Source organism: Triturus cristatus, chromosome 2_1, assembly GCF_964204655.1.
Source record: "Triturus cristatus chromosome 2_1, aTriCri1.1, whole genome shotgun sequence".
NCBI classification, from domain to species: Eukaryota; Metazoa; Chordata; class Amphibia; order Caudata; family Salamandridae; genus Triturus; species Triturus cristatus.
The window spans coordinates 174,133,193-174,421,550 of NC_140581.1; the positions used below are offsets into that span (position 1 = coordinate 174,133,193).

At 44.1% G+C, this 288,358-nt stretch overlaps 1 protein-coding gene across 4 annotated transcripts; it reads left to right on the forward strand.

Moving 5' to 3' along the window:
* The first annotated feature begins 13,472 nt into the window (after positions 1-13,472).
* Positions 13,473-230,993, forward strand: ARK2C (arkadia (RNF111) C-terminal like ring finger ubiquitin ligase 2C). 4 transcript variants are annotated; one of them, XM_085629287.1, is made up of 9 exons: positions 13,496-13,891; positions 44,105-44,195; positions 185,496-185,805; positions 188,913-189,038; positions 194,199-194,328; positions 198,200-198,304; positions 202,019-202,114; positions 207,928-208,034; positions 219,603-230,993. In XM_085629287.1, the coding sequence occupies exons 3-9, from the start codon at positions 185,630-185,632 to the stop codon at positions 219,718-219,720; spliced, it is 858 nt and encodes a 285-aa protein (XP_085485413.1). In that variant the 5' UTR covers positions 13,496-13,891; positions 44,105-44,195; positions 185,496-185,629; the 3' UTR covers positions 219,721-230,993. The 4 variants fall into 4 exon arrangements, with proteins under 4 accessions (XP_085485397.1, XP_085485388.1, XP_085485413.1 ...); XM_085629262.1 differs by lacking the exon at positions 44,105-44,195 and having other exon boundaries at positions 13,485-13,891; XM_085629279.1 differs by lacking the exons at positions 13,496-13,891; positions 44,105-44,195 and adding an exon at positions 95,943-96,238.
* Positions 230,994-288,358: the final 57,365 nt, after the last annotated feature.

The following is a 288,358-nucleotide window of genomic DNA, read 5'->3' on the forward strand; positions in this document are numbered from 1 at the left end:
GTTACAACCGAGCTATTGAGCGGCTATTTTGAATCCCTTTTTAAGGAGCTCGTCACGAGCAATGATTAGTGTTGACAATATCATTAATACATTCGCTGTGTTTATCATCATCACTGCGAATGACTCCCACTATACTATTCTTATTTCATTCCTTCTTTCACAGAGCGTTGCCTCACACCCTGAGTTGTGACCAGGAGCGGCAGGCGGCAGTCCCGATTTTATACGGGTAAGACCTGCCAAGATTGGTCTGGCACAGGTTGGGCATGTGGGTTTTAGACTTGTGTGGTTTACACTATCTGGCTGAGAATTTTTCTCATTTGTTTTATGTTTTTTGTGTCATTTTGTACAGGTACCTATCTTCTTGTCCTGTAGTACTCTATACAATAGAATCTACACTCAGGTACAAGGTTGGTTGTATCGTTTTGATTTAATATAGTTTCTGTGACAATTATACACATTAGTGATCTAGGCACTAAATTTTGGCTGCAGTAGTTTTTTGTATGGTCCTGAAGAAAGCCATGATCACAATCTTTTGATCTCTATTGGCTGAAACATGTAGACCTTTGTTTGGTTCACTGTATGCGCGCTCGCAAATTTGTTCAGACCACGCTACTACTGTTATTTTAATATTGGCACCGGGAAATCTTCATTAAAGTTTCCTTTCCCTGTAGTCAATTTTATATCACCCTTTTCCTACACTGCACTTGATTTTTCACCTTACCTAGGCTACCTTCATCGATCTTTAGGAGATCTGATCCTTCTTGTATAGTTAAAACATCCGCAAGCTCCTCCCTTAGACATACGCAGGGAGTAGTAGCTCCTTAACCACACCAGGTGTGGTTAAGAGGAGATCCCATATGATGAAGCATGCCACCACGGTGGGTGATGGGATTTTGTCCTCTTTATGAGGACTTCTTTGTCCAGATAGTAGTTTGAGTACTATTCAGGTTTCTATATTCTCCACTTTACTGATTTTGTTTTTTTGTGTTCCTGACCCCTGGACCTCTTTGTTTATACATAATTAGTAGAGGGACTTGTCCAGGTTGGTCGTGTGATTCCCTCGGACCCTATATCTCACTTGATTTATATAATAGGCTTCTCAGTACCCCGCTACCTGGAGTACCAAGCCACCCTTCGAGATAATACTACCGCCCTGCGACTTTTGGCTCACCTCCCCTGTCCGGTCGCTGGAGCTCCAGAGGCCGTACGTGGGCGTAGGTTGTATCTTTCTTTAGTTGGCACGGTGTTATCTTTGAATAATTCCAGTTCTGGTTCTGGGAGACCACACACAGGGGGGTCTCACGTTAGAACTTCCTTGTAGGTGGACATGGTAGGATCAGTTTGAGTGATGCTGGGGATCTTCCGGCAGTGCACAGCATGGATCCAGGATTTCTTGCCTTCCACTCGCAGGGCCGTTCTAGTGGTCAGAAGGACTAGCAGGGGCCCTTTCCACCGGGGTTCCAGCGTCTTCTTTCGAGGAAAGTTTTTTACCATAACGAAGTCGCCCGGTCGGATGGCATGTCCCGGCCCGGTGGATCGATCAGGTAATGCTTCCTGGACCTGCTGATGAATGGAAGACAAAGTTTGTGTAAGTACCGACAAATAATCACTCAACAATTCACAAGGTGAATCAGACAATGTGGTAGCAGGGGGTGCGCCCCAGATGATCATTGGGCATCCAGACCACCTCATACAGAGTCAATGAGGTGCGGGAATGCGGAACAGATCTTATTGATAGAAGGGCCAGTGGTAGCGCATCTGGCCATTTTAGCCCCGCAGTTTCTACTATTTTGGCTAGTTTGGATTTGATCGTGGCATTGTATCTTTCCACTAGGCCTGCTGATTGGGGTAAAAGACTGCATGAAACTTTTGTTGAACCCCTAATCCTGATAGTATATGCTTGACTATTTCTCCAATGAAATGACTCCCACTGTCACTCCATAGGACTCGGCAAAGGCCGTAGCAGGGAAATAATTCCTTCAGCAATATCTTGGCGGTGATTAGGGCAGTGTTGTCTCTAACCGGGTAAGCCTCCACCCATTTGCTGAACGCGCAAACAACCACCAAAACATATTTAAGGTTGTTGCATCGTTCCATTTGGATATAATCCATTTGCAGCACTTCAAAAGGTGATGTGGGAATGGCATATCCTGCCCGAGGTACCCGAGTCCCTTCACCTACATTGTAGCGGAGACAAACCAAACACTGTTGGACCAGCCTGGAGGCGGTAGACCGGAGTTGGTGGTTATCCCACACTTCCTGTAATATTTTAGTCATGGTGGCAGCATTGGTGTGTGCTGACAAATGAGTCATGTTCAACAATGTGAGGAGATAAGCATTTGGCAATTTCCAAAGTTTTGCATCTTTGGATCGCCTACAATTTTCTTCATCAAGCATGCCCTCCTTCTCCCACTTTTGAAGTTCTTCAGAGGTGGCAGTGGACTGGATGTCCCAGATCTGTTGTCTAACATCATGCCACTTCTCTGCTTGGGATTTTACTATGTACATAGGGGTATGCATTCTTTCCTGTGCTGTAGCCCGGGCTGTCTCATCAGCAAAGGCATTTCCTAATCCTATTTCGTCTGTGACCTTCTTGTGTGCGTTGCATTTAACAATAGCTAATGTTCTGGGTAGTGTCAATGCTTGGAGCAATGCAGTGACTAAGTCACCATGCTGAATGGGCGTACCATGTGACGTTAAGAACCCTCTCTCCTTCCAAAGGATAGCAAAACTGTGGTCCACTCCAAAGGCGTACTGGCTGTCGGTATAGATGGTGACAGCGAGATCCTGGCTAAGGATACAAGCGCGGGTGAGAGCTATAAGTTCTGCGGCCTGGGCCGATTTCTGAGGTATGCGTGCAGTCTCAACAATGGTATTGGTAGTGGTGACGGCATAGGCAGCAGATGTGGTACCGTTTGATAGTTTAATACAAGATCCGTCCACCCACAATTGCCCATCCTGTTCCGTGAGAGTGGTGTCTTTTAAGTCTACCCGTCCCTTAGTCTGTTCTTCTGTTCGAAAGAGGCAGTCATGTCGAAAGTCTGGGATTTCAGGATCTGGTGTGGGCAGGAGTGTGGCAGGATTCAAGGTTGCACATCTCTTTAGCGTGATATGGGGTGCTAACAGCGTAAGTTCGTATCCTGTTAGTCGTGCACTAGTGAGGTGTTGTGTCTTTATCTGATTCAGTAATATGTCGACTGCGTGTGAAACTAATACCGTCAATCTAGTTCCCAACACAATTCCTTCACTTTGTCGGATAGAGACGGCCGCTGCTGCAACCGCTCTAAGGTAAGAGGGCAGACCTCGGGCCACAGGGTGGCCGAAAAGTAAGCGCATGGGCGTTGTTTGGTGCCGTGAATTTGGGTCAGGACTGAGAGAGCACATCCTGAGCGCTCATGGGTGTAGAGGCAGAAGGGTTTAGAGTAATCAGGTGAGCCCAATAATGGTGCAGAGCAAAGAGCGTGGCGTAAGTCTTGAAAGGCTTGGTCGTGTTCATGTGTCCAAGGAAGAGGTGTGGGTGTGTCTTTTGTAAGCAAAGCAAGGAGTGGCTTAACTATGAGGGAAAAATTCGGTATCCATTGGCGACAAAAGGAAGTGAGACCAATTAGTGCACGATAAATACAAAAAAGGGGGAATTAGAGGTTTTCGAGGTTAGGTTCACCCTCCATTTAGTACATAAATTAAATAACAACCTGAATGAACAGGTAAAAAGAACCTAACCCTGAGGCGTCGGAAAAACAATTGGATTCCGAAAGTCACCAGAACAAAGAAAAAGGGCAATACTTTTCCTTTCTTGAGTCCCCTCACTCACCAGGGTTTCCCCACGGTGACATGCTTCATCATTGGGGTCCTCTCAGTCCTCTACGTGCTGAGGCGTGCTGCAACTTGCGGATTACGTAGGAGCACTTAAAACAGATTATGTGTAATTGTAACGCCCTGAACGTCTCAGGATCGTTTAACAGACACGACAATGAGGACGCAACCACTTGTGAAGGGTTAGTTCTTTTAATGAAGGCAAATAAAATACAAAGAACAAACAAAAGTTATAGTCACTGGAATCCTCCAGGCTAAGTACGTTACCAGCCCACAGCACGGATGGTCCTAACCGTCCTCTGCATATACGCCGATCCCGGCGTATGCCAACAGAGGGCAGAAATGAAATGGCCGACAATGCCAATCGGTAGGCTGTGAGGGGCACGAAGAGTGTTGGGGAGAATCGAGGAGTCAGGGAAACACCCAGCCGGGGTCTCTACCTGAAGGGAGCAGCCGCTCAACCTCTTCCTCAGACTGCACCGGGACGCGGAGTCACCTCCTGGTGATGCGTCACCGATACCCCAATCACAAGCAAGAAGACTGAACCGAGAGCAGCCGCTCGATCGATCCTGTGGACTTCCGAGTCTGTAACGCGGCAAACACCTCCTGGTGTGCGTTACAGCTGGCAGTCCCTGTGTCTCTGGTCGGGCTGGGAGTTACGACTCCAACCAGCAAAAGCGCCACTGCGCTTGGACTCAGCCGAGTCAAAAAGCGAAGCTCAATGGTTGACCGGTAGAGCTTCCGGGTCCTTCACAGGTGACGATGGGGCAAGACACGGCCCAGGGAGTAACGACTCGACCTACCTCCGTTCTTGCCCTACTGGAGCACCACTCCGGAACACTGCTCTTCAAGAAGCAGGTACGTCGGTGTAAACACAATATCCGACAGCCTTGTACCTCCCGGTTCCTCCCTTTATAGGGCGTGTTTTCCTTGAGTTATGTAACAGCTCTCCTGTTTACATAAGGGCGTGTTTCCCTTGAGTTATGTAACAGCTCTCCTGTTTACATAAGGGCGTGTTTCCCTTGAGTTATGTAACAGCTCTCCTGTTTACATAAGGGCGTGTTTCCCTTGAGTTATGTAACAGCTCTCCTGTTTACATAAGGGCGTGTTTCCCTTGTATGACAGGAATTCTTGACAGTAGTGCAGGTGTGGTGCAGTGAAAGGAGTGGGACAAAAATGATTTAAAATAATCAACTAGTGGGCCAAATATATTTTATTCTTGCTCCTAGCTAATTGGTTAAAAACGGGGTAATATGCTACAGGCCCTAAATATAATGAATAGGTGTACCTAGCATATGGTCAACTAGTTTCGAGCTTCCCCAGCTCTTCTTCAGGACTACACCGGGACCAGCCCAGTGCAAGAAACCACTCCTAGTAGACCTAAATATGGTGAAGAAAGTGATACGCCGCAGCTAATAGGCATGCGTTTAAATTAATACATACGTAAATATACGTCTGGAAATATCTGTGGGGTATAAAAACATATATTAAAGGAACAAGGCAATCAATATGCAAGGTAAATAAAACTCATGGTGATCGCACTCTGCACCAGTGTAAATACACTCTATCTTCTAATGTGCCGCTATGTGATAAAAGAGGCGTTAAATCAATTGTCCATGCAAGCGCTGTGCATCAAGGTGAGTAAAAAAGTCAAATAAATGCACGTTATGCTCAAAAAACGATCATGCGTCTGACACAACACACAACATACATACAAGACTGACATTAGGCATGACATTACATACATGTATTGAAGCACCAATATGCCTCATGGTCAACGGAGGGGGTGTGGAAATCTCGTACACCTAGAGAGATGGTACATGAGGTAGTTAATAGGATAGGGCTCCGTGTCTTTTGCACGACTATGGAAAGAACGGAAGGAAAATAGGTAGAGAAAATCGATCTCCGTGGCTCAGGAGGGCTTGTGGGATTTCCCCACCGGGATGTCGACTTACTTGTACTTTGAAGACCACACTCTGGCGCACCTACTAGAGCCCAAGCCTCACGGACCGCATACTGCATGGTCACGGGCGAGGTGCTTGTTTTCTATGGTCATTTCCGCATTGAAAGGGAAAAAGGACTTTCCGTTTGGATGTCCTTTCTGTAGTGGCCATTTTAGAACGGGATGAGTTAAGAATATATGAGTCGAGACAAAGGCCAACGTAGTTGGACCTTGTTAATAGTTTCTGAACAATGTTTAAGATATAAGATATAAACGGGAGATAGGTGGGCTGCTAGTAAAGGAAGACTTCTTAGTCGATAAAAGAGCGCATTGAATGACTATTGCAAGACTATTGCTCCTTGAGATCTCATGATCTACAACGTAAAAACACGATGGGCATTTACTTTAACCCAGTATTCTTCCACCTCTATACGGGAGTTTTTTGATAAGTAACATATTCCCATGTAATGTGTTTAATCATGTTCGGCAGTAGAAAGGGCTTTGTTTACCCTGATCCATCATGGCCGCATTGTTCGTCACACTACAGTCTTTCAATGCGCTCGTTTATCGACTAAGAAGTCTTCCTTTACTAGCAGCCCACCTATCTCCCGTTTATATCTTATATCTTAAACATTGTTCAGAAACTATTAACAAGGTCCAACTACGTTGGCCTTTGCCTCGACTCATATATTTTTAACTCATCCCGTTCTAAAATATCTGGGGGCAGAATTGGCCCAGGGCGTCAAACATAGCTTGTCGCGACCTTCATGTAAAGAGCTGTATTTCTATAGCCTCAATTTTGTGAGATTCAAAAGAACCATATATGGGCCACTGAGTCTCTTTATCCTTGGACGTGTATTTATGCCATAATGAATTATACATTATGGGAGAAATACCGTATTTTATGTACATATCCTTACTTGAGGTACCTTCCGGGGGAGCCGGCTGACTATCTACCAACACTCTCGATCGAGATATACAACAACCAAACCATCGTGCAAATTTACTAAACGCGGACATGTTTTTCTCTGTTAAAAAACGTCTCTACAAATTTCTAGTTCGGACAAAAAGTCCACATTGCCCGCCCAGTATCACTGTTTGCAAAGAGTGACTTCTTACCGAAGAAAACCAGCTAACCAAACAAATAACAAAAAGGTGTCGCAAACCAGCGACCCTACCAGAATCCTTTGTCTCGTTCTCCAGGAGGTCTCTTTACTGCAAAGATCGTCGAAGTCTATCGGGGGCCCGAGTCAGGACCGGAGCCACTTGCGGGGGTCTTTTTGGATGTAGTGAAGGTCGGGTGGTGGCTACGAGGACGAGGGTCTTTTTCGCGTAGGCATGCCCCACCACCGTCCGTTCAACTTCCTCGTCGGGACCCCTCGACCGGGCAGCCGCGTCGCTGATTGGGCCACTCTTGGGCGCCAATTGTGGATTTGGGGGTCTTTTGGGGGCCCACCCAAAGGTGCAGGGTCCACCCTTCGTCCACGGGTCCGGGATACAAACTGAGACCAACACTGGAGCGCCGAGAGAAAGGATATTTATTACAATCTCATGAGATGGGGAGAGAGCATCGACAACAGACACCCGCAGCTTGTCTGAGGAGGCAATCTCCTGAGTGCTTTGCTTCTGCACCTTATATACCCTTCATCCCCACCCTGTGCGTGCTAGGTGAACAATAACAAACACCAATAATTTACAGACAAGCAATGGTCAGTTATGATACAATCAGCAGGTGGTGGCTGTTTGGCCCCTGCAGGGCATAGGTGAAAAAGGCATGATTATATGTCAAACAAAGGTTAATCTGATAAGTCCACAGATGGTAGCGGTGAGGCCCCTGCAGGGTGTAGGCGTAAAGCATGTTTATACGACAAGTAAAGTTCGATCAGATAAGTCCGCAGATGGTAGTTGTTGGACCCCTGCAGGGCACAGGCGAGAGGAATGATTACACAGCAAGCAGAGGTCAATCTGATAGGCCTGCAGATGGTAGCTGTTGGACACCTGCAGGGCATAGTGTGCAGGGTGAGGACGATAAACATCTGGGAAACTCCCTGTCCGACTGGTTGAGCATGGGCTGGTCAGTTTTTGGCAGGTCAAAGCACGAACAGGGTGTGAGCGTCCGTGCAGGAATGTGGGAGGTCAAAAGTGGAGCTCCAGAGTGATCGTGAAAGAGAGGTCAGTCATGAAGGGTATAGCACAAAATGGCAGAGTGAATGGCAAGATAACAGACCTACTTTTCCACACAATGAAGTATATTGTTAATGAATTGTGTATTTCTATATGAAATGTATATTTATACAAAACTTCAAGATGGCACTCACGTTAGAAGGAGAGTGCTTGTCCCTTCTTGATTTCAGTGCACGAATGAAATGCCTTTTAAACATGCCTCCTTCGGTGTGTCATGAACACCGAGGAAGGCTTTGTTGAATAAAGTTTTCAAGCGCCCCCCGTGAGTGCAGTATTTCTTTGGTATTAAAGGAATTGAGCGAAAATACATAGCGGGACTCACTACCACAAACCGGCATCCGTCCATGAGCGCTCCGCTTCAAGTGGATATCGAGCGGTTATATATATATATATATATATATTTCTGGAAAAAACATTGTTTGCAGAGACACAGGTGTAAAAAAGGACGAAATAATAAATGCAGCTGGACCACATAGGATGCACCAGGGCATGCGAAAACTTTCAGGATATGGTAACACAAAGTTCATGCATCACATACATAAGAAACAAACACAACAAGTACAATGTCTAAATGCCATCTAGTCTAGCCTCTACTCCTTCAGTGAGCAGTGTGAAAACCCGGGATATGTACTCAATGGGTCGGAGGTCTGTTGGTGCCGGGACACATTCTGTTACCTGGGACTCCGAATTTACCGCCACCCGGTAGATCTACAGGATGGAAAACTAGGGAGGGCCCTGACTACAATCAAAGCACAATTGGCATTCTGGAACACACTCCCATGGATAAACTTGGGTAGGGCTTTGCAAGCTTTAGAGGAAAGAAGCGACTGTATGACTTGCAGTCTAGTCTGGGATCTGGAAAGCTGTATCTAGCCCCTCGTATGATGAGGGTGTATTGCTGATTTTTGAAGTCAATCAATGCTTTTACCAATCTCTCTTGGTAATCTCTTTTGGAAGAGATCACTGAGGCATTAAAGAATGTTTTTCCTTTCATTGGAGGGAGACAGTATAACTTCCACTTCTAGTTCTGAATTTGATTTTTTTTTCATCCAGGTGAGTCTCCTGTAAGAAGAAAATTAGATTAACATTTTAGTGGATAATCTTGGGAACATCATGTTTTCTTCACTCTTCCCTTTATTCTTCTATTTCTGCTAGTCTCCTGTAAGACAAGCCTTGATTCATTTGGAGTAGAATATCTGCGGGAAGGGGTCAGTGTGAAAAACATATTTCATACCCATTTCCTGCAATGACATTGTGTCTTCAGTTTTTTTTACATGAGGAACAATGTAGGGAAGTTGCCTCGAAAAGATATTTGTATCTTTAGCACTGACGGGGCTGAGACGTCTAGGACTGTGCCAACATGTGCGATTCAGCACAGTTCTGGATTAAGAGTTTGGGTACAGATCATCCCAGTCTACAGTGTAGCTCCGATCATGGGTTACAGCACTAACTGAGTCCCTGGCTTCAAGTAGGCCCCAGGGACCGCTAGGCCTCATTAAGTGACTGAGCATGGAAAGTGAAATATGAACCAACTCTCTCACACTGGCTGATGGTATGACGTGGGCCACTGCAGTCACAGGGTACTTTCAGCAGACAGGAAGATTCTAGAAGGTGGGATGCTTCCACACTCTGGAGAGTGAGCCCAGCTGAGTTACAAGATCCCTCACAGAATACTTACTTGTTTGTAAGTGACCCTGACAACTCATTGGGTTGTAACTTGGCATCTTCAGAAGGCAGGAGTATAAGGCAGAGAGGATAAGGATAGTGTTGCACTGCAGGCCGCTAGAGACAAATACATCAGGGGTATAGCTGTTGCAGAGGTGTGAGACCTATGAGAGACCCGCCACGTATCCCTGCCACCCCCCCATTGTTGATGATTTCCAAGGCTGGACTTGAAGATACCAAAAGTTTCCACTTGACGGTGAGTCTAGGTACACTGTATTGCTGCAACTCAACCTGTGGCCCACTGCAACAGGCAAACTAATACTTTGCTGCCAAGGAAGGCTGGAAGCGGGTCACTTTGTATACATTCATCCACCGACGAGGTGGCATAAAACCCAAATCCAGTAATTTTGTGACAGACCCAGACCCCCCGTGAGGTGGTAGATGTCCTATATCGCAGAAATGTTCCATAATTCCCTACCTAGACACGGTTTTCACCCAAAAGGCTGAGACCAAAAATCGTTTTTTCCTCTTCAGACCATCTTGCATGTTTGCTTCACAATCCATGCTTTCTTTCAGACTGTCCTTATCTTTTGCCCTTAAAATATTTGGCACCACATCTGCTCTTCATATGGTTTACAGTGTAGACGGTCATTCGATGGAATGCTCCACCTTTCAGCAAGAGTCCCAGTGCACCAATGAAACCAAAAATCTGGAGATCTGGGTTGCACAACCGGGAAGATCTCATCCAATACAGCGGGAATGGTGCAGGTTGTAAAATATATTATGATTACTAGTTTGCACATCATGCTTTTTAATAAGTTGCTACACAAGGTGTTGTGAGTGCTGTTGCCTCCCAGGTTACCTGCTGCCCAATGTAATTATATCTGCTACTGCTCTACTGACCCTTATTCTTTATCTTACTTAGGTACATCCACTTTACGCATTACAATGCAGCGTGTGGAATCCTAATCTAAATACCCTGAAGGTGCTGTACTTTTTTCCCTTGTCTAATTCCAAAACATAGTCAGGACACCGATCCAATCCCTTATTGGGCCACATGCTTTCACTAACAAGGAAGGTGGATGGAGGCTTCTGTATGTACCCTTACTGTACACCTGTTAAATTATTATACCTAAGGCGGCTTGTTCAGGTCATTTTTTCTGTAAGGGCATGTTGTTGCAGCTATAGGAAATTAAACTAAGAGAGTCAACATGTCTTATGTTACTGAAAGAATAGGAGGACGTCATCAGACATCATTGGACAGGCTTTGTCCCCAGATTGTTGTAGCAGTTCCTTATTTCTGCAGTATTTTTGTATATTTTGAATCTTGAATCTTATTTTATGGTGCAGATAGAAGTAACTTCTAAGGTCCTCGTTATGAGTGGCCATCTGACTCAGCTGGTGCCAAAATTCATTGGGTGTGATATATACCATCAATACCAAGCTTTCAAGGATACATCCAAATCGGCATGTTCCAGTAATTACTGGACATTTCCCACCCCAGTAAATTTCGGTAGGTTTAACCTGACGAAATGAACCTGAAGAAATGTGTGGGGTTGCGATGTTGGCCATAAAACTCATAATTTTCATATGTGCAGTAACACACATTGTGGAATATCATATTCCAATGGTAGTGAGTGTCTGAGTAGCCGGATTAGTTAACTGCCATTGCCTCACTGGAGTTTGGGTTAAGCGAAGTGGCAGAATAGATAACTTGAGAATGCTAGTAATCTAAATTCTTCCTTCTAAAGAGGGACACTGAATAGGTATGAACTTCCATTAGTTGTCATTCAGTGTCAGAGCATAAATCGCAGTGGAGATAAATGAATTTGCCTTGGGGAATGGGTGGGGAGCGGGAGTGTTGAATTGGCACAGGCTACCAGCACTTGAGCACTAAGAAGGGCTGTGTCTGGGGATAATGTTTCAGCTGATTAAGGGTCTCTGAACAGGGCCAGCTGCTGTGGTGGGGAAGGGTCAGAATTGATGGGGGGATGGAAACAGAGCCTGTGCTTTTGTCAGACACATGCGCTGGGGTCACTGGCAACCATTCTAACTTCAGAGGTGCCTTGAGGGGGGAGGGAAGGTCGTGTGTTTGGGATGGCAGACAAATACATGCCATAGGATCCCTTGATATGCGTGTAACTCATGATTTTTGGTACCCTTAACTGTGATGTAATTGCGCAGTTTCCGTCAGAGATGTAGGTACGTGGGCTTTACACGACGTTTCTTTCAACGTATCCCACATCCCACTCCCAGATTAAAATGTCCATTTATTTCTCCCATCAGAAAACCAGCGTATAACGTGAGAGATTTCCTTCACATTAAAATTTCGAAACGTCAACACATCTGGTACTTTCTACCGTAAAACCCCGCACCCTGAATCCTTTGTCCCGGTTCTTTCCTTTATCGTATGGGGTTGGATACGATGCTGGACATGTCTGCTGTGTATGTAGCTAGTGAATACGTCGCGAAAATCCCGTATGTGACCATTTAGGCTGTATCCAGGAGAAAATAGCTGCAAACTGTCCTTACTGCTTTCAGGTGCTTCATTTCAGTTTAAGGGCAACTGGACTACATAGGATTGGTGTTAAAAAGGGAGATTGTGCTGGTTACATAAATAAATGAACGACTGGAACAAAGATACCATAATTCACAGATAAAAAGAATAACGCGAATGAAAAAGCTCTCTCCCAGGTAGAAGAAAATATGTATGATTGATTACTCGACTAGGCATTTACTAGGACGTCACTACCTTTTCTCATTCGTTCACTGCATTAAGTTTGATCGTTTCTAGTCTGCTATCGAGGATCTGCGAGTGATGAATGGGCTTTTACCGAGCATGGCATTTCCCCGTTTAGAGCTGCTGGTGTTCGTCGATAGGAAAGAAACTGCAACGGTTGCAAAATATTGGAGACTTTTTTTTATAAAGCTATTTAGGGTGATTTAGGGTGAATGAAAAGGAATCAAATCCCCATATGACCTACATTAGCCGAAAGACGAACCAGTATCTACTAAACATTGGAGGAAAAAAAAAAACATTTTTTCAAAGCAAGAGTCAAACACAAACACCTAAAGACACCTGGCATCGTAGGAAGCGCTTCAGAGCCTCATTCGGGGTCAATAAACGATATACACTCATACCATACACAGTTGTCAATGTATTGTTCTCTAAATAGCCATTTTAACTAAACCATCTTTACAGGGAAACTAAAATACCCTTGTCTCACACCTAGCGCACGAGGGGAATACCATCGGATTTATTCTGCCAAGCAAGTGGTCAACCGGCCAGTGCGGCCAGTCTGGCGGTGAAAGAGTACTATATACACGACGGTCCTTCTGAGCTTATAAATAGACGATGAGGCTTGAATGGCCGCAGCCTGCTGTCAGCCGTTGACAGCCATCTTGGAAGCGCGTGCGTCCGGGATACAAACTGGCTGACATCTTGAAACGGGAGCTTTTGGAATGCGTTTAATAAGGAAACGTAACAAAAATTAACCCGGAGCCCCAAAAAGTTGTAATTATTGTATTTGTAAGCCCGTTGTAAAAGTTATTGACAAGAAAAAATAAAATACATTAGTATTGAATATGGTAATATTACGGAACACTGTATTTAAATAAAGCGATATATCCGTTCACCATACGTACTTAAGGAGATTTGACAAGCAGTAAAACAATGCACAGAATGTTCGGGTTTTAAATGGTACAGCATGAATTTCATTTAACGCTAAATCTTTCCCTTCAATAATGGCGGCCCCGTTTCCGTCACGCAGACGTCGTCTCGCCACACCCGCGGCTCGCGTGGGGCCTCGATGCTTGGCTTTCAGCGGCAGCCGCAGCCCGGCTCCTGTGTCAGATCGGGCTCCCACTGCTCCTCCTCTCCCCGCTCCCCTACCATTGGCTGGGGCCCGGTGTCGTGAGGCAGCCGCTGGGCGGCACTGTGACTGCGGCCCCCGGCCTCCGCCTTCCTTTCCTCTTTGTGTGCGAGGAGGCAGCTGCAGCACCTTTTCGGCCGCACGTTTGAATGTACAGAGGGCTGGAAGGGACCACATTTTCATGGGCCATCTGTCTCCCGGCGGCAACAGGAGGAGCTTCGGCAGTATTCTCAGAAACCCCGGGAGCGACACAGGCAACAGGAACAGCGCCTCAAGACCCCCCAGCAGCGGAGCCCGCACTCTCACCAGCAGCGGACACAGCTACACAGGGACCCCGCTCTCCGCAGCTGCACCATGGTGTTGGTGCACGTCGGATACCTCGTTCTTCCAGTCTTTGGCTCTGTGCGAAACAGAGGTATTCTGTGCTCTCACCCCTCGCTGGGGTTCTTCTCTGTCTTGTCTCCGCTCTGCCCCTTTGTTAATGTCTGTGCCCTGCTCCCAGGGCTTAGGGTAGCTGGAGATCTGACATCCTCACTCACCCAAATAGCACCAGACTCTTCACGGGCCCTTTTACGGTCTAGGTAAATGCACACATAATAAACGTTTTTTTTTTAGGTTGATAGGGTGACAACATATAAATAAATCTATAGGTGGCCACACGGTTATTTTAGTCTCTTTCCAACCTCACCAACATTACCTTTCCCTTGTGTTATTCCCGAGCACAGTGCCTGCCCTTTTCCCTTTCGTTTCCATTGTTCCCACTTTCTTTTGTGCCAGACTTAACGTCTCACTGGAGGCGAGGCTGTATAGTCTGTCTTCTCCTCGCCCCCGTTGTATTCCTGCTACAGCTCTGTTTTGTGGAGGAGGGGGGGCCCTAGGTGGCATAATCATATTCTCAACCAATCTAGTGCACATTCGCAGATGTCTGGAAGGGAACACTGGGTGGAAACACATTCACCAGGAACCCTCACACTATGTTTTCAGTTATTTCATCAGATGCATTTCAGCTTCGCATAGAATATATCAACACCCCACACCCTATGTATACATTTTCCCCTCCCACTTTCTATTCTGTGCGTAGGTTTTGTTATATGGTTGATAGGAACCCTCGATTCTTTAGTGTTCATGGTCCTTTGTGCCATTGCAGAATTAGACTAGGTAGTATGAAGCCTGCCAAACAGTATGTTTGAGTGTGGATATGTATACACACACGCCCCAGTACACTAATAGTAGATGCATTTTACTCAACCGTTGTGGCTGTATTAAAACCCCTACCTCATTTTTAATATTGGATATATTCCACGGTGTAAGCCACGTTATCCACGACACTCAAAGCATATGTTTACACGATTTACTGCAACACTTTTACAATAGACAATTTATAGTGGAAATCAATTTATGATTTTTTTTTATAGTATATGTTTATATTATATAATATATTCACCTCTATGTATAATATATGGATACTAATGGTTTAATTGAGCCTAAAATTCTCACAAGAATGGATCCAGTTAAAATCAAAACTGTTATGTTCTGTTTTGCTTGAAATGTTGTTAAGCACATACGATATAAACAATAACCAGACACCCTTTGTGTCTTCTGCAACGTACTTATAATAGTCTATAATTATCATACGTGACTGTGGCTTTACTGCAGTCTCTTCTGTGAATATGGGATAATGACATAAATTTTGCATTTATCAAATCTTTTTTTTGTTTTGTTTGTCTCTTCATTGTGTAGCACAGTGAATGGTCGACATGCTGCTGTGTGGTGTGGCCCTCTTCTGCCTCTGCATTTAGCTGTATTGTGACACCCCCTCTTAACCATTTCCTGTTTTCATCCGAGGAAAGCATTGCTATTTATTTAAGCTGCGGTATCTCCTGTCGCTCGACTGCTTGCCATTTTAATTGTGTTTTTTCGAAAGGCCCCCTGTTCCTTTCACGAATGGACAAAGCCATGTCCGCTCTTGTCTCATTTGCACGTATCCACTGGTGGCATCTGGCAACCAACGTAATTAAAGTAAATCGATTGAATATAACACTGAACTTGCCGTATTACAATTTATTATATATTTTTCTGAGGCTACAATATATCTGCAGTTGCATTTTAAGCCTTACCAATTTTAGCACGTGCTGCCTGTAATTGTATGCATTTTCAAACCATTTCATTATGGTCTGACTCTGTACTGGGCACGTATCGGGCACATTTTGATGCACAATTTATTTTAAAACGCCTTTTACAGAAGGCTATATAGCTCCTGCTATATCAAGTGTTTACATTTTCCATGAATTCATTATATTTTTAGATTCTTTTTAATTTGACGCCCCGCCCCCTGTTAAGAGATGACACCACTGGCTGAAGTGAAAGGGCGAGGTGGCTATATGGTGCATTCTTGTGATGGAAGATACTAATGCTTGACACTGAAGTCACAATCTTTTTGTAAACCTTGTAGAGACTGTAAGCTTAAATCTGTTTTCTTTTTAGTTTCATTGTAGTTGCATAGAGAGTAGGCCATTTCAGAATAGATGTAGAGAATAACAGCCATTTTTGTATCTTCATCTTGTTTAGCTATAAATACATTGCACTGTAAATTCCTGTTCAGTGGACTCATTTTGCTTTTGCGGATGCAGTATCTTATGTTTTGTGGTCATTTTAGGCCAACCATTCCTTGCTGCTGTGGCTGCATTTTGTCCCCTAACGAATGCACACAAAACAATCCTTCGTCTAAAAATATATACATTTATTAACAGTTACCAAATTGCCTGAAATTTCAAAGGCTTTGGTCCTGTTGTAAGCGGGCAATGACATCCATTATTAAGAAGTGATTTATGCAAATCCTGTCTCTTCCATTCGCCATGCATGTTACAGCATTCTTGTTATGCTTTTGTAAAATGCATCATATAGAGGGGTACTGCATCTTTTTTACATGACATATCCGATCATTTCCCAACCAGAACTACCCTGCTTTCATTCCAGGAATTATACCTGGATTTATTTTAAGAAATAGAATAACCTTTGTAGTTAAAGGTACATAAATTAAAATTATTAGAAAGATATGTACTGTGTTAACTACATACCAAAATATAATCAAGTGAATGTTTGGGAAATTCACACCAACAATTGTATTCAATTGTTAAGTGTTGTCCTGGTTAAAAAAAACTAACTTCTGGCAAAATGGATTTCCATTTAACAGGGATAACCTTTTTCTGCTGTGCTAAATTACTTCCTGTTCTTATTTTGTGGGTAATTTTCTGTATCAAATATCCTTTTGGTTGTGGATCTTCACCTTTTTTCTTGTACTAAAACTAAAGCATGGTCTGTATTTTTTTACATTACCTAGTTTTCTGATTGTAAATCTCTGTAGAGACATACCCTGCTGAAATGTAATGTGCTCTAGCCAATACATCTGCTCATTGTACGCTGCTTTTGTTCTGTTTGCCCCCCCAAAGCATGGTGGGCCTTGGCCTTTTTGTATTGTGTGCATGGTGACATTGTTACACACAGTTCCACTAATACTAATATACAATCTCTCAATAAAGAAACTAGTTTCCTACATTAACCTAGTGTGCTTTTTCTATTGCTGTTTACCCATTTATTGTTGTATTCCTCCTCTTTACAATATTTTTCCTTGCTTTACCTCTACCCCATTTGTAAGTTGTGAATGACTGCGTTGAAGGTACTACACATGGGACCTTGTTCTGTCTGCCATCCCCATACAAACTTTCCATATCAATCTGGATATACATATTTACAATATCTACACACACACACATATATATGTATATCCAGCATGGTTTCACTGCATATTACTTTTTTGCTATGGAATAGCCAATGCGCTTTGACAAACAACCTTCCCACCAGTCTCGGAATTATTTTGTATTTGAACAGATCTACTGGTTTCAGTGTTGTCTAATTTCTTAACATGTTATAAACATCAGGCTGGAAACTGGGGGAAAAAGTCCCTGGCAAATGATTATATTTAACAGACTGGTTTATTCTGCTAACATTGAAATAGCTGGTAAAGAGATCAGCTCTGCTTCTAAAATGCAGGTAAAAGTTTATCAAAATAGACATGGAGACCTGTTTCCAAGGGGTCCCACTGCCTTTGCTCACAGGAAGGGAGGTATGCTGAATCCTTCACAGCTAGGAAATCTCTAAATATCTAAGGCAATTTCCTGTTTTCAAGACCATTTTTGAAACTTTGTGATCCACACCTTTTAATTCTCTGTAGCTTGTGGCGTACTCGACCAAGGACTATACGTGTTAATTAATGCACGCCTAGATGTGTTTGGACTACAAAGAATGAGTGTCAGACGAATTATTCTGTGGCCATAATGAGTCAACGCTTCAATACTGAAATATTCATTCAGGTTTGGCGTCTCCGTTCTGCAAGGAGTCCCTAAAGAATTCAGGTTTCTTTCTCTGCTACGTGGTAGGGTAATAGTATAAAAACACTCAGTGTAGATTAGTGTGGGACTGGTGGCCAACAAGAACGTATACGGGCATTGTAGCTCATGGTCCATTGTCTTTAAAATATGGAAATAACCTCACTGGATACTACTACACTCAAATATATAATACAAATTAAACATTCATTGGCGCAAAAAGTACACTTCTACCACCTGTGCAAAGATTAAAAACAGATCAGAGAAGGAAAATCCAGGCTGATTGGGAAGTGACGTGAAACAAGCCCATGGTCATCTTGAAAAGCCCTTTCGCTCTCTCATCCCCTAGACCTGCTGTCAATCATGCTGCTCCTCTTTCCTTGTGCACGCACTTTGCTGATGTTGTGTGACCATCATATTCCTGCTTCCTGGTGTACAGTCAAAATAACACCACTTTCTCCTGGATGTATGCCCTGGTCCTTTGTCCTCTCTCTTTCTCTTATCTTTTTTCATTATAATCTCTATTTGTACATTAAGCACTTTGCTGTGGCGTGTACAACATTACACATGCTTCGCACATAAGAGACATACATAAATGCACACCCAAACCACCAAGAAAGACTGCTTCAGCTTGCATGGACAAGAAATATGCATGTTTTTGGGGCTGATCATTTCAAAACCTGTGATTTTTATTTTTTTACCCATGGAATTTCACCGTATTTGCTGCTTGATAACGGACCCCCGCCCCCTTTTGTTCACCCGAGAAAGAGAATACGTAACCTGTGTTTCGCCAAGATGCGGTTGCCCTATTAACCACCCCAACTAATGCCCATGTTGTCTTTCTCTTCGTAAACCGGTGTTTGGAACCCTACCCCGGTATAAACTATTTTCATTACAGTATGTTTGAAACGGGGCACGAAGCAGGGTAACCGCCAAAGGCAGTAGGAACTCCACCAAGTTATTCGCTTGTTCACTGTTAAAACATCTCATGTCCCAATGACCGCTATTTTTCCTTGCACGACATCTTCATAGTTCATTTCTAAGATGCATCTCTATGGTACACCCACAACTGTGTGTCTCCTAATTTATCCACTGTCACAAGTTAAACCTGCGTTTCTTTTCATTTCAATACCAAATTTCTGGTTAGTACCGAAGGATGCCAACACAAAATCCCATCATTCACAGGAGTGACATCACAAAGGCTCTATAGGTCACGGATATGGCATGCGGACTTCAGCGTCTCTTGTAGACATTTGCAACAAACATTTCAGCAAAACCAACATTTTTCTCTTAAATTAGCATATTTGTGTGTGCCAAGAACTAAACACATCCTGGAAGTTTCCTAGATCCCCGTTTTGTACGTTAGTGATAATGTGTGATGCTAATGGTAACCTCGTTTTAGCCTGCTCTCTCAAACCGCATTAGGGACCATTTAATTTCTCCTATTTTTCACCAGATGCTTTACCAGTTAAGAAGTGGATTGTTGTGGGTGAACGTGATTGCAGGCACTTCACGTGATGCGATAACTACAAAATAGTAATTTCCTTTGTCTTGACCCACTTCATTTTCTTTGAAGCACATGCTAGAGATGTGTGGGGAAAATTATGACCACCCCTCGCCAGTTAGAATACCATGTTTACCTATACAAATGTATGCAGTTTAACCTGTGCAATGGCTCTTAGATTGTGCTGGAAGTACTTACGTAAATTCTGGGATAAATGTGATATCTTTGAATTTTTCATGTCTAAAAGTAATATTTGTTTCCCTTTCCACCGTGCTTTGGTAAAGGGCCTAGTTGTGAAAATAGTTGTTCTTGGTTGGTAATTGTGTGTAGGATGATTACTAAAGATTATACCCTAAAATTTCTATTGGGGCCACCCCAGGAATAATCCTAACACCATTATGCATGGGGACTAATATTTTGGAACACAATCTTTCCTAAGTAGTATGAGTATTAGACCCGACCTTTTATTTTACTGCTCTTGAAGACATTATATATAAATAATCCTAAATTTGATATGGCCTTGATTTTTAGTGGTATCAGTCGGGAAGCCATAAGTTATAATTCACATACGCTGGGTTACGTGGCATATTTAAGTGCAATGTGGCTCCTGGATTTCAGTTCCAAGAAATAGGTTATTGACGTCTCATGGATGGGGACTATTTAAAGTTGGATACCTTTATTGGTGGCAGCACCCAAAATTATTGTCCCCCAAAAAGATGCTGTCACTAAAAGGGCAGGAACATGAGTGGGGGAAACTATTTGCCTCATCAATGTTGGAACATTATTGCCTCCATGTTTAATTTCACCACTAATAAAATATTAACAAAATAAAGATTACTTTATGGTGGGAACTTTTCTCCAGCTTAGTTCACAAAAGATGCATTAGCCCCATGTAATATAATATGGCTGCACAGCTTTCACCCTAATATTTGTTAGCCTTTAAGTGGTCTATATAATAAGGATGGCTACCACTTACACAGCATTAAACACCAACCTGGAGCAGATCCAGCAACGCGGATTGCTTAAATTTGCATTGCGCTTGCATTTACATTTTTTTTAGAGGCGTTAAAACTGGTGAAAGGTAAGTGGCAGTACTTGATGATGTGGTTTTTTTTTTTTTTTTTTTTTTTTTTTTTTAACTTAGGGGACATTGGCCCTTTAGTAGGTTTGTGAGCCTGTCTAATTGTCCAGTTGTTTTGATGATGCAGCTGATAATGACACATTTATTCTCTGCTGATTAACCACTATGAGATGACACTAGAGGGATGAAAAAATTTATTGTATTGTCAGTGGTCTCTCAGTGACATCATTTACTGGACTCTGAAACGTACGGACTCTCATGAGGTAAGACTATAAATGAAAGTTCTGTGCACATAATACATTAGGCACCATGTAGGAGTGTTAATACAAGTGTCAACTAGGCGACGAGTGTTGGACACTCCACCAACTAGCAGACATTGGTCAAAAGAACTAGGTGCCAGAGTGGCTTTCAGAGTACGGAACGTGGAATTGTGTGACTATTCCAAAACCCCTTCGCCTCGTTAGCTTCTCATTAATCCTGTAGCAGGAAGTGAATTCAAGTGCCCCTGTTATATTTCGAATTTGCGAATGCAGAGTAGAATGTTATTATGGATTGTCAAAAGGCATGTTCTATGTTCCTGAACTAAAGGCATCACTTATAAAATATTTGAAGATAAACTATAGCCAAATAGGTGGTAGTCCATGTACGTTGTGGAACCAGCATTGACTTTAACACTACATTTTTTTAAAAAAAACAAGGCAGTGATAATATTAATGTTTAAGAACTTTTTGTCATAGGGTTCTCTGACTCCAGGCTAGATTCGCGGCTCATGAGGTCCACAAACCTTACCAAGGGACTGTGAACCCAAGGCAAGTGTCATTGACTTGTGACAGATCTTTTTGTGGGGTCCACAAACCCCATAGATTGTCCAACATGGGTCCACGAGTCATCGACTGTTCACAAACCCTTCAAGAACAAGCATGGACAAAACCAATAAATATCTCATTTGGGACCCATTGGCTTTGCCTATGCCTTTTAGCCATGATATTCAGCATCCCCGATGCTGTGCAGCAGCCTGAATAAATACATTTAAAAAAAAAAACTAATTTAAAAAATATATATATATATATTTTTATTGTTGTTTTTCATGCGCAAACAGTAATGGGAACTAGGATGTTTCCCTTTTTCATCAAAGCGTAGTGTTGTAACACAATGAAACATGGTTCTCCCTCATGGCCCAACTAAACACTAGAAATCTCTCACTTCAATTATACTGCATGTATTGCTAAAGATACTCAGTGTTGAAATACTGTAAATCCTGTTGGTGGACCCCAGTCCCCATTCCACCCTCCCCCACGGGTGATTCTGGACTCCAGTTAATCCTCAATGCACATAAGGTACGTGGACAAGACAGAGCCAGAAAGTTTGAAATTGATCCACCTGGGGTTTCACATTTTCTCAGATCTATCTCATGTTGGTTAGGACATGTGTGATCATCTCCATATCCATAAGGGACTAGAGTATTCTTAACCAGTTCAAAATATCTGGTTTCTTCCGTTGTGCAGGCGGCTCTTGTTTAGCTGCCAAAGGCATCTATGAGATTACACGTGTGAACAGCGAAAATCCAGGTTCATGATCCGGCATGCCAAAGGAATTGGGAACCCCATAACTTTCTTTATATGGCTCAACACTTCCTTCCTGTATATTGTATTCTTGGGACTTGACCACCACACATCTCCATCCCTTCCAACACATCTCATCAGTATGTGAAAACATTAGTTTGAGTTTACTCTGGGCGCAACACCAATTGAACATCATGTTATGCCAGGTTACCTGCCTCTGGACACTACAGACTGTCTTGCATTTTAGTCCACATGTACATGCCTACAAAATGATGCAGCTGCCTTCTTTTTCTTTTCGGATTGGCAAACGTATTTTTTTTTTTTTTTGGTGGGGCAAGCGAATGGGGAGCAACACGGTGGGAGTGCAGAAGGACCACAGAAGCAAGGCAATTGGCAGGAAGCAACACAGGCGGGAGAAGAAGGTCGGAAGCTACGGGGAAGGTGTGGGTGGGTAGTACAGACACAGGGGTAACCAACGAAAGAGTGGGAGATCACTGGTGCTCGAGATGGGAGAGAAGCACATGGACAAGAAAGCACAAGGGCGAGAGACCAGCACTAAGAGCAGAAGAGAAACGCGCAAGAGGGGGCAACTCAAAAAGTAGTTTTGTAAATATTTAGCAGTGTAAGGATGCAGTGATTGGTCCATTCTCCAGGTGAGGGACAGACTCAACAAGGGAAAGTAAAACCCATATGCTGATTAAAAAAACAGGCAAATGAGTGACAATGAAGTCAACCAGTGAGAAGAAGTTGACAGGCTCTAAGCCCCCTGTAAGCTAGCATTACATCTTGTAACAGACAGCACTTGCGCTACCTGGCAGGCGAGCCCTAATTAATATTTTAAAACAAAAAGCTAGCAAACAGATGGGTTTTTTTTCTACACAAGGCTGGTTTGACGTAGTGCTGTCCAGAGGCCAGGCCCTGTGTATAACCCCAAGTGTGAATGGCTTAAAGCTAAGTGCAGCGGTGGTTGGACGCAGGACGTGGCCATAGGCCGACAAGCAGGCCCCCTGGGGTGGGCTGGTTGCAGTAAACTGTTGAACGTAGTACACGAGTTAAAAAGAAAGGCCTAAAATTCATTATAAAAAACAGGTTGAAGTGATGTTATGATTAGCTTTGCTCATGCACCAAATGTAAGGCTTATGACACCACAATATTTGAACGAATATATAACACCTAAAAGCACAATGTATTTCAATTACAAAACTTACTAAAACCAAGCTATAATAGTACATTCGTAGTTTCTTTCATAGTGATAACAGTGATATAATCTTAAGGAAAAAAATACAATTGCATAGTTTAGAAAAAGGGTGAGCCCATTGAACTTCACCAGTTGTGGTTAGCAATGTCCACAAACTCATGCCATATATTTTTCTCTTGATGGTCTTCCCCATCCCTCCCCCATGCCTTCCTTTGCCGTTGGCTGAATGGTGTGTTGAGCATGGTGCGTGGCCTGAATTATGGCATGTTTTGTGTGTTCGTAATCATTTCTGGTGAATTTTAGTGATTTTGTGCATTTGAGCCCGGTCTTCACTCCGTTGTAACTTTTTTTCCCAGTGAATTTCTAGGATTTTTTATAATGGATTTTATTCTTAACCCCTGCTGCTCACGACCTTCGTTGGCGCACAGTTGGATTAAGCCGCAGAGCCTGATTTACTGCCAGGCTCTGCAACCTGCGCACTGCCAACAATGGTACCGCGGCCAAACTCCACATGTGCGAAAGTTATGTGCAGCAGGGGCCACATCCTTGGCCCACCTTCCTATGGACAGCCTACCCCTGCTGTACACAGTTTGGTAGTGCGCAACATGAATCTTTTCTGAACTTACAACAATTTTTATGCCAAAATTGTGATTTTCATAAAAATTGTGATGTAAGAAAAATTAACTCTTTTCTAATTCTTGATTTTTAAGGTAGAGCAATGCAAGTGTTAACCCTTACAAGCCCAATCTGCAGCTTATTAAAATTCTTTTCATTTAAACTACTGAACATATTTACGCCAAAACAAAGAAAGCATGCTCTGAGCAAAGTTCTACTTTCATGCCAATTTAGGTATAAATTTGTTCAGCGGGTTTACCTGTAGGTGCAAGCAAAATGTCCCAGGGGACCTAAAATAGGAAAAACATCTTTAATTTATGTTTTAATTTTATTTTAAAAAAATGTTTTCACAGAACCATACAATAAGAACCTCGTGCATCTGGAAGCATGGGTAGCCAGTTTTTAATTGTTTTCGTAATGAACAAAACATTTAAAAAAATGGCAAAGCCAATAGTTTGATAGCGAATTGCTTTTTCTAATGCTTGTTTCATAGGAGACAGCTAGCTTTTCGGAAAGATGATAGTTAGTGCAAAATATCTTTCATTAAGAGCCTTATTACTATATCTGTCGTAAAGCCTCTGACCAGCAAGGCATGTATACACTCCAACCGCCGAGTTACAATGTCGATAGTCTGAGTGTAAACCTGGCAGAGGAAACAACTTGGTTGCAATGGGCTCAAGGATCCTGTCAGCCAGTCGGAATGGGCTCCTAATCCCTTAGTTATGGCGTTTCCGCCGCCGGGATTATGATGTCTGCCTTCCCAACATAGATAGGCTGTCTGAAAGCGACTTTGGAGGCCCCCTGGCCCTCAGGTTGTAGCCCTGGGGCAGGGATTGTAGCCACTTGGTGCAGGGATTTTCCCAAACTCGCCGCCGCACAAACACCCATAGAGAATTAAGGAGTTTGCGACCACAACATGAGCGGTCACATCCTAATTTGGTGTGTGGAACCGCTGAACTAAGGTCGGGCGGTTCACACACAGAGACAGTGTCTGTCAGATGCAACTCAGACCGACATCTTATTGAGGCCTTAAATGTTTATATTCTAAGACTGCTGTTGCTTGTGGTTTCCTGTATGAATGAGTACAGGGAATATTACCTTTAGGTCTACGTAGTACAATGTGCCTGTTTACTCTCCCGTTCCTTTATTAAGTGATGGATTATTCTGTGTACCTGTCGCCGTTTCTTAGGCGAGTTAGAAGTAAAGACCCCCAATGGTGTGTTGAATTCCACAATAAAATGAAACAGCCCATATAAAAACGTGTGGATCACCAAACATGTAATTTTTTGGGGCAAAATTAAAATGTTTGTTGATGCAGGACTGTTGGAAAAAAAACATAAAAATACCTTAAAATCCACACACACACGTTTGTGTCAAAAAAGATTAATCTTGTCTGTGATTGCTGTTCTTCAGAATCAAGTCCTTCTGTAGATTAAATACCATGTGTCGAGCATATTCTTGCTTTGCACTTAATCTCTAACCATTGTTTACTTACCAATTCAAGCACGTATGGGTAACCTGGGATATTAGAATAAGCAATCTTAATATCGATATGACCGTTTCCCTCTTACCGGCCAACCCTTGTCCTGAGATGGACGCCATAGCAAGGAGGCTCCTGCTGTGTTTTTAGGTCTCACCTAGGCAGCGCCTGCGCTGTCTCTTCGAGACATGCTGTATTCAGGATATGGGCATTAAGCTCCACCCGTGCATTTTATTGGCTCCTTTTAGTGTCTTTTTTAGAATAGTTTTTAATTGGTTTGTTTACTAGTCCCTCTTACTGCCTCCTCCTCTTCACTTGTAACTTCCAATAAGGACAGCCCCTCTTACATGTGTCCTTACTTTGTAGGCTTCATTAACTTTTACTGAGCACTATATAGTTAATGTATGCTTTGTTTGTAGTTGCTGTAGCTGCACGACATGCTCTTATTTCGGTAACCCGCCCTGGTGTCTCACTGCATTGTGTCTTCCCCTTTAGTGTGCTGCTTAGTAACAGTGCTGGGATTAAAACATGTTAGATATTTGTTTTTGCAGCGCTGCACACATTCCTTCATCTTTAACATGGTGGCTGTGCTTTTGTTTGCTTAAGCGCGGCACGCCCAAATAACATTTTCTTCATATTTGCCAGCGCCCCATGCCCCACTTTCATAGTAGTGCCCCGCCTTCCTTTTGTGCACACCATGCTTGATATTCAAAATGGCAGTAGCGCTTTTTGTTTTCTTCTGCACAGCTCACCAAAAACAACTTTACAAACATAATTTTATTAATTTTTACCAGCACCCCATGCAATGCTTAGCATTGGCCACGCCTTCCTTTTGCACACACTGCGCTTGATATTTAGTGGTGGGCACACTTTTGTTTTCTTCTGCGCGGCTCACCAAAAACACTTCATACATTATTTTTATTAATGTTTACAGTGCAACATGCTGCAATTTCACAATAGCAGCCACATGCCTTGCTTTTATGCACGCACGCTTGAACTTTAAAATGGCATCCGCATTTTCAAAACTGGATTAAAAAAATCTCAGCACTCAACTGCACCCCTCATATGGTAGACTCCGCTTGTTCTTTAGGCGTCACCCTGGACAAATTCCTAAACATGCAAGGGCACATTAGTGCCACAATTAGGAGTGCCAATCATCAGCTCAACACTCTTAGGAAAATCAAACCTTTCGTACCTCCCGAGGACATCAGTCAGCAGTCCAATTCCTAGTTATCTCACGATTGGAACAGGGTTTGTTGACCCTAGCTGGGCTTCCTAATTCTAGGTTAGCTCCGCCAAGAGCTACTCTGAACTCCTCTTCCCAGACTCATCACAGGGTCCAGAAAGCATGATCGTATTACACCTGACTTAATTCAACTTAACTGGCTTTCCATTGAAGCAAGGATCCGCTTCAAGATAGCCTCTCTGACACATAACATATACACTTCTATACCCCCATTTACCTGGCAAAAAAACTCGAGCTCTCCGGTTCCAGTTGCAACTTGAGAAGCGCCAATACCCTACTACTGAAACCTCAGAAATTCAACAAAAAAAGAGAACTTACAATCGCACCTTCTCAGGGCTGGCTCCAAGAATTTGGAATGCCCTTCCGACGGAGATCAGAGCCAACCCTTCGACTGCTTCATCTAAAAAACAGGTCAATTGGCTACTATTGGATGAACTTCATCAGCAATAGCCTCTATGACATTTGCTAGTCACTTCCTTCTCTTGCTTGACAATCATTCATTGTGTTTTGAAATATATTTTGTTGTCCTTTTGACTTGGTGCTTTGCTAAAACTTAACAGCCCCGTCTAGTAGGGCTCTTACCTGTTGATCACGCACTACCTCGTCTTCCCCTTGCACCCCCATTTACTTTTTGTGTTTCAGGTACCTTTTATGTCTCCTTATTGTATTGTACTCCTGCTGATTCCTCATGTCAACGTTAGTTTTTTTTTGTACAGTGCTCTGATACCCATCTGGGTCTTGTTTGCGCTTTATAAAGCTTTTCAAAGAAAAATATATAATTGAGTTGTTCATTCCTACATTTTTCTCAATCTAAATATTTTTGGGGAGAGTAGTTGAAATAATTTATTATTTGATGTAAATTTTATGCAGACATTAATTTTAGGAAGATTAAAGTTTATAATCTCCATCAAGCAGGCTGTTTGCCTTTTGGGGAGTCTCCTTGGAGTTTAATTACACTTGTAGGCAAGCGTAGCACATTTAGTGTTTCAAGGAGGTTTTTGTTTAAAAAAAAAAAAAAAAAACTCTTTCTTGCACAGTATCGCATAGCACAGTACGGTACAAACATATATGGAGTCATCGGATCTTAACGGACAATCCTTCTCGTCACTAAACATCCCATGTATTTCACTCCCACCCCACCCAACTCGGGGGCACCATTCAGTAATCCTGGTCGCTTGCTCTCCTGTTCTGACGGAGAGGTGTAAATGTTTCATTTCCCCCAAACTTTATCCCATTTTTTGGGGCATCCTCTATTTATACTGCACGCTCCGCCATCATACACCAATCAACATCCTGTTCCCATTCCGTTATCGTTGGCAACTCCGGGACTCCCCATCTACGTGCGATATTTCACTTTGCGGTCATATAACCCATAGCCACCCATAACTGATCCATACGACTTAAGTCTGTAGCATCCCAGGTATTTAGCAGACACGCCTTGGGGGAACAAGGCCTGGGTGATTCCACATACCTCTCCTACCACCTCATGCACTGCGACCCAAAACCCCTGGATGATTGGACAGTCCCAAATTGTGTGGAAAAATGTGCCCGCCTCCCCACACCTCCGTGTACAGTCTGCCTCACTGATTCGACCCATCTTTAATGAAGTGGTACGTGTGATATACCATGGTGTAAGATTTGTGTAAGATTTTTAGCTGAACCAGTCGCGACGGTATGGCCACCTCTCGCCAGGGAGGCTAGCGCCTCACGCCAATCCTATTTCTCCAGTTTTCCCAGGTCTGTCTGCCAGCGCGCGTGCAGGCTAGCCAGTGGATCTGGTGAATTGATTATTTTACTGTATGTGAGCGAAATTACTTTGGTGATCATGGGTCAGCGAAAAATCTGTCCTCAAGCGGTGCAGATTCCGGGATCCCCTCTGTCTTTAGTTGCCTCCTGCAGGGCGTGTTGAATTTGTAGGTATCTAAACATTTCGCATGTTGACAGTTGATATTCCTTTTGCAAATCTGTCAACGTTTGTATTTTCCCCCTTTTTACCAAGTCACTCACATGTAATATACCAATGGTATCCCATTTGTCAAATTCCTTACTTCTGCTCGAGTTGCCCAGCAGGGCTGCGTGCCATAGGGGCGTCATTTGTTTCAGTTTGTTACTCGAACCTAACTTTCTGGTGGTGGAGTGCCATTCTGCTATTGTGAGGGCAGTGGGGCCAGTATATTGTTGTTGGCTTGGTTTGGTGTACAGTGCCTCTCTATATCCCCCTACACCCATCTGTCACTTGTCCATCCGACACGCAGGGTTCTGTTGTGCACCGTATACCCATTTATTTATGATAGCAAGGTGTGCTGCTTTGTAGTAGAAGGAGGTTTTTCAGTGTTTAACAAAGAGACGCGCTTAAGATTACAACCCTTGAACAACAACTCCCTTGCTTTAGCTTCACAAGTTAATTAACGTTGAAGAAACAGTCAGGACTGTTGAAAAGTGTGTTTTTAGTAGCGGCAAATATGCATCTGCCACTGGTAATGCAGCCACCAACACAGGCTGGGGCTCAGAATAGGTATTAAAAAATTATTCCCATGCCCATTATTTCCCCGTACCTCCCAAATAGATCTTTACGCTCTGAGAAAAAACATCTAGCCATAGTTCCCAGAGTATATCGAGCTCGGAGTGGGGGATGTCTCTTTTCCATCATTGCGGCTAAAGGCTTGAATCTGCTCCCAGATCATATCGGTCTTGAGACAAATCATCTCACTTTTCGCAAACAACTGAAGACTCTCCTGTTCTCTGGAACTCTGATTGCTTGATTGTCTGGTAGCTTGTCTCTAGCGCTGGGAGGCCTCTGGTAGCCATGCGCTCTATAAGTACTTATTCATTCATTCATTCAACCCTTGGGAGCTTGGCTGCGAGCAGGCAGGCTTAACTTCAGAGACGGGTATGTAAAGCATTTTAAAAACACCAATTTAGTAAATAATTAAGGCTCAATAACCAGAGAGATGATTTTTTAAAGAATAAACACTCTCTAGCCCTTAGTCACTTAATGGAGTTTTTTTTTCTCAAAGTTGCTCCAAACCGCTGGAACTACTCCCTGAAGTTCCTTTTTAGGGTCCAAAATGCAATCCAGTGGTCTGGAAGCTCCAAGGTGCTCCTCGTAAGTTTGGAACCACAATTCCCACAATGCACCTGGCCAAAACCCTTAAGTCCACTGGATGCTCTCCAGGCAGGGGACTCTTGGTGGAGTTGATGCAGGTGAGTTCTGTTTACCTGGAGCTTGCAGGGATCCCACTCTTTATTCCTCTTTAAACAAGGCACACACAAAGGGCTTTATTTCCAGATAATGCAGCAGGCGCAGTCAACCTGAATGAAGGGCCTTGTGGTGAAAATCAAGTTTCCAGCTTGGTAATCCTTCACTCGGTTTCAAGCAGCAGAGCTGAGAGGCTCTGCCCCTCTCTGATACTAATTCAGTACTTTCCGGGTCAAGCAGGAGGGCACTCCTGTCGAATGAGGTGCGGGGCAACACCCCAGAGCATGACCATTTTCTCCAAAGGTTGGCACAATATGGCTGAAGTCTCAACAGAGAGGCAAGAGCTGGCTCACCTCCATAGTGTCCCTTCTGGCATCTTCACATTTCTTTCTTAAGCCTGCCATCTGGCTGGGTTCAGAGGGTAGTGGTGCAAATGAAACTGGCTTAATTTGCCTGTCCCCTCCTTACTTTGAAGATCATTGTTACAACCCCTCCCCCTTGCTCTGGCATATCTATGCAGCAGGACCCTCTCCTCCCCGAATGGCTCTTCACCCCCAGGTGCCTCTTATAACTTTATTAAAACAGCCTGGGTAATCCACTTAACCCTGACCAATCGGGACAGATCGTGGAAGGATGAATTTTGGCTTATAGTCAGTCTTATAACTTCTTGTATATACATTTTAGGATACATTCAACAATAGCTTATTGTTGGATTTATCAATATCGTTTTCTACTAAGTCCTTGAATTATAGCTTCTGTGTTTCGTGGCGGGAGGTATTAATTAATAACTTCTTGCCATGTTAAGCTATGAAGACCTGCAATGAGAAAATTAAACTAGGCAACTTCTCCAACATAAGGGCTTATAAAACAAATTTTATAAGGACCCTGCATATATATATATATATCGGACCTCCTACCACTGGAACACCTAGGGGAGACTTTAGGGGCTCTAAATATGCGCAAATATTGCAGATCCTTACTCCACAGTGCTCCTAGCAAAAAAGTTGGTTTTGGGAAGCACTTTACTACAATGAGTTAAGTGTAATGTGCGATTTCACTGTTCCCAGGGCATATAAACTAGGGGTGGGCGGAACTTGCGAAGTCGCGTTACGCAAATCTCCGCGAAATGGTTTAAAATCTCCGCGAACACGCAGAAATTCCGCGAACACGCGGAATTGCTTGTTCGCGATGCTTTTTTCCTGTTCGCGACCGCTCTGTGCGTGTTCGGGGTGAAATATCTCGCGAACAGGCAGTTTGAGATCGCGAACAAGCAAAAATTCCGCGAAGCTGCGGAAAGCAGAATTTTGGGCAATTCCGCGTTCTCTGCGGAACGCGAAATTACCCAAATTCCGCAAATTCCGCGAACGGAACGGAATTTACCGCCCAGGCCTAATATAAACCCCATTTTATAATGGTCCTCTTGTAAATGTCCAAATGTAAATACATTTAAATGTCCAGTATTTGTAAAGCGCAAACAATTACCCAAGGACGTCAGGGGGAAGATAAAGTGAGCTATTGCCCAGAGTCACATGGTGCTGGGCTGATGTGCCAGGGATCGAACCGTGAGCCCCCGGGTTCCGGATTCAGCCGCCCTGGCTGCTGCACCACACCTCTTACCATCCCATCCCTAGGATACCTAGGGGAGACAGTGGGGGTACAGGATATGTCACAGTATTGTAGTTTTTTAAAAATTATTAAGTGCCCCAAACACCAAAGTCGAGTTTGGGCATAATTAACATTTTAAATGCAGTCCTGCTGCACAGGGCTGATTTAAACTGATCTCGGGCTTCAGCAGTGCACACATTCAAGTGCAGAAAGTTATGCTGACCTCTAAACTGCCATACCCTATTATATATTAGGGTCTTAAAGGTAGTTTTAACCCCCCCTGCCCTATTATGTACTCGGGCCTCATAATAATAATAATAATAATACAGAGTTTTGTATAGCGCGAACAGCTACCTCGCGAGGAGGTGTCCCGGCGCTGAGAGAACAAGTGTATCAGACCATGGAGGCTGGAGAGGGTAGCATTTAGCGAGACTGGGTAAACAGCCAGGTTTTCAGCAGGTGTTTAAAACAGGCTTCAGATGGGGCCTGTTGGAGGGTGATGGGTAGTGAGTTCCATAGATTGGCCACATTGGCCGAGAAGGTTCGTCCTCCCAGCCGGGCTCTTTTTACTCTAGGGGCTGTCAGACGCACATGGGGAGGTCATGCCGGTTATAGGGGTACCCTAACCCATAGTGTACCCTAGTGTATGTAGATGTTTTCACTGTATTTTACGTTTTTTCAGCATAGCACTGGGCCTCGTTAGGAATAGCCCAGGGTCTGAGTCAGTTACCACCAGTACCAGTCAGCAGAAAATGGGGGTGCCTAGGGCTGAGAATGACTTTGCAAAAGGGTGAATACAGGAACAATAAAAAGTTAAAACCACAGCTGTATTTTGGACTTCCTTATTTTGGGGAAGTGTTTGTAACAAACTTTCTGATATATTTTACAGTTTGGTAAACATTAGTTTCCTGGTTGGAAGACAATTTTCAGCACGGGTAAAAGATTTTTATTTTATTTCCTAACTACCTAAATCCCTGTTTCGTTTTTATGCTCATTTTAATGATTTTCCTTCACTAATTATGCTCTCGAGTCATTTCGCAAAATCAGCAGCCTGCAGATTTGTAAAGGCAAAAAAACAAAGCTGGTGTTGTACCACAAAAAAAAAGTGTCACCTAAGGGTGGGAGAACAAACCAGCCGTCAAAGTGCCGCCTGGTTTGGCTCCAGAGAAGATGTCAAATACTATGAGCTGGAAATGACACATCCATGTCACAGTCTATACAGCAGAAACCGCAGCAAAACTAATACTTAGTTTCACAAGGACATTGTCTCCCAGTAAATAGATAAGATTTGGCAAGCAAATTATGGAAGAATTGTGGCTTATATGGTGGAATGAATGTTTGTGTCTTGATCAGCCAAAGCCAGCATGGGAGTCGGTGTGTATGTATACCTGAAGAATCTGATTCTACTCCTGACAAGGTTTTATGACTGAATGTTTGGAAGTGGGTTTAGCATACCACTGTACCTTGGTCAAGATCCCCAAAAAGTCAAGCAAGATGCAGTCAGGAAAGCTAGATCATAAAAATGCTACCTGATTAATATTCCAGTCCTAGACATAACATCTACAAGTAATACACCTACTCAGAAGCTTAGTAACGCTAAAACATATGTAGGGTGTATTATCAGCTATGTCCAAACAAGTAATGTCAAACCAACTCGAGGAGAAGCAGAAACTGAGGTGAAACAAGGACTGGAGTTAACTTGGAGCCTTCCTTGACATCCTGGCAAAATTACAGTACTGTGAAACAGAAGAGACATACAGTTTAGTTATGCCTAATCCACAATAGAGCATGCTTTTCTTTAACTGAGACAAGTAAATTTAAGGGACTTTGCAACAACCAGATGTTTGTGTAAAGTGGCAAGGACCAGAATGTGTCAAAATGGTCATTCATCTGAATTTAAGTGTTTACTTGAGTGTTGCTCATGGTTCCACCGTGTTCTTGCACATCTGATTTGGACCTGCGGCTTAAACACTGATCTATGTCTTTGATACTAAAATCCTGCTCTTTTTGAATACTTTAGGCCAGCTAAAGTTACAGAAATGTATGATGGCAGTAGTGGAATGGATAAGTCTGAACTCATTCAAACTGAGATTCTGATTGTCTCCTACTGTAATTCTCCCCGGCTACCACTCAGAATTGGGGTGTGCATCCGTTCCGGTGACTATGGTGCACAATTTGGACTTACTGTGATATTGTAAACTCTGTTATGCCATGTCTGCTATCTATCCTCCATCTGCTTCTTCATGTTGAAACCTCTAAGCAAAATTATTCCCTCCCTTCTTCCCACCTGAGACAGTAGTTGAGGCCATAATGTGAAGTCACTTGGACTACTGCTGTTCCCTTTTTCTGGGATCCCCAGACTACATTTTTCATCAGCTTCAAGTGATTCAGAATGCAGCCACGCAATTACCCCTACAATTCTCCCCGTTACTCATCAGCCACACTTTCTAGATTAGTGTCCTCCAGTCTCCAAGCTTACTTGACTTTTTATAACCTCCATTGTTCCAGAACTAATTATCTGCAAGACAGATTTGATTATCACCAACCACCTTTGTACGTTCATCAGAGGCACAACTTCTCCCAATTTCTAGGGTCCGTTGGTCTAATGCAGTGCTCTAGCCTTCTTTCCGACAGTGCTCAAAATGTGGAAATCTCTACTAGCCCCACTGACTAAATCCGCTTCTTCCATTCCATAAAGCTCTATAAACCTGGCTATTTTTGCCATTTTGCAACCTGTCTTTTTTTACAGTTTTGCACTCTGCTAATTCTTTTCTTTTCTGCTATAGTACAATGACACAATTTGGAAATTATACAAAACTTTCTTCCTGTCATGGACTGAATTATAGGCTCAAGGGAGCCATGCAACAACCCCCAAAGACGTATAATGCGCTGGCAAGTTAATTAATTGTAAAATGCCAGTCTTGGAACACAGAAGCGAAATTTTAAACTTGCTCCTAAGTCTAAACATAGAGGTTGAGTGTTATCTCGTTAGTAGGGGCAGAACAACGCAGTAGCAAATCAGATGTAAGGCCTGCCAAGTAAAGGTACACTCTAAGAATGACTTGAATTAGACATTTACAAAGGATATAGACATTGCACACACGTATTGTCCTCTCTCGTCTTGTGCACTTTGTTAGGTATGGCCGCTAAGACAGCTATAGCTATCTCGCCAGCCTTTCCTTCCCAAAAACTCAGAAATAATATACATATTTAAAGGGGTTTTTGATCGGCGGGCATTATCCATTAATCTGTTAAATTTCTATTCAGATTTTGCTTTCACCTACTACAGGATGAGGCAATAGGTTAGCCCACTTAAACATTCACTATTTCTGAGTGACTGCACAAAAACTGCACATTATTCACATCCACCTATAAATATGTCCCTTCTCTTCACTGACTACGCTGGCTCTGGTTCATACACCTTTTTATTTCACGTTTCACTTTAAGTGCTTAGTTAAATGCTAATTTATTTTCCATCTCCTGTTTAAAGTTGCTGTTTTAAGAATTGATATTGAGATTGTAAATGCCTGAAGTTTTAACGTTTAGTTGGATTCAGATGAGATCAAGAGGTACTTGTATAGCGCAGCTTGTCACCCGAGAGGGTATCCAGGTGCTGTGCTGCAGGTATCGGCTGAAGAGCCAGGTGTTGAGCCCCTTCCTGAAGTGGGTCAACGACTGTGAAGTGCAGAGGGAGAGGGTGTTCTAGGACTTGGTGGCGAGGTGGGAGAATGAGTGTCCTCCAGGGCAGCAGCAGAGGATGCATGCTATCTGAGCGAGGGTGTAGTGTGTGGAGCAGAGGTTCCTTGAAGGATGGTGGAAGAGCAGTTCATGTAGGCGTATCTTTGGTTGTGGAAGTCTATGTAGCTTGGGTCAGAAGCTTGAATTGGCATCTTTTCTGGACATGGAGCCAGTGTAGTTCCTTCATGTGCTGGGTGATCTGGGTCCTCTTGAGTAGGTTGAGGATCAGTCTGACTGCTGCGTTCTGAATCCTCTGGAGTCTTTTCATGAGTTTGGTTGTGCCGGAATAGATTTTGTTGCCGTTGTCCAGCCGGTTGATAAGGGCCTGTGTCACTGTTCTCCTAGTGCTGATGGGGAGCCACTAGAAGACATTGCGGAGCTTGTGGAAGGAGACTGTGTTGACCTAACGTTTCATGGAGAGTTCGCTGTCCAGGATGATTCAGAGGTTGCGGTTTGGTCTTTCGGAGTGGGGCTGGGTCCGAGTTCTGATAAGCCACCAGGAGTCAGAGGTTGTTATGTATTCTTGTCTCTTTCACAAAGGCATTGTACAACTGAAGCACTTACTATTTAATAAAAAAAAAAAATTGGCAAGTTTAATAGCCACATCAGTGAATGTTTTTAAATCTGGAAATTTTATTGTGAGCAATTGGTTGCGTTTAGATGGGTGGCATATTTTTTTCTTCTCTTTTGTGGCATGCAATTGAAATTACCAAAAATATCCACCCTAGTCGTTTTCCATAGCCAAGCATATTGTCTTTTTTGGTATGCTTTTAAAAAAAATGTTTTCTGGATTTGGGATGAAACTCAATAGTTAATTAAAAAGCAACACAATAGGGGTTGGTTTGTGAAAAGAAGACTGCAGAACAGTGAGTGTTCAGAGGTTTATGAATGGGCAGAATCCGGTTCCAGCCCAATGTCTTCAGGAATGTAATTACAGGTAGTTGGTACCCTGTAGGAGAAGAATTAGTTTAGTGCTGTGGATTTCTAGTGTTTGAGATTTGAGGTAAGAGTGAGGACTGGGGCTTGAAACACCTCATAAGATGTGAAGTTTATTGTTCAAGTTGGGGGTAGTCCAAGGATGTCAGCCCTGTACTCGTTGCTGCTGCCAGCAGTGAAGAGTGTAAAACAAAATCTTTCTTATGGGCATTTCATAAAGTGTCAGAATGAACATTCTAAATAAGTTATATACCGATCTATTGCACTCACTGAGCAGCCATCCTCACTAGGCAGGTAGTCCCTGATGAGAAGCGTTGTCTTACCGCAAGTCTGAGCCAAGCCCAACACAACACAACAAAGAATGACTTGGCTATACTCTTGATCTCCCAACGCACTGGTAGACTTACTCAAACAAGAAAATACCCATAATGCCCCCTTTCCCCGTGATAAATTATTTTTTCCTCTGTTTCTGGCCAGCAAACAGATTTTCGATGTCCGTATTTTACTTTTTTTTCTGAAAGGGGAGCGAGCAGCAGTTGTCATCCCGCGGGGAAAAAAAGTGATTTTGCTCAGCGTTGGTGCACTCAAGCAAAAATCTATTCCCCTATTCGAGAACGATGGGCTGCTCGAGGAGGAAGAGGAAACGGTGGTGAAAAAGGATTTAATTCTACACCAGGATAACTACCTGGTGTTGAATTAGTCATGGTATAATTTGGACTATTTCTCCGTAGGATAGGGACAGTGTAGAATGTTTTGTTTGTGTATTTCCCCATAACAACCAGCTAGGTGGATCTCAGCCCCAGCTGCAACCCGCTATTGGCTCAGCTTCCCAGCGTCATTCTGACGTGTCTTTAGATACCACCTGTTGATTGGCCCAGCCTTAGTACCGGCTTGTGCTGTACGGCCCGCGCTACCAGGACGTTACGTGACGTCCCAAGTGACCGCGTCTCCGTCCTACTTGGCTCTATATTTCCTCACAGGACCGACTATTTTTTTTTATCGTCGGGGTCCGGTTCTGACGAGGGAGTGCTTAGGTCCATAACGGGTGCCTGGCGCTGCAGGCGTGAGTTATTCTCCGATCAGCAGCTAAGTATTCATTCTTGCCACATTTAGCCTTGGCATTTACTCTCCTTTGTCTTATTTTTCTGTTTCCTTCTCTTGCCTAGGGTGTGCCATTCCGACACCACCCCCCTCACGTGACCCATGGTGCTTCGAATGTTTACACCTTCTGTAAGAATATTACGTTTCCTTATGTATATTTGTTTTGCCCGGTTGCATTTTGACGTTTGCCCGCTTACGTGTTGGCCTAGTTCACTTGCTAGTATATAACGTTACTTGGGCACCTGGCCCCCCTCTAAACTTCCCCCCCCCCTCCCCCTTTAATCAGTGAGGGATCTTATTTTCCTAAGAGGACTCCATTGGCAGTCCTTTTCAGTTGCAGTAGTCCATGGATAGCAACACTTGAGTTCTTGTTACTGCTACCATAAGTGCACCTTGAAGTGCACGTATGCATGTCTTTCAATTGTGACATTTTCTAGAAGCATACTGACCCAAATTTGTTTGTGTTTTGTGTTTCTCTATGTTGTACGTCTCACAACCATACTTTTTTGGCTAGAATAAACTCTGTTTCTCTCTACGCCTGACGGAATCTACTCTGTTTTTTAAAAATATTTTTAACACTTGCTAACCCTTGGTCAGGGTGGGCCTTAGTGCGCCCATACCGCCGGATTTTTTACACTTTAAACCTTTTGGTCCTGATGAAAGCCTGATTAATTTTCATGTAGGCAGAAACATGTTGACCGCACCTTTAGGGATAATATATGAACTTCTAATGTCAGTTCGTTATCCCACACACACATTTTTACCCATGTCTGATTGGCAAAATTAATAAAGTGTTTTTTTGACACAATTGGACATTTTTAAATTTCACTAAATTCACCTTCACTTTACACATTTGTTACCAGCTCCGCAGTAAACTGGCGTCGCAGCACACTAGGGCGGCACTCGGCCACTCCTGGTGGGGCCCAATGATGAAGCATGTCACCAACCAGGTTGGTGAGTGAGGGCTTTTTTAAAAAACGAGTTTTTTTTCAACAGTGATAATTTACTGCGACTATCTGCATGTTTGCTCTTCTATTACTTTAATACACTCCTCTGTTGATTGTTTGTCCACCTTTTTTAATGTCTCACCCTCATTGTTTAATATATAATACATAAAGAAGTGGACTTTGGCTTCCCTCGTTCTCATGACTGGATGGCTTTCTTGTCTATCTCAGTTTCCTGCTACTTATTTGATGCCATTCCTCATATAATTGGTTGCCCAGAGACTAAGACCGTAGATCCAACAGCCTAAGGAACAGCCAAATAACTTTTTTCTGTACTTCTTCAGCCTCCAGGTGCTCTATCCCGGTTTGCCTTTCTCTTGCCTTGCTCTCTTCTTTTTCGACTTCTTTCCTTATTGAGTTGAGGTCTCCAGTAGTTCTTAATCTTGACATTTTCTCTTATATCTTGATGGCAGTTTTCTATTTTTTAGACTTTTGTTGATGGTTGTTCAAGCTTTGGTGGAAACACTATACATTCATTATATGCCCCAAATGAAACCTGTAACTAAGCTTACGCTGCTAATAGGAAAGCTTTAGCGAAAGCTGAAGGAATGGCAATAGCACGTCATTTGAAATGTAAAGGATCACATCCATCACCCAGTAATGTACCAGTCTACTGCAATAAACTACCCATTACCATCTGATCAGGGGTGGAATAACTAAAGAGATCTGCCACAATCTGCTGGCCAAAGGAGGATTCTAAGTTAGTTCACTGCTGGTCCCGAATAACTACAGCCACTTTTTGGCATCTAAAAATTACAATCCGGTTTGGGATATTAACAAAATTAATTCCAAGAGATCCCGCCACCATTTCTGTCTTTACGCTATACCTGCTAAGGACCACAAACTATAAACAAAATATCTTGGAATGGACACCCCAGTGCAGTACCCAGCTTGCTGTATTCGGATTATAAATACTATGAAGGGACTTGCAGAGTTTATCAAAGCTGCCATTTACTGAAAACCAAACTGCATGCCTGTCTCTCACATTTCTCCATCCCTCACACTGCTTTGCACTGTGTCTGTAGAATAACCACACCGCAGTGGTCCTCACGCACAACATGAAAATACTTTCCACACAAGATCAAAACCAAGAGAACCGACTTTCAGCCAAACACTCTACACGATGTAGCATGCTGGGGCAAGTGTTCAGTGCCCTACACAGGGGTAGTAAGCGCTAAATAAATGGCACAATACAAAGGGTAAGGCAAAACCTAAATATTCCATGAGCATAGAAACAACATTGTATGGAAACTCGTTGAGATATACATGCAAGAGATAACCTCATCCATGCGAGGATCTGTTTTATGAACTCTGACCAGCTGTTAGGGCATTCATGAAGATGATTTAAATTCTAGTGCGTGTAGCTAGAGCAGGACCCAGCAAAGTGCTGCTCCATAGCCATTGAGGAAACCGCCTCCAAGCGCGCATTGCCAGATATCCTCTTTTCAGGGTGGGTCTTCGATATTAATTGTATGGAAAGATCTTGTCTGCAGTAGTACGTTACCTGAACACAAAGTGAGCTCTGAAAGTGCTAAGATAGTCGTCTGCACTGCTTTTGGACTGACCATTATCTTAATGATTGGAAGAGCTGGCACAGTGGTACCTCACTCCCTTAGAGTGAGGTAAATGTTTGCTGCTGAAACCGTTGCCACTTTAGGTTGTAAATGTAGCAGCATTTATTGAGATTTCGGGACACCACAGTAATAGAACAGAACAAAAAGGCACAATGCCGTAACTGCTATAATGCATAACAAAAACAAAATACAATAGAACACCACTAGAACACAATAAAATCCCACACATATTCTTGTTGCATGTTACCATCTCTTAAATCGATTTACATTATACGGTTGTGCCTTGCTTACCACAAAGGACCGGTAATTGCGCTAATAAAAAGTGTTGTGCTGCTAATCTGACGTATGATTTTCAGTAGTTAGCTGCCGCTAAACATAAGTATGTCTTGAGTACATTTAAATGCAGTATCGAAACATAACCTTCTGTGAAGGGGCTGCTGTCATGCTGCTTGTGTGCTGTCATGGGAGCCATGAACTCTACTTGTCTATACAGCCTGTAGTTTCACTTCAGTCCAGTCTCTTTGCCAACTACTGTGTGAATCAGGCGGTGGACTTTGCTTCATTTCGAAATGTTATGGAATCCTTCTCCTCGGGCAGCATTGCATAGGACAAACTGGATTTAGATGGGCTGTCGAAGATACTATGGCCCTGATTACACCCTCTGTTGTAATTCCCTTTTCAGGTACACACTTCCAAGTTTCTGCCCATGCCTACTATGTGCTATTTGCCCACAGGTAAAACCGGACGAGAATCTTGTTGGGAATTGGCACCAAATTGTAATTTGTGCCCCCTCAAACACGCACAATTGTTCGTATTTGTGTACCCTGAAGCCAGTCAACACCGGCTCTAGTGGCAGTCCACCACATGGTGCCGCTGTGTGTTCTTTCTTGAGATTAGCACAACAACCATGTTTATTAAGTCAAATTGCATTGAAAATGGAGAATACCAGCCTCTCGCGCTATTGTAGCTTTGTGTGGCCTGCAATTGTCCGAATTGTCACATTTATGGGAGTGCAATGGTTGGGTGTCATGTTGATACTGTCATTGGCAGCACTGCCAGGGGCCTTCCAAGAAGGGCCCTGGCACTTAATTTTTTTCTCCCAAATTAAGCACTGCTTGAAGCATCCTGCAGTGTTCCAGGTTGTGCTCATTGGAATTCCATGCTATGTGTAAATAATGTCCTTGACAGGTTTATTATTTGTCGAAACGTGTAGGCAGTTAGCGCGTGGACAAAAGGAACATGCGCAAATACCACCTGACTTGGGAGTTTGCACCTGAAACGGAATTAGGATCAGGTTTCCAATCTGGGACTGCCTAGTAGTTTAGTTAATATCTTCTACAAATATTTGGTGTAAACTGCGAATAATGTCATCCATCAGATGGTTCGGTAGCGTGTACCGCGTCCAAACTACGAGGTGAACCGGGATGTTAAACTGCCAGTTTTTCCAGCTTTTGCACATGAAAGTGTGTGGTATTCATTCTACACAATTAAAGGATGATGTTACACGATGAGGGCGGAAGTTTGATTTCACTATAATCCTTGCCTCAGAACCTGTATTCACGCAAATGCACTTTTTAATTAGCAGGAAGAGCGGCGCACCTGTGAATTACAGACATTTAAAACACCGTACATTTGATGATAACAATCTTGCATCATAAAAACAAATTACAGGTTCCTGCGCGAAAGCGGTGCCGCTAACTTTTCTAGATCATTCGATCTTCACATTTGTGGTTTGTCTCTTCACCAGAAGCCCTCAAGGGTAACACAATCTCATACTGTTCAGCTCCCTGTTCTCCATTTCAAGACATAATAACCCTGTGTGCTTCGGAGGCACAATAAACTCCATATATCTCGGTAACCATGTGATTGATGCTGTAACTGTATGCGTTGGTCTGCCACCCTTTGTCTGCAAGTTAGCTAAATCAACTGCACAACACCTTACTGTTGTGCTGGAAAGGCAAGCATGTCTGTGGCTCATTTGTGACCCAGGGGTTCGGTGTAGTGTGACAGATGTGCCCACATCTGCCACCTTTTCTTACCATTAATTGTAGTCACTCCGCTGTCATCCGCTGGAGAGGAGGTGGGGGAAGGGGAGGCGTATTCCTGCTTCTCTCCTCCCCCACTGTACTCTCTTGGTCAGCCAGCTCATTGGTAATGATATACACGTGGAATGCCTACCTCTGATGTTTTTTTTTTCTTTCGTTTTTGATTCTAACATTAGCTGCTTCTCTGGTGTGCACCCTGCATCCAAACCAGCGCTGGGAGCTGTGAGTACCCATCACTCTGGTTGTGGTGAGGGGTCAGTGCTACAGACGTCCTGCTGGAGGAGGCATTGGGCATGTAGGACAATTTGAAACTGGGGCACAACACTTCCTTGCTTGCCACTCAACTTCTGTGCTGTGTCCTTGTGTGGTTAGTTAGATGTAGGCGGCTCTTTCTTATTATGAACCTCACTGCACAAGCTAGCAGTAGGGTCTGCCCAACGGCAGCTCCATGGATGCCATGTAGGAGTAGTCGGGGGGGGGGGGGGGGTTGTAAGCACTTTGGTTCCTGTAGGAACATCCATGATTCCGAGGCTCCCAGCCTCAAGTATGATTTCTGTTGACTCCCTACGTTCCACTGAAGTGAAGACACTGGTGGTTTTGCAGCCTCCCGCTACCCACAGGAACCCACCCACTGTGGTCAGGAATTATCTTGCAGCATAATTAATGCCAAGGGCGTCACTCGGTGGTCACAGTTTCTAACCCTGCTCCTGCCTTTTATCTTTTTCCTGGGGTATTGAAGTTATTTGTTAGTTTTGCACTTCTGTATCTTTTTATTCATTTCCTGTAATTCTGTTGGAGCTAAGGATTCTTTGATGTCACTTCCTGACATGTCTTGAAGTTTAAATTAATTTCTTGCCACTTCCTGGCATGTTGAGTGGTCAGACACTGTGATGTTACCTCTGCTGCCTTGGTGGTGCCATGATGCAGAGTATTGGTCTTGTAATTGGGCAGAAAAGATTTTGAAAATCAAAAACCAGGCCATTCCACAGACAGAACATGGACTGCCATTTTTCATGACCAAAGAGCACAGATCGACTCAACTGACAGCACTCGCCAAAATTGAAAAAAACTGAAAATGAGGCAACCAGGCGAACTGAATGTAGCTTTTGCACACTATCATCTACATTCACTAAATTGCTTTCAGCCAGGGGCTGCTCACTAATTATGCAGTGGAAGACCTACACCTCGCCTCCCTCTTTGGTCAGTCGACCCTATGAGAAACTGAGACATTTGCAAAATGTCCAGAATTTTGCCAGGACACATGGTGAAAACTTTATTTTTTATTTTTAAACATTAGCCAAAACTTCAGCATGTGAATCTGGTACACATCAGATTTAACATTATTACAGACAATTATTGCTGTTGAGGATACAGGCATCTCATTATATTGGTTTCTCCTCCCATATTCCCCACCCCTCTCTATGTTAGGCTTTACCCACTCTTGTTGCACTTGTTTAGGAAATAAGGTGTCCACCAATAACTTATAAGTCCTGCGTGTTGGGGTGTTCATTGCTTATCTCGGCCCCCACCAACTCAAGATTGTAGTATCTTAGCCATGGCTGCCAGATTTTCCTGAATTCTTTGGGACACCCTCTGGCCTGGTGTGTTGTTTGCTCGGCCCCCATGTATAGAGCCATACTGGCCCGCCTTTCCGCCATATTGGGCAAGTCTGCTCTTCCCCAGTATTTAGCGATGTCCCTTTTTGCAACTACGAGTCCCAAATTGCTCAGTAGAAGTTGATATCTGGGAATATCAATGTCTGTGGGGATGCCCAGGAGAATATATTTTGGGTCCATTGGGATCTTTGTTTCTAATATGATATTTAGTTCCTTCACTGTTTGTGACCAATATCTATGTATCTATGCACTTGTTGACATTCCCACAGGGTATGTATATAGGTCTGTTATGCAGCACATACAGTTGGGCGTTTCTGCCCTGCCCATTGCATGAAGCAGCACCCTATCATAATAAATCCGGTGCAGAATTCTAAACTGTATCAACCTCAAACGAAGCTTCATCGCTACTTCCCTTGGAATGTCTTAGCGCTACCTCCCAATCAATGTTCTCTAGCGAGCCAATGGTTGCCTCCCTTTTACGCCTGGGGGCTAACAGTCTATCGGGAATGTTATTTTTTAAGGTTTTATATGTCCAGGAGACTGCCTTTGAGGATATCTCCTCCTGTAGGAGCCGGCCTTCTAATGGTGCATATTGAGGGATTTCTTCAATCTCAGGTTTTTGTGCCCTCCAAGCATGCTGTAATTGTAGATATTTGTATTGTTGCTTATTTGACAGTTGATATTCAGCCTGGAGATCTGTAAAAGTAATTAAGTCCTCTCCTCTTATTATGTCACCTAGCGTCGAGATCCCGACTGTGTCCCAGCCCCCAAAGCCTTGCAGTTGCGCCAGTTCTGGCAATCGCCTGCCCTCCCATAACGGTATAACTTTGGTAAGTTTCTAGCCCCAATTCATCTGCTGTTCTGCGCCTTTTCAAGCTTTGATAGTTCTCTGTGTAGCAGGTTGTAGGCCTCGTACCCCAGCGCCCCCATATAAGTAGTGAGGGTAGGAGTGTTTCTGAAATTGGAGCCTCTCCAGGACATAAGTGGGGTGATCTCCCGGAGTGTGGCACCATTTATTGATTACTGTTAGATGTGACGCCCTGTTGTAGGCTTGGATACCTGACGTGGCTATTCCCCCTTTATATTGGCTACGCAGTAGTGTATGCAGCAGCATCCTGGGGTGGCCCCCATCCCACAGGAATGTGCACAGTTCATCATTGATTGTCTTAAAGACCATTTCTGGGATTTTATGGTATGTGTTTTGGAGTATGTACAATAGTTTAGGGAGTATTATTATTTTGTACATGGCCGCTCTCCCCAGCAGATTCAATGGGAGACGTCGCCATCTAGCAACATCTTCCAGAAATCCAGCCAGGACTCATTTAATGTTATGAGTGAGGCAATCAGCCTCATTGATAAATATGTACAGTCCCAAGTATTTAAAGCCCTGGTAAGTTATGTGTCGATGTTCTGGTATTAAGTGTGTGTCAATAGAGCCTCCTACGGGGTAGAGAGACTACTTCCCCCAGTTGATGTTATATCTTGCGTGTTTGCCATATTCCTTGACTGGATGTAGCATCAGAGGGAGTGTTGGGTCAAGGTTAATGATGTAGAGCCCACAAGCTGGCCTCCAGCGTCCTGGAAACCCCTAAGTTCTGGGTGGTTCCTGATCTGGCATGCCAATGGCTCCAAAACTAATGCAAAGAGCAGGGTAGATAGGGGGCAGCCCTGTCGGATTCCTCTTTGGATGGGGACATCAGCTGATTTTACCCCATTGACCCTAACACTTGCTCTAGGATTAGTATAAAATAGCTCCAGCCAGGACATGAATTCTCGTCCAAACCAAAACTTTATAAGGACTTGTCTCATGAAAGGCCAGTGGACTGTGTCGAAAGCCTACTCCACATCTAGGCAGAGAAGTATCTTTGGGGTGGGCCTGTCCCTCACTGTAGCTAACCAATTGGCAAGCCGGTGAAGATTGAAGCATGTGGCGCGGCCAGGCATAAAACCTGATTGTCGCGATGGATCAATGATGTAATTACTGTTAAAAGTCGTGTTGCTAGGTTAGAGGCCAAAATCTTAGTTTCAATGTTTAACAGCGATATTGGACAGTAAGATCCGCAGCTTACCTGGTTTTGGTATAACCACCACTGTGGCTTGATGGAGATCTTCTGGCAGCGCCCCCTCTTCTCATACCGCCCGGAACATATTTAGAAGGGGAGGGGCCAACAAACTTGTTTTTCTTTAAAAAAATTCCGCTGGTAGCCCGTTCGGCCCTGTCGATTTCCCCTGTTTTTGTCTATTTGTGGCGTCTTGCACTTCAAGGGTGATTTCTGTCTCTAAGGCTTCCATATCTACTCTCTGTAAGGGGGGAGTAACTATACTGTCAAGGGATTCTGTTATTAGTACTTCATTCGCTAGTAGCCTAGCCTCGTATAGCTCCGTATAGAAGCGTGCGAAGGCTCCCGCTATGGTGTGTGCAGTTGTGTGTCGCTCTCCAGCTCTTGTATCTGGGTCCCCCAGTTCGCTCCTCTTTCCCTCCTCCCCAGCCAAGCCAGGAGTCTCTTTTCTCATAGAGTCTATGACGTGTGGTCTGGATTTGTGTCAGCACCTCCCGTTCTGTTAGGGTGCGAAATTCCTTGTGTGTGACTGCTAGTTGTCTAAGTAAGGCGGCTTTGGTTTCTGGGGTAATATTTCTCTCAATTTCTAGGAGCTTTTCTTCTAAGGTTTCTATTTGGCGAGTTTCGTCCCTTCACTTACACGCTGTGGCATCCTGCACTCTGCCTCAAAGCACCATCTTGTAGGCCTCCCAGAGTGTGATCTGTGAGGCCATTGAGCCCTCGTTCTCTTGGAAGAACAACTCAGTTTCCTTTCTTATTACTCCTGCTACTGTTTTGTCACGGAGCTCCCAGGCATTCAGTCTCCAGTTTGATCTCTGCCGGTTACTTCTGCCTCCTACTGTCCACCATAATGGTGAGAGGTCGGAAATAGCCCTTGCTAGGTATTCCACCTTATCTACTGTACGTATTTCACCCGTCGGGCAAATAAGTAGTCGAGTCTAGAAAAGACTCTTTATGTGATCCCGAGAAATAGGATTAAGTGTGGTCTAGTGGGTGTTGTTGCCTCCAGAGGGTGGGAAGTCCCAGCGACCTCCCGAATTCCTAGTGGGGTGGGGATGCGGGTTCCTGTGGCAAAACGTGTGCGGTCAAGGCCTGGGTCAATTACATCGTTGAAGTCTCCTCAAACCATGTGCATGGATGGGCCAGATTCTAATAGAATCTTAGCATTTGCATCAAGGGTTTGGGGCTGCAGTCGTGGCGGGGCATAGGCGCAAATTAGTGTAAGCTCACATAATCCCCAGGTCCCCTAGACCGCAACAAAGGTCCCATTGGGGTCTATCCAGATTTTGGTTGTATGAAATGGGGTGGTCTTCCTATTCCAAATAGTAGCAATGCGCGTATCAACAAAATCGAAGTAGACGTGTCTTCATTTTATTTTTTAGACCTTAAGAGAAATAGTAACTATCTTGTTATACAAAAAGATTTCTGTATGTGAGGGAAAAATAAGGAAATCGAGCCATCTTTTTTTTTTTTTTGTTTAAACAACCAAAAGCCTTTTTAGTCTGAGTAATGTTTAGGCATTGGCACAGTTTGGTATCACTAAGGCAGTATATTGAGAACACTACCTCATAAAAAAATAACTTGATATGTTGGTACACACCCATGTTAATGTCTGCACCACTCCGGGGTGTCAGTTAAGTTTAATTTATTATCTTTTTAAACTGTTCAAACATTAGAGCTCCGAGATTTATTGCCTTAATTCTCCTGTAGCATATTGTGTCTGCTCTCTATTGGGCATCATGCTTTCAGCTGGCACACCTATTCCATAAGATGGCTGGTAGAATTTAAAGCATCACACACAAGCTTTAGAATTCATATCAACAATGTGAAATGTTGAGTTGGTTACAATAGCTGGCAGAAATCACAGGCACATTTTGACGTATTCATTTTATGTTACTCTTTTTAACGTGTTTAAGTTTGAAGAGGATATCGTATTGGTAAAGGGAAAAACGCATAGCATAGGGTTCTTGGTGGATTGTTGCTGTTCTCTTATGCTGTGAATGATGTACGTTTTTTGTTATTTAGCCAGAACATGTTATATAGTGTGTTTTTAGCCTTGCTTGTTGTCTGTCTTTTTGGTTTGTGCACCATAATTTGTCTTCCGCTGGTGCTTCTCTACCATTGGCCAGAGGTTCTGGAAATAATAGCGTTCAAGTTCTCCAATGACAACTGTAGGTTGATTTTGATTGGAAATGGGATATGTATTTCTCTGGAGGATTTCCATAAGTTGGTTGACGTTTATGAAGGGTCTAACGAGGAATGGATTAGACGGTGAATTGATATGGTGATGGCCAGACAACCTGGTTAAATAGTGTGATAAATAATTACCACTTTAAACTTTTACTCGCCAAATGGTGATGACTAGATCCAGTCTGTGCTTTGGTTTGCGGGTAGTTGAATTTGTTAGTTGATTCAAACACAAAGAGCCCAGATTACCAGTTTCTATTTGTGTTCTTTTTTTTCTATCCAGTTCAGAGTTACCCATTGGGAGGGTTCTTTGGAATATGGTTCGGATGAACAACACCGTTCCTGGCTTTTTCACCAAGACGTAGGATGATGGCGGTGTTTGGGTTGATAGAGTATCTTGGGTTCTAATGAAGTATACGTGGGACCTACAAACTTTGCACGTCAGCTCCTCCGTGCTTCTTTACAGAACTCAGTTTTGCTTCCAGTTTTGGAATCGAGTAGAAAAAGCATGTCAGTTACTTTAGATGACTTAGTAGAAGAGCCATTTAACCTCAATGCATGTCTCTACCTGGCCAAATATGTGCGATTTTCTTTTTGCAGTTATTGAATTCTACTTTTTGTTGGACGGCAGCGTGTGTTAATGAAGCCTGTTTTATGGGTGTCTGGATTTGTATGCTTGCACCACCGATTATGTGGCTAGTGAGATATGGTGCTGGGAGGATGAGGAAAGGGTATTTTGGCAACAAGGATTGATTGCATGCGTTTGTGATTCTCCTACCATAGAAGGTACTGGGCTGCACAATTCACCTTTTGTTGACAGCTGCTTGAGGTCCACAGATTCTATTGTATGTGCCAATAATCAGCATGTACAAGAACAATTAGGGCCAGAGTGGTGGTGGTGGAGAATGGTTGATGTGCTGATGTTGCAATTAAACAGCAGCTGTGCTCAGATGCCAGGGATGCAGTTGGAGTTGTGTTCTTCAGGGTATTGTGAAGCACTTGTTTGATGGTCACTTGGGGAAACCCTGGGTTTCTAATTGTATTGCAGTGTTGGTCGTATTTGTTCTGAGTGTCTTGATGAATCCAAAAGGACACTGTTGCCGAAACGAATCCCATTTTGCCTCTTTTCGATTTCCCACTGAGCCACGCACTGACTGTCGGTTCACAGTATTTCACGAAAAATGTAACCCTTGAGGATCTTACCGAAACTGTGCAGCGTGTTGAAACCTCGTTTGTCAGTTGATTTCGATGACTACTACTGCACCACTTGTCGTTTACATTTTTTTATTCCTGTTTCAGGCATGGTGATTGCCTTTGGATAGATTAGGTGAAAAAAATTGTTGAACGTAACCTCAACCCATAAATTCTATCCAGCAGTAAGAGAATCTCCCTCTGCCGCTCTATTGCTTGGACAATCTCCATTCGCCCTTATTAGCTAATGCTTTCTAATTATAGCAGGCGCTACTGCAATGGACTGTTCGCTGATGCTGTTAGGCAGTGTCGGCCGGCAGCACGCTCCTTGGATATTGAACATTTTCCTCAGAGGGTGATTGATCTTTCCCAATCACTTAGTATGGATGGTAAATCGTTGGTGTCGGAACGCTGGAATATGCCTGCTGTGCATTACATAGATTCACATGCATTTACTCTAAGTGGAACCTGGCAGATTTATCACAGAGTAATACATCCACATTATTTAATTCTCTAACATTTACATATGAAGCTAACTGTGGGCAATTACGGAACTACATATGATTCAGTTATCTGCATTTCAGAGCATAGTTCCATTTGAATTTGGCACTGTTTTGTCTGAGTGAATCTTTTGTTTATGTTTAGGCCTTTCATTGTCGCTTATAAGTCTGAGATAGGCGAGCTCTGAATATACCTTGCATAAATGCCCAACCTGCTTAAAAACTATTATTGGATTTCCATATTTCTCTTTAATATAGCCCATAATATATATTGAACCTGCAGATAAACTGAATTTTGACTATTGTTGTTATACTAGGATAATTGGAAACCTCTGCAGATGAAAATCGGATCTTGCCAAGTATGAATACTTTAGTTTTTTGATTAATTTCAGTAGGATAAGAGAGTGTAGAATTTTGGAAACCAAAAAAACTGGGAGAATGCCATCTAATTTTTTATTATGCATTTAGATATTATAACTTTGAAATGTAAATACAACACTAAAATGTAAAAAAAAAAAAAATCAAAAACATGCTCGAACTTCAATCTATTCTTCAATAATTCGAGAGGTAAGTCATAGTCTAAACCTTACTTCCTAATTAATCATATACTCAAGTCAAAGTCTAATTCTCTCACTAGCGTAGATTCTTTTAAAGACTATATTGCCCTGAATTAGAATACACCCTTTAAAATCAATGTTTGTACAAGGTTATGTGGTCCAAGGCAAATCTACGTTTATCCTATCGATTACATTTTTGGAATTTGAACATGTTCCTAGTCTTGTGACTTGAAAATGAAGAGCACAGGCGAGTGCATAAACCTGATTGCTTTGTATGCGGCATAAATAAACTGGCATTTGTATAGACCGGTTCAGAGTTTCTGCCTTGCTGTTAATTTCAGTTTGAACAGATTTGTCAAATGGGACTTCGTGTAAGCTTATCGTAACAAAGGACACTGGAAGGAAGAGGAAAAGTGATTGCATTTTTCCTGGAGCCGGGCTGCTGTTGTGATAGTATTAAAAATTGATCAATGATTTGAGTGAATAGCATGTAAGCAGATTTATTAAGAGGGCTCCATGCGACGTCCAATTTTCCTGTGACTTATTCCTTCTGTTGAATAATCCCGCCCATGTAACTTGGAAAAACACTTCGTTTGATCTAGGAGTTGTCTTAGTCATCGAGCTTCCACTCGGTTTTACTGGCCATCATAATCTTGCAAGAAAATCAAATGTATTAATAAACCTTGCAGTACTATGTTGTTTTGCTTCAGTTTATGACATATCGCCTTGTTCGCCAAGAATGTCAATCATTATAGTAACCAAGGTCTCTTTAATAGTCCTGGAAAGCATTTGTCTTGATTCCAGTACAGGAAAGTTCAAAAACCGTTTTTCACATTTATTAAAGTTTGACTTTTAAATGTGCCATCACTGTTTGCGTTACAACAAACAAATGTTGGACGGAATGCTGACAATGCAGACATTCTCCCCCAGTCAAGAGATCTGGGTTAAATCCATCGTTCTTTTGCCCACTACACCACCCCAGTTTAGACATGGCCATATGCAAATCAGTCTTGACCCTGTGCCTCATGGGAACAGTCCAGCCCGAACTGCCAAGCCATGTCTTCCCTGGACCGGAATCAAGCATCCTAGGACCGGTTTCTGGCTATCAGCCGTCATCAGCCAGGATAGCTTGACTCCAGTGGCATAGTGAGCACGGGTCCCACGTCTGGGAATACCCATCCCACTTAGGGCGAAAAGCGTTACAACAAACAAATGCTGGACGGAATGCTGACAATGCAGACATTCTCCCCCAGTCAAGAGATCTGGGTTAAATCCATCGTTCTTTTGCCCACTACACCACCCCAGTTTAGACATGGCCATATGCAAATCAGTCTTGACCCTGTGCCTCATGGGAACAGTCCAGCCCGAACTGCCAAGCCATGTCTTCCCTGGACCGGAATCAAGCATCCTAGGACCGGTTTCTGGCTATCAGCCGTCATCAGCCAGGATAGCTTGACTCCAGTGGCGTAGTGAGCACGGGTCCCACGTTGTAGCGCTTTTCGCCCTAAGTGGGATGGGTTCCCAGACATAAGAGACTACCTCCATCCCGAAAGTTCTGATTAATCTGGCCAGTGGGGTCACATAGACGTTGAATAGGGTCGGACTAAGAGCCGACCCCTGCGGGACCCCACAAAGCACCGGTCGGGATGGAGATAGGAACTCTCCCAGCTTGACTCTTTGTTCCCTTCTATTTAGGAAGGAGGTCATCAGATCTAGAGCTGTGTCCCTCACCCCCACCTCCCTCAAACGGTGTATAAGTATTGAGGGGGAGAGGGTATCGAAGGCTGCAGTTAGATCCAACAGGACCAGGAGGGTGGTCTGGCCCCCGTCTACCCTGGTGCGGATTTTATCAAGCACGATAGTGAGGGCCGACTCAGTACTGTGTTCCCTCCTGAATCCGTGCTGGGAGAAGTCCAAGCAGCCCGAGCCTTCCACAAAGGCAGCGAGATGCTTGTTGAGATGTGCCTCAAGCATCTTCGCAGGGGCTGGGAGCAGGGAGATCGGACGGAAGTTTTTTAGGACCTCCGGATCAAGGGAAGCTTTCTTTAGCAGAGGTTTGACTACTGCACTCTTCCACTCCAGGGGGAAGATGCCATCTCTCATACATCGATTCATAATTTCTAGTAGAGGTGGTAAGAGATTCCCTACACTGCTTAATGATCTTCAGAGGGCAGATGTCTAGGGGGGAGCCAGAGTTGGTTTTATCGAGCAAAAACTCCAGATCTTGTAAGACCAGCGGGGGAAAGAAGTCGAGAGTACTCGGAGGGGAGAGGTCAGATGTAGTCCTGTCCCCCTCAGCCAATCCAGAGGGCCCACTCATCGAAGCTTTTTGTAACTCAAGGGCTAGATGGATATCTTGTATTTTTGTATGAAAAAAGGAAGCAATTTTATCGTACAAATCTTGCGAAGGGATGACTGGATCAGATGTTTGTAAGTTGACCAAAGAGTCAACGATTCTGAAGAGCTCCTTCGGCGAGGAAAGGGAAGTTGTCATGGCCACGAAATAGTTTTGTTTGGCCTCCACTATCTCAGCCTTATATTTCCTGACCAGGAGCCTATGAGCTTCCTTATTCTTGAGATCCCAGCTAGCATGCCAAAGCCTCTCCATCCTCCTAACTTCTTGCCTAAGAAGTCTAAGGGATTCTGAGTACCATGGGGCAGATGGTCTCTTCCTGGCTCGACGACGAGTCTGTAATGGGGCCAGTTCGTTCAAGGCCTCCGTAATAACCCGTCCAAAATGACCAACCGCAGTCTGAACACTATCCAAGCCCGCGGTGGGGAGACTACCAGCCCAGGGAATAAAGGAATCAGCCCTGATGTTTCTGAAATTTCTGCCAGTCTCCATGGTGTGTTTCCCTGATTTGCTACCCGTATTCTGAGGGCACTCCAGCAAGAATGGGACCGCAAGATGATCAGTCCAGGACAGATGTACCGGATCCTTGATGATCAAACGATTGTCGTTGGAGAAAATACCATCTAAAATATGGCCCGCATGATGGGTAGCCCTGCTGACTCGCTGCGTGAGTCCACAAGATGCCAGGGCATCAATAAGACAGGAAGTATCTGTTAGATCATGCCTTTCTAAGTGGTAGTTAAAGTCCCCAAGAATGGAGAAGTTTTCTCGACCAAAGTAGGGCTCCAGGAAGTGCAAGAGATTACACAAGAAGTTGGCCGGGAGGACGATACAATAAAATTCCATTGAAAAGGGGGCAACGCCCTTCCTTTATCATAAAAAAGAAAGCCTGAACACCATCCAAAAGATCAGGTACAGGCACTGTGTGACATTGCAGGTGATCCTGATAGAGGATGGCTATCCCCCCCCCCCCCACTCGTCCCTGTCTATCTAATCTGGCCAGGCAGTATCCTTCCGGGACCGCTTCAATCAGATCAGGGCCAGATGAATCTTTTGCCCAAGTTTCAGTAATGAATACTAATGCCGGCTTTCTCTCCAAGACCATCTCTCTGAACATTATTTTGTTTTTGATCAAAGAGCGACTATTGATCAGTATCCCTTCTACTCCCACTGTCCTAGGGCTATTAATGTCAGGGGGATTACAGGGGGGGTGGAGGGAGAAGGAAGCGGGATTGCCCGGTGGACACGTATACTGACAATCACATGGTAGAGGACGAAGAAAATCGTCTGGTTCAAAGATGTGTGAACATCTCATGTAGCGAGGTTTCAGGCGTAGCATCTCCTGATGCGTATATCTCCGTGAGGAGGCCGCAACCCCATTCAAGTCCAGAGTCCAGCCGCCCAGCGCGTCCTCAGTGCGGACGGGCGCAGACGGGCTGGACTCTGGCGTGACTCCGGCGTCACTATGGCGTCCCCGATGCGCGTACACGCTGCGCGTCATGACCAACCAATAAAGTAGCGTTCTGGCCCGATCACGTGACGGTGCCAGCGAATGGCTGCAGAGTGCTTCCCACCCCAACCCAAGATGGCGTCCCAGACAAACAGAGCGCGGGGACCGGGCCGCCGAAATGGCGGTGAAAGCAGCCAGATTTTAATGTGCAAGGATGCGGTCCGGGAGTAAGAGCACAGGTAGGGGCAACAGTAAACTATTTAGCGCAATTATAAACTGATTAAAAGCAGGGTCAAAAGCGAGTCAAATTAAAATTAAAATAAACGACAAAACGAGGGTAGTTAAATTGATAGCAGCGTCTGCCAGGTAGCGCTAGGTGCAGGCAATATTAGGAGCGAAATGCTCTCGTACCCACCTTAAATATGCGCTATAGTACAGCCTCTGGCCCGATCACGTGACGGTGCCAGCGAATGGCTGCAGAGTGCTTCCCACCCCAACCCAAGATGGCGTCCCAGACAAACAGAGCGCGGGGACCGGGCCGCCGAAATGGCGGTGAAAGCAGCCAGATTTTAATGTGCAAGGATGCGGTCCGGGAGTAAGAGCACAGGTAGGGGCAACAGTAAACTATTTAGCGCAATTATAAACTGATTAAAAGCAGGGTCAAAAGCGAGTCAAATTAAAATTAAAATAAACGACAAAACGAGGGTAGTTAAAATGATAGCAGCGTCTGCCAGGTAGCGCTAGGTGCAGGCAATATTGAGTGTTGCTTAAACGTCTGGACATTCTGTCAGGCCAGGAGTCTTTCAAACTCATACAGGAGCATTAACTTGAAATAAGAGATTACCCAAGAATACCTCACGATTGTTGTTTGCTTTGTTGTATATCTGCCTAGCTATATTTATGTTAAACAATCAGTGGGTTGCTTTTGTACAAGGTAGTCGCAGTCTCCCGTACTGCCTGGCAGTGCTTTACTGAAGTGCTGCAAACTCGGGGCTGAGGACTGCCCTTCTCATGTTAACATGCAGAGCGGTGTAAAGTGGCAGCTGTGGATGTAAAATGAATATTGTGGCCAATGGAATTTGCAGATGTTTCTTTCCCCAGGTGGCATTTACGATGGTACAAAATCAGCATGGGTGGCATTTTTTTTTTTTTGCAGTTGTGGTTTTATGGCTAGGTCTCTAAACTGTGTGATCCCATCGAAAGGGTGTAGTGTGGCCATTTAAAAGTGGTGAACAACCACAAAATGGGAACTGTGAGTATTTGCAAACTTTACCAGTGATTCCCAATTTGTGCGTGTGACATAGGGGGTAAGAGAGCCTGATGTATGAAAAGACTGGCTGCAAATTCCACACTGACGTTTTACGGCTTTGCTTTAATTTTGTGATGCGTCCTGTGTACTAATAGGTTGCTTTGCGAAATCTCTAGTCGCAGCATGTCTTAGAACTATATCTCTAATGAATATTAACTATGCAGTTCGCTCTTTCAACTCCCTGTGTTTGCCACAAACACAAGGATGGTGGCCACAAGGAACAGCAGACAACCATGCCTGTGATTGCATTCCAAAATGGGCAGCATTTAAGGAACCGGTGCGCTTTAAAAGGAATCTTGCTTGAGGACACATTGGATGAAGCAGGAAGTGGTTCCCGGACTATTACCTGCTCCCTTCTAGTTCATCCTATGCGATTCCCGAAGGGGAAGCTGTCCAGCAGAGACCGTTCCCTTTGCGAATCTGATATCTCCTCCTGAGGAGTCAGTAACTTTTCAGTGGTTTGCAACCACAATTGCGGTAACAAACCATTGCTACATGCCTTTCTGAATTGTAATTAGGATGGGACATGACTTTCTCTCCTCCTCTAAGTTGCAATTTGGAATGGGTTGGTAAACTCCTTTTGCGTCTCAAGCCATCACATTTAGTAAATTACAGGGTTACACCCACAAAATTGCTTTGTATATCCGGTTGTGTGTATGCAAATTGTTCTGAAAAACATTTATACACTACTCTGTAATGAATAGGATTTCTCCACCTGGAAAAATACATAAAATTGGGCTTCTTGTGAAGGACTCTACATGCTGTCTTTCATGGATTACAGGCCAAAATCTGATTGGATAAACATCATACAGATTTAAAAAACGCGATGAGATTTCCTTCTATCCAGGTATATGTTTTGCTAAAACATGACGGGCATCAAAGTATGAGTGCATGCTTACCAGCTACATAAATGTGGAAATACACCACTTTGCATTTATTTTCTAAATTTAAAATAAATATGGATAAACACCAATAACTTCGCCAAAAAGTAAATATGGATAAATACATATGGAAATGTTAACAAAATAATTACCATAAAACCAGGAACCCTAATCATAAAGTTATGCAAATGGTAGTAGCAACAATAAAACCTATAAGGATACAAATTTCTTTCTGAATCTGTCGCATTGTTATTATTCAGACAGTGCTTATTTGAAGTCTTATTTTCATAGTCTATAGAGACACCTTCCCTGCATTGCTAAAATATGCAGTCCACACACACAGGATACGTGGCTCCTTCCACTGCTGATGTGCGGTCTAGGTTGTGAATCACAGTAGCTAAACTGAAATATAATAAATTAAATGAAAACGCGTCAAGAAACCGAAAACATGTCTATAATGGTTATGGCTATAATCTGGAAAATGTAATCCTGAAATGCATAAAAGCAAAACATTTAAAGAATTTGTGTTAAACTTGAGGCTAATGCTAACCCAAAGTTCTGAACCTAAAACCAATGTAAATCATAAACCAAGTTATAATCCTTAACCTAACAATATGCCTAAAGCTAGCACGAAAACTGAACCTAGGCTGCTGCCCTGTACCGAAGGCTAACACAGAACATAAAGCAAATGCTAATCCTAATCTATGTACATGCCTATCCTTACCTCTGAGACCAAGCCTAACCACGTGCTAACCCATGTGCTGATACTTAAACTAAAACTAATCCTATTCTTAAAACTCATTAGTGATCATCCCATGATCTGACACTTAAACCATAGCTAACCCTATCCTTAAACCTAAGCCTCTTGCTAACCTTCGTTTTAGGTTTTGCTTGTAAAACAAATTATGATAAAATACTTAAATATTAAAGTATGTCTGCTTAATCATTCATTGGTTTGATCCCCTTCTGTTCTCATTACTCTTGCTGGAGATTGCAGGAAATTTCTACCCTCATTATCCCATGCTTTACTTACTCGCACCCATGCTTTACTCACTTGCATGTGTGCAGAAAGCTTTCTACTTTTGTCTTTGTTTTTTTTGTACTTTTATGCACTTCTTAGCAAATGCTGCCATTGATCTACTTGTCCACCAACAGAGAGTACAGCTGTTTGAAGGCCTGTTATGTGAAAATGGTGTGCAGCTCTCAAATGTAAATTTTGTATATATTCACTTTTCGTCCCTCTCCTGGTGTCTCCTCCAGACTTCGGCCTCACCATCTTTGATAGATGTTTGATATGTGTTTATTGTGTAGAACCCTGTGGTTAATTTCTATCTATGTCACTCTCTCCACATATCTTTTGATGTTCTATCTTTTATGTTTGCACTTTAAGCTTGAATTACGTAGTTTCAATTTAGATCGCTCGAACGCCCATTGGACTGGCAAGCCTCATACAGGACTAAGTAAAAAAAATAAAAAACTACAATGGATTTCTACTTCTGCTGAATCAGATAACTGGCCCTTCTCTTTGCTGACCACCATTCAGTTTCTTCCCTTTAATACTCAGGACAGAACCTCTAGGCAGAAAATACCTCTTTATCCAATAGGAGTACCGTAGGATTCCTCTCCCCTCATGGGTTCCACAAGCTGGATCACCTCAAAGTATTGATACACTTGTCAATTAAGACCCTGCCATGTGATTGGCACTGTTTATTTATTTTGAAGCTTCATGTACAGCCAAACTTCACTTAGGCCACTTCAGAATGCTGAAACATAAGATAAACATAACATGAAGGGGTTGACAGCACATGCTAGTTGTATTGTATTGTAATTATATAAAGCTTACTACCCCTGACGAGGCATCAAAGCGCTTTTTCGGCAAATAGCACACTACTCCGGAACCCATACAGGATTAGTGTTGAATTAGTATAGTGAAAATCTGAAAGTAATTTGAACTGTGGCTATGTTAGTCAGTTATTTGGACTGAGAAGGATAGTGGAGGGATAGAGAAGGGAAAAAGGCTTGCATTTATATAGCACTTGCTACCCCTGATGGGGTGTGGAAGTGCCTTTTCAGCGAGTAGCACGCTACTCCGGAACCCATTAAGGATTAGTGGTGAATTAGTATAGTGAAATATGAAATTAATTTCAGTGGGGGACAGGTTAGTCTGTTATTTGCATTGTAAAGGATAGTGAAGGGATAGAAGGGAATGATTTAGATTTTTTATTTGTTTGTTTTGGAGCTCCTAGCAGTAGAGGAGGCTTGAGATGAGTAAAAGGGAGGTGGAGGAGGAAGAGTCCGAATGAGGGTTTAGAAAGGCTTGTTTTGGGGGATTGGAATAGTAAAATGAGATGATGCAAGGGGTGGTGGAGTAGGGAAGAGTCTCAAGGGTTGTTTTGGGTATCAGGAGCGGTATGGAGTTTGGGATGAATGAGAGAGTGGAGGTGATGGATATATTGATAGAGGAAATAGTTGAGAAATAGGGTAGTGCATTGGAAAGAGTAGTAGAAAGAGGTTTGAGATGAGTTTGAGTTGAGCTAGAGGATATATTTAGAGCGGTATAGGGTGAAAAAAAGTTAGTGCATTGGGTATGCTGAATTAGAAGAAAAGTAATAAATTAGTAAAAGTAATAAATATATAGATCCAAAAGTAATAAAGATATAGATCCATAAGTACATGGATGGTATATAAATGAATAAAGGAAGGTAGTATATGTAGATTAAAGATGCCTTAAATAAACTCTGGCTTTCAATGTTGTACTTAAAATTAGTTATATATATATTTGTAGATCAATAGTTATGATAAAAAGAATTACTTATTTATGCAGTCACTTATGTACATGTTAAAAAACGAATAATGTAACTATCAGTAATATGTATATTTGTTAAGCAGAACTAATGAATATCTATGTATAATAATTTTTTTAAACATAAGTATTCTACACGTTTATACAAAGCAATACACATATAGGTATATATCTATTGTAGAAATAAATGCTTATATACCGAGCGGTTGCTGTATATTTCTATCTGTTTGCGTATGGTGGCCATGTGGGGGAAGAGTCAATTCTGGAGTAGTTTTCTGAAAATAAGGTGGTTATCCATGGATCTTATGTTGAGGGTAAAGAGTTCCATAGTTTGGCTGCTTGAACAGAGAATGATATGCCACCCATGTTTTTTTCTTGTATCTTGGGATTTTGAGGCTAGGTGCCACTCTAGAGAGCAGGTTCCTTTGTTGAATGTGTTTGGTGATTTTATTCCTGATGAAGAGTGGTCCGGTTCCATGTATCGCTTTGTGGGTGTTACAAAGCAGCTTGAGCGTAGATTTTCTGGCAACGGGTAACCAATGCAGGGCTTTCAAGGCAGGGGACATATGGTCTTGTGGTTTTATATGTAAGAGTAGTCTGACAGCAGAGTTCTGGATCCGGTTTAGTCTTTTCATGGTCGTTAAAGGTGATCCGTGGTAGAGGCTATTGGCATAATCAAGTTTGGACAAAACAAGTGAGATGGTAGCCTGGACCTTTTGTGGAAATCCCAAATGGTGGAAGATTCGCCACCAAGTTTTCATAGTAACAAAGCTTGATCTTGCTAGTTTGTCCACTTGGGCATTCATCGATAGCTTGGATTCCATGGTCATTCCAAGGTTTCTTACGTCCTTCGATATTTTAGGCGGTGTTTCCAGAACATCAGGCCAGGTGGCGAGTGGGTCATAATGTTTCCAATCGCCATACATGAGTATTTCCCTTTTAGAAGCATTCAATTTGAGATGGGTCCACGTGAGACAACTGAAAATTGGCGAGTTATAAATGTCTTTGGGGCATTGCAATTGAGGGTATATATGCATATCAGCATAGTTATAGCACTTGAGGTGAAATTGATTGATCAATGCCAGTTATGACTTCATGTAGATGTTGAAAAGCATGGGCGAGATAATAGAGCCTTGAGGGACCCCTGTTTTGTAATGTACGGTTTGGACGCGAAAGGAGTGGTATGGATGACACTAGGCCTGTTGCAAAGCTAGAATGAGATCCAGTCTAGAGTAGTCCGAACTATGCCGGCTCCATAGAGTCTTTGTATCAGAGTGCCATGGTCAACTATGTCAGAGGCAGCCAAGAGGTCCAAGAGGAGCAGCACAGCAACCCTGTTACAGTCAACTGTGTTCTTCAGATCATCCCAGATGGCAAGGAGGGCAGATTCTGTGCCTCTTTCTCGACATCTTCCCGTTAGGAAGTCTGAAAGTATGGCATTCTCTTCAATGAATTGTGACATCCGGACGAAAGCTGCTGTTATTATCAGTCTGCCCAGGAAAGGTCCATTTGAAATCTGTCTGTAGTTGTCAAGGTTCAGCGGGTCCAAGTTTTTTTTTTCTCGTAATGGGCATATGTATGACTTTTTGAGTTCTTCTGGAAATCTGGAAATATTCCAGTATTTAAGGAGATGTTGATGATTCTCCTTACTGGAGTGGCAGCAGAGGTTGTTAGAAGAATTGTTTGAAGGTTTGCGGAGGACACGGGTCAGAAAGACTGCCGGCAGGCCTGCTTGCTTTGACCAGGTCCATAAATTCATCATGTGAAATGTGTTGGAAGGAACGGAGAGGCTGAGTTAAAGTATTATTGGATTGTAGCTTTGTAAAAGGGTTAGTCCCGATGCTTTGTCTCTGTTTTAGTAGGAGTTCAACGTGTCTACTTTGTCCGTGTAATGATTTGCCAGTTTGACTGTGAACTCTTGAGTAACGGGATGAGCTGCTTCTAGGCAATTTGGTTTACGAAATTCATTGAGAATTTTATAGAATAATTTATTTGCATATTGAATTCTGTATGAATAGTATTTATTTCTTCGCTTTTTTGATAGCTGATTTTTACAATCTGTTAATTTTCTGGAGGCAAATTTTGTCCTGGTTGGCGTTTGTTTTGAGCCATGCACGTTGCAGCTTTCTAATTTGTTGTTTTATCTCTGTATTTCTCCCAGGTGCATGTTTTCTATTGTTCTGTTGTATGGTTTTTAGTCGTGTCCGGATATCAAAAGTTTCCTGTAGCCACCCATATAGTTTTTTAGTAGTGCCACAGAAGATGCCATGGCCCGACCCTCTGAATCAGTGCTATCCATGCCACATTTTATAATTAGTTTAGCTGTCTGCTGGCCATCCCAAATCAACTGGTCAAGATCAGATGTTAGATGGCAACATACATTGTAATGAATCCCACAATGCGCAGGAAAAACGTCCAAGAACCCCAAACGTGTTAATGGACCTCAAGGCAAAGCTAGTAGAAGAAAATGTGTGTAGGCCACAAGTGTCTTGTCTTCTGGAATCTCTGTCTGATTGGGCATTAGGGAGACAATCCATATTTTGTGAGGCTGAAGCAGCCTGTTCCACCAAACTACGAGAAGTAGGATATCTGAGGAGACAATATGGATCTCCAGGAGCCAGTTGGTGACTGCGAGATATAGAGCGATCCATAGTGATCCCCGTATCAGGTTTCATCCAAGTGCCCAAAAAATTGTTCTACAGGCCATCACTATATGGAAGGACAGGCTCCACCCCGTTTACCTTGACAGAGGATCAGTAGACTTTTCTACAGAAGGAAGTTAACTCCAAAATCACAGCACTCTACTTAACATGTCTGCAAAAGAGCAACTCGCCTCAGTAGGAGGGGAAAAAAGTCCTGAAGCTGGGGAAGACCCTAACCCACTAGCTTCCCCAGTGCAGATGGCCAATTCTCCTCCATAAGAGGTGGCACAGATTCAGAAACGGAGTGCAGCAGCCCGACTCCTCCATATCATCTTCTAAAAGATGGCCCTCAGAAGTACATGAGAGGGAAGCGGAAGGAGAACATATGCCACTGACAACTCCATACCCAACTTCGACATGTGCGAGAAGGTGACGTCTCAACGTCGAGAGTGAAAGGAGGATTGGCTTTGATCGGCAGTGCCGGCATTGTTGTGGGAACCCAGAAGGGCTGAACACTGGTGCTGAGGCGGAGTCAGCTGGTGCTGACCCATTGACTCAGGGGGCCCAACTGACACCGTGGGCGAACCCGCCGGCGTGATTCTTCTAACCTCCATGAGGCTCAAAGGCACTCCAGGGGAAGGGTAAGACCCAAAGATAATATGTAGAGAGTTATAATAATCTTTCATCTTGGCCATAGATTCCCCGGCTCGGTTCAGTCTGATGTGTAAGAAGGACCATGATCTGACCTTCTTTGGTCATACCTGCATGGACCTTAGGTTGTTCTTTTAGTTCAAGCCTTTATGAGGGTTCCTTATTCAGGTAACCAACTTCCGTTCAGAGAGGGGGCAAAGGATGTTCCCAAATTTCAGACCCTGAAACACTCACACAAATTTTAAAGGGTCTTGTTTGCACAGGGTGTTACAAAAGGTGTAGAAATACAACTACACACCATCCCTCTCTTTTACCTTCTATGCTGGAAATTCCATGTGGACAATAGTCAATGGATGTGTTTTGGTGATTGGTTCATACATATGCACAATAGAAAACAAAAATTTTAAAAACAAACACCACTGGAAACTATTAAGCACCAGACATAAATAACAATTTTCTCCACAGAAAAGTAGATGTTTGAAAGCCTCTGTAGCAGGTACTGAATCTTGTAGAAGCCATTTGTAACTTGGCAGCTGGAATTTATACTGGGCTTATGTTGCTTACAAGAATTGAGACTAATTATACAGGCCTGTGAATGGGAGCTATCTTATGAATTGTGCAACACTCTGGCTCAGTCGCAAATTGAGGCTCTGACGGTGTTCAGCCCGGCCGGGGACACAGTGTGCTTCCCACCTCGGTGCATTTTTTCTGCAAGATCTTCAGAAAACACTACCTCCTTTCTGTCTTTGTTACTGCTGCAGTCAGTAATAAAATTATGTATTTGTTAAAATGGGCATCTTACAGTTGTTGTAACTGGATAAATGATTAAGAGGTAGAAAGATTCATGACTTAAGCAATCCAAACTGGAAGTAAATTTAATACAATACAGAGAGCTCTAAAGCAAAGACATTTTATTTAAACTCTTTATTGATGCCAAAGACCCATCTATGTGTGCAGAAGAAAAACCTTAGCACATGAAGAAGAAAACATGTTTGAAACCAGTCTGTTTCCCTCAAGAAAGAGTTATCCGAGCTGATCTTTCTAGTCGTATCCTCGCAGCATGGGACAGTAAGCAACTGCGGATGTTATCTGCCTCATTTGGACCTCTTCATTGACACCCGTCTTGAGGAGACTCTATGAAGAACACAGCTCTGATGGAAATGCCGGAGTTAACATGCCTAAACCATGAAGAATGCCTGGAGGTACCATACTCCTTCATTTTAGCTTTGTGAGGGTCAATATCGAACTGTCACAGCCTTCTGTGAATCAATGTTTGATGCCCACTCTCTGAGGCTAAGACTGCAGGTTACGTGCGTGAGCATTTTACTGTAATATTTCTGACCCCCAAAATTGCTTTTGTTGTGACAGTCTATTTATGAATAAACGCAATGCACTACATGACAGTTTACCCAAGAAACAATACTAGAAGGTAATGTTGACTAATTTTCTCCAACTGAACAAAGTAAACTCATGAAACACATTTTTGAAAGTTTACTTTGGAGCCCTATCTGAGATAAATGCTAGTGTAAAACATTTACTCTTGAATCGAAAGCCATTGATGATAAAGCACCCTTTGAAATTAAACCTCTAGTTAATAACCATGGAAGTGTTTGGATAGAATTGAACCTATCTGAAGAAGTTGTTCAATATTTATGTGACTCACTTGGCGAAACTCATCAGGAAGTATGGGTTCTCGATAGTCTCCTATGCTGATGACTCCCAGCTCATAATTTCCGCGGCTAAACAATCTACCGACATGGCCCTTAAATTCCATAGCTGCCTGTCTGAAATTATGAGTTGGATGCAGGAGAGCTTCCTGAAGATTAACACCGAGAAAACCGAGATTATTGAGTTTGGTCATGGAAGTCCCCTGTGGAACAGATCCTGGTGGCCGGCAGGGGCTGGGGAGTGTTCCTGCCCCCTGCCCAAAGTAAGAAATCTGGGCGTGCTGTTTGACAATCAGCTACATTTTTCAGCTCATGTCAACAGCCTTGCATCATCCTGCTCCTTCCTAATAAGGATGTTGCGTAAGATTTTTCCTTTCATCAGCGTCGAAATGCGTAAAGCGGTGGTAGTAGGTCTGGTCCTAGCTAGACTAGATTACTGCAACGCTTTATTGCTAGGGATCAATAGGACGCAGTTAGGAAGGCTGCAGACTCTTCAAAACGCTGCGGCAAGGTTATTATTGGACGTCCCAAGAGATCAATCGATCTCAGGGGGAATTACTGCATTACACTGGCTCCCTGCCCATCTGCGCATAGAGTTTAAAGCTATATGCCTAGTACACAAAGCTGGCTTCAGAGGTGGTGCCAGGGACGTTCAGAAGCTGTTCATTCCCTATACCGCCGGCCGTGTGCTAAGATCTAGCACTCAGTCTCATTAAGATCAATCGGATCAGGAAAGCTAGATGGGGCGGCAGAGCTTTTTCGGTTCGTGCCGCTGGACTCTGGAATAGGCTTCCCCACTCCTTAAAATCTATACAAAACCATCAAACTTTCAGAAAAATGTTAAAGACACGGCTCTTTCAAGAGGCTTGCATCTGAGGATTTCGTCTCCCTTTGTGTTGTATCAGCGCCAAGACGCTTCGGCATTCGCTGCGCTTTATAAATCCGTATCCTATCCTAAGTTAATTTTTAGTAGCAGTATACACCACCCTCCCATGACCCAATATTTGTATATTTGTGAAAAAAGTCCATTCAAAAGGGCCTCCAAGAAGAATATAGGAGGAGTTCCATGCTAGCGACGTCAGATGAGGGAGAAGGAGATGAACATGGAGGCTGGTGTAAAGCAAACTGAGGTTATTGTAGTAAAGAAGCAGCGATACAATCTTGTCAAGCGTAGTAGATTTATTACAAGTTGAAGAGTAACAACAAGAGCGGACTCTCCACGACAGAAGCAACTCGCAACTGCCATGGAAGAGAACCTAGAATTATAAGTAAACCTAGAACAGAGCAGAAAGGAGCATTCTAAGAACTGCCAATACTAAGAATGCACTACACATCTTCTTGGGACGCGCTTAACCTTGTGTTGTATGGGAATAGAGTTTTCCTTTAAAACAATACGATGGGAGTACCCTTTGAGTTGACCTAAACCCTCCCTATACACACTGCTGGCATCTGCTAGAATTTTATCTAGCCCATCGTCTTCAATAATCATGACTTGTGGGGTAGCCCGAGGATTTACAATTATTCCTAAATCATATTGGTGGACCCACCCAAGTATAGCTGGTCCTGACTTTGATACATATACTTTTCCTTGTATGTGTCTGTGTGAAAAGATAATGCGTGCTGTAAAATATCCCAAGATATCAATAGTCTCACCTTGATAGCCCCCAGGGGAGATATCCTTGGGAAGTAAAGGTCGTGTACCCCATTTACTCTGGAAAAGATCGTGCGGTATGATAGTGTATTTGGAGCCAGTATCAACCATTAAGTGTAAGTCGTTACCATCTATGAGGGAAAGTGCCTTGGGCCTAATTTTCCGTTTATCTTCTGGTTCAATAAGAGAATCATGCTCTATAACCAAGATCTTGTCTCCTTCTTCGCCTAATAGAGGAGAATTCCCCACACAAGCTACAGTAGAATGAGGTTTACTACGATAGACCCTCGCGTAGTGACCCATGCGACCACATTTTAAACACTTGTTTAGTTGCAAAGCAGAATTTCGAATCAGAAGAATGTACAGTACTACCACATCTGTTACACACACGAGACAGAAGAGACTTTTGTGTGGCAGCAGGCCTAATGGAAGGATTCTTCCTGATTGTTTTCTACCGCTGCAACTTCATTTTGTTCATCAACAGCTTGGCCTTGGTAGGGAGACTCTTGACCAGAAATTTCGTTAACATCGTTTGAAGACTATTTTTTCTCTAGTTCTTTCATGCAGCCTTCTGACTCTTCGCCGAATTTCGCTAAGTCTATAGCAGTTTGTAAATTTGGGTTTTTTGCTGCCCAAAGTCATTCTTGTATCTTCCTATTGTTGCACTGAACTATAAGTTGGTCTCTTATAAGTTCGTCTGTTATGTTACCAAACTTGCACTTTACAGACCTTTCCCTCAACCTTGCCACAAAGTCGTCGATTGATTCACCCACCTTTTGACTCTTAGTATAGAATCTGTACCTGTTCATAACTAAATTCTCTTCTTTAGAGTATCTAACTTCTAAGCGACAAATTGCCTCTTTATACTCGTCTGGAAGAGGTTGGCCATTGGCTTGCAAAGCTTGAGGTATTTCTCATCACCGCACTTCACTATACAACCCGCAGGGGAATGGAATTTGTGAAAGGGCCAACAGGATAGTGAAGGGTATCATACAAATGGCTTCAGCTAATGGTTCTGTGGTAAGGAAAATGGTTAATGAAAGAAGCAACTCGCAACTGCCATGGAAGAGAACCTAGAATTATAAGTAAACCTAGAACAGAGCAGAAAGGAGCATTCTAAGAACTGCCAATACTAAGTATGTACTACAGTTATCTTTTCTCATGTTCAAAAGCCCAAGTATAAGGTTGTTGGAAAATAAATGATGCTGTCTGCCTCAGATACCAAAACAAACAAAATATACAATTACTGTTCTTCTTATAGCAGGATATCTACAAAGGCACATACATATAGCCACATTATAAACTGGACATTCAACAAAAAAAGTTCTGCCTGCTAAAGTGTAATTGGTGCAGTTGTCTGCTTACACCTTTCTTTATCAGTAGGATATGAAAAAAGACACTGTTTTCATGGGGTATTTTGCACAGCTTCCACAGTAGTGGAAAACAATTTTGCTCTATTTTTCCACTGGTGCAAAATGTTATATCTGGGTCGCCCCCAGCGTACATCTAAGTGGGCAAGGAAAGCAAAACCACCTGGTACTTATTTACTCTGCTTCAGTGTTTTGTTAGTTAATATGGTTTCTAGAATCAACAATGTGTAGACAGGTGCGCAAAAAAGTCTTGCCTCGAGTTTAAAATTGAGAAAAAGAAGTAGAACAGCTCCCTGACTCAGAAGGCCACTTACCTCTGGTGGAAATATATGTTGACCACTAAACATTTTTTCTACTGAATACAGCTCTGGATTTTTAGAAACTGGCCCTTATATTTCAAGTGGAAAAACTAAATTTTACAAGCTAAACATTGTAACTGGCGCTAATTAACACTATTACAAGATCTGGACTCATCACTGAATAGTAAAATCTAGTCCGGTTTTCATAATGTCCAGCTAATGTACAAATAATCACAGTTGATATTCATTGTATGTTGAAAACCAAAGGAAATGATGGACGGAGTGTTGAACATTGCAAGCACTCACCCCCAGTCAACTGATCTGGGTTTAATCCACCACCGTTCTTTAGCCCACTCTGCCACCCCAGTTCAGACATGGCCATATGCAAATCAGTCTGACCCTGTGCCTCATGGGAACAGTCCAGCCCGAACTGCCAAGCCATGTCTTCCCTGGACCGGAATCAAGCTTCCTAGGACCGGTTTCTGGCATTTCAGCCATCTTCAGCAAGGCTTGCTTGAATCCAGTGGCAAAGTGAGCAAGGGACTCGCGTCTGAGCATACCCTGCCAATTTATGGCGAACAAAGCAAAAACCAAAGGAAATGATGGACGGAGTGTTGAACATTGCAAGCACTCACCCCCAGTCAACTGATCTGGGTTTAATCCATCACCGTTCTTTAGCCCACTCTGCCACACCAGTTCAGACATGGCCATATGCAAATCAGTCTGACCCTCAGGCTGATTTGCATATGGCCATGTCTGAACTGGGGTGGCAGAGTGGGCTAAAGAACGGTGATGGATTAAACCCAGATCAGTTGACTGGGGGTGAGTGCTTGCATTGTTCAACACTCCGTCCATCATTTCCTTCGGTTTTTGATTCATTGTATGTTAACAGACCTCATAGATATTAATTTGTTGCAATCTAGAAAATCGGATGTTGGACGGTGGTTAGACTTGCCCTGCCGAACCATTAGACACCAGTCCGATCAAATGATGCAACCGGAGTCAATTGGGATTCGTTGTTCATCAGTAATCCAACCACTCACCTGCCCTCGTGTCTGCAAGTGATCTAGCAGAAAGCCTCTGTAAGATTGTGTAACTGTCCAATGGGAATCTCCACCAGGGCTGTAGGGTGTGTCCAGCACCTTGCAGGTCTCCCCGTGCCATGTCACCCTCCCTAATCTAGTGCATCACCTGCAGAAGTCCAGTGCTGCCCCTGCTTTGGACATGAATGGCGACACTCCTTCCTTGCAAGGAAGAGTGTTCGCTGCAGTATAAATAAAGGTGCTCTGAGACTCAGCCCTGTTCCTTGACATGTAAACAAATGGGTCGAACCTGACTGCAGGGTTCCTAAAACGGGAAGCTTTTACTACTCATTAACAAGCGCTGCAAAAAATCAATTCACCCTGCATCCGCCTGATCATCTGTGCTGAGACGCTGCAGAAAACAGGGCCGAGGAAGCTAGGAACGCCAGGATGGCTGAGGAGAGAGAGAGTGAATTATAGCTCGCCTCATGAAATCAGTCCATTTATCAGCTCCAGGAGCTCATTGCAGAAGAGTGGCGCGATATGAAACCGCTTCTCTGGTTGGTGGATGCACAGCGCGCTTTGATGGATATCTGGCACCCCGTGGGATCAAGGTGAGAGGCAATCACGGTGTTTAAGAAGACCATAGCAGATGCTAGGTTTGAAAGACGTTGCCCTTAGCAGTCATTCTGCATCTCCCTACTCCTCGCATGGATTGCGCTGTCTGGCCTCTCACCCTCAGTTCTTTCCCTCATTTGGCCTCTTCTCACCACAGTACAGAGTGTATCCCACGCCCCGCCTGCTCCCTACTATGTTCCCACCACCACAGCTAGCAATGGCTGCAACATGTCTGCAAGGTCGTCTCAAGGGCAACCGCACTCTACAGTATTCCAGACAGTGATTTCTGCCTGCGTTTAGTTGCTCTGCGAATAGCAGTGTACATTCCAATAGAGGACGTAGGGCTGGGCTCAGCCAATGAAATACTTCTTATCATTAAAAATGTTTCAGGAATGACTTTGAAGGAGTGCAGGCATGATGGAACTGTGCGAAGAATCGTACTACTGGTAGAACACTCATCCTTCGCCATTGTGATGTCAATGGCTTCCTGTAGGGTCGCCAGCGTGCTCTGTGGTCCAGGCATTCCGAGAATGCAAATGGTATAGTTGATTCATATTCTGAGAACATGGGCTCGATGTATCAAGCATTTTTTCAGTGTAAATACTCCGATTCGATGTCTGCGACTGCAAAAATGCTTTCTTTATTTGTATTGTGCTAACCCCATTTTAGGAATCTCTGAGCATTTACTGACTCTTAAAATGGCTTGAAGGGCTATGTTGCAGGAGTCTCTTCCAAATACTTAATCAGTATGCAGTACATCATGGGTACTCACAAACATTTTCCCAGGGGCCAAAACGTTTGGTCCGTGGTGTGACAGAGGGCCACATTGATGCCAGCAATGGGTGGTCGGGGTATGTGGGGGGGGAGAGGGGCAAGTTTGGTGTAGGCGACTTAATGCGACACATGTACAACTGCTGTCTGAATTGATTTGCACAATGTGGAACCTGAAACCTGGGATCAATCCTGACAGCCCCACTTGACCATATTGTGTGATCGTAGGGAATTGTTTTATTTTACTTTCCCCGCGTTATCACATAGGAGAGGGTCTCGAAATACATGGCGTTAGGACGTGCACCATTCACAACCTCTCCTGTGTTTTACCTAAAAAACTATAATATTCATGTATACTAACAACCCTGGTCACCCAAAGGGTGCACTTAACAACTGACGTGCCTCTTAGTTTACTATTGGCATTGTTGCCAGGGTAGGGGGAGATTATAAATGTTTCTAAATTAATGTTTGAAAACTATCACTTTTAAATAAAAATACTTCTCACTGCACTGATATAATCTAATTTCCTAAGGTGAAACGATTCTGCATATTAATGAAATACACTTTTTCACTTTGAAGACTCTGCTGCAGTATGTCTTTATCAATGTAGGTGTTCCTAAAGTTAAGCAGTTCAGGACACCCTAGTTACTCCCTCTCTGTTACCTTTAAATATTTGTAATGTTAGTGCTATGATCAGTAAACAGCAGCCCAGTTCTGCTGTTGATCAGGGGGCCGCAAATAAAGTTTAGGAGGGCTGCATGCGCCCCCCCCAGGGCCATACTTTGAGTATCACTGTTTTCAAACCTAAATCCGGTTGCAAAAGATTGAAAAGTTACCGATTCCCGAGTAGGGGTGATAATGCATTTGCAAAAGGGAAGGGCTCTCAGGCCCCTTCGCCTTGGTGAATGTAAAAAAGAAGTTAGTCGATGAGAAGGCTGGAGTCCAGGGGACCACTGTCAACTCTGTAACAAACTTCAAAAAAGGAATACTTTATTTTTAAATGCAGTCCAGATTAATTTAAAGAAAACAGGCTGCTTCTGAAAAAAATGTTTACTTTATTGAAAGATGATCCCAGACATGGTGGTCTGCTGACCCTATCAAGACATAAAGTAACTTGCGACCAGAGTTTTGCAAACAGGAATTAGTATATATAAGGCCCTTAATTATTTGTGTTTTGTGAAAGAACAGTAGATGACCCTATTACCATATACTAATAAATGGTCCTCATCTCCTACAGGCAAAAACAGGTAATACCTCAGTGTAGCCCTGCTCATTCACTTTCCAAGATGGGAACAAAGAGACTCCCTTATTAGGGAGAGGGAATAAACCAATCTACCCCCCATTAGCCGGGTCTGGTGGCTCAGTGGACTAATGCTTCTACTGCAGGGGCCTGTGTTCGACCTCATGGTCACAGGTTCAAATCCCGGCAGGTCCACTCAGCCTTTCATCCATCTGAGGTCGATAAAATGAGTACCATTGAGTTGGGTAACAACAAACATCTGTTGTTCAGCGCCAAGATACCCGTAGTGGTGAACGTGCGCTTTACAAATACACGTTTTTTTTATTTTTTATTATTATACCTTAACCTCTCAACGGAAGCCCTGTCTGAATCATTTTATAATTGTGTTGGACTGGTGGAGCATCTTTTTTGTCATGCATTTATACTTGTACCCAGACAGGCACAGCACATACACCAGAAGCCGGACAGAGGCATTCAAACCTGTGCACATATTTAAATGAGACAGTGCCAGCAATGGAGGCAGTATCCAACATGTGGAAGAAGAGTCCATGTCGGGTACGAACTATGTCCACTTTTGTGAAAAGTCATCTGTATTTGGAGAGGTGAATTTGTGAGTCATCATTAAGGCTTCACAACTTCAGGTAAAGCAGGATTGAGCCCGTAAAGCTAGAAGTCTGGATTTGGATGTATGACAGAGCTGCGCATTCCATTATAACGCAAATGCCATTACCACGCATAACCTTTACCATGCATTTTTTACAACGCATGTGTTTATCATGCATGCCTAACAAAGAATTTCGTTGTAAAAGCATGAATGGTAATGGCACATGTGTGATAAAGGTTTCACCAGTAAATATAAGTATTTTACAGGTATACATATTCACTGGAAAAAAAACCACAGGTTACAGGAACATTATAGTTAGGCTGACATTTCACCCATACAAAACCAGAAAAATTCTGCAGTTCTAGTTAGCTGGGCTAACTATAACTCACGCCCCCGCAATGCACTGCTTATGACCTCACATATTACATCACTCATGACATGGTCAGTGATATCTCAAATGAGATCACTGATGATATCATCCAGTGACTGTGAGGTATATTGATAACTCAGTGAGTGTATGAGTGTCTGTATGGATGATTCAGTGGATGCGTGACTGACTGTATAACTCAGTGATTAGGTGTCTCTGTGAATGTATGGGTGAGTGACTAGGTTGTGTGAATGTCTGCATCAGTCTGCCAGTTGGTGTCGAAGAAGCTGTATGGGTTGGTGAATGGGTACGTAAATGGGTGATTGATTGGTTGTCTGAGTACCTGTATGGATATATGAATGTGTGGGTGGGGGGAGTGTGTGACTGCCTGCATGGATGAGTGATTGTCTGAGTGAGTGGCTGTATGGGTTTGTGAGTGCATCTGTGAGGGGCTGTATGGGTGACTGGGTGTGTGTATGGCTGTGTCGGTGAGTGAATGCATCAGTGGTATATGGGTGAGTAACTGCATATGTGGAAGGCAGTATTGGTGAGTGTTGGAGTATATGAGAGTGGCTGTATGGGTGAGTGTGTGCTTGTGTCACTAACAGTATAGGTGAGTTAGTATGTGTAGGTATCTGTAAGAATAAGTGAGTGGTTGTGTGTATAACTTTAACGGTGAGTAAGTGGCTGTGTGATTGACTGTAGAGGTGACTGAGTAGGTGTGTGAGAAGCTCTATGGGTGACGTACAGTGTATGAGTGGCTGTATTGGGTGTATGATGGATGTGTGTGTAGACCTATGAATCAGGGAGTGTGTGTAAGTACTGGTATGGGTGTGTCAATGGATTTGAAAATGGTAGTGTGGAAGTTGGAGTGGGTGTATGAAAGGTTATATTGGGGTGTGAGTGGGTGTGTCAGAGAATCTATGGATGATTTCAGTGATGTCATTTGAGATGTCATCAGTGATGTCACTGACCATGTCATGAGTGATATGTGAGGTCATAAGCAGTGCATTGGAGGAGCGCAAGTTATAGTTAGCTCAGCTAAATATAACTGCAGAATTTCTCTGGTTTTCTACGAGTGAAATGTCAGCCTAACTATAACATCCCAGTAACTTAAGGTTTTTTCAGTAAATTTTGAAAGTTTTTTTAAATGCTAATTACTAACTAACGCCTCTGTAACCTTTGTTTTTCTCAGTGAATTTCTAAGGTTTTTTTAAATTCTATTTCTTAATTGTAACATCAATTTTTTTTAAGTGAACCTCAGTCTAAGACTTTCATATTTTCTTTCTATAATTGAATATTGTATATTATATTTATATTATATACCACTCATTTTTTGATTTGGTATGTGTTTATCAGCAAGTACATGAATAACTGGTTTAATTTTAAAGAATTTTTTGAGTCAGCATAACATTGAGGCATTACAGTGGAGAATCTGTAATCCGCAAATGTATTTCACATACTGAAAAATAAGCCATTTTTAAAAATCGGAGCCACCCAAGAGGCCAACATTTTTGTTAATATTCTTGCCAAATAATTTTTCCGAATTTTTAAAATTCATGACGTCGCGATGATCGTGACCACGTCATGAAATCACAAAACAAAAGCAGACATTCAACGACCACCACATTAAAAAATGTTAACGTTAAAAATTCTTTCTAACTTACAAAATACACATTACCAACCACATCACTGCTTTAAGAACATATTTGTACACATATTTTTCTAGTAAGTTTTTAAAGAAAATTTTTAAACCCTACTTCCCGTTTTCGTGACTACACCGAGAGTCTGGTAACCACGATGATCTCGCCTTTTTTAGGGGTTGTAAAACACATATATGTACACATTTTACAGTATTTTAGACACAAGGGATTCGTTACTGCACTGTTTGAAGTCATATTTTCCTAGGGAGTTCGCATAAAAACAAACATTTAAACCGATTTTCCTTTTTCACAATGACGCCGGGCGTCACGATAACGTCAGTAATACATACATAGCAAAATGACAAAACAAATGCAGACATTCAATAGCCACCACCACATTCAAAACTTACAACTGCAAAATGGATTATAACCAACACACTAAACACCTAACTATCTAAACGATTGTATGATAGTATGTACAACTCCCTTAATATCTCTATATCAGTGCATAACTTTTTCAGTATAATCTATGACTGCATGCATCACTGTATCACTAAGTGTCTCATTTATTGTAAAAGTATTTGAGAGGATCTGTGAGACGATGCATCAGTCTATCAATACTTTTGTAACGAAATGTATTACTGCCTCAGTACATCTATGAGTGTGTGCATCAGTTTCACAATGGGTCTGTGATTGGTTGTGTAAGTCTCGCACTCAATCTGTGAGTAGATGTATGAGTGCTCTGGTACATTTGTAAGTAAGTATATTACTATCTGACTGGATCTGTGAGTGGATACATGGGTCTAAGTGGATGTGTGAGTGGGTCTATGGGTGTCTCAGTGAATCTGCGAGTGGGTGTATGATTGTCTCAGTGCATCTGTGAGAACATACGTGACATTGTGAGCGGTCTGTAAGTGGGTGCATAAGTCTGACTGGGTGTGTACATGGGTGCATCACTCTCTGAGTAAGTCTGTAAGTGGGTGCATAAGTACAAGTACCTGAATGGGTATGTGAGTGAGTGCATCAGTATATGTGTGGGTATGTGACTGCATGTATAAGTGTCTAAGTGGATATGTGACAATGTCGATAGTAGCGACGTGCCAGCGATGGTACACGGGGGCCATGCTGGCGATCTCGTCGTCGTCATGAATGTCGTGCAACTTGTGTCACTAACACACTAATTTTGCAAACATGGGGTCAGAGTATCTCAACCCTGACCCTTTATGTTGGCTTTCACACAAATTTTCAGCCCTGGAAACCATTCCCGGACAATAAAATGACAGCCGCATCTTTCTATTCAGGTTGCGTCCAGCCAATCAGAGCATTCCCATTGGCGTGTGCGTTCGCGATTCATCGCAAACTCGTCACGAAATATCCGTGGCCAGCTATTTATCTATAATTTTCGGCTTAAATTTCTCAAAAACTACTGGACGGATTTGTACCAAAATACAAAAAGCACAATCTGCGTAACTACATCTACCTTTCTGCCAAATTTGGTGTAATTCCGTCCAGCGTTGCTATGGGAATTAACATTACAAATGCACCCTTCGTTTGCGCCCCTATTTCTCGGTCCCCACTGCACAGATCACCCCCAATCTTTCCATGACACACAGAATCTACTTTACACATTTTTTGTAAAATTTCATGGAGTGGTCAAACTACACCTAAGTTATATGCAAGTCAAAAAATGCTTTTCCTATGGAAACAAGGTCCTAATTATAACTACCTACTGGCGACCGCCAGTAGGATATATATATATATATTCCAGGTAACCTTTTTTCAATTGATTCATTTGCGGCATGAATCTGAAAGCAGCAACGGACACCTCTTATTTTGTGCAGATTAATTTATTTTATATTTTTGCACTAAGCCGCCATGACGCGTTTTGGTCCACAAGGACCTTGATCACATGATATATATATAATAGGTTTATATAATATAGGTTTATATTTTCCAGTAAAATTCTTTGTCACATGATAAAAGCATGCATGGTAAAGGCATTTTCTTGCTTAAAAAAAATGTACAGGTAGGTACAAACACTTGTTTTGTATACACACATATATATATATATATATATATATATATATATATATAAAATAAATATGACCGTAACAGTTCAACCCATACCCACCCTAATTACTCTTGCCACACCAAAACCCATAACCACCCTAAAGTAACCCTTGCCACACCAAAACCCATTCCCACTCCATACCCTAATATTACCCTTATCACCCCAAAACCCGTACCCACCCTAAACCCTAAAAGTGGTAATGGTTATGCATGGTAACGGTACCTGCGATGTAATACCCGCATTGTAATGGTTCTGCGTGGTAACAGTCGTATTCTAATGGCTGTTTCCCTCTGGATTCACACTGTAATCATAGATGTGGAATCAGGGTTGACATTTAATACCCAGAGGTAAATTCTGAACTGACCTTGTGCACCAGGAGGTAAAGTTGCCAGTAACTGAGGAATCTCGCTGTGTGCGACTGGCCACAGCTTTAGATTTTGAATTTCAGGAGCAGTGCCGTGCACAACTCACACAGACAGGGTGCATGATCATAAGAAAATAACTGATACACCTGACAAGTCTGTGGAGAGCTTGTAGTGATGGTAGGTCAGCATAACTGGAATCCTATTTCGGAAGGACTTTGTTAAAAGGAAGAATAGCACTCACCTACTGAAAGTGGTATGCTTCATCGTTGGCTTTTGCTGCTCATCCCCGATGTGCATGCTAGCTGGAGTGGGCTCCCTTGTGTCAGGAACCCCAGGGTGTTTTTTAGGTCAAGCCTACTAGACCGCATATGTTCTCTATGTTGCAAAGCATATTGTGGCTTACCAAGAACAAAGAAGGCCTTGGATTCTGCCCATTGTTTACCATTGCCTTTCACTCTCATTTGCCTGCTTTTTATTCCTGTCCCAGCCTGTCAATTTTGTGATTAACCCTCCAATGGAGGATTGCCTCTTTGCAATCTCTTTGATTGGCTGATATCTCTGCTCCACAATTTGCTTTTCAAGTCCTACGTTTTTCTTCTGTATGAAGCACTCCATCAGAGTGTGCGTGTTTTTGAACTGTTTCCCTCATGTACGTCTCTCCCCATGCATTTCGTGTTGTTCTCTGTTGCCAGACTGCTTCTCCCCACCATCCTCCCTCTTCTGCTTTCCCATATAGTCTCCCAATTGCTTAGCCCCACCTGTACCCTCTGCGCTGCTTTTGGCCCGTGCCCACTGCCGTTGCTTTCACTCCTATTCATCCCCGTTGGTGTTGCATCCCATCCAGCCCTAAACCCCCCCCCCATTGCTTTCGCATCCCATCCTGTGTTGCTTCAGCGTTAACTCCCCACCCTCCACATGTTGCTTCTGCTCACCCTCGTACTCGATTGGAAAAAAAACACTAGCACGTTTTTAGTTACTGATCCAGTTTGGGTTGATAACTGAAAAGAAAAAAGCTACCCCATGCCATTTTGTAGACCCGCACATGCGTGGTTCGCTCCTACAAAATGGCGCTGGCGGCCGCATCAAAGAGTTTTTTATTTTATTTACATAAGCAGCACAGCATCACCAATGCTGTGCAGCGTGGTTAAAAACCATTGGCGTGGTCAAGAGATCACAAAGGCAAGAATTATTGGCTTTACTAGTGCTTGTTGTCTAGTGGTTGCTCTTCACCCTGTAATTGGAAGTGACTTGGTCAGTTAAAATTGTCTGAGGTAGAACAGTCTCTTTCTTTTATTGGTATCTCCCTTCAGCAAATTAAAACAAGCATTTGCAATGCAATCGGTCTCGCCTTTGGGACCTTCTGTGTATGTAGCTATGCAGCTCATTAGCCTAGGTACTGAAACAGCTACTGTTCTTTAACATGGAGGGAAAGTAAACACCAAACTGTGTGACATGCCAGGCATGGCAACACATGAAGAGAAATATTTCCTTTCAGCTGGAAATGGTATAGTCCAAAGCTCTGTTTTTAATATAAAATTAGGGCCTTCGGTGGTCATATCACTGCAAATACAAGATTTGAAAAACATATTATTGTCACTATAGGTGCTCGTGGAAGACAATTTCTATGGACTGGAATCTAGAGAATGCTAAAGTGATTCTGGTATTTTACTGACCCTTTTACTGTCCCTAAGCGGAAGCAGACGAGTCCTAGGGCTGATCTCCAGAGCCCACAAAGAACATACAAGTGTATATACTAAAGTATATACAAGAGGTCTTGAATGCTCGACCTAAAAACACAAGAAGAGGGCATATGGTGTACTGACCCCTCCTGTTGTGAAAAGTCCATGGTCCCAAGACACACGTCACAGCTCCGGCTGCATTAAAAGACGCTAATTATGAGGCACACGGAGTCGAGCAGCACACGGAGGGGAAGTACATGCAGAAATACTGTACTCCCCGGAGACCCACAGACGACAATTACATAAAACAGCACAGGCAGCACTTTGCCAGCACAAAGAGTGTCAGACACGGACATGCAAAACCAGCTGGTTTTTATTAGGAATGCAAATACAGTAAGGATGTTTGCGTCCAGAGCTGTGTCATCTGGAAGCTGCTAGTGCTTTGAATGTTTGCAAAGTCTTGCCTTGTGACTCCCTGTGTTTGTGATGTTGCTATTTTGTTCCCGGTCACACGCCTCCTGTGTACATTCGTATTCATTTGAGCGGGAGCTCCTGGGACCGAAGAACCGTGCTCAAATGCCTCACAGTAAATGCGACATTTGTGCATTGGCGCAGATACGTTAGGACTGGGGGCCATGTTGCACAACCTTTCTTCTAGTGCCAAAACATCACAAATCCATTTGCACCATGATTGCTGTTTGCAGAACATAGAATGCTGCAAACATTTTTTTGCTCCAGTCCATACAGCAAAACTATTTTTCCACCAGGTAAAAAACAAGTAACTGACTGAAACCAAACGTAATATGTCTTACTTATCAACAGAAGTGCAAAAAACGATTGTGGTATAAAGTGCTGCACACTGTATATTTCCTAATTTGGGCGTGCTCTCTTCCAGGGTCAACCATTAGGAACACTCCAAAGGTAAAGCTCACAAGACTTGTAGGAGAAGGAGCACTGTCTAAATTAAATAGTTAATCAAAATAACTTATCGTTGAAGTCACATTATTCTCAATTGTCAGTAAATCAATCGGAGTAACTTAACATCAGAGAAAACCCAAAATAAAGCATCAAATTGTCTTGTATGCTTTTTATATTCTTTCTTTTAATTGTCGTTTTACATTTAGGACACACCAAGACAAAGCCAACGCGTTTCATCCCACCACATAGGGACTTCTTCAGGGCAAAGGTTACTTTGTCAACCAAGACACTAGTCTTTATCCTATTGGAATGAGATTCCTTCGCATACAGTGTCGCAAGTCTATCAGAGTTGTATTAACAAATCTGTTGGTCCGAAAAAGAGACTTCAAACGTGTCCCCACGCCATGTATATCTTGCAGGTTGATGTTAAAATCGTAACAACATTGCGGAGTACGCTGGGACTTTGGTGGTCTGATTTGAAGACAGTCTGAGAGATTACCTTATTTAAGGCGTGAATTGATTAGTTCATGCAGTTACGATTTTAACATCAAACCCGCAAGATATACATGGCTTGGGGACACGTTTGAAGTCTCTTTTTTCGGACCGACAGATTTGTTAAAACAACTCTGATAGATTTGCGACATTGTATGCTAAGGACTCTCTATCCAATGGGATAAAGACTAGTGTCTTGGTTGACAAAGTAACAGTGCTCCTTCTACAAGTCTTGTGAGCTATGTCTTATTTATCATTGATTTAAATCGAGAAATAAAGAATTTCACAAATAAATCTTCGTTCGTGAATAACCATTGTCTTGATTTTGCCATATTCTCGAAACATTATTTTGAGTCAAACATAGTTCCATTTTGCATACTTGAAAGGTACAAAAATGTATGTATTTATTCAAATTCTAATTTTGTATATATAGGAAAGAAATTGTGTGAACTCACTTTGTATTAAGTTTGCCCTGGTGCAAATACCATTTGCTCAATTGCCTCTTAAACAAACCGCAAAAATTGTGCATATTAATTTGCCCTTCTTTTTTTCGGAGCACTACAAAGTTTGTGTGTGATGTCACTTCCTCTGTTGTAAGCAGGGGTGGGATAAGGTAGTGTGACGCTGCGTCCGTTGCCATTTTGCAGGTGACCCTTCTTCTGGCAGTCTCCTTCGGCAGTCCTACCAGCAGGTGAGCTAGTGTAACACTGCAGAAGGGGCAGAGAAGGAGACACTGAGAAACAGGTGAAACTGAGAATTCTGATTTTGATCACCACCAGTGAGGGTGGGATTGAACGTGTGCTTGAGGGAGGCAAGCTCAGAAGCAGCTGACTCAAGTGACAGTAATACAGTTCTGACTCCAGGTGACCTTGAAGAGAGTTGAACATCCATGGAAGTGTACTTCAGAGGAGGGTGAGCTTTGGAAAGAGCATCTCCTAAATACCGGTGAATTGATACGACTAAGCATATTTGGATGATTTCCCAAATATATGTGCATAGGCACAAATGGTGGCGCACAGTTGGTTGCTAGGGAAGGGTGCTGCTCCCGTGTCTTGAACCCCTATTTGTGCCCTTCCTTACCACTTTATCGTACACATCTTCGGCTTTCTTGGCTTCTGCCCCGCCGTCAATGTTGTCGTTGGTCCCCTTTGCTGGGCATAGAGAGTGCTGTTCATACGCATTGTTATTTTAACCCTTAAACAAGCACAAAAAAATGTTTTCTGTCTTTTTCTGCTTGATTACTTGTTCTCCAGAGTCTGACAGGAAGTGACCTCACAAAACCCACCAGTATATATGCAGGTTCTACGTTTTATTTATAACTTTATAACTAGAGGCAGACACGTGTTTATAGTAGCTAATGATATTTATGGCACAAAAACTGGAAAAGGTTAAAGACAAAGTTCATTTTAAAAGATCAGTAGTCAAATGGGGTAAATCACAAGAGAAGCAAAGCAGTTCAAAGGGGTTACAAGGAACAACATCAGGGTAGGAACAACACCAGGGTCTACCTTATCTTCCTCTCACCTTTCCTACACTTTACATGGTGTAACAACCAAGCTTAAGAGTGGCAGAGTGCTGTGGAGCAGAGAGGAGTGCCGTAGAGTGGAGTGCCGTAGAGTGGAGTGGCATAGAGGTGAATTGCATAGAGTGGACTAAAGTGGCATGGAGAGAATTGCACAGAGTGGAGTAGAGTTGCATAGAGTCTTGCAGAGTTGAGTGGAGTGGAGTGTTGTAGCGTTGAGGGGCATTTCATAAGGTGGAATAATGTGTTATAGAGTGCAATGGCGTAGAATGGATTGGAGTTGAGCAGCGTGGAGTAAAGTTGCATGGAGTGAAGTGGTGTGGCATAGAGTGAAGTGGAGTGTTGTGGAGTGATGAAGTGGGATAGAGCAGAGTGGCATGGAGTGTCGTAGAGTGGAGTGACATTGAGTGGCGTAAAGTGGAGTACGCATGGTGTGGTAGCGCACTGCCATTTGAGACGACACATCATTTGAATTACCTTTATATTTGCACATACAGTTTGACTAATAAAACTATTGAGGGCACAAGCAATAATGTGTGGAAATGACACCACCTAGTGTATTGATTTGTTGTGATCGTATTAACGTATTTGTTTCCACACTTCAGGATTACAAAAAAAGTGATTCTGATATATTCAGAAATATTTACACAACTCATTCACAGACATTTAAATTTTGTTGTGTACTAGAAAAAAAAAACCTTTCCATTCCTACCCTTGGTATCCAGCATGATTGTCAAATCCTCTCACTTTTAAGTCAAATAAAGAAAAGTAAACCCCAAGCTCCCTTGGAAGACAGAGCCTGACATTTGACCTTTGTCTTTGATTGCACAGCAAATGTGACCAGATAAGAACAAAATCTAAAAGCCTGGTTACAGAATGCGAGCATCTGTAGAATAATACAGTAAATGGGCTGTGTTCCAGAGGAGTGGAAAAGACATGCTGGACAGCCTAAAACAGGAAAAACCAGCACACAGAAGGCTAGTAAATGTAAGTTAAAAACCACATAGACAATGGTAAGCAATGGGCAAAATGCATTCCCAGAGTATCTTTCAAAATGTCCCCAAGAAGTGTTTTCGCAACCAGACAGCTGTGTGGTCTGATAGGCTTCGATCTAAAAATGAAAGGCAGTAGCAACAAAAGATGGTGCGAGTGGGAGATTAGGTTAAAGGGCACTTGGAGAGGAGTCTGAGTGGAAGGTTGATGAAAAAGCCTTTCATGAAGAAGATCCTGAAAAGCAGGACCCACGTAAAAAGCTTTCAGTGTCTTGTGTTACATCCTACTTAACGCCATTTACTGCGGTTGCACCTCTTGCGCGCAATCTACTCCCACCACAGAACAATGATTATTGTGGGCGCAGATGTGACGTTTACCACTTTCTTTTCAGAAGAGGTCTGCTTCCAAATTTGCGTGAATCACCCTGACCCATATTTATGTCTTGAAAGGAAAGCTGAGAGGTGTCCCTGTAACATTAGACTGCAGGTCATGGCAATCATCTAAAGGCAACGCCGCAGAGGAGGCAGCTGGTTGAGCACAATAGCATAGCGTTTCAACTGAGCAGCTAAACAGTCAGGTCACAGCTAATGGGGCATCATAAAAATACTGATTTTAGTGTTTTTGTCCTTTCTCTTTCTCTCACAACTTCCATCACATGAAAAGTCATGTTAGCCTGTGCCAAAACAGGCATGTGCGGATATGCCTGTAGGTAGGAACATGATCACGTGGCTCTGATGTATCCTGTGGTGTTTTTTTCTGGAGTAGAAGATGATCCAGGCCCCAGAGGTCATTGAAGCTCCTTCTTATGTGACTTATTGTTTTTTCCACAATTTGTACCTGTGTGACTGCCCTTTAGAATATGCTTTTTGCATTTGAAACGATTCACTTGTCGACACAACTCCGACCCATACATGCCAACATTATAGAAGAAGAAAGTGGGAGATTTTAGACAAATAATCCGGAGATTGTTTTTCCCCCATTGACTTCTATCGCGGCCTGAATCGGGTCTACTGTCGTGTATAGGACTTAGTGTGCTGCTGCAGGATCGGATATCAGAAACGCAGATGCATGTTTTGTCCCTTACCTGTCAGGAGCACGGAGAAAGCACAGGCAGAGAGCCCATGACAAAAGCGTTGTGCACTGGCCTGTAGGATCAGCTTACTGGCAGCAGTGAGTGCTACGAGTCTCACTAGACCGGTCCTGGCTGCAGCCTGGTGAGGAATCGAGTCTTTGAATGCGGGAATCAGGAGACGGGAGACTAGCCTTGAAATTGGTACTCTCCTGCCTGAATCGGGAGGGTTGGCATGGAGGCAGACCTGTTCCCAAGAAGACAAATCTTGTGCTCTATGTGTGTTTTGTAAGCGCTCTCCCCGCATCCTGTTGGCTGTTTTCGAGACACATTGACTTCAATTCACCAAAGTGCCATAGGTAATGGAAGTGACATCAGTCACCCATTGACCCCCCCCCCCCCCTTCAAACCTTACTCCAGCGTCATTTACAGCTGAAGGACATGGGGAGGGCACTGCATGACAGCTACAGCAGGTTAGAACTTGCCAACCCTGTGTATCCCTGCCTTTTGTTTATAGCAAAGAATGGCTAGGTTCTTGACGCTAAACCCACTCGCTTTCAGTCTCGAGGGCCTTGTGGAATTCAGACGTTTCTTCTCCCCAGTGGAGTCGAAGTAAAGACATTTCTGAGATTTTCTCCCCGTACACTGAGCAGTTGTCCCAGGCTAACGCCCCGGAAAGAAGTCCTAGAAATAAAAAAAATGGCTTTTCCTACAGTAAGCTCTTTGTGTTTTACACATTACTTTAAACTATATGGGGCCTAGTCGCAAAAGCATTTTGGGGGTTCTTAAAGTGGTACTTTGGTAGTACTGGACTCTTTTCATGTACTCTTTCTTGCAGGTCTTTGAGAACGGGCCCAAAAAAATCTAACATAATCGGAAACATAAGTGAGTATTCAGGGACTGTTCATTTACAATTAAGCAAATAGGAAGCAATGCACCCTCTTGCAGTTTTACTAATAGAGAGTTGGATGTTTCGGCTCAAAGGCATGAAAGAGAATGTAAAAGAGAACTGCTGCAGGACTACTGCCCTTACTCCTGAATGTTTTTGTGAATTAACCACTGCATTCTTCTCACCTCTTGTGAGATGTGGTGTTGGCTCAGGTGATGCACCAGAAAACTTGCATTAGCAGTTTGCACACCCAGGGCCTCATGTAGGTGGCATACACTTTACCGATTCTAAAATACCGAATCATACCGATTTGGTATTTAAGAATCGGTAAAGTGTATGTAGGTAAAAATTCGGTAAATGTTACCGAATCGGAGTGAGTCGGTAATTACCGAATCGGTATTTACCGATTCGGTAATGAGGCATACCTTCCCATTGAGGGGAAGGTATGCCTCATTACCGAATCGGTAAATACCGATTCGGTAATGGGGGAGCACATGCAAGGGTGGCAGGGTGTCACATTGACACCCTGTTGCACCGCTGATTCGGCCATGTGTGCACATGTGGCAGACATACATGCCCTAAGGGCATGTATGTCTGCCACATGTGCACACTTCTAAGCGCTTTTCAATGCTTTTAATCATCCATACTTTATTTACCACCAACTATTAGTTGGTGGTAAATACCGACTCGAAACAACACCCACACAGTCCCCCTACATCTGATTTCTGTATTCGGAATTTACCGAATCGGTAAAATTACCGATTCGGTAATTTTACCGATTCGGTAAATTCCAAATACAGAAATTCACCCCCTACATACCAAAAGCAAAAATACCGGTCGGTAACGGTATAATTACTGAAAATCGGCCGTTACCGACCGGTATTTGGCTACCTACATGAGGCCCCCAGTCCTGAATCCGAGTCTGGATTTTCAAATGTTTCTGACCCCAGATTCCACAGTGGTAGTTTTGGGCCTTGGAGTGGGAACGTGCTGCACACCTACTCAGGCCTAAGTTTTTTTGCCCTGCCTGAGCTGTGCAGCAATGATTGAAATATATGAAACAAGTTCGCTGCACTCGTCATCAATAAGGGCCGCTTTAGAGAAATTTAGTAATTGCGCATCCCCGTCATGAAAATACTTGTACATGATACAGCGTCAGCGTGTAACACGTGTGTGGGCATAAATACGGTGGTAATAATATACGTTAATGCTACCACAATGTTGGGGAATTGCCACTGGATCTAACGTGCTACTCGCATGACTTTCACAGTTCTAAAGAGGTATACAAATTAGATGTGAAGGGGCAATAGTCATGTTTATATGTTGAGGGTAATACAGAAAAAGTATTTTCGACCGCATGCAAAATGTTTCCTATCTAGAAAAAAAAAATAGGAAAAAATGTTAGATATAGGCATATCATTTTTTTAATTAACATAGTAGTATTGCTTCGGTTCTAAATGTCAGTTTCTAAATGTAGGTGTGATTCATTAGCTGGGTCTCTGATTCTTATCGGAATAAATAGCTTAAAAAGCAGACCTGCTGCCACATACGAGTGTGGAATATAAATGTGGCATCTTATCAGCCCTGCCCGGCTACCTGTTATCCACGCTGGTAGCAATATGCGGTTTGAGTAATTGAACCACATCTCTCGGCGCCAAGCCTTTAGGATCACTGAACTGCAAATATGAACTCGCGTTCAGTGTGCTGCCCTGTTCCCAGAAAGCTGGTCACCCCCAACTAGAGTTTCAGGAATTATCCAATTGTTTACAGTGATGCTGTGAGGATGCCTGAATTTAAATACTACCAACATGTATTAAAATTCAATTTCTATTAAAAGCTTAATTGTCTTTCAGCTGAGGGTGAGTGCAAGTGTCACTGCTTTATTGGTGGAGGGATCTTCCTTTATTTAACCAACAACTAAAGATATGCACCAGGGTTCGGTACAGCAATAGTTATAGACAAATGGCTGCCAGCATCATAGTGTGCCTGTTCCTATTTTGTAATAATAGTTACAGGCGAGTAAGCTGCCAGCGTCATAGTGTGCTTGTTTGTTTTTTGTAATAATGGTTACAGGCGAGTAGCTGCCAGCGTCATAGTGTGCTTGTTTCTTTTTGTAATTATGGTTACAGGCGAGTAGCTGCCAGCATCATAGTGTGTGTTTCTTTTTTGTAATAATCGTTGCAGGTGAGTAGCTGCCAGCATCCTATTGTGCTTGTTTCTTTAGTAATAATGGTTACAGGTGAGTAGCTGCCAGCAAACTATTGTGCTTGTTTCTTTAGTAATAATGGCTACAGGAGAGTAGCTGCCAGCATCATAGTGTGCTTGCTTCTTTTTGTAATAATGGTTACAGGTGAGTAGCTGCCAGCATCATATTGGACGTGTTTGTATCTCATGCATTGGAACATAAGGGAAGGATGAATGACGTGCCTCTCTCCCAGCATCAGCATGTTTGCTTAACTGTAGATCGCTACCTCGCCATTCGGGTGATGTTTGGCTTTCCCTCACTACTTATGCGTGGGACTTAATGTTTCTTATGGAAACGTGGGTAAAAGACTCCTCTAATCCCGACCTTAATTTGGCTATCCCCCCGGAATATCGGTTTGTTGGGATTAATCGTACCAGTTCCAAGGTGGGTGGCGGGATCGCGGCGATCTTCCGCTCAGGCTGGAAGATATTCTATAGGAAGCTCTCTAATGTTGATCCTTTAGAAGCCATGTACTTTAGCATTTCTGTAGCCTCGCATTCAATTCTGGCAGGTATTCTTCTATATAGACCTCCCGGTACCCCCCCTCAATCCCTCATAGACTTCTATACTTTGGCTGCTGATCTATCGCTCAAACACCCCCACTTCACTATTCTAGGTGATTTTAACTTGCATGTGGATGACAACTCCTGTCCCAAAGCAGGACTGCTCCTCGATACCATGACTGGCCTCAATTTGACCCAGCGGGTTAGTGGCCCCACCCATTTGGCTGGCCATACGCTGGACCTATTGTTCACCAACCATCCTAATCTGTCCACTTCACTACCCGTTCCCCTCACTTGGTCAGATCATTTTCTAATCCCATTTAGTCTGGCTACTACACCTCATGTTGACATTCCAGTTAAGGCCATGGCTTCTGGCAGGAAGTGGTGCAAAATTACCTGTGCATCACTGGCCCCTGCGCTTTCTTGCAATCTGTGGCAGTCAGAAGGGGATTTAGACATTGGTGTCTATAAGTTTAATGGCTGGCTTTCTTCAGCTATAAACACAATTGCCCATTTACAACCGATAAAGTCTTCCAGATAATAACCCTCTGCTCCTTGGTTCTCCTCTGCCTTGCGTGCTGAGAAGAGCCATTGCAAAAAACTTGAGAGGCTCTGGAGGCAACCCTATGATTCTGAGGCAAAAGCTACTTACAGAGCTGCCATTAAGAAATTCCATAAACTGAAACGGGCCATAATGAAAGAGTATTCTAGTGAAAAAGTCAGCTCCGCTAATAACTGCTCTAAAACGCTGTTTAAAATAGTGAAAGAGTTTTCTAAACCAGCCGCACTATTTAGTTCGATCTCCCCATGCCAAGTACTCTGTGATGGTTTATCCAACTTTTTTCATGATAAAATCCTAGATATTTTTTCTATGTTCAACCAGTCCTCGGACTCCCCAGTTCTCGACTTAAGAGTCACCAAGGAGGAGGCTTTCACTTCCTTTCAGGCTGTCTCCGCTGATACCTTTTCTCAAAAAATGTTGACATGCAAATCTGGCTCCCCTTTAGACTCCTGTCCGGCACAACTTTTCAGCACTCTTGCACCTCTTATTACTTCTCCGCTTAACCTGCTCTGGAACACCTCCCTACAGACTGATTATTTCCCCATATCTTGGAAACAGGCCTTGCTTATTCCAATCCTAAAAAAACCTGATGCCGACCCTTCGGTATTTAGCAATTAGAGGCCCATTTCCCTTTTACCTAAACCAGCCAAAATCCTGGAGAAAGTTGTGCAAGAACAACTCTCTAATTACATTGAGTCCGGTCAACTTCTCCATGATTCACAGTCCGGTTTTAGATCCGGCTATAGTACCGAGACTGCACTTCTGGAGGTATCCGAGGCTATCCGTGAGTGCTCCTCGACCTGTCAGCGGCATTCGCTACGGTCTCTCATGCCATATTGATTGAGAGACTGTATAGTCTCGGGATTCAGGGCACTCCTCTGGCTTGGATTAGATCGTTTTTAAGTGATCGTACCCATCAGGTCTACCTCCTGTATACCGGAGCACCGGCATATCTGGTAAAACATCTGCAGATCGTGCTGAATGCGGCGGCAAGAATGATCTGTAACATCCCATATCACCATTCAATTTCCCCTCACTTAAAAAAATTACTTTGGCTGCCTGTGACTAGCCGCATTCAGTTTAAATCCCTGGTCCTGGCATATAGAGCTATGCATGGTCAGGGGCCGGCCTACCTTAGAGCCAGACTGAAGCATGCCCAGTCCTCCCGCTCTCTCAGATCAAATCATCTTTTCCTCTTACGTACTCCCTGTTTTCGCCGCTCCAGAATGAGGGGCAGAGCATTCGCAGTTATCACGGCTCAAGCCTGGAACAACCTGCCACTGTCCCTCCGTTTGGCAGAATCGGAATGCTTATTTTGACGCAATTTAAAAACCTGGCTGTTTACCAACCCTTAGTTGCATAGAGACATTTACAAATGCTTGCTGTTCGCAGCGCCGGGACAACCCTGTGGGGGTAGCTGTGCGTTATATAAGTTTCTAAATAAATCAATAAATCATGGTGGGTATGATGCTTCTGTACAACCAAATAAGCCGCTGCAATAGTTAAGTGCACCCCCTGTCCCTCCCGCCCACTGCCAAGGGCTCTTTCAGCTGCTTAGCTGGAACCGGATTTCACACTTTACATGCTGCTAAACACATTATCATGGTTGTGAAACCTGGCAGCGGGGTGTAGTTTGGTCAATAAGGTTGGGGGGTGGGGGAACTTCAGAAGTCCCAATAATCACGCCGGGATACCTTGTTAAAACACATAAGAGAGGCAGGACATGAGAGGGGCTTTAAAAGGCAGTGGAAAGAGATAGAAGGGCAAATTGTTATGGGCCCTTAAAACAATATTTTTCAAATTAATAGAGAGGGAGAGAGAGGAAGAGAGAGAAAGACTTTTCTTTACAGATTACATTTTTGTAGACGGATGCCCCTCTGAAGTTACACCCTTGCCTGGCAGAGACTGCTAGGCGTTCGGATGCTATGAAATGGCCAGATTCGCAAATCCTTCTCTTTGGAAGTCAGAAATCTGCTGTCATATGTTTTTAGCAAATGTCGAACTTTCATGAAATTCACCCTGAATTTCAGGAGTATTCAAATAAATCTTTCACAGTCCTAGATTTTCTTAAGTACGTACATGAATTAAATTTACTCGTGAATTTTCCACCAGATAAAAACTTCTGTGTTATCAAATCTGACGCAAATGTTTAAATCAATACACATTTAACTTTTTAATTCTATACAATTTCCTCCTACGCCCCCTAATAAATATGTGGGTATTCTATCCCATGTTTGCGCTCTGAAAATGCATGTACTCTTGCCCATGACCGCAGTAAATGTGCATATTGATCAGGCCAGGAAACTATTAGAGATGCAGAAATATCTAGAAGGATACGGGCTCCTCGGTGTTGACCAACCTTTGCAAGTAGAGCCAGCGAAAATGCAGATTTTCTGCATGGTACTTGTACTTTCTGCACGTAAAATCCTTCCGGTCTTATTTCTGATAACCAAAGCTGGACATTAAGAGGCATTAAAATGAAGTATGAATGGGGCCCCGAATGCTGAGGTGTTTGCCATGTACGACTTGTTTCACAGATCACCAATAGAAGCCTTGATCAGGGACGCATTCCACCAGTAATTGCAAAGACAGAGCTTTCTTCATTTAATTATATTTTTCGTTGGATTTGAATGCATCCATAACCCCATTAAAAGAACATCAGCTACACTTTAGAGTAAACAACTGAAATGAGAGCATCCCTGAATGGTCCACATAGGATGCAAGAACCAGGTTGCAGCAGCAGGGGTATTTCATACCTATGATGCCACATTACAGAGATCGCAATGGCGCTGGTGCAATTTTACACCATTTCCAGATTACAAGGATGGCACTGCTTCCAGTTTAACTTGGCATTTCCCTTAGTGCCCATGTGTTGCCTGCAGTGCACATCCCCGAGCACAAAGAGCTTACTTTCAGCTCCCCGCTGCAGTGCTGTTTGCTGCTCCTGGCTGGTGGCATGAAACCCTTACCTGGAAATGTGGATGTACTGGCCATGGAAGGTTGGGGCTATGCTTCCCTTGTAAAAAGTTTTTAAAAATGGATCAAAAAAAAGAATTTTACAGAGCAGTTTTCCAAATATATCAACTATAAGACCATATGGTATAAAAGCTGTTTGGAAGAACAATAAACCCTCATATTGCAGGACTTCAGAGTCTGGCATAGTACGCTGGAGCTTTATTAGATTAATGTAAATGTTAATGAAACTTGTAGAGCGCAAACTGATACCTGAAGGTGTCCTGGCGCTGTGTGAAGACCTACTGTGGGCTGGAAGGGGAAAGGAAATGTACGCTGGGTCAGTTAGAAAACAGACATGTTTTCAGTGCTTTCCTAAAGGGCAAACGATTGGTCAAATTTCTAAGGGCTAGTGGAAGAGCAAAGCTTCTGCCGCCCCAGTTGGCTTTTTTCACCCGCGGGACTTTTACGAGTTTTGTGTCAGATGACCGCAGTCCTCTCTTTGGTAAGTACCAGTGGAAACTGTGCTTTGGAAACTGTGCTTTAGGATTTCTGGTCCGGTTCCATGGAGGGCTTTGAATACCAGACAAAGAGACTTAAATTGAGTCCGTTTCCTGACTGTTAACCAATGAAGTTTTTTTTATTTTGGCAGAAATAGACTCGTACTTTGGTGTGGCAGTTAGGAATCTGGCTGCTGCATTCTGCAAAATCTGTAGTTTATTCATCGACCCTTTATGGATCGTGAGATACAGGCTGTTGCAGTAGTCTAATCTGGACATTATTAGTGCCGTGACAACAGTTTTTTGTGCGTCTATCGGCAGAAGAGGCATTATTTTTTTTTCAGGATTTGAGACTGTACGATGTAGAGGAGGCCACATTATTAACCTGGTCCCTAAAGCTTAGTTTATCGTCTATCCAGACTCCGAGATCACCTTCTTGATTGGCGTAGGTAGAGGTCCCAGATCCTCCGGCCAACATTTAGGAGTCCAGAATGTAGGGTTGTTGCCAAACAATACTACCTCCTCTTTGCCGGAGTTGAGTTTCAAGCAATTCTGGGCCATCCAACCCCCCACGGCTTTAATGCAGTCCTGCAGCCTTGACGCAATTTCATTCATGTCCCCTGGTAGTAGAGTCACCACAATTTGGGTATCATCAGCGTAAGACGTCAAAGTGAACCCAAAGGTCTGAATTAGGGGAGCTAGTGACGACACGTAAACATTGAAAAGTGTTGAGCTCAATGATTACCCCTGCGACACCCCACAAGGTAAAGAGAAAGATTCGGCTTCAAATTCATCCAGGGCCACCATTTGAATTCTGTCAGAGAGAAATGATTCAAGAGGATTCCACGCATTGCCCTTAACTCCTATCTCATCCAATCGGTCCACCAGCAGAGCATGACGGACCGTGTCGAATGCTGCAGATAGGTCTAGCATGATCAGTACGGCCTTTCCCCGTTGGTCTAGAATGGTCCTTATCTCTTCTGTGGACTTCAGGTGTGCCGTTTCTGTTCTGTGGCCCTCTCTAAACCCATACTGAGTTGGATCGAGGGCCTGGGAGTCTTGCAGAAATGTATTGAGTTGGGTATTTAGATTGCTTTCTATGATTTTTGCAGGAAGAGGTAGCCTAGATATTGGTCTAAAATTGTTAGGATCATTAGCGTCCAGGTTGGATTTCTTCAGAAGGGGCAGAATAGATGCATGTTTCCAGTCTTTAGGAAAGTATCCTTCTAAATACATAGTATTAATGATAGAAGTCAGTTGCCGTGAAACTGGCTCAGCAGCCAATTTTAATACTAAACTAGGACAAGGATCGTAGGGGGACCCTGACTTCACTTTCTCCAATAGTTTATAGGTGTCAGAATCATTTAGAAGGGTAAAGCTGTTTAAACTTGGGGTATCAAGATTTGAATTCATCTGATCATGTGCCGAATCGGTGTTGGTTTTGAGTGCAGAGTCCGAGAACGTTAAGAAAATGCTATTAACTTTATCAAAGAAATATTTAGCAATTTTGTTACACAGCTCTTGACTAGCTGCAATGGAGGGTGCGCGGGATGGGCTAATGAGTTTACTATTTTCAAGAGCTCTTTAGGAGAGTTTTTGTCCGATTTGATTCTATTACTAAAATAGTCTTGTTTTGTGCTTTTAAGCAGCTGTTTATAGAGTGCCAGACCAGCTTTATATTCCTTTTTATCCTTTTCCTTTAATCCCTTCCTCCAGTTTCTTTCCAGGAGTTTGCAGGCCAACTTTTGGTCCCTCCGCTCCTTCGAATACCATGGTGAGGAGGGCTGCTGTCTAGTGTGGCAAAGGCGTTTTATGGGTGCGAACTTGTTTCCTGCAGCTTCTAACGATTTGGTGTATGATCTGGTTGCCTCGTCCAAATTACTAGGTGTTGAGGTGGTAGTATAGGTTAACAAATGGTGGAATTCCTCTGCTTTTATCTTGTTCCAGGCCCTGTTCTCAGAGTATTTTGAAGATAATTTTGGCACCGTGTGGTCCGGCACCGTGAGCTCAAATAAAACTGCTGAGTGATCTGACCAAACTAAAGGAAGGACCCTCGTGAAGGAGAGTTGCAGATTGTTTGAAAATATGCCGTCTAAAGTGTGGCCGGCTTGATGGGTAGCACCAGTCACCTTTTGTTCTAGGTTTCCACCCTTCATCAAGTCGAGCAGATCGAAGGTGTCTGGGTCCGAGGGCGATTCAAGATGATAGTTAAAATCTCCTAGAATGGTATAGGAGTTTGTGCTAATCCCTCTTTCTAGTATACTGCCTACTTGTATTAAAAAACGTCCTCTTGGGCCCGGTGCTCTATATATGAGAGTGCCTCTGAAGGTGTTGTGATGTGAGAGATTGAGACAAAACTCAAGCACTTCACATTCCTCGATGGCTAAAGGATTTGTGGTAGATGACCGCTAAACCCCCCCCCCCTCGCCTCTGTTGTCTGTTAAGTGTGTAACAGAAGTAGTCAGGGGGAGTGGCCTTTACGAGGTCAGGTCCGGACGCCTGATCTGTCCATGACTCGGTAATAAATCCCGCGTGTAGTTTATCATCTTCAATGAGGGAGGCAGTTTATAAGCTGTGTTTAACCAGAGACCTAGCATTGAAAAGGGCAAATTTCCAAGCAAGGGGGGAGGCGTCCTTTCTAGATGAGGGTTGCTTAAGTCTTATGTCTGCTATAGGCTGGACGACAAACTCTGTTATCTTGGTGTTGTACCCAGGACAGATAGAATAGACCCGAGGTAGTGCAACGTCAAGATGAAAGTTACAGCAGTTATGATTTGGGGTGATTAGATTGAGCTTTTTCAGATCATTGCCAGAGTATCGTATTATTTTTTACGTACCTGAGAGATTTTTTGCAGGGGGCTGGCGCGGTGCGCGTTACGAGCTCGGACGGGCACAGACAGACAGGCTTGCCTTTGGCACGCCTTCGGATATTACTTTATTAAATATGTGCCTAATAACATTGTGTGCAGCGCCAGGGCTACTTTCAGGGCTGGATGGGCCTCGATCCCCGCGGTCTGCCCAGCGTTGAAGGGCCCCATGCCCCCGCCTACCAATGGACTCCCTGTGCTTTGGTTGGCCATCCAGCTCTGTTCATGAACGCGAGTCACAGAAAAAATAGGGGTAGCATGAATGACACGACATATACCCATTGACCTCTTGTACTGCCCTTAGCCTGTCAACCGTCTCCTAGTTACTGATGTGTAGCAAGGAGACTGCAAGTAGTGCAACTTACAGAAAGTAACTACGGATCTTAGAGTCCTTTTTCCTTTCTTTTCCTGCCCCTGCCTTAATGACCCTTATCACCAGGGGCAGCAAGGGCAGGCCGGGTTACCAAAGGACAAGACTGAGATAGAGCTTCTGGTTCGCCATGTTTAACGTCCATGGCGCTAATATGTATCTAATCTGCTTCTAGCTTGTGTCGCGTCCCATCTCAGTTCATCAGCCCACCAGGGCGAATACAACTCACACAGCTGACTGTCAGTGTGTGTGCACTCTTGGTTTTAGCAGCATTGAAATGATACCCCTTCCAGGCACTGGCACTTGGTGCATTCCATAAAGCCACCCCCTCTTTCTTTATAGGGAGTCATTAGGCTTTGTTGGGTCAAAAAGGTCATCTTCCAACATCAGCATTTAAACTCCCTGTTAAATGGGAGGAGGGGCTTCTCAATTTACCTCTGCGGAAGCAGCAGCACCACAAAGCAGCTTGAAGCGTCGGAAACAGACTCTGGGCCCTGGATTTCCCTCCTTCCTCTGAACGCTGGAATGTCATAATATTGCAGAGACATTTGATTCATTTTCTCCAAGCTTAAATTAACCTTATTTCTGTTAGCTAGGGGTATACCCATCAATTACCCTCCTGTTACCTGGGTATCAAAGACACGATTTGAAAAAAAATTGGTAGGGAGGAAAGGATAAAACAATGTTTTTGATCAAGGACACCTTTAACTATCCTTTCATATGTGTATATATTCACATGTTCTTTTTGTCATTTTATCGCTGAGCATATAAAAAACATGTATTTACAAAATTAACCTTAGGCATTTGTGAAGCTCAGTCAAATTCGATAGCTCGCTAAAACTCTGTGTGTGTACAAATGGCACATTTATACAATTCTCACACATGTTTGTGGATGACATAAAAGAAAAACATTTCATTTACTGACCCTTCCACAAGTCCTGGAGAGCATACTCACACAGTGACCATGTGCAAAGTTAAAAACAAGTGAAAAGCTTTGGTGGGAAACTAATACAAATATTCACAGTTGTTTTCTCATATCTGTCCTTATAACACTTACATTCAAGCCTTACATTCGGGTCAGATGAGTGTATAGTGCTAAGGAAAAACCAGCAAATCGCGTGCTTCGGTTTTGTGAATCATCCACCCTGCTTTAGAATGTCCTCCTTGTGTATTATTAACATTTGTTCAGCCTCACTTCGGCACTCCTTAGTGACTCTCCTGGTTCACCCACCTTTTAATGATGTATGGTATGGTATTTTGCCAGCAGCTGTATTGGGATCATTGTAAAACTCTTGTTAATTTTAAACTCGAAGATCTTCGGGATGCCTCCTCTGTTCTCAAAACCATTATCTCAACTACACCTTTCTTTAGCACACAGGTTGCTTTGTTATTCTCTGCAGTGAGTTCATATCCTGGCTCCCTATTTTTCTGTAATTCAGCATATTTTTTTCTCCATATTTTTCTCATCTCAGTAGATCATTTTCTTTCCAGTCTTAGCCCCTTAAGCCACCTTGTTCTTTTTTTTTTTGCTTCTCGTCCTGATCCATGTTCTCTTTTCCCGTTCCACTGCTTTCCCATCTGCGTTTTTCTCCATTTCTATTTTGGTACTGTTTCAGAGTCCTACATGTGTTTTTTACATTGGTGTTTTTTTTTGTGTTAGCCAGTAGCTACATGATTTCTGTCTTTGCAGCTTGTTTCAAGGTCTGCACTTTTTATTTCAAGTCTCATTTTTTTCTTTTTTCCCTACCTTCTCATTTGAACATTGTATTTGTGTTTTTAGTATGCCGTTTTCGTGGTTATATTTTCTTGCTATTTACATAGTTCTGTTGTACATAGCTTATCTGATACTGGTTTGTTTCCCAGGGTTGGCTGTAGTGTGCATTTCTGCACTGTTTTGGGCTTTCTCATAGAAATTAAACTCATTGCATTCTATTTTGTGTCCGGTGACACAATGGGCTTTGTTAAATATGTAGGGGACTGACCCCAGTTGTATTTGGTGTTGTTTTGGGCGGTGTTTTGGTTATGATTGGAACTGCTGGTGCACCGTCTAGTGTCTTGAGTAATTTAAAGCTCTTTCTTCTTTGAGATATGTGCAATTGTGGTAAGAAGTGCGCTGCTTCAATACTTAAACATGAAGGCTAACAAATGATTGTGGGTTGGCAGTTTGGATTTGGCGATGTGGGGGTATTGGTGGCAGAGTGAAGGATTTTACACTGTACTGTTGGATGTTTTGTGAAATACTGAGAGCACTTTTGTTTTCTATATCTAATGTTCTTGCTAGTGGTCTAATGCTTGAAGGGTGGTTGGTGAGTCAGAGCATGGTTTACTGTCTTGTGATTAGTACTGAGGTAGAAGTAAACAGCATCCTCTGTGCAGTTACACTTTGTCTAGTTTCTGCGTGGGTCTTATGTTGACACTGCCGGTGTTTACCTCAGTCGAGGTTGCACGTGGTTTCTGGTATGTGTGTTTCTGGTGTCCTCTGCGGTGCTTACTACATGCAGTTTATAATTTGTATTTTCGTTTATTGGTGCGTGTGGTAGGCATGAGAAGGGTGTGTGTGGTGGGTGACAGGCAGTATTGCTCTGCTGCCATCTGTAGTTCTATTGGTGCTGTGCTGGTTGCATGAGTTTATGGCCTTCTTTCTGTTGCGCTGTGATTGGGTGTTTCTGCTGATCGTAGATGACAGAGACGCTACTCTCTCTCATGCTCGCTAATTGCACTTCCGTTCCGTTTTCTTTTGTGAATCAGTGCCCGCTCACGTGATTTGTTGCCGTGAGTACTTTAGGACCTTGCTCTCCCCCAAACCCCGCTGAGTCTTGAGCCCGCCTTCCCTCCGCGCATGACCGCATTCGCTTGAGGAACAAGCAAAGTTTCTGCGTGATTAGGTCTCAGGAAAGCCCCTGCCAGGGCTCATAAAATCAAAACTGATGTCAAACGAGGTTCCGGCTGGACGCTGCGCGCGCGGGCAGTCCATAGACACAGGCCGCTCTGAGACAGAAAATCCCATTATCAGGTGGCGCAGTCAATCGCCGCCATAAAGGTGAGCGGAGGTGGGGCACTCCTTGCCACCAGGGTGATTAAAGTGGGGTTGGGGCGTTTTTCAGTTAGGGAGGAGGGACGCCCACGCTCTCCTCACAGGTGGTAATTAGTCGACATTATCTGGCCGGACGGGCCTCTTCCCTCCCTCCCTCCCCCACTGCGGTGCCCGGGGTTATTTCCACACTACTTCACCTTTTGTTTGCGTGCTTGAAGGGATTATCCGCGAGCCACAAACAGCTGCCGTTTCTTTCACGCATTTCATTGGTGGACCGCGAAGGGTGTATTTTAAACTGCAAATACCAGATGACCAATTACAGTTGGTTTTTACTGTGAATTAGGTGCATCGTTGTTGGACATTGGAGTAAATATATGTAGCAGGAAAACAAAGAGCAAATCAATTGATTAGAGCTGCAAGTTAATATTTAAACCAAAAGATACCAAAAACTGGTGCACGATGTTCATGGTAGTATTATAATTGTATTTATATAGCATTTACTACCCCTGAAGTGGCGGGGAGGTGCTTTTCGGTGAGTAGCATGCTACGCCGGAACTGAAAGTGGATTAGTATGGGAACTATAAACTGTTAATTGGAGCGGTGGACATGATTCTGTCAGTTGGATTGAATAGGACAATGGAAGGATAGAGGAGGGAGTCTACAGGGTTTTATTCCGGAGCTCAAGGTAGTAAAAAGAAGTTTGGGCTGAGTCAAAGAAGGGCAAGGGTCTAGAAAGGGTTATTTAGGAGATCATAGTACAATGAGGTTTGGGATGAGTGAGAGTGGAGGTAGAGGATGTATTGAAAGAGGTATAGAATGGGACATAGACTAGTGTGTTGGAGAGAGTTGAAGGTATTTTTTCTACAGTGGGAGTAAAGTCATATATATACAGATACTTAACTACATCAAAAGGTATACATCTATTTGGAAAATAATAGAGATATAAAGGTGTTATATATAGTTACACATGTACACGTGTAGACAGATATTTAGACACTCAGACTTTCAAGTGTTGCTGTACATAAAGCTAATTTATTTTGATTTTTTTGGTGGTCATTTTTAATTATCTTTATTTTATATTCATCCCAGTATTTCAATGGTGAAGCACTTATAGATGCAATTGTTATGATCATATTTACACATTTGATGAGGTTTACTCCACTTGTTGCTTGGTCAGAGCGGGCCATTCCTGGCTTAGGATGAACAGAATGGGCATAAGGTAGGTAGAGGTTGGTATAGGGTGCTCGGGGTATGGTAGAGGTTGGGCAGAGCACAGCTAATGGCTAATTTATAAGATATTCAGAAATCTACATAGCATTATTTGAATTTAGTAGAAACCATTTGTTACGGGTTAACTGGAATTTCCACCACCCATTCATGCCAGTAAACTGTATACTAGTGGGGTCCATTAGAGCATCACTATGTACAATTAGTGGGCTGTTACAAGCGTTACTTATACCCAACTCATTACCTGTAGCTGGTAAAAATAAGAACCAGCCCTGCTCAAGTGAAAGCTTGTGATGTACAGATTCTGCACACATCTTAGCTACGAGCACTTGATTCACTGAGCTACCTTACCAACTAGTCATAAAAGCTAGAAACATAAGTGTATAAACAAGAATTACTTGATCAATAACTAAAAACCCAGTAGGATGCATCAATCCTTCGGACAATCCCTTGCCCTCCAAATAACAGTTCACCTCACGTGGACAAGGCTGGAAGCCTTTCTAGGTGTTGAGCAACAATCACAGATTTGTAGCAAAAGAGCTAAGAGGCTAAGTCATTGCCTAAGCTGTCAGACGCTATATAGAAATGCACAACATAATGATATAATGTAACAAGCAATAGCCATGCTATCTTGCTTTTTTACATAAAAAAAATAGGTTTACATGAAGAGCAAGAAAATATATGCAATATCATATTTTTCTACATTTGGATTCATTTGCCTTACGCATGGAAACATAAGCAAGTCACCCTTGTCCCGCTTGCATAGTGAGACATGGATGCTCAGCCACATATAAACTCCCATTCACTGCTTTTTTGGGCATTCACTCACCCATGGACGGCCCTCTCATTGTAGAACATGTACTGGTGCGGCTTTGTGGACCCATTTGAGGTGCCCAGAGGGAGGCCTATAGCACAGACCATGGGATCTACTGGATCCCTTCAGTGTCCCCATTCACAATGGGAATGCAACCAGAAGTGTAAGTATTTGCCTGACATATTTTGTTTTGCGAGGTCATAGTTCTATACTTTGTCTTGTGAGGTCGTTGTCTCTGCACTCTTTGTTTTGGGAGGACATTTGTCCTTTTTTAAGGTTTAATGGCTCAGTTTTACATGTTTACCTATTGGCCCATATGTTCATGGTCATATTTGGGCTAGGAAGTACTTTGGATTGCCATCAGATGTCCTTGCAGTTCACTTTTTCACTGAAACCCTCACAACCCTGCCTCTGTTTTCTGCATCTAATTGCTTACAGTTTCTCTAATTGGTGTGAAGCGACCTTCTTAAAAACTCGTATAACAAATAAATATGAATGTGATTTTTTGCTTTTATGTCCGCATAAAGGAACTATCACATTGTTGCAACAAACAGCCAAGTACACTGCTAACAATACATGAATATATTTCTTTCAATCTATATCCATATTTTTAAAACCGCGCATCCATTTTGCAATTTCTTGATCACCCTAAGTCTGCTTTAGATCTTTCAGAAAAGAATTTACATCAATTCCTCAACTATTGAAATTTGCTTGTGAAATGTAAGTATGCTGTAGTCATTGTTCTGGTTGCAGTATTTACAGGCCCCTATGTTGTTGATTGCCCCTAAAGATTGATTTCTTGTATGTCAATCAAAGGCAATCAGTAGAGATCGTTCCCTGGAACAAACTGTACTGAGGAGCCCGAGGCCGGGACACATAGTTCAAGCCTCCCGCCTAATCAAAAAAATCACTGATCAACATCCCCCATCATCCGTGTTGCCACTCAGTATGGGTCCCCTGCTAAATAGCACATGCAAGGCACTTCCATACCAAGTGATTAGAGCACGGGTCAATAGACAACACGCTGAAGAGGATGTTCCCATGTCTTAGTTTGTTGTGGTTGTTAGTCCACTGAAACAAAGGTTGCAATGATATTGCAACAATGGAGACAGGACCTCTTTTTATCTCCTGTGCGATCACAGTCAGTGTCGTACCATTTTCCCTTCTACATCAAGACTGAGTTGGCTTGTAGAGACTGGTGCCCTTCTGGCACGCCATCTTTGTTAAAGTATCACTCGTGTAATAAAATGGCAGACTGAAGGCACTCGCCAGGTCCCCAGTCAATTGCAAGTGTCACCTACCTTAGTGTTCAGTTTCATAGGTGATAAAGGCGCTTTGGGGGATCCAAAAATCTAGGCCCGCCACCGAACCACTTTTGCTAATTAAGGCAGAGAGATGAAAACTGATATCCCATTCACAACAGTGTAGAGCCATTCATTGCCATAGTTCCAGCTGACGACATGGCTATGTAGATGTTAAAAAAAAGTTGGTTCCATTGGACTTGTACACCAGAGATGGAAAACTTCTCTATTCCTCTGCAAAGGGATATCTTTTTTTCTTAAAATAAAGTTTTCAGTACTCTGGTAGTTGCCATAAACGCTGCACCCCAAAGCTGTCTTTACCATGATGAGCAAAACCAAGGTCCAAAGACCTACTCTTAGGTTTAAGCTATATGTTGATAACAGGGGGGGTCTTGGGCCTAAATTTCCCTCCACAAAACCAATAATGCTTATCAGTGTGATCACATTGGTGTAGATCGTGTTGGGCATTTAGACTCAGATTTTCAAAGCACTGCTACTGTGCTGGTGATGCCATTTCAAAAGTCATAATCTTTGATGAAATGAGTACGGTGTGATTTTAATTTGATTCCTCTCTTACATTTCAAATTTAGAAAGTAGCTGTTTCAGAAGAGGAGTGAAGGGGCATGTCAAACAGACAAGATCAGGTGCCTTCAGGGTGGTATGGCTCTAGGTGAGACATATTAAACAGACCAAATTTCCCATTCAACGTGATAGGAAAATTACTTATTGTTGCTTTGAAGGTCGTGCATAGGGCACAGGAATTGTTATTTGCTTTCAAATGGAGTTTAGATAGAATTGATACACCCTGGAATATACTGTAGTGCTTTAACATGGTGCTCAGATAATCGACTGGAGACTGCACATCGGAAGAAGTCCTCTGCCCATGGCAGACATTGCCTGCCTCGCGTACTAGTCCGTGCAAGAGACACCCGCACAAAGTATACTGAAGGGTCTTGTTTCTCGTTTGTAGAGAATTACTTGCAGTACACCTGAATAACACCATCAGAAAATGAAGTCCCTTTGATAAGCTAGGGAATAGAAATGTAGTGCAAGAAGAGATTTCACCACTGGCACACCTTGGGTGAACAAGTCATCAGGTAATGCAGGCACTAACCATCTGTCATACAGTAAGACTTATGTGCTGTGGTATTGTAACTCCATCATCCAGGAAGCACTCCGGACAATTTGTCTGCAGGGTATAATGGTGCTCATCATGAATAAATGTCAGAACATTTCAAAATTGTTAAGAGTATCAGCAGTCACATCTTCCTCAGTTGCATTTGCCGAATGTTCATTTTTCAGCGACTGGAGGGTTTAAGTTGTGCTCTGCCATCTACCTGAGACTATGTACTCGTCCAGCAGTAGGGGCACCCATAGTCCAACATTCCAACAGACTACAGCCTCCATTAGCAAGAACAGAATAGTGTCTTCTACAGTTAGGATGAGGCATCTGTGATTCCCTCAACTTGCTAATCGCTTATTGGCCATGTCTTGAGCATAATATCTGTCTTGAATTTAAACAAGTGGCAGCATAGGCCATGTGGCTACCAACTGCTTACATTTGTCAATTATGTTGAACCTTGTGAATGAAATGCTGCTGTCATCATGGTACTGTCACTTAAACCAATTGGATGGTTAAGGTGAATGTCTCTCGGTGGCTTGTCTTGATTCGAAGCTCGAAGAAAAGTTATGTGTATTAATTTCCATGGGGGACAGGTGATTCTGCGCAGATGTCATGAAATTCTCACTGATGTAGGCGTAATATTTCCAGACACTTCTTAGAAGCCAAACTTAAATCAACTGGTTATTAAAAAATGAAGATGCTGCAGCAGAGGACGATCTGATTGCTGATGTCCTTGATAGTCCTGTGCAAGGCACTGTCCTTCATTCACAAGAAGAACGTGAGTAAGACCCAAATCACAAAAGATTGGGTTTCATGTTTCCTGGATGGTGGTATGAGTGCACACCATAGATCATCATCTACTTGACATTTACAGTGGCCAACAGCTGCAAGAACAACACCCACCGGAGCGACATCATGGAGAAAACATTTATCTTACAAACTCCCTTAGGTATGGGATGGATGGTAGACATCCCTCTCCACTCTGAGACTCTTCAATGGCGAACAATTACTGCCAAAAGAAGCACTAAAAGGCCAAAGAATTGGAAAATGCTGCGCTGCACAAAAAACGTGCAATGCAGCCAACACACAGTAGTCCAAGAGTTTACAAACGAGAAAACGCCATGCGGCCCGCATATGGAAACAGCCCATTGTCAGTCCCCCAAATCAGATGCAACAGCACCTTCTTCACTGCTGGTACTGCCATTGTGGTCCTTTTCTTAGGATGGGAGTGTGGCAAGCCACCTTGCTAAAAGTATGAGCACAAAATCTAAATAATGGAATACTTAGTGAAGATTACTCACTACCAACTTACCTTTAAATTCCTGAATCAGATTTGACATATTCACCTCTTCACATCAATCTGGATACTGCTGGGTTCGGTGATAACTGGTTAATTTTTGGCAAACCTTTAGGTAAATAAAAAAAACGATTTCTTATGAATGCTGTAAGGTAGGCTATGCAGTCTTACCGTATTTGTTAATATATACTGGCCAGACGCCATTAGGAACCCCTGCTCGGTTTCTTGGGGCAATTCTTATTAGTGGTGCCTGTCTGGACAAGCCAGGCAGCTAGACTTCTGTCAATACTTTCACATTAGTTTAACTAAAGCACTTTGCTGGGATCAGGGGTACGCATTTGTTAACATGATATAACAAGGGTGAAGTACAAAGGGGTGTCTTGTTGCGACTCTCAGGTAATACTAGAGAAACTGGAGAAGCGGTGGTAACAGAAACCTCCTGGCGGCCTCGTTTCTATTCTGAGCCCTCCATTCATTCATTCTATGCTTTCTTTTTTTGGATTGTTAATCACAATTTTGCTCCCTTCCTCCAATTAAACACTAGACATGCAGGCAACCAAAGAAATGCGTAAGGCCCACTTGTACTTAAGCATGTCCTGAAATCTAAATCCCTTCCCTTTCTGATGTTTTCTGCTAATTCAATTCGGTTGTTGCATGTCATGAATGTGAGTCCCCTAGAAGGGGGTTGCGTTCTTCGTTGGCCAGTAGTTAATGTATTTAGGCACATTGATTGCTTGTCCCACACTGCGCTCTTTATGCCATATTGATCACACACTGACAGACCCCATCTGTTCTCCTGTAATGTGTACATTCAGGAACAGGACTACAACCACTGTAGTTTACAGTGCCCAAAGGCAAGATTGGAAATCAGGTTATAGGATCTATACTGCTGTCAAAATGTGACATGTTAGTAGAAATTCACTCGCCTCTCCTAACAATACCATACATAGAATACATTGGTTTCTGTCTGCCTTGATCAGGACTTTTAAAGGCTGTCCCACTGTTAGGACAGTCATAGGCTGACCATGATGTCACTGACGTTCAATTTGTAGTGACCATGGTGTTTGTAACCACCTCGTTTGTCCTGGTGGAGCTAAAACGATTTAGAATGTGTTCCACTGTGTCATTGCCCTCCCCTCTAGGGACATACCTAGACTCACAGCCCTACTGATGCGACATTGATGTTGAGCACTAAAGTGGAAGCACGTTGGTGTCCCTGCGTATTCGGCCTCGTGAGGCATCTTAAGAAGCCGCAGTTGTAAGTCTGGCTTTAGCCCGGTGGCATGGTCTCCTTTCAAAAGACAAGCTGTGTGTGACATCCTATAATAGTTTAACCTTCTGCCTTGGCCTGTACCTTTGTTAAAGGCCATCTGCCCGAGGTATGGGTATGAGTGACAAGGGAGGGCCTATAACGAGGGAGAGGGCTTTTACAACCCATTTAGCCCAAGGCAGAAGAGCTATGAGCTCTCCGAGCAATCCACCTGTTAAAGAAAGGATGTTCTAAGTCAGTCAGAGAGAAAGAGAAGGTCAAACATTGAAAGTTTGGTGCACCAAGCCTACGCCGACCATTACTGGACTTCTGCTGCTTTGTTGTCAACAGAGCACCCCAACATTCCTAGGTTCAAATACCGTATGTCTAATACCAGTCTTGTTACCTGGATCTCGGCGCCGCCAAATAAGTTCCCAATAGTACTAAGGCTTCACCATTTTCCCAGAATTCCTTGGCGGATATGTTAGACATGGACATACCTAATTCTCTAGACTATAATTGATGTAACAAAGGTGCCTTAGCATGGAGAATGATAATACGGCCACCCTACTCCTCAGATGGGTAGAATTTGGTGAAATGGGTCCCTCACTTTACAACTGCTCCCCTTCTGACGGCTGAAAGTGCGTCGGCTCGCTAAAGCTTTCACTGACCACTATTTTATGACAATAAGAGATGCCTTTTACCTGCACCTAGAGAAAATTAAGAAAGTTCAGAAGTGAAAAATCTGATAGAAAATGTAGCCTGAAAGTAAATGCTACAAAAATGTACCAACTGTCTTTGGGTCCTCCGGAGATGCATGGTGAGGGAAGGTAGCCATCGGCAGACTTTACTGCCCTTGTTGAGACACAATTGTTGTTGCGTCTTCCCCCACATATTGTGTCATATTTTAGAGACAGTCACTCCCTTCAGAGTGGTGGCTGCCTGATATTGCCTTGGCGTATGTAGTACATGCTGTGGTCGGAGGAGTGGCAGGGGAGAAGGGAGAGGGGCATTTATATATAGACTTTGTGACGCTGCTGAGGGGCTCCACCAACCACTGGGTAGGTAGGCCCTTACTGCCAACGGTCTAAAAATAACGACTATTTGCAGACTGCAGCCTCAGTGGGGAAAAAAAGCATTAAGGAGCCGGCTACATCCCTTATTACACTGCAAATAATTAACAAGAACAACAATCAAACACTGATGTACCCAGCAGAAGAAAATGGGAGCAATTAAGCAGCCAGATGTCTGCTTTTTATGGAAGGTAAAAACACAGGGAGGGCGCAGAACAAACGAGGCCTTTGCAGCTTTGTGGGTGCGTCAAAAAAAGCCAGCAGCTGCTAACAACTGCTGCCTGCCTCCTCGCTGCCTGTCAAACAGCGGGAGTCGCAGACTCAGCACATTTCCTGTTCCCAAGGTCCGGGCACGGAAAGAGGAGATCGAATGTCCCCCCGGGTTTCCATTTTGTCTGCTGCCCTCGCTCACTGCTCACCACACCACAGGCAGGTTTATTACCGATTTCTTTTATGCAGTCCGTTTCCTACCTGGGACTGGTATGCCTTCCCCTTTCCAGACAAATCGAAGTAAGGCAGCTGATGAATATTTTAGTTTATGGCGAGCAGTCCTGGACATAGTGATCATGCCAGTGGTAGGGTGACCAGATGGCTCTATGCCACGGGTGGGGCGACCACTTTTCCATTTCTAGAATTTCCTTTACATATCAGTGCATTCTGGGAGTTGTAGTCTTGGTTCATTTTAATTGAGGTAATTGGACCAACAAACCGATAATATTTAAAAGCAAAGTTCAGGAATGGATAAGTGCTGTCCCTGTGCATCGAACCATCTGGTCACCTTTGTTTTGGGGGGCGGGGGAGGGGGGCATCTTTAGTCATATTTCTACTGCGAACTGAGTAGGCCCATCCTCGGCTGTTTAAGGATGTAATTTTGTTCATAAAATCCAGACTCAAGTCCTGGAATGCAAAGAAAAAACTTAGACCAGAGGTTGACCTGGGAAACCTGAACACTGCAAAAAAAAGTAACTCCTTCTCGTTCCTGGCTAGTGAAAATAACAGTTATAATTAAGATGCTGTGAGGCATTGGCGTAATTGCATCAGTAGTTCATGATAGTTACGCACCGTAATGATATAACGAATTGGGTATAAGGTTACAATGTGGCTCCAGTCGCAGGTTTTATTTACTATGCTATTGCGTTCTGGGAGTTGTAGTCTTGGCTCACTTCTGTTGATCCGATTGAACTTGCACACTTAATCATTTTCTCAAGAAAAATTCGAGGATAGGACAATTGCAAATCTAGCGACATGGAGTAATTCTGTGATCTTATTTAGCTAGCAAAAGTTGTTGACTGTTAACCCGGTACGGCACATCTCTACCAATCTACTTACCTAGATGAAACTTTTATGTTTTAAAACACAAAGTGTGGTAGTGCTTAAAATAGCACCAATGTAAGGTCTCTTAGGATTGCTGTAGATAAAATCCCTGAATCTTTCATTTAATTTTCAATCTCGAATTACAGTAAAATGCTGACCACTTAGCAATAAGGTGATGTACTTTCATATAAACAGTTACATTTTAGCTAAAGTTCTTTCCTCACCTTGTGATGGTATGCTTCAATTAAAGCTCTTGCGATTAACGATCCTTTTTAAGGAGTAGAGTGCTTGTTTTTATTTACCAGTGTTAGTGATTCTTATTTGGTTTATAGCTAGGTGGCCCACCTTACTCCATGTCACCAGGCACATTCTTTAACATTTGACAGCGTGGTAAGTGCCAGACTTTCATGTGACAACCGCGTGCATTCTTGGTTTGCATCTATCAGCCTCACCAAGTTTCCAGGTCTGATTGACTAGCAACAAATAAGCACTTCTACAAATGGGCATTGCGCTGCGGCTGCATCGGAACAGAAGTGTAGCAGAAGGCCTAGGGCCATATTTATGACCTGGTTTCCGTCGCTCTAGCAACACGCAACATTGCGCTAAGGGCGACACAAACCATAAGGCACATTTTTTTAAGCTACGCAAAGCCGCTTTGCATGCTTTTGAGTGGCCCCAAAAATCTGGGGCAATCATGGTGCAAGGGTGTCAGTGTTGGTGCTAGGCAGCACATTGTGCACCAGCGCAGGGGGGAAAGTCAGGAATGCACCATAGCCTTCATTATGGCGCATTTCTGCCCTTTCCCAGTGATGCAGTATAGCGCAGCAATGCACTGCTCAACTATTTCATAAATATGCCCCCCCCCAGTCTCCTCCAAGCGGTTTCTTGTCTCCAGCCTGGCGATGTTGCTGCCGTGGGGTGGGCACTGACCGCTGGAGATCTTGATCATGCTTACCAGACCCTGGGACTTAAATATGACAGTTGTACATTGTAGCAATAGCTAGTACGACAGAGCTTTAAATAGGCAGGTACGCAATACCTGTATTTCTGGAATTTGAACGGGAGAGTACCTGAACTTTTTTTTTTTTTTAGCAGGGTGCAATACTTTTAATAGGAGAGTGCCTGCACTTCTCAGTAGCACATAGGTACCCTAGAACTGTGTGTACCTACACTTTTATATTTCAATTTCAAACACTGCCATGAGAGGTCTGTCATTTATACCAGGGTCCTCTAAAAAAAATTACCTTACAAAACCTCAGGAGGGTTTCTACAAGAGTTTAGCGCCTTTTTAGTACGGTTTCTTCAGCACGAAGTTTGCTCAGAGAAAGGGAGAACCTTTGAGCAGGTTAAGGGTTGAATTTCATGTCCACTCATCCCTGGCATCTCTGCCTGCTCTGCCCAAGTGAGCCCAAACTCCCTTCCATTTGTGGCCAGGCAATAATTGGACTGGACACTTGCCGGCTGGGAACCGCGCTGGGGTCATTCACCCACCCCCAAAGGTCAGTGAACAGCCCCTCCGACGCCAACGATTTTTGAGGTGAATGTGAGCCGGCGCCCCCCGAGTGAGCGTCTCTAACCCCATTAGAAAGAGCCCCGCCCACCGTCCACGCCCTCTGCTATTGGTCATCCATTTCTGGTCTGGATGGAGGACAGGCTGGCCGCGAGGCGCCCTAATTACACGTACGGAGACTGCATGGAAGCTGCTTTACTGGAGGGGGCGTTCCCGGGGAGCATGTGTCAGGAAAGAAATGCAATCAATACATACCGCTCCTCTTTGTAAAGCCAGCAGTGCGTATGGATGCAGCCAATGCGGTGCCTAAGCTAATGCACGCTGAGCACAATGGATTCATTGTACGCCTTCGACAAGGCACAATCAGCCCTGTTACTCAAAGATTTGCCGCACGGTGGAAAAAATACAACAAATGCATTTTGCACCAATATTGTTGCTTATACAGTAGATAAAACCGATTTGCTTCTAGGTTTTGCACCATGCCATGCATGGAATAAACTGCATCTTCACTATTTTTCTGTATTGCAATCCTCTTGTTTGCTAAAGTGAAGGAAGGGTCCAAACGCTCTTTTCTAAAATAAATAAATACATAATAATCTATTAATAGACACAACATTAAAAACAGTTTCATGTGTGAAATTAAATTATTTGAGCAATATAATTTTCATACATTTTGCAGGTCTTTCACGATCTATTTCTTCACATTTGTGTCATGGTGCAAAAAAAAAAGATCCTCATGTAATATGGTCTGGAGCAAAACTATTAGGCCCTAATCTCTATTGCCCAAGGAGGAAAATGCTCCATAATGTGAATATTGGGGCGATTTCAGGACCCAGATGTGAAAAGCTGTGCTCAAAGCACAGGGCTTCTTAGTAATATGACATCTGGAGTAAGATGAAGTGAGGTTGAAAATCCAAGAGCACAAGACTGAAGTTCTATGTAAGCATAAGCATCACTGTTCATACAAAAGAGATTTTTGGTGCTCAATGTTCTGTTTTGCTTCTGTACTTAAAGTGTTGTTTGATAAGGTACACATACCCCCAACACCTGCTAATGCTGCTTCCTCTATAGTCCCATTACAATATTTTGGTAGTGAATGGAATACATTTTTTTGCCTCAGGACCTAGGGTAACGTATATTTCTCTTTTTTGGATGTAATTGATGCCAAGGACTTTTAAAAATTTCTTCCAGTTAGAGCAGGTGAGATGGATAGTATTTTCGATGGCATAGCCAGGTAAGTGTTATCACTCACCTCCCATTGGTCTAACAAGGTGCAGCAGACCCCTGCATATCACAGTTTTCATGACTTTAAAGAGATCAAGAACTCTACTGAAGGAGGCAGCTAACTTTAGCAAGGGCCAACAAACCTCTATGGTCAAGGAGTATCAGCGGGGGACTGTCTCTGCCATCTGGGTGGACATGGAGGAAACGGTGGTCGCTATCAGAAGGAAATTGGCTGAGCAACCATGTCTGTGGTGTTGATAAGCCACAAGAATGTCCTCTGGGGACGGTGCAAGGCATGGCTCTGTGAGTGGTACAGTGTGCCATACAATAATGGACCCTCATATGCATTGGCATCTCTTTTTTGGAGTTTGGCAGCTGCTGTGTGTACCCTATTAGATTCATATTTAACCTGCTGCGATTGTCCTAATGCAGTGCAGATTAGACCAATGCTAAGAAGACTTGATCAATATAATACGTTTAGAGAGTAGTCTTTATAGACTCTTGAGGGGAAAGAAGCCTGTTGTCACCACATTAGGGCTGGTCAGTTGTGGTCCACTCAACATCAAAATGGGCCCCTGACAAAAGCTACTGCTTCTGCAGATGTCGTAATCCTTCAGGCAGCGTGCTCTGCATGGGTAGAGTTGCCGTTTAATTGGAAGACTCTACTGGGAGAAAATGTTAACTTGAAACACTGAAACTTCCATAGACCGAGACAAGTCTACGAAACTGCAGAAAATGACACACCACGTTTGTGCTGTATCCAAAGTGTTCAGTTTAAGTCCAGAGAAAGAACGTAAGTGGGTGTGTAGTGAATCCATTTGAATAAGGACAAGCTTTGGACCTGCCAGCAGATAAAAAACCTTTCAATTGACTGTGAAGAAATTGTGGATCGAGGGGAAACTTTTGATTTTGGAATAACGCGTTTGCCGTGTTGGACTGTATATAGGAAATGAGATATTTTTAATATTCAAGCCTTTCTGGTGGCAAATAAAATTTGGAAAAGCAGGACAGCTGTTGGAATAGATGACCGATTTGAATAATACTAGCAACTTTGCCATCCTTGAAAGATCTCGACACAGAAAAAAACACACACCTGATGGAATTGTAAGACAATTAAAAGAAACATACAAATTTGTACACTGAAAAGCGTGGTACAAACTTGCGGCGGTGTATTTAAACACATTGTGCCCAGTGCGGCTGGACTATTGCACACACCTTTGAGAACACAAATGTTTGTGCAAGAGGGCCTGCTCGAGCAAGGAGCCATCACTGCTTGCTTTTGTTGTCTAGAGAGGCGGTTTGAGGAATAACTTGTGCCACTTGCCGCCCATCCCAAGGAGGTGGGATCACTTAGGTGGTTTAAGAAAAAGAATCCTAGGAGCTTCTGTTGCTTTTTTCTTGATGTCAGATATACTAGTGACCTAGTGGGAGCCCCAAGTACTATGCTAAACTGTGCATGATGCAAATGCATTGTTAAAATTCAGCATCAAAAAGGGTTGTACATAGTTCTTTTCTCCCAGTGCCGTTTTAGATCTTACCTTAAGACAATTAGTTTCTGTCAAGGAAGCCTCAAGTCCTTAAAAAAAAAAAAAAAATCCTGAATAATAAATACGTATGTGTATAAACGCAGAGAGGGGCTTAAAGTCATCTCTCTTCAGCCACTGTTCTGATTAGCTGTTCAACTGCTCCTGCCCACCAAAGCCTACAGCATGGTGCAGTGGGGCAGCCCACTTTCTTGCACTGTGATTGAAGGAACTGTTTCCTGAGCACATCCACCCTTCTTGCATATTCAAACTATGTCTTCAAGGTCCAGTGATTCAAGGCCATTAGGCTCTTTCTTTGCAGCAATAGGAACCATCATTTTCTGTATATATTCATTAAAACCAAACAAGATTTTCATACCTGTTATAAGTACACATCTGCTAGGAAGCACCCGTAAATGTCTGAAAAAATGGTACATGTTTAAATCTTATTGCAGGCATATGTCTGCCACCTTCAGAAATAGGGCACATTTTCTTTTTTTCTTGTAGTATATGATTGCAGTAAAAGGTAATAACATAAAACATTGCACCAGCAATTGGCTTGGCCCCTTGCCTGTTATAATATGATTTGTTTACAGCTGCAGTGCACCAACAGAGGTGAATGTGCTCTATGTGCCATAAAGAAAACAAAATGATGTAGTCCATACCACAGTATTGCAGCCTACTGGCCAGGGCCATGCTGGCCATTAAATGGCTCTCTCTTTGACCCATTGTCTTTCTCTTTGACCTGTCTGTCGATACACCGCATCTCTCTCTGCAAATGCATCTCTTTCTCTGTGCCCCATCTCTGTTAGTGCCCCACATCGCGCTTCCCCGTCATTTCTTGATGCCCTGCATCTCTGTGTGTGTGTATGTAGTACATTTGTGTAGTCCTCTGGGTCCTTACTAGCTACAAAATGATATTCAACCAGTGTACCTAACACAGTCCAACAACAGACAAACAAAACTGTTGTCAAATGTTTGCTGTAGTACAGCACCTTTAAGTCGACCCTGGGGTTGAATAGGGTGGGGCAGAGGGAGAGTGAATTGCAATACTTGGTACTTATGAGTGCTAATGATCTACCACTCAACGCCTGGCCTTTGAAACCCGTGCGGTCTTTGTGTTACCTGACTCCGCCCACCCTCGTCGCGCTTCAACTCCGCAGGGCACGTTTGTGCTCTATGCACTCTGTATAATTGCATCACCTCACCTCATTGTCACTATATCATCCTCCGGACTGTCCACCTTTCTTTGAACGCATTATCCCAGTGTACCATATCGCTCTTTGACGGCATCTTTGTGATTCATGTCTGTGCTTGATCTCTGTACTCCTCACCTCTTAAAGAAGGGTTCTCCGAAGTCGGACCTGAAGGGCCGGATCCATGCCAAATTTTTAAGATAACTACATTTATCTAAATGGGGATATGCTAAAAAATCTGGCCTGGATCCAGCCGTCCAGGACGGACTTTGGAAAACACTGTCTTAAAGTAATTTCCTTTCTTTGGCACTGCTCCTCTTCTGAGTCTCTTCTGCAGACATTCTACCTGTCCGCCACAACCTTTGATTCTATCGGCCCCGCGCCCACCCAGGTGGCTTCAGAGCTCAAGGTACTTGCAGCCCTGGCTACTTTTAGTGACATCCACAGCTCACTCAGACTACTAGTGCCCAGGGAAGGAAGGACGGGCACACCTTCTACCAGCTAGATTTCAAGCTATCAGTTCCCAGTGTGCAGCAATGGGGCACAGTCTGCCTGGTACTTCCTAGGAACATACCTTACTTGTTGCTGGCTGCTCACACGCACTGCAGGGCTCTTTAATGAAGGCGAATGCATAAACGTGGATTTGCATAATTCCCTGTCACCAGGCTTGGACTGTCATATCTGGCATTGGGGCAGTGCAAGAAGAGCTGTGCCAAAGGGCCACTGGGGGCTGTTTATTAATGTTTGGTTCATTACTACTGTAAGAAGAGTTGAGCAGGACTGTTTATGCGGTGGGCTGTTGTTAGCAGCGTAGCAAGAGTGCTATAGCCCCCAATGCAAGTAAGAACAAGCATTTGCAATGCAATTGGTCTCGCATTTGGGACCTTATATGTATTTAGCTATGCAGCACATTAGCCTGGGTCTAAAACATCTACTGTTCTTTAACATGGAGGGAAAGTAAGCACAAAACTGTGTGACATGCCAGGAATGGGAACACATGGAGAGAAATATTGCCTTGCAGCGGGAAACGGTATAGTCTAAAGCTCTGTTTTAAATATAAAATCAGGGTCTTCGGTGGTCATATCACTGAAAATACAAGGTTTAAAACATATATTATTGTCTACGGGTGCTCGTGGAAGACAATTTCTATAGACTGGAATCTAGAGAATGCTAAAGTGATTACAGACCTCTGCTGGTCGTTTTGTAGCAAGAAAGTTAGAGGCATTTGAACAGAAAAAAAGTCCCTAAGCGGAGGCAGATAAGTCCTAGGGCTGATCTCCAGAGCCCACAAAGTACATACACATATGAGTATATAATAAGTATACACTAAAATATATATACAAGAAGTCTTGAATGCTCAACCTAAAAATGACCCCCAATATTAGGTAGTAAAGAAAAACTAGATTTAGGGTGGAGGTGGCTCCACCTTCTTGGGACCTAGTGGCACTTCCCTTGCTGCACGTACACAAACCTTGTGATGTGTATGAAAATTCACCTCTTGGCCTTAATTGACCCCTAAAATACCCTTAGTAGTTAATTTCAACAAACTCTATAGAGATACCTTAAAACCCTACCAGTTCACTTGACATGAAACCTTCATAAGTTCACGACCCAAGTACTGCCAAAAAGGTATCTTGGGGAAAAAAACTTGGATCACCATTTTGTTTTTTGGTACACAGGCCCCCCCCCCCCCCTCCCTGCTCTCACTGATATAACAAACACTTACACTTTTTACCACAATCCACCTTTATCTCTCGTCATTTTAAGCTAAAGCTTTCTTCATCCAGACCTAAAATCTTCTTTAAACTTCCATTAAAAAACACATTCTGTGTCAAATTGAAAGCATGTTCAGGATGTAGTTTCAAAATTACGACTCTAAATCGTAACATCTCCTATCTCCCCCTTATTAATTTATGTAATTTATAAAGCGCATGGCTACCTAAAAAAAGTCTTCCCTGAGCTGGCATCCTCACTGAACGCACTGGAATTACTGAAAGCGACTACAAAAAACAACCATGTTTTGAGCAGCTTACGAAAAACTGTAATTGATTTGCAGATTCTCAATGATTGTGGCAAGCTGTTCCACAGTTTTGTGTCCCAAATATGAAATGCCCAACCACTTTTATGGGTTGAACGGGTGAGGGAGTGGTACCCATAGCATGTTGCCACAGATGAAGACCCCTAAGGAGGGGTTGGTTACCCACCAGTAGAACTGGTCCCCATTCAATTTGAATTAATTCCCATTCATCCAAGATGAAACTTGGGCAAGACAAATGTAAACCGATTCTGCTTTGTGGTTATCCTGAGATGATATGGGTATCATCTGCATATGACAACAATATAAGCTCATGGGATTCTATAATCTCCGCTAATGGACCCACATGTAGGTTGAAAAGTAGAGGGCTCAGATTCGAGCCCTGCGGCACCCCACAAACTAGGTGGTATGAGTTAGACCTATTATGATGTGAATGCACCTGTAAGGTGCGGTCATGTAAGGAGTTCAGCCACGCCAGAGCAGTGCTCCGCACACCCATATCTCCTAGTCTGGACAACAGAAAGGAATGGTTTACAGTGTCTAATGCGGCACTAAGATGCAAAAGGATCAGTGCCTCTGCGCCACCTTTTTTAGCTGAAGCACAGGTATTCCGTTGCGCTGAGATGGATTGATTCTGCACTGTGACCAGACCTGAAACCTGATTGTGAAGGATGCAATAGACCATTTAGTTCGATATAAGATGAGAGCTGTAGGTTGACATGTTTCTCCAGTACCTTAGCCAATGTGAGTAGGAGTGATATAGGTCTGTAGTTTGACCATACTAGATGGTCCTATTTTTTATTTTAAAAAGGGTATAACCAGAGCAAGCTTCCATGCTAGCGGAACAATGCCTTCTGTCAAGGAGGAATTTGATGGATCAGTAAATTGCTCCATAACTGGTAACACAAGCTTGCCCAGTATCGAGGGGGGCAAGGGCGAAGTGGAGAGCCTGATCTAATAGCTGCAAGTAGAGAGATGAATTAAGTCACGTCTAGAGGATGGAAGAAATTCAAAGCACAAGTTATAACAGAGGGAAACTCAGAGGGGCTAACCAAAAAAGGGCCTACAAAAGAGGACTGAAGATCTGATACTTTCTTTAGAAATAAGTCTGCAATTTCATCACAGTGCATTTGTGCTAGAGGAGTATTGGGGACGGCACTAGCCTGATCTGAGAGATTCTTGACTACCCTAAATAAAGTTTTAGGGCAGTTTTTGGGCTCTGTGATCGTCGTTGAGTAGAATGTGGCTTTAGCAATGCTACATATTTTGGATAATGTTTTAAGGCTACTTTATATATTGATTTGCACTCCTGACTGTAGGTTTTACACCATCCTCTTTCTAACTCTGCACAATTTTTTTAAAAAAAAATTGGTGCAATAGTCATTGTACCATGGGGCCGGGGGCAGGGGGGAGAGTTTCAATGGAGTTTTATACTAGAAGTTGGAACTAACATATCAAGAGAGGATCTGATCCAAGAGTCTACAGTATGAGCATTCAATTCTACTGATTCACTCAATGTAGGGCAATTGGGTTTTAAGTAGAGAATTGAGGGCTGGAACATTAAGCTTAGACCACCTACTGCCATAAGATTTTGTTGGAACCGCTCTCATTTGGGGTCCCGATTGAACCAACAAGGAGACAGGGACTGCAAAATGATCAGTCCATATTAAAGGGATAGGTTGGTCAGTTTCCAAGGATCCAACATTTGGCCAGCAGCGCGAGTAGGGAAGTTCAAAATGAGATGAAGATTAAGAACAGCGAAGTCCTCTATAACAGATGAAGCTGCGCTTCAATCTACTTTAACAAAATGGATGTTGAGATTGCCTAATATAGTAAAGTTGAAAAATGTAAGAATAGGCGATGCAAGAACTTCAGAGATACTAGAGCTCCTGTTGGCCGCGTTGCCCGATAGATGATAGATAAGAGCTCTGGACAAAGTAAAATTCATAGTTAAAAGCAATGGAAAAATAAGAGCTTCACACTCCGGGATTGCCAACCCATCTATTTTATACTTAGAATATTCTTTAAAAATAACAGATATACCTCCTCCTTTTTTGTATGCAGGGTCCATTCTTGGGAACCTATATGAACGGGGAAAAGCAGAGTTGACCTCTGGTGGTAAAGCCTCAGTGAGCCAAGTTTCTGTTAAAAAGACAGCATCAGGGTCGTGGACCATAAGAAAGTTAAACATGTCCCAATGATCTTTTACAAGTGAACGACAATTTAGGTTAAAAAACTTAAAACCATGGTAATTCTCAGCAGAGCCAGGCTTGCTGTGCTCCAATTGGTTGCCTAAAGAGGGCACAGGCTTTGATTCGAACTGCTACATCATTGTCTAAATCAGAGACTGGGCAAGCCCCTGTAGCAGTAGAGTGAAGGGCAAGCAGTTGAATGATTGAATGAATGAATACACACTCGTATAGCATGGCTACCCAAGGGCATCCCAGCGCTTAATGTGACACATTAAAAACACAAAACTGATCACGTAAAGAGAAGTTTTAAGCTGTTTCCTGAATTTAAGTTAACTAGATTCCAGACATAAATAATCTGGGAGCTGGTTCCAAAACTTGGCTGCGTTATATGAGAACCGCTGACCTCCAGTTCGTGACCGCTTGATCATAGGAACTGCGAGTAGTTCTTTGTTATTGGATCTCAGAGTCCTATTGGGGCGATATAATTGCACCATTGACTGAAACAATGGAGGGCCCTTCCCAAAAATAGATTTATGAACAATGCTCATTGCTTTGAACCTAGTACTTTCCTGGATAGGGAACCAGTGCAACAAACTAAGGACTGGTTTGGGAATATTCATTAAGAGGCGGGCTGCGCAGTTCTGGACAATCTGCAGTATCTTAATAGTTACTTGTGGCACACCCAAATAGACTGCATTTGCATAGTCCAGCTGGGACAGTACAAGTGCCTGGACCAATATACGTCTGGTATCAAAAGGAAGGAGGGGGAGAATCTTTCTTATCTGCCTGAGAAGTCCATAGCAATTGGCTGCAACTTTATGAGCTTGGACTTTAAAATCCAAATTGCAGTCAAACCAGACTCCCAAACTCTTGATTTGTTTTTTTGGTGCAGGAGGGCGACCTAGGCAGCTGGGCCACAAAGTCTGTGTCCATGGGGGCAGAATGGCCCAGGAGCATAAACTGTCTTACCTCCATTCAGTTTTAGGAAAGACTTGTCCATCCACTCAGAGACTTTCCCAAGGCATGATGTTAAGCCAGGCTCAGATTTATCTTGCTGACTGATGGAAACCACCAACTGGGTATCGTCCGCATATGTGACAATGTGGATCCCCCAAGGAAGCACCACATCTGCAAGATATCTCATGTAGATGTTAAACATGGTAGGACTTAAAGAGGATCCCTGGGGGACTCCACACAGCAGAGGGATCTGCTCTGAGGAAGCATCCTCCTCGTAGACAGCAAAAGATCTATTTTCAAGAAAGGACTGCAGCCATTTCAGGGCGATTCCTGCCACCCCCGCCTCCCTGAGTCTTTGGACCATAAGTTGGTGGTTAACAGTATCAAAGGCTGCGCTAAGATCTAACAAAATGAGAGCAGCGCAGCCTCCATTGTCCAAGATTTTTCTAGACTCTTCTATCACGGCAAGAAGAGCGGTCTCCGTACCCTGTTGGCGTCTGAAACCTGTCTGAGTAGAATGAAGGCAGTTGTTTTTCTCCAGAAAAGCTGCCAATACGGAGTTAACATATTTTCCCGCTAATTTGCTTATTCCAGGCAGCAGGGAAATGGGCTGGTAATTAGCCCATTCCTCAGGGTCAAGGTTTGTCTTTTGAAAAGAGCTTTGACTCTCGCCTGTTTCCAAAGGAGGGGAACCTGCCCCATTAGGAGGAAAGTATTTATCACGTCCTAAATAACTGGGGAGACTATTTCTGAGACCAGATTTAGGATGACCTGGGGGGAGGGTGGGAAAGGGGGCGGGGTCTACAGGAGAGCCTTATTTTAATTTCCTGAGAAGTCTCTGCAGGCAGGATAGAGTCAAAGAGGGAAACTCTTCCAGCAGGGCTTGCTGTTTAAAAGGTGCAATATCTTTAACAAAATTAGTTTGCAGAAAGGTCCTGTAGGTATTGTGGACTTTGGTAGAAAATAAGTTTGCTATTTCATCACACCGCCGTTGGGCGTTATCACAATCCGTGGGGGGACTGGGAGGTGTGAGAAGTTATTTCACGATTTTGAAAATTTCCCTAGGGGAGTTAGACGCGGAATAAATCTTTTTGGGATAAAAACTTACTTGAGCGGCTTTTATTTCATTTTTATAGAGTTTGAGTGCTTCTCTATATTTAATTTTGCTAATAGCTGTAAAATCTTTCCTCCATTTCCTTTCGTATTGTTTACACGATTGTTTGAGCTGCCTGAGTTTATAAGAATACCAGGCTTTTTTGTTAGGTCCTACTCTGGTAGGATTCTTTCCTAGGGAGGACTAAATCCAAGGAGGATTCCAGCTAACTATTAAGATTGTCATTAGCAACCGTAGGATTGGGATGTGGTAAAGGAGTCGAGTTTTTAAAATTAGTTGCCCAGCTTTCCATGGAAAGTTTAGACCAGATGCGACCACATTTTTTGGTTCTAGTGATAGGCCGCGGAGAATCTCGTGGGGCCCAGAGAAATGATAGTAAAAAGTGGTCCGACCAGGGAACCGGAATGGACTCAACCACTATAAGATCCTGAAGATTCGTGAATAAGGGGTCAAGCAAATGGCCTAAATTATGGGTAGGGCCGGACACTATTTGCTTAAATTGAAACGTTTCCAGACCTTCAATAAGGTCCTGAGTAGAAGTGGAATTCAGATCATCGAAATGTATATTGAAATCGCCCAAAATCGAAAAATTTGATGAAAGGCTGGCGCAATTTGCAACAATATCTGGGAGTTCTTTACAAAAGTCTCGCAATGCTCCTGAGGGGGGGCGATATATTAAAGTTCCTGAAAGGGTACAGGTAAGTGAAAAACTGACTACAAAGGCTAAGCTCTCCCAGTCAGGTACAGGGTTACTGGTAGATCTGCATCTGTACTTATTTTATAAATGATAGCAATTCCACGGCCGCTATCACGGTCTTGCCTAAAAATGGCATAGTTGGGGGGGGGGGGAAGAGCTTGAACTAAATCGGCATCCGATTCCTTATTTAACAAGGTTTCAGTCAGAAAGAGAACATCTGGACTCATATCTTCGAGGAGTAAGTGAATTTCACTTGAGTGTTCCGGAAGAGAGCGGCAATTAAGTAATAGCATCGACATTTTTTTCCTTAACCTCAGCGGTTGCCAAGGTAGGAATGGTAGGATGAAACTTAGTCACAAAGAGGACTGGACGTACTTCACTCATCTGGAGACATGATATGCACACACGCACTCCTAATCTCACCTCTAAGCCTGGTAAGCTGTTCCATATTGTAACAATAATCATCTGGAGTGAGTTTGGCAGGGGTCCTGGCCCCTGGACCCGATCTGGTGCGGACGGGCGCAGATGGGCTTGCCTTTGGCGCGCCAGCGGCACGCGTCCGCTGCGCCGATGCGTCATCGGCTGAATTTAAGGCCGAGTATGCGCGTCCGCGTCGGTAATGCTAGAGCTCTGACCTGAATTTAAGTAAAATAGCGGAAGTTCCCCCTGAGCTTTGAACACCGCTCGTGAATGCCACCGAAAGTTAAAACGCACAGTAAATACAGTACAAATCAAGTTATTAAAAAGAAAAATAGGAGTAAAAACCTCTCGTTCTTGACCGTAATCAGAGCGAGAAAAAGGCGTGATGCAGAATACGTGAGTTTACCTAGGACAAAGGGGCAGCGTTCCTGGCCTTGGCCCATTTGGACGCAATACAAGACAACGCTTATACAAGAAGCATGGCTCCGTGGCAGGGCTTGCCAGTTATGAAATGGGAGATAATGTGCCGGCATAAGGCAGTCTTTCTTCTGCCTTTTTTTCTTCCCAGGAGCCCTACTGTTGGGATTAGAGTGAATATTTATTGCTATTCTGTCAGAACGCTGGGTCTGTGTTGTGAAAAATGACATGTTGGTGCTTTGATCTATTTGACATACGTGTATGCAATGCTAATGTGCATTTACATATGATATCCCATAAATGCTTCTCACCATGGCAACACCAACCAACACACGTCATATCTGAATCATCAGACCCATCATATTTATTTTCCCCGTTGTAATTAATTTGTCAGTGCATAAATACCTCCACCCTATCTTGTGAACATTTGTCGAAAAGTCTTCTTTCGGGTGAGTGACCACTGTTTTGTGTTCCACTTGATAATATGCAAAAAATAAATTAAGTCAAAAATTGAAAGTCCAAAACTAATTACAATTACCCTAAAGATATTTCTGTGTACCAAATGTGCCATCGGTTTATCATATTACAAGAGTCTTACGGGTGGTAAATGGCCTTTCTAGTTTACAAGTTATGACAGCATTGTAGTTCTGTTGACCCCTGTCTTCAGAAAAATTAAAACATACATCGCACATTGAGGACGTCACGTTTAAAAAAAAAAAAAAAAAAAAATTTTTACATGCCTTGTCTAAACATCGTAATGGGGCTGCTCAGCCCGGTCCAAACACATTTCAGGAAGGATGAAAACTAGCAACCTTCATCAATGACATTCAGCACATTTCCCAGAATCCTTCTGGCACGTGAAAGCTTCCATCCAATTTAGGACTATCGACCTCTTTCTGGAGATCTTCGAAACTAGAGAGGTACAGGGGTTGATTCACAAAGCATTTTGTGTAGCTAAGTGTAACGCAGGTGCGCAAACAGGAATTCCGAGAATGTTACTTTTACATTTAGGAATTGAACTTCTGAATGCTGCAATAAGAACAGTGTTGCTCCTGGGTAGAGCACCCTGCAAACACTAACTCGGAAGATTATCTGTATTTACATAAATGCGAATTTACTTCTGTTAAAGGCAGGTGTCAGTACATTTCCACCGATGGTCGTTGGGAGCGAACACCCCCATGTTTATTACAGGTATAGGGTAAGTAGTTTCGCCAAAGAAAAAAAATACATACCGATGTAGCAAAAAGCAAACACACAAGTGTTGCTTTTGCAAAAGCATAATTGCGTCATATTTATTCATGCAGGGTATTCCGCCTGGTGGAAAAGTGGTATGAGTAAATTAGGTTCTCAAGGAAATCTGTGACTTTTGCAAATTTCCTGGAATGCTTTGTGAATAACTAAATAGTCCGAAATGTGTTTTTAACTTAGAGCGTTCGACAGGAGCACAGGTTTTTATAGACTCCACCTCTCAGAAATCCAAACAGTTGCACAGCTTCTAGGAAAGCAGGATGGAATGTTGAGGGATGCAGAGGGAGAGCTACAACTAACAGAAAATGACGGTGTGTCACCGCAGCACAGTGTACACACACAGCAGGCATGTTGTGTGTAGCTCTGGATGTATTTCAGGTTACTGCTCCAGTACAGAAGGCCACACCTGGCATGTTGTGTGTAGCTCTGGGTGTATTTCAAGTTATTGTGTACAGTAGACAAGGCCACACCTGGCATATTGTGTCCAGTTCTGGATATATTTCAAACTACTGTGTACAGTACATAAGGCCACGCCCGCATGGTGTGTATAGTTCTGAAGGCCTCAACTGCAGTTTTGTTTTTTGGACACACACGCGGGGGCCTATTCTTAAGTATTGTGATCAGTTCTACTGGCTTCATCTTGAGTGTTTTCTCCTGTTCTGAATGTCCCATCTGAACTGCTGTGGTTAGTTTTGGAAGTGGCATATAGTGTTGTATTCATTTCTGGAGTCCACCTTTGTCATGCTGTGTTTGTTCCAGAGGTCCCATCTTGGGCCATTTTTTTTAAGTACTGGAGATCATCTGGAGTAAAGTGTCTCAAGTATGAAGGTAGTAAGGGATGAGATAAAAGAAGGGGTGGAGCGCTGAAGGAGGCAGGGCTAGATATCAAGCGAACAGGAAGATAAATCTTCAGCTGGATAAAATAAAATCCCTACACTAGTCTTGGGTTAAAGCGCTGGTGCACCACAGAGCAAATGAGATGTGCTGGCTGCTTTCGCAGCGGCTGCAGTGTGCGCTGCGGGAGGGAAAGGAGCAGCACTCCTCTATCATTGGCTCCACAGTGGTTTGCTGAATGAATGAATGAATGACTGCATGCATGAGGTACTTATAAGTGCACCTTCGCCCATGGGTATCTTGGCGCTAAGATCGAGTAAGTGACTGATACAGACTAAACAAGTGCACAATTAATGGAAAAGGGAAGTCTTCAGCACTTTGCGAACTATGATTTGAGATGTCTCGAGGACCAAGCTGTGGTCGGTTCCATAGTTTCGGCTCAAGGACAGAAAATGCTTTCCCCCCAAACAAGAATCTGTCAGCAGGTTGCCACAAGTTTTAAACCAGTAGACGTACATTGGTAGTGACATATATTCAACTGCTGAAAACGTGAGCTTGCATCAAATTACAACCTGATTACTGGTGCACTTATTTTCACAGTACATATTGAATATCCATTTTGCATAGAGACAAACCGAGCATCTCTTTGTCTTAGAGAACTTTAAAGAAGGGTAATGTCCTGATTACTTACCAGTAATCCTCGTTACTCCTAGTCCCACTCGACCCAGTCATTAATTAATGGGGATTGTTACCAATCAGAAACAGGAAACAAAACAGAAGACACTTCAGTAATCCCACCCAGCCTCCAGCTACGGCTATAAGAACATAACCTCACCTGAGCACTTCCTGTAATGCTAAGCACCACAAAGGCCTGATACCGGGAGGGAAGGATGACTAGGTCGAGGACAAGTAGGACTTGGTGTGTTGCGAATTACCAGTACCTCCACGTCCCTTGTCTTAAACCCAGTCATCACTAATGAGGTATACAAAGCAATCATATAGCCAAATGAATCCTTTGTTACAACCCACATCTAAACCAAGAAAAGTTGTCACAGCAAGGAAATGCACACCCAAGTCAGACCCTCCAGCATTTTGCGATTCACAAAATTTCTGCAAAATCAGCTAAGGAGCGTGATGGCCGTAATATTTTCCATTATAGGTGCGAAAAATGGTCTCCCTGAAGATTTTTGGGGAGTTCCAATTTGCTGCACGCACACCTGTATCCTGCGTTCCGTTCCATTAATATTTCTTCCTGGTAGGTGGTAGAGAGCTGAGATGAGGGTGTCCGCATGGCGCAGTGGTCTGTGGAGCTCCATGTCTTCCCTCGTCCAGGCTTGCTGAAGGAAAACTGTGACTTCAGAAGCAGTTCTTACCTCTCCTTCCTCTCCTTCATTCGTTCCTGAACAAGCGCAGCTTTAATTTTCCTTATCGTTTTAGTGTCAATACGGCGAAGATTTCCAACCTAAGCACATATATTTCTAAGGGGGAGTAAATACGCTGGTGCCAGACTTGTGTTGGTATTTCTGAGCAGCTGTTTGTTAGTTTCAGTGTCTCTGTTAGTGAGCAGACGTGGTGGGTAGTTTTATTTACGACGTGAACCAGAAATGCATAAGATATAACATGTAGCACTTCTATTAAGACTTTGAAAGTGGTCGAAAAGCACATCTCATAAATTTCTAGTGTGTGGATTACCGCTTGTTGGAGGAAACTCGACTTCAGTGATGGCTGTAGACTGTACGGCGCAGCCTTGAGAGTCTGACCTTTGCGATAAACTGCTAGGAGTCCCTCTCAAGTTGAATTTGGCGGGGGGAATAGGCCGCAAAAGCAAACTGTTAATGTTGGTTGCTTCAGAGGCCCGAGGAGCTGAATGAGGGAGCAGAATGAATGAAATACCCACCTGTCTAGAGGATGTTTCACCAATGAAAGGGAGCGACCCTTGACCCTGGTCACAGGCAGGCCACTCCCCATGCCGGACAGCTCCACCAGTTCGTGTCCGTGCTCCCGCCCTCGCTGCTGCCGCAAGTCCACGCCAGTCCTCTGCTCTGTTCTCTCCCTCCTGCCTCTCTGCCGTTTTTCTCCACGCTTCACTTCTGCTGTAATCTGCTCTGATCTGCTTATTGCCTCCCTATTTTTGCTGTAGTCCGCTTCACTTTTGCTGTAATCTGCTGTATTCTGCTCTGACTTGCTTATTGCCTCCTTTTTTTGCTTGTTCCTTCCGCTGCTCCGTCCCCTGCGGCCCCGCCCTCTCGCTCGCCCATTTGACTCCCGCCTACCAGCCGCTCCTCCCTTCCAGCTCCTCTTCTTATGGCGGCCACTGCGCAGCCGTGCGCAGCGGGCGTGCCACATTCGCACCTAAGGCAAACTCGTTTGCGCCTGGACCACGTCCAGCGCCAGACCCCCTGGCCCACACAAGCGCCACGACACCCGACGCTGCTACAACACCAACCTCCTCCACACACTCTACGCCGGCCGCTCATCTACCTGCTTCCAGGACACCCCGAAGCGCACCCACAGACCCTTGACCTGCCGAAACTGCAGCTTCACCAGCCAGCATGAGCAGGCCACAACCACTTCAGAGGCATACTACTCAACACCTGTGCTGTCCACAAGCATGCCGTCGAACTCTGGGACCTGCTCGACTCATCCTCCCCGGACGTCGCCTTTCTGACGGAGACCTGGATGAACCCCTCATCGGCACCCGACGTTGCCATAGCCATCCCGGATGGCTACAAGATCACCCTGCAGGGACCGCACCAACAGGAGGAGGAATCGGCATCGTCCACAGAAATACCCTCAGAATCTCGACCAACACCGAAGATGCCTTTAGCACCGCAGAGCACCTACACTTCCAGATCCACATCGATCCCAACACCACCATGAGAAGAACCCTCGTCTACAGACCCCCTGGACCCTGGCCACAGTTCAGCGACTTCATCACAGACGTCCGCTCGTACGCCCTGGCCTCCACAGACTACATCCTCCTCGGAGACCTGAACTTCCACCTCGAACGCTAACAGCAACTCCACCACCCTGTTGGACAAACTCCCCAACCTCGGACTCAAACAGCTCGTCACGACACCCACCCACTCCTCCGGACACACGCTCGACCCCATCTTTTCTGCCAGCAGCCACATCACCTTTTGCCACACCACCGAACTCCACTGGACCGACCACCGCTGCATCCACTTCTCCTTCGAGAAAAACACCACACACAACAACCCGCAACAAATCCCCCAGCGCAGCAGGAACAAGGTCACCGAAGACCAGCTAATCGCCACCCTCGCCCGAGACCCACCAACCGACCTCACCGACACAGCCGCCCGCAACCTCAGGTAATGGATCGACGACTGCGCCAACACTCTCGCCCCGATCAAGAAACCTTCAAACAGACGCACCGACAGAAGGGCCATCTTGTTCACCACCGACCTCCAGATATCCAAGCAGACCTGTCAAAGACTCGAGAAGAAGTGGCGGCACAAACAGACACCGCAAAACTACACAGCCTTCGAACGCCGGCCACAGGCACCACCATCTCATTCGAACCGCCAAAAGGACCTCCTTCAAGGAACGCATCGACAACAACGCACACAATAGCAAAGAGCTCTTCCACATCGTGAAGGAACTCGCCAGCTCCAGCTCTAACCACATCCCACCGTCACAAGACCTCTGACTCTCTCGCCACCTTCTTCCTTCTACCGCAAGATCATAGACCTCCACAACAGCTTCAACACACAGCCCCCTCCTTCCCCCCCCCCCCCCCCCCCCCCCCGACAGCCGCTGACACCTCAGACTCAGTCACACCGGCCTCCTGCTCTCCTGGAACCATGTCCACGACAAAGACACCATCATAACCATGGACACCATCCACTCCGGCTCACCGTCACACCCCTGCCTTCACCACATCTTCCACAAAGCAAGCTCCATCATCGCACCCCAACTCCAGAAGATCTTCAACCGCTCCTTCGGGACCGCCACCTTCCCGGAGAGCTGGAAACAAGCCGAGATCAACGCTCTACTCAAGAAACCCAAGGCGGGCCATAAGTTCTTGAGGTCCTTTGGGTCCATCTCCCTGCTCCCGGCAAAAGCCATAGAGCAGATCATCAACAGACAACTGACCTGCTTCCCTGAAGAGAACAACACCCTGGACTCGTCCCAATCCGGATTCCGCAGCAACCACAGCACCGAAACTGCCCTCATCGCCGCCACTGACTACATCAGGACCCTGCTGGACAACGGCGAATCCGTGGCCCTCATCCTCCTAGACCTTCCCAGCCGCCTTCGACACCATCTGCCACCACACCCTAGGCACACGCCTCCACAACGCAGGGATCGGCGACAAAGCCCTGGACTAGATCACCTCCTTCCTCACCGGCAGAACCCAGAGAGTCCACCTCTCTCCATTCCGATCCGAAGCCACCAAGATCACCTATGGCGTACCCCAAGGATCATCCCTCAGACCAACCCTTTTCAATGTCTACATGACACCGCTCGCCAACATGGTCCGATCGCACGACCTCAACATCGTTTCTTACGCCAACAACACCCAGCTGATCCTCTCCCTCACCAAGGACCCCGCCACCGCCAAAACCAACTTCCACGAAGGAATGAAGGCCATCGCCGAATGGATGAAGAACAGTCACCTGAAACCGAACTCGAACAAGACGGAGGTCCTCATCCTCGGCTCCACCCCCTCCGCCTGGGACTACTCCTGGTGGCCGGCCTCGCTGGGAGCTGCGCCAACACCCACCGAGCACACACACAACCTGGGGTTCATCCTGGACTCATCACTGTCAATGACCCAGCAAGTCAACGCAGTCTCCTCCTCCTGCTTCAACACCCTCCGCATGCTTCACAAGATCTACTAATGGATCCCCCCCGGAAACAGGACGGTCACTTAAGCCCTCATCACCAGTAGGCTGGAGTACGGCAACGCCCTCTACGCGGGAACCACGGCCAAACTCCAGAAAAGACGCCCATGCTCACAAAGCACTCTACGACGCCGGACTAACATAACTCAACAAACATCTCACCTTTTACATTACCACCTGCCAGCTTCAATCCGTTGCCCTCGCCACCGTTCCACACATCCACCAAACAACCACCGGCAGCGGATCTTTCCCTCCTCATCCACCTGCGACAGACCTGCTGACCTTCAGGAGACTTCTCAAGACCTGGCTGTTCGAACAGTAGCAGCCCCACCCCACCCCACCCCTCTTAGCGCCTTGAGACCCTCACGGGTGAGTAGTGCGCTCTACAAATGCGTGACTGATTTGATTGATTGTTACACATAATAGTTAGGTACAGAATAAACACTTTAGAAAAAAGAGTATTTTTTTTTAGCACAAAGTTGTGTAGGCCGTGTGCCGAGTTACAAATGCCAAGGATGCAGGTATAGCAACATGGCAGATGGATCTAGGAAATTAAGGGAACAAAAAGAAAGGGACAGAATCAGAGGTCGAAGTGGGTAGGGGAACTGGAGAACGACTTTAGCAAGCTTTATTAATTTGATCAAAGTAGCCATTCTTTTTATTTTAAAAAATGGCCGTTCCTGACAGATGAGTTATTGCAGGTTGAAAGTGAAGTTAGAGAAGAGAGAGGTAGCTACTAGCTGATCGAAATATCCATGTGTGCAATTGGTTAATGAGCAAATCTAAAGGCTGCTTGGAACCAAGTACAGACTTTAACTGACAATCTAGAACTCATCCATGCAAGCATTGGCAAAGCCAATAGGTCAGGCGTTGGCCACCAGCCTTTTGGCAATTCTTGTTTTGTTATGGGTTTTTACAAAACTTTATTGTTTGGGAATATCCCAGCGGTGAGGGAAGCACGAGGAAGGGGTGGATGAAGCAGAATTGAGATAGATGGGAGGCAATGAGGAGGGGCAACACTGAACAGACCCAGCATTTTGCAATTTCGAGATTCACGAATAATAGAGGAAAATAACTCTCAGACAGTTTATAATGCTTTTTTCAAAGTTAAATACTCTGCTAAATCAGTTTACAATGATTTAAGGCTGAAAAGGAATGATTATGAGTAAAATAAAGTGCCGCAATAATGCCGCAGAATTTCCATTTTTGTGCCGCCAAATTTCCATTTTTGTGCCACAAAATTTTCAAATCTATGCCGCAATATCCTGGGGGTCTGGAAATGATTTAATGCTATATCTGAAATATCGGAAGAAATTGAGTTTAAGCAGTGTTATCTGGAAACAACGCCTGTAACACATCAGCACCAAAGTTCTTACATGCGGCTCAAACATAATTCAACCGATAATGTCTGATGAAGGTGTGCTCAGAAGACCATGTTCCAGCTCAGCAGTTCTCAAGCAGAGCTCACCCTTGAGCTCTGCCCACGAAGCAGTAACTCCCCTGGTGGAGCGAGCTTGCACAGTGGCAGGAACAGGGAGATAAGCACCCTTAAAATCCTATTAAATAGCATACCTGCCAACTCCTATAGTGCCACCGTGTGACACACAATATCTGCTCCCATCACACGGTCTCCCGGTGAGGAGCCGATATCACATGATGACAGGGAAAATGACCTGAAACCACTGTAAATAGTGATTCTCCAGCTAGTTCAGCAAGTGTTTTGGGGGGGGGGGGGGGGGGGGGTTGTAGGGTTCAAAAGTGCCTTGTAGGTACTTTTCGGCTTGGGTCCTGCTCTTTCAAGGTCCACCCCCTTTCTCACACGGTGAGATTGTTGTTCAGGTATGTAACAGAATCTTTGATCCACCGACTGATGGTAACGTTAGATGCCTTAATGTCACGTCTGGACAAACCAAAAGTTACAAAGAAGGAATCGGATGTCTAGAAGGCAGCAGATCTGTTGATATAAACAGATAAGACATGCTTTACATCAAGAGAGTGCAACAAACAATCTTCCTTGAAGAAAGAGAAGGATAGAGAATAAGAAGAATCAGTTATTGTGATGAGTAGAATTTTGATCGAATGTGATCCAATTGTAAAACAACTGCATACTCTAGAAAGCGAAGAAAATGAGTGGAACAGCGTTAGACAGAGAGTTTACCCAAGCGCCTGGCCAGAGTAACAACCACCAAAAAGGCATTTTTAAAAGACAAAAATTTAAGATCCACGGTTTCCAAAGGTTCAAAAGTGGAGATTGAAGAGCCTTGAGAACCGAAGGAAGATCCAATGATGGAATCGGAGGAGGCACAGGCAGAGAAGAAAGAGAAGAACTCCAAAGCAACCTGGACACCAAAAGAATTGCGTCAGCAGAGAGACTGACAGAATCTCTGAAAGATCGAATTCCCGCCTGTCGACCTTTCATTGTGGAAAGAGAGTAACCTTTCTCAGAACCATCCAAAAAGAACTGTAGAAAAACAGAAGTAGGGCAAATGACAGACGACTGATTATGAGCAGTTCACTGAATATCTAAATTAGCCCAGTGCCTAAAATAGGACGACAGCGTAGAACCCCTCCTGGACCCCTGTACCACTGAATCCACATGACAGGAAGGGCCTTGCCTCTCTAAGCTCTCTGTTCAACCTCAAAACTACAAGCATTAAAAGAACCGAGAAAGGGAGGTCCAGTGACTCCAGCGGAGAAGGAATCCAGGGCAGAATCAATGAAGGCAACACCGCCAGGCTTCAACAGAGGAAACCAAGACCGCGAGGGTCAGAAGGGAAGAACTGCCACAACCTGTGCCCTCCCCTGTTTTGACTGTTTGATAAGACAATAAGCATTAAGGAGAAGAGAAGGACACAAAGTCAAGGCATCCACACCCTAAGCCCCCATTTCGCTCACTCTCGAGCAGAACAGGAGTAGTTCATCCACCTTGAATGCAAAGAGGTCCACAGCTGGATGATCGAACCTCCTGCAGATCATCCAAAAGGCCCCTTTGAGCAACTTTAGAGAGAGATGGAAACGTGCGATTGAGGTCTGTCTACAATCGTTTTGCCCAAGCCTCTGATGTTGATCGCTGATAGAGAGGAGGTGGTTCTCCGCCCACTGAACCAATCGACATGCCACCAGATTTAGAGACTGAATCTGGTGTCTCTAGAGACTGTTTGTACTTCCCTGATGATTGATGTACGCAACAGTCACACTATTGTCTGAGTGGACCATGACATTGAACCTCTTCCACTAGGGGCTGGATGTATCACAGAGCTCTCTCCAGTGCAGATAGCTCCCTCCAATTGAATGACCTGTTCGCTTCCAATGCCGTCCAGTGGGCCTGTACAGGAAAGTCATCCAACCTGGCACCCCAACCCAGAGTACTCGCATCTGTTTTCAGGATTTCAGGAGGTGGATGGTGCATAGCCTTCTCCGTGTGGAGGTTGGGAGTATGGAACCACCACTGCGGCTCCTGGATGACTGTTTGAGAGACCTGTACACATCTGCAGGTTATGAATTGGAAAGTTGACAAACTTGTGCAGATGCCAGAGTAATGGAGGTTACTGCCTCCTCCCCAGGGGCCAGTGGGTGCCATACGACCTTTTATCTGAGAAACAGGAAGATAGATTATTTTGCCCAAGATTGCACGATTTGGGTAAGTGAGGTTGCAAAGACTATAAGTGGCTTTTAGTTTTACCCTCAGCAGCTTAGCTTCTAAAGCTCAGCTCCGAAGTGTTACGGACTTGGCAGGGCTTTAAGTGGGCCGGGTCTCACCGGTGCTGAGCACCGGCAGTTTTTGAAAGGGTGACTCGAAAAGAATCTCTATTGGGCTCTGATTTGTGCCCTGGCGCAGGCGGTCCGTTTTTTTCCGGACTGCTTGTGTCTGCTATATTATATAGTTACAAGCCATAGTTGCTGCTTATTTATCTTATGCAACTAACAACCATTGACAAAGCCAATAGTCCTGACTTTTTTGTAGGTATGATGTTACTTGTTGTATCATATATCTGGATGCAATGACAGATACAGCAAAATACAAGTCGGGCGGCACACTATGCTAAGCGCTTATTTTTAGCTTACGCGTTTTTAAACCGCGCCCTTAATTGCACTGGCCACGCCCCTTTGTGCGACCCCCCCAGGCTGCCAGAATCTGTTATGTCTGGAACAGACTCGATTGGAGAAATATCATCCACAAAAAATATCTTTGTGGCTGGACTAATTGTGTATCTAGCGTTTTGCCTAGAAAAGCGAGAATGTGCCAGTACCACCCACCTCTAAATCATGTCTTCAGGCAGGTGTCTCTGTGTTGTTCTACCTTCAAACAGAGAAAAATCCATTAAACTGGACAGGCCTGCTTACTGGCACGAAAGGACAGTTTGTCAGAGCAGCGGGTTTAAGGGAGCGCCTCCTATACCATTACAATGTTGGTAGGAGCTATACAAATGGGAATAGCGTAATATCACACGCATTAAAAAAAAAAAGAAGTATTTTCATCAAGCCTCTGGTACTGTATTCACAAAATCTGATATCAAAACAGCTGCAAAAAAATGTGAAATTAAAAAAAAAAATGAAAACCCAGGAGCTGGAAAAAAAATGTGCTGGCGCTCCAGAACAGCATTCATCTCTCTTCAGATTAATCACAATCTTTCTTTAGGATGAAGCATTTGTGGGGAGATTGCTGTCAAGGAGACTGACAGGAAGAGACTCGCTGTATCCGCCTGGAAGTTGCGGATAATAGCACAGGCAGCAGCGCTGTGATTGGTTCATCAGCGTTGGGGTCAACGAATGTGGGCGCAACAAAATCGAGCAATTATTCAAGCTTGGTGTTTTACGCTGAATTAATGAGGCCTCGGCTCACCCTGAAATGTGACCTTGCCTCGGGATCATATCGAAATGGAGATCTAATATCGGTGGACAATATTATTAATCATATTTTTGATTGTGTAGAACATGGATTGCTTAAGGGATTAATCCCTTCCTGATACGTATGTGCAAAATAGAATTAAAGATCTAATCAGCCGCCCTCTGATAATGCCATGCTCGTCTTCAGTAGAGTAGCAAGGGTGCTGTTGTGCGCTCTAATGGAAGCAAGAAGAAATGTATGCCTTGTTTGGTAGTAAAACTCAGTCATCAAAAGGGGTGAAGTGAGCCCTTCACACCGCTTGGCCCACTTGCCACTGCACCTCCACAAGATTGAAGCTCCGCCCCTGCTTTTCTGGCTAACACTCCCAGCACGTTTCAGGAAATAAGACCTTTCATCCATAGGTATAGAGAAATGATGTTATCAATCAAACATTTGTAGAGCGCACTACTTACCTGTGAGGGGGTGCTGCTACTGCTCGAACAGCCAGGTCTTGAGAAGTCTCCAGAAGGTCAGCAGGTCCTGGGTCTGTCGCAAATGGATGGGGAGGGTTTTCCATGTCTTGGCGGCGATGTGGGAGAATGATCTGCTGCCGGTGGTCGATCGGTGGATGCGCGGAACGGTGGCGAGGGCGAGGTCAGCGGAGCGGAGCTGGCGGTTCGGGGTGTAGAAGGTGAGTCGTTTGTTTGGTCCGGCGTTGTGAGTGCTTTTTGAGCGTGGGTAAGGAGGTGGAAGGTGATCCTCTTGTTGACTTGGAGCCAGTGCAGGTCTCTCAGGTGGGCAGTGATGTGACTGTGGCGGGGGATGTCGAGGATGAGGCGTGCGGAGGCATTCTGTATGCGTTGTAGTCTTTACTGGAGTTTGGCCGTGGTTCCCCCGTAGAGGGCGTTGCCGTATTACAGCCTGCTGCTGACGAGGGCTTGGGTGACCCTGCTTCTGGTAATGGTGGGGATCCATCTGTAGATCTTGTGAAGCATGCGGAGAGTGTTGAAGCAGGAGGAGGAGACCGCGTTGACTTGGTGGGTCATTGATAGTGATGAGTCCAGGATGAACCCCAGGTTGCTTGCGTGGTCGGTGGGTGTCGGTGCAGCTCCCAGTGTGGCCGGCCACCAGGAGTCGTCCCAGGCGGAGGGGGTGGAGCCAAGGACGAGGACCTCCGTCTTATCAGAGTTCAGTTGCAGGCAACTGTTCTTCATCCATTCGGTGACGGTCTTCATTCCTTCGTGGTGGTTGGTTTTGGCGTTGGCGGGGTCCTTGGTGAGGGAGAGTATCAGCTAGGTGCATCGGCGTATGAGATGATGTTGAGGTCGTATGATCGGACGATGTTGGCGAGCGGTGCCATGTAGTCGTTAAAAAGGGTCGGGCTGAGGGATGATCCTTTGGGTATGCCGCAGGTGATCTTGGTGGCTTCGGATCGGAATGGAGGGAGGCGGACTCTCTGGGTTCTGCCGGTGAGGAAGGAGGTGATCCAGTCCAGGGCTTTGTTGTGGATCCCTGCATTGTGGAGGCGTGTACATAGGGTGTGGTGGCAGACGATGTCGAAGGCTGCCGAGAGGTCCAGAAGGATGAGGGCTGCGGTTTCGCTGTTGTCCAGCAGGGTCATGATGTCGTCGGTGGCGGCAATGAGGGCGGTTTCGGTGCTGTGGTTGCTGCGGAATCCGGATTGGGATGAGTCCAGGGTGGTGGTATCCTCGAGGAAGCGGGTCAGTTGCCTGTTGACCATCTTCTCGATGACCTTTGCCGGGAACGGAAGCAGGGAGATGGGCCGGAAGTTCTTGAGGTCCTTTGGGTCCACCTTGGGTTTCTTGTGTAGGGCGTTGATCTTGGCGTGTTTCCAGCTCTCCGGGAAGGTGGTGGTCTAGAAGGAGCTGTTGAGGATCTTCCGGAGATGGGGGGCAATGATGGAGCTTGCTTTTTTGAAGATGTCGTGAGGGCAGGGGTCGGATGGTGAGCCGGAGTGGATGGTGTTCATGATTTTGATTGGTGTTGTGGTTCCAGGAGAGCAGGAGGTCGGTGTGGCTGGGGGTCGGTGAGTCTGAGGTGTTGGTGGCTGTGGGGGGGTGTTGAAGCTGTCATGGATGTCTGCGATCTTGTGGTGGAAGAAGGTAGCTAAGGAGTCGCAAAGGTCTTGCGACGGCGGGTTGTCGTTGGAGCTGGGGTTGGCGAGTTCCTTCACGATGTTGAAGAGCTCTTTTCTGTTGTGCGTGTTGTTGTTGATGCGTTCCTTGTAGGAGGTCCTTTTGGCTGTTCGAATGAGTTGCTGGTGCTTGCGGCTGGCGTTCTTGAGGGCTGCGTGGTTGTCCGGTGTCTGTTCGTGGCACCACTTCTCTAGTCTTCGGCAAGTCTGCTTGGATGCCTGGAGGTCGGTGGTGAACCAGATGGCCCTTCTGTCGGTGCGTCTCTTTGAGAGTTTTTTGATTGGGGGGAGAGTGTTGGCGCAGGTCCACTCAGCCTTTCATCCGCCTGAGGTCCATAAAATGAGTACCACAGAATACCACTAAGTTGGGAAGCAATTAACATCTGTTAGTCAGTGCCAAAATGCTTACGGGTGAATGTGTGGTTTACAAATACACACGTTATGTTATTTTATGTGGTTTCTTGGATATGATCTTACCCAACTCAATAATTTTTCTCATATATTTTACTGTGACATTTATATAGCGCTAACTACCGCAATGGTGGGCACTTTAGGAGCTACCTACATGAGTAGCATGCTGCACCATGTAGAGTATTTGGATTGTAGAGTGTTGTCTTTGTTTTGATTCTTTGTGAGATGTTCCACCATGCTGTGTGTGATGACCACCAAGATGCAGTTGTGTTGTTTGTGTGATGGATGACAAAGTGTGAAAGATAGGCAGCCAGTGTAGCTTTCAGTAAGCTGGCAGCTTTGAACAGCTCCGCAGGTCCCTTCATGGTCTTATGATCATAGTCCATTAAGCTGGTGATGGAGAGATGGTGGTCTCTGTCTCCCCTCATAAATATAGATGCAATATTTAGGATTGCAGTCCTCTCACTTTTATGGTTGGAACACATCACCCAACCTGTAAAATTCAGCGTTGACAGTCTGAGGGTATTTACAGTCAAGCATAGGAGTTGTTCTCCTGTTATAGACACTGGTGTTCCTCAAAACTGATTATTTTTCATCGGTGTAAAAGATGTCCATCTTCAAACATTTTCATAGTTTCTCTTTAGTGGCTCAGAGTTCTGATGACTGAGTTTTGTGTCAATTACATAGTTTAATTTTATGTGTATCTCTTGGTCACTTACCATATGTTCATGTAGAATAAAAATATCAGCTCTACCATTTACTGATCTTTGAAGGTCACAGACTACATTTAGGTCCCAGCCTATCCAGTTCAATTTACCTAATTATAATTCAACAGTGGTGATTCTGCACAGAGCAAAGTAGTTTAATACTCTGCATGGATTAGGCTGTAATCCCTGCAGCTCAGGGTGTTTACCAGCCGGTTAAAGACTCGAAGCAAAGCTGAAGCCTGATGCATGGCGCATCTTGAGCTGCTGAGATGGGTATTATCCGCAAGCAGAGGGTCAGTCTGTGCTTCATCTGGCCTAAAGCCAGATGGAGGTTGAGACCAGAGACTGGAGTAGTGTCCAGGGCAGGACTGGCCGTAGCGGGCACCAGGCGTTTCCCCAGTCAACCGCCAGGGTGGGGACTGGTTTTGAACTGTTGGGGGGGCATTTTTGTTACCAGAGGCTGGTTTTGCAGAATCGCTGCAATATCGGCCCCCAGCAACAAAAGTGGCACAAAGCTTCCCTTTCGCTAGCACCCTCTTCTCCCATGGGCTGGCCGAGCTCTTTGCCAGAGCCGTTTTCCGTTGCTAGTCCAACCCTGGTAGTATCCTAGCATCAGTCGGGGTCTATTCTGAAAATAATTAGGGACTATGATAGGCTGGTCCCGTCCAGGAGGTGGGGCCAAGGTGGCCAATGACAAACCGCGGGTCAGATCAGGCACTCTGACTGTTTAAAGGTGTGAAAGTCTGAAAACTAAGGCATCTTTGCCTTCTTTGCACTCTCTATTCAAAATCCTAGGTGTAGTGAAATTGACCCCATACACTGGGGGGGGGGGGGGGGGGGGGAGAGACCTTACCTGATGCTGCTGGCCGCCTCGTGCCTTGGTGTTTCTCTGCTTTCTGCTCCCTGCAGTCCCCGGGACACCACTTGAAACTGCCCATCCAATCCGAGCGCTTTTCTCATGCTGCATAAGAGCAGCTCGGGGATTGGCCTAAGTGGGCTGGTTTAATGCTTGCTCAGGCACAGGAAGTCGGTGCCATTTCTCCACCCGGCTGGAGAAACCTAACTGCCCATGTCTGTTTGGCTGGCCTAAGACGACTGCCAAACTAACATGCGCACTCCTCCTCCTCCCACCCTCCCTCCCATGGCCTGGCGCGCCCCTCCCTGCACACACTTGACTCAGCCAGCAGCTGAAAAATAAAACAATAATAAATAGCGCTTTTTTTTCCAGCTCCTGGCTCTGAACCAGTAGGGCGACGCTCCTCTGCCACTGCGGAGGAGCCGCCACTGCCATACACCCTTTGACCTCTGACGAAATAACAGGTTTGACGTCTTGTCCCAAAACATGAACCCCAACAGCTCTTTAGTTGCAACCAGGGGGCCCCGAGAAAGGCAAGGAGTGAAATCTGAACAAAGAAAGCATTTCTCTCAGAGCCACTGCCTTCATGGAGCCTAAATCCAGGAATATCAAGGGCAGTGCCAGGGCTTTCAAATGGCAATGTAAGTTTTGGCATTTATGTTTTTTTATCTAGGTTTTTTTTATGCAGAAAACACTGGTGGCTGTCTTACATGGATCTGGTGCAGGTGGCATTGCAGGTGGATTGGATACCAGCATCCAATAATGCTGTAGGATTCTCACCTGGGTAGGATTAGGGTGACGCATGTTTGATTTCACTTAGTTAATAGTTTGCTATCAGGACTGAGAAGATGATGTGGAAATCAGGTGGTTTGACGCATGAAACTTTCATACAGCAAGTAGCTGAGAGCTGTTTGATGGGATCCCCGTTTGGATAATTTACCTTCACCTTTTAAAAAACAGCAGGCATTTAATTTAAAAGCTGTGATATCTTCCATGTATTGTGGTCACTAGGCTTGGTATTAGCCAAGATCTATGAATTTTCCTAAAATTATATGTATAATATACTTCTTGGAGCTTTCAGCCAGCCCCTGTTAATGAAAATGGCAAAAGGCTGGCAGCCAATGCAGACCTATTGGCTTCGCTAGTGCTTGTTTTTAGGTCTCGCCTGACCCAGCGCATGCGCTGGTCTGGCGAGACTTATTCAGAGGGCTCCAAAAAGTGCTACCAGGCCAGCCTAGAGCTACAGTGCATGTGCGCGGGCGCGCGCACTGCGCTTTACCGCAATTACTTTCGGTTTCGGGACCACACGGCCGCTTTGATGTTTGATCGCTTTCGCGGCCGCTTTGCACAGCCAATAGGTCTTGCTTTTGGGACCTTATAAGTATTTATTTATGCAACTGTTGCATGGCTAAACACTTATAAGGTCCCAAAAGCGAGACCTATTGGCTATGCCAATGCTTGTTTAAACTGTCTCGAGACCAGTGGCCAGGTGCACGTTACTTTTTTTATTTGTACTCATCAGCACTGTGTGCCAAGTTCTTTCCATTCGTATGGGAAATGTGTTTTCAAGCTTCCCAGACAAGGTGTCACGTGGACAGCCACAGCCCAAATTTCCTTCATACAAAAAACAAGCACCACTCAGTCAGTGGCGGCTGGTGACATCTGAAGGCGGTGAGGCGTAAAATGAGTCTCATACTGCACTGTAGTGAGCCGGCGTAGCGAGCCTGCCCGAACAACCTAAGGGGGATTCGGGGGGGGGGGAGGGGGTTGAACCCCCCCCATCCCCCCCAAGAAAATTTTGGAAAGAGTGGACAAATGGTGCATTTTCAAGCAAATTTGAGAAAGCATGAAGGTTAATAAAGCAATTGTTAAAGTGCAGTTATTACATCAATAAAGAGATGTCATATAACATAGGTAGCTGCCTATTCAGTATAACCACAGAGCTTCATAGCACTTTGAGATACAATGCATTTCTGAGTACCTCACAGATGTTTTTTATTTAATAAACCACTCAGATCGATTGTAAGTTTAGACAGTCCTCCAACCCTATGCCGCTAACTGATCTCTGTCTCAATCTTTAATTAAACAAACTGTTCCTGTTTTGCCAAACACCTCTTGTCTCTAGTTTTTCAAATGTATTTCTTGTTCAAGCAACAGTGCCATAAAAGCTTTTGTTTCAAAGTGGGGGTGAATTTTAATTTTCTTGCTACTCCCTTGAACAAGGGCCTTATTGCACCACCCTATAGCAATGATTGGGGTTGGCTCTCTGGTTAGAAAGGATTCTATTTTTATGTTTAGTTCTTTGAGTATTAAAGTACTTTTCCTTCTCTGACGTAAAGCAGAGACTGTGCATTCAGTCACTAAGAGTTATTGTTGTGCCCCTAGTGTCTAACACTTGAGTAAGCCTCGGAAGTCTTCGCCCTACTACGCTCTGACCTTCAGGGGGTAAAGGGGAGTACTTGGTGATTCAACTTGGGGTCCAGTGCTCCTGTGGCACTGGACACCGGTGGTAAATGACTCCACCTGTCACAATTAGAGCCCAGCAGTGACCCCTGACATCACTGGGACCAGGTCTAAAATCCCACAATGGCTCTCTCATGGCGGATACAGGCACCTAGGGTGGGAAGATCCCTCCTGACTTACAGACTGCCACTAGACAAAATATCTCTCACCAACAGGAACATGGATCACCAGAGTTATCTTGACGTTTTTATTGATCCTGAAAACTGCTGAACACACAAGAACTCTGCAGAAGATCCCTTTAAACCCATAACTTAATTTAAAAACACCCCCGCCCCCTTTTTCTCGAAGGTCAGTGCCAGGTGCAGCTGCACTGGTTGCACTGCCCTGAAGCCAACTCGCACCACATACAGCAGATTGTCAATGGCGGCTCTCAGAGGTGGTTGTGTGTGTCGACCAACGGGACGGATGGACACCCTGCCACCCAGACTTAAATTCAGGCTGAAGGATTCCTGGATCCTGGTCTGGTGCAGGCTCCGTGGCTGATGCTGCATCTCCCGAGAGGCGGCTAAGAACTCGGAGGGGGCTTTCAGCAGGGGGTGTATTATTCCTTATAATACGCGATTCTACTATCTCCCGCCCTCCTGGCCAGTTTAAACCCCCTCTGTCTTCCTTTTCTGCTGAGAAAGAGATCTCCTGGAGTCTGTCCTCGGTGAATAAACTCACCAATGAGAAGCTGCGAGTTTGAGGCAATGACATTAAAGAATGTCGCGATAAGTCACTATTAACGACGGGTTTGTGGTTTACTATGGACGGCTCAGTGGGCTCAAGCACGCGCTGTAGGGGTCTGTGTCTGACGGCAAGATCACAATTTGGAATCCTGGGGTCCACTCAGCCTTTCATATTCCTGTGTGCACTCCAATGAAACGTTAACCAACCATCGGTCATATAGCGCCCAGAGCCCCGTGGAGATGAATGCGCGCGTTACGGCGCAGGTTATGTTTTATGCAGCGCCCCTGGAATGAACTCTGGCCATGTGATTAATAAGCATATATGAGCCATACATTTTATATCACCATTATCAGAGCACGACTCAGAGGCAGAAACTTCAAAGGAAAAAAGGTGTTAAAGAGGCGTGTCCACAACGCCCATACGGATGGCATGGGATGTGGTGAACAGTGACAGGGTAACAAACTGCAGAGGGCACCAGGGCTGGTGATGACCTGCTCAAGTTTTCAACTTAGTTTATCGTTTACACAATAAAACTATACAAAAAATTGAAGTGCAAATCCACAATTATGAATTAAATACATATGGTAATAAAACAGTTGCACCTTCGTTTTTTTGCCTACCAAACAGACAAATGAATAAATACGGATAAACACTGATGTGAAAAATAAAACATGCATTTTATAATTGTGAAGACATCAAAAAAAGAGCATAACGAGGAACACGGTTAGTAATCCCTGAGAGGCAGGCAGGGCTGGAGAAAAGTCAGTCACATTTTAGGTTTGACTACTGATAGATCTTAACGCAGAGACTCTCGTGTCAGGCTAGTGCCTTTGAAAGGCTGGCAGTGCTGGGTAGATCAGTTTCATGTCAGGCCAGTGCCTTTTAAAGGCTGGCAGAGTTGGGAGAGAGTCAGTTAGATGTCAGCCCAATGCCTCTGAAATACTTGCAGCGCTAGATGAGTCACATGTCAGCCCAGTGCCTTTGAAAGGCTGGCAGGGCTGGGGCAGAGTCAGTTAGATGTCAGGCCAATGTTTTGAAGCCTTGTAGGACCTTGTGACTGACGTGTCGGGCTGGATTGTGATGCAGACAGTCAAGATGGCGCCTCTGAAAGGGTGATGTGGCTGGAAGCAAATCAATACCATTTCAGTGCTGACCTACAGGGCTGGGGCAGGGTCAGTCACACACCGACAAGTACCACCTCGTTGAACTGGAGGTCCAGCCTCGACCCTCCCCTCCCCCTGTCCCTTGTTGCACTGAGTAAGGGGGTAGGAGAGTACACTCACGCCCTGTGCTCAGGCACTCCCAGCGACAGCAGAGACTCCAGAGGCGGGCGGGGGCTCCTGCTCCTCAGTTTACCGCATACCTTGGTAGAGGGGCAGCTCGGCCTACGGCATCTCTTCCTCCCCTCACTGCAGTAGTGCTGTCTTCAGGCTGTGCCTAATTTTTGGAAGAATATTCTGTCGGGCCCAAATTCTCTCAGAAGCCTACTGGTGCGATGCCGAATGTCGGGCGTTGCTAAACATTTTAAGGTCCTATATTTCACTCGCACAATTACTCACGATCCACCACTTCTTTATTAGCAAAAAAGGCCACTTTATTAAGACAGGTGCCAAATTATAATTTTCTCTAAACACCATTTTTCCATTATCTGATAATCAAATCCCCTAATTTTCTTTGACATCTATAAAACCTAACCCCCAAGGTAGACCCCAAGCAAAAACAACTCCATGACTCCTGTTGATAGATTCCCCCTCATTCTCATTTCCCGTCCCCGTGACTGCGTCCCCCACCTCCCCCGTTGGAGGATGGGCAATCCCGCTCCAGTCTGCCCACCTCCCCAGCAAAAACCCGCCAACCAGGAAAACCCAGAGTTTTCCTGCCCCACCCAATAGAAAATTGTTACCATCTTGCAGATGCGCACCAAATGCTCTCTTTCCAAATTTGAGCAATCATGTCCCTCAACTCCAGCAAATAAAAAGCTTGCCCCATGGTAGACAAATGTGCCTCATCATCCCTGAAAAGATGCTCTTCAGAGCCCCGTATATGGGAATGAGAGAGAACCTGTACTCCCATGCCTTCACAAAATATTCTCATGGCTCTATTAAGCTTCCGGCACGCTTTCTCTATAGCTGCATGGCTTCGTGCTTTATCAATTTTATGAGTGTCAGCCCAGACAAGGCCACGAGATCATTCTCACCCAAATGAATAATCCGCAAGTCTGGCGGGCCCTTGTTGGAGCACATCATGGCCAATAAGGAAATTAATGCCCCCCCCCCCAACGCATACCCCCTTTACCCTTCCAAACCACTTCAGGTTTAGCACTTTGGAGTCCAAGCGATCTCCCACGAACCTGTTGCTCAGCATAAACAGCAGCCCACTTTACGAAGGGGTGTCCTATTATCCATGTTGACTTTTTCACATTTACCAGCCCCGAAGTCTTACCTAGGCAGAAAAACAAACGTTAACAAAAGGAAACACAGTAGAAATAAAAAGCTTATTTTCTAACATATTTCTCGCAACATTTGGATTTCCATCTCCCAATCCGACGTATGCAAGTCCATGACCATCCCAATCTAGCCGCCTCTGTTGCAGCCCCAATACGAAACGAATGTGTTCCAAACAGTAAAGGGTTCTCCCCCACAAGAACGAGCACTTTCCTCATTACTGCCAACAATTGTGCAACTGAAATCTGACTCCCTGATGCATGGCAAAAGATGGCCCCAGGAGAAAAGGAACTAGACGCCTTAAAACCCTCCCATTCCCTCACTGGACAGCATTGGCCCACCCCACACCTGTTTAGGAAAACCCATTTACCCTTACCCAACTGATCCGTTTTAGAGACCCTCAACCATATCCGCAGCCTGTGTTCTTCCAGAAAAACCTCCTCGCTGTTAATCCCCACCCTATGTCGCAAACCTAGCAGCTCGGATGCCCTAAATGCTCCAAAAAATAACCATACAAAACATAGCCTAAACAGGCCGCATTCAGCCTCATTATAACAGCAAAGTGGCAGCTGCCCAAGCATCCTTTGTAACAAATCAAATGTCACCGGTCGGCGTAACTGCTTGTTCCCAGCCTGTATTCTACTTAAACCTTTGAGAACTCTCTTCACAAGTACCCCCCCCCCCTACCGGGTCCCTCCCCCACCTCAATTGTCCGTAAAAAGAAATCCCAGCCAATTTACCGGAAATGGTATTGTGGGAAAAACCTTTATCTATCAGGTGTAAAACAAAACCCAAAACTAACTGTTCATCATCCATCCTTCCCCTCCTGTCAGCACACGTGTTACCATAACAGAGGAATTCGCTCCATGCTTGCTGATAGCTCCGTCTCGTAGAGTCCGCTACAGAGTGCTCTACCAAGTTGACAATTCTTAGTCCCCCCCCCCCCCCCCCCCCCCACTCCCAGACACAAAGTGGGACCTGAGTCTTGTGAAGTGCGGCCCCAGGAGCCAGCCTGCGAAATTTCTCCCACTGTAAACGAGACAGTCCGCTATACAATTGTTGACACCTGAAATATGACGTGCCTTGAAAACTATGTTAAGCTGTAAGCATTTTAACATGAAAGCACGCAGCAAACGTAAAACTCTCAAATCCCTGGCCTTCTGGTGATTGATCAGCTCTACCACTGCTAGATTGTCGACATTAAACAACACTGAACGATTCTGAAACTCCTCACCCCAGACATACAATGCCACTAGTAGAGGAAAGAATTCTAAAAAGGCGATACTGTGCCCTTGCCTCAACCAAAGCTCTGGCCAACTCTCGGCGCACCAACGCCCTTCCCAAAAGACGCCAAAACCTTTCGCTCCAGCTGCATCAGAGTAAACCTGAACTTGCCAGACCATATCTTCGTCGCAAAAAACAAAGACACTCCGTTGAAGCCCTTCAAGAAAATCAGCCACACTCTAAAATCTGCCCTAGTGGCTGCAGACATACGTACTCTGTGGTGCGGAAGAAAAACCCCAGACATAGCCAACCCCAAACTCCTGCAGAAAGTTCTCCCAGCCCGCACCACCCTACATGCAAAATTGAGGTATCCCAATAACTTCTGCACTTTCCTGAGCTCCAATTTGCACTCCTCGATCACAGATGACAAAAAAAAAAGAAATCTCCTGCACCTTTGCCTCCGGTAGCCGAGCTACCATGTTCACTGTGTCGATTTCAATACCCAAGAAAACCATGGTAGTGCTGGGACCCTCCGTTTTATCCCGGGCCAACGGCACACCGAGCTCCTGCGCCATACTCTGAAAAGCAGCCAAAGCCGCATGACACTGCCCCGAGTTCTGCACACCAATGAACAAAAAATCATCCAAATAATGGCATACGAGAGGGTGACCAGTGATGTGAATGAAACGCCACTGTAGAAAAGTGCTAAATGTTTCGAATAATGCACACGAGATAGAACACCCCATAGGCAGCATCTTATCTACGTAAAATGCCCCTTGAAAATGCATGCCTAACAGTTCAAAATCGCAAGGATGGATGGGGAGTAAACGAAAAGCAGACTGTATGTCACTTTTAGCCAACTGCGCAGTCCGCCCTGCAGAGCGTACCAAAACCAGTGCATCATCCACTGAAGCGTAAGACACGCAAGAATCCGCTGGCGATATGAAATCGTTAATTGAGGCACCCTCAGGCCACGACAGATGGTGTATCAGGCGGAACTCCCCAGCTTTCTTTTTGGGCACCACCCCCAGTGGAGAGACAATCAAATTGGGCATGGGACATTGACCGAAAGGACCAGCCACCCTAACCGCTTCAACCTCAGACTGCAACTTCTGTTGGACCACCTGCGGGAACTTCTTTGCAGATTTCAGGTTATCAGACCACCTACCCTGCCGTGGGCCCTGGTAACTGATCCGAAAACCCTCCTTGAAACCCCACCATAGTCTGTTAGCAGCTGCTGAGTCCGGGTACCCCTTTAACCATTGTCCCAAAACTTCCAACCTAATAGGGGTAGGAGCCTTTTGATACAAACTGGAAGGCCTGCCCTCTACCCCGCTGTCCCCTTCCTTGCTCCGCAAACCATTGGCCAGCAAAACATTGTGTGAGGGGATGCCTTCCACCGCATTGCGAGCACTTGTGTTTGTACCTGCACAACTGCCTGCTGCAGAACCCCCTGTTGAAATTCCAACAGGCTCCAAACGTGCCTGTCTGACCCCTGCCACCCAAACCCGCCCCAGGCTGGGCGGGACGAGATGGAAAGGGCCGATAAGAGACTGGTAACCCACCTGCCGTATGCGTGGTGGCAGGGGGCTGAGAAAACGCCATCCATTGTAACCACAGTTCAGAATCCACATCTCCCCACGGCCTATCATTGGAAACACTCAGACGAGCCCGAAATTCCTCGTCATATGACAACCATGCATATCCCCCAAAATAACTCTGAGCCTTCCGGATAATATCCATATACTTAAACAATGCTACCACTCTATCCTGGTATTTCTCACAGTATATGCTGGCGTACTTAAGAAAAGCCGAAGTCCAGTTTTCAATTGTTTTGGGGACCCTAGGGCGCCTGGCCAACTCCAATTCTTCCTCCTTAGACCCTTCTTTGGCCTGAATATCCCGATGCAACAACTTAAAAACATCGACAAATTCATGTTTCCAAATTCTGTTTTTGGTCCTATCCGATATATGTGATCTAAAGGCATACCAATCCCCATATACGGCAATTTCTTGTGTATATTCTTATCTTCCTCTACCGAATCCTTGACTTCCTTACCCTTCTCGATGACCGCTGCGTCGCCAGACTTTGCAACACCCCCCACCCCTGCAGCATCTTGCAAAGTACTGGGGCGCACATCCCAGCATGAGCCTCAACCCCCACCAACTACACCGGTATGCTCTGGGGCAAGCGACTGGGACTGTTCACTAAATGCGCCCTGAAATTTGAGGCCCTCTGCACTCTTAACACGCTTTGCCGGCCTGCCACTCATAACGCTAGAGGCTGCCCGGCTCCCAACGCCTCTCCCCCGCCTCCCAGCTGAGCTCAACGACTGCCCCCTCCTGCCTCCCCATGCAGCGCGCCGCCCGCCTACAATGCTACGGGCGGCCGCACATACCTGGGACTCTTGAGCAGGCTCACCGGGAGACACGACCGATGCTTCTTGAATCGCAGCCCCGACCTCCATGGGCCCCTCCTGCCCTGCCGCTGCGCCCACGCCGCCTTCTTCAAGCTGGGGCGACAAACACACCGCCAGCGCGACGCCTCCCGCAGCCTTCCTGGGCTGTCGCTCCAGCCCCAACCACGCCTGCTCTGGGACGCCCGGCTTGAGTAAGTCATCCCTGCCAGCCTCGCAGAGCACCCGGACAGCAGCGCGCACTTCCTCCTGCGACGCCATCGACCGCCCCCAAGTACGGTGTCAGAATTGGGCCAAACAGCAAATTCAAAACCCTTCCTCCCCACTGGATTACAATGATTTTCCCGCCCCACAGCACCTCTAATTATTACCTCGCCTCTTGCGCCTCCCTAATTACCCCTACCCCGCACCTGGGTGGCCGCTCCATTGTGCGAACCCACCCAAGGGGAGACTGGCTCGCGCTCAGCACCCCCTGGGTCCTCCCCCTCTGCCTCTTTCTTCCACCGACATACTCTCCCTGCCTCTTTATGTCGTTGACTCGTTTTCATCCCTTTTTTTGCCAGTTTTATATTGCCCGATCTGGACCCAACGTTATCGGAGCGCTTTACACAAACACCCTGTACATTGCACAAGCCAGGAGGACACATTCATTTTGTTCTGTTGTTTTCAGGCACAGGCCACAGGGGGGGTTAATCAGACCATAATATAAATATAGAACTGTCAAACTTAGTTTAATAATGTCTCTAGCGATCCGAATCCGATTGATTCAATATATTAAATAATCGGTGACCCAAGCACGAGGCAGGCACTTAGCAGCACACGAGGTGTCTGTGGCACGTGCTGCGGTCTGCTCCGATGTCATGGTAGTCAGTCACTGTCACGTTAACACACGCTTGAATGAAAATGGCCAATCACTGTCTGCATGGCTTCATAAGCCATGACAGTGATTGCTCATGGTTGTACAGTAGTGCCACCCACGCGCCGCACCCAATGAGCCAATCCAAATGCTGTTCCAGCAGCGCCAGGATTGGCTTGAGCAGGGGATACTTCCTGCTCATTAGGAGACTGTGGGCTGGGGCATGCAACAACCCTCGCTCTCCTAATGTGCAGCCTAGTGCGCACGTTCGGGCTGGTCTGAAAAATGATCAGCCCAAAATCAAACATGCGCACTGACCCTTGCTGCATATTTTTAATTTTTTTTAAATATTTTTATTAAAGTTTTCCATCAGCGCAGTGAAACCAACTACAGAGAAGAATAAAGAGGACTCAATCCTCCATGCACATATCAGGAGAAATCCGTGCGTCCCCCTCTGCCCCCCTAAGCCCCCAACCCTCCACCCTCTCTACCCCCCCCCCCCCCCCCCGTCAGTTTGCCCGCATCCACCCCTTCTTCACTTCTGCTGGGAGTGGCCCGAGGTCCGGGAAATCCGAGCCCAAGGCAATCCAAAGAGGATGTCCACTGTTCTCAGGACACCAGTGACCCCCCCCCCCCCCACTTTCCCCCGCCACCCATCCAGACCCCAGACGCTCACCACGACTATTCGGCAAGTACTAGTACTTTGTGCGGACGCTGAGTCCTCCACAAATGTACCTAAGTGTCTCTAGTCAGTGCGGACTCTCCAGTCGGCCCAGGGGGCCCAACCCCGGGTTCCACACTCCTATCCCCGTCCACAGGATCCCTATCCTCCGTACTCAGCTCCTCCAAGGACTGACCCTTGCTGCATATTATTGTTGACTTGACTATTGTGTCAGTGTCGTGTCGACTCAACTGCTGTTGATCTGAGAAACCTGCTGCTGCCAGTGCGTGTGCCCCATACACCCACTTCAGAGAGCGATTGCCTCGAGCGAGGCCCCGGCCCGGTTATTTGGAGGATGATTTAAGTTAACTTAACAGTTAACTTTAATTTAAGGTACAGGCAGCGACAATGCTATAGTGGGCGCCGATGTGATAGTGCACAACACAGACAGGATAGCAGAACCAGCCATCACAAACAGGCCTGGTACAGCACATGCAGCAGCAGTGCAAGCTTCCCTCACCAACAGGGCAGGTACAACGCAGCAGCAGTGCAAGCTTCCCTCATTAACTGGACTGGTACAGCGCAGCACACGCAGCAGCAGTGCAAGCTTCCCTCACTAACTGGGCTGGTACAGCGCAGCACACGCAGCAGCAGTGCAAGCTTCCCTCACAAACCGCACAGGTACAGCGCAGGAAACGCAACAGCAGTGCAAGCTTCCCTCACGAACAGGGCAGGTACAGCACAGGCTGCAGCAGTGTAGGCGCACCTTGCAAAGAAGACAGCTGAAGCCCTGGGAGTATCCGGGTAAGCATCTCCCACAAAAAGAATATGTACAGCACAGACGGTAACAGTGCAGGCATCCCGCATGGATGGGAAAGGTACAGCACAGGAAGTCGCAAGTCAAGCATACCTCACTAACCGGGCAGCGACAGCACAAGCATTAGCAGCCATTCCTCACAGGCACGAGAGGTACAGCACAGGCAGTTTCAAAGCAAGCACCACTCACCAACAGGGCTTGCACAGTACACGCATTAGTAGAGCAAGCTTCCCTCACAAACGAGACAGGTGTAACAAAGCCAGTAACGCAGACAATAGATGCACTAGCTTCCCCCACAGGCCATGTGCAGCACAGAGAGTAGCATTGCAAGCTTCTCTCACAAACAGGGCTGGCTGCAGCAAGGCAAGCCCTCTCCTCATAACCAGCACAGGCTGCAGCAGTGCAAACCGTTCCTTACAAAACAGCTCCACTATCTTCCTTCTCAACCCGGGGCAAGTGAAGCACAAGAAAACAGCATTGCAAGCTTCCCTCACAAAGGGGACAAGTGCAGCACAGACCGTAGCGCTACAGGCTTCCCTTACAAAGGCGGACAAGTGCAGCACAGACAGTAGCATTGCAAGCTTCCCTCACAAACAGGGCTGGCTGCAGCAAGAGAGTGGTTTTGCTGCTAACCAGGGTGGGTGCAGCACAGACAGCGGTATTGAAGGCTTCCCACATAAAGGGAGAGTACTGTGCACAGACCGTAGCATTGCAGGCTTCCCTCACAAAGGGGACAAGTGCAGCACAGACAGTGGTATTGCAGGCTTCCCACACAAAGGGGACAAGTGCAGCACAGACAGTGGTATTTCAAGCTTCCCACACAAAGAAGACGAGTGCAGCACAGATAGCATTGCAGGCTTCCCTCACAAAGGGGAAGAGTGTAGCACAGATAGCATTTCAGGTTTCCTTCACAAAAGGGGACAGGTGCAGCACAGACAGCATTGCAAGCTTCCCTCACAAGGAGAACAAATGCAGCACAGACATTAGCAATGCAAGCTTATCTCACAAAGGGGACATGTGCAGCACATAAAGTAGCATTGAAGGCTTCCCTCACAAAGCGGAAGAGTGCAGCACAGACAGTAGCATTGCAGGTTTCCTTCACAAAGAGAACAAATGCAGCACAGACAGTAGCATTGCAGGCTTCCTTCACAAAGGGGAAGAGTGCAGCACAGACATCAGTATTGCAGACGAGCCTCAGAAAGGCGACCAGTGCAGCACAGACAGTAGCATTGCAAGCTTCCCTCACAAAGGGAACATGAGCAGCACAGACAGTAGCATTGCAGGCTTCCTTCTCAAATGAGACAAGTGCAGCATAGACAGTAGCACTGTGAGCTTCACGCACAAAGTGAACAAGTGCAGCACAGACAGCATTGAAGCCTTCCCACACAATGGGGACAAGTGTAGCACAGACCGTAGCATTGTAGGATTCCCTCACAAAGGGGACAAGTGCAGCACAGACATTAGCATTGCAGGCTTCCTTCATAAAGGGGAAGAGTGCAGCACATTAGCATTGCAGACGAGCCTCACAAAGGCGACACGCACAGCACAGACAGTAGCATTGCAAGCTTCCCTCACAAAGGGAACATGTGCAGCACAGACAGTAGCATTGCAGGCTTCCTTCTCAAATGAGACAAGTGCAGCATAGACAGTAGCACTGCAAGCTTATTCACAAAGGGGACACATGCAGTGCAGACAATATCATTGCAAGCCCACATCAGAAAGGGTACACGTGCAGCACAGACAGTAGCATTGCAGGCTTCCCTCATAAAGGGGACAAGAGCAGCACAGACAGGAGCATTGCAAGCTTACCTCACAAAGGGGACAAGTGCAGCACAGACAGGAGCATTGCAAGCTCACATCAGAAAGGGGACAAGTGTAGCACAGACAGTAGCATTGCAGGTTTCCTCCACAAAGGGGACACATGCAGCACATACAGTAGCAATGCAAGCTTCCTTCATAAAGAGAACAAGCACAGCACAAACAGCATTGCAGGTTTCCTTCACAAAGAGGACACGTGCAGCACAGATAGAAGCATTGCAAGCTTCCTTTGCAAAGGGGACAAGTGCAGCACATATAGTAGCCTTGCAGGCTTACCTCACAAAGGAGACAAATGCAGCACAGACAGTAGCAATGCAGGCTTCCCTCATTAAGGGGACAAGTGCATCACAAACAGTAGCATTACAGGCTTCCCTCATAAAGGGGACAACTGCAACACATACTGTAGCATTACAGGCTTCCCTCACAAAGGTGGATAAGTGCAGCACAGACAGGAGCATTATAAGCCTAGCTCATAAAGGGGACAAGTGCAGCACAGACAGAAGCATTGCAAGCTTCCTTCACAAAGGATACAAGTGCAGCACATATAGTAGCCTTGCAGGCTTCCCTCACAAAGGAGACAAGTGCAGCACAGACAGTAGCAATGCAGGCTTCCTTCTCAAACAGCACAGGTGTAGTAAAGGCTCCAGCAGTGCAAACTTCCCTCAAAAACTAGGCAGTTGCAGCATGGGCTGCAGCCATGCAAGCTTCCCTCACAAACCGGACCGGTGCAGCATATGATGCAACTGTGCAAGTTTCCCTCACAAATGGGACCGGTGCAGCACAGGCTACATCCGCACAAGCCCAAATGGGACAGGTGGTACAGAGACAGTAGCAAATACATTAGCAGGACTAGCTTCCCTCAAAACCAGGCCAAGCACAGCACAGACATTAGCACTGCAAGCTTCCCTCGCATGCAGGCCATTAACAGGTTCTGGACAAACATTCTGTCCCCACAAACGGGACAGGTATAGCAGAGGCAAAAACAGCAAAGAGAACCCCAGTTACCAACACAATCAGACAGCTGACATAGCCCAGTAAAACACAAATATGTTCTAAGACGAGATAAAACCTGATGCCATGCCTTTTATTTTGCATATTTAAAACTATGAAGTCCTTATTGCATCATACTGCCTGGTTTATATGACCTCGGTATACAGGAACAACGTCCGGAAATGCAGGCGCTTGAAAATGCAGTCATTTGCACAATATCACACAATTTAGAAGGGTAACCATGATAAAAATCCCTGTTCTCACAGTGGACACTTTGATAATCTCACCATATCATCTCCAAGGAAAACGTAACTCTTTTATTGTGTGCTCTTTTTAAATACCAGTTGGCATCAGTGATAATTTTTATCAAATGGATTCTGGTTTGTTCAATGACGTCTTCTGAAGCGACATAAGAAGCAGACATTAGCCGGTGGGTTGTACAAAGTGAAATATTACCAAGCACACACAATCCTTGCAAAAGATCCCTTTCAGGGCACTTGAAAACTTCTACACGAGTTTGAAGAGTTTTTTTTGTGCAATTCTAACATCAAAGCGACAGCGTCATATCTGTGGCTACCATACTAAAAATAAAGAATCACAAGTAATATATATATATATATATATATATATATATATATATATATATATATCTTGTGAATCATATCCTCGCTACAGTTTCCACTGGTGGATCTAAAGAGGTACGCTTACTTCCGGTTTTAGAGACACGTGTTTCAAGGTCCATCAGATTCAACAAACACAAGGGTCCTCACTACCGGAAGTGTGGTAGCACACACCTGTGGTACTTGGCGGAGTGCTCCACTGACCCGGATACAATACCGGCGGAACCCGTGCTGGGTTTTCATCTGCATCATGCAGTGGATGCTGTATCCAGCCATCACAGCGATGTGATAACTTGTTGTCTTACAGTTGTATTGTATTGCAACATTTATATAGCACTGACTACCCCTATATGGGGGAACTGAAGTGCTTGCCTTCTTGGGTAGCATGCTACACCGTGCAGGGTTTCTGTTTGGTAGGGTGTTGTCTTTGTTTGATCCGGCGTGGGAAGTTTTTTCATGTCATGTGTGATGACCACCGAGGTGCGGTTACTGTGTTATAGGATGCTGCAATGAGCGGTTTGATGGATGGAGAAGTGTGAGAGGCAGGCGCACAGTTTATGGTTTTCATTAAGCTGTCTCTTCAGGAGGTGAATCAGCAAACATCTCACAGAAGACATACCATGCTTTCATTCACAGTGGCTTCCTGGGTTACAAGCATGGGCCTCCCAAGCACCCCTCCCCACCAGCCTCTCATACAGTGATGTTGGGGTAACCTATAAGCTAGTCAGATTTCACATTCTCTTGCCGCCTAGTCTGTCAGTGTTAACAGAAGGTTTGATGGATATTTTGCGTGCATGTGGATACCCTTATTCTCTGGAAGGAGCATAACTATTTATTTTAGCAAGAACTGAGAGCTGCAGCTAATGACTTTGGGGTGGTTTACACCATAATGAGCCACTGTGGAGCAGATGGAGAGCAGGCCTCGGTTGCATCAAGTGGTCCACGAGGCACAGCCTTATCGGATTGTTCCACAGTGTGCTTCTTTCACAAACACAGCCCAGGGTTCAGAATGTTATGTTCTTTCTATAAGCTGAGTGTTCTAGGAAAGGAACAAAAGTTCAGGACAGGAAGTGGAATAAATGCAGCACATTCAATAGTTCTGCACAAATGTGAGTACATACAAAATCTGACCAATTTGTTTCCCCACTGTTGCTATATCATAAAGGAATTCCAAACTTCTCTGACAGGGCTCTGAGAGCCTGTCCGAGTAGGGGTGCCTCTGTGCTTTGATGGAATGTAGAGGACACTGCTTCAGGAAGGGGTGAGATGGCACAGGAGGTGGTGGCCCGGGTGACTGCTGGCAGGCTATTTTGTTTTTATGTTTTAAACAGAGAGGAGAAGCCATGTTATGTATGGCTCCCATTATTCCTCTGCATAGCAGCTGAAAGCAGGGACAGATGATTTTGGGGGCATACAGATATAAAATTATAAAATGGTAAAAGGTGAATATAGGAGATGCTTTTGACCCCCTGGGTTCTGAGTGACATCATAGACAAATCAAATTTTATTTTCATCACTCAGTACCCCTTGGTAAATCATAGCTGTCATTCACTGTTACCCACATGCAATTCTGTATATTGTATGAAAGTAAAAAGAACAGATGATGAACAGGATGATGAGCAAATCAAACATTCACCCCCAGTCACAGATCTGGGGTTAATCCATTGTGTTATGCTCACCACGCCACTACAATTTGGACCCAGCCTTATGCAAATTAGTCTCAACCCTGCTCCCCATGGGACAGTCCAGCCCGAACTACCAGGTCCTCCCTGGACCGGAAACTAGCACCTGTGACTGGTTTCAGGGTATCCCCCCCCCCCCTCATCAGCCAGGTTAGCTTGTATCCAGTGGCACAGTGAGTATGGGACCGACGCCAGGGCATACCTTGTTTGACAATGTTCAGAATCCCATCCATCATCTTTTTGTGCTACTAATATATGAAAGTGTCACCACCTGATGGTGCTGCTGACGTCAGGAACCATTTAAAGTATGCAGGGCATTGTAATCTGGTTGTTAAGACATCAACATCTATTTGTTAAATGCCAAAAGCATCAGAACTGAGATCAGGCTGCATGGAGCACTGATGACTTCACAAAGTTGAGTCGCTGTTGCACTTTTTGTGCCGCCAGGCTGTTTCCTGTTTTCTCCCGAGATGTTATGGGAAGGGCAAATAGTGAAAACTACAGATAGTAAAAAAAAAGCCCTTTATATAGCTGGGTTTTGATAGCACTGTGCCTTGCTTATAATATATTTTAAGAAGGTTTTGGGTATACCCCTTTCAGCTATTGGTTTTGTTCGACCACCCCCTTTACACTGTGTCAGTCATTTCTGGGCTCAGCCTAGTGGAGTAGTCCTCTCTTACTTAATTTTGGTTGTTTAGGGTGTATCCTTCCGCCTCCTCTTGGGTGCTTGCATTGCACTGCTTGAGGAAAAACTGTACAACTGTAGCCTTCTCTGTCCACTTCTGCTGGCCCACCTCCCATATGTCTCACTCGAATCTGCTAACCCAGACCTGTTGGTTTTGCCAGGGGGTATTACTGTCTCTACCAGTTGCTGCCTTCTTAACCCATGAAAGTAGCAGTAGCAGCATAAGTGCCAAGGATACCAAAGTCCAAGCCAGAAGTGGCAGGTCATACACTGTAATGACAGGTTAATACTTGGCATAATGAAAGATGCAGGATGCTTAGGAAGTGGGCAAAACGCAGCTCCTGTCAAAGAAAATACATAACACTTAGCTCCACAAGACACACGCTGTAGGGGCCACATGTCCTAAGGCACATAGGGAAGTAGATATATACCATAGCGATGGCACTTGAAATACTTGTAGAGAAGCTCATGCGCAGCAAACAAAACAAATACAACGAGAAAGGAGATCTTCCATAAATCCAGGTGAAAGATCTTCCACGGTAGAAGAGAATGCTAGGTAGTGGGCGTGAACGTCATAGAAAGTGTGCAAATGCTATACAATAAGTCATAGCATAAGCCAAGGTGAAAGTACTTACATTGGGGATAGGAATTTAGCACTCCATGGACATTGGAAGAGAATATCATTCAAAGGGAAGAGATAACACATAATGAGAACATCTCAACCAATGTTAAAGCTCATTCACCAGGGAAGGCCAAATTAAATACTGTGATAGGAGTCTAGGTACAAACAGCACACATAGTTAGAAAAGAGATCTAACATGAATCAGTGTGAAAGGCCTTACACAGGGATACAGAATATAACATAAAGAGAGAGAATTCTAAACATAGGGAAAACCATGTAAAGAAAACCACCCTACAAAATGAGAACTAACCTCCCACACTTTGAAAGATTTTACATGGGGGAAGGGAATGTAGCTCATATGGTTGTCTTTCTAGATATTGAAAGAGAACATTCTGCAAATCAACGGCATGTAAATAATGAGAATGTAAACACCATGAAAGACCTTGTATCAGGGAAGAGCATGTAGGTCAAAAGTACAGGCCTTGAGATACTGTAAAGTAAAATTGTATAAAATCAGGTGTTGAATATAGGTCAACGATGACTGGATCCCAACAAGGTTTTGATGATATCGGCAAGGGTTACACTTACACACATCAAATCTGTATCATAATCATTAGATAGTAATTTCCATGAACATCGGGACTGGATCTGGCATGCCTAGTATAATCTCTGCAAGTCTGCACAGCGATTAAGAAGAAGCCCAAGACTGAGAAACCACATGCCCTTGAGAGATGTACATCAACAGTGGATGTAGTTCAGCAAAGCAGGGTACGCTTACATATTACAAGGCAGCGCAAGCTATGGATGGCACCTGAGTAAGGGTTTTGAGGTGCTAAAATATTTTCCATAGTGAGGCACATATAGAGTCAAGAGCTCTGTAGATGGGGATGCGCCTGAAAATATTCAAATTGCGGGGATAGGACGGCACCACCATGATGTGATGTGATATGGCCTCTGGCCTGAATACGTAACTAAGGGCCTGATTATGTTCTTGGCGGATGGGATACTCCATCACAAACGTGTCGTATATCCTGTCTGCCGTATGACAAGTTTGATTATATCCTATGGAACTTGTAAATCGGAGGACAGGATATCTGTCACATTTGCGAAGGAGTATGCCATCCGCTAAGATCGTAATCAGGCCCTTAGTCTTGTTTCTAGAGCTACTGTCGTTGCACAGAGCCCATTCCGTGGTTGAGTAGCAAGCAAATCAACAGTGGTGCAAAGTAGAGAGAAATCTGAGAGTACCCCGACTGCAGGGTCTTGATCACGCTATACTATCAGTGGAAATGTGCATCACTGCTGTATCAAAAAATACATTATGGTGAGAGAAGATTGTATTAGAATGGAAAGACTGCCTCAAGCTGGCAGCGGGTGCCACTGGGCCTAGGACCATTCAAGGTGAAGGTCAATGAGCTGCTTCAGACTAGCATTTCACATTCATACTGAGAATATGTGTAGAATACCTTCAGGCTCTGGTACAACCACTGTTAACGCCCATGACCTTCAGTTCACAAGGAGTATGTCTTTGTTTATGGGGGAGTAGACAGTAGGGGAAGGCTTAGGGCTCGCCACCCCGTCTTACCCGTCTTATTGTACTGCAAATTATCTCATCAGGTAGTCCCTACGTGGAGGTCTTTCAGGCTATGTGAACGTAAACCTAAAGACCATGTCTAAGAGGACCTGCTGAGACTGCACATACATGTAAAGGAAGTTCCATTCTTTAGTAAAGTGGTGTCCAGTTTAACAGTAGTGATGCGTTATGGTGGATTTGGGGGAATAGCCAGCGGCAGCTCCTCTGGTAAGGTGGAGGAGCGTCGCCCCACTGCTCTATGAGCAGTGCAAAGGAAAAATAAAATGATAACAGAACGTCATTATACTTTTATTATTAATATAATGGACTGGAGCCAGGTTAGGGGGGGCGGGCTTAGGTCGTTTCAGAGGAAGAAGTGGATGGTGCGCCTAAGTGCACATGACGGTTTGGCCGGCCAAACCATCATGCGTAATTAGCATTTCTCCACCTGGCTGTGTTACACAGCCTGGATGGAGAACATGCACAAGCACCTACTCCCTGTCTGACCACTCAACCATGGCACTCAGACCAATAACGACACTGATATCATGTCAATGACAGCAGTTTCATGATTGACTAGGAGAGTATGGAAACTTGGGTGCTTCCGGGAGTGAGGAAGAGCACAGCAGAGGAGAGGCGGTGGCCTGGAATGAGCAGGTAAGTTTTTCTTTTTTTCTAACCCCCCTCGCCCTCCGCCCCATTCCCTGTCAGCCGCCACTGGGAATAGCCTCCTAAATACATTTAAATACAGTGTATTTAATCGGATCTCATGCTGGTTATTGTGTGAATCTGGCATGGGACCAGTCCTCCTGGACTTACTCTGGACATCCCTGGCTTAGTCCAGTGTTTCTACCAGGGCTCACATTACAATTACATTGCACACGCTGCAACGCCAAACTGGCGATGCAGCGCGCAATGTAATTTGTTTTATTTATTTAGTTACTGAACACTGTTCGGCCTTGATGCAGAGTTTATTACCCCCCACCCTGCTTCTCCCCACCCCACCCCACAGCACTCCCTCCAGGAGCCGCTACTGCAAGTGACGCTAACCAGTAAAAAATTTTTTTCCTAATTTACTTTCCAGTGCAGAACTTGTTTTGCGCTGGAAAGTACCCTAAAAGTAACGCAAAGCAGCACGTAGCACTGCTTTGTGTTACTTACACCAAGGGGGCGTTACATGGGTGGTACATTGGGGTTTCCAAGCAACCACCCATGCCTTTTGAAGGAAAAGTCTGTCTACAAACAGTAGTAGACAAGGTTTAGCGCCATAAGTTGACGCCATCTGAAAGGAGGTGTTAACTGGAGATGTTTTTATTTCTGCTCTCTTTTCCCTTCCTGTAGAAAACCTCTGCTAGACTCAGGCACGCACCTTAGCGCTATGGCGCTAAGGTGTGTGCCTGGCGCATGGCAGCTGAAATCGGTGCCGGCGCTACGGAGAGGTGAGGAGAGACATATCTCTGTAGATATGGTGCTTTTCTGCTCCCTTCCTGTCACCCAACTCAGAGCAGCATCTTTGGGTGCTGTGCTGTGTTGCGTGACTTCTTCGAAAATCTGTCCAAAAGGGTTTAGCATAAAAAAACGGCGCTCTTTTGAAGTAGGTGAAACAGAGGAGAAATGCTGTAAGTTCTCCTTCCTTTTCTGACTTTGTAAGTGTGCTGCACTTTACAGCACGCATATAAAGAGGGGAAAAGGGTTAAAGTCAGTCTATGCATAGTATTGTGTACTGGAAGGCTACCCTTCCTGTACAAAACCTATGCTAGACTCTCCCTTGCACTATGGGGAAAATATGTTTCCTTGGCGCAGGGCAGCTGATTTCAGTGCTGGTGCTTGTAAAAGGGAAGGAGAGTGCCATATTCCTGTAAATATGGCGCTCCCTTCCTCTCTCCTTATCACGCAGGGCAGCATTTGTGGCTGCTTCACTGAGCTGCGTGAGTGAGTGGTAAATCTGGCCCATAATGTTTCCACCCAGTGGGAGTTAAGGGAAGCGGAGTTCAGGGAAGCAGAGTGCAGGCTGTCCTACACGCTCCATATTCACTTTATAGTCTTCAATTGCAGTGGCAATGTCCTGTGTTCATATCAGTTCCATACGTTTATTTATTTATGTATTTATCTAGAGTTTTATATAGCGCTAGCTAGACCCGGAGGTATCAGAGCACTTTAAAGAGGAACAACAGGAGTTACAAGGAAACAATAACACAAATAACGAATTCCAAGTTACAATAAATTAAACAATTGTTGCACAGTCATTACAAAGAAAGTAGCAAATCTTAGGGGGGAGAAAAGGCAAAGGGGGACAAGAAAAGGATTGTGAGAGAAGGTGAGAGGAGAGAAGGGCACCTGAGTGGGGGTTAAGGCAGTCCAGCAAGAAAAGAGAAAAACGTTCGGGGGTCATCAGGGGGAGTCAGGAGGGAAGGGGGGGGGACGGAGGTCAAACAAGATGGCGGGGTAGGGTCGCGGGAAAACAACAGAGACCAACACCAAAATGGCGGGGTGCACCAAACTCGAAAATCCTGAGAGAAAGACCAGTGAGCAGGATTGAATTTAGTACAGTCAGAAGGGGGGGGGGGGGGGTGCACTGCGAAGCCACAAAACCAAAGGTGGACGGAAGGCTGTAGAGGGCGTGCACAAGCTCAGGACCAAGTGGGCATCTGAGTCGACGATCCGGAAGGTGAAGATCCGGTGAGTCAGTCTGGGGGTAAGGGAGCAGTCTTGGAGAAAAGGGAGGCAGCAGCGAAGTCGTTGAGCAGGAACTTTGGATGCACATGCTTCCTGGCCATGTTTACGTCTTCAGAACGCATAAACAACATGTTGTAGCTGTATTGTATCATAATAAGACTTCATATCTGGAGCTTTCAAAGCTTACATGCGGAGTTAATACAATAGATCTTGGGGCACTGCCTTCAAGATACAAGCTCCCCATCAGGCCATCCAACCTGGAGAAGAAGAAAAAGTGCTGCATAGAAACATCGGCATCACCTGAAGGTAATACGACATGCTAGGTAAGTCAGTTAGCCTTGCTTTACCGATCAGTGAAACAAAGGGCCTCAACCAAAAGTCAACTGATTTCTTCGGGTCCTGCAATACTCCCAAGATTTCGTGAGAGCACTACATCCTTGATATTGTGAACCCAGACCTGCAAGTACCTGAAACTAGCAATCATTACTCGCAGGCCCGGAGTATGAGTTGTGAGAATTAGGACCGCTATTTACCAGCCCTGATAAAACCACTGCTGAGGGGGAGATAGTTACTTTGAGTGGTAAATACCTCCTTCTCTGAAAGTTAAACTTGGAAATGAGGCCTCGGATGCATAACTAGTTTTTAACACACTGGATTCTGCATATATTGCTTCTTTTCCAGGCCTTTACCCCCGATGAATTTCAGCAGGTGTGACCAGGGAAAGGCTGCTAGGGGAAATCTGCCAGGAAAAAACAGTGGTGGTGTGTTCATTACCACACAGCTCATGCTTTTGATCCCTCTGCAAACAGAAGTTTAAGCAGGGTTCGGAATTTCACCCCAAGCTCACCATCAGGGGCCTTAGCGGCATATTTCTGAGAATGCTCAATACAAATGAGGGAGAAGGTGCCCATATAGGTCCAACGTACAGGCCCCAATAAATACAATGTAGACCGAAGGAGTATGCAGTTCCTGTAGGGTGGGGAAAGAAGGAGGAGGCTAGGTAGGTCAACACCCTTAGTAGTGCAGTGTGGGTGTCTCTCAATTTGGGAATTGGGCCCTCACACACCCATTTGGGTGTCATGCTTCATCATAGGGCTTGCTCCATGTCAGGCCGGCGCTGCAATGCCTGACTGGCACTCTATGAGGAGCTCTTTGTCGTAGATCTTTTTCCCAAGCCGTATAGGTGAGGTGCGTGTGAGGGGCCTAGTGGTGTAGATGTGAGGTGATGTGAGGAGAAGTAAAATGAGGCGAGGTAGTGCTCCAAAAGGAATTTTAATCTGAGAGCCCACTCATCTCAATTAAATCCAGAATAGGGATACCACCGATTTATAGTGGTCGGAGGTGTCTATATGTGTAGTCATGGTCAATATGTTTCTTGCCCTATGTGTAAATCACTCGGCAATTCTTCAGGATCTACACAGGTGGTTGGTTATGGAAAATGAACCGGTCACTCTGACCTTTCAATGAGGTACCTTAATAATACAAATCATGGGACCAACCTAATGAGATTCAAAACAGAGAGCGAAAAACAACGGTACATGAATAAGGTATGCACATATAATGCCTCCAGAATTAAATTTAAAACATGCCACAAACGCATGCACAAGTGGTTAGTGCAACTCGAGGTGCATGGCCAGACAAACATAATAAGCAGACTTGTGGCACGCGTGACATATACAAAACATACTGGTGCCATTGGTGGTAACCAACCACTGTAGGAATTGGCGCGATGGAACTCGCCCAATTCAGGTTCAAGTCACGCCTCATCAATAGTTAGGCAGAGCAACGATCGTTACAAAAGTTAATCTCATGCTGGTTTTGAGGACAGAAAGGGGGAAGATAAAAACGTGATGGGTATAAGCAAAGATGGAAGGCTGCCCAAGGATGAGCCTCCTGTCAAAGTGGCATAGATCTCTCGTGCCAAAGGAGGGGGGGGAGGGGGAAGAATAGCGGGGGCCGCTTATTTACAGTTTTCCTGGAAAACAGGTGCCGGGAACCTACCCCTCGCTCTGCCTCATTGGGAGGAAGCGAGGTGTGTGTGAAGCCAGTGGGTTTAAGTAGCAGGGAAAACGACCGGGAAGCGGAAGGTCGAGGGACATGCAGTGGCCATCTTTGAAGGGAATTTAAACTACAAGCTCCTGGTTAAAAAAGTGTTGGCCATCTTAGAACGTGGAATGCATGTGGCATCCACAGGTCAATAAATATACTGCAGCCATCTGGGAAGGGGTAGAAGCTTAAAGCTATTGATTAAAGCTATGGCGGCCATCTTATAACGTGGAATGCGCATATCATCCAAAAGGTGGGTACTGTATTGGATGGATCACGCGTGCCTGAGTATGCGCCAAAGTGTGCGCACCCTCGTGGGACATCTTGAGACCAACGCCATTGGCAATGTAAAAAGGGGTGAAGGAAATACCCAATTGACCGACATTATAGGTCTGCAGGCCAAAGTCAGACAATCATAGTGGGACACACAGGTCACGCAGTGGAGTGATTTCAAGTGGCTGAAGTCCTGGCATTGGGATGTAAACACTGACACCTCTACATGTGATAAATCCCGATTGGATGTCATGATAGTTATCACACGTAAGAGGTGAAGGAGGGAGTCCACATGGCCATGGCGTCAGGGACTGTATGAAGCCAGGCTTGGTTTTTGTGGCAAAGTAGATCGTGTTCAAGGGATACTAAGTCCCCGCTGGTGATGGCTAGTATCTGCAGTCAGTGACCTCCACTGCATGCAGTGGGAATCAAGAGGGCAGATAGTGGGGGAGGAGGCTCTAATTATTTACCACCTCTTTCTTGCTGATCCATCCCTCAGTCTAAGCAGTATACAGCATAGAGGTGAAACGAGTGGTTTAAACCCCCGTCGCTTCTTGATCAATGGGGGTATAATATCGGCGATTGGGTAGTTGCACCAAGCACTCCCTATCGTAATCGTCAGTGGATAAGATCACGATGGCCCCGCTCTTGTCTGCTGGTTTGATTGTGATATAATCTTATTGTATAATCGTAACCACCTCAAGAGAGTACCCATATTACCTGACACTAACACTTCTCCTACAAAGGTCCGGCTAAAATTTATCCTACTAAACTGTAGGTCGGCAGCACGACATGCCACCGATATAGCTGACCTCATACTAGCGAACGAGCCTGACCTCTTCATTTTAACGGAAACTTGGCTAAATGAATCATCCACGCCCATCCTAGACATACTTGTTCCCCCAAACTATCACATCACAAGATTAGATAGAATTGACAGGCCAGGCGGGGGTATTGCCTGCATACATCAGAGTAACCTCTCTGTGAAACGCGCAAACTCCCCGGCTCTTGCTTCTTGTGAATACCTATGTCTAGACGTCACTAACTATAACAAACCAATTTGCTCATTACACTCATTCTACCATCCTCCTGGAAACAACTCTACCTTCATTTAACACGTAATGGATATCCTAACCACAAATGTCAGGCAACAGATCATTCAGATATTCTTGGGGGATTTCAACCTCCACTGGGATGACCCAGAGGTCAACAGCTTCAAAACGTTCCTATCCGACCTGAACTTGTCCCAAATCTGTGACAGCCCCACCCATGAAAAAGGTTCAACCCTCGCTCTTGTAATCTCCAAAGCAGACTACACCCAGCTGGAATCGATTCTCCCCTGTGACTGGTCCGACCACCACATCATCACTTTCCACATCAAGGTAGCAGTTAAACCACTCTGTCCAACCCACAAACAAAAATCTGGAAGAGAAACCTAAAAAAAGTAAATCCCGTCTCTCGCAACGTCTAGACCTATCCTCATGCCAGTACCGGATGGATTAAATGATGTACATGATCTGACCAATCACTACTTCGACTCCATGAACGTGTTATTAGACAAACTAGCTCCCTACAATTGAAAAGAGTCGCCACAAAAGACACACAACCCTGATATGATGGCAGGCTAAATGAAGACAGAAGATCACTAAGAGCAATCGAACGACAATGGAGAGCCTCACCATCCCCTAACCACTTCAAACTACTGAGAAGCACAAGAAACGCCTATTTCAGAAAAATTAGATGATCAAAAGTGGACTTCCATCAGTAAACAATTAGATCAAGCCAAAAATCGTCCCAAAAGACTATTCGAAATAATCAAATCGCAATCGAAGGTTGTCTCCCACTCCCCCAAGCCAATCCAGAAACACTCCCCAATTGCGAGGAATTGGCTTCCTTTTTCACAACGAAAACAGAAAACATAAAGATAGACCTACTTAATGTGCCACTATCGCATTCCAACTCACCCACAATCTCCTCACTGACCCCGCTCAGGACACAGCTCAGTGGTACCGCTAAGCTAGACCTCAAAAACAACGCCTCCTGGACCAACTTCAATTTCTACAGCGAAGAAAATATCCTAAAGACACTCACAGCTTTGAACCCCTCCAATCACTTCACAGACCCTCTCCCAGCAAACCACTTAAAAAACTTCATTCCATTGCTAGTTCCTCTATGGACCAGGATCATAAACACCTCCCTTATGCAAGGAATGATCCCAGACCTCCTCAAAGCTGGTCAGGTATTCCCCATCTTAAAGAAACCCTCAGCAGGCCCATCAGACTTGAACAACTATCGCCCAATATCCAACATGCCTATCCTGCCCAAACTACTCAAAAAATATGTGCACATGCAGCTCAGCAACCACATAGACCACTTCAACCTGCTCGATCAATTCCAATCAGGTTTTCGTACAGGACACAGTACCGAATCAGCCATGACACACATAATAGATGACTCACTAAAAATATTGGATCAGAACAAAGCCTGCTTACTCATCTTGCTTGACCTATCCTCAGCTTTCGACACCGTCAAACATGACAACCTACTAGACCTCCTGAAACATAGAATGGGTCTATCTGGAACTGTTTTAAACTGGTTTACTTCTTTCCTCCAAAACAGAACACAAAGACTCAAGATTAATCAATCCTTATCCAAGCCCAGGCCAGTCATTTTAGGAGTGCCCCAGGGATCCTCCCTCTCCCCGACACTCTTCAATGTTTATGGAACCACTCACCAATCTTCTCAACTCCGCAAATGTCCACTACCACATGTACGCAGACGACACGCAACTCTACATTAAGGTCCACTCTCTTGAAGACATCAAGTCCCTCAACTCAACATTACAAAAACGCAGACCTGGTTGGCCAATAACCACTTAAAACTAAATACTCTCAAAACAGAATTCCTCTTAATCGACCCACCCAACCAAACAACCATCATCCGTGAATGGATGAAGCATCTAACAGCACTCGATGGTCAAACCCTCATCATTGATTCTGCTAAATGACTAGGAATTACTCTTGATTATAAGCTAAATATGAAGAAGCACATCAGCGCTGCAACTAAAGAAGCACATTTTCACATGAACACCTTAAGAAGACTAAAACCCTTCATACCCGCAAATGACATTAAACAGGCAGCTCAGACTCTTATAACCCCCAAAGTGGAATACGGGAGTGTCGCTTTCTGCGGCTAGAGCATCGACAGCCCTCTTGGAGCGTCAATCAATGCAGCAGCGAGACTCCTCACAGGCTCCACAAGAAACAGTCATATCTCCACTGACCTTCGTGCACTCAACTGGCTTCCCTTTGAGGCCAGAATCCATCAGAAAATTGCCTGAATGACACACAAGGCATTACGTCACAAAACCCAGAGATACTTAGCTGAGAATTTGATCCTATCGGGTGGCAACAGCACCACTAAAAGCTCCCACAATCTTCTACTGAAACCACCACGTTTTACCAAGAAGAAAACATATAACTGTACCTTCTCAGGAATGGCTCCCAGGATCTGGAATGCCCTGCCCCCAGAAACAAGATTGAACCCATCCTCAGCATCGTTCAAAAAAGAAGTGAAATCGATTCGCTTGGCTAAATTCACTTAATGTTTCATACATTCCTTTAGAAACCTGCCAATATGTAATAGCTACCACCAATCTATTTACTTAAGCTATAGTATTTTTATTTCTATGCATGTGTATTCTACCTATATCTGCCCTGTAAAGCGCTCTGATACCCGCAAGGGTCTTGTTCGTGCTATACAAAACCTTCGAAATAAAAATAAAATAAAAAATATAGGTGTCATTAGCACGGGTGTCAACTGCTGTTGTTTCAACATAGGAGAAATTGTAGAAATGTTGTTTCTTATTCCCCTTGGTTGCCTCCTTCAGGACCATCGCGCCATTTCCTACAGTGGTTGGTTACCACCAATGACGCCAGTATATTTTGTATATGTTACGTGTGTCACAAGTCTGCTTATTATGTTTGTCTGGCCATGCACCTCTTGAGTTGAACTAACCACTTGTGCATGTGTTTGTGGCATGCTTTTAATTTTATTCTGGAGGCATTATTAGTGTATGTGCATACCTTATTCATGTACTGTTGTTTTTCTCTCTGTTTTGAATCTCATTAGGTTGGTCCCATGATTTGTATTATTAAGGTACCTAATTGAAAGGTCATCAGAGTGATTGGTTCATTTTCCATAACCAACCACTCGTGTTTAGAGCATCAAGATAGGTCCTGAAGAATTGCTGAGTGATTTACACACATAGGGCAAGAAGCATGTTGACCATGACTACACACATTTCTGAGGTTGACCTAGACATCAATATCCATAGGAAGCGACATTGAATCATTACAGTTAGTTGGCACACCATGCCAAACCGGTCTGAGTTCCAGCAGAAAGATAGCCACCATGTCATTTACTAAGGATGTCACTCGCACGCTGTAAAGAGGAACTAAATGGTTTGCCCTGCCCAAAGTCCACAAGACCGAAATTACTTGACTAGGAAACTAGGAAAGCTACAAGCCAGTTACCCAACAGCAAAGGCGAAGACTAACGGTAGGAGCAGACAGATGTTTTCCACTTACAGGACTCTATCAGCGCCCTACAATCTAGTTGGTTTTATTTATTCTATATAACAGTCAATGAATTGTCTCTCCCCTTGGTAAATTGTTAAGCACCATACATTGCTAGTCAATAATATCGGATGTGTTTTGGGTACACTTAAATATGTTTGTTAACCCCCGGGTCCACTTCCCTTTGCTCTCAACCAACATTGATTAATCCCCCAGCTGCCCCCCTCCCCCATCCGTTCTTGCTCAATTTATACAGGGGCCCAGCAGCTGCTATTTGCTGCTGCTTGGCTCCATTCTCAATAAAAGTGCTTTCACAGAAGTATTTTTTTTTTTTAATTTACCGATGTAAGTGGCATTCGCCATGTTGGAACAGTAAATAAAAAAAATAAAAAATAAAAATGGCACCTGTGCCACTTCATATGCACACGCATGCGTGGTGACACATGAACATTCATACACCATCATGCATGCATATGGAATGCTGCGGCCACACCAGAGTGTTTGTGCCTCTTTTTTCCCGCAGAGACCTTTCCGTGTCCAAGCACGCATTAAGTTCTTTAAGTTCGAACGAAGCATTTGTCCAACTATAAAATAATACAAGACTCTCTGAGCATATACTTACAAGATTTTCTGCCTTGAGGAAGCCCTTGGCCTGCCGTCCACACAGGCGAAACATGTGTCGGCTGTTCTTATTGGTTTATCCCTGGCAATAAATAAATACAGAATATTAGATTGAAAACATACATCGGACTTTGGGATTTCTTACCCCAGGAACTTACATACATACATTAGGCACATTGCTTGATGGTGCACAGCATCAGCCAAGAGCATTTTTTAGGCAGATACTATATGGCATCAGCCAACCCATTGGCAAAGCCACTAGGTAAAAAAAGATGAGACCTATTGGGTTTATCAGGACTTTTATATTTAATAGCACAGCAGGGGAGCAGAAGCAAGGTAAATCTTGATGGAATTTGTATGGTGAAGAACACATTCTGAAGTTTTGCACATCGGATGACTGACACACTCGGTACTACCATGTTCTCACCTATTTTGAGATGTTAAATGAAGTTGGAATTATGTGGTAATACTGCACTTGATGCACATAACACCCTCCAGTATCTGTATTTTGGGTGTGGAACTACTGCCTAGGATTTCCTTGGACCTTGTAATGAGGCCCCTTTAAGTTAAGCACTGCTCAGTCTCTCCATGTGCAGGCGCTGACATGGTACACCACAAGGGAAAACATCAGAGGATGTTAAACTAACCTTCCTTCATACTGCACATGCGCATGCTTGGCTTGTGATACATGCGTTCCTTCTCCAGTATCGCAGAGCGTCCCTTGGGAGGCCTGCTTGCTGTGGGCTCTGTACAGCACAGATAAGAGCTGAATTTCCAGTTTGTGGACACTGGATTTCCCAGCAGCTAATCTGCCAGCATGCTGTAGTCTGAGGGAGCTGGTAGCCATCGGGCTGCCAGAGCGACGCTCGCGTTGCCTCTGATCTCAAAAACCTCATTAGTAGGCACGAGGAAATGTCCCAGTTGCTTACCGGTAATCTTCTTTATCCTTAGTCCTACTCATCCTCTCCGCCATCATTACTTTATTCCCCAGCTCAGGACAGGAGGATGAACCGAAAATACAGACATTACCTTCACCTAACTTAGTGGACACTATAAGAGTATACCCTACCCTGCTTTCTTCCCGATTCAAAAAAGCCAATTGAAGGGCAGCAGTCACAATTACTGTGACGAGGATGAGTAGGGCAAAGAATAATGAAGATTACCGATTAGTAGCCAGGGCACTATCCCTATTTCCCTCGTCCTCTTTTCATTTATTACTTTTGAGGAATATCAAAGCCAATCTGCCCTTCAAGACTGACCAGAAATAATTGTATGTGTGAACATCGATATAAAGGATGTGTTACATAAGGCAGTGAGGGTTATAAGGTGTAGGAGCCATGTGTCCTTAATACCTCACTGTGCTATGTTAGAAGGAATACAATTTATGGACTACAAGTAACAAACAGATCTCTGTCTTAAAAGCAGTAACCCATTTACCCTTTACATAAATTAAAAACCTGTCATATGCATGTTACATAATGTGTTTTGCAGGAGACATATTAACCCTCTATGCTACTTTGATTCAAAACAAGGACTAGGCAAAACGCAGATCTCTCCAGCAAATATGTTATCCTCCAGTTACCTTACCATCATTATTTATACAGTGACCACTCATACTTCTCAGTTCTACAGTTAATGCACGCCAATATAGTCTATCAATTTGAAACAGAACTCAAAGTAATGGGACCCTACCACAAACCGTAGATACGTTAGTGATTAATATGAGTTTGAGATGAATCTCATGTAGCTACATACATATTTCTGACAAAAGACCCCATACATAGCCCAAGAGGCTGCAAAACCACTTGTAGATCTTCCTTGGATAGTTTCAAATACCATGCAAACAGTAGAGCAATTGCATCTACTGATTGAAACATTAGATGCCTTACAACCCTGACCGGGACCTCCAAATGTAAAAAGAAATTGAGTTTTCCAAAAGGTCTACAATGTTTTAGGTCAGGGGTCTCCAACTTTTCTGTTATAAGAGCTTCAGTTATTCAATGAATTTCATCCACAGCTACTGTTATTTCCATTGTACTTTTGAGCATATTAGACAAGATTACATTAGCGACCACCCATGCAAGACTGCCTCAAGTGATGACCTCTGTGCCACAGACAAGGTTGCCACCAGTAATTAAAAAAAGGCTTTATCAATTTAGAATGCCCATACATGGGTAATACATAATAGCCATAGCTGTAATACCCCTGGTACTAAAGTCATAATGAGTTGTACGTCTCACTGATGCTGCATCATTTATCACTCCAATATCCTCTTCAAATATATTTCACAAAGTCTATCATTTTTTTTCAACACATCTGCTTATGAGTTCTTAAAATAAGCACATTTTCCTCTCCAATACATGCTTTTAAATGTTGGTATAAATATATGAATTCGCCCTAGCAAAAGCTTTTAATTTAGAAGGCTGTGCTACACATAGGAGAGCTAGTTGCAGATAGCTGGAGAGCTATAAGGAGCTCACTAGCTACTCATAGGAGAAGCCTGTTTCAGCTAGATTATCACTGACCTCTTAACATCCAATAAGTGACACAACTTGTCCTCCATAGAACAGGAAGCAGGAAAAATACAGGAAGCATCATCTCCTGATTCTTGTGAGCCATAGAAGCCACTTTAAGAATGAAAACAGGGTTAGGTTTCAACACAATCCCATTATCGAAAATGCTAATGAATTGAGGTTTACACAACAAAGCTCCAAGTTCACCAATCCTTTTAGCAGAAATGATTGCCGAAAGAAACACCACCTTTTATTGTTAAGTATTGTATCTCCACTGAGTTCAAAGGTTAAAAAGGCATCCCGTGAAGAGATCTCAAAACTATAGGCAAATCCCAACTAAGCAAAGTAGGCTGAACCACGGGGCTGGAGACAGAACACGGCTTAAAGTCTCAAGGCAAGTTCTTCGCCCTGACCCATACCACAAAAGCAAAGCTCTGATAGTGAACCTGAAGAGTCGCCGCTGCCAATTTACTTTGAAACCCTCACACAAAAACTGAAGCATGACAGAGATAACACAATAAATAGGGGACAGGGACTCATGGGCAGATGTACAGCCCTGGAAATAGCGCCTTGCAAATTGCGAGTCTCTTGCGACTCGCAATTTGCGAGGCGCTATTTCCTATGAACAACAGTGTACTTCACACTGTTAGTGATTCCCAATGGGGTCGCAAATAGAGAGGCTCATGAATATTAATGAGCCTCTCACATTTTGCGACCCCATTGGGAGTGGCAGGCCCTCCCAGGTATGGTGGCCTGCTGGGCTCAGCAGACCATGTCTGGGACTGCTTTTAAATCAGATTTTTTTTTTTTTTAATGCAGCCTGCTTTCCTTAAAAAAAAATAAATGAAACTTTTTAGTTTCATTTTTTAAGGGCAGGCAGTGGTCCTTGGTCCCCTGTGTTTGCAAAAGGGAAGGGGTCCCCTGGGTACCCCTCCCCTTTTGCGACCCCATTACCACCCTCCAGAAGAGGGTGGTAATGGGGTCGCAAAAGGGACCCTCTTGAAGAGGGTGGTAATTTGCGTGTATTTTGCGCCTGCAATTGCGGACACAAAACATTCTTACATTGGGTTGCGCATGCTATTAGGAAGGGAACGCCCCTCCCTAATAGCGAGTTGCAAATGCCTATTTTGCGAATCGCTAAAAATTGCGACTTGCAAAAAGGGTTTGTACTTTCCCTATTCTATTTTTGCATGTGCAAACGGGTTCGCAATGGTCGTACATCTTGCCCTCAGTGCTTCATTTGAGCCGGTGGTTTCCAGTGCTCTGCACCGGCACTTAATTGTCCACACTGGAGACTGTGACAGTCCGCCACAAGGTGGCGCTGTCTAGCTAATTTAGAGATAACCACAACAACAGTTAACTACGAATTAAATATACAACAACAGTTAACTATGAATTAAATATACATTGAAAATGACCTGCTGACCAAAAGACACACTTGTAGTGTTGGGGGCCTGAAATTGTCTGAATTGTCACACTTGTAGGAGTGTTATGGTTAGTAGTTGTGTTACTAACATTAGCAGCATGGCAGGGAAAATGTGTGGTTCAAGCTGCAGCGAGTGGCCTTCTGACGAGAGCCCTGGCACTTATTTTTTTTTTCTCCAAATTAAGCACTGCAGAGAATTAAGAGAGCACCAGTGCCCACTGAGCACCAGTGTTTAGAATTGGGCTTTAGAGGAGAAGCAATTCTCGATCTTAAAGTAGCTCTGCTAAATGGCCTGGAATACCCTGCCCGGAAGCCCTATCCTTTCTATGCCCAATCCGATAGACATAGAAGAGGAAGGCTCCCCGGAGCTTGAAGAGGTAAGGATGATAATAGAGTCCTCTAGGACAGAGCCATGGATTTCAGGAGGGGGATCACAGACAATTACCTCTGAATCCTTAGAACTACTGAGGGATACGAGGACTAGGAGGAAAACTGTAAAGGAGCACCTGAGCCAAGGTGTAGAGAAGACATCCACTCCATAAGCTCTAGGGTTAGAAAATGAAGAATAACATCTGGAAGGCTTTGTGTTCTTGGGAGAGGCAAGAGATCTAGGAAAGATTCCTCAAGTGTCTGAGACTTGTACCTGAAAACCTCTAGAAGCAGGGACCGATTCTGAGAGGAGAGAAAGACTGCTCAGACTGTCTACTGCCACATTGCCCTTCCGCCTGAAGTGAGCAACCTTCATTGAGAGATGGCGCTCCATCCATGCTTACATCTCCAAAGCTACCAGATTGAGGGATGTTGTTAGGATTCTGTTCTGCCATATTTGGTAAGATATTTCCACCAGATTATCTATTTATATTCGAACATGTGGCTTCTGGAGAAATGATTAACACTAGACCAAGGTATGATAGATTACAGACTGTTCTCTTCAGTTTGAAGAATGTGTCTCTTTTTACAGCTATCTTACCTGTTTCGGCATAGCCATCAAAGATGCATCCCAGCCTCTTGCACTCACGTCTACTATTATCACTAGCGGGGGACCAGGATGAAGAGGAAACCCCAGTCTACAGATTCAGCCACCACTTGCGGTGTTATTGAAACGTCCTTCTCTAAGCTCATAGAAGAAGAATTCCAATAATTCAGGAGATGCATAAGAACACATACCAAAGGTATCGGGAATAGACAATATGCCGTAAGTCCTTGCATCCTTAAGTAATATGGATCAGGGGACTAGTGTTGTGACAGCAATTGTGAAAAGAACCAACCTCACTGACCTTGCTCTTTCTACTGGAGAGAAAACCATTCCCACATCTGTTATGTTCTCCAATGAAAACTTGTTCCGTGCAGGCTCCTTGTTGCACTTGGGTGGTTCATCAGCAAGCCGTGCTGCTGAAGACATTCCTGAACAGCCTGCAACCCTTTCAATGTCTTTTTTTTTTATGGTGCATTCAACAGCCAGTCATCTAGTTAGCAGAAGATGTTACAGACTAGGAGATGTACAGCTGCTACCAGCAGCGCCATCATTTTCGAACACACCCTTGGGGCAGACCTGAGGCCAAAAGTCAGTACCCAGAACTGATAATGCCTTCCTACGAGACAGAAGTTTCAGAAATTTCTGAGGATCCTTTGATATAGGAATATGGAACTTAGTCCAGGAGATCAAGTGTAATCCTTGAACGCACCCTCTGGAATCAAAGATATCATTCGAAGAGTCTCTATTTTGAACTGAATCCTCTTGATCTATTTAGAAATATCCTTATGCCTTGGTAACCACAAAACAGATTCATTATTGAGTAAATGCCAATCCCCTTATCTTCCTATGGACTGTAATAATAGATTTCTCTACTGGAAGGGAGTGTGCTGAAATGATTCCTTTCTTCTTGACAGGATTGTGCAGGCGTGGGAAAGATATGGTCCAGTTGCTGGGGGTGGTAAGAAGACCTCGCTCTGGTAACCCTTCCTGATGATATTAAGCACCCAAGTATCTGAGGTAGATGACGCCTACGCCAGGCTCGAATGCTTTATCCTTCCTCCTACTGGGTACAGCAGGTGATCTGTGGTATAGTCTGGAGCATTGAGTCTTCATAGGAGAGGGAGGTTTACCTTTATGTTCATCTTGTATAATTCCTACTCTGCTGTCTCCTTCGAAATGATGACTGATGCCCTACCGAGGGACTTCTTGAAGGCTGTTGAAGGATTTACAGGGCATCTGCAATGACCACTCTGATGAAACTGCAGGTTGTCAAAATGAAGAAGAGCGCTTCTTTTCTTTAAAAAGATGATGCAGCTTCTCTGCAAGTCCTGCCCTTAATAATTTAACACCTACAAAAGGCTTATGAAGAGCGTCCGACTTCTAGGCTGAGTCAGAATTCCATTCCTTTAAGTAAAAATTTCTTCTAGCGGCTATGGTAGCACGTTGCACACAAGCCGAAGCTCACAATCCCTACCTATCTTTCTCTAGCTTCAAGCAATATGGAACATTCTGATCTCTCTGAGTTCCCTTAAAGAGATTCTTGAAATTAAAAATGAGGGATTGACTTTTGTAGGCCTCATAAATTCTTGCATCATCGCCAATTGAGTGACCATGTAACTCTTCATTAATGTGGAATCAACTTTCTTATCTGTCTGGTATGTGAGGATTCTCTATTCCACTGAGACGGTTCAACCTACCAGGCTAGCCACCAACTAATCCACTACAACAGATTCTAGAACAGTTTTACCCACATCTTCCATATGAAATAAGTTGGAGATAATTCTAGGGACGTTCATTTTATTAGGGTCCTTCTGCTCATGCAGAGATCATCAGAGATATGATGATGAGAGTCCCAAGGCTGGAGCACACTGAGCCCTCCTTAGAACCAGCTCAGAGGAAGTTCTAGGTAGGTCTTATACCGGGAAATCCATATTCTGCTGAACTGTCATCAGAATCTCTGGTGAAATGTCTGTGTCTTTGCCGCTCAAGAAATATACTGGAGGATTCATTATCTCCAATACTTGCTTCCTGATCCTGCCCTCAAAGCTCTGCTCTTAAGCGGTCCACCTGCCTCTTGTGCTGCCTATTAGGAGGCGAGGGAAGGCCAGAAAAGGACAAATCCTCCAAATAATGCCTCTTAATACAATTGTTTCCTTATGATCAGATCACTCCTTACAACAACATACTTACCCAGCCTGTGCAAAAGCTGTGCGCTGGCCGAAGAGAGGGAAGCCACTTCTACTGACTGCTGTCACACTCCCTCTTAGCTCCAACAATGCACTCCTAATTACTTCCATCACATTCACTCTTAGCTCCAACAATGCACTCCTACTGACTTCCATTACACTCCCTCACAGCTTCAGCAAAGCACTTCTTCTGACTTCTGTCACTCCCTCTCAGCTCCAAAAATGGATTCCTACTGACTTCCATCACACTGCCTCACAGCTGTAACAATGCTCTCCTAATGACTTCCATCACTCTCCCTCACAGCTCTAATAATGCACTTTTACTGACTTCGTCACACTCCCTCACAGCTGCAAAAATACACTCCTACTGACTTCCATCACACTCCCTCACAGCTGCACCAATGCACTCGTACTGCTTCACATCTTTAACAATCCACACCTACTGACTTCCATCACTCTCACTCGCAGCTCCAACAATGCACTCCGACTGATGTCCGTCACACTACCTCACAGCTCTAAAAATGCACTCCTACTGATTTCCGACACACCCCCTCACAGCTCTAACAATGCCCTCCTAATGACTTTGATCACACTCCCTGACAGCTCCAACAATGCCCTCCTTCTGACTTCTGTCACACATCCTCACAGCCTCACCAATGTACTCCCTCCCTCAGAGCTCTAACAATGCACTCCTACTGACTTCCGTCACACTTCCTCACAGCTCTAAAAATGCACTCTTAGTTACTTCTGTCACATGCCCTTACAGCTCTAACAATGCACTCTTAGTGACTTCTGTCACATGCCCTTACAGCTCTAACAATGCACTCCTACTGACTTCTATCACATTCCCTCTTAGCCCCAACAATGCACTCCTACTGACTTCCATCACACTCCCTCTTAACTCCAACAATGCACCCCTATTGACTTCTATAACACTACCCCTCTGCATCAACAATACACTCCTTCTGACTTCTGTCACAGTTCCTCACAGCTCCAACAAGGCACTCCTGACTTCTGTCACACTGCCTCACACACCGCTCCAGCAATGCACTCCTACTAACTTCCTTCACACTCCCTCACAGTTCTAAAAATTCACTCCTACTGACTTTCATCACATTCCGTTACAGCTTCAACAATGCACTCGTACTGACTTACATAATACTGCCTCAAAGCTCTAACAATACACACATACTTACTTCCATCAAACTCCCTCACAGCTCTAACAATGCACTCCTAATGACCCTGGGGATCCCTATGGGGTACAAGATTCTTAGGCTCGACCGCCCTGTCAAAACCGGCGGCGGGGTCGCAGTAATCTATAAAGACACTCTCACTGTCACCTTTCTCGACCAATGCTGTACTAGGGACATTGAAATCCTTGTTTTCAGAATTGGTTCCTTGTCACAAGCTTGCTGGAAGGGAGCACTGGTGTACCGTCCCCCTGGCCCTTGTGGGGAGGCTTCGACTCTCCTTCTGGAGACATTAGCTCCTCATATCAGCATAGGGACTAATTTTGTACTCCTTGGAGACTTCAATGTCCACAGTGAATTGGCTGACAATGCAGATGCGCGCAACTTGCTGGCTGATCTATCTACCCTTGGTCTTAAACAGTGCAACCAGGGTCCGACCCATCGGGCCGGTCACACCCTCGACTTAATCCTGTCCAACTCGCACCTCCTGTCGTGTTATCCTTCTACGCAGGTGGAATGGACCGATCACTTTGTAATTAATTTCTCCCTCCCCGCCCTCTTTACAGAACGTTCCCAACCTGCTCCCCTTCCGTTATGGCGCAGGCAGTGGTATAAGGTGTCCGCAGACACTTTTAAATCTACTTTCGTACCTCCCGATTTTCTCCCCTCTGACTCCACCAGTTCGGCTCTGTCTAAATACAATGATGCCTTGATCACGGCGGTCAATCTAATTGCCCCTTTAAGACGCTGTAATCGGCGCTCTGACCGCAGGCAGGAACCATGGTACTCTGACCTACTGCGTGCGGAGAAAAAGGCCTGCAGGAAGTTGGAGAAAGCCTGGAGAATCTCACGCAGTATGACCGATAAAGATCGCTATGGCTCAGCCATGAGACTCTATCATAAAAACATCAGAGCTGCCCGTAAATCCCACATTGTCTTCCAACTGTCTGAGGCTGGCAACGACCCTAAACTACTGTACCAGGTTCTTTGCACATTTACCAAGCCCGTCGCCTGTGACAGTCCTGAAATGCTGACCCAAAAACTGTGTGAGGATACCGCTGGGTTTTTTGCCAATAAAATCGATTCCATTTATCGTAACATCTCCCAAATAAGCCCACCTACTGAGGAGACGGTCCCCTCTTTTAGCCCCCAGCCCGGAACAGTCGGTGCTGTTTCCGCTACGCTGTCCTCTATTCCCGAGATTAGCTTGGACCAAGTCAACTCCCTGATCGGGACTATTAAATCAGGCAGCCCAGTGGACCCTGTTCCTGCCCGTGTCATGCACCTCATTGGGAGTGTCCTCAGTCCTTCCATTCAGACGGTGATCAATCGCTCCCTCTCTGAGGGACTGGTCCCCAGGGAGTGGAAGGAGGCCATGGTCAAGCCTATCAGGAAAAACACCTCCATCCCCTGGTCTGATATGACTAATCTGAGGCCTATCTCCCTCTTGCCGTTCATCAGCAAATTGATGGAGAAGCATGTGAATCACCATCTTTCCAGCTTTATTGAGCAGGCCGGCTGTCTGGACCACTCTCAGTCGGGGTTCAGGCCCAGGTATAGCACCGAGACGGCTCTCCTCTCCGTCACGGATGCTATACGCTTGTCCCTGGACAGAGGGATGTCAGTGGTGTTGGTGCTGCTGGACTTGTCCGCAGCTTTCGACACCATATCCCACGCAATTCTCCTTACCAGATTAAAGGAGATTGGTATTGATGGAGCCGCCTTGGCGTGGTTCACCAGCTTTCTCTCTGAGCGTACCCAGATGGTGAATATGGGTTCCTTCAGCTCCCCCTCGGCCAGCATCACCAGAGGAGTCCCGCAGGGCTCCTGTCTCAGCCCTACGTTGTTTAACGTATATGTCTCCTCTTTGGCTAACATTGTGAGGTCTTTCGGGTTTATGCCTATCTCCTACGCTGACGATACGCAGCTGCTGTTCACTTTTAAAGACTTTACCCCGGAGATAAGACAAGCTTTCTCCAACGGCATGACTGCGATCGCCAGCTGGATGGCCCAGAACTTTCTCCAGTGTAATGTGGGAAAGTCTGAGGTCATGCTATTCGGAGGGGCAAAAACCCTGTGGACCCCTGACTGGTGGCCCCCCAGTCTGGGTCAGGCCCCATCCCCTAAACAGGTGGTGAAAAATCTGGGGGTCCGTCTAGATCATGATCTCACCCTTGCTCATCATGCCAGCACCACGGCGGGTTCCTGCTTTCACATTATTAGCCTCCTTCGTAAGGTGTTCCCCCTTCTACCTGACCATACAAGAAAGACCTTGGTCCAGGCCCTCGTTTTGAGCCGCCTGGACTATTGCAATGGCCTATTCTTAGCAGCCAACGAAGGAGTGCTTAATAAACTTCAGGTGGTTCAAAACACTGCGGCCCGCCTGGTGACCAATGCCCCCCCTAGAACCCCATCCTTGCCCCTCCTTAAGGCCCTCCATTGGCTTCCCATCCGGAAACGGGTGGAATTCAAGATTTGCTGTGTCGTGCACAAGAGTCTTCACAACCTCGGTCCACATTACCTGGCCGAGAAATTTGTATACCACCGCCCCTCCCGCATTCTTAGGTCTAGCAATCAGCTATTACTTCAGGTTCCTAGACATAACAAGACCAGACAAGGAGGTCGCTCCCTCTCCATCATGGGCCCACGTCTGTGGAACAGTCTTCCTCTTTCCCTCAGAGATTGCCCTAGCCATCTAGCCTTCAGGAAACACCTTAAGACTACCCTGTTCTAGTTGGAGCGCTGCTCTACCTGTTCCTTCACAGCACCGCGCGGAGATACACCTTCGGGTGTGATGCCGGCGCGTTACAAGCCCATAAATAAATAAATAAATAAATAACAATACACACATACTTACTTCCATCAAACTCCCTCACAGCTCTAACAATGCACTCCTAATGACTTCCGTCACACTACCCCAAAGCTCTAAAGAATGCACTCCTAATGACTTCCGTCACACTCTCTCACAGCTCTAACCATGCACCCTAATGACTTTCATCACTGCTCCAACAATGCACTCTCTACCTCGCAGCTCTAACAATGCACTCCGACTGACCGCCATCACACTGCCTCACAGCTCTAAAAATGCACTCCTACTGACCTCCCATCACACTGCCTCACAGCTCTAAAAATGCACTCCCACTGACTTATGTCACTTTCTGTCACAGCTCTAACGATGCACTTCTAGTGACTTCCGTCACACTCCCTCACAGGTCTAACCATGCACTTCTATTTACTTCCATCACAACCCCTCACTAGGGAGAGGGATCTGGAACAGAGTTCACTGGTAAGTTGGTGGAAATTCACTGGTTTGTTGAGGTAGGCTGGTCCTTCGTTGTGTAGTGCCTTGTAAGCATGGGTGAGCAGCTTGGACTGGCATCTTTTCGCAGCTGGTAGCCAATGGAGTTTGCTGAAGTGAGGGGTGATGTGCGTCTGTCTGGGGAGGTTGAGAATGAGTCTGGCTGCTGTGTTCTGGATGGTCTGGAGTTTCCTCATGAGTTGGGTGGTGACTCCTACATAGAGGGAGTTGCCGTAGTCGAGTCACTGGTGAGAGGATACAGCACCTACTAGGAGTTATTCTTATGTTTAGTCACTGATGATAAGAAACAACACCAACTAGCACATGGTAGTTTTATTTATGGTCTCTGTTGAAACGAGAAATCACCAGCTAGGAGTGGGATAGTCTTGTTTATGGTCACTGTTGAGAACAGGTATGTCTTGTGGAAGCCTGACCCTCATCAAGAGTAGTTTGTCCCCTCAAAATAACACTAAACATATTCTACTAATTTGTACCCGGTTGATTTATACCAGCATAGGATAAGCACTGACAGTTTTCAGGCATAGCTCTTTCCAAATACTGTATATAAGTGTATTAAAACATATACGTACGTGTCCTTCATTAGATGGTTAAAGTATCTAATTTACCTTGGACACGTATTTCGTGCTGGGCAATTCATATACTGAAATCTCCCCATGGCAACAATTAACCAGCAATCAGTCTTCAGTTGTCCTTCACGCAAAATTGAAAATTGGTAAAAACATCGACCGTCCCCAGCAAACCGGGACCCAGCAGAAGGAAAGACTGGTGAGCAGGTGGTCAAAGACTCCTTCCAAGATGGTGTGCAGGGAGACAGTCGAAACACCGCGATCTGAACCATGCGTGTTCCGACTATGCAAGCTCTATCACGCTTGCCTTAACCACGCATATGTAGTTACAGCAGTGCGCGGTCTAGCTGCTGCAGGGACGGAAGACAGTTAAGATGAAAGGAAGCAGGAAGATGTGGTGAGGTGAGTGGGGCTGGTTGGGGTAGGTTTTAGGGAAGTGAAAAGGGTTGGGGTAGTTTACGGGACAGTGCGGGGTGGGGTAGTGTCGAATTTTAGGCCATATTGCAGTAGGAGGGGAATGGGTAGTTTTTAGGGCTGGGAGGGAGTCGGGGTAGGTTGTATGACAGTGGAAGGGGTTGGGGTAGTTTAAGGGACAGTCCATTTAGGGTAGTGTAAGTTAGGGTGCAGGGTTTTAGGCCTTGGGGCAGTGGGAGGGGAATGGTTAGTTGGGGTCGTTTTTAGGGCGGGGTCTGGTAGGTTTTAGAGCAGTGGAAGGGGTTGGGGTAGTTTAAGGGATGGTGTGGGGGCGGGGTAGGTAGTGTGGGGTTTTAGGCCTTAGGGCAGTGGGAGGGGAATGGGTAGTTGGGGTAGTTATGGCTGGGGCATTCGGGGTAGGTTTTAGGTCAGTGGAAGCGGTTGGGGTAGTTTAAGGGACAGCGCAGGTGGGGCGGGGGTTGGGGTAGTGTAAGGTAGGCCATAGGGTTTTAGGCCTTAGCGCAGTGGGAGAGGAATGGGTAGTTGGGATCATTTTTAGGGCAGTGGAAGGGGGTTGGGGTAGTTTAAGGGATGACAGGGGGGACCGGTAGTGTAGGGTTAGGGCAGTAAAAGGGGAATGGGTAGTTTTTAATGTTGGGGGGTCAGGCTAGGTTTTAGGGCAGTGGAAGGGGTTGGGGTAGTTTAAGGGACAGCGCTGGAGCAAGGGTGGTCAGGGGGAGGCAGGGTAGTTGCGACCTTAGCCACACACTTTGCCATTCATGCCTATACCACAACAGTTTGTGGTAAAGGCATGCATGGTAAAGGAATGCCTGGTTAAGATGCATTCGTGGTTGCGCTGCGTGCTAGAGGCACACGTGGTAAAACCATTTGTGTTTCTATCCTACCATCTGGTGTGCATCTGGTCCAGGAGCGTCCAGGGCAGAGGGGCAGGCAAAGAGACCAGTCAGTCCCTTCAAACCCGTAGACTTTTCCGACCCTTGGCACACCCTCCCTCAACCGACATACACCAGTGACAAAAGTCTAGCTCCCAATGCACCAATCATTTACTTTAAGTAGCACCTCACATTGCCTGCGAGCGGGAGAGCTGGAGGACCATCACCGAAACTGAGGTTGACCTTTCTAGTAATGCACGGAGCTTCTCCAGAGCATATCTTCTTTACCATCATTTTGATTGGATGACTTGTATCCTTTCACCGCTCACATTTAGAGAACTTCTTTTTTTGCTTTTAGCACTTGATGATGTGCATGTATTTTCCTTACTCTTTCTCCCTCTGCCCTTTGTGGGCTGCTTCCACCTTCACGCTCTGCCCCCAGACCTCTCTGTATTGGTTTGCCAACTCCCAGTTTGTTTGTTGCTTCCCCTTTTCCTTCCTATCCCGCTTGACCTCCATCAGTTGTTCCCACGCCTCTCTTTGCTAGCCGCTGCTGCTTGTTGTCAGAGTTTATTTGCTCCCTCTACCACCACTCCCCTGTTGCTTGCTCTCCCTCCACTCATTGGTTGCTTCCCTGTCCAACCTCTGATTTCTTTTAATTTAATTTCTTCTTTTAACTGTTTAGGGGGGCTGCAATGTGTTACCAGGCCTCTCCTTTCTAAACAATCTCCTTCGAGCAACTTTTATTTATATATCTGTTTTAATTTAGTGCTTCAAGGGTGCCCACCATCTTGGAATAGTATGTCATGACATATGTGCGCACAAGAGTGGTAACACATGAGCGCATTTACATTATCATTTGTTCACTGATAGTAGCGACATGACGCATACATGTTCATGAGTATTCATAGTTGTGTTAATCTTTGCCACTTACCAGGGCTCGAGACAAGGGTAGCCGCCGTCTACCCACTATTTTCAGAGGGTAGAAGCCGTCTTACCTGCTGCAAAGCTGGCTGCTTTCAGCAACGTGCCATGTTCCTTTCCTACTTCTCTCATATTTACAGAAATATGCTGAACTCGTCCCGGTGTCATTTTCTAAAACTGGGACACTTTCAGCAGCGCCTGCACGTTGTCTGCTTTTGTTCAGAGGATATCAGATGCAAGCTGGACCCCTAACAAAGGCCGAAGTAAAGGGGCCATCAGGCCTCTTTATGTTTGAGTCTCACGTCTGGGAGCTATCAGGAGCCTCACACCTAGATACAATAGAGGGGACGCAAAGGCATCACTTCACAGGTACTTAAAAGAGAAATGCTTTTGTATGCAAGAGCTATATATGTATGCACTATAAGAAGGCATGCACTGTCAGATGTGATGGTTGCCCCAGTATTTACACAAATAACAATTTAAATACCACTATTTTGTTGTATTTATTTTCTAGGGCTTTAGCACTACACAGTGCTAAAGTGCTATATAAGAAATAAGTCGAAATAGTGGTATTTAAATTGTTATTTGTGTACGTGTGATGTAAAGTGCTCTGACGCCCTGCATTGGGAAGAGTAGTGCCACTACGCATCCCAATGCAGGGTGTCAGAGCGCTTTACATCACACATACAGATTATACATTGACAATATGTCTTGTGTGTACATCAATATAAAGGATGTGTTACATAAGACAGTAAGGGTTATACGGTGTATGAGCCACGGGTCCTTCATACCTCGCTTTGCTATATTAGAAGAAATACAATTTATGAACTGCAAGTAACAAAAGGAACTCTGTCTTAAAAGCAGTAACCCATTTACCCTTTACATAAAATAAAAATCTGTCATCTGTGTGTTACATAATGTGCTTTGCAGGAGACATATTAATCCTCTATGCTACATTGATTCAAAACTAGGACTAGGCAAAACCTAGATCTCGCCAGCAAATACATTATCCTCCAAAGTTATCTTACCATTATTAGAATTCCCTGAGATTTAGCTGGCACACAAAGACCTCTGCAGCAGGTGCCTTAACCCCATAAGATATTTAAAAATACAGACATTTCAACCAATTGAGCAGAACAGATTTATTGCCACATTTCTCCTTGTTGGCAATTTGTTTGTGGCAGGGTTTAAAAAAACATAAATGTATAAATTGAGGCCCAGATTTTGTGTATGGGTTGCGTCAATATTTTGGCACAATCCCAATCCAAAATCTAATTTTGTTAAATATTGTAATGCGCTCAAATGTATTTATGATAGACCTGCTAGATATATGTGATGTCTTAAGATCTGATGTCACTTCCGGAGGTCCGGGGTTGTGATGCCACATCCTGTGATACCACATGTGATGTCACGTGCTGTAATGTCACACGCAGGTGATGTCACAACCATTCTACCTAACTTGGTGAGTCCCCGCACTTCTTTTTTTGTTTTTTTTGTAGGACTTGAGCCCTGGCACTAACCATTTTTTGCCAATGTTGAATAGTGCTGGCAACGACAAAAGGTGAGATATATTAGCTTAGCCAATGCTTGTTTCATAAAAGTTATGCATTTGCGAACCTGGTAGACTTACCGGTAAACTGCCATCGATCTTGTCAGCTGGAAAACCTGGCTTCCATTATCTGCTAATGGGCTTCAAAGCCTACTGTGCAACTTTCCTCAGGCAGCCTCCTTATACGGAAAGAACAAAGCATTGATGGCTCTTCATAGGTTTACCCTGTGACCCTTACCTATAGCCGAGATGTGAAACATGGACAGCATGATGTCTCTGACACTATTCATGAGTTGAGTTAAACCTCCCTGGCCACTACTGAATAGCCGACTGGATCAATAGAAGCCGGGCATTAAGTACATTTCTTTACCGTAACCAGCGGATGGCCCTCCATATAGCATTCGCACAACTCTCTTCTAAATGTAAAATACACACAAAAATTATGAAGCATGTACCAGAGAAAGAGCTGCCAGATAAACCCTGAACCTGGCTGAGATGATTATAGAGCAACATTAAAGAATCTAGTTAAATAAAACGCAATCAATTTTTGCATAACTGCTATTCTGAACTCCCATATTTGAAAGTGCTTTTGCATGCTATAATGAAGAAAAAAGACTTTTGGATTTAATACAATATTTGCCTAAAATCACTTAATTTATAAAGCAAAGCCGCACTTTATCCCGATTTTCTGGTTTCAATTTATATAAATCAGCCAGTAAAAGGTATCTATTTGTCTTTCCCTATGTTAAAGCTTTGTTTTCTCCTCAGTGCTTTTTTCTGCAGTTATACTTAGGGCAAACTTGGAGCGCTTTACAGGAGCACTAGTTACATTAGTTTCCATTAACTGTTTATAAACGCAGGGAGATTGTGCTTTGCCGGAATCCCAGGATGCTGACCCACCGAGACCCGAACCTGGTTCCCCCGGGGGCAGCTCTGGCCGTGAGGCCACACCCTGGGGTAGAGAAAGAGTGCAGAAGCCACATGGAAGCGCGGCTCGAGGTTCCTGCAGGACATCGAGCCGAGCCAGAGCCATGCTTCAGGCTCGAGCTTTAAGTGGCTGCTCGACCTCTAAGGGCCATCTTTTCAGCCTAGTAGTCGCACGCAAGCAAAGCTCTCTCCTCACAAGTTTGTGTGATTGTAAATGCATTTTTATAGCGCTTGCGACCCCTAGCAAAACATTGTGTTGAGTTTCACTAGCATTCGTTTCCTTCTAGTTCAGGTATTGTTCCGTAGTGCCTCAGTCAGAGCAGGGGTTTCAATTCAAACCCACCTTCCCTTATGTCTGACCTTCTATGACCTTCTAGGCCCCAGTCTCTCCTTTCCTCTAACCTTCCTGTGCTGCTGAAATTGGGTTGCAGGCATTTTACAGAAACCTTACACCTTGCGCAGTTCAAAATGAAGGGTGGGCAGCGAAGGCAACAACTTCCGGTCCCATCTGAAATGCTCCATTTCTGGACTGTGTACATTGACCTTGCAGCTGATGGGGGAAAATAGATCTTTTTTGCGCCTTGACAGGTTGTCCTCCCATTCCTGAATGTAAGTAGTTCATCTCAGAGCAGCAGTTCGGTAGAACGTGCTCTAACTGCGTCATCAGCCGGTGCTTCTCCCTGGCACGAGCTGCCATGTGTAATTCACCCCTAAATGGGAACTCTGTTTTTCCGTTTTATGTCTGCGATAAACGCTTTGCCTTTATTTCTGAGAGGAGCTAGATCAAGCACAGCGTAAACAAAAATAAACCTATACCTTATACGGTGTAAATTAAGTTGAAACAAAAATTATTTCCTAGAAAAATATTACAAAGGCCGAGCACTCCACTTTGTTGTCATCCCCTGCTTCAATTGACTTAGAAAAGAGACATTCCAGGAGAGACCATTACACGCAGCAAATCAAAGTTCTGGGAGAGCCCACAGAAGTAACTTGAAATTGTAGGGTAGAAATCATCAAGTTGGTATCCTTAGCTTGATTTGTGGGAGCAGCGCACGTGGATTTTAGAATGGACAACTGGTGGTCTCCATTAAAGTCCCGGTATGTGCTTACAAAAAAAATAAGCATAAGGAGCAAAAACAGACCAAGTGATGTGGTGAAGTCTAACCTATCGCTTCTTCGCTCAGAAATAAAACTAATTTTGAAAAGGTCCAACCTGATTTTTTTTAGATTTTTTTTCTGAATAAAATTTGAAAAATCATAATTTGTTTGCTGCATACTTGGTTCTGTATTATTGTGCATCATTTTGAGGTTCAATCATAGACACTGATCAGGCGGGGTTCAACGACTTCCAGTATTGATGCACTGGGGGTCCACAGAAGTCTAAAGCTGGAGTATTGCTGCTCTACGCAAAGTGGCAACTGCTGTCGAATTGCTACCTGTCCCTTATTTGAAGGAATTTTAGGCATCAAACAGGACGTATTACTGCGGAAATTGCACTTAATGTGTAGAATTATTGCAGGCAACTGAAAAGTGGGGGAAATTAAATTAGGTGTCTCTATGGCATTAAATGAAATTCGACTCTACAAATGTGATTCATACTTACAAGGTTGCATCTTTGAGGGTATTGACACAATTTGCAATACTTTTTTTCTACAGTGATTACGTTTCTAAATTCACACATATATATATTTTAATAAAAAGTATTGAGTTTGCCCCACTATCATCTGATGTCAGTGAATTGCAAGAAAAAGTATCAAGGCAAATCACACCTGCGGATAATTTATTGGCAGTGAATAAAATTCTGTTGAGCTCCAGAGTGACCTCATGGGCCATAAGCATCTCATCTTGTCCCTTTTGGTTCTGTTTATTTATTAGCAGTTTTCTCCAGCGTGGACTAAACCCAGAGGGTGACGGGCATAGAGAGAGTGGTTTCATAATGTGGCCAGCGGTTCATTGCACTCTGGAAAGGTTTTGAAGATACACAGGTAGATAAAGCAGATCATATATTCTTACATTGCACATATAGCACATGATGGCTCCAAATGCATAAAGACCTTGCAACTTTGTTCCTCTGTGGTTTGTAGTCTAGTACTGCAGTGGACCAATTTTGTCTGGATTATATCCTTCATGGAGCAAAGGCTGTACTCTCTCTCCCTGTTTGACACCATTTACGCTCCCCAGGAGTGGAGCATCAGCAGTACTCACGCTCCCTGCTGAGTGGAGTACCAGCAGTACTCTCGCTCCCTGCAGAGCGGAGTACCAACAGTACTCTCGCTCCCTGCAGAGTGGAGTACCAACAGTACTCGCGCTCCCTGCTGAGTGGCACCATTTACACTCTCTGATAGAGCTAACCGTATTCTCACTGCTTGCTGGTAGTACTCCTACTGACTAATGGGTGACAACATTTACAGTGCCCTGGAGAGTCATCAGCTGCCTGTTGGGTGCCACCATTCAGAACCTCCAGGCCTTCCTGCATTACACTTGCTGCCTTCTGGGTGACACCATTTACACTCCTCAGGAGTGCGGGCAGTACTACTGCCAGGTGTCACCATTCACACTCCCCAGGAGCGCCAGCACTACTCTAGCTGCCTGCTGGGTGACACCATTTACACTCCCCACGAATGCCGGTAGCACTGCTGCTGGTTGACACCATTTACAATCTCCAGGAGATCTAACAGTATTCTCATTGCTTGCTCGGGGATACAATTTACACTCCCCACCAATGCCAGTAGCACTGCTGCTGGGTGACACCATTTACTCTCCCAGGGAATGCTGGTAGTACTCTTGCTGACTAATAGGTGACGCCATTTATACTCCTAAGGAATGCCAGTATTACACTTGCTGGCTTCTGGGGGGGCACCATTCACAATCTCGAGAAGCACCAGCAGTACTCGAGGTGCTGGCTGGGTAGAACCATTTACACTCCCCACGAATGCCGGTAGCACTGCTGCTGGGTGACACCATTGGCACTCCCAAGAAGGGCCGACTGTACCCTCGATGCCTCCTGGGTGACGCAATTCACACTCCGAAGGATAGCCTGGAAGTGCTCTTGCGGCCTGCTTTGTGTCCTCGCTATGGATACTGATCAGAAGCATGGCACATAGCGTGCTGCCAACCGGGAGGCACAGTTACACATTGTGAGTGTGGCACAACGGTTGCTCCCTTCTGGCTCGCCTTATATCCATACGTGTGGTAACGACTTAGCTGGCTACTTATCTGCAAAGAGATTTCAGGCCCATGAAGACAGGGGGTGTTGACAGTGTGCATGGGATGTTCTGTGCAAACTGGTAAAGGTGGTAGTGAGCATTCTAGCATTGTACACATTGCAACCAGGTGGCACGTCTCATTCCCAGCCTTCGCTGCTTTTTGGATAATGGAACTTGCTGGTGGAACTAACGGCGCTGCTCTTACGCAAGTCATATAATCGGCCCTTGTTTTCAGGTTCAAACACAATTATTACTTTTGAAAGGATGTATTTTTTTCAAACACATATCCCAGCAATGACCATACTCTTGGCCATGTGAACATGAGCTTGAGTTACTAATATTACTTACTAATACTTAAAAACCATGATGTATTTGTAGATGTAAACCCTAAAATAGATGAATCTACCTTAACTTGGGTGCGAAAAGTGTTATAATTACAGACGTTTGAAGAACACTGGGGTCTTAAATACGAGTTGCTCATTATTTTCTTGGGTAATACCTCACTGGTGTATACCAATGCTGCTGGGTGCAGTATTACCTCCTGAGTTCTCGGACTGCAGGGAAACACCCTAACATTGCTTGTTTCGACACATTCCCGAGCTGCAAAACTCGGAGTGTGCAGTATATTCCCTGTCCAAATTTGTCAGTTTTTACCATCAAAATGTATGTGGGAGAGAACATGCTATTTCTACAAACGTTGTAAGGATGTTTTCTAGTTCATGTAGGACATTGTCACAGCTGGTGATTGATTCTCTCTGGCACACATTTAAACCTTTGTTCTTGTTTTCAGGTGCCCCATTTCAGCGGTCTCAGCATGCGCATGCTACCTCCTGCCGGCATTTCCACCTGGGCCCTCAACCACAGATCTCCGCTGAATTCGCCCATCCTCACCCAGCCCAGCCTCAGCAAGGTTTGAGCCCTCCCATGGCGACGTCCCACCAGCATAACGGTCCGCTGCACCAGACACTGCCGCCTCTACCAGCCCTGCAGTTCCAGGATGTGACGGGACCCTCCTTCCTACCTCAAGCCCTACACCAGCAATACCTCCTCCAACAACAGCTCCTAGAAGCCCAGCACCGCAGGCTCATGCCACACCATAGGTCAGTTTCCATCGTTTAACCCTTCCATTCCTTGGTCATGAGCCAACCCTCAAGAATGGCTACTTTCTTTACTGTCTGTGGCATGACAAAAGGACACCATCTTGGGTCTGTGTGATAACCGATGTTGAGCCTTTTCAATAGTAACCAACTGTTTGCTATTTGTTTCCTGTTTGCAGTTCATACACAGTGATGGTTTACTTACAGATGACTTCCCCATTTATGTCACTGATTTGTTGTCCAGCCATGAGAAAACCCAATTTTTCTGAGTTGGTCCATCTAGAGTAAGAACTCAACAGGCCAATTAATCAGGTTGCTGGCAAAATAATTTTGATCAGATCTTGTAGGAGGGTTCCTTGACTGATTTGATATACATTGTGCCAGGGCTATGGTTTCTACTGGTTGCCCAATTGCACAAAACCTACGTTTCAGAGCATGCAGCAAGCTTTTAGCAACGTTATTCCTTTTTAGTTCGGGGAGGCCAAGCTCCGACTTCTCATCCTGTCATCACTGATGTGAACATCTTGACTATTAATAACTGTAACTAACACGTGTTACGGAAACTGGTAATGCAGACTGGTGCTTCCCATCTAGTACAATTTCCGAGGCAGCTCACAGAAAGGTGAGCAGCCCCTTGTATTGATGGAATGAGTCAGCTGCTGAGCCACTCTGGTGAGACGCTGTTCCTGGATCTGAAACCTGATGCAGTAAGCATGCTGGGAACATCCGTAGTGCAGCATCGCCCAAGTACTGCACGTGAAAGGTCCTAGTACCCAAGTGAGAGAGAGTGGTGAGAATATTCCTTCTCAGAGCTAGGTCAATTAAAGGGTAGTGCCAAGATTGTTTTCAAGGTTCTTAGGTTGACTTTAAATCAATTCCTCAATCTTGTCAAACTCATTAAATCGGCGGGGCAACAGCCTAGAGTGCCAACAACGGGTGTGTTCCGTGGCAGCAAGTAGATGTTTTTAGAATCCACTGCTGCCTCTCTTGGCTGCATTTTGCTTGCAAGTCAGTGATTCTCCTTTGTACTTATTTTGTTGGTATTAAATGATTCCAATGTTTTTTTTAATTTTGTTTTCCCTTCTCGTGTCAGTTTTGTGGAAAGCAGTGGTTCTTCTCAAAGCTGATTTTTTTAAAATTCAGTATTTGCCATCTGGCTCGATTTTTAGTTAGATTTATGTTTTCATGAACCCCTTGAATGCGTCTAGTTTGGATTCTAATCCTTCATTTCTTGGTTGTTGTTTTAAAAACTAGAATCTGTGCCTCAATTCTTGTTGATTTCAGTGGTTTCCTTCATGACCCACTTTGTGCTCGAATACTGTGGTTCCAGGCGTTGCTGATCTCTTCATAGATTTCAGTGGTTTTTCCTCTTTAATGATTTCTCATTGGGTACCAGATCCTCTTTTCTTAGTTTTTATTTTATTGGACTTCTTTATTTTTTTTGTTTTGCATTTTTTCTTAGATTCACGGGTTCACTGAATAACACCCGGCTTAGTTTTCAAAACACATATGCAAGTACATTTTTTTTTTTTTAAACACATCACTTGGACTTTTTCCACGTCCACCTTACTGGTGCAAATGGATTGATTTACCAGTGCGAGGTATTCACAAAAGGTAGCCTTGCACTTATAAATCCTCTTAACTGTACACAATTTTACCTCAGAATGTTGTCTTACTGTGCATGAGTAAATCCCTCTCATACAGTGGGAATGCAGTGGTGTAGTTTCCTAGCAAAGTTAAGTGAAAACGCAACAGAATTTCAGGATATTCTCAAACATTTAGACGACTCATTCCCACCCTTCAAGTGTTATGAGATTTATCCCTGTCAAGGACACGAGTAAATTGCTTTGCAGGGCGGGAGAAGGAAGGGAACTTTCCCACAATAGATGGGCATTAAGTGGAAGGAGGTTCTTCATTGGCGGTAATAGCTTCCCCATGGAGAAATAAACCTAATATTACTCAGATGCGATGGCATTTCCTATACGCAGGTATGTAGTACGTACAATTGCACATGCAGAATTGCAGCTGAAAGGGTCACATTTGGATAGTCACAAAAGTTTCCCAAGAGTATGCCTGGAAAGTAATCTGCGACTGTAATATGCTACACAGCCATAGCTTGTGAAACCTTTGTGAATTCCAAACATGAGTAAATCTATACCCAAAGCAAGGCCATAAACCTTTGGGTGTAGATGTACTCATTGGTTTGTGAATTGTGGTTTCAGTGCCAGTCTTTCTGAGATTGTGTTCACTTCCAGTGCATCACCTCATCGCAGATTTGTCCATAGATGTCTGTGTTTCCCATATTCTCTTTTCAGGTGTGGTTTTGAAAGCAGATCTGTTAAACAAACCTACTTTTATCAATATACATAGAATGAGTTTTGGGTCCGCCTCTTTCCACCATTGTCTTTCTTCAACCAGCCTCTTTCAGCCATTTGCTTGAGACTTTTTCAATCACGTCTTAGCTCAGCCAAGCTGTGTATTTATTTCTCTTAATGTTGACTGTGTGAGTGCATCTTTCCACCTCCACTCTAGTGCATGTATTGAACTGCATGAAGGACTACTTTACAACTATAGCCCTTTCTGTCCACTCGTGCTGGCTCCCTCCAGTGCGTCTTTCTCTAATGAATTAACACTGCATGGTTAGCCCACTGAACCCAGACCTATCAGCTTTGCCAGAGCTTGTTTTTATTCTTTTTCAGCGGCTTCTCATGACTAATTTTACATTGAATTGTAGCAGTTCTTGTCTTGGCATATACTTTATTGAATTTCAGTGGTTCCATTAACGACCCATTTTTGCTTGCAATATATTTTGGAAATAACTTAGACTTCCAGAATCCAGCTACTCATTAGCTAATGAAGTAAGATTCCAGAAAGTGTTTGTTATATGGTAAGTATTTTTGGATGGTGTTACGCACTGTAGTACTTGACCCTGGACTCCTATGCACTTGCTCTCATAATGGCCTGTTCACCTGTTTGAATACTTAGTTGGAACTTCATTTCATCCTGGCAAAAATGCTTCAAGCTTATCTGGCAATAACATGTAACATTTCAGGGATGTACACAAGGCGCTAACAAGTCTCCTTAACCAGTGAGTCTATATGTTCTCACAGGCGGAATCAGGAGCGTGTATCTGTTCACCCTCATCGACTACGCCCAGGCTTTGACTTCAGCCACCAACTTCAAACTCCTCAACCAATGGGGCCCCAGCCCAGGTATTTGGCTGAAGGCACAGACTGGTAAGTCTTTCACTTCATTTGTATTGGCGACATGCTATAGTTCATGTTCAGTTTGCCTACAATTTTTATGATGGAACAAAACAACTTATGGAACACCGCAATAAGGAATTAAAAAGGGCACACTTTTGTTTAGCCACTGCTATTAAATGTTAAGACTTCTTGGCAGGGGTTATGGGTTTCAATGAATCGATCATGGCTCTCCACGTTGCCTAGTTCACTGCCTCGATGAACCACAGGTAGGATTCAGCGGTACTTACTGTACCAAATCATCATAGTCTCAAATAAATAGCCTCGACCAGTATGTTTAGGAAGCTCTGTAGGTATATGTCATTGCTTCTCTGGTTGCACCACTAAGTCAACAAATCACCCTAAAAAACTAACATTGTTAAAAATACACATTAAACGTGTCTTTAAGGAACATAAATTCTGGCTTAGTTGATGCTCTAGAGTATAATTCTTCTTTGATCAGGAACAAATCTTGAGTTAATACATTTGCAGATCTGAAGAGTATACTATATTTGATTTTGGCAACACTACTAAAAATGAACCATAACCACAAGTAATAAAAACTATGATTTTCAATACAGTCTTTTGTTTTATAGTATTTGGAAAAACAATTCTTCCACAAAAAGGGTTCTGTTACTATGACCGATGGTGTGAGGCGACCCTGCCTCTTGCTAGCCCCTCTTCTCTTGTTGATCTTTGATTTGCCTGATCATTGGCTTTCTACGTTTCAGTGCTCACATCCTTCCACCTCTTCTACCAAAGCAATGCCAGATCTAGCAAAAGTTTCTATTCATTCTGCAATGGTCCTGCCATCCACTGTAGTAAGGACAGGCTCTTCACACAATGCACCCAAGTAAAAAGTATAGGTTATTGAGAAGGGCCAATGTATGGAACCTAGAAGCCAGTCTGTTCTTTTGAAACTTCCTAAAGCTTAACACATTCTTGCTCAGTCATTTCTACAGAATGGTTCCAAAAGTTTGTCAGTCGCCTGGGGATGATGGAGAAAACATAGAGATGGTGCAGGCATTTCAGAATAGGGCTGCATGCTTGACGGAAGCTGGATCAAGCGAACACAGACCTATGGACAACACTTACAAAGACACTCCTCTACTAAGATTATTTAAGGAACACTTTGAACAGCTGTAGATTGGGGATCTCCACATTGGTCAACAAATGATGTTGCGCCAAATATTTGGATTATTCACATGAGATTGAGTAAGACGATGAGTATAGATACAAATCAAGTACATAGTCTGTAGCTGTTCGGAAATGTTGTCGTCTTCACGGATCAATGTTGGACAACCCTAATGGAGGAGAAGAGTACTCCAGATTCTCTAGCTCAAATGGCTTTTCCATGTTCTTCCCAAACCAATACATTAGTAGAGTGTAGTTGTTTATCTTTGTTCTGAATGATAACTAGATCTGCAGGAATTATTTTCAAGTTGCATTGTTAGTTCCTGCACTAGCTCTGTCAGTTTCTTGATGCCAATTCACCCGACTGGATTACTTGTAATAATCTTTCAACTCAGCCCTTTATCTACTTTAAGACGCCGTGAATTTAAGGGCTGTTATAACCTTGTCCTATGTTTACAGCTCCTATCAGGTCCTCTTTTTTTGATGCAGATATATGAAATTGTGGGATTGTAATTAAAAACCTCAGGTTTGTGTTTAATAAGCAGGGCATTTTATTGAATACTTTCTATTTAATCTTGTGTTCAATTGCAATACAACACACTATTATTTGGAACTGTTATGTGATGTACCTTGTATTTCCAGATATATAGGGTTTGTTATTTGGATTGTGTGATTGTTGATCAATGTCAATAGCTGGTTGTGCACTCATTGGTACATTTTTCCTCAATTCTGCAATGCTCTTCCGGTTTAAACTAGCATGTGAAGTAACCATTTTGTAATTAGGAAACCCCTTGAACATGGCTTTTTAGAAAGGCCATTTAAAAAGGCCTATGGGGAAATTGATGGTAGGGTTGAAAGGGAACTCCAACGAGGCTCAGAAATAAGCTAATTACCAACATCTCCGTTATACACAGCAGTGCCATATTTGTTTTAGTCCAGATTGTGGTAAGCCGATTACTGTATAGTTCAGAAATCGCCCTGCCTTTGCAAATTTGGATTATCATAATGGGTTGCAAATCCCCATTTGGAAATTTTTATTGTAAAGTGATAAATTGAAATATATACAGGATATCTTTCATCTGGAGATCTTCTGAAACTTCTTTTATGGAGGATTAAATCTACACTCCACGTCTTACTGCAGTGATGTCACTGGAACTCAACAGGTGCTGCCTAACCATTGAGGTGTTCGGAAATGATTTTACTTTTGCGAAATCAGAGTTGTAAACACTGGGTACACTATTGTGCAGTTAGTTGGGAGGTGGAGTAAGACTGAAATCCACTGCGATGGCATTGTATATTCAGTGATGGATATGAGCCATGAGATTGGATTTACTCTTTTTACCTTTTATTCAAGTCATTGTTTGAATTGATGGACCTTCCCAGTTGAATCCAAAGTAAGTGGTGTCTGCAGGTGCTCTGCAAGACCTTCGAATACACGTCATATTAAAACGACTTGAAAAATGTAGCAGGACTTGACATTTATTTAGTTGTATTTACAACCTGGATAAGAGAGGGTCAACCTAATGCTGGCTGAAAAAATGGTAACTCTTGTCAATGGCAAACTTCCACCATCATTTCTTCCATTTTCACATGTCGCCCTTCCAGTTAATCAAAGTAATATCCTACATTTAGAGGAAATTACAAAAAGGCGAGCCCCTCACTAACTACCACAACTTCCACCTAGAATCAAACACAGGGTAAACTGGGAAGCATAGACAACAAACATTTAGAATTGCAGCATAGTCAACAACCATGAAGGGGTATTGGCAAAAATCCAAATCCTATTTTCAAAACCGCTTTTTTACGCCTAGAATTCTGGCAGTGTGTTGTGTTATCACTCACCGATGGCCGTGTCAGGGTGCTCTTGCAGGCAGTTCAGAAATAATTGAGCAGGCTTACTTGAGTCTCTGTGCTGTACCGATAACGTAGTGATGCAGGATCAGCGAAAGTGACTGAAATAATAATGTGACGGCTGTCTGTTAAGAGCTCAGCATGATGGTGCCGCGGAAGTAGGGAAATGATGGCGGCTATTATGTGCCTAATACCATGGTCATTAGCACGCTGCCTGCATAATTGTGACAAATCTAAGGATATCAAGGGGCTGCTAGACTGGTTGGTGTATAGGGAATGGCAGCACTTAATCATCCTGCCCACTCCATTGTAATTCTGGTTCGGTGATGGGACAGGAAGTGCATATCTTAACATCCTGCTCCTAAGTTGAGGAAAAGAGTTCAATTCCGATTTCCTGCCATAAAACAGCCCTAACAGGCGCTGGTGGGGCAGCAGTTTCACGCTTTTGCGGATGATCTTCAGTAAAGACCTGGTGCTCGCCCTGTGATCACGATTGACATGTGAGAAATTCCTATCTAAAATGATTGCTTTGGTAGGCATGGGAGAGGCTAAAATATGAGTATTAAGTAGGTGAACATTATTTGCTCCATTTTAGATAAAAGCTTGTATCTATTAATGAAAATTAAAGGTCAAATACAAAATGACGTTAATGAATATTAAACTCCTGAATTTCCACAACAGGAAATGCCTATCTTGGAAATATAGCATTGCATACCTAATGTAAACATTGGCAACTTTCCTGTATAGAATGATTTGAAAGTCTTATGTGTCAGAGTTTACTATTCTGTTTTTCCCTTGCACGTGGTCATACTTATTTCCAAGATTATAGCAATAATAATATTCGCAATTGTAAAAACTCAAAACATTATTGGATTTTCACTTTCATTTGATTCCAACACGTTTTTAGGTATATTTTACAGATATGTTATATACATAGATATAAAGTATATGATTATACTCGTGTGTGACAGTCGTCCCAGTTATACTTGACATTCAGTCAAAGAAGTCAATGAGTTTCTAGTGGTATCTGAGACAAACCAAATATAATGAAGTATCAGAAACCAAACAGTTAATCGAAATTGGACATTTTTAGGACCATTTACTGTAGGGCATCTCCCATCCATTTATGTCCTACTGATTGCGTAGACTGCAATAACACACATTTTAATTGCATAGACTGCACCAACACGAACACGTTTTTATTATTATTTTTAAATGGTGCTTAAACATATTACTAGGAGAGGAAGTTTGAAACAGATATTCGAACAGACAATCAATATAGGAATGAATAAGTACACCTTGGGATTAACACTTCTAATTGGTAATCCACCATTATCATGACATCTTATTATGACTTAATTCCCTCTTCTTTTCGGCAAGTACGTATTCATTATTTCTCAAAATGACTCCTTCTTGTTCATGAGCTTGAAGAGCACCCACTCCAAATAGGTGAGCTTAGAAACCAGTTTTCAATTTCAATGTACTCTATATATACTTTTTAGTTCAACGTTGTTTGAAAGCCAAGGTAAAGTCTTCAGCGGTAAATCCCTCGCCCTGCCCCACCTTTACAAAAGTATTAAAAGTGGATTTTACTATTAGACAATGCTGTAATCCCTAAATATTATAGGCTGTGGGGCTATCTTGCGATCAAATATTAAATCAACCCTCCGGATAAACTTGTTCCACTATTCCTCTAATTTACATGATAGCATGCATCTCAGTACCATATTTAAATTTTATTACTCATTAACCTCAAATTAATTTACAGTCAAAAGACTTCTAGAAAAACTTTCACACAACATCAAAGCATGGCAGCAGTTCAAAGTAGGTGCTTTTTCTGAGAATAGCAAATGTAGTGCTATTTTTGCTTTGATTACCTTGTGACGGGGTCGCTTTCCCCTGCAATTCCAGTTCTGTGCAAGAGCCTTATTTTGTGGTCTCTCATGTGAGCAAGAGCAGACGGCAGCCAGTGTCAAGTTACCGGTGCGTGATTTTTAGGTCAAGCAAATTGACACCTTTAGTCCATGGTTTCTCTGTTGGAGAAAAATTGCAAGTTTTCATAAATTGTCATCGACATTTCTGCATGTAGTGTTTTACAACACACAAAATTGGCTTAGATTCCTTGAACAAACTGGATTATTGTTTTTCCTTTTTGTATCACTGTCACAGGGACCTCAGTGTCGATGCAGGGTTGACACATGCTCAGTTCCAGGTCCGTTCCGTCCCACAACACTACCAACATTACTTGGCAACTCCTCGAATGCACCACTTTCCCCGCAACACCTCTTCAGCTCAGGTGGTAAGTAAGACTTTTCCTGGATCAATTCTTATGTATAAGGCAACCGTTATATTTCAACCATCCCTATTTCCCTTTTTCAGTTCTGGATTTTAGTATAGACGGGGAGGCATTCAAGATGTAACAGATAGGATTTGTGTATGTTCACATCTCTGTTCATGTATCAAATTATGTTTTCATCACGGAAAACTGACCACACATCCCAAAAATAGGTTTAGGATGTTAATGCCAACATTATAAATTTAAAATCTAAACACATGCAGTTTCATACTTGTGGTCATATGAGTCCTTCCATGCTGGAATCAGACTGTCCATTCCACGACTTTGCATTGCAACGGAAATTCAAATACAAATTATTTCCCCCCAGTATTTTGGTATTATCTTAATACCTGTGTTACGGGTACACTTTTGCCACACATTTTTCTTTTTCTTTTTAGTATATTGTAATATTTAGTACCTTTACTTATTTTGATAGTTTGTATTGAGTGAACAATGTGGTTGCCTATGTTTTATTTTAGTTTTGACATTATTTTTCGTTTCCGCATGATATCTGTGCGTTCATGTACCATATGTAAAACATCAATAAACATAGAACTTTCAATGAAAATTTATATTGATTTCAGTTAATCTTTCCCATTATTTTACAATCATATGATCTAAATATGATGTAAAACATATTTTAGAAATAAAATAAAGTCTAAACCAGCTCTAACACTGAACCTCCGTATTGACTCCTGTCCAGACCCTGATTCTAATATAGCCCCAACAATAAACCGGACATTAACCTTTATCCTGATACAACCTTAATTGGTGTTTGCTTTTCTTTCCCTGATTGCAAAGTAAGAGGATGTTGTAGAGCGAGCTGACAATCTTGCAGAAGTACTGGGAATGTGAAAAGAAAGGCTCTGGGATATCAGTTGTATTATAACACACAACATTTAAAAACTGTAAATGAACTGAACAAATGTTTCAAAACAGATCAGCCACTAGGAAAGCACAAATTAAGTAAGTATAATTTTGGGAACATTCTGTACTGTCCTAGAAATAAAGATTTTTAATAGTGTCAAAACAAATCAAGACACTTTAGTTGTTGGTGAGCAAATGATAAATATTTGCTGAAAAACGTGATTTCCACACATTTTAGTTTTTTCAATATATATATAGTTTTATCAGTAAAACTGTATGTATTACTGTACTGACCTGGTGTGGCTAATTTGCTACACGTGATCTTTGCTATTCCTTTGATTTCAGTAATGCACCATTGATGGCAGCACCCCTAGTACGAAAATTGTTCCAGCACTACTGCTTTTACTCTAAACCTATTCCGAATACAGTCCTTAAATTTACTCTCTTCCTGAATTTTTTCTTAATCTGACCTAACTCTTTTGCCCCAGCCTTTAATCTGATTCTAAACTTTCCCCTTAAATTTGAATCCTATTGCTTACCTTGATATCATAAATTCAAATATTTTTTTTCCTTGGTTTGTTTTTTAATGAAACAGGCTCTCAGTTAAAAAGTTGATATTAAAGTCTGTTTCTGTGAACAAAAAGAGATAAAATTATATGATACCTTGCTTGATATAAGAGGACTCATTTTGCCCTATTGGGAGATCTAAAACATAAATGTATAGGATCCAGCAACTTGAAAAGGCCTCTTTAACTGAGATGCAGTCACCTTTTCCAAGAAAGGTTTGGAGACTGTCTGGTACCCATCTGCATCAGATAAGTATTAAATCCCTGCAATTTAGGAGTATTCATACAAGTGCATTTTTTCTGATACTCTGGATCCTCCTTACTCACAGAGATGTATTTGGTTCAAGATGGCAAATACCAGTGTAGTTGTCGGAAGGGTTTTTGAATGCCTTCGAATGATCGACACAGGGGATCCCAGAGGTTATCCATCTAGAAGAGACCCTTATTCAGCATAAGATCAAAGGTGTTCTATAAGACCAATAGCCTTCAGGCCTGAGATTAGATTTTTGTTGAGGTGGTGGAAGAAGACTCAGATCCATGACCTTATGATCTATCTGTAGGGAGTTGAAATTGACCTTGTCAATGCTATGTGCACTGGGAAAAATCCTCCAGAACAGATGGACCATGAATAGATTGAGTAAACTTCGCACACAGGCATCGTGGAGGCCAGATCTCCAGTAGTCACAGTCCACATATATACCTTCATGCATGAATTGACTGCAAATGAGCGTGAAACACAGACCTTGGTTACATTTTAAGAATAATAGATTGATATATATCACCAGCATCTATATTCACCGTGACTACCCAAAGGTTTTCAAAGTTTGCTTGATCTGAAACCATAGCTAAATACAATTGTGTTAGATGCCTGAGCATCACAGCAAGAGATTAACCTGGCATTCATGACTGATGGAAACTCTTGTGCTTCTCCTCCACACTGGGTCTGTTTCATTTTTGCATAGTCAACGATTTGAAATGCACATTCACCTGAGATGTATGCCTATGAGCAGTAGGAACAGCAGAAAGCCTTGATCTTCTAGAGGAATGCTACCTGTTAGTCATCTGTGCCCAGTGTGTCCAAAATGATAGCGTGGCTTCCACATGAGTGGTGCAGCTGTCCATTAGCAAAGTCTAAAATGATGATAGGTGGTTATAAAAAGTGACCAAAAAGAGGTTTATATTGTCCACACAATCCGTGTTTAATTGGGCCTGTCCATTCCCGACTTCATAGGTGCCCTATCTCAGAATACGTTTTGGTTGAAGCCTGATGTGCCACAGATCTAAGTAGGTTTTAAGACCGGGTTCAACTGATTTTTGTGACTGGCTCTCCCTGTCTCTAACTTAATGATGAATGCCCATCCTCATATGTTGACAGGGTGGAGCTAGGGGAAGATCTTTAACGTTGAGTTTAGGAGATGATGCTGCTCAGCACACCTTGTCAAATGTGTTTGCTCGATTTACCGCTTAACTCCCATTTGCATGCATCTGCAATGGAGTTGGGTGAGATCTGTATGCAGTGAAATCTGGCCCTTCCAGCATCTGAGGGTCAACAGGGTGCTCCCCTGGTCCTCTGAAATTGTACGCCTTTCATATCTTGAGATCTTCATGAAAGAATACCGCTTTCGCGGGTGTATCTCTAGCCACACGGAATTCTCTCTGACTTAGTACATTGACAATTAATTTCATAAATTGTGTAAGGCTTTTTAGGCTGTCTGTTTTACATCTGTTTATTATTACTGCATTGGCTGGGTCTTTAGTTTGATTCATGTTTTTAATCTTATTTAAGTTTGATGTATGTAGTCTATGTTATTCACGCTGCCATAAATTGAGACATTTGTAGCACAATGCAAAGAAATGGTAATGATAATCTACAGTACATTTTATTGTGCTTCTTTCCTATAATTCCACACATATTAATCTTCTTTATGTGAGGCGCTTCTTCGGAATACGTTAACAAATAACAGAAAACTCCTAAGAACTTTATTTGCATAAATCTCTTTGCAAGTATTAGCCTCTGCTTAATTCAGCTTGATATTGTTTTGAATTGTCAGACCTTTCATCATAAAAGGCACTAGCTCGGACTTTGACAAAAGGAAATAAGATATCTACATTACCAAGGGATGTCATTATGATGCTGCAAGACCTGCTCAATTAAAAAATAAGGAGGGATTGGGCGGGGCGGGGTCACTAACACACAACACACACGGTTCACTGTTGTGAGAACATTTCATTTATAGGAAACCAACACATCATAGTTACAAATTCAGTCTAAAAATGTAACTAACTGCAAATTGTAATTTTTTTTTTTTAGATTCTTTTCAGACTTACGTTTTCTGTGTGTAGGAAGAACAATTATGTTTTGAGTTTTAAAACGTGATTTCTTTATTTTATATTTTCCACAGGTTGTCCATGAGATCCGCAACTATCCCTACCCACAGCTTCATCTCCTTGCGCTTCAGGGTCTAAATCCATCCAGGCATACATCCGCTGTAAGGGAAAGTTACGAAGTGAGTTACGAAGATAGCATTTTATCTTACATATCCCTTAAACTGGTAGCCTCAGTGGCACAGGGCAGCATTTTGTATGAAACATCAAGTGACCTGGTTTTTGGATGTGTTTTGTAGATTGACTGTAGAGTTCCATTTCCGACAGACAAACTATACATAGTAAATTACCTCCCAGAAAGATACGACTTTGTGAATGTTCCTCACCATTCTTACGACAGCCTCTTACTTCTCTCCTGTTAACACGCGTGTTCCCGTCTGTGCCCCTAAATCCAATGCTGCAGCAGATCCCTCGGGGTTGCAGGTTTCCCCCAGTAGAAATTCCATCTGCAGCCTTCAGTGTATTTGTATTTGTATTTGTATTTTTTACTTGTAGAGCGCCTTATCACCCCGGGGTCTCTAAGCGCTTAGCAGACGAGTGAGTACTGGCAGGAAGAAAACCGACTAGATGTTACCCCATGCCTCTTGAAAGAGCACAGTTTTTAGCTCTTTCCTAAAAGGCAGGAGTCTGGTTTCTTTGCGCAGATTTTCAGGCAGTTGGTTCCAAGCTTTGGGCATTGTGTGGGAAAATGTCCGACCACCGATGGTAGATCGTTTGATCCTAGGGCAGATCAATAGGGCGGCGTTGGCTGAGCGTAGGTTCCTGTTAGGAGCATATGGGACAAGGCGTTTTTTGATGTATTTTGGGGCTTGCCCATATAAGGCTTTCTGCGTAATGCATAGGCCCTTGAACTTGGCTCGTTGATTCACTGGCAACCAGTGTAGCTCCCGGAGGAGGGGGGTGGCCGGTGTCCTTCTTGGTTTATTATATATAAGTCTGGCCGCGTCATTCATGACGATCTGGAGTCTCTTGGTGAGTTTTTTCGGAATGCCGAAGTACATGGCATTACCATAATCCAGTCGGGCCAGAATTAAGGCTGACACTGCTCGTCTGAGAGTGTCTGCCTTTAGAATGGGAGCTAGCTTGCGCAGTTGTCTCAGGAGGCCTACACAAGTGCCCACCACCGCCGAGACCTGGGCTGACATAGTGAGATTTGTGTCGATGATTATGCCCAGGCTTTTTACTGCTGTTGCCGGTATTGGGGCGTTACCTAATTCGGATGGCCAAAGGAGGTCGCACCAAGGGCTAGATGACGTTGTGATAGGTAGAACCTCCGTCTTGTCCGGGTTGATCTTCAAAAAATTTGCCGTCATCCAGTTGACTGTAAATTTTAGAATATTCTTCAATTTTTGATCAGCCATAGGGGAATCGCCTATCTGAATGATGATCTGGGTGTCGTCGGCATAATTATATATGTTGCAGTCCATCTGATTCAGAGATGAAATGAGGGGCTGCAGATATGTGTTAAACATCAAGGGGGACAAGGCAGAGCCCTGCGGGACGCCGCATGTGATTTTAGCAGCCTCTGACACCATGTCATCCAGTTGTACTTTCTGAACCCGTCCACCAAGGAACGAGGTCAGCCAGGCGTGGGCCGTGCCCTTGATGCCAAACTCCCCCAACCGCGACAAAAGAAGGTCATGATTGACCGTATCGAATGCCGCGGAGAGGTCGAGTAGCACCAGGGCACAGGGATCTTTATTATCTGTTTTAAGACGTAGGTCATCTAGTACTGATCACATGACTAGTTCCGTGCTGTTGTGGGCTCTAAACCCTGCTTGGTTGGGTTCGAGTAGTGCGTTACTCTCCAGGTGGTGCGAGAGGGCGGACAGCACATGATGTTCCAGTATTTTTGCTAAAAAAGGTAATTGAGATATGGGCCTGTAATTCTTTAAAATCTTGGAATCGGCACCAGCCTTTTTTAGCAGGGGGATCAGTCTCGCTTCTTTGAGAGTAGATGGGACTAGTCCCGAGGTAAGGGAACTATTTAGGAGCGATAAAATGTCCTCCTCAAGGCCTGGCCATGCTTGTTTAAATATCTGCGGGGGGCAAGGGTCCGCTGGGGAGCCTGATTTAACTTGGTTCATCACTTTTGTCAGGGAGTCCTTGGTAAATAGGGGTAGGGAGGTTAAAGGCTCTGTGATTGCGGGCGGGAGAGTTAGCGGAGTTTCCGGGCAGTCGAATCTAGGGGTGCTTTCGATCTCTATCAGGAGGTCAGATATCTTTGAGGTAAAGAAGGATTGAAATTTATGGCAGTCCTCCTGCGTAAAAGAAGGCGGTTGTTCCTTCTTTTTCCTCAATTCAGTAAGTACTTGGAAGATTTCCTTCTGAGGGTTAGGTGCTGTGGCAATTCTGCTCTCGTAGAACTCACTTTTTCTAGTTCTGATGGCTTGTTTATACAAGGCAAGCTTTTCCTTGTATAAAGTCTGGCAGTTGAGATCATACCCCTTCCGCCAGGCTCTCTCGCACTGACGCAGGGCCCGTTTTAGGAGTCTCAAATCGTCATTGAACCAAGGAGCGCCTTTGCCTTTTTCCCTGATTTTTATTTTACGAGCTGGGGCTACCACCTCAATTGCAGATTCTAGTTTTTGCGATAGCTTTTGACTGGCCTTCTCTAGGTCATCTTCAGGTAGTCTGTTTAGGTGGGAGGGTTGCAGTAAAGTAGATAGCAAAGTATCCGGATTAATGGAGTTCCATCTTCTCACTACCCGCCATTTGTCGGCTGAGATGCTTTCTTGTTCAGTGGTCACTAACTTTGAATCTTGTTGTCAAGGTCACACATTTGAGCCCAGGGACATAACTTTTTGTCCAACTAAGTGGACCGTAGGTGCATGAAATGTCTTCTGAACTTGGTCTGTCATGAGTATTTCTTTCAAACAACAGAATTTAAATAGGCTTGTTTGTGGCATCAAGAGCTACCACATTCTCATAAATCAAAGAATAACACTGGTGTGTCAGACATAAAGCAATCAATTTATTGCTTAGTGTTCTTTTGGGAAGATGAGCATGTTAAACGTGCACCCTTTTCTACTATTGTCACTTTTTAACGCAAGTTAGTGACACAAGAGAGTGACAAGGTCAGAGAATACATAGAGTGCAGTGAGCTCTGTTCCGTCAGTTGTAGGGACCTGTAAAGACTTCTCTTGATTGAAAGTGTATCGGTCAGTGCTATCTTTTCAGGCAGTATGTTCTGGAAAATATCCATTGTAATTGAATTTTTTTGTGAACCATTTTGCATTTATTGAAGTCTAAAAATTCAGGGGCCATTCACAAAAGCATTTATGAGTAGTGCCAGCCTAGTGGAACAAACTAGGGAAAAATGTTGATATTTTCCTTCTTTGTTCTGCTAGAGAGTAGTCTCATGGACACCTGTAGACCGTGCCCTCGTTACACATGGGCACGCTGGGCAGTTTCCCAGAGGCCCCAAGCAGACCAGAATTTTACACTATTTTTCTGTTACTCATTTTTACTCCTGTGAGTAGCTGTGGAGGCAGGGTCCAGTTCACTGCTTTGCCTGGGGGCCTATAATGCTGTTAAGACGGCTCTGACTGTAGACACGAGTAACCATTTCTAACATGCTACTAAAATCAATCAAAATGCCTTTGCAGAATAATAGGTGCCAATAAACCATATACTAGCAACTAAATGCAAAAGAGACCATTTCCTTTGGATCAACTGGAATTTCCACTAAAAACATATCTAGAAATGTTACAATAAGGTAGTTCTCCGAGCAGTGGGTGGTCTTTTTTATTTATATTTGCCTATGCAACACTCGTTAGTACCACTGTTTGGAAAAAGTGTCAAATAGCTGATTTCATCATGATTCCTTTGTTTAGGAGCTGCTCCAGCTGGAAGATCGACTAGGAAGTGTAAATCGTGGTGCTGTGCAGAATATCATTGAGCGCTTCACCTTTCCACACAAATACAAGAAGGTAAGGAATGGGTCAACCACAACAGCTGCCTCCACCAGTAATGTGCCAGTACGCTGCAATAACACATCTAGGGCTCATTAAAGAGGGCAACTGCTTGTGTGTAGCGATTGGCAGCGAGAGAGAGGTAGAGGGAGAGAGAGACAGTGTGTGTCTGTGTATGTGGCATCATTAACTTTAGCAGGTTGAGCAGGGGTGAGTGTCACTGGGCAATTCAGTGTAACATGAAACATTTAAGTTGTTTTTATGGCTCTGTGAGAAATTGGATTGTTGGTTGAGTAGGGTGTTAAGCCTGCTCAATCAACAGCCACAATCCTTGTCAGGGTGAACCCAAAAAAGTCACTAAATTAGCGTGTGCTTAACCCTCTGGTAGGTTGAACAAAAGCAGCCAGGGTTAACTTAGAGGCAATGAGTTAAGTATTTATGCAGCACACAAACGGTAATAAAGTGAAAACACATCACAAGAAAAATTTCACACCAATTTTGAAAAATGGAGTACATTTTAATAAATTATTTGCCACCAACATGACATAAATTCTATCAGTAGAACCGGAGTTATGAATTTTTAAAGTTTATGGTAAAAACGAGTGCTTAAAAGACCAAAGTGCCAATGGTGGGCATCTAGTCGTACAGTACTGGGTCAAAGTCGTAAGTGTAGGCCCAGCGCAATGGAGAACCGGTCAGATACAAGAAGTGTATTGGGCTTGGTCGGTGCTAACCTTAAGAAATTTCAGCAAAAAGACGTCTGAGAGGTAGTGTTAAGTGGGGCAAGGCTACAAGTGGTGCCCAAGCAGGACGAGGCGTTGTATTTGGGGAGCCACTGGATAAGGACGCTGTGAAGATTCATCTGTTCTGACTGATCTGATTTAGATGTTGGTAGATGGGTTACTCCGTCACAACAGTGATGGCTGTCTCGACTGCCAAAATATAAATCCCATAGGATATATTGGGCTTTATATTTCAGAGGATGGGATATCTTTTTTGGAAGTTGAAAACATTCAGCGGGATGAAGTTGCAAGCTGTAGCTGATGAGGGCTCCATGAGGCCCGATACTCCTTTTGCAAAGGACCGCTGAACAGGATTTGCTGTTGTGAAAAAGAATGTAGCAGGAGCTGCCGCAAAGTTGGTTAAGTAGGCTAACCGATGATGCAGCTTGGGAGGATCGATGAGCTGGTAGGTCCTGGTCTTCTCACAGTTCTTAGAGCACTTTATAGCCAAAAATTCTTTAAGTAACTAGTTTGGGATTTTGGCTATCTGGCACCTTTAACACCACTTCCAAGGGTCCAGGACTGGAGAGGTACCACTTAGAGGGTTGGTACTCATTCAGAAGGGGCCCATGTGCGGGTTCATGATGGTTGGAGCCTTTTCTGTCCCTGAGGCTCTGATCAGGAGGCCAACCACCTAGCCCTTGGAGTCACTCTGATAGTCCTATATTCAAAAGGTTGAACAGGGCTCAAGCAGCAGAATAGGCCTCTGAGGGTTCAAAACAGGCTTCTGGCAGCACAGCAGTCCTTCCAGGGGCACCAAAGCAGTTTTTGAAGTACACAGTAGGCCGCAGCAGCAGGCAGCCCTTTGAGAGTCCTTCAGCAGATCCAGAAACTGAACTGAAGAGTGGGCCTGAGGGTCATATTTTTATACACAGTGCCTTCTTTGAAATAGGGAGATGTTTCTAGAGATTCCCTTTGTAGTTCTAGAAATTCCCTGCCCTCCTTTGCCTTGGCTCTAGCCTGGCTGCAGGCACAATGAACTAGAGTCAAGTTCTTTGTGTGCAGGCAGGGCACAGCCTATTGATTTGAAAGTAGGGATGTGTCCAGTTACTGTCCCTCCAGCCTGCCAGGGATGGACCATCCAGGCACACCTAATCTCACTATTGTGTGGTTGTTTGGGAGAAATAAATAAAGTCCAACACCAAGTAATTTAACCCAGGAATAGGCTACAGGCAGCACATAGGGCGGGAAAATATCAACTTTCTAAAAGTGGCATTTTTGTGACTTAAAATACTGTTTAACTATTAAAGAGATCTTTAAATTACAATTTCTCAGACACCAAACATGAATTTCCTACCTGTTCCCAATCAAGTTAGCACTTATTAAATGTAATAAACAAACCCAATGTTATCCTATGGGAGAGGTGTAGGCCTCATCGTAGTGAAAAACGACTTTAGAACATGTAAAACTTAAACATACATGCCTAACCATGCACGCTGCCCTTTGAGCTACCTGACTTTTTACTATTAAAAGGGGAGTTTAAGGCTTAACGAGGGGTTTATTTTGCCAAATAGAACTGGCAGTTTAAAACTGCATTCAGGATGCAGTGGTAGACCTGGGACATATTTTAAAGGGCTACTTAAGTAGGTGGCACAAAAGTGCTGCAGGCACACTAGTAGGATTTAATTTACAGGCCCTGGGTATATGGTATACTACTTTACTAGGGACATACAAGTAGATTAAATATGCCAATCAGATGTGAGCCAATTTGACCATGTTTAAGGAGGTGAGCACAAGCACTTTAGCAATCCTTAGCAGTGGTAAAGTGAACATATTTCTAAGGCAAGCCACAAACAAATTCAGAAAAAAATAGAAAGGGTGCAGACAAAAGGTTTGGGAGTGACCCTGCAGAGAGGACCTTGTCCAACGGGCTCCTTTAACTTTGATGGGAGACTGTGGTGTCCATGAAGATCATGAGAACAACCCCACGTCGTTGAACGATGGAAGGGAGGCGGTGAGGAGAAGAATAAAGATTAAAAGAAGGATGGATGGATGGCGGGAGGGAGGGAAAGGAGGATGGATGAATGGAAGGAAAGAGGCTGGAGTAATGCATGGTTGGATGCAGAGATGGATGGAGAGGAGGATGTGTGATACATGAAGAGAAGGATGGAGAGATGGATGAATGGATAAAGAAAATATGTAGTGACTGCTGGAAAGAAGGAAAGTAAAATTAATAGATTAAAGGACATATGGTTAGCAGAAGGGATAGATTAAAAAGGAAGGAAAAAGGAAAATCAGGATGTAAAGAGGAAAGGATTGATTAAAACTGAAAGATGGTGAGAAGGAAGCATGGGTGTATAGAAAAGACAAGAATGAATGGAAAAAGTACAGAACAGATCAAAAATAGAAGCAAAGCAAGTTAGAAAAAGACTGACAGAAGGCTAAGATTGAAGGAAGGAACAAAAGTTAAGATTTTCCAGACCCTCCTAAGGGTGAGAAGTGAACAAATGCCAGATTAGCTTGTCTATTCCCCTCACTCAGAGCGATTTGAGGTATGGTTAAAAGTCGAGGTATCTTATTTTTCTGGCTACTCCCTTGTGTGTGTGTGTGTGTGTGTGCGTGTGTGTGTGTGTTTGTACATGACCAAGAGAGAGCACTCTATTGGCATACATATGCTGAGATCAGCCCTGCTTCTTGGAGCACTTTCTATACTGCAGTTTAGGGTGATTCTACACTGTATATAATTATGAGTTATGTTTCATTTGAAAAATAGATGCGGTGTGAATTAACTATCTGGGAACTGTCTCTGCTGAGCACATGGCAGTCTGTAAATTCAAACATGAAATTCTGGTTCCTTTTCTCCATGGCAACAACAGTCATTCTCAGCCTATGTAGCAGAATACAGACATTAGCATACCAAGACTACAAAACACATCTCCAAACCCCACCTAATATGACCACATCGTCCACTCCCTAATGATATTACGCTGCATCACCTTGATGACCAGGACCATCCTCAAAACCAGTTGAATTATCTATGGATTGTTCACAACTGGACCACCTGCCTACCTGACTTACCATATCACCAGCTCAGGAGGCCATTCGGCACACCCGCAGCCAGGGCAGCATCAGTCTGAAAACAAAGAAGTGCAAAAAAAAAAAACAAGGCAACAGGCCTTGTCCATCGACATACCTTGGATCAGGTATTTTATCCGTGGGTCCATCACGGCTGTTGCAATACTGTTCCAAGTTAGGAAAGAGGTAAAGACTTGCCTCTTTAATGAACACAGTCCCATTATGCACCAACAGTCCACAAACTATCTTCCTTCCTATCACATACTGACTGTGTCTTTGCTTTTGATCCTGTACAGTGCTCGCTGCCTTCCAGCTAAGTTTGTTCTACATAAATACCAAATACATACATGCTAACGTAGATGTGTAATGTTAATCCTCTTAAAATATGTCCTTGTCTTAAAAAGTGACATAAGGAATTGTGAAAGAATCAGCTGATATCCAATATGCAGGTTACTAAAATAAAATAACACATATTACATGTAACAAATACCTGCATTCTTGCCCTGGAAACATGCAGCAGAACTTCATGAAAAGGTTTAAGGTGAAAAACAGCACACCCTGTCTCTCTGAGCCCTGTGTCACTTTCACAAACTTTCTTGCACAGCTAACTTCAAATTAATAATCAAAATGTAGAAAAGCACCTGGTGCTAAATAATAAGCCATCCGAACTTCCAGCACTATGGTGTAGTTTTCATATTCAGAAACTTAGGATTGAGGCACGAAAGTTGGAGTATCTTAAGGGAAGGTCAAAAAATTGCACAGAGAGCCCAAAAGTTTGATATTTTTAGATTTAGCATTTTACATGTCTAGACCCAACTTGGAACCTCACCACACACAATCTATTGAAATATGTTGGAATAAATATGTGTATGGTGGGGAAAGGAAGGAAAATATGCATATTGTATTCCGGTGTCGGGGAGGCATTGCTCCACCATGAAAAGTATTTTCTAGTTTAGAAAATGAGAAAAAGGTTTAAGTTTAGACAACCTTTAAGAGCAAGTGAAGAGAAGGAGGTGACCCCCTGGAATGATATGATCCACATGACCATTGCCTGGTAATATGTTAAGCCCCTTAAAGTCGCAAATCTACTTCATTCATCGTAGTACATCTATGGTCTGACGGTTATCAACTTAATATTATTCATCATGATTGTGGAGAAAGGAGAAGAATGTAGGGGAATCTCCCTTTTTCTGCAGATAGCACAAAAAAATGCAAGCTCGTCAGATGGATGTGAGTGGGGCTATCTGTTGATTTAGCAAATATGGTGCGGGTGGAGAGGCTTTTAAATGTGCATATAAAGGGCAAGCTGACGAATGACTATGATGAAAGGAAGGGACTGAAAGGTGCCGTTTTTCTATACTGGGTTATTAAAACCTAAAGATTCCTGCAGTATCCCTTATTCGCTGTGGGGTTCACCAGTATGTGCATATCCAATACTTTGGACATTTTGGGTTCTATTGGTGCTAGTTTAATAAATGTAAAGTTTACACAAGAGAATGTAGGTACTCATTTCCCAGAAAGGGTGGCTTGTTTCAGTTTCCACTACAAACAACATGCACATACACCCCCCCCCCCATACACGCGCTTTTTCTCTCAATATATTTCTCTCACTCACAACCTTTGTATCGACATGGTCACACGCAGAAAAGTATGAAGATTGGTATTCAGTCCTGGCTTTGGCCTTTGAGGTTTTGAAATATTGTCACATTGCCACTCTGAGCAAACATACCTCATCAAAACTGTGTAGATAGCAGAATGAAAACAAGGGTGTGAGGTGTGCAACCGATGGGCAATTGTATGAAGTGTAAACAGAAGTTGGACGTTCTGTGTGCTATTAGTGGTCCACAGTGAGCTACATTTTCCAAACTGCAGTTGCAAAATCCTTGTTTTATGAGCAAAATGTTCTTCTGATGCTGAAAACAGCATACATGAATGCAGGAACATATACGTATGCATGGATTCACGGAGAAGTGTGTTGATAACACTGCAATGATGCAGGTTAACAGCTGCCTCTTTCAATTTTCCTTGGTGCAGAGGAGACCACAGGATGGAAAACATGAGAAGCCGGATGGGGAGGAGTCTGACACTGATGAGAAATGCACAATCTGTCTCTCAATGCTGGAAGATGCAGAGGATGTTAGGTAACTTAACTTTCGTTTTGTTTTTGAGATCAAGTCATTTGATAAGTAGTTTACCATCACTTTAGCGATTACTTAAATCATTATTGCTACAGGAGTGATCATTTCACCACTGTCTTTTTATGGCAATGATTTAAAAGTTAATTAATTGTGTTCATATTATATGGCCACCTGGAGTTTAGGGGTTCAGCTGGGGAGCAGCATTGCAAGGTCAAACACTACCATCTCCTAGAAGAGTCCTAGTGATTTTACAAGCTTATGCTTTGCAGCATGCTATCCTGAATGACTCAATTTTGGCAGACAGATCTGGACAAACTGAAAGAGAGGCATGTATAAGGACCGATAGCGGTGTGTGGACTGATACAGCTTTTGAGGTGCAGCAGAATGACTCCGACAGACATGTCTGTTCACAGGAACACCTTTTTATCAAAACCAAAAAGAACTCACAGGTGTCCTTAGAAGAGCCTCGCTATATGGTCTAGTGGGGGCATTCTTATTTATGTAAAAGGCAGCCGCTGCTCCTCCGTAAATGGGGGAGGAGTGTCGCACCCGCTAGCTGCCTTAAAACTGCAGGAAAGGAGAAATAAAACAATCACATTTTATTATCGTTTTATTTTTCCATTCCTGCAGAGTCTTTGAGGGCGGAGCCATGGGGGACGACAGGCGCATGTTCAATGTGCATGATGGTTTGGCAGGGCGTCACAGGGCGGCCAAACCGTCATGCGCACTGGAGCGGTCTCCAAACTGGGCTGCGTTGCTAGGTTGGAGAGAGCAGACAGTCTTTCAGTCTCCCTGGAAGCCAAATCCAGAGCGCTCCGGCTAATCCTGATGCTGCTCTCATGACATTAGAGCATCGTCAGGATTGGCTGGAGTGGTGCCTGTGAGAAGAGGAGCGTGACATGGCTGACTGCAGACAAGTTTTTTTTATTTTGTCACCCCAAGCTCCTCTGACCCCCACGCCCTGCCACTGAGCCACAACACCAGCCGACCCTCACCCACTAGGGTTATTGGGCATGCTTCATCCTCTGGTCCTCACACAGGGTAATCTGTGTACCACAGTGGGCTCAAGGTTAATGGCTAATGGAGCACTTGATGTGTTATTAGAGTGGGATCTGGGTTTAAAGCTGTCTGCAGGTATCCAATGTAGTCTAATGTTTACTTATTGATCATTTGGCAAGATTAAACACTGGCCGTTTGATGCATATGGAGTTTCAACGGGCTCCTACATCAAAAGGACCTGAGGACCTTTTTGATGCAGGTGCCTATTGAAACTGAGATACACAAACCGATAAAGACAGGCAAACACAAACAAAGACAGGCAAACGCACACATACGGCAAGAAACAAGCAACAGGAGGACACTGATAGACATATTGACCTTGATATTAAAAGTCAGGTCGATCCAGACTCAGACAGTCACAAACTCAGACAATAGATTGCTTTTTTTTTGTCAAATTGTATTTTCTTTCAAATTCAAAAGTACATTTGCACAAATATTTCTGCAGCCCAAGGTAGGGTTTTGATTGTTACATGAAGAAGAGATGCCTACTGTTCCGATTGGATAACCTTCATTCCATTCACTGTATTTAGCACTCTATTAATGCTAATAGTGTGGAGGAATGGATCGTTACAGATGTGAACACAGACTTCTTGTAGAGACGAATGTTTCTTGCTATCATTTAAGATTTTTTGTCTGTCAGCCCATCTGACCACTCGTCTCTGTCCATCTCACTGCTGTGCAGCTGTCGGACAAGCTATTTGTCTGTCCATCCATCTGTTTGACTGCTTGCCCATCTGTCAGTCTCTCTAGGTCATACATTTTGTGGGTCTCAAAGATCCACCTGTTGTTGTAACCGTTTATTCCTAATACATATTTTGCTTTATAATGATGCCAGATAAACAGGTTGTCAGATTAACTTAATGTTTTTTAGTTGTCTTGTTAGAATGATGTATTGGTTAGTAGAACACGTCAGTGACTAGCTTGTTATGGGGTGGCAGATCCATGCGAGAAAAGATGGAGGATTGCAAAGTGGTTGCCATTTCGAAAGGCGGATGGTTGTTTCCAGGTTTCAAAACTTAGCAAAGCTTTTATGCAAAATCCATGTGCTGCTAGTACAAATGGCACTCCCTAACTTCGTGGCAGTGTAAGTAGCTCATTGCTAGCCCCGCCGTACTTCATGCACACTTCCGAAAACGTTTGATACTCTTAACTTTGGATGTATAAGGCGGGAAAGGGAGATAGTTGTCCCAAGTCTTGGCTTTGGGCTCCATCTTTACACCAAACACAATCCCTGAAACCCGCTAGACACCTACCTCCTCTTCAATTGCCCTCATACCCGCCCCCCCCGCACCCCCAGCGGCGGTCGCTCCTTCTCTTACATCGCAGCCAAGACCTGGAACGACCTTCCCCCTCCAGCTCCGTACGGGCCTCTCGCTTGTAGACTTCAGAAAGAGACTCAAGACCTGGTTCTTCGACTATGACACAGCACCCAGTTACCCCTAGGGGTGACAGAGTGCGCTTTACAAAGACTGACTGATTGAAGGACCACTTAAATGGAAATTCCTTTTGCCTAGTCACAGCGTGGATCATATCCACAGATGATATCTACAGGATCACATTGTTTGCCTATGGGGTTTTAGACATCAACTAATCTAATACGGAAAACATTCCAGTCAGTTGCCTTTGAATCTTTCGGCTGATTAACGGGGCCGACTGGTGTCTCTTGGTTTTAACGGATCTTATCATCTAACTTCTCTAATTTATTCCACTGGACATAAACTGTCCATGTTATAGTCAATATGCGGAAATTGATTCATAAGAACCATTTGTAACTGGTCAAGTGACATTTTACTTTTCACCAGGATATTTCTTGAACGTGTGACGCGCCCCATATTTCCGTGTCATACATGAATGTCCATTTTATGGTCCACAAGAAGCCATCTTTTGGGTTCTGCTTGTTGATGCGGTTGTGCCAGCGCAGTGCTCGAGAACAACCCTTGTATATGGGTTCTGGCACTCTTTGCAAGCTCTGCAATGCATCATTATGCCAAACGGTTTTGCTTCTGCATTCCTGGAACAGCCTCCATTACCCCAACGTGCGTGCAAACATGGGGTTACGGAGCCATCACTCGCAGCATTAAATGAATGTTCTTGCAGCTGGAGTTCAGCGTGTGCGGAATATGATTCCAGCACGGAAACGAGGAACATTTATTAAATGCCTGCTGCTGGCAGGCCGCAGATTCCTACAGAAAATGCATCTGGGCAATCCTTGATTTCAGTCCTCACGATGCACGGGATGCGCATTTCATGCAAATTTTATCGGAATGCAGCTATTGTAAGCTTCTTTTCGTGAAGATGTTTTACTAGATAAATGTTATACAGCGAGTTATACAATTATATGATATTAATGTGTTATCTTATAAAATTATATCAATTATAAAAACATTGTCTGAAAATATCCACAGCAAAAATGCGTTAACCTATTAAGAAGCCAGAACACTGGCCCCCATTCGGGAAAATACTTAAAAGTACAGCTAGAGATTTACATCTTCGCCTGAACATACTTGACGTTTTTTTCCTATTCGTCAACGTTCCTAGTAATACCCGTGGAAGAGGCCAAGCAGTAGCACGTGTTTCCTGGCATGCTACTGGGAATGTCACATGGCAATGGCAGCAGGCTCCTAATCCTGATGTGTGGAATTCTACATACTGTAGAATTACACACAGGGGTCCGGTGCAGCCCCCTGCACAAACACACACCCGTTTGTTTTTCTCTGCTTGGTAACCATTTATTTGGTGATCCTTCGTCCTTCCCATAACGCAAGGGGATTTACTGCAGCCTTTGGAGTAAATCTCAAAATTCCAGAGTGGAAAGGGGTCAGTTCAAAGTTAGGGAAGGGTCCCTAAATGTATATGTTTGTGGATGCTCCCAAAAGTCCAAATTAAACCATGCCTTGGAACGCACTCTGTGAAAAATGTGCACAGCCTACGTTTAACCTAAACATAAGTGCACCTAACACATTGCAAAGTAAAACAAAAACCGAAAAATCACAATATATTTAGCAAACGAGTTAGGAAATTAACATCAATTTATGACCTTTTGCGAGGGAGTAATGAGGAAAAAGGAGAGAAGTGACAGCAGAGAAAAGGCAAGAATGGATGACAGGGAAGAAAGAAGACCATGGGGGATGTATGTTGTGGAGGCTGAATTGTAGCGTTTAGAACCTGGAGAGGGATCCTAGCTTCATCATTGGACCCAAGTGTGTGATCGTGAGCTCTTTCTTTTTATGCGTAATAAAACTGGACGGCTCTCGAGATGATTCAGTTTATAGTGTACACAATGCCACAAAGGAGATGAAAGCCACCTAGCGATAAAACTGAAGTGAAGAGAGGAGGATAGAAGAACAGCGACATCACACGCCCTGCTCGCTCTCGGTTTGCAATACAGAGGTGATGAAGATCATTATTATTGACGTCATTCATTTTATGGCACTTAATGTGAAAGGAAGCAAAGCTGCCTACAGAGGTGTGTGTGATATCTTAACCTTCCCATTTTCTAGCGTTCATACTTGTAACCTTCCCGTAACAAAGTTTGTGGTTCACCATACATAGTCATATTGATTGTGTTACATGTGATACTTCATGCAACGTTGTATGACGTCAAGAGCATGTGGCTAGGAGGGAAGTGCAAAGAGGGCAGACAAGAGGGGACACGGGGATTAGAGGTCCTAGGAGTAGGAGACAAGGGAACTGATAAAGGAACCGAGCAAAAGTAAATAACGTAAATCATGCATGAAGAAAGTGTGAAACAGGTCGAGCTCAAGCCCAGCACACTACAGTCTGGCTCAGCAGACGCAGGCTCTGTGAGGTGTGCTTGGCTGACATCAAAGGGGAGACAATTGGCCTTCAATAATATTATTTTTTTGTCATTGCGAAAGGAATACTAACCAAAAAGCCTTACTACTAAACCAAAACAAATTAATTCAAGTCGCGGGACACATATCCGCCAAAACAGTATGTTTCTGCTTGAAGTAGATAGAATGCATTACTACAACGTGTTACTTCATACAGAGTCTCTCGGCATTAGGGACATAATTATTTGTTGGTAAAACCCCCAATGTCTCAAAACCTGTATTAAAATACACATTTACAGGAAATGAGTATTTTTCATAGTTGCACACTCGGAGGCAGAGTCTTGGAAATATGTTCGGATATTAACCGCAAAGTGTTGTTTTAAAGAGTTATTGTGTCTTGAAGGATGCATTCGGATATTGTTTCTGTCCAGGTAAAATACCAAAAAACACTTTACCAATATTATCATTACTCCAGCATCAAACTAAGTCACACATTGTAGTATGTGCGTTTCAGTGCCGGCCATTACCTAAGCCATTAAATTGACGTGGCGCTCTTCAGATAGCATACCAGAGACTATGCACCTAGCACAAGAATGGATAATAGCCCCCCACCTCTCAATGCGCCCCCCTCCACCCAAAGCACACACAAACACTTACAAACACACGTTCAATCTCTATCACTTTAGTGACTCACAAATTTACTTTACCAGAAGTAACACAGAAACATAAAATAGAACAGTGGGATCCCAACATACCGCCCTTTAAAATCTTCTGTTTGAGACGCTGAATTAAAGAAATGAGGCAGTTTGAGATTTCAGACTACAGGTGGTTTTACGTTGGTGCTGAGTGAGACCCCTCTACATCCACCCAAAAGAAAGCGATCAGAGCCGATACCATTGGTGAAAGAGACTTCTGCCTCGAAGGTATTGGCAATAGAAGTCACTGCTTCAAAGCCTCGCCAAACTTGCAAATCAGAAATGTTGCTGTCTGGTTTGTCCCACCCCTGGGTCGATCAGACTTGCGACAGATCTTCCCTTCAACGGCAGCTCGATGACATCGGGTAGCAGGCACATGCGTGGAGTCCACCGCCCGGCAACGCACAGGCAGCCCGGCGCCTACCACAGAAGCCCAGACCCCTCGACAGGCAGTGAGCAGAGGCGGGACATCAGAGTTTGTAGTTACATGTAGATAGCGCTTACCACCTATGACCAGGCATTACCAGGCCGAGAGCCGTTATACAGAAAAAGTACAAAAAGTCTCACATTTTTAGATACAAGTGCTTTCCCAAATCACTTAGTGGAAAGTATGTGTTTGTAGACATTGCCATTTATCATAACTTACTGTGTGGATGTGTTAAAGCAATACACCCAATCCATCCTATTACATGTGTAGTTTTGCTTCATAAAATATACAAATATAAAAAGCATCATTTCCAGGGTTAAACATACTATTCCCATGTAGTTCACAGAAGTGTAACTCTAAATATAAATGTTCATGTAATCCGAGGTCAGGGCCATGAAAGAACGGCCTTTCAAGCCCTAAAGGCCGCTGTCACAGCAAGATTTCAAAAAGCGCGGCCCGTCATGGGAGGGACAGAATATGTGCACGCGGGGACTGCCTTTACTAGCGGCAAGAAAAAAAGTCCCCAGTGTATCACGCCGCCAGTAAAGGGGTCAATACCCGCGTGCACATCTTTTGTCTTGTTTGTCTCCCCACGTGCACGCTGGAATCGTATCGATTCCAAAAGGCCTCTGCATGGCAGAGCAGTGCATGCGCTGCTTTTCGTCAGGCCGAGACCTAAAAAGGATAAGTCATGTGTGAGGATGAAATGATAATCTAAAAGTGCAACTAGATGGGAAGGAAAGGGGAATAATTGTGAGGGGGAAAAGAGGATTAAAGCAAAGTAGGAGTTATCAAAAAGGAGGATAGAAATAAGGACAGTTGAACTGGAGAAAAGAAACACAGGATTAGGAAGGAGAGAACTGGGTATGAGTGAGGAGACAAGAGAACAAGGACATTGTATAGGATGGAACAGAAAGGAGGATGAGGCGTGAGGAAACGAGAGGAGGAGGAAGCAAGAGAGGAGGAGGAAAAGTACAACTAGAAGGGATTGGAATGGAGGAGAGGCGCAAGATGACAAGAGGACAGGCGTGAGGGGAAATAGAGATAAAAGGGACAGGAACAGATGAATCGTGAGAAAGAAAGGATAGAAGGAAAGGGCAGGTAGGAAGAGAAACTAGTAGAAACGTGAGGTTAATAGAGGAGGGAAGGAAAGGAGATTTAGAGGAAATGGAAAAGAAGTCAGGCATGAGGCAACCGTGGAATTGGAGGGAAGAAACAGAAATAGGAGGGATGGCACAGGGCTGGGAGCAATGGAAGAAGAGATTAAGCATATTGGGTATGATGGAAGGGAAATGAGAATAGTTGTGAGGCACAGGAGGATAGGAAGATGGGGACATTTGGATAAGAAGGAGGTGAAAGAGGTTAGAAGAGGAAAGAAGAAATTAGAGATTTGGAAACAAGGCATAAGTGGTTGGAGGGAAGATAAAGGACTGGGAGAGGGGAAGTGACGTTGCAAGAGGAAAAGAGGAGGCTGACAAGGATACAATGAAAGGGAATGGAGATATGAGAGAATGGATTAGAGGAAAGGCATGGCGACATGAGGGAAGGGCAAGGAAGGAAGATGCTGGCGGTGAAAAGATTAGGGAGGAAGAAAACGAAAGCTTAAAGTGAATGGAGGGAGAGATAAGAGGAAAGGGCTGTGGAATGTGAAAGGGGATCGGAGTGCGGATGCTAGGAGCGAGGAGACTCCACAAGCTAGGCACACTGCTTCCTGTTACCATACGGTGCTGGAAGAAATGTATTAAATTGACCTCGGTGTCCTCTCTATTCTCCAGCACTTCCCTTGGTTGGCCCAACTTACGCAGTCTGGGACTACTTTGTTTTGGCGCACAAACTGGCACACTGGACTGAAGTTGGCCTGCTAACGGTGTGCAATTGCTTTACTGAGGGCACGTAATGCTGCTTGACCAACTAATAACAGATCATGGCCTAGCACCGGGATGATATCTAGATTACGGAGCTCTGACCCAAGCTTTTTCAAGGTTTTGGCAGACGAGCTTGCAAGAGCACCCGCATCACAGACTATTGCAACGGCTTATCACACTGGGGAAGAGCGACCATCTGATCACCTGGCTCTACAGGGCACCCAATGAGATGGTGTGGAAAGGACTGACTACTGCCCAAAGTTGTTGGAAGACAGATCTCAGGCACGAGATCGCGGACAAGGAATGGGAAAGGATGCTGACCTACAATCAAAGTGCTAAGGAGCACCAGACTAACGTTTACTCAATTTAACATTTTGCACCAGACATACTTACTCTGTGGGAGAATAAAAGACAGTATGCAGCGACCCGAGACCCTGCCTGAGATGCGGCTCATTGACTGCAGCTTTTTTCCCACATGGCCTGGGCCTGCCCAGTAGTACAAACTTACTGGCACAAATAGTTCGCCACCTGGGTGGCACACTGGGGACACATTGGGTCATCAACTGGAACTGATGCCAAAGGTCTGCCTTCTGGGCGACTCCTCCCGAACCACAGCTAAGAAAGCAGGAAACAGACTGCTAGACCTTGCCCCGGTCTTGGCGATGAAACTGATCACAAGACATTGGAAGGGGAGGGCTGGTCCCACATATGCTAGGTGGTGGGTCAAAGTGGAACAATTGTCAAAGACAGAGGAGGCCTGCAGTATACTCTCTTGGATATGTGGAGTGAAGTGATACAGAGTTTTATAGAGAACTCAGAGCAATCTGAGGCACGGACTACAGAGCAGTCAAAATAAGGTGTGGAGGGTCTCTTAGACCACAGATCCCAACCGCTAAGGGATGGTTGGATATGGGGAACCACTATAAGGCAAATGGATGCACTAGTAAACGATGTGCATGTTGTACTTGCTAGAAAGTTTGTTATGATAACTAGAACATCAATCATGTACTGTCCTGTACTGATTACATGTAATCGTCCATATTACATGTCTCTTCTCCACTGGAATATAGAACTAATAAACAGGTTTGAAAAATAAACAATGTTAATATTTATGCTAAGTGCAATTATGTAAATGTCTTATGTAACCTTGTTTCAAATATACTGCCTTGTTCACAGCCTTAACAAGGTTCCTACATACATTTATGTAAAGTATTTATATTAACTTAGTTCAGATATTGTATCTTGTTCAGACCTGTAACAGAGGCCCAATGTGTTTTTACATAAAGATCTTATGTTAGCTTATGCTATCTTGGTGCCTATATACTAGCGTACTCCAATCCTTATCAGAGACTGTAGATGCAGTTATGTAAAGGTCTTACTTTAACTTAGTTCAGTTATGGTTATAGCACCTTATAGACAACCGCAACAGAGCCTGTATGTGCTTTTACTTAAAGATCTTAAGTTAGCTTATGTTATCTTGACTTGTAATCAGGCTCTCAAACGTGACAATGTATTGAAACGTTGTGACTTAATGTAACATAAAATTTAAATCACTGCTGAATGTAAACGATAAGAGATTGCAAAACATTGTCTCAAAGCTCAGTGCGATGGTGAGAATTGTACACCTCATTGGCTTCTCAATAAATATAAAGTTTTGAAGTGATCTCTACGCTTCTGTTGTGCAACACTGTTAAAAGGCGACATCTATATTTAATACAAGTGGCGTATTTATAAGAGTATAACATCTGTAAAATAATAATCCAAATTAGACAAAACTCGCTGAGAGAACTCGTTTTGGGGATTTGTAAACCACAGCAGCATGCCCTTGGCGCAGGCAGCTATTGTTCATGCTTTACAAGTCTGTGTAGTTTTGACTCCAGCTGGGTAGGAATTTGCAGAAGCCTACAAACTGTGGTTGTCTGGGTGCGAGACGAGCTCAGCAGACAAGCTCTGTTTGCTAAGAAAGAGAGCGATCCACTGTGAAGTGTTTCTTGGGAGACATGGAGCACGTTGAATAATAGACTACTTGTGGCTACAAGTTCTCATAAGGTGGTGCACTTAAATTCTTTAAACAAAACAGTAACTTTGAATCCACATGTGAATTTGTTTGAAGACAGTTTGTTTACTGGTACACCATGAAGTTAAGCACTCTAATAATCAGAACATAAATGCATGAATGTCTAGATGCATATGAAATCCAAGCGCCCATTTCAAGGAGCTTCATGGAGGTGTGTACCTGAGAAGGGTGTTAGGTACCCACATGTAATAGGCAAGTACAGAAAGGTAAGTTCGATTTTTCATGGTGACCTAGCTTGAGTGTGAAAAACTTCAGGGGTTAAGAGAAATGTCCTTGATCTATTTATAAATTGCAGCTAATCAGTTTTTGTCCTGGGATACATGTGATCAAGATTCCGCAATATTACAAAAAAAGCATTCACCAAGTTGTTGAATGCAATCTGGTAAAGGCCTTTATCTCAAAAAATTCTTCGAGCCCATTTTTTTTGTCTGAATTTATATAAATAATTTTTTGTCTTTTACAGGTTGTCCTCTCAGTGCCCCTTGCCCCTCTAAATCTCCCCCTTTACTCTCTCTTTTCATTGTTTGTGGGATTCATGAAGGACTATTTTACATCTCAAATGTACACTTAATCACCACACATTCATTTTGTTATCTCATGGGTGCATTTTACTAAAACAAAATAATATTTTATTTTATGTTTTTCACTGTGGCAGGCTGGGGTTTAATTTTGTCAGACTCAAATACAAGCAAGACCTATTGGCGTTGCCAATGCTTTTTCCCCTCTTGTTCCTCTCCTCTTGAATCTTTCTTTAATCCATTCCTACCTCTCCCCTTTTATGTTTTCCTGTGCCCTGTTCTTTTCTTCTTGCCTGCTTCCGCTTTCTATTTGGGTAATGGAAAATTTAACAGACTACTACTAATTTCCTTTTCACTATCTGTTATGTTTTATAAACTGCATTTTTTCTTCTTACTGCTCCTGGGATTTCATGCCATTTCTGAGCCTCCTCATATATATATTTTTTTTACAAAATCATAAGGTGTTTCTTCCAAATGTTTTGCAGCATTTTCGTAATTCCCCGAATTGGAGTTACAAGTCTGTAATCGTCATACTAGTAATAGGCATCTTATATTGTTTTTAATCAGAAAGAGCTATGTAAAAATAAGATTTAATTTGTTCATCTTCAAATTGTTTCGGTACAAGTTAGCATGATGTTAAGTCTATCAATCCTGACTCGGAAGATTAGGTATTTCTTATTTTATTATAAATTGCACATAAAATGTCTTCCACAGGAATCTTGCAAGCATTTACTGGAATATTCAAGTACAAGTTTATCAATGCCAGCTTGTGAACGAAGGAATTAGGAACATTGTCTGTTATTCATTGGGAGTGGCTGGACACAAGGGCACTGCCTACAGACTAAAGAGAAAATCAAACATCAAAATGTACTGCGAAATTCTAAGTTAATGTAACATAAACATGAAGTTGAGGATGTCAGAGTTAGGAGGGCAAGACGTTTTCTCTTGATGATCAGTTCACTGATGACATCACTTGTATCCACATATAAATAAATGTAGGAGTTGAAATTAAATATGCGTTTCTTCATTTGGCGCATTGCTGCAATACCTGTCACTTGTGCATCTATCTAGAACACATCATAGAACATTCCTCCGGTACCTGAGCAATTCTAATCGGGTCTCCCTTTGTTTCACAGGCGTTTACCATGCATGCATCTCTTCCACCAAGTCTGTGTTGACCAGTGGCTGGCTACCAGCAAGAAGTGCCCAATCTGCCGAGTGGACATTGAAACACAACTGGGCTCCGACAGCTGAAATTGGAACTGGAGGCACAATTTTCCTTATCAGGTCACACGGCCATAGACCTTGCAGCAAAACTTTGCCTTCTGAGCCAATTGATTTAGAGGACAGCCTGCAAGCACATTTGTGAAACAAGGAATTGGTGGTACGTAGTGGTAGGAGAGGATCCAAACAGCCATATTGGCCCAGTGTACGGGAGCTGGTTTTCCCAGAGCAAGAGGGCCCTGCGCTGCAGAAGTTTTCCTTTTAATCCTGAAGGTACTAGTCTGGTAGTCTGGCCTATCAATCCTACACGTCAACGGATTGTATATATACCTCTCAAATATGTAGAAACATGTAGGGGTCTTTAGCTATTTCTGTGGATGGCAACTGGAGCATGTGAGCTTAAGAAATGTCCTGTGTTTGGTGCCCTAGTCATCTTGTGATCGAAATGTCGCTGTTTTCTAATTTGCACCAAATATTTTTCATAGATTCCTTGTTTTTATTTGGTGCCTGGATGAACCATTAATGAAAGAAGTCGAATCTTCCCATCTTTCAAAAGGCGGAAGCGATGAAAAAGCGAAATCCTGTTTACAGTTAAAAGGATTGCATTTTTCGGCTGTTTTTTGCCTGGCTTTGTGTTTTTATCATGTTTACAGAAATTTGCAATGAGCGAGAGTGTGTGTGAGAGAGAGAGGCCTAAAAAGGAACAAAATCCTTAAGGGATAAACAAAATGGCAAAGGAGAATATTGGTTTTGCTGGAACGGGTCTGCTGTTGCTGGACACTAGGGCGAGGCATGTTGAGACCCACTCTGATTCCATTTCTAGCTCCCGCGCTGGTAATTGCACCATGAGGTTGCTAGATCTCATTTTGCTGGACTTTCCACCACACTACCGGTTTCATCCCTTCTATGTGCCGCATGCAGTTACACATTGTAAATAGTCAGAACCATGGTTGTGCATGGGATAGGGCCGGTGATATGTACTCAGTCAGGAAAATCCCATTTGAGGTGTAGCCAGTTGCCCCATTATAAATGTTCAGAAGTGGGGTTGTTGGATGTACCCTGTCAGAGGAAGGAGACACAAGGTGACAGCCTAGGCATGTCATGCTCCTGGCCACCTGCAGTTGTTTTTCTAGAATAGACCGTTATGAAAGGCACTCTACATTCTGCATTAACAGGCTCTTAACCCCGCCTCCCATTGATATACTGTAAGTATCCAATATGGGGAGCATATTTTTATTCTAAGACCTAAAAAGGTGCAAAAAAGTTTCATAGAGTAGCGCTTTGTATAACACAGGATAGTAGTGCTTAATATTCCAATAGTAAACTGTAATTCTAGGCACAACATTCCATTAGTAATAACTGTGCATTGAAAGTTGATGTGAAGCGCTTAGTATTAAAAACAGGGATGCCTTTTGCAGGGTACATGTGCACTTTGAACTTTCCTGGGATTATTGATGTTGAAGAGTTCAGCTGTAGACACCCACAGAGCCTAGAACCGTATTATAACAAGAGATCACCTCTCTCCTTTACCTGCTCAACCTCTTGATAACATAATAAATAGCCATAATTAATTTTTCACTGGGCTAAGTTTGCAAAGTAAACCGTTCCCCCTGAATGTTAGTGCCTCCAGTAGATCACGTGTTCAACTATATAGAAAAAGTTTTTTAAAAAACACACATTGTGTAATTAAAAAAAAGAGTGTTATGAAGGATAATTTTGCAGTAATGCTATTTCAGGGTTTAGGTGAACTTTGCAAACCATTTGCTCGCTCTCTCGTGGTTTACCTTAGAACTCCACAATTGCATTACAGGATATAATGATCAGTTCCTCATTGTGCATATATGATTTTGCATAACCGTGTATCAACAATGATATATGTTCATGCTATTTATAGCCCCTTTACACATCGCATAGGTATACATGTGGGGCTGTCTTTAAGGCAGCCATTTTAGTTTGGGGATAGCACAAGTACTAACCATTTTAATTGTGGTTCCAAAATGGAAACACATAGGGACAAGGAGATCAGACTGGTCTTTCATTTTTCCCGTAATTAGTGTTGAGACATATTGTCATACTGTGTGTTAAATCACGTAGCATTATCACCACTCTTGCCTTTTAACTCTCTATTTCCAAAACCGAATAAAAAGGGAAAAAACGGTTACTTCCAATAAATGTCTGAAGTGATACACAAAAAAAATGTAAGCTGCTACTAAGCCATTTATGTTGCATATTGGGAGGCTATAAAGCCACCTTTGCAGTTTGCAGCTCTTCCTCTGTACTTATTTTAAACGATATACTGAGCACTGAAAAAGTAGGAAGACTTGAGTGCCTTTGGATGAAAAACTGCCTGGTTAAGCAAGTTGGGCCAGCCTCCAGCAACAGCAGATGTCGCTGTCAACACTACCGGCAAGAAAATATGCAGGTGGCTGCTCCAAGTTACACTGGTCCGCTCCATGCTCTTATGCCAATCAGTAGCTTGGAGCAAACCATTTGGGGGATGGTAGTGGGTGGTGGGTTTTGAGTTCTGCTTAATATGTGTTTTAACGCGCAAAAGTATTACATTAATTGCCTAACGAACAAGCACAGTTTTTAAAAGGTGAAGAAGCACCAAATTCCTATTGTAATCCTCTGGCCTGTGTGAATGGATGCAACCCTACAATGCTGGTTCGTAGTGTCTGCGACTGTACTGGTGTTTCCGGTTCTCCTGTGTTTGCTATCGTGCGAGTAGAATGGCATAGAATGATTTACCTTTCTAGGAAAAAAATGATAGTTTACAGGGTTTTGTGAGTTTAAATGCCTTATATTTAACAATCATAATTTATGACTAACTTGTAGATATTGTGGGTTCTTATTTAATTATTTTTATAGTTGTTTTTTGCATTTTTAATTATAATTTATTTATTTAGAAATGATACTAATTTTTTTGATAACTCCTATTACCTCATTTTGCATTGTTTCTGGGAATGGAATGCTTTGCATGCGTCGGTACTTAAAAATTGAAAACTTATCTTGTTAAAAAATCAGGGTGTGTGATTACAAACTGTATTACTGTGGTGCTTTATCTTGGAAACATTCCATACAAATGCAAACCTTTGATTCTGTATGATGTGACATAGTGGAAAACTGCAATATAGTGAACGTGTTTAGCGCACATATATATGAATATTATTTGCACTCATAATTAAACTGAGATAATCCTTTCACTTGCTTCCTAATGTATTAAACTGTTAAAAGTAACACTTCTCAAAAACCAAATATATTAGCTTGAGTACTATTATTTCTGAAACAAAACTGTTGTCCAGAGGTCATGCATTGTGGAGACCTCACGTGTTTTGTTTTGCACTGACAATGTGTCTTTCATGTTAATTAGCATTACAGAGTAAAAGAGACTGTTTCTTACACGTGAAAGTCATAAAAGTGGTGAAATATAGCAAGAACCATCTTATAAATAAATTTTGTAGTCTGGCTCAACAACATGCTAGTTATATCATTGAAATAGTTTGATTACATTGTATATGTATTTGCATGTGCATCTATATACATATAGGAATATCTATCCATCCATCTATCTACTGTGTATTTTTATCTTTATGAAACCCTTAAAAAATGGCTCCCATTTGCCTATTCATGATCTCATGACATATTTGCCCACTATGTCCCTAAGTAGGCACACCACGTTTTTGGACTCGGGGGTTAGGGGTTATGTAATTACAGACGTTCATCAGCAGCCATTTTCTCCTAATTCGATTTGTACTCCATAGGTTTTTGCAATGTTTAGTGAGGAAAGAATTTGTTTTTTATTTGTATTGTTAAATAGGCACAGTGGTACAGCAGCGATAAGGAAGAGTGGATGGGTCAAATGGAACATTTGTTCTGAAGTAGGAGAAACCAGTAGTTTAAGTGCTGTAGACAGACCAGAATGGTGTGCTCGGTCCAGCGGAGACTAGAATATGGGAACTGGGATGTGAAGAGGAGAGTTAGTCTGGCAACATGTAATTGGCAAAGTACTAGACAATACAGTACACGTTGTATTTGTTTTGACCTATTTCATTACATGAATTCTGGATTTCAAAGTACAGAAGTTAGCCATCAAAACACATCTCTTCAATGCTACATTTAGTATTAGAAGAAAACAGTGACAATTCTTCAGACCAAATTGTATTTGGAAACAGTGAAGAAAAACAGTTAAATATTACCAAATTTATACCTGACTCTGCCGTCTCAGACACACTCCTTTGAGCACACGGGCAGCAGCAAGTGAACAAAACAGCAAGGAAACAAGAGATGCTGTCAGCTATAAATGAGCTTTGGCCAACTGTCCCTTTTTTCCTTGTAAAATTAGAAAAAATAATAGTATTAAAAATAGCTATAATTATTTTTAAAATATTAAAACTAGTGCACATTGTAGGTTTTCTTACATTTTACAAGAAGAAAGGTACATTTCAGCCTCCTCTCACTGTATGCTTACCACAAAATAAACATTTTGTTCACCTCACATTTCTCTACACTATGTACAGTATAAACATTTGGGCATGGGGTTTCATAAATAAAATATGGACAGCGGTTATGTGGACACTGTGTCTATGGAACTCTAATTGTCACACAGTGATCAGGCACTTAATGGGACCTTCTTCGTGATACACAGACGTACACAAAAATACAGTCCATAATTTCTACAAGTACATGAATGCACATATTTGTGTGTAAATATATAGGTATGTGTGTGTGTAATTATATTGAGATATATATATATATATATGCATAGAAAGAGAGATTAATATATGTATACATACATGTACAGATATCCAGTTTTCTCTCCTTATTGTATATAAATGCAGTGTTTTATAATCCATAATTCACAGTAATGATCTCCTTATTGTATATAACTGCAGTGTTTTATAATCCATAATTCACAGTAATGATGTCATATTTCTGAATTTCGGGCCTTAATTTATAGGTTTGGCATCATTTGTGTGACGTATGGTGTTTGACCAACGAAAAGACTATAATATTTCAATGTGACAGAAAACATACATAACGAGGAAGATTTACCAATGCCCTGAAAACACATTTAGAGAATGATTATATCATTCTGACCCTTGCAAAATCCTAAAAAAGTGTAGAACGTAGTTTAAAAGATCCATAACAAAACTTTGTTTCTATAATTCCATTTCATGATGCTTTTGACTTTTGCAAATTACTCATTTTAGGTCTTTTAGGTTGCTGTGTCACCAACACCCCTGAAATGATCACATAATGTGTCTTGGGAGTGCTTAATTCACAACTTCTTTTTTCTGTGATAGGCTACATGATAGAAGAAAAAATGCCTTTTTGTGAAAAGGTCATAACCTTGTTTGATCTGGCTCTAAGAAGACGCAAGGTGATTTTGTCTCTGGAGCGGCTCACACTTTTGTGCGAACACGCTGGTATCCCAGATACTCTCACCACACATTTATTATTTTGAAACTCTCCCATGGATCAGGTCTGGTGGACAACCTCTGGAAGTCCATTTGTTTTTAGTCTAGTAAATCAGCCTGTCTGTGTAACACATTGATGGCATCATAAGGTCATTATCTTATTATCTGGCACACTGAATGATGGAAAACAGGGAGGCAGCTTGGAGAAAGGGATGATGGTTATCCACGTATAAAGACTAGAAAAGACCACAGAACTCCAAAATGGTATTGTAGGGCTATGTGTCAATCATCAGTTATGTATTTTCATATTACATGCTAGATTTGTGTATTTTTTCGCGTGCCCCATGGTTAAGGCCTTTTATTCATTTACGTAAGATCATTCCCATATGTAAAACTATGAGGAATCATGAACGAAAACACTAATCAGATAAATTATGCATGTACTTTAGAACTCAGTTTTATGAGTTTGTGAGCTACGATCTACTTTTGTTTGATACATGCTAAGGTGACAGTTAAGTTGGACTGACAACGTGTAGATTTGGCGCATCAATAGCATAGTGGTTGCTCCCTCACTATGGCTGACCTTTGCTTTTGCTTGCTTTAATTTCTCACTGCTTCCATGTGGTTTGCAGTCTGACTGTCTTCCTTTGTATTCAGGTTATCCACCAGCCATCACTTTTTGAAATGGTGGATCGCTGTATCGTACATGATGGCTTCCGCTCCAACTGTTGCCTTCCTGTGTGTGAAATGATTAGTCTGCTGCTCTCTATAAATACAGGAGACCCTTTTGTGTAAGCTGAGGAGCATTAGAGTTTCTATGCAAACTCTGTGGCATAAGTCTAGTACTTTGCGTTACTGCCCATTCACTGGTAAAAGTTCTTGTGGAAATCCACAGTGGTTTTGTGTAAGCTATTCCAAGAACGAGCGCCTCATACCACTAATAAAAATATATTTTGTAGGGAAGAAAAGTATGAAACTGTTGGGAAGAGATCCCAACAATGGTCCTGCATATTAGGCTTACCACCTCTCTTAAAGTAACCTATACCCTTTAGTTCAAATTCCCCTGATATACAATGATACAAGACGTCACCAAGGATGGCTGCATCAACTAGAGACTAGGTATATTTTCACATATCAGGATTAGGAAAATCGTATTAGAATTCATTTGATCCTTTCCATAAATTTTCTAACTGTCACAGTTCTACATCAACAACCTAATTTAGAAATTGATGTCAGTTTTCTGTGCCTCGGGCTGGTGTGCTGCGGCACACCTTTCTCCTAGCACATGCAGATTCTCAACATGGAGTATTTTTAATCTTCTAATAAAAGTTTGGTTTTAAAAATACGCAATGATTTGCCTAATCCAGATATCTCAGCATAGATAGCTAACCTTATACTACTGTTTACTTTAAATGTTCTGCATTCACTAACTAAATCTGAAAGTATGGATCAGCAAATAATGATTTCATGATTGGCTTCACTGGGACGTTACCCAGCGATGACATTTACTTGGGTAGGATAATGGCCGGATTCTTTCCACTGGGTGGGGCAGGTGTTGTACCATCTGTATGTTAATCCTTTTGAGATTTTGGGTGAACAATTCTTCTCTCTGCTTGACGTGTAAATATTAGCAAAAGAACGATTCAAGGACATGATAACTTAGAGATCACAATATCTGACCAACACTAGCATGGCTTTCCACAACAGACTTTTATCAGTGGGGGGAAATGTTGAAAGTACTGACCCTAGTCATAGACTCAGAAACGGGCACTAGTCACTGGGTCTTCCCCGGTATGCTCCATGAGCGACCCATTGTCCTGTGCTTGTCGGATTTCTCGCTATTATGTCTTCTTTCACTCTGGAATATGTAAGTGAATACACTAAAAATGCAGAATATGCTGCTTTGTAACTGTGTGTAATTGTGCCGTGTGTCCATGTATGCTGTAGACTGGAAGAAAGTGTATCATATTTGTGAGCTTTGCAGTTGCCACACAACTTCTTCAGGATACATGTTGTCCTTATGCCAATCACCAGCATTGCTTTTGCTTACAGAGGGCAAACCAGGAGAATCTGTCCGTAATCCAGGCAAATAACAAAATGTGTGTGCTTCTCTCCATTAATAGCACTGAATGCCAAATCGTGTGCAAAAACAGCGCAAGCAGTCGTGGCAAATGGAATTTGTACGGTTATGTTTGAGCATTTGTGGTTACTGACCTGTTTAACTTTTGCACAAGTGTGACCGCTGAATGTATAGCCCTATTGTGAATTATTGTGTTAAATATTTATATTAATGTTTTATTCGGGTTCATAATATGCACGCATAGTGCCGGTATGGCACCCCGGCATTGCCAATGCAACAGCACAGTCAATGCATGCAGCGAAGCCTACAGTATTAAAAGTGTTGTGTTTGATGCAAGTGGTCCCTCAAAAAGAGAAGTGTGTTAGCTACTGGTTGTTTAAATGTATGCATGTGATGACGCGTTAAAAAAAGGTTTGTTGACCCTCTGCATGCTGGTACTCTGTGCTGGGTAAGGCGCATGGTCCAGAATCTTTCGGATGAAGCCGCACTACCAAGAAAACTGAAACTAAACCTACCTTTTGGTAGTATTTAGTTGGCACACAAGTGAAAGACAGGCACTGTAAATTCATTCTCACGCTAAATGTTGTGAATACCATTTGCATAGCGCCTTATATGAAAAGCAGTCTCGACCCTAAATTTAGACTCCAGTCCAGACAGTAATAATGATATTAGTACGAATTAACTATGGACTTTGTTGTCCAAATCGGAAGTGTCAGAATAGTGACTGTGGCCATTTGGCTGGGGGCATCAATTTCCGATTTTATGCTTGCACATTCATCAGAACCACATGTACACAACAACCGTAACATACCTGATGCCATATCATGAACAGCTGCGCTGTCTCCGAGTGGACGGAAACAGAAAGAGGCAAACTGATCACTGCTTCCGAGCTGTGCCATATACAAATCAAGCTCTAGCTTGGAGAAACACTATTGATTGAATGCACTGCAGAGAGAGCAAGTGCATAAAAACAGATGCTCAGCTCGGCTGTTCATGATGGGGCCTCTTGAGTAAGGAACATCATACAAAGGTATTTAGGAGAAATGTGATTGCAACAAGACACACACACACGCCGTACCGTTATTTAACTGTAACATTTATTTTGCACACGTAGGTAGTACCTGTTGCTTCATAAAGGTGGTGAGGGAAGCAGTGAAAATGGCACCCTTCATTTCTCAGTGTTTGCCATTATCCTTGCCTCTTGTACTTTGTAGAGAATGAAGTATAAAATGACCATGCGGCGTGTACAAAGAAAGGTTTGCCTAATAGACATGACCACTACATTAAACGACTGTTATCTAAGATAGGGAAAACATTTTAAAACATTGACGAGGATTACAAGCCATTGTTCTTGCAATACTATATAAATAAAAAAAAGTACTTGAGCCATGCTTGCATGCCCTTATACCTATATGCTTGAGCGGTACACATTGCTCTCTTAAGGCACATTTCTGTAATCAGATTACAGATCTCAGCTGAAGAATTCTGAAGATCTCAAATTCAGTTACTAACAAATCTAACTTCGTTTTACATCCCCAAGGCAACCCTGAACCAACCCGGCACAATTTGGAGATTCTTACTCGGGAGAATGATGAGTGGAAGAGGTCCAATGTAGAGTCAAAAACACCATCACCATCCATGGTTTGTCCATGGACATAAAAACAATTGGCAGGGGATCACACCGGGTTTGGGTTGGTACTTCTTGGCATGACGTTTACGTTATAGTCCAGGAGGATGTGATAGGAAAGGATGCCGAACATCCTACATTTATCTTCATTTTACCATCTGTTGATGTGGAGTAGTGCCAATACGCCGCCCCCTAGAGGTAGTGGTATTCAGACATGATTATTAAGGGACCATCCCAAAGTCTTAGTTGTCCTTGTAGACATTCTTACCCAGATTTACTAAGATTGTGGGTCAGGGTAGCGTCACTTTTGTGGCACATCCCTGACGCAAAATCCGTTTTAGCATTTACTAAGCCACATAAAGGCACTTTGTGTGGTTTTGCGTTGTTTAGTAACTACAAAGTAATGCAAGGCAGCGCATGGCACTGCCTTGTGCTACTTTCCTTCGGGTAGGCATTACATGGGTGGAGCATGGGCATTCCCATGCATCCATCCATGAATTCTGATGAAAACCCAGATTTACAAACACTTGTACATCTGGCTTTGCACCAAAATAATGTACCTACCCTACAGAGGCCTAACAAAGAAGTATTTATTTCTCCTTGTTACTTTCCTCTTCCATGTGTGCTGCATTCTGCAGCACACATAGGACAATGCTTCTATGCACAAGAGTCTTACTTTCCTTGATTGCTGGTTAAATTGTGACATTTTTCAAGAGATGTTCCAATATGGACACTGAGGCTCTTATCTATCAACACTTTTCACCACAGACACAAACTGACAGTTGATAGGTCAGACCCCAGATGTCCTAAAGTGTCTAATCTTCTACACTCGCCGCCTCTTTTGTGTTTTATAATATTCATCATCAGTTGCTTACAATGGTACAGCTCTTTTCTTACTAAGCATACAAATATTACTCACCTCTTGCATAGGCTAAATCAAATGTGTGCTTTGGTAGAGCATTAAATAACTGAATCATTCTTTCTCCCACACTGTGTCATTTCTTGAAATTGGAAGTTTAAGCATAAACAGTCCGTCTATCAAGCAGTTTTGAATCGCATTTGAGCAATCTACCCATGTCCAGTGTTAGTTTTTTTTAATGACATACTAATGTGGTAAATTAATAACACCATAAAACACATAACGACTTTACAGGATATTTTCAGCGAAAACATTTCTTTGGCTGAAGAATGTCCCTCAAAATTATGTTGTTGCTGAATGCCTAACCTGTTTCTGCTAATTGTATCTAAATGTTAAAAAACAAAACAAATCAAAGTTCACCAACCTTTGCCCAACTCGAACCTCTGTGAGATGTAGTTTTGAGGTCTATATTCTAGTCGGATAAAAACAATACTGGGCAGTGCTGGGTTTTTGGGTATATTCAACCTTGCACCAAGTCACAACACATATATTGGATGAACAGTACTGGAAATATGTTGTGGCCTCCGATCTCCAGAAAAATCACTGAACAGGCAACCGACAGCTTGAGGAAACTGGAAAATGGAGCATTGTAAACCAAATTTTCAGTTATATTTTTTAAACCCCCCCCCCCCCCCTACAAAAAAACTCCATAGAACAAAATTAACTGTACCAGTACTACAAATTGATTAGCAGGCAATATTATTAACCTTACGTTTGAAGATGCTCAAAACAGAAGAAACATTGCTATATATTTTGGTAGATGTGTCTTTGGTATTTTCTTTGTTTTTGTCTATGATTTGTGTGGGAACTGTGTTTTTACCTTAGTTTTCATAAACTATCTGCCTATCTATTTGCCTGCCTTGTCTCTTTTTTATCTTTACGCCGCAGCCTTCTTGCCTCTTGCCTTTCTGTGGTCACTTGTCCCAACCCTAGATATGCACCTACACAACCTTTTCCAAAGGTCTGATTGACAAAGAGGACCACCAGACCACTATCAATTACTTACACTCACAAGTGAAAGGATTATCCTCAGCCCTGCAATCCTACTGCTGTTCTGTTGTGCTGTGCAACATTTTGCTACATAGACTATTTTATAAGCTAGAAACTATTTATTATCATTCTGATTATTATTAATATTAAAGCAATAGTGCATTGTACGGATGATGAAGCATTAGAAAATGTGTAAATGCTTAGATTCACTTTTGGTGGACTTTTTGTACCTTATTTATAACTAATAAAAATGAATTGAGTTGCTAACTACATCCATGGTGTGAACCAAATTTATTCATGTGTCCCCCGCCGTTGTCTACTTGGAATGCTGATCCATTTCAATGGTCCTTGTTTGGGGCCACATTCGATGCTGCTTTAACGTGGTCAGTGGTCATTGTTCATTTTTTGCAGACCATGTGTCTCATCTTCTCTACACCCTGTAGACACATCCTGCAAGAGTAAACTATCGACAAACAGAGGTGGATAGTATAAAAGACATCTCTGTTGACCCTTCCATTTGTGTTTTTATTGTATTCTAACACCATCAACCTTACACATTCTTTGGCTTTGCACTTGCTCTGTTCTACTCTTTCTCACCTCTGTCTAAATGTCTCATGCTTTTTTGAATGCAAGTGCAAGATGGGCTTACACATGTGTTCCTGTGAATTATGTCTTGTCAGAGGGCCACTATGGATACGTTTTATTACTTTATTTAAACTAAAAGTGAAACAGACGACATACTGTAAAAATCACAAGCATCGCTCAAGTATACCACAATACATAACAGGAAAATCTTAATAGGCATATTGCAATTGAAGTTTATAACACTATGGGCCTCACTATGATGTCGGTTGGAGTTGCTTCCGACCGACACCGTCGCGGTCTCTGGACCGACCGACCGACCGCATGTCGTCTGTCCTGACATCGCAATTACAATGGAACTGCACACGGTGCAGTTGCATACCCCCAATTTCTCTATGGGAGCTTGTGCTACGGCCGCAGCACAAGCTCCCATAGAGAAATGGAAGATTTTGTTAATCCCTGCCCCGCGAGGGAGACACCTCAGGGTGCCTCCCACACGGTGCAGAGATTAACAGGGGGAACCTTAGGTGCCCGCTCGACCCCCAACCAGAGGCTGCAGGAAGAAGAGGGCCCTGCTCGGGCCCTCAAAGTCGCTTTCCGACAGGCTTTCCATGTCGGACAGCCCAGTATGGAAAGCCTGTGGGAAACCAACATCATAATCCCGAAGATGGAAACCCCATCCTATATAGATTACGTGCTGGTTCCTTCTGGCCGACGTGTTCTTTGAGCCCATCAGAATCCAGCTGGAATGACTGGTCGGTTTCACTTTCGACTGCCTAGATTGTAATTTGGTGGTGGGAAAAGAAACCATAGATGTCGGTCGGCTTACTGACGTTGGAGGATTCCCGACCAACATAGAAATAGGCCCCTAAGTGATCACTGTGTTTTGCGGAGTGGGAGGTGAACTGATATGTTTTGCAGTCCGACTAATACGCCACTGATCCGTTAACCAGGTGAATACCAGCTACTCAGTTGTCTTCAATTCTATAAAAAAATTATTCAGTGTGTATATTCAGTCCTTGTTGGTTGGGGTTCCATTTCATCCAGCACCTGGCCTCTACCCCCTTAGCTACACCAGTAGGTGAAGAGGAAATATTGAACAATAGTGTTTGTGATCCGGAACTCTTTTGAATTTGGGGTAGGACAGAGCCAAGTCACCTCCTTCACCTCCATACTTGTGACATCTATCGCAGACCTCAGAACTTACAAAATCTAGATCGAATCATTGATGGCGGGACGGCAAATCAATAGTGTTTCATTTTTATTCTAGTTGAGGTGGAGGAGCCTTTGGCTATGTGGCAAGCAGTACATGAAATGTCGTAAGTCAGATTCAGGTCCCTGTTTAAGCTAGATGCTCTCCAAATCATGTCAATGGCTGGTGGGTTCAAGGACTATGCTGGCCTGCATGAGCCCACAACTGTGAACATGAGTGGTAGTAAGGCTGTCTTATCTAGTGATCTGGGGATTAACGCAAACAAACTGCACACTGTCCTACAGTTGTGACCTACGCATTATTGTGGCCGGATTATGGTTCTAATAAATGCATTAAACACTATGGGGCATATTTACAAGCCCCTCTCTCCCCAGGAACGTCACTTTGTATGACGTTCCTGTGGCGATAAACCCTTCGCCATATTTAAAAGATGGCCTTAAGCCACTTAACGTGGCTTAACGCTGCTTTATAATTTAGGCTCACTTACATAATACACCTAGAGTGAAAAGGGCGGCCAATGGGTGTTGCGGTGGGCATTCTGGCACGAAACCCATTAATTTTGACGCTGTTCCCTATTTACAAGGGTGGCATACATAGGAGGCAACACCAAAATTAAGACCAGGGAAAACCTGGTCTCAACATGGCAAAAAGAGGATTCATTTCTGGGATCTGGATTATCGTCCCAAGGCCACTTGTCACTTAAGCCCAGTTATGTGCATAGGCAGCGACAATCTCTGAGCATGTGTCAGCTGCTGCTGTAGTAGTGAATCTAGCGCAGAAGTCTGATGCCCGAAGAATATTCTGCCGATGCGCATAGAAGAAAGGTAAGCTCTGTGAAGTATGTAAAATTGTACGAGCTTCATCTTAGTGTTGAGAATTGCAGGAATTCTGTTGCCCTAGCCCATCCCAATCATGAATGGTCCTTCCAAAATCGTCCTCCTAGATATCTCTTGTGGTTTGTAACGAAACCTGTGTGTGAGTATTCAGAGTTTTGTTGAGCCAAGTGATAAATTTGCATCCAGTGCACAAGGTATGTAGGTAATTCATCAATTTGTGTGCGAGTAGTTCTGCATCTGCTATAGACCAAATCCGCCAGAGGGTATTCCACACCATGCCGTAGGTAAGGAATTGGCCGTTGTAGTGGTGAAGCGCTCCACCACACTCTGGAACTGCAGGAGGTGACCATCTTGAAATAGGTCGCCCAGAGTAGTTATACCAGCTCGTACCCAAATTCATAGCTGCAGCCCGCTCACTGTTCCACAGGTTTGGATTGGCCCAATAGTGGTACCTCAGGGGTATAAGGGGGGATGCATTTGGTAACTAATATTACTCTTGCCAATACAATGCTCTTAAGATTTGATCGGTTATTTTCTCAGTTTATATGGGCATACTCCCAACCATGGAGAGCATTCAAACTTTTATCTCTTCCCTGGGAAAGAGGGGACTGGCCAACTTCCAAATCTAAGACTATACTATTGAGCTACTGTTTTACAGACATGCCCAATACTGATGCAAGTCCTACCGTCAACTCCGGCAACAGGACTTCTGTCACCTTTTGAACTCTTACTTGGCCCAGATGCTTGAGGGTGCTTTTGGTACCAACTCTAATTTGGGTATTACAAGAAGGTTAAATTAAAGACCCTCATGGGAACATTTAAGGTTTTCTCAGCTGTGCAAAAACTCCTAGGAATCGGTAGATTGAACTACTATACTCCTACTAATAAGAACGCTCACCTACCAGACATACCCCCTACAGGGGGTCATACTTTCAAAATTGGTTTAACTCCGGTGTAGACAAACTAGGGGTCCTATATTCGACCGAAGGGTTCCTGGCCTTTGAGGGACTTAAAACTCAATTCAACTTGAGTAACAGGGAAGCCTTTAAGTATTACGCAATCAGGGCCTACCTAACACACGAGGCCGGTGGGTCCCCTGGATTCACTAAATGCAAATTAATCGAGAAACTACGTGCACCCAACGTCCGCCGAATTGGACTAATCTGCGACTCCCTAAATAGCCTAATGCCAGACGACCTGGCAAAAATTTCAAACAAGTGTCAGCAAAAATTGAACACTACCGACAATGTCTTTTGCCTAGCACTTAAATTTGCCCAAAGCGATTTATTATCCGCCAGTTTGAAGGCACAATTCTATAAAACGTGCTCCTTTCTATATCTTACACCAAGCAGAATCGCAAAGTGGGGGACTGGCAAAGGTACGCACTTTCCGCAATGTGCTGAATATAGTGCAGATTCAGCCCACATGTTTGCTTCTTGTGCAGTGCTTGGGCCGCTTTTAACCAAGATACAAGACTTCCTCGGACTGGTTTTATCTCGAAACATCTTGCTAACCCCTACGGCAATTCTGCTGGGAGTACAAGATACGGTTGACAGAAAGAATGGTGGGGCCCTAATATTCGTCGCTATGGCAATTTATAGGTTATGCATAACCTCAGCTTGGCTAGATCCCAATCCTTCCTTATTTTCACATTGGTTGGCCCGGCTATACTCAATATTCCCCCTTGAAAAAGCTATTTACTTTAAAAAAGCCATATGGGCCAAAAAGAAAGGGTTAGTTATCTGGGAACCCCTATCTTGGTGGCTTCACCAAACAAATTCTCATTAAAGTTAGGCAAAGAGGGATATCTTCATTGGCTTCCAGACATGGGCAGTACAAATATGAGTGGGTAAACCTGTCCATAGCTTTGACACAGTCGAGATGGGAGGGGTTTGGTACAGTAGATATGCATACAATCACCTTATGCCCAAATGAAAACAAGTGCGAAAGATTGGGCCTACAAACTTTAACCAATCGTCATTTTTACAGATCTAGCTAGGGGGATCAGTCCACCCTGGCGCATTAACTATTTGTATATTTTGCACAAAATATTAGGAGTTTTATGACGTATTTTTGCACAGGCCACTTTATTCCTAGGGAATCATTTCTATGCACATTGTTGAAATTTCATGCTGTATTGCAGTGTACTTTATGCTGATTTTCTAGATTTTGACCCCAATGCTTATTGTTGCCCTACATAATGAATTCAGCTTAAGTGTTAATTGTGAATATTTGTTTCTTAGTATTGGCATATGTTATATTTTCAGGCTCGATTTGGGGGGCTGCTACGCTATGTTGATTTGTTTTCCTCAGTCTTTTCTGTTAATGGCATACTTAAAAATCTAGTAAAAAATAAAAACGAAGGATGAGGCAGGGCGTAGAAAGCAGGCAGAGTGATGCTCTGGCCAATATGAAAGGGGGTGACCACCTTCGGGAGGAAAGAGGCCTGCTTCCGAAGGATCAGCTTTTCTGGGAAAAAGTTGGTGTATGGTGACAGAGTATGATGCTCACTGACCCTCCTGGTCGATGTAATGGCCACCAGAAAAACAATTTTGATGGTCAAGTTCCACAAAGAGAAGCTATGCAGGGCCTCAAAGGGAGAATATATGAGGTTAAGACCAAAGTAAGATCCCATTGTGGCATTTCAAAGGGCGTAGGCTGGAATAAATGTTGTAAACTTTTCAAAAAATGAATCACAACCAGTGATGGAACAGGGAGGGTTGATCCAGCTGCCGCAGAAAAGCCAAACTAGCTGACAAGCGACCATTAACAGTGCCCAAGGCAAGGCATTGCCTGGATAAAGATAGAACAAACAGCAAAATCTCCGACAAAGGTGCAGAGTATGGGTCCACACGGTGTGAGGAATTGCAGGCCACAAACTTATCACAATAGCAGGCGTAGACCATTTTAGTGGATGGATGCCTTGCTGCTCAGATGTTTCACAAACTTTCGTAAACTTCGTAAGGGAGATCGAAAACCATCAAGGGGCAGCCTATTCAGAGGAAAAATGCTTATGCTCAGGCATTCTGGATACCAATCTTTCCTTACCCAGTCTGGAGTCACTAGGATGATTTAGGCAGCGTCGGTCCTGATCTTCTTGAGAGCTCGGAGCAGAAGGGGTATTAACGAAGAAGCGTACAAGAGTCCATCGTTCCAGACTAAATGGAAAGCATTTCACAGCGAGAACTACTTGGAAGTGCTGACGTGCATTCTGTTTGGTGGCAAATCGATAGTGCTAGGGTTCTCCTTAATTTCTGAAGAGACTATTCACCACCTCTGGATGTAGACCCCCTTTATGATCCGCAATGCATCAGTGGCTGAGCTCCTCCGCCCTGGCGTTCAGAGATCCTGCCAGATGCTTCACAACCTGAAAGATGTCCTGTCACTCCAGCCAGGTCCAGAGGCACAGGACCTCCTGGCACAGTGTGCTCTACTCCACCCGCCCTGTTTGTTGCAGTACCAAGTGGTGGTGATTGTGGTGTCTGTGAGCACCTGAACCAACCTTCATTTGATTGATGGGAGGAAGTCTTTTAATGCCAAGTGAATCGCTCTCTGCTCCAAAAGGTTCATGTGGAGCTGGGACTCCGCTGGAGACGAGAGTACTCTGATATCCACCTCTCCCAGGTGGCCACCTCAACCTAGGAGTGACGCATCTGTCACCACTGTTAATTCTGGGTGGGGGAAGGGAAAGGGATGGTCTGCCGCTGACTCAGTCATGGTTTGTTAGCCACAGCTGCAGATCTTTTGCAGTTCTCTCTCTTATCTGGATCAGGCTGGAAAGGTTCCTCTGATGCTGCGCCCACTGGGACTTCAGATCCCAATGCATAGGCATAGCACGCATATGTCATCAGGCATGGTTTACCAGCAGGATGGTGGAGCTCATAAGACGCAGCAGCCTCACAGTCCGTCTCACTGAAATCAGGATAGAGGTTGAAACATTGGAATCAAGGCCTAAATTTGGCAAACCCACCGCTGCAGAGGATAGGCGTGAAACTGCACAGTGTCGAGAATGGCTTACATGAAAGGGAGCTTCTAATGTGAGAAGGGGCCAGGTGTGCCTTCAGCATCTTGATAGTGAACCTCAGTGGATGCGGAAAGTTTGCTGTAGTCTTGAAGTGGGCAACGACTGCTAGGGAAGAGCCTGCCTTTAATAGCTAGTCATTGAGGTAGGGAAAGACTGGAACCTTTGACCTCTGCAGATCTGCTGCAACCACCACCATCCCTTTAGTGAACACCAGGGGGCACTGGGAGTCCAAAGGGGAGCACAGCAAACTATAACTGTTCGTGGCCCACAATGAACCGCTGGTAGCGCCTGTGGGCCGACAGGATGGTGATGTGGAAATTTGGGTCCTGCAGGTCCATCGCTACCATTCAGTCTCAAGATCTAGAGTACACAAAACCTGAGCCATCGTGAGCATCTTGAATTTCTCCACCCCCAGAAAGAAGTTGAGAAGGCGCATATCTAGTATAGGGAGGTTGCCTCCGTCCTTTTTCAGCACCAGAAAGTAGCTGGAATAACAAACATTCCCTCCTTCTGGTGCGTGCACCCTCTTGATTGTTCCTTAGGCCAAAAGAGCCTGCACTTCCTGACGGAGTAAGGAGCGATTGTCCTCCGTCAGACGTCCTTTGGATGGTGGTAAAGGCTGAGGTGTTTCCACAAATGGTAGGGTGCACCCCTTCTGCAAGGTCTGAAGCACCCACTTGTCAGATGTAAAAAACTAGTTACTTACCTGTACACTATGGTTCTCCAGGATTAACTTTCATAGATTCACATGCTTGTATCTTCCCCGTCGTCATGGTGAGAGTCTCACGGTAACACAATGACCATAGCAGTACTAGAAAAAACTGCCTAGCAAAATCCCATAGGGAATCATGATATTTGGTAACCAGACCTCATCATTATTTGGTCCAAGACTCAGCCAATCAGCTACCAGCCCTGACATCACACTCCCCAGCAGAGCCATCCTACCTCAGATTTCCAGCCCCGAGTGAGAGACAAGGATATATCTAGAGATAAAGAGGTTCTACCTGAGAAATGGGGTGGTGAATCTATGAAAGATAATAGTGGAGAACCATAGTGTACAGTTAAGTAACTAGTTTTTTCTCCAGTATTCAATCTTTCATAGATTCACATGCTTGTATCAGAATAGCGAGCAGTACTTATTCCAAACTGCATTTCCAGGATAGAACCCCAAATAGTCTGTGGGCTCTGCTCTTCTGTGTAGAATATTAACATACATTACAGGTTTCAAAATATTCAAGAAAATAATTAGTTGAGAAGACATATATACATTTGCAATATGTATAACAGAACATATATATCTGGATAAATACCTTATTGAAATAGATGACGTAGAACTGCCTGTCCCACTGCTGCATCCTTTTTCCATGCTGCATCTAGACAATAGTGTCTAGTGAAGGTGTGCACATTTTTCCACGTCCCTGCCCTGCAAATGTCCGGCAAAGACACTCCTGCAAATAGAGCCGTAGAAGTTGCCATCTTTCTTGTAGAATGCGCATGAACCTTGGCTTGTAAAGGTTTTCCAGCTTTGACATGACACAAGGAGATCGCCGAAGTTATCCACCTTGAAATACTGGATCTGGAGAGTGCTAAACCTTTCCTCGGACTAGAAAAGGCTACAAAGAGCTGGTTTGTTTTTCTGAAAGATTTTGTTTTATCGATGTGGAATTTCAAATACCGTTTAATGTCTAAAGAGTGTAGTGCTCTTTCTGCAGATGATGAAGGATCTTTAAAAAATGTAGGTAATACCACCGGTTCATTCAGATGGAAGTTGGAGGGGACCTTAGGAATGAACTTTGGATTTGTTCTAAGAATAATTCTATCTTGTCTGAATTGTAGAAATGGTTCTGCAATTGAGAAGGCTTGGATCTCGCTGACCCTTCTTGCCGACGTGAGAGCTAATAATAATGCCGTTTTCCATGAGATAAACTGTAAGTCCGCCTTATGTACTGGTTCAAACTGCGGTTTCATGAGCTGTGCAAGAACTGTATTAATGTACAAATGTACTTTTATAGACCTATGAGAAAGTCCAGATTTAGCCAAATGTAAACGATATGGATGAATTTGTTCCGAGGAGACTTGAAAAGGATGCAGATTTTTAGATGCACACCAATGACAAAATCTCTTCCATTTAGCCAAATATGTGTTATTTGTAGAGACTGCTCGAGATCGTGACAGAATCTCCCGGCATTCCTGAGAGATATTCAAAAGTTGGAACTCATGTTCGTGAGGTTCCATGCTGACAAGTTCAGCGACTTCAAATCTGGATGAAGAATTTGACCGTTGTTCATAGTGATTATATCCTGCACTAATGGAAACTGTATCCTAGGTGTCACTGATAATTTGAGAAGCTCGGAGAACCAAGCTTGTCTCTGCCATGCTGGGGCTACTAGAATCAGATGGCACGGCTCCGATTTCATCTTTCTCAAGACTTTCGATATTAGCGTAAATGGGGGAAATGCATACGCAAACATCCCTGTCCAGCACATCTGAAGAGCATTGCCCCACGAACCTTTTTGTGCAAACCTGCTTGCAAAGTGTTTGCATTCTGAGTTGTGGCGATCCGCAAACAGATCTAGCGATGGAGTGCCCCATAGCTGGAATACTCTGAGAAGCTGTCTTTGGTCCAATTCCCACTCGTGAGAAACCTTGGATGATCTGCTCCGAACATCTGCCCTTGTGTTGTCCACTCCCGGAACGTGTTGGACTTGAAGTGATATGTTGTGAATCAGAAGCCACTTCCAAATTTCCTGCGCTTGCTTCGACAGTATTTTAGATTTTGTACCCCCTTGTTTTAGAAGGTAAAACATCGATGTTGAGCTGCCTGTCTTGATAAGTACTGTCGAAATGTTAATCCTGGGGAGAAATGCTTTTAGACCCAAGAAAATAGCCTTTAGCTCCAGCAAGTTGATGTGAAGCTGAGCTTCGCGCTTTGACCAGTGACCCTGAATCTCGAGCTCCTGGAGATGCGCTCCCCAACCTTGTAGTGAAGCATCCGTCATCCTCACAAAACTGTAATTCTGTGGTTCGAAAGTCAGTCCTTCCGTTAAATGATCTCTGACCTTCCACCATGACGGGGCCTTTAGGATCTGAGGAGTGATAACTATTCGATCTTCGAAGGATCCCTGAGACTGAATCCATTGCTTGTCTAGCAGTTCTTGAAGAGGCCTCATGTGAAGTCTGCAATTGGGAAGTAGGGGAATATAGGAAGACATCATCCCCAGCAATGATTTGTAGATTCTCACTGAAATGTACTTTTTTATTTGCAAATGTGACGCCAGGTTTATGATTTTTGAATACGCTCCTCTGAGGGATAAGCTTTCGCCTTCTTTGTGCGAATTATAGCTCCCAGAAATTGAAGGGACTGCGATGGCACGAGGTGCGATTTTTCTAGGTTGATTCTCAGACCTAGACGACTGAAAAGGTCCATGCAACATTGTAGAGAATGTTGGGTTTCCATGAACGAAGAACCTTTTATGAGCCAATAGTCTAGATAAGGGAAAATTTGGTGACCTTGAAGTCTTAGATGTGCCGCTACTGGCGCCATCCATTTTGTAAAGATTCTTGGCGCCGACTTCAGACCGAAAGGCAATACTTTGAACTGGTATTGGCGCCCGCCACCATGTAACGAAGAAACTTTCTGTGATTTATATGAATTGGGACATGAAAATAAGCATCTAAGAGGTCCAGGGATGTCAGATAATCTCCCTTGCAGATAAGGAGTATTTCCTGCAGGGATAACATTCGAAAAGATTTCTTTTTGATGAATTTGTTCAAACCTCTCAGGTCAATTACCTGCCTCCATTTCGATGTGTCTTTTTTCTTTATTAAGAAGAAATGCGAATAGAAGCCTTTCCCTCGTTGAAGGTGCGGAACTTCTTCAATTGCTTCCTTTTGTAGAAGAGATAAAATTTTCGCCTTGAGGGCTGAAAGGTGTTCTTGTTTCCAGCGTATAGGAGGATGATGTGGAGGCTTTTGTATGAACTCCAGGGTATGGCCTTGTTGAATCTCATCCAAAACCCATCTGTCTGTTGTTATCGACAGCCAAGCCGGTTAAAAGGAGGAAAGGTAATGATTCTTGATGTTTGAACATGTGGCGGGCGCCTTGAGAGAGTTACTGTCGTCTATTAGATTGTTGCGATTTACCTCTCGCAGATGACCTCCCTCTGGACTGTTGCTGGTATGTGTTTGAGGAACGAAATTGTTGATTATTGGAAGATTGGCGATACCCCTGCTGATTGTACGGCTGTTATCTATTGGATTGAAAGAAGATCTTTGCATATATTGTCCTCTAGAACCTCTCCTCCGAAAGGACTGGAAGCTGCCCTGCTGAAGAGATCCAACGCATGAGCTGTATCCATGTCAGTTTTGATACTTTGGAGGGCATCATCCACATGTTTTTCAAAGAGGTTCTCTCCGTCAAATGGCATGTCCACTATTTTCGCTTGCACTTCTGGTCTAAAAGAAGTGGCTTTAAGCCATCCTTGCCTTCGCAGGGCCACTGCACCTGCCATTTGCCTGAAAGCTACTGAAGACAAATCCATCGCAATGTCTATGGATTCCGAAGCCACCCTAGCTCCATCCTGTAAAATGGCGGCCGCTTCCTCCTTCTTATCCTCTGGTAGATGAGCCAGTAAAGGTGCTATATCTGACCACATCTGCCTATTATATCTGCTAATTTGAGCTAACCTATTTGCAGACTTAATGGAGGATGCTGCCATCACAGCAAAACGCTTCCCCGCACCATCCATTCGCCTCCCTTCCTTATCCGGGAGAGCAGCAGATGTGGAAACTGGATTTTTGGAGTGTCTTTGAGCGGCTTGCATCACTACAGACTCCGGCCGCGGATGTCCAATTAAACAAGCAGAAGAAGATTCTGGGGCTCTATATTTCTTCTCTATCCGGGGCACCAAGGCAGCTACCGAAGCCGGGTTCCTCATTATTTTGTAATCCTTCATCCCAAATATGAGCAATAATTGGAATAGAACTAATGGATTTCCGTGAATCCACTTTGAAATCATAGAGGAAACACTCAGCTTGGAAGCGGAAGCTCAAATCTTCTTGAAGCTTTTTCCATAATGTCATGGAAACCTCCAATATCTTGTGGCGGAGAGTTCGCCGGCGATGGTGATGGAGACGGCGTAGTGGGTAGAATATATTGATCCCATTGATCCCCAACCTGAGAATCCTGAAGAAGTTCCCCTTCTTCCGGTTGATCTGCATCACTCTCCTCTAAATCATCCCTAATTGTATCAATAGGAGGAGATTGTATTTTCTGAGTTGAAATTTTGGGAGAGGGTTGAGGTGGTTGAACTTGAGCAGGCGTAGATTAAGTTTTCGTGGTTTGAGTGTTAGCGTCAGGAAACCGTCGATAATAATCGTTTATCATAAGACGCAAGTCTGTTACTAGAGAAATTGGCATTGATATAGTGTCCTCTCTCAAACCAGATTGAGGTTCTTCCTCCTCCTCGTAGTCATATGACTGCTGAAACGACTCATATCGTTTTGATTCTTGTGCAGGACGATCCTGGAAAGAGAATACTTCCTGGACCACCTGATATTCTTCATCGTCAGCCTCCTGGCTCTTTATCTGAAGTTGAGACGGACTATATGCCACTCCTGATGACTCTTCATCTTCTGACTGTAATTCCAGCAGCTTAGATGGAGGAAGAAGAGAAATCTTTGTCCAGCCGGTAAAATCTGAAGATTTCTTTATCGTCGACGAGCCCGTCGACAATGGAATAGACTTTAACGAAATTGACGTCTTTGCCTTGGGAGACTTAAAAGATGCAGTCGACGGAGCTCCCGTTGACGAGGAAATATTAATTATCATCGAGGTGGTCGTCGACTAAGTCAGCGTCGACAGAGTCATCGTCGCTGTCGCTGATGATGAAGTAGTCGACGAGGTCGTAACCGGCCTCCCCATCGACTGGGTCGATGGGCCTCTCTTCGACGACGATGTCTTAGTCATCGCCGTTGACGCAGCTGTCGTCGTCGATATGGTATTTGTCGACGGAGTCATTGACGTTTTCATTGAAACCAAAGCCGGCGAGGCACCAGTTTACGTCGACGGAGCTGAAGAAACTTCTCTGGACCCTGTTGATTTTTTAAGAGGAGTATGAGGAAGCGAAGACGAAGAAGCCTTTTTGTCTTTCGTTTTCTGCTTTGTAAGCTCGACCTTCTCCTCAGAAGCAGAAGATTTCCTCTTTTTAGATGATTGTGATTTAGTTTCCTCTTCAGAGTCAGAATCTGAAGTGACCTTCTTCTTTTGAAGCCACAACAGAAGCCATGCCTCCCTGTCACGCAGGGTTTTCGCAGAAAAGGTTCTGCAATGCTTACAGTCCTTAGGCACATGTTCAGGGTGCAGACAATACAAGCAGTCCTTGTGGGGATCTTCAGGAAAGAAAACAGTCTAGGTTTTCCACAGGATCTGCAGGGCCTGAAGAGCTTCTTTTTAGAGCTTTCAACCATAGTAAGCAAAATATGAAACACAGTACCTCAAATCCAATAGAAAGAAAGAACTTCCAGTTGAAAAAGAGGTCAAAAGTTCACACACGAACAAAACTGAGCAAGGCTCAGGGAGACTCCTCCTCACACGAAGGCGGTTGGAAATCTGAGGTAGGATGGCTCTGCTGGGGAGTGTGATGTCAGGGCTGGTAGCTGATTGGCTGAGTCTTGGACCAAATAATGATGAGGTCTGGTTACCAAATATCATGATTCCCTATGGGATTTATCTAGGCAGTTTTTTCTAGTACTGCTATGGTCATTCTGTTACCGTGAGACTCCCACCATGACGACGGGGAAGATACAAGCATGTAAATCTATGAAAGATTGAATAGTGGAGAATCACCAACCATTGGGGCAGGTGGTGCCTGAGCCGGCTGCCAATGAAATGTTTGTGCTGGTAGGAGGGTAAGCTAAAGGGGCTTGGAGGCTGCAGCAGCCGGTGGGCGGGGGATTGTGCACCGTGCTAGGACTGCAGCCTTTTTAGGCTTTGCGGCCAATCTTCAAAAGAACTGGGCAGGCTGCTGGAAGGGGTATGGCTGGTACTGCCGATGCCCAAAGTTGCCCATTCTGGGTCCACAGTAGGGGCGGAAGGACTGCTGTTGCAGCTAGGACAATAAAGAAATGCCAAGGGATCTGGCAGTGAATCTAATCTCGCGAAATTGCATCAGCCTTACTGTCAAACATGCGAGAGCCATCTCAGGGCATATCGATAAGTGATGAGTGGACTGTAACCAGGTTTGGCAATGCAACACCACCGTAGAAGCCATGGCTGTCAGGGCTGGACTAGGAACCAAAACCGGCCCTGGAAAACTGATCAGCCAGCCGGGAAGAGGGGGGGTGGGAGGGGGGAATGAGAGTGCTGCCGAGCTGTTTTCTAGGGCTGGTTTCAGCCGATTTTGTAACAGAGGATCTGGCCCTGATGGCTGTACCCAAGGAGTCTGTGGTATCCAGTATGCACTGGTTGGCGAACTTCATCACATTCCTGCCGTCCACCAAAGCTTGGTTGACGATTTTGACGTGTGCTGCAGAGCTGTTTTCTAGGGCTGGTTTCAGCCAATTTTGTAACAGAGGGTCTGGCCCTGGTGGCTGTACCTGTGGAGTCTGTGGTATCCAGTACGCACTGGTTGGCGAACTTCATCACATTCCTGCCGTCCACCAAAGCTTGGTTGACGATTTTGCAGCACTCCTCAGGCAGCAAGGGAAGCAGCTGTGCAGCTGAGTTCCACAATGCATGGGAATATTGTCCCAAGAGACATGCGGTGTTCACCGACTACAAGGCAAGGCCGGTGGAAGAGAATATGCGCTTCCCAAAGGTGTCCAGCCTCTTGGATTCCCTATCCGGTGGCAGGGAACATACTTGGGTGGACCTTCACTGTAGAGGCCTGTACCACAAGGTTCTCAGGGGAAAAGAGATGGGAGAGGAAGGTTGGACCTCCCGGGGAGGGATGATGTAAACGGGCAATCATACACAGGAACTCTCCTCAGATTGAAGCACTTCAGTCACGACAGTGGACTGGACCACACCTGCAGGTAGCTGGAGAGCGAGGACCTATGCAGTCCTGCAAATCACGGTGGCAAAAAAGTGCCTTCTTCCAAAGCCTGGCCTGGAGGGGAAAGCATACCAGAGTCTGGGGAGGAATCCAAGCCACTGGTTTCACCCAGCTCCTCATACCAGTTTTCCTCTTCAGTGTCCTCCTCTAAGGGACCATACACTTCTCATCGTCTCCCCCTTCAGGGGGAAGGCCCATGGGATAGAAGGGCCTAGAAAGCGGCAGCATCAACATCAAATGGTGCCTGGGCACCACTAGGTTAGTGTCGAGAATTATGGTCGGCTCATCGTTGAGAAACACGAGGGGTGATGTCGGGTGGGATGGAGCTGGAGTGGATGAAGGCACCCGTGGTAATGTCAGTCCGGATCCTAGAGTGGATCCTCAGGGCTTGGATGCCGTCGAGTCAAACTTGATAACAGTTACCCATCAGGGGCACCTCTCAGCTCCATTGGGCCTGAAGGTGCACCAGAGGGAGTCGTTGGCCCAAAGATGGCATTCATGGCGTCTTAAAATTCCTTCAAGTTGGGCAGGCGTTGTTCTTGCACCGGGAAATTCAGCGTATTTCGGAGCAAGCCATGATGCTGGCTTTACAGGTGGAGTGAGGGAGTGGTGTCTAGAAGCACGAGATTGGGAGGGGACCTCATGCTTCTAGTGCTTATGCTTCTTCAAATTACCTGACTTTGACAAGCAGGTTTGGGACCAAAAAGATCATGATCTGGTGGAATGGCTCTGGGACTGGGCCAAGATCTTCAATGGTACCAGGAACGGTTGGATCCTTTTTGTGCCGCACCACCAGGAGCTTCCTCGCCTCCTTGCAAATTGCCTTCAGGCGCACTGACTTGCAATCGGCGTAGGCCTTGAGGTCATGTCCAGACCCCAAGGCCGGCCTTTAGCATGTGCGAGCTGGGCCCAAGCCGCCAATGAGGGTCGCATGGAGCTGTATGTATTAAGGTTTTACCAACAGCAACGCCCTTCTCATCTTGCTCCAGGCTTGTCCTTGCCCCTGCCTTTTCATTTCTGTATGCTTGGCCAGTTGAAAGTGGTTTTAGTCCTTCATTTTCATATGGCGGGCAATGTTTTTCACACCCCTTTAGCTCCCTTCCTTGCCCTCCCTTTACCCGCTGACCCCTGTTGGCACACATCAACAAAACCATCATCTGCATGAGGCAGCTAAGCTATTGTGATTTAGGTGAGCTGGGGGAGGTCTGGGGATGTTTGTGTTCAGGGAACAGTCCCTGATCACCCAGGTACTGATCAGTGAACACAAAAGGGACCCCCTGCTGCCTCATTTAATGTACTACCATCAGCAAGAGCGCCAAATTTCCCTCCACTCATGCCCAGAGCGCTATTGTAGCAAAAGCCGACTCTGCCCGACCCTAGGCACCAGAGGCAGACCAAGTGGGTATAGGACAAAGACATCTGCCTCTAACAATCGCTGTAAAGATTCAACCCTGAAATTTTCGCAAGGGACAGGTCCCTAGCACAATGGAAGCAAAAGCTCAAACATTTTGACAAAAAGTGAAAAAACATTAGTCAAAAGATGACCGAGGTAGCTCTCAGGACACACGCTGTTGGTGCAGAAAGAAAGGGACTGGTGTCAGAGCGTAGGGCTGGCGCCTATATGGACACCTCAATGTCACTTCCGACCCGGATGATGCCAACGTACAGCCAAATGACATCACCTAGTGATGCACAGAGATACTGCTCAAGATAGTCCGGATCCAGTCTGACGCCTGGGGGGTTTGGAAGGTGAAGATTTTGTGGTTAGAAGTCTTTATCAAAAAGTAATCATAGAAGGTCTGTCGGATAGACAGTTGGGAACACTGCAGCATCTGTGTTTTGGAGGCCGCCATCTGCGGCTGCTTGGTTCCAGTAACCAAGTAAGAAGGTGGCCAGATTTCTCACCCTCAGAGTGCTTACAGGCGGAGTAATTTTGGCACTGCATATGTTTCAGAAGGATTGCCTCTCTGTCACATAGCTTAATTAAGGAGTTCCGAAGTGTCAGGTTGTCTGCTCATCTCTCTGTATCAATGTACTTCTTTCGAAGCTGTCTAAGTCTTGAAGTATGGATTTACGCCCTGCCTCCCCCCCCCACACACACTGTTGCCTGAATACAGAGACCCCGGACCACAACCTTCAATGCTCCTATTCCACTGTGAGGGAGGAGGCCATTCCAGTGTTAGTTTCAAACTACCCAGTGATGCCCTTCACTAGGATAACCTAGTGAAAAAGAGTGAGGTCACCTACTTGGTAGTCCTGGGCACTAGAAGGTCCCCCATAAGGGTGATACATGTGAACTGCCTCAAACTCTATTATGACACGGCTGATGTAACCATGCTGTTTACTGAGGAGGATCAGGAGACAGAGAGTGAACATCTCCCTGACCTCCTCTCTTACCGTCCCCAAGATGGGTCAGTGGATGGAGTTGTCTACTCAGACACCCTCTCTGCCCAACAGCAAGCTGATTGCAGACAGGTTCTTCAACAGTATGCACTGCTATTTTCCTTGACCCCTGGTGTACCCTTGAGGTGGACACTGGAGACAGCTTGCCTGTCAAAACAAAAATCTATCACCAGTCTGACCAAGTCAAGGAAAGCATCAAAGCTAAATTAAGCAAGATGCTGAAGTTGAGGGTCATTGAGCCTTCTGAGAGTCCCTAGGGCAGCCTAGTGGTCTTAGTCCCCAAACCGCATCCACAGGGTGGAAAGAGATAAATTAGGGTTTGTGTGGACTACAGAGTCCTCAATGCTGTCACCAAAACAGATGCAAACCCCAGGGCTGACAAATTGATAGATAATTATTTGGTAGCCCCCAACTTAAGTACCTTTGACTTAACTGCAGGGTACTGGCAGATTGGCATGGCCCCTGGAGCAAAAGAAAAGATAGCTTTCTCCACACCTGATAGGCACTTTCAGTTCACTGTGATGCCCTTTGGTCTAAATAATGCCCCTGCCACCTTCTTCGGGTTGGTGAATCAAGTCCTTGCTGGGTTGGAAGGCTTTAGTGCAGATTATCTTGATTATATTGCTGTGTTTAGCTCTTCCTGGCAAGATCACCTGGTCCACCTGTGGAAGATTTTACAGGCCCTGCAATCTGCAGGCCTAACTATCAAGGCAGATAGGGCAGGGAACTGTTGTGTACTTGGGCCACCTTGTAGGCTGAGGCCAAGTCCAACCACTACAACCCCAAATCCAGACAATTCTGTATTGGGAAGCGTCAACAACCCAGACCTAAGTCAGGGCATTCCTTGGCTTGACTGGATACTGTAGGAGGTTTGTTAAGGGACATGGGTCCATTGTGACTCCCCTCACAGAAATTACCTCCAACAAGATGCCCAAGAAACTGAACTGGACAGTTGGCTGCCAAAAGGTTTTTGACACCCTTAAAGAGGCAATGTGCTCAGAACCTATTCTCAAGGCTTCAGATTACTCCAAACAGTTCACTGTGCAGACTGATGCCTCTGAGCTAGGGATAGGAGTGGTCCTATCCCAGACACATGATGATGATGGACAAGACCAACCTGTTACTTTTATGAGCAGAAAGCTACTCCCCAGGGAACAGTGTTGGAGTGCTTTTGAGAGGGAGGCCTTTGCTGTGGTTTGGTCCCTGAAGAAGCTGAGACCATACCTGTTTGGTACTCACTTCCTAGTTCAAACTGACCACAGACCTCTCAGATGGCTTATGCAGATAAAAGGAAAAAACACAAAACTTGTGAGGTGGTCCATCTCTCTTCAGCGAATGGACTTTACAGTGGAACATAGACCTGGGACTGCCTATGCCAATGCAGATGGCCTTTCCAGATTATTCCACTTAGACAATGAAGACTCTCTTGGAAAAGGTTAGTCTGAGTCCTCTTTTGTTTGGGAGGAGGGACAGGGTAGTGTAGAAAAGTGCCCCTTTATGCATGATTGACCCCCACTTTTTGCCTGACCTCTGATGCAACCAGACTTGATGAGCCCTGAGTCCCAGCCAATCAAGTTCCAAGGTCTGTGTTCTTTCGCAAAACTGTACTTTTGTAACTACAATTAGCACATCTCTGACCACAGGTAAGCCCCTTGTAAAAGGTGCCATGGATACCAAGGGCACTGTGACCAAAGAAGGCCTCTAAGAGCCACAGCACCTATTGTCGCACAATTGGTGCTGTGGCCCTTAGAGGCCCTGTACTTTAACAGCCACACACTGCCATTGCAGGCTGCGCGTTTTGGTGCAGAGAAAAGTCAAGAGTCAGCATGGCACACATCCCTGAACACCATGCATACTAGCCACTTCTTGAGGCCTAGGTAAGTCACTCCTTTAGCAGGGGTGCACTAGCCCTCAGGTGAGGGTACAGTGGCATGAGCTCTGTACCCCCACAGTGTCGAAGTCTTTTACACAGTGTAAGTGTAGTAAAGTCATAAAGACTATATGGTCTGGGAGTTGGTCATTCACAAACTCCACAGCTCCATAATGGCTTTACTAAAACCTGAGACGTTTGGTAGCTAACTTGTCAGCACAGTAAACCCACATGCATGCCAGTGTGGGTTTTGATGTAAAATTCACTCAGAGGGCATCTTAGAGATGCCCCCTGAAAAACAACGAGCCCTGGTGTGGTTCCTGAATGGCTGCCTGCCATTTGTCACCACCATACAGTTTTCTGGACCCCACGTAGAGAGCCTACACTCTTTGGGTCCAGGAACAAAGCCCATCCTGGGCAGAGGTGTAATGCCTCCTTCCCCAGGATGGGCTGGGTCCATGAAGGGGAAGCTTCAAAGGCCTGTCACAATTGGAAGCTGTCCTTGCCTTTTGCTGCCTTAGCAACTGGCTCCAACTGGTTCTGCCCCCCACTTTGGACAGGAGAATCAGCAGGAAAACTGAGCTAGGAGGCGAGGTGAATCACTGCATTGCTTCGTCCTCCCAAAGAGAAAATACAGCACGCCCACACGGAGGCACACACACGCAGCAAAGCAATAAAAACACCAGTAAAGGGATTTCACTCTCATAAACTGAGGCACATCAAAAAACAGTTTCCAGAATAAAGCATGAGATTTTATTTGTGCAACACTCTCTAACAAAAAGGCTTTCCCAGATGTCAAATGAACAACATTCAAATGTATATAGAGATATATATTCATGTGCAAACAATAACAACACACTTATAAGTTATCAAATGCAACTGTTAAATGCATGTAATAAAATACATGGAATAAAATACAAGCAGATAAACATATTGGACATCCACTGCAAGAAATAAGCACTGTTAAATGCAAATAATCAGAAAGATGTATACAATAAACTCATCAGATGATTATAACCAAAGGAGACTTGTTAGAAATGGGGGTCTCTAGTTGGCACAGGTATGCACTTGTGACAAGCAGGGACTCTCAATTCTAAGTCAGGATAAGGGGATCACCCTTTCAAATAACCCCTGCTCACCCTTTAGGTAGTGTGGCACAAGCAGTCAAGACTATTCTCAGGGCGCTATAGGTTAAGCATTTGTGAACACATACAGTAATATAACGACACACCACAAATGGACACCAGTCAAGGTTATATCAAAAATAGTTCCCTTTATATAAGCTTAGCACAAGACCAGAATAACGATTAAAATGACCACAGTATTATTTTAAAGTTCAATGTTCTTGCAAAAAGGCTTAAAATGCAAAAATAGGCTTCTTTTACTCAATTCTGCTTCTTTTCAGGCTTTGTATGGTTCGTACCTGGGTGTACGACTCGTCCGCATTAAAAACAAGGAAAGTACGAGTCAAACAATCGGTGCGGACTCCGGGGTCCGGGACGTGCACACTGCGGTGCGAACGGGACAAAGTACCTTAAGTTCGTGGGGTCCGCGACGGACAGTGCGGGACAAGTTGATGGGTCCGGGTCGTAGTTCGGCAGCGTACTCGGTCTGGTCCGGTCGCGGCGTCGGGACGCGGCGTTGGTACGGGACCTTCAGGGGTACGGGCGGATGAGCCGGATTAGCTTGCAGAGTCCGTGGCGTCGGCGTTCGGGCCGTACCTTCGGTGCGGATCAGCGGTGACACTTCTCGGCGCCGTACAGCGTACGGGGATGATCAGCGTACTGCGGCTTCTCGGTTCTGAGTACGGCATGGTGCAGTACGTTGGCAGCGTACGGACCGTACCTGCGGGACAGCGAAGCTTGAGTCCGGCGTACAGGGTTCGGCAGCCAGGGATGTACGTCTCGAATCGGCGGGGAAGGTTAGGTGCAATGCAGCCGGGAGGGATACGGTGCATACTAACGCTTTTTGGTTCAGCGTAGACACACGGCGGATGTAGTACGAGGCGTACTGGGGCCAAATCCAGCGGGAAACAAGCAAGAATTGTCCAGGCAACTGAGTTTTTGAAGGCAGATGAGTCCAATGGTCCTGGGACTCAGTTCAGGGGGCAAGCTCTCTTCCAAGCCCTTGGAGATAGATGGAAAAACAAAGTACAAAGTCTCTTTCAGTCTTTTCCTCTCCTTTCTCAGCAAGGCACCAACTGCAGGCCAATCCCCCAGGTCAGGGAAAGTTACTCCTCCTTCAGCTTCTTCCAGGTCCTTCTAGTCAGGCAGAGTTCCTTCGTGGTTCAATCAGGATCTGATTTCTTAGGAGCAGGGCTCCTACATTTATACTCAGTTTCTTTTGTCTTTACAGGCCAGGGGGGCCTTTGCATAATCCCAGTCCAGTTCTTTTCAGTGAGGAGCACTTTGTTGTTGAGACTCTGGCTTCTTCTTTCAGCAGGCAGGGCAGAGACATCAGACGCTCCCCAGGGGGTGGAGCCAGCATGGGGAGGCAGAGCACTGTCCTATTCAGAGTCAAGGTGCACTCCTCCCACCCATCCTGGTGTAATCTTTCTATTCACCACCTGGCAGCCCCAGCCTGTCTCCTGGAACTTCCCAGCCCTGTCACTCAAGCTACACACAAAGAAGATAGCCCTCCCCTCCAGAGGCGGACTGAAATGGTTAAGCAAGCAAATGCTAACTTTCTAAAAGTAGCATTTGCAAACACAGGATATTAAAATAAACTTTACTAAAAGATGTATTTTATTATTCTGAGTTCATGCATACTAAACACGAATTTCTACCATGCTTCCTGAGCCTGCTAGGATTATAGAGTGTTATAATCTAGCAGCCCATTCTGGCCTATGGAGAGCAGGTAGCCTTACAATAGCCTTACAATAGTGAAAAACGAAAATGGCTGTAATTAACTATTAGGACATGCCACACACCTCAGGGCATGTCCTACCTTATCCTTACAATGCACCCTGCCCTAGGGCCTACCATAGGGGTGACTAATATGAAGGTAAGGGAAGGTTTAGGGACTGGCAAGTGGGGACACTTGCCCAGTCAGCATGACAGTACCAGACTGCATGCAGGTTCTGCAATGGCAGACCTTAGACACATTTTACCAGGCTGCTTCTGTGGGTGGCACAACCAGTGCTGCAAGCCCACTAGCAGCATTTGGATATACAAGGCCTTGGCACACCTGGTGCACTCTACTAGGGACTGAAAGTAAACCAAATAAGCCAAACATGGAAGTCAATTCACATAACACATTTTACCATAGGGAGCACTTGCACTGTGGCACTGGATGGCAGTGGCACAGTGCCCTGAGCAGCTAACACCAGCACAAAAATACATTGAGGCACAAACAAAAATGGAAGGGTGACCCACGCCAACGGTGCCAGATCTAACACGTGTCCCCTCCAGCTGAAATGTGGGGAGAACTACTCTACCCCAGGGAGTTCTCATCACTAAGGCGGAAAAATCTGGAAAGACCATCAGCGTTGGCGTGGTCTGTACCGGGACGATGTTCCACCGTGAAATCCATCCCCTATAGGGAAATGGACCACCTCATCAACTTAGGATTCTCACCCCTCATCTGCATCAACCATCTGAGGGGCCGGTGGTCTGTTTGAACCCGGAAGTGAGACCCAAACAAGTAGGGTCTTAGCTTCTTCAATGCCCAGACCACCGCAAATGCTTCTCGCTCAATCGCACTCCACTTTTGTTCCCGGGGAAGTAACCTTCTACTAATAAAGGCTACGGGTTGGTCAAAGCCCTCCTCAGTGATCTGTGAGAGAACAGCCCCTACACCATGCTCTGATGCATCTGTCTGCACAAGGAACTCTTTGGAGAAGTCAGGAGCCAAGAGCACGGGCGCCGTGCACATGGCAGTTTTCAGGGTGTCAAAGGCCTTCTGACAGGTGTCAGTCCATATCACTTTTCTGGGCTGCTTTTTCGAAGTCAGCTCCGTCAAGGGGGCAACGATGCTGCCATATCCCTAGACAAACCTCCTGTAGTACCCGGTGAGTCCTAAAAAGGCCCTCACCTCCGTCTGGGTCCTTGGGGGCTCCCAAGCCAGGATGGTTTCTATCTTGGGTTGTAGGGGCGCCACCTGGCCGCTCCCTACTTGGTGTCCCAAGTACACCACGGAACCCTGCCCGATCTGACACTTGCTTGCCTTGATCGTGAGGCCTGCCTTGCGCAGTGCCATCAACACTTCCCAAAGATGTCGCAGGTGTTCTTCCCATGTGCCACTGAACACTGCGATGTCATCCAGGTATGCTGCGCTGAACTCGGACAGCCCAGCCAACACCTGGTTGACCAACCTCTGGAAGGTGGCAGGGGCATTCTTCATCCCAAATGGCATAACCCGGAACTGGAAATGCCCATCTGGTGTGGAGAATGCGGACCTCTCTTTGGCCCCATCAGTCAAGGCGATCTGCCAGTACCCCGACGTTAGATCAAATGTGCTGAGGTACTGTGCAGCCCCTAACCGATCGATGAGCTCATCAGCTCTGGGGATGGGGTGCGCGTCAGTCTTCGTGACCGAATTGAGTCCTCTGTAGTCCACACAGAACCGGAGTTCGGGTGTGGCACCCGGCGAGGCAGCCTTTGGGACCAAGACCACTGGGCTGGCCCAAGGACTGCTGGAGTACTCAACCACCCCAAGAGCAAGCATCTTTGAGACCTCCTCTTTGATGCAAGCTCTGACCCTGTCAGCCTTGTGCTTCACAGGTAAGCTGTCTCCTGTGTCCACATCATGGACGCACCAATCTGTGATACCAGGAACCAGGGAGAACAAGTCAGGAAACTGCCCCAGCAGGTGGCGGCAGTCATCCTGTTGCTCAGGGGTCAGGGTGGGTGAGAGGTTAACTCCATCCACTGACCCGTCTCGCTCTGAGGCTACCAGGAGTTCAGGAAGAGGCTCCGACTCCTCCTCCGTCCCATCATCTGTGGCCAAGAGCATGCCCACTTCGGACCTCTCCAAGTGGGGCTTTAATAGATTGACATGGAGGACCCTCAAGGGGTTCCTTGGAGACTGCAAGTCCACCAAGTAGGTGACAGACCTCTTGCGCTCCACAATCTCAAAGGGTCCTGTCCACTTGTCCTGGAGTGCACAAGGCTCCACAGGGGCCAGGACCCATACCTTTTGGCCAGGTTGAAGCTCAACCAGAGTGGCATTCTGGTCGTACCACCGCTTCATCTCCTCCTGGCTGGCTTCCAGGTTTGCCTCAGCAAGTTGCCTGAAACGCCTAGTCTGGTTCTGGAAAGCCAGCATGTAACTGTATACATTCTGGGGAGGTTTCCTGGGAGATTGCTCCCAGACTTCCTTGACCAGACTAAGAGGTCCTCGTACTGGGTGGCCATACAAAAGCTCAAAGGGACTGAACCCCAGAGACTTTTGTGGCACCTCACGGTACGCAAAGAGAAGGCATGGTGAGAGGACGTCCCACTTATGCCTCATGGGTTCCTCAAGACCCATAATCATGCCTTTTAGGGTTCGGTTGAAGCGCTCAACCAACCCGTTTCCTTGGGGATGGTAAGGGGTGATGAACTTGTAGGTTACACCACACTCTTGCCAAAGGGATTTCATATATTTCGATATGAAATTGGTCCCCCTGTCAGTCACCACCTCTAGAGGGAATCCTAATCGTGAGAAAATTCCCATCAGTGCTCGTCCCACCACGGGGGCCGTCACTGTCCTCAGAGGGATGGCTTCAGGGTACCGGGTGGCATGGTCCACCAAGACCAGGATAAACCTGTTGCCCATGGCTGTCTTGGGGTCCAGTGGCCCCACAATCTCAATCCCCACTCGCTGGAATGGGGTACTGACCACAGGGAAAGGTTGGAGTGGAGCTCGCAGCTTCCTTCCACTCTTACCACTTGTCTTACAAGTCTGGCATGTCCTGCAGTGAGTGTCAGAACTCCTGCGCCTTTGAGGCCAATAAAAGTGGGTGACAAGCCTTTCAAAGGTCTTGTCCTGCCCCAAATGCCCTTCCAACGGAACGCCGTGAGCCAGCCCCAGTAGGAAGGCTCTGAACTTCTGGGGTACCACCAGCGCACGGGCTGACCCAGGTTCAGCAACCTTAGGCTCTGAGTACAGGAGGTCGTTCTCCCAGTAGATCAAGTGAGTACCGGACTGATCACCATTGGCCTGGGCTGCAGCCTGCTGCCGCATACCCACTGGAGAGGGGCACTCCTTCTGCTCCCTGCAGAATTCCTCCCTGGTGGGGCCTCCTTCTTGCTGCCAATGGGTCAGCTCAGGCAGGTCCCCCAGTTCGGCTATCTGTTCCCCGATAGGCTCCAGGGCATCCCCTCAAAGTCTGCTTCCTCCTGGGCCGTGGGAACTTCAGGAGCCGGATTCCCGTGCCTCCTGTGCCCTCTCCCTAAGGCCGGTTCCTGGGCCTCTCCCTCAGGCTCCAGGGTCCCTTCAACACCCCAACTGGCTGCCATCGACCGGGTGGTCACACACGCCCAATCAGGTAAACCCACCATCCTCAGGTGAGTTGTCTTCTCCACCTTTTCCCAAGGGGAGCTCTCCAAATCGTTACCTAGGAGACAATCAACAGGCATGGCCTCTCTCACAGCCACTTGCAGAGTACCAGAGACCCCCCCACTCAAAGGGAACCTGAGCCATTGGACACTGACTCACTGTGTTGTCGGCGCTGACAACACGGCAGAATGTGTGTGGGACAACCTGCTCTTGAGACACCAGGTGTTGCTTGACAGCAGTCACACTGGCTCCTGTATCTCTAAGAGCCCCCACCCTTCGGCCATTTATGGTCACCCACTGCCCATACTTTTCAGTATTGGGGGGCAGTTGGGCCTCAGCGACAATCTCACTGTCACCTAATGAGACTAGGGTCATCTGTACGGGATCCCCCGCCCCTTGGACATCTACCTCCCTCCCAAAGGCTACACTATTCACCTGCTTGGGGGGTGGAGCACCAGAGGGTGCTGGTTTACCATACATGGGGCACTTGGGATCCATGGAATAGTGCCCCAGGTTGTTACACTTGTAACATCTGGGGGGCCCTCTTTGAACAGGGTTACCTGTTGGGGCCCCGGTCTGCTTCGGGGGTGGGGGTGGCTGAGAACCCTTCCCTTGGTTCCCTTGGGAATTACTTTGGGGCCCTCTGTAGAACTCCCTCTGTTTACCCTTGTCCCCCCCACTCTTCTGCTGGGGACCCTGAACACCCTTGGCGGGGCCTCCCATGGGACCCTTGTGGACCCTGGTGCTGATCCAGCGGTCCGCCTCCTCAGCAAGCTTCCTAGGGTTAGTCAGCTTGCTATCGATCAGGTGCTGGCGTAGCTCAGGAAAACAATTATCAGACAAGTGCTCCCATGCAATTAAATCAAACAGCCCTTGGTAATCATTCACTTTGCTACCCTTCACCCAACCATCTAGCGCTCTGGAAAAAAAAGTCACATATTCTACATAAGTGGTACCAGGTTTCTTGGTGCAATCCCTAAATCTCTGCCTGTACAACTCAGGAGTTAACCCATACCTTGTCATCAGAGCTTCCTTCATGTGTGGATAGGATGTTTTGACATCAGAGGGGAGATCCAGCAGTGTGTCCCGCCCCTCACTCAGGAACCTTCCCCACAACCCGCTCCCCAATCTTTCTCAGGGACCCGGTGGGAGGACATGGCTACTTCATAGGCCCTGAACCACTGCCCAATATCATCCTGCTTATAATACTCTTTCACCACATCTTTAGGAATATGCACCCTTGACTCTGTTGAATTGCTGCCACCAGAGGGAGAGTGGTCTAAACTTTTGGCCTTGAGATCCAACTCCCTCATTTTTACCTCATGCTCTATGGCCAGCCTTTGTCTTTCCATTTCCATTTGAAGTTTTGCCATCTCCACTTCATGTGCTCGTGCAGCACTCCTGTCGGCCATCTCCTCTGGCGACAGGCCTCTGCTAGGCTCAGAAACACCTTCTGGGGGTATCACCTCCCGTGCATTCTCTGGGAACTTTGATTCGTACCAGGCCCTCAGCGCCTTTATGTACTGATCCTTGGTTGTCAATCCGCTTTGTTTGATTCTGTACTTGGAGAGATATCCTTTCAAGACTTCATTTGTGCACTTCCTCAGTGCCTCCTGTTCCCAATCTATGTCATCAACTCCAGAGAATATAGAGGACGCTCCACCTCCACTGACTGAGCTAGGCATGGTTTCTTAAAGTGGAGATTCTTCAGCAAAACAAAAAAATCAATACTGTGTGGCTGCGTTATCGGTCTGAACTCACTATGTGGCGTTCACTCAATCACTGTACATGAATCACAAATGCAAATTCAAATCCCACCGCTGCCACCAATGTAAGAAATGGGGGTCTCTAGTTGGCACAGGTATGCACTTGTGACAAACAGGGACTCTCAATTCTAGGTCAGGATAAGGGGATCACCCTCTCAAATAACCCCTGCTCACCCTTTAGGTAGTGTGGCGCAAGCAGTCAAGACTATTCTCAGGGCGCTATAGGTTAAGCATTCGTGAACACATACAGTAATATAACGACACACCACAAATGGACACCAGTCAAGGTTATATCAAAAATAGTTCTCGTTATATAAGGCTTAGCACAAGACCAGAATAACGATTAAAATGACCACAGTATTATTTTAAACTTCAATGTTCTTGCAAAAAGGCTTAAAATGCAAAAATAGGCTTCTTTTACTCAATTCTGCTTCTTTTCAGGCTTTGTACGGTTCGTACCTGGGTGTACGAGTTGTCCGCATTAAAAACAAGGAAAGTACGAGTCAAACAATTGGTGTGGACTCCGGGGTCCGGGACGTGCACACTGCGGTGCGAACGGGACAAAGAACCTTAAGTTCGTGGGGTCCGCGACGGACAGTGCGGGACAAGTTGATGGGTCCGGGTCGTATTTCGGCAGCGTACTCGGTCTGGTCCGGTCGCGGCGTCGGGACGCGGCGTTGGTACGGGACCTTCAGGGGTACGGGCGGATGAGCCGGATCAGCTTGCAGAGTCCGTGGTGTCGGCGTTCGGGCCGTACCTTCGGTGCGGATCAGCGGCGACACTTCCGGTGCCGTACAGCGTATGGGGATGATCAGCGTACTGCGGCTTCTCGGCTCTGAGTACGGCACGGTGCAGTACGTTGGCAGCGTACGGACCGTACCTGCAGGACAGCGAAGCTTGAGTCCGGCGTACAGGGTTCGGCAGCCAGGGATGTACGTCTCGAATCGGCGGGGAAGGTTAGGTGCAATGCAGCCGGGAGGGATACGGTGCGTACTAACGCTTTTTGGTTCAGCGTAGACACACGGTGCCGGGCGGCAAAGACACGGCTTCGCGGCGGATGTAGTACGAGGCGTACTGGGGCCAAATCCAGCGGGAAACAAGCAAGAATTGTCCAGGCAACTCAGTTTTTGAAGGCAGATGAGTCCAATGGTCCTGGGACTCAGTTCAGGGGGCAAGCTCTCTTCCAAGCCCTTGGAGATAGATGGAAAAACAAAGTACAAAGTCTCTTTCAGTCTTTTCCTCTCCTTTCTCAGCAAGGCACCAACTGCAGGCCAATCCCCCAGGTCAGGGAAAGTTAGTCCTCCTTCAGCTTCTTCCAGGTCCTTCTAGTCAGGCAGAGTTCCTTCGTGGTTCAATCAGGATCTGATTTCTTAGGAGCAGTGCTCCTACATTTATACTCAGTTTCTTTTGTCTTTACAGGCCAGGGGGGCCTTTGCATAATCCCAGTCCAGTTCTTTTCAGTGAGGAGCACTTTGTTGTTGAGACTCTGACTTCTTCTTTCAGCAGGCAGGGCAGAGACATCAGACGATCCCCAGGGGGTGGAGCCAGCATTGTGGAGGCAGAGCACTGTCCTATTCAGAGTCAAGGTGCACTGAGGTTCCGTGTGGGACGGAACGACACTTTTTGGGTGGTGACGAATATGGGTGAGTTGGGTATCTATGAACCGCAAATGACGAGTATAGTGGGTGTACGCAGTTTCGCTACGCAACCACGTATGGTTCGTCTGATTTTTGGGTTTGTTCATCTGACCCCTCGGGTTCCATTTTAGATACGGCATCCATTTTGTTTCTTGCCCTCAAGTAGCCAGCGAACGGACTTTGTCCGCTTCGTGACCCTGGGACGCCTAAGCTTACATGAGGGACACGTGTTCTTTGGAGTATGACTTTTATGACGAGGGTAACGACACGACGAAGGCAGATGGCCCCTCTCAAGGCTCATCTTGCCGTGCCGGTCTATTGTTTCAGCCATGCATACATTAGACACGGTGTCTCTGATCCCGTTATCAAGTTCCCTTTATTACTCCTAACACTCTTCTCTAATCTGTTGTGTATCCTTGTCCTTTCTTTGCATCTGTTCTTGTCCCTTCTCCTAATGTGTTTACGATCAGGATGGAATGTGTTTTATTGCAGAGAAGATATGTTTTTACAGTTGGGAACCGGCAATACTGTGGTGATTATGTTCCGGCCTCCTGAGACATGAACGCGACCCTTTTGAAGTTTATTATGGGAACCGGGTTGTAATCTTTGTTCACTATACTGTTCTATGGGAAAAACGTGTATAAAAGGAGCGATCCACTTTTGCAAATTGAAGCAGTCTCCGAGAACCTACACGCTGTGTACTTCTTGTGACCTCTGTATCCCTGCAGTAAATAAACGCTGATCTCTGACGTCGCTGGAAGTGTCCCGTGTCTCTGTGTTTGATACGCCAGAACAGGTAACCCGCGAAGGTTTCAGGTGTTGTTCCCTGGCACCGCTGGGTCTTAGAAAAACCCAGTCCTTCAGTTGGCGCCCAACGTAGGGCGACATCAGCGGTACCGGTCCAAAGCCCGACGATCGTGAGGAACTTCGTGTGAAATCTCCGAGGGAAGGTGCACCCCGCTTCATCGATCCAGTTGTCGAAATAAGTGGCCCGACGTCTTTTCCCGCGAAGATCCCCGCCTCCTGACGGCTGCGACGGACTGATGCCCTGACTGTCGACCTGTTTTGGTGCCTGGCGTAGTCCTTTGTACTGCGAGACGATAGACGGGCCTTCCTGGTGACGCCATTGTTCTTTCAGTTAAGTATTTGTGGGTCACTCCCAGTGTTCCTTTGTTGTTTGCATGGTACCATAGCATTAGTGGTTCTTAGTTGTTGGGTTTTATTTGACGATTGCAATTGCCAAAAACCGAGGGTCTCGCAAACTTTTTGCGAGGATATCATAAATTCGATAGCCCTTGAAGTTTGTAGACTCGGTTAGTGTGCGCGATGCCTAGCCGTAGTCCTTTGTTCGGGTTTCTCAAATGTTGCCGAATGGATTCCCGGCTGGAGGATTCATGTCCGATACCTCCGGTTGGAACTCCAATTTACGAGCTCTATAGTCGCCATGGCGTGGGTCCTATCGTGTATAATGAATATTGGGTCCGCTACACTAAAAATGATGGGGTTCTTAGTTGGCCATCTCATGGTAGTTTCGAAACTGCCGTTTTAGATAATTTGGAAGCTAAACTGTTTAAAAAGAAGGCTAGGCCGGCCATGTTTGATTCCTTCCGGTTGTGGCGGAAAGAGGCCAAGCAGAAAGAAATCAAACAGAGTAAGAAAAATAAAAGAGACGGTGTTATTGCGGTGATGCAAGATGCTGAACAGTATCAGCGAGACAAAAATGAGAAAGAGCAGGAAGTTAGGGCTCGACTTCATCATATGGCGGTGGATAAATGTTATCCGGTGCTACCGTCTAATGACGATAAGTCAGGTGAAGAAGCGGTAGAGGATTCGCTATTGTCTTATCTGTTGAAATCACCACCTCCCTATGCTCCCGATACTCTGGGTCCGGTGATTCTACCTCTTCCTCCACCTGCTGTTTTGGCGGCTGCTGGTCAGCCCGCTGTTCCTCCCGCTCCCCCGCAACCCCTCGTGCCACAAATAGTCCCTCCTCTTTTACCGGCTTCTCTTCCTACTCCACCCCTTCAAGTCCCTCCTCAGTCTGTCGTTCCTACTACTCCTGGTGCCGCGTCAACTTCTATTGCCTCTACCCCTACTGTTGCTGCGCCTGCATCTTCTTCCTCTTCTCCTTCTGTTCGTAGTCGTCTCCTGACTGCTGTTGCTACTCTTTATTCTCCGCTTTTTGGGCCAATACTCGGCTCAACTCTTTCTGATGCCGCTCAGCGGCGTAGTCAGCTTCCTGATGATAGGGAACGTGAATCGCTGGTAAAAATGGCACGTAAATGGATACGTAATCCCGTTAAATACTCTTCACGTGTAGTGTTTGACACATTTTCTCAGTTTAATGCGCCCACTCAACGATTCATGTTCGAGGAATTGTGTAAATCGTTGAAGGAGGAGTGGGATTACGATGTGGTAGATAATGTACCGTCAGAGGTTTCTGATCTCCAGCATCGGTTCACAACTGGTGTGATCGTAGGTGACAAGGTTCGAGAAGCTCTAGAACGTCTGTTATCATTTCGATGTACAGTGCAACCTCGAGCATTGTTTAAGGAAGAGACTGCAGCGTGGATGGCACAACCTGGTCAATATCCGATGCAGGAAGTTCCCCCAGTATGGATGCCAGGTGATCCTAATGCTAACCCTGCTGTCCCAGGCCGTTTTCAGAGAGTGTGGATACACCTCCCTTGGAAACGATCGGAAGTCTTACAGGTGAAGCAAACTTTGCCTGATCCCCGTAAAAATCCAGCGGGTTATTATAAGGAGTTGTCTCAATTGGTGGATGCTACTGTTATGAACCTTGCTGATATTGATATGTTGTTTGGCAATGTAGTGCCTCAGCCGATTTGGGCGAAAATTCGTCACGAGAATCACGCGGCCGAGTTGGGCGGTGATTGGGCTGCCCTTACAGCGGCAGACGCTCAGCAAGTTGATGGGGCTAAGCCTGAGCAGCTTATTGTGGAATTGCCCCAGAGGATAATTACCCTCATGAAAACGCTTATGCCAGCGATGCGCGTCAATTGGGACAAGTTGTCCGCGTGCAAGCAAAAGAGGGATGAAAGCGTATCCGACTTCTTTACGAGATTTGAGGAAGCATTTGTCGATCATAGTGGCCAGGACATGGGTTCAGAAGGTGGTCAGCGGTTGTTTGTTGATAAGTTTGTATCGAACTTGTTGCCCGAACTTAGCAATAAGTTGAAAAATTCTGAGAGTTCATGGGCTGTTTCTACCACTGCTCAAATATTGGCTACGGCCCAATATTACGAAAATAGGGAAAAGGAGGAAAGTGAACGTGCAGATAAGAAAACGAAGGATCTTAAAACTAAGGTCCTATTGCAGCAAGCGTATCCTCCGCGCTCAAATTTCAATGATTCGCACCAGCCAAATAGATCGCAATCACAATTCTCTAGATCGCAGACACGGAATGACTCTCCCGCACCTCGTTTTGTGTTGGGATATAATCAATGTGCGTACTGTCGAGGGGAGGGCCATTTGAAGTTTAATTGTCCGGTTCTCCGTGATAGGAATAATGGTGTGTCAGCTCGAGGAGGTCGTGGTGGTCCTCAACAAGCTTCACGTGGTAGAGGTCGTGGAGTTACTCAGAATCAGGCCGAGCGTTTTGCCACTTTCTCAGACTCGCAGAATTGTTTCGATCGACGTGAACCATCGTCCGGTAGATCTGCGCAGTATCATGTGGATGACCATTACGTTGAGCATGATGTTGATACGGATGGTATCTACTAGGACAGCCATAGACAAAGGAAGGGAGAAGTATCAGTTCCGGTTGATCAGAGAGGGCCTTATGTTGCAGTAGCCACATTGGGTGTCGTTGAGCCTTTTCTGTTGGACACTGGTGCAGCAAAAAGTTCCATTATGCATTCGAAACTCCCTGGCGCGCCTTTGTCTGGCTTAACGAATGTCTCCGTTGGATTCTCTGGCGCCCCCGTTAGCAATCCAGTCTCTCGCCCCTTGCCCCTTACGATTGGGTCTCATGAGTTAGAAGCTCCTTTGATTTTTACTACTGGTTGTGGTGAGAATCTTTTGGGCTTGGATTTGCTGAAGAGGTTACATGCGACTTTGTACTGCTCTCCTACGGGTGTGGAGCTTACCTTGGGTGAGAATGTGATCTCCCCTATGTACCTGTCGATCGATAAGCTCCCGCCGGAATTGAGTTCTCTTCCGGTTTCTTTGTGGGCGACAGGTCCCAATGATGTGGGCCTGCTGGATATACCACCGTATGTTGTTCAATTGAAAGCTGATGCGCGCTTACCACGCATACCACAGTATCGTATTTCCCTTGATGGTGAACGGGCACTATTAGCGATCATCTATGATCTGATTGGTAAAGACGTTATCGAGGAGACACGAGGTAACGTGTGTAATAGTCCCGTGTTGCCTATTTTGAAACGAACTGATCCGTCCAAGCCTCCCGTGTACCGTCTAGTTATTGACTTGCGGGAAGTAAATAAAATTGTTGTCCCGCAGTTTCCTGTGGTTCCAGACATTACAGCTTTACTGACTCTGATTCCAGCCTCTGCATCGTGGTTCTCGGTAATCTATCTGAAGAATGCGTTCTTTAGCATTCCGATTGCTGAGGAAAGTCGTGATTTGTTCGGATTTTCGTTAGGCGGTCGCAGTTTCCGGTTCAAACGCGCACCTCAAGGCTACTGTGAGAGCCCATCGATCTACAGCCAAGCTCTTAAAAGTCAACTAGATGCATTTGTGCTGCCAACTGGTGCGGCTTTGATTCAGTACGTTGACGATCTGTTGGTAGCTGCAGATACTGAACAAGTTTGCCGGACTGCTACTGTGTCACTATTGCAGCATCGCTGTGACTTACACCATAAAGTGTCACCTTCTAAGTTACAATATTGTTGTCAAGAAGTTACCTACTTAGGTCACTTATTGTCAAAGGCGGGAAGAAGGTTGACCCCTGAAAGAATTGCAGCAATTGCTCGAATGACCGTGCCGACGACCCAGAGAGATGTGCGTGCCTTTTTAGGTATCACGTCATACTGCAGACAGTGGATTCCGAATTTTTCACTGTTAGCGAAGCCATTGATAGCTCTTACGTGGAAGGACGTTCCGACTCCTTTGCCATGGACGGAGGAATGTCAGAAAAGTTTTTCTGAACTACGTGACGCACTGTGTTCGGCTCCTGTGTTAGGTACTCCTGATTACAGCAAGCCATTCACATTATACGTTCACGAGAGGGAAGGTTGTGCGTTGAGTGTTTTAACGCAACAATTTGGTGGCAATCAGCGCCCGTGTGCATATTTTTCCTCGACCTTAGACCCGGTAGCGAGAGCGTTGCCAAGTTGCTTGAGGGCGACAGCGGCAGCAGCGGCGTCTATTCGGCAGTCCGCAGGTCTTGTTATGGATCATATGCTCATGGTGATGGTTCCGCATGCAGTTGATACTCTTCTGAATCGGACAAAGACTCAACATCTGACGAGTGCAAGGTTGTCTGGGTACGAGCTGACCCTTTTGGCAAGTCATATACAGATCAAACGTTGTAATATATTGAATCCAGCGACATTGTTGCCGATTAATATGGAATCAGATGATGTGCCACCACATGATTGTTATTTACGAACTGAGGAAGAAACAAAAGGTCGTGTGGACCTAAAAGACACTCCCTTGACAGATCCCGATGGTACCTTGTATGTGGATGGGTCGTGCTTTAAATTGCCGAATGGTGATGTGACGACTGCGGGGAACTACCTTTACAACGCAACTTTTACAACGCTATGCTATTACAACGCATTTTTTACAACGCAAAAACTTTTACAACGCATGCTTTTACAACGCGTGCCATTATATGGTAAGTACTTTTACAACGCATATACCTTTACAACGCATTATTTGAAAATGCCTTTACAACGCATGCATTTATAATGCATGCATTTACAACGCAAGATGTTATATGGTAAGTACTTTTACAACGCATATACTATTACAACGCATTTTTTTTTCTTGGTTTTTCCTTTAAAATAAATATTTATCTAGTTTAAATATTTTTAATAAAGCAATTGAAATTTGAAAAAAGTGAGTAGTTTATCAAAATATTAATACTTGAGTATTTTGTCTAGTAGAAATGTTTGGTAGGATAGCAGTTAAATTAATACTTGAGTATTTTAATATTTATACTTTGCTATTTTGTCTAGTAGGAATGTTTTTGTTTGATAGTTAAATTACTATTAGATTTTTTAAATATTTAAACTTGATACTTAATAATTACTAAATTTAATACTTGAGTATTTCTCTAAATAGAATGAGTTTCTTTAACTTAATTTTAAATATATTAGTGATTAGTGAGTATTTTTTTAAATAAATAAATCATTTAGAAGTATTCTAAATTTAAAGAGTATTTAATATTTTATTTTAAAAAAATATGAGTGAGTAACTAAATTTTAATACTAGAGTATTTTATAAAATATTACAAGAGTGTTTATCTAAAATTTAAGTCATCACATATGAAAATACTAGAGTATTTATACGTTCCAAAAAAAGTGAACTTTATTTTAAAAGATATGGAAGAGTATTTTTGGTTTAATTATTATAAAAATAAGATAAAATATTTTTTTTTTAATCAAAAAAAAAATATTAAATATTAAAAGAGTAATAATTTAATCAATTTAAAAATAATAATAGTTTGAAAATTGAAAAAACAATAATTACTTACTTTTTTAAAAAAAATCCCACGCTTTTACATTGAAGTCTATGAGCGTCTTTGTCCTTTATTTATTTTGGCAGCCTCAGAATATACAATCCGCGGAACAAGAAAAGAAGGTTCAGAAAGTGAAGAAAGAGAAAGTTTTGAAGGGAAAAGAAAATAGAGTCGAGGTAAGGAACATATTTAGTAAATTTACATTTATTTAATTACAATTTTGGAGTTTAAATAACAATTTAAAAAATAATGACAGCAAATAATTATTGTTTTAACATTTTTAATTTATTGAAAAATCATGAAAAAAATAAGCATATTTTTCTTAAATTTTGCAATGTAAGTAACATTTTTATAACAAAATATAAATATTTTATTTACATATATAAACATTTATTTACAGATTATTTAAAGAAAGTAGTCCGCTATAAATTGAGATGCACGCGATGACGTAAGGACGTGAGCGTCGACGTAATACGCCATTTTGCAGAGCATCGGAGGAGGAAGCAGCAGGAAGCTGATCTGCGTCCAGGTAGGAAATATTTTCAGTTGAAATTATAGATTAAACCTTTAAAAGGGATACATATATAGTCAGGAAAGAATAAGGGGAGGTTGCGGGAAAACTAATTGATGTCTTAAATGTTGTTAAACATGTCCACATTACTGTCATTAATGCATGCCTATGTCGGGTCGCAAAAAGTTATTTATTTAGTTATAAAAAGTATGTAACTCTTTAAAAATTAAAAGTTACTGTTCAGACAGTTGATTTGTTTATTTACGAAGTAAAAAACGTACTGTCGATCTTCATTTCAAAGTTCAAAAAATGTGCGTACTTTCAAATTTTGAAAATTCAAGATTGTCATACAAATGAGGATTCAGCTGCAAAGTGCATTTCGGAATATGGTTTGATTTGTATATTCTACATCTGTTTGAGATTTGGTGATTGGTTTTGACGGTAATTAAATTGAAATTTTTCGGAAATTTTATTAATGCAGTTCCGATTTAGAAAAAATTTTCAAATACTATGGGATAGTAAATTTGTAAACATTGGTATTTTTTGGTGGAAATGAAGATTTTTTTTAAAAAAAAAATAACCCGACTTGTTTGTTTGAAAAATTTTTTGGAAAATATCTTGATATGCCAAATGAATTTTTAAAATTAGTAAAATTTAAAGCAAAGCAGGAAAGTAAGTAAATTCATTGTTTTAAAAAGAAAGAATGTTAGAAAGATTTTCCAGGTAGTCTATAGCCACACACAACGAAAATTCTTGTAGAATTGCCAATAGTCTCTCAGACATTTCCCTTGTTTTGACTGTTACTCGTGGGTTTAGACTACCTGCGAGTGTTTGTGCTATTCTCATTTCTTGGAAACTTTGCTCCTTCTTCAAAGTTTCCAAAAATGAGTAGAAGTTAGGATGTGGTTTACCAATTGTATGATTGAAGGAGTTATGCCATCCCTCAATGGCATTGTTTGTTTTGGCTTCTCCCTCTAAACAACTCGTGTAGCAGTTCCACCACTCCACATGGAATCGTGGCTTCCTCCTGCGACCCGATCTGCTTAGGTGTCCAATCCATGTGTCCTCAAAATAATTTAGAATGGGTGCCAATTTTTCTTCGTTACTCGTATAATAAACAGATTCTATAATAGCAGTGTAGTACTCGTCCACACTATCGGGAGGAACAAAACAAAGTGCTGTTAATTTTTTAAGTTCAAATTGTAGTTTGCTATCCCGAGAATATTCTGCAACTAGGGATGTTTTCTGTAATTTACGCCAAAATGCCTGTGAAAAATGGAAAAAACATCCCTGAATTTGGGTATCCGTGTACGTTTTAGTGATCACATTGATCATGCTCAATTCGAAATCAATAATTATTTTTCGAGGACTTGCAGATGTTTTACTTTTAATCACTGTTAAAAGTTCAGTGTATGTTGCAGAAGTCTTATCAGGTAGCAAACTATACACTAAGGGAATTACACTATTGTTAATTTTAGCATGTATAGTGTAAATTTGAGTGAAAGGATGGGGTGTACTTTTAAACGTCCCATCCATCATCCAAATTTCACTACTTTCTAACTTAGCAAGGTTACGTGGGATACTAAAAATTAGAATACGTTTCTGAGGGTTTTCGTTGTCATGCAGAAGGAAAGGTTCATCAGAAAAAGAAATAGAAAGATCATGAGGAATTCTAATGTCAGAGAAAGTATGTGGTGTAGACAATTGAATGTTACTTGCCTGCTTTTGTCTCTGAATAATTCTTCTCAAATTGGGTATTATAGGCATGTTACTAGCAACATGACTGGGGACATGCTGTGCAACCTCTCTTAAAATTGATCCTGTAGAATCATTGGAGGTGCTTGCAATAGCTTTCATCTCATTTATTGTCTCTCTGATTTCTACATCCATTGCAGAGGCAGAGTGGTTATGTTCTGTGGTTTTCACAACCAAATTATCAACAGTAACCGCTCTGCCACTGCAATGGGTAGTGTAGTATTGCACGCACCTCCAATGATTTCTAGTTAAACTTATTCTTTCCTTACTATATATGTATCCACCATGGTTTAACAAATTTTTGCCCTTCCTAGATTTAATGAAGTTGGCAGCTCCCAGGCTAGACATTATCTGAAAAAAGGAGAAAAGACAAAAAAATTAGCCTTACAAAATTTAAAAATTTTCTTATAACATAACATTTACACCATCCATTAATTTCCCTACTGCTGCACCTTCCTAGAGTTAGAATAGTAAATTGTTACCCCAACACTATCCAACAATTTCCATACTGCTGCACCTTCCAGGAGTTAGAATAGTAAATTGTTACCCCTACACTATCCAACACATTCCCTACTGATGCACCTTCCTGGAGTTACAATAGTAAATTCATACCCCTACACTATCCAACTCTTTCCCTACTGATGCATCTTCCTGGAGTTAGAATAGTAAATTGCACCCCTTCACCATCCAACACTTTCCCTACTGCTGCACCTTCCTGGAGTTAGAATAGTAAATTGCACCCCTTCACCATCCAACACTTTCCCTACTGCTGCACCTTCCTGGAGTTAGAATAGTAAAATGTTACCCCAACACTATCCAACACTTTCCCTACTGATGCACCTTCCTGGAGTTAGAATAGTAAATTGTTACCCCTACACTATCCAACACATTCCCTACTGCTGCACCTTCCTGGAGTTAGAATAGTAAATTGATACCCCTACACTATCCAACACTTTCCCTACTGATGCACCTTCATGGAGTTAGAATAGTAAATTGCACCCCTTCACCATCCAACACTTTCCCTACTGCTGCACCTTCCTGGTGTTAGAATAGTAAATTGTTACCCCTACATTATCCAACACTTTCCCTACTGATGCACCTTTCTGGAGTTAGAATAGTAAATTGTTACCCCTACATTATCCAACACTTTCCCTACTGATGCACCTTCCTGGAGTTAGAATAGTAAATTGTTACCCCTACATTATCCAACACATTCCCTACTGCTGCACCTTCCTGGAGTTAGAATAGTAAATTGATACCCCTACACTATCCAACACTTTCCCTACTGATGCACCTTCCTGGAGTTAGAATAGTAAATTGCACCCCTTCACCATCCAACACTTTCCCTACTGCTGCACCTTCCTGGTGTTAGAATAGTAAATTGTTACCCCTACATTATCCAACACTTTCCCTACTGATGCACCTTCCTGGAGTTAGAATAGTAAATTGTTACCCCTACATTATCCAACACTTTCCCTAATGATGCACCTTCCTGGAGTTAGAATAGTAAATTGTTACCCCTACATTATCCAACACATTCCCTACTGCTGCACCTTCCTGGAGTTAGAATAGTAAATTGATACCCCTACACTATCCAACACTTTCCCTACTGATGCACCTTCCTGGAGTTAGAATAGTAAATTGCACCCCTTCACCATACAACACTTTCCCTACTGATGCACCTTCCTGGAGTTAGAATAGTAAATTGTTACCCCTACATTATCCTACACTTTCCCTAATGATGCACCTTCCTGGAGTTAGAATAGTTATTTGTTACCCCAACACTATCCAACACTTTCCCTACTGATGCACCTTCCTGGAGTTAGAATAGTAAATTGTTACCCCTACAGGATGGTACATTTTTAAAACTGCTGCACCTTAGAATGTTGGTTAAAAATACCTTTTTCTTTCAATTTTGCTTTTCTTGTTGACTCTTGTTCAGTGGGATTGGTGTGTAGGCTGCAGTAGACACTTAAGAGTTGATTTGTTGTCGAATGGAAAAATAAGTCTCTGGAAAAGTGATAAAAGTAAAAAATGAGAAAACAGAACGATGTTGAGAAATGCGTTTTTAGAAATTTTTCTACAATAATTGCACATTTGATATAAGTTGCAGCACATAACACTTTCCGTAATGCTACACCATCCTTTAGTCATGAAAAAAATTCTGTAATGTGGAAATGTAACCATAATTGTATTGGTTTTTTTGGGAAAACTTTAGCAATGTGATAGTTAGTCTAATATATTGAAGGTTAAGAAACCCTGCTGTAAATAAATACCTTGTTTTGTAGCACTTGCTTTTATGGATGAGGTGGCTGAAGATGACTTGGTTTGTTGGCGCAAGATTTTATTTGCGATTCAAAATTGTTATCTTTTGAAAAAAAAGAGGATAAAAAAAAAACTTAACGGTGGATTGTAATGTTAAATCTGAGTATCTTTAAAATAATACTGACATACAATATAACTATTACTACATGAGACTGTCCTAATCAATGCACCTTACTGCAGTTGAAATAGAGATATGTTCCCCTACACTACACAACAATATCACTAATGTTGCACCTTCCTAGAGTAGAAATTGTATATTGTTTCTCTAAACTATCCATTACTTTTCTAATTTGGTACGTTAGAGGAAGAATAATTGCAAAAGGAAGAATTAATAATGTATAGTAATAAAAATACGGAAAAGGTAACATACCTTTTCCAGTTGTTTTTTGTTTTCGTGCCTTTAAGCTAATGCTTGCATGTGCTTAAAGTTTTTCTGGGGAACAGATGTTCACTGGAGGAAAAAAAAATAAAAAAATTATTGTTCCTTTGCCAACGTTGGTTAGAAAAAAAATACAATATATAATCCATTTGAGATATGAAAAAGGAGTATGAGTAACAATTGGTGAAAGTAAACATACTACACATTTGAAGCATTTTTCAAAAAAAACATAAAAGGTAATTTCGATACTATTACTAAAATACTAAAATGCTGAACATTCATGGACTTAGAATAAAAATTGTTGCCCTAGTAAAATGAAACGCTTTTTCAGATGTGGTACCTAACTGAAGTCTTATTAGTAATTGTTACTCCAGCATCATGGTAATTTTTCGTTTATTATGTGGTGAGATTGAGTTTTAAAAAAAAACACCTCTGGCATACATCATTGTAGGTAATTTTTACAAATAAATTTTACAAGTAAAATCATTACACATAAATAACATTTACCTTATCAATTGTGTTTGTCAGTCGTTAAAGTGGTGGGGATGCCCAAATAGGTTCAGCTATTGTGGAATCTCAAAATCTTCCGAGTTTCTGCTTTTGGAAAATAAAATACTTGTTTTAAGTTTGTGTTTAATTTTAGTGATAATACATTGCAAACAGTACATTTGTAAAGTTATTATTATTTATTTAAATTTAATTTTTTTTTGGGTTATGAAAATATATTTTCCTCAAAACCAACGTTTAAAAATATAATAATGACTTACTAGTAGTTGTTCTGTTGTTATGCTTTCACGAGTGAATTCCGTGCTCTCTCTGAGGAGGTCACAGTGCAGGTGACAGAGGGTCAGCTTATCACGTCTGGTCTCTCTGCTAGTTGATAATCAACTGAGTGCAAAATGGTGTCTTCCTTGTATTTATAAGTTTTACTCTGTGTCACTATTAATTTTTTTAAAAACTGCGTTCGTTGTGTTTTTTAAAATGCTTTGTTTTACTGTGGAAAATGATAATATAAAAATGCTTTTTAAAAAATATTGTTTTGATTCATTTGCTCCGTTTTGGCATCCATTTTGAAACATGTCTTTTGGTATTGTTTACATAGAAACTGTGGTAGGACAAGTTTTACAAGTGAGATCGTTAAAATGGCGCCTATGTGTATGTGTGTTTTACTCTGTTTACTTATTTTCCGATTTTTTCATGATAAAAATTGTGTTAATACTGTTGTTTTAACTATCGTTCTTTTTTATAATCTTTGAAATGTGTGAAAACGGAATTTAATTGGGGATTGTGAGTATTAATTTTAATACTCGAGTATTAATTTTAATACTCGAGTATTAATTTGGTTAAGCATTTCAGTTGATTTACGCTCAGTTGTTCTCCACATTTTAATACACTTCCCCACCCTAAAACCCCTAATTTCCCTGCATCCCGTGCCAGATTTTATTGTACTTTTAATTTAAAAAAAAAAAAAATCGCGTTGTAATGGTATGCGTTGTAATATATTTCGTTGTAACAGCACTTTTCAGTATTTTAATAGGTTTTGCGTTGTAAGAGAATTCGTTGTAAAGTAATGCGTTGTAGTAGTACTAGCGTTGTAAAAAATGCGTTGTAAAGGTATGCGTTGTAATAGCGTGCGTTGTAACGTCATACATCCGACGACTGCGTATGCTGTAGTGACGTTGAGCACGGTTGTGGAAACTGCGAGATTGAATCAGAATTCAGCGCAAGCTGCAGAGTTGATTGCATTGACAAGAGCTTGTGTTTTGTCTAAAGGAAAGCGAGTGAATGTGTTTACCGACAGTCAGTATGCATTCGGTGTTGCGCATAACTTTGGAAGATTGTGGAGAGAAAGAGGATTTATGACATCACATGGTACGAAGATTCAGCATGGGCAGCTTGTGAATGACCTTCTGGATGCACTTACACTGCCTAAACAAGTGGCGATTGTTAAATGTAGTGCACATCGGAAGGTGACGGATGATGTTGGTCGTGGTAATGCGTTCGCGGATGAGATTGCTAAGGAAACGGCTAAGGATCTTGCGACCCGAATGTATGTCACGAGTTCAGTGAGGTGGCCGATGGAGACTGGTATGTGTGAAAATACTATTGAGAGTGTGAAAGCAATTCAGAACGAAGCTACTAAAGCCGAAAAGACTAAGTGGAAAGAAAGTACGGGAAAGTTGGACATGCATGGATGTTGGGTTGACCTGACGGAATGTCAGAGGTGGATGTTACCAGATGCGTACGTATTAGCTGTTGTGACGATGGCTCATGGGTTGGCACATATTAGTGCGAAAGGAATATGTAGGTTTTTGTCACCTGTATGGAGAAATGAGGGTATTGCTAAGTGTGCCGAGAGAGTGGTTAAGAACTGTATGGTGTGTTTAATGCACAATCCCGGCAAGGGCACTCCCACTCCACCTGGTCATTTTGCTCCTCCTGTTTGTCCCTTTGAGGTTATCCAGCTGGACTTTATCCATATGGAGAGATGCAATAACCTAAAGTATGTTTTGGTTGTGGTTTGTGCGTTCTCCAGATGGATTGAGGCCTATCCTCTTAAGGATAACACTGCCCTGTCCACAGCAAAAATCCTGCTGAAGGAATACTTTCCTCGGTACGGAATGCCACGGATTGTATGGTCGGATAATGGAAGTGAGTTTGTGGGAAGTGTAATGCAGAGTGTGTGCAAGGGTCTTGGAATTCGCCAAAAGTTCCATAGCGCTAATCATCCACAGGCAGCGGGTTTGGTTGAAGGGTACAATGGTACCCTAAAACTAAAACTCGCCAAGATCCAGGCTACGACTGGTCTATCATGGCCTGATGCCTTGCCTCTGGCTCTCCTATCGACCAGAGCGACCGTACACTCTCGAGTAGGGCTTAGCCCATATGAGATTGTGTTCGGCCGCCCTGCGAATATTTGGGGGGTCCCGAGACCAAGGGCTTTTAATAGTCTTGAGTACCCAATGTTAATTGATTACCTGCATGATTTGACCACTAAACTACGGTTAATCCATCAACAGGTCTTTGAAGCTCTACCAGCGCAGACAGAGGGCCCTGGACACCAGCTCCGGCCAGGAGACTGGGTTGTTACCCGAAATTTTGGTCGAAAGCGCAACTTGGAGCCAAGATTTGTAGGCCCCTTTCAAGTCTTATTGACGACGAGGACTGCGGTTCGACTGGAGGGCCGGAAGAATTGGGTGCACGCCAGCCATACGAAAAGGGTACCGATTCCCTTACCGACGGATGGTTGGGTGAGGACTGGGATTTCGACAACAGAAACTGAGACTCCTTTGCACTTTGTGCCGTTTAGCGACGCTCAACCTGTGGGGAATGATTTGTCACTGCCAAACCCACATGTGGAGTTATCGGTAGCAGAAAGCCCAAGGTCTGACTCGTTGTCCACTTCATCGAATACTGTTGCGCCAGCCGAACAATTGTTTGTAGAGCAAACTCGACCTGGAAGAAGTCGATACTTTCTTCGTTCAAGGACTAATAAAAATTAGTTGTATATTTGCTTTTGATGTTATGAACATTATGGACAATTATATCCTTCCTTTTTGAGTTTTTATGTGCTTTCCCACGGCTTAGAGATTTGTAATCTGAACTTTTCGAGGGAACCTCTCCATCCGGGTCACCGTAGGGCCGTGCGGGTACTCCTTTCTGTTTAGCAGGTTTCTGACGCTAGGTCGGTTACTTTTGTCGATTCCTGGGAACTCCTGGGGATTGATAATCGCTACTCAGAACGAAGTGCGTCAAATACGTCACGGACGGTTTGTAGAGGATGGCATTCTCTAAGCTGTTGGAAGTAGAAAGGATGTCGGCGCAGAGATCAGAATTAAGAAGAGTTGTATGTACAAAATGCTTTTTGTTTCAGGTGTTCCTATTGTTCCTGATCGTATCTATGTTATTGGTGGGTGGAGTGTATTTTGGAGTACAGTTGTTATTGCCTTCTGTTTCACCTACCTCTTCTCCTAAACTGAGCTCCCTCACCACTGTTTCCCCACATTCTTTTCATCCCCTGCCTCAACATGAACAGGTTAGGCGTGCGGAATTTATGAATAACTCCTTCGTTCAACTTCTACATCAGCATCAGTTGGTGATGAATACTACCAATTGTTGGGTGTGTGGGTTAATGCCACATACCATGGATAGGGGTATTCCATATTTGATCCTTCCTTACAGTTCCCAGGGTTCGGCTCGAGCATTCCAAACTATGTTCCGTAGTGCACTAGATTCCTACCCCAGTCGAGAGCCACGTTCTGCCAATTTTGGTCCTGGGCCGTATCACAAACCTTTGGCGATAGCGATAGCGGATTTAGATAGAGATGTTCTTGATGCATCGCTTATCCCAAATGAAGAGGTACAGGCTTATAAGGATCTGAGCGAGGCTGAGTATAGTACGTCAGTGGGTGATAGACAGCTTAAGAGCTCGTCCCCAATATGGATTGTACCACACCTCGGTAATTTCTGCTTGAAAGGTCTGGGTCGAAATCCGAGAGCACAACTTGGGAACAGTGCTTGCACTGACACGTATGTTCTGCCGATGCTCTCTTCCCCTGTTTTTCTGACCGCTAAGGGCACTTATTTTGTATGTTATGAACGCGCCTATACATGGTTACCCCGTGATTTTTCGGGTACATGTTATATTGCGAATCTTTTACCACCGACTTTCACAGTTGCCTCAGATTATCACAAGACGAGAGTTGTGAGAGGCGTTATTAGCAAAGAGGATACTGCCAGTCAAGAAGCAGGAGACTTCTTTAAGGGTTTCTTGCCGTTTTGGGGACCTATGGTTAATAGTAGGAACCTAAGACAGCTGACACGTGTAGTAGAGTCGACTGCTAATATTACTGCAAGTGCCCTTGGTAATCTCACAGCTGAACTTCAGGCGGATAGACTCATGACGTTACAGAACCGTATGGTTCTAGATGTTGTTCTCGCAGATAGAGGTGGCGTGTGTAAAGTTATCCATTCGAGTTGTTGCATTTTTATTCCTGACAATGCTCCAACTGTCTACCAAGCCATCTCGAAGTTGCACAAAATCTCCGAGTCCATACACGTGGACGAAGGTAATTGGACGCTACTAGGATGGTTTTGGGGCCTGATGTCAACTTGGGGTTGGAAGATTCTGATGATCGTAGGGGTTGTTGTAACGTTTCTGTTCACGTGTTGTCTTTGTGTACAGTGTGGTCCTGCCTTATGTGGCCTATGTGCTACAACGTGTATAAGACGACCATCTGTTACCAAGGAGACGTTGATGAATAGAGTAATGTTCCAGCAGCAACTGAACGATCTGATGAATATTGAAATAGATTCCGATCTTGACTAGTGCTTGCCTACATGAGGGCAAAAGGAGCGTCTGAGGTTCCGTGTGGGACGGAACGACACTTTTTGGGTGGTGACGAATATGGGTGAGTTGGGTATCTATGAACCGCAAATGACGAGTATAGTGGGTGTACGCAGTTTCGCTACGCAACCACGTATGGTTCGTCTGATTTTTGGGTTTGTTCATCTGACCCCTCGGGTTCCATTTTAGATACGGCATCCATTTTGTTTCTTGCCCTCAAGTAGCCAGCGAACGGACTTTGTCCGCTTCGTGACCCTGGGACGCCTAAGCTTACATGAGGGACACGTGTTCTTTGGAGTATGACTTTTATGACGAGGGAAACGACACGACGAAGGCAGATGGCCCCTCTCAAGGCTCATCTTGCCGTGCCGGTCTATTGTTTCAGCCATGCATACATTAGACACGGTGTCTCTGATCCCGTTATCAAGTTCCCTTTATTACTCCTAACACTCTTCTCTAATCTGTTGTGCATCCTTGTCCTTTCTTTGCATCTGTTCTTGTCCCTTCTCCTAATGTGTTTACGATCAGGATGGAATGTGTTTTATTGCAGAGAAGATATGTTTTTACAGTTGGGAACCGGCAATACTGTGGTGATTATGTTCCGGCCTCCTGAGACATGAACGCGACCCTTTTGAAGTTTATTATGGGAACCGGGTTGTAATCTTTGTTCACTATACTGTTCTATGGGAAAAACGTGTATAAAAGGAGCGATCCACTTTTGCAAATTGAAGCAGTCTCCGAGAACCTACACGCTGTGTACTTCTTGTGACCTCTGTATCCCTGCAGTAAATAAACGCTGATCTCTGACGTCGCTGGAAGTGTCCCGTGTCTCTGTGTTTGATACGCCAGAACAGGTAACCCGCGAAGGTTTCAGGTGTTGTTCCCTGGCACCGCTGGGTCTTAGAAAAACCCAGTCCTTCAGCACTCCTCCCACCTATCCTGGTGTAATCTTTCTATTCACCACCTGGCAGCCCCAGCCTGTCTCCTGGAACTTCCCAGCCCTGCCACTCAAGCTACACACAAAGAAGATAGCCCTCCCCTTCAGAGGCGGACTGAAATGGTTAAGCAAGCAAATGCTAACTTTCTAAAAGTAGCATTTGCAAACACAGGATATTAAAATAAACTTTACTAAAAGATGTATTTTATTATTCTGAGTTCAGGCATACTAAACACGAATTTCTACCATGCTTCCTGAGCCTGCTAGGATTATAGAGTGTTATAATCTAGCAGCCCATTCTGGCCTATGGAGAGCAGGGAGCCTTACAATAGTGAAAAACGAAAATGGCTGTAATTCACTATTGGGACATGCCACACACCTCAGGGCATGTCCTACCTTATCCTTACAATGCACCCTGCCCTAGGGCCTACCATAGGGGTGACTAATATGAAGGTATGGGAAGGTTTAGGGACTGGCAAGTGGGGACACTTGCCCAGTCAGCATGACAGTACCAGACTGCATGCAGGTTCTGCAATGGCAGACCTTAGACACATTTTACCAGGCTGCTTCTGTGGGTGGCACAACCAGTGCTGCAAGCCCACTAGCAGCATTTGGTGCACTCTACTAGGGACTGATAGTAAACCAAATAAGCCAAACATGGAAGTCAATTCACATAACACATTTTACCATAGGGAGCTCTTGCACTGTGGCACTGGATGGCAGTGGCACAGTGCCCTGAGCAGCTAACACCAGCACAAAAATACATTGAGGCACAAACAAAAATGGAAGGATGACCCACGCCAACGGTGCCAGGTCTAACAAGACTTGAATGTGCACACAGACACACTCACACATCACAATGCCAACAATCAAAAGAAATACCTCACTGAATGAATATCCAACATTCTTGCCAACTCGGCTGGAGGAGCCCTTGACACCCAGGCAGAAGTCTTGATCGGAACCAAGTTCCCTGAGGCAACACGTCTGCTCCACAGCGAGCTCCTGTCTGGGAGCCAAATTTCCTATCTTTAATATCTTTTACTCAACCTGAGGAGAAGTTTATGGAAACCTCGCCCCCTTTCTTCAGTACGGTCAGCTCAGTTTTTCGTAACAGGTCTGTGTCAGGGTCAAGACAGAAGCTGGCCAGGCTTCTGTATTTTGACTCTGAGAGAGAGCTGTACATTCCACACATTTCTCTGGCAACAACAATCTCTGCACCAAGCACACATCCCACACATTATCTTAGTGGAACTTACGAAAGTCTCCAAAAGTACAGAAAACAACCTTGAACGTGATTAGCCTAGATAACGTAAGTGATCTGGGGGCCTGCCTCTGTGCGCAAAGCTCCAGCTAGACAGAGTCAGAATTCAAGATGACATGAGGGCATGTCAAAGCCAACAGTAAGAACTTAATAATACTTCCCAATGTACAACACAATGCACATTTGTGCACCGTTACCTATAACACTACACTTTGAGACAGAGAAGTACATTTCACACCTTTCTCTCTCTCAGGCTTTTAAATGCATATCCCACACATTCTGTTCCAGGCAAGGCTGTAAAAAGCGAAAACTCCCTCTCTCCGGAAACTACAAGGAGACACAAAAGAAATCTTCAAGGAAAAAGGCACATGCAGGACAAATTATGTTGTACATTCAAGAAAACACCTAAAGTCAATTAATACAATGGTAGGTAAAGGTCATCACGTGGTCCCAATACATGGGAGTGCCTCTGGCACTACAAGCAATAATCTCAGTCTCCTCCATTTTGAAGATGAGGGGACTCATGCCCACTCCCACTGGAGAGTGGCATAATAGGGGGTGTACCCAACCCATGAAATGGACCCATTGGTCCCGAGCTGCACACCCCTTTAAAAGACCCTAAAGCTAGTATTTAGGTGCAACCCTGAACCTTGCCTCCTCAGATTCGAGAGAAAGAAAGAAGAAGGACCGGAGAGCCGTGCTGACCCAGGAAGAAGAGGTCAACTACTGCTTTAGCCCCAGCCCTACCAGCCTGCCCGCCTGACCTGCCCCAGATCCCAGAGGACCTTCCCTGCACTCCCCTGCCAGACTGTCTCCCAAAGAAAAACCTGAAAATACCACCTTATGGAATTTACCACCTGTAATAGGCCACTTTAAGTGCCTAAATTGTAATGTATGTGATTTGACCAGTAATACCAAGGTCTTTGTCACTTCTTCTCATACTTACCAACTGAAACATTTTTCAAATTGTCGTACCACCAACGTTATCTATGCGATACGGTGTCCATGTGACTTACTTTATATTGGGCAGACTACACAGATGGTTAAACAACGCATCTCCCAACACAAAAGTCGCATTAGATGCAACGTCGTCACTGCTCCATTGGTAACACACTACAAGGAGCATAACCATTCAGAAACGGACATGACCTGGCAAGTCATAGATTGTCCACAATTACCAATCCGGGGTGGTAATTTACAGACCGTGTTAAATAAATGCGAATGTCGTTGGATTACACGCTGTAATTCTGTGTCACATGGATTGAATTCACTGGATGAATGGAACACAGTCATTACAAGTGGCTAGGACCCTTGATGTCACTCTTGTTGCAACTCCGTTGATGCTTAGTCTGCTGTATTCTTAATCAGTATGTGAGAAAATGTTACAAAAAGTCAATAATGTGTACAAATTATTTAATTATCTGAGTCTTTTTAAATTGGTTTGTCATCTCAATAATAGGCCTTTGCCTATCCCTGCCTTGTCCTTACCTTCCCCTTCTTTCTTCCGATCCTCCACTCTCTCCTCTCCCCCTGCGCTTTTATACACACCCTCTGTCTTTCTCCTCTATTATTCACCCTATTGTCCCTGCTCCCCCACACTTCCCTTTCCCTTCCCCCCGTCCCCACCCTTCCCCGGTCTTCCTGTTCTTCCAATTGTGTTTTAATTTGCATACTGTTCTTTGAATGATGTCGCAATCTTATACTGTTCGTTGAATGATGTTGTAATATTAACATTGTTGTTTATTTGTTATTTATGTTTTTCCACTTATGTCGAGTGTCTATATGTTTTATCAATATTTAGTTATTATGGTGTCTAAATGTATATACTAATACTGCTTCATTCGCAAATTGTTTTGGAAATTGTTAATTGTTGTTGATAATAACTATACTTAATTATAGACCGGGCAGGTTTATATCCATTATTATCTTTTAATGTAGATCTTTACACTGACGGGTGGTTTCTATTCACTTTCCCCGTTCTATCTTTAGTCCTTTTTCCCTGTCCGTACCTGTTAGTCCCTCGTTTGTGGCCCTGCCGCGGTCACATGACCCGGATTGTTTATTTGTAACGTCCGCGTCGTATACGCGCTTGACGTCTCCATTGCTTGGACGCCGAGGCCCCTTTCTCGGACTAATCCCGATGCCCGGACTACTCTAGTAAGCTTTCTTTATGGCTGCCCCTTTGTTGAGTTGGATTATCTCTTGCTCCGAACTGGCGTAGTCTTTACACGCCCACTTGTCTAAGCCCGTTTCCTTGTATTTTGATAGAGCCCCGTGGACTGATCCCGTTGTTTGGCAACCAACCCCGCCTACACTGAGAATCTTTCCCGTTGTTTGGCAGGTTACGATTCCTTTCTAATATTGCGGAATTAACCACCGCCGGATGCCCTTTCATTATTTAACCTAATGCCACCGTTGGTAAGCGATCTTGTTCTTTTTAACTAATTCTCTTTTTCTATCGTGCACATCAGTTTCATCTCGTTTTTCTTTCACGATAGATGGTTGCCCTTTAAACAATACTGGACCTATTTATCATTCCCATTGGCCTTCAATTCGCTGTTGTCAGCCACAGGTAAGCGCCTTACATCGCGCTTTACTCCTTTTTTGGCGTTGAATTAGTTGTCCACCCTCATAATTTCTTCATTTTTTCAGACAATCAATGATCCCCTTCTAACTGTGCTGGACCTTATATAATTGATCCACCTTTCCCTGCAATTAACTTTGTAGTGGTTTCGGACCACGGACACAGGTACTACTACCCTCTCACTTGCCCTTTACCCTTCTTTTTCTACGCTGTAACGTTGTGTTTTCTTTCTGGGCCTTTCTATTCATTATCTCCCCTCCTTCTTCTTACACATAGGTATTTGGAAAATGCAATAACCATAGTCCTGATGATGACCTCAACTTATGGAGGTTGAAACGTCGTCGACCAGACAACATTATTTACAGCTAACCTCAGGGTCCTGTGAGACCTTCATGTATATATGTAAATTACCAACTGTATATAACTCTCCTTGACCTTGAATTTATTCAAATCATTTCGCCGTACCGTGTTGTCACTTCCACACTTTCTGTCACTGCGCCGTTCACTTTTTCATTTTTTTGTCAGTGCATATGTGTTAGTTATGGTTATTTTGAATTGTATATACCTTTGTGTATCTAATTATTAAATCTGTTCCTTCTCTACCTTGGATCTCTCTTAATTTTGCCCTTCCCTTGATTGAATCGTGTTTTGATTGGTCCCTTTATTCATTTTTCCTGTTGAGACATTGTTTTTTGTTATTAGACTGTCTCCTGTGAGCACCGTATTTGCTCAACAAAGACTCCAAGACCAGAATAAGAATTTCCGGCGACTACGCAATTCTGCACCACTCTGCAATCGAGCCCATGGCTCAAGTTCGAGTAGCCCAACACCACGAGGAGGTCTACCCAGCAATCATATCTTGGGATCTGATGCTCCCCGACCTACCTCAAGCCTCAAGACGACGCCTGCAGCCTCTACCTGAAAAGTCCCCCCGGCCGGGACTGGAGCTGGTAAGAAAACTCAACACCAGAAGACACCCCTACACCTGACGCCCCATGGCCTTGGGTGCCCCAACCAACATTGCCCAGGCCTCCTCCAAGAGCCCAACTTACCTCCCCAGCTGGTGGTCACCTTCAGAAAGTCTCAATGCCTGAGCCAGCAGCAACTTTACCGAACCAAAGCTCTCCATTAAAAAAGCACAGAGACCCCGACGTTCTTTTGGCACCCTGCACCCGGCTGCCCCAGTGCCGCTGGTGGTGCAGCTCCTGTGCTCGTTGTTGGCCCCTGCTGACTTTAACCCCAGGAGCTTTGTTCTCACACCTGAGTGGTCTGCTCTTCAGCAGTCCCTAACCAAAGGCCCCTTTTTCCCCATTGGCTAACATTGGGCCCCTGCACTCTGCACCCTGTCGCCCCAGTGCCGCTGGTGGTGCAACTCGAGTGCCCATCTAGACCTTGGGAAACTTTGGTCCAAACCCCCAAAACTCCCAGTCGTAAGTTGTGTACATACTTGAGAAAGCACTAACACTTTTTCTCCCATAGGAACCCATGTTAAAAGATTTTTGGACCTAAAAGTTTCTAAGTGTTGAGCTGATGTTTGTATGGAGAAAAGAGAACTAAACTGCAAAGTATAAAAATACTTACTTACTGTGTAGTGTAAAAACCCTTTGTGTTGGTATCTAGGCATACCACCCCAGTACTCAAAGTAATCCAAAAGTAACTAAAAAGTATTCTGAAAGTAATTACTGTATAATTCAAACAGCATTTTAAAGTGATACAAACCTGTAATAGCTACAAATCCATCCTCAATTGCATTTATATTTAACCCCTTCAGCGCTGCGCGGATTCCCCCGCGGTGCTGAAGGGTTCGAGCGCGGGCGGGGCCATGACAGAACGGTTCCGTCATGAGCACAGCTCAACCGATGCTCATGACGGAACCGTTCCGTCATGAGCATGGAAGGGGTTAAAAGGCCTGCTTGGTTTTAGAAATAAAATACAAGTATTCCTTTTTTATACTTACCCAATTGGCCTGGATTCTGTCTCTGAGCGTGTGCCATCAGTCTTGATTGAGTTAATGTTAATGAGATTTTTTGAGCGCGCAAATACCCAAATGTGTCCGTAACACATATATTAAAAAGAGTTGGACTCAAGGAAGATCCCTGAGGGACTGCACAAGGTAACAATATCCAGAGTCAGTGAGACCCATCCTCTGCACACTGTTGCTGAAGGTCAAAACTGCGTAAAGAAATTTTGAAACATAATACCTTGTTGAATGGCCGGGAATCCTAGAATGCCAGAACCCCCTGGGGGTTTTTGGTTTATATTTTCGCTTATCTTTGTAGAACTCAAGCCCCTGAAGAAGGGCCAGTATTGGCTCGAAATGCATTGGGCAGCAAGAAAACTTACGGACACATGAGAATTTATTGTTTGACAAAAAAGATGTTATGTTATGAAGGACTCATGGACAATTTTTTGAATTATGTTTGAATGTATCCATGCAAATACATTGCATTAACTCCTGAGTTTGTTATGGATTTGATGTTTCACTTATAGAACTCAACAACAGCCTTATATTGTTGTGTTTACAATGTTTAAAGGTATAGGTATGTTTTACCTTCAGCAACAGTGCGCAGAGGATGGGTCTCACTGACTCTGGATATTGTTGTGTCTGGTTGGCATTCTTTTGACTGTTTATGCCTTTGCCTGCAGCACGCTTATGTCAAAAGTGTATAGAATACAGAGAAATTAACTGAAGAATTTTCATTTTGTAAACCTAGTGTGTGCCTCTCCACCCATTTTGTTACTCCACAAGGTAAAACATATGGCTCTGATTGGTAACTGTCCATTGTGACTGTTAATCTCCTTTACTTCAGAAAGGAGGCCAGTAAGGTCAATGCCATTCCCTGGACCCCCATTGATTCCAGCCACTGTTGCAACAAATTATGGTCCACAGTGTCAAATGTGGCTGATAAATCGAGGAGAATCAGGGCGGCTGTCTCCCTCTGTCCATCACCGTTCTGATTTCCTTGGTGGCATTGATCAGAGCAGTTTCAGTACTGTGCTCGTGTCGAAATCCTTACTGAGAGTTATCGAGCAAATCATTGTCCTGAATAAATTTAGATAATTGTTTATTCATAATTTTTTCAACTATTTTGGCAGGGAGTGGTAGACGGGCAATATGACAATAGTTAGATGGATTAGACCCATCTAAATTGGGTTTCTTTAACAAGGGGAGAATGGAGCAATCTTTCCATATAGAGGGAAAGTTGCCTAAGCTGAACATGGTATTAAAGATCTGTGTAAGTTCGGAGCTTACCACCTCCACTATCTTTTTACGGACTGCAGGAGGGCAGGGGTCTGTTGGCGACCCGGATTTAGCTTCTAATATATGTTTTACTACCACATCAGAGGAAATTGGGGAGAACTAACAAAAGTAGTTCCTCTTAGATTCGGCACATAAGGGAGATTCGGTAGAACTGTGATCGGAAGTGGCCATAAAAGTGTCATAGATATCCATAACTTTAGATTTAAAGGCTGATGCAATCAAATCACAGAAGTTTTGGTCACATTTCGGTAGCGACGCAAATTTCTTTAATACCCTAAACAATTCTTTTGAGGTATTTTTAGCTTTCTTGAATTGTTTAGTAAAATAATCCCTTTTTGCAGTTTTTAATGAGTTTTTATAATGACTTAAAACAGTTTTATACAACACTTTTTTTGCTGTGTCGTAATTCGCTCTCCAGCGCCTCTCCGTCTCTACGGCACATTTGTTTTTCATTGCGCAGGGCGTCGGAGAACCAGGGGGCCATGGTGAACTCGGATTCAATTGCTTCATTAAGCCAGTCTGTATATTTAATAGCATCTGAATCTGAAGACAGATTAAGCTGTGGACGTGTCTCCTCTAAATAACCCTGAAACAAAGCGAAGTCTACTTTGCTCCAAGCTATATAGGTCGAGGAGAGCGTTTTTGTTATCTTTACTGGCTGAGCTTTGGGAACTGCTAGGTCAAACTTAATTAAGAAATGGTCTGTCCATGTCAAAGGAAGAATTTGTTTTTGTGATAGACCTTGCGTGGAAGTGAATATCCCATCAAGCGTGTGTCCTGCCTCATGAGTGGGGGAATGGACTGTCTGGGAAAGGCCCACGGCCCCTAGCGTCTCCAGTAGAGTGACAGTCTCCTTGTCCTCAGTGTCTTCTAAATAAACATTAAAGTCACCAAGAATGGTAAACTCGTTACTTGCGAGGGTGAGTTCCATGAGCCCATCCAGGTTCTGTACAAATGCGCATCGAGCACCAGGGGGGCGATAAAGTAACATGCCTCTGAACGTTTTCCTAGGGGCTATACAATAAATGCTTAACACACCCTTTGGATAAGCCTAACTGCTCACCCACTCTACCATAAAGAGAGCTGTTAGTATTGACCTAATTTAGCCTCTTTTATACCTCCGGGGACTCCATGGACTCTGTGCACACTATACCTTACTTTGGTATTGTATATACAGAACCAGCTTTGTACAGATGGGATCTGTCTAACGTTACATCAAGGTCACAATTGAAGTTTCTCCCACCAGTCAAGGGATGTTTGCCCAAATAGATAGGTGGGTCGAGAGATACTCCAGGAATTTGGGTTCATCAGAATCTGGGGCACAAATACTACCAAGTAATATATGGGAGCCATCAAGTCTGTCCTCTAGTAGGACGGAGCGGGCTTCAGGGTCGATTGTACGAGGCGTACCCACCTTAACGCATATTAAGGTGCCTCTAGCAAAGACTGAATAGTCAGTAAACCTGACCGCTCCATCTCCTCTGAAGGCTCTCTCCTTCCAAGGTTAGTAATATGTGTCTCCTGCAGCAGTGCAATGTGGACTCCTTTACGTTTCAAATAAGAGATATATTATTCAAATTAGACCCACACCTCTTATTAAGCTCGAGCTCAGTAAGAACAAGAAGTGGGATCCTGATGACATACTTTTAACCAGTCGAAATACCAGGGACGGAAGATAAAGTACCAGCTGTCTAAACAACTGTGCAAATTGGCAACAGGGGTGTGAGGTCCAAACGATAGGTTAATGAGGGCTCGGACTGAACACTCAATAATGGGGCATATGTTAGGTTGGCGTATTTAGTGTCATTGGGCAGCCGCAAATAATAGTGTACCGCACAATGAACTGGAGGTGGGGAAGAGGCAGTGTTAGACCTGAAATCTTTGGTGTGACTTCCCTCCAATATTGTGCCTTCTCCTTCTGTTTTCTGAGTTTCGTTTCTGTTTGCGTTATGACTATACCACTTCTAACCAGTGCTAAAAGACATGTGCTCTCTCCCTTGATATGGTAAGATTAACCTACACCTGACTGGTCTGTGTGCAGCTTTAAACATACATTACATATCTTGGTAGTGAAAAATAGCAACATTTGTTTTTCATTGCTATAAGGACTACTTCTCCCATAGAATAACATTGGGTTACCTTATTATATTAATTAAGTGCTAACGTTTGACTGGGAACAGGTAGGAATATCATATTTGGACTTAAGTCAATTTAAATTTAAAACCCCCTTTAATGGTAAAGTCAGATTGTAAGTCACAATTCTGAAAATACCACTTTTATAAAGTTCACATTTTCTAGTCCCAACACTTTGGTGCCAGTATCCTATGTCCTGGTGAATAGCTTGGCAGTTGGCCTTTACATATTCCTCCCAGACAGTGAGACAAAGGGGACTAGGTGATGGCATGATGGGCCATCCTGCCACAATGGGTGGTGCAAAGCTGTTCCCTGCCCTACTTGCATTTCAAAGGGCTTCCTCCAGCACACTCACAAAGGAACTTGACAGCAGTCTTTTATCATCCTAGGCTACTTGGAGCCTGGGCAAGGGAAGGAATGAACTTTTGAGTACCAGATGTGAGGGTAGCCTAGAAGTTTCCTCCACTGGCATCAGGTGTTGTCATGTAGTTCCTATAAACCTATATAGGATCTGAACGTTTAGACAACATGGCTTGGTGTCCAGACTGATTCCAGACACCCCCACCGGGAATGTTCGCCTGTATACCAGCTAGCTCACAGTGCCACTAGAAACCCCTCTTACAAAGGAGAGACTAGTTCTTGGCAGCTATCGAACATAACAATGTATTGTAACTAGGTAAAAGGTCAGTCCCAAGAACCGTTATGTAGTGTGATGGTAGGGGAGAATATAGGTGAAAGGTTAGGTGACTACCTGAGCCTATATTGGGGTACCTATATGAAAGATAACACCCACTCCTCATCTGACTGGACGACGTACTGAAATGTTAACGTACTTTTAGGCATTTGTACGCAAACAATTAATTAGTTCAAAACATTAGTGCGTTTAAAAAATATTTTTTTAAAAATGCTAAAATCGTATTTTAAGCGGTAGAAGTTTTACTAAAATATGTTCATATATATAGTTCGAACAACTATGAGTGATTGAAAGCCATGCAGTTTTAGCAAAAGTTTCTGTTTGTTGAAAATTCAAAATTTGGATGTTTTTGAAAAAGCCACATTTTTCCCAGCACACGATGAGCCAAATGTTTATGTGTCCTGGCTGGGAGACGCAACATCACTGTTGCCTGCAATCGCAGACGACAGTCCCTACAACACCTCCTAGATCAGGTCAATCGAGCACCGATGTTCCTGCGTATTCTCCAGAGCCGCTGCTGGGGAAGCTTGTGTGCTATCCAAGGCCTAAGTACTTGTTGAGGAGCCAGTATCCGTTCCGACAGGAGCTGAAGCATCCTGTGGTGGCTCTAAGAATGCAGACATCAACACTGGAATACGTCTGGTAGCGCAACTGATAGAAGTGTTAAGCAGAGGTCCAAAACACATTCTTGTCCGCAAAACAGGCATCGGAGGACAGGCAGAATACAGTCGATTCAGACTGGTCTAAATGATAGGAACCAAGATTATCTTAGTTCGCGAAGGCGAGGTGTGCCCAGATGGAGTACCATGTGATCACGGTATCGGCGCTCAAAGCGCGTTTTTACCATCTCCTTGGTGACTGGGACGTCCATTGCGTAGCAGAAAAATGACAATCAGGATACCTGCAATTAGG

What these genes read in the sequence shown, in the direction of transcription:
- ARK2C (XM_085629262.1), top strand. Translation starts at nt 13,831, where the DNA reads ATGGTGTTGGTGCACGTCGGATACCTCGTTCTTCCAGTCTTTGGCTCT. An exon ending in TGGCTCTGTGCGAAACAGAG is followed by an intron (nt 13,892 to 185,495) that starts GTATTCTGTGCT and finishes TCTTGTTTTCAG; the next exon opens with GTGCCCCATTTCAGCGGTCT. An exon ending in TTCCACACAAATACAAGAAG is followed by an intron (nt 202,115 to 207,927) that starts GTAAGGAATGGG and finishes TCCTTGGTGCAG; the next exon opens with AGGAGACCACAGGATGGAAA.